Genomic DNA, 259,494 nt, shown 5'->3' with positions numbered 1-259,494 from the left:
TCACGTTAGAAGGCTCTCTCAGTGGATTCTGCGTCTTTTTTCTCCCAATCTCTCAGGTTTTGTAAGGTTTCCAATGTCTTCAGATCTTTTCTGTGCCATGTATGGGCGCGAGTGCAAGTACGGAGCTCCTTACTTCTCCGCCATCTTGCCCTCTCCCCGAATTTAATGTATTTCTGATTGACCTTAATTTGAATTAATGGAGTAATCCCAGTCTTGGAGGAACTGACCAAAATCTGCAAGTCAGAGACCCATTTACCACGGAGCCGTGACATCTGTCAATGTCACCTGGCCACTGGGACTCATGGAATAGCCCTTATGTGAGACCAGAACCTTCTCCCAACTGCAGGTTGCCCTGCCCCTGAGCTACGGCGAGCGCCTCGCGTCAGGCAAGCTTCCTGGCCTCTTTGAGCTGCACACAGAGAGCCTTTAACTGTCTGGCTCCGTGCATGGGCTCCCAGCCTCATCTTTATCCCCCCACTACTAAATAAGCTTCCTTTCCCTAATTAAACGAAAGAGAGGGTAGAATGAGAGACCACCAGCTCTCAGGAAGCATATGCTTCATCCCACATAAACACAGAAGGGAAAACTGTTGAGTTGTGAGGCCCCTCCATCCTTTAGCTGCCTCAGACGGTTGAAAAATAGCAGGAAAAAAAAAGGCAAAGGATGATTTGGCATTGAGGGGCCGGGTGCAAGGCAACTGGACTGGCTTCAGCTAATGTGTTTCACTGGCTACCCTTCCGCGTAGACGCCACATTTGCTTTGGCCCATGTTGGCAGTCTTCATTTGAACGGCTCTGTGTTCTTCAATAAAAGGAGGAACATCTGAATTCCCAATTAAGGCAGTTTAGCTTAAGAAGTCCTCCTTAATGGCTCATAAATTATTCTCCCACAAATGATGATAAGAGGGAATAAGAAAATTAAACTTGTATTTATACACAGACATATGGCATTCCGATAAAATTAGTAAGTTCATGAAGGGAGAGGGGACCACAATTGTGCCGGTAAATATAGGTCAGGAAAAGAATTCATAATGTCCGCCAGCCTCCAGGGAGGCACTTCATGAGGGTAGGTAGGATGGCTGCACGTCACGGGAGTGAGAACGGTAATACCAGTAACATATGGAACATTTGGTATTTGGATAGCACTTCCATTCCTCCTCAACTACAGAATCAATAGGGACTCAAACAGAGAGGAAGAAACAGTTCTCTTGCTGTGAATCACGGGCTGGAACGTAGAAATGGTTATCAAGGGCTTACCACAATGGATATCTAAAGAGGCAGAAGAGGGGGGGGGGGGGGGGGGGGGGGGGGGGGGGGGAGGGGTATTTAGGCATATTTCACTGTGCTGTAGCCCTCACCTGTGGTCCAGCCATTCTTGATGGTCCCCATAGCCAAACCATGTTTGCAATCATGTAGGAAACCTATCTGCAAGCCCAGGCTGTATCACCATTGCAAACTCTTTTCATAGAGGCCCCCAGGGCCTGTGCGGTGCCTTAAGGACTCTACCAGTCCAGAGTGAAACGCACAGTTTTTGAATTGCAAGAAACCGAGACAATGTCTTTGAATTCTAACCCCATTCAGTCATGTGTCACTCATTTATTCATTAGCAAATGCCTCTTTGGGGAGGGGCTGGTATGAACTAGTACGGTTCTAAGCTTTGGAGGTACGGAATGGTGCAAGATGAATATGAGACCAGCTCTGAGGGAGTTCACATGTCTAAGGGAGGTACAGTCGATATCATCATAACCTAGTTTGGGTGAACACAGTGCTGAACTGGGCCATTCCAATAGAAAGCATAGAGTGGATCTGAAATATTTGAGAGAAACCAATGGAGAAAGACCTATTGATCTGGAAGGCAGAAGGAACCAGAAACCAGTCAGTAACTGGCAGTGAGGTTGTGGTTCTGGACAGCGGGACCAGATTGGGAAGGAGAATGGTGGGGAGAGAAGGCAGCTGTAGAACCTTGCTTGAAATCCCATGGTCAGGGCCAGCGAAATCCAGGCCGTTGTTGACCTCTCAGTGTAGGTAACTTAAATAGCGCCTGCTAGTGGCAAACGTGTTGTAAGCAATTGTGAAATGAATATGCCGTAGTCTGTGACTATCAATCTGTAGATGGCAGAGTGGCTCCCGGTATATGGCGGCACTTCCTTTGTTCAGCCACCACCCAAAGAAAGAATGACTGCCTTACCAGCATCTGCTTACTTTAACTTTGACTAACTACTTCCTTTTTCTTACCTTTTCCACCATAATTCATGTTACAGGGTGAGATTGAATATATAATGAACCCTACCTTCTGCGCACAAGCATACTTAACTTCACGTCATTAACTTTAAACAGACTTAAGTTCCAGATCAGTGGTGCCATCTTGGCCTCCACAGGATTTGGTGCCCGTCCCCTCTGCTTGTTTGTGGGATTACGGTTCTTCTTCACTTCCTTCCATTCGTGGGTGCTCTCGTGGTCTCGTAAATAATAAAATCCACTCAGATTTCTTTTGTCTTCTTTGGCCAGCAACATGGCTTTGGTTAAGGCTACATTTCTAGCTGTGGATTGACTATCATTGGGAGGGGAGCCCTTTCTCTCTATTTTGTGTTTCTTCTGGGGCTCTAACCTCTACCATACACTTTACCTCAGTGCTTTTTCTTTCCCTGACAAGCCCAGTTCAGTTGTTTATCCCATGCTCCAACCCAACCCACCCAGCCACCCAACACAGGCATATACTATGCATTCTGGGCTTTGCAATGCGCACTTCCATGGTTAAGAAAACCTTATTGATAGTCATTAAATATTTACAATAGAGATCTCCTCAACACTTATCTTTCAGCATAAATATGTTCTTTCCTTTTCCACTTCAGTTCCTGAAAAAAATAAAGCCTCCATAATTCATAGCCAGTTTGGAGGAAGGTATTATTTTGAAACACTTAATGATGTGTTTCATGGCAAAATGAAAAACGTAGAGACAAAGACTCAAGGGTGTACAGTGTTTTAGATGTAGGCATAGCTTCTCAAAACTATTTTGGAGTATATGAGAGTTTCTAAAATAGTTTACCAGACTTCTGTAGAAAGCACTTTATTCTTTGAAAGCCTTATAAATAATGTGGTTTACTGTGTCGGCATGCAGACAATCACATAGTTGTTTTACCTCATGAAATAAGGTAGAATATTGTATCGTCTGACGGAGTAAAACACATTAGAAAATGGTTGGCACTGAAGCCCACTGTGTTGTCTTTGTGACCCTCGGGTGAAGCTCTGCAGACTTTCTTCCCTTCTGCTACACGGATGCTGCTGTCAATATTGTTGGCGAACTACCGTTTCACGTGTAAGCACTGAGCAGTAGAAATACCAAAGTGTCAGCATTCTGTGGTACTTTTCAGATTCCTGTCTTTTTTTTCCTCTTAGAGTGTATCAGATGAGATGCAGCATTTAGACATGTTTTCTAAATTCTAGAATGTTCACCATCACAGCTTCTGATATTACAGGATTTGGAGGTAGAAGGGGGCGTGAAGAACCCCCAGTCCCCTTTCCTCTCGGACTAAAGGCCCCCTCCAAATCCTAATGCTGTTCATTTTGCGCATGTTCAAATAGTGAATCGTTGATTATCCATTGATTATTGAAAGAACCATTATTGTTATAAGATTTGGAAATTCTAGAACTTCTTGGCAGTGATGTACTTTTTTGTTTGCGTTAGTAATAAACAACAGACCCATGCCCATACATATCAAGCAGTGCCTAGAAGGATCATCTCTTTAGATTAAATGAGTAATATATCATTGATGTTTCTGTAGGTTTTCATTAAATGGTTTAGCAAAATTTGGGAAAGTAGTTTCAGTCAGTGACTGGGCAGTTATATTTGGTCCCTCCTGTTTTCTTTTCAAAAAGATTCTGTCTTCTCTCTCCCTCATTTTTCTTTTCTTTAAAGTGAGGGCAGCAGGTCACTGTGGAGATTATATACATATAAACCTTTCCACATTTCCTGGCCCGGCACTGTTTACTGCTACTATTTCTACTCAGTTTCTCCCTCTGTTTTACACTCTGGTTTCTTGCTTGTCGAGATCAACTTTAGATCCTGAGTATCTGAAACAAATAAATGTTAAGCAAGCAGAACAAGAAATTTAGTGCCGATGTCACATGCTTTAGAAGCTGGGCTGTCTTTGGTCCCAGGGGCAGAGATGTGATCCTCTGAATGTGTCTGTGACTGAACCCAAGTCCAGTTAGAATGTCCTTGGCCTTGGGACCAGGAGGACTTTGCACAAAGTACCCACTTACTCTGCGCTTCCCAGTTTTATATCCGTAACATGAATGGGTTATACTCTCTGAGGCTTCTTCTCTTCTAAAAATGATCGTCTTACATTCTAGATGTTTTAAGGCTTTGAAGACGGTGTAGAAAAGAACCTGCAAGTCAGTTTCTATATTGTTTATGTCTTTGTGCATTTTAATATACGCATCAAGTGTTTTCTGGTGTGTGACCCCCTTCTTGCTCAGGTGGAGCTGATGATCTACTCCTCCATTGATGACGATGAGACAGAATGAGACAAAACACTCCTTTCCTGCACAAAGGCACCCCCCACCCAGATGCTTAACCCCTTAAGCTAGTGTTCAGACAGCACAGAGGGACATCACTTACACTGAACTACAGCCATCCCTGGAGGGAATTTTGGCTGGTGAGTAATAAGCTACAGTACTTCCATGACAGTTTGGGGAAAGGAGTGAGACAGAAATAGCAGATTCCAAAAGAATCCAATTAAAACAGCAGGAAAGTGGAGCTGGGTGGCAGGAAGGGAGGGGTGGGATGCCCAGAACCCCGTCGTCTCTGTGGTCCAGGCAGCGTAGACTGCGGGTCCGGAAGCTCAGTGCCGACTGCAGTGAGGCATCTCCTAAACGCACACTGAAGACGGGGCTTGTCGGATGTCCCATGAGGCTGTCATCTCTGGATTCTCTCTCTCTCTTCCTCGTGGTCTAATTATCAGGCTGTGTTGGCATGTAAACAGATCTGTCTGTTTAGAGCTACTTTTCTCTTTTTCCTCCTGTGTAGGATTATATCATGTTTGGTATTTATGTCATCAGAACGGACTGTGCTGAGAAGCCCTTCTATTAAGGCTCCTTTTAAAAAAACTTAAAAAAAAATATTTATTTATTTTTGAGAGATGGAGCACAGGTGGGGGGCGGGGCGGGGGATGGACAGAGAGAGGGAGACGCAGAATCCCAAGCAGGCTCCAGGCTCTGAGCTGTCAGCAGAGCCCGATGCGGGGCTTGAACTCATGAACCATGAGATCCTGACCTGAGCCGCAGTCAGATGCTCAACTGACGCAGCCACCCAGGCGCCCCTGTTAAGGCACCTTTTGAATGACTGAGGAAGGGTGAACTGGTAGACCACACAACCCTTCTGTTTATTTCAAGGGTCTTCATAACAGCAATGACCGGGAAGGAAAATTCAAGAAATGTGCATGATACACAAAGGCAGGCGAATAAAAATGTAGACCTCTTTAGATTTCCTGGGGTAGAAAGTAATCACTCTGATAGCTATTAGAATAAGAACATGGAAGTAGCAGTGGTCAAATTGAAAACTACTGGGCAGTGTGCAAGGATATAAGAATTTAAAAAGCAAAGAGGTGTCAACATAGAAATAATCAGATCGTCAGATAACAGGACCTCAGATCTCTCAAAAGGGAGGTTCCAGGGGATAAAGGAAGCAGGTTGTAAAGGAACGTGGGCATTTTAGTTTAACCAGAAAAGAGAGACCTTTAAAAAGAAATATAGGGGCCAGGTTATGATTTCATGGTTGGTGAGTTCAAGCCCCCGTCAGGGTCCATGCTGCTGGTGCAGAGCCTGCTTGGGATTCTTGCTCTCTCCTCTCTCACTGCTCCTTACCCACTCGTGCTTTCTCTCTCTCAAAATCAATAAACTTTAAAAAAAGTAAAAAATTTTTAAAAAATTAAAAAGAAATACAGGACTTAATGGGCTAGTTTCATTTCGAAACAAATGTGGTCTTCAGACAATAAGCAGAGTTCATATAGCCTACGATTATAAAAATGGAACCAGTGAATTCAAGGACAGTTACATAAAATTCATGTCTTGGAAAAAAACAAGATTTGGTATCAGAAATTCTGGCTTTGAATTTCAGTTGTGCAACGTCTTAACTCTGTGACCATAGAGAAATCACGTAAAATCAGAGGGATATATTTTTTTTGGTAATCTACGAAATTGACATAGTTGTACCTAACCAGGTTTTGTCAAGATCATGTAAGGTGGTGCAGGAAAAATGTTTCGTGAACTCTGAAGCCCTCTCTGTGCTCAGTTGGTAACTACAAACTGTGCTGACCTTGCGGAGACGGCGCCAGGGGTAATGATCCTTGGGAGAATAACCCTAGAGAGCCAGGCACGGATAGGCAAATTTTACTGTGTAAAAATTTTAAAATATTCATGAATTATATTTTCTGCTCCTCATTTTTCTGGCCCAGAAATTCCGTGTCTATGGGATTTTTCCAAAAACTGAGTTCCGCAAGAGTGCTGTCCCCTTTCCATTGAGTTTTGCACTGCATGATTGTACGGTAAATGTTTTCTGAGTAAACCTCAAATAACAGACTAAAGAAAAAGAATCCTGGGCACCTGGGTGGGTCAGTCGGTTAAGCATCCGACTTTAGCTCAGGTCTTGATCTCATGGTCTGTGGGTTCGAGCCCCACATCAGGCTCTGTGCTGACAGCTCAGAGCCTAGAGCCTGCTTCAGATTCTGTCTTCCTCTCTCTCTGCCCTTCTTCCCCTCATGCTCTGTGTCTTTCTGTCTCTGAAAAAGGAATAAGCCTTTAACATTTTTAAAAAGAAAAGGAATGCTGTCCTGTTTTATTTAATAATCCCCATTTTTGGAGGTCTGGGTAGAGACAGGGGCAGGGCAGGGCGGGGGGGGGAGGGGATGGCTCTCTTGGCTGGCTATAAGAGTGAGATAAGTAGAATGCTGAAGGATGAAGACTTTAAAAAAAATTTTTTTTACATTTATTTATTATTGAGAAACAGAGTGAGACAGTGCGTGAGTGGGAGAGTGAGTGAGAGAGGGAGACACAGAATCTGAAGCAGCCTCCAGGCTCTGAGCTGTCAGCACAGACCCCGACATGGGGCTTGAACCCATGGACTGTGAGATCATGACCTGAGCTGATGTCAGACGCTTCACCGACTGAGCCACCCAGGCACCCCTGAAGGATGACAAGTTGAAATGGAGAAGGTGAGACACGGTAAATCCTTACCAAGTGTGGGCCGGGGCGCCTGAACTTTCCTTTATGCAGCCAGCAGCCCATCTGCCTTCATCGGCTTCGGTGTCTTCATTGCCAACTCTGTGGAGTGTCTACTTGGCTTTTCTTTCTTACTCTTTTTTATCTTAATCTCCTACCAAAGGTAACTAGATGCTGTTTGTGTGTGACACGCATGGCAGAAGCTCGATTTCTAAGTGGACATGAGCACGGGGACCAGTCTGCACGCCTTCGAGCAGATTTCTGTGCATCTGTGAATGTGTGTGCACTTGTGGGGACAGCCACAGACACAACACATGTGTGCATCTAGTCTACGCACCCTAACATGGAGGAGACACATTGCCAGTAGTGAGAAAGAGCGATAGGAAACCGTGAAAGTATAATGCCTTTCAGCAGCCTTTACTGTTGCGACTGAAGTGCATGATGTAACATTGGGTGTGCGGGAAGAGGCTTAGCCTTTTCATCTTGTAGAACAATAGTCGGAGTTACATATTAACAGGTTCAAGTGTCAGTAAGTGTCGAAAAATACAAATTCTCTATTGTTTTCAGCTCTTGAAATATGGGCTGTGTATTTTCATATTGTAGTGTGTCCCTGCTTGCTTGGAGTTCAAAATGCTTTGGATGAAGAATGTTACAGAGGGTAGTTTGTGGCAGAAAATGTGCCCTGATTGTTTGTTTATTATTCCCGAGGACATTTGCAGGTCTGAAGGGTCACATGCAGAAAAGAGGAGCTTTGTTTGGGAAATACAGTAGGAGCAGTACAAGAAAATTGAATTAAGTAAAGAAACTTCTGGAGTCCATCTTTGATTGATGCTGCTTATGTATTCTTCATTATTCCCTGTGAAGGCATAAAAACTATGAAATTGGATTTGGAAACTGGATTAAGACAAATGGCTCCTCAGACTTTTCTTTACTTTAGCTCTTCCCAATTTTCCTAGGGAAGCACATAGTCACCGTATAAAGAGTCTGTGTTGACTACATTAAATCTTCCTAAAAACTGTGCCCTTGAGGTTTGATTTTAAGAATTAGTTTAGAAGACACAGAGGCAAGGGTACACCTGCTAACTGTGTTATGGTATTTGTCCTTAGATATTTTATATACGCATTTATTTTTATAGAGTGAGCAGTGGAGTAAAAAGGGAACAGAATACTCTTTTTCTTAAGAAAGTTTTTTCTGCCTATCACCCTGCCCTTCTTTTTTCAGGTAGAGTTTACCGTATTCCCATTTGAGCTATTGCTGTAACCCTCCAAATACTTTTCATCAGGGATTTGTAGGTGTTCACACGAGTCTCTATTTACTAGACTGTAACCCACTTGAGAAAAAGAGTTTACGATATGGATGGTCATATCTGCTCTGATGTGGTATAAAATCTGGCTGAGGGTTAGAACAGCCTGAGTGATGAAATCATATTGGATTACAACCCCAAAGAAGAAAATAAATACCCATGAGTCCATTGCAATCCTGATAAATAATTGAATAAATAAATAAGTGAGGCAAAAGTATTCTCCTTACAGAAGAATTCCAGTTGATAAATACATGTGATGCATCATGAGAACTCCCAGCAGAAATGCCGCAGGAAAGTTCTGATGGATGCTAGGGTTGGTGGACAAAAGATTAAGCAGAAACAAGACACTTGTAGCATTTTATTATTTTTTTTATTAAAAAAATTTTTTTAATGTTTATTTATTTTTGAGAGACAGAGAGACAGACCATGAGCAGGGGAGGGGCAGAGAGAGAGGGAGACACAGAATCTGAAGCAGGCTCCAGGCTCTGAGCTGTCAGCACAGAGCCCGACGCGGGGCTCAAACCCACGAACCGTGAGATCATGACCTGAGCTGAAGTCGGACGCTTAACTGACTGAGCCACCCAGGCGCCCCACTTGTAGCATTTTAAAGTATCTCCCTCCAAAACGTTTAGTAATTAAAAAAGGAATACATCACTCTCCCTGGAGAATCCTGACAGACATGCCTTAACTGAGTGATCAGGGTTGACACCACCAGTAAGCCATATTGATGTCGTATGGCTTCTTCACAGGAAATGCTGAGAAGGATGCACCACTGCTGTGGGGTTCTTCTCGGTCATGTGTAATCCCACTCTCCTCAAGAGAAAATATCCAACCCAAGTTGAAGAACATTCTAGAAAATAGCTGATGAGTACTCTCCAAAAGAGTCATGGTCTTAAAGATAAGGAAGGATTGAGGAGCCGTACAGGGGGAAGGAGACTCAAGATTCATGATGTGTCCAAGTCATGTGAAAGCCTAGATTATCTCCTGAGATCGAAAAAGGACATGAGTGGAAAACTGGTGAAACCGTAATAAATTCTGTGATTTGGCTGGTGATGTTGACCAAGCTTAATATTCCGGCTTTGATCATTGTCCTAGGGATTATGTAAGACTTGAACATAAAGGAACACCGAATGATGGGGACGAGGCAAGTACTATTTTTGCAACTGTCTATAAATCTAAAATTATCTTTGTGAAAATCTAGCTGAGGACACAATACCAATCCGCAAGAAGCAATCGTGGAGCCATACGTGAGAGCGTGCAACCAAGAATTCGCGGTGGAGGGGGGTGGGGCAGGTGAGGGTCAGTGAGCGTTGAGAGGAAGGAGGCATGGCTGAGGGCCCAGGGGTCAGGACAGGTTTCCTAGAAGCGCCTTGAAAGGAGGCATCGAGATGACAGGTGGGACAAACAGGAATCAGTCTAGGAGCAGAGAGAGCAGGGACAAAGGCTGGGGGGAGGGACGCAGACGACCCGTGTGGGGTAGGTGGAGAGGCTGGCCAGGGTATGTGTGCATGATTGCTGCAGAGAAGCAGGAAAGTAATTGGGCCCCTGTGGGGAAGATGGAGCAGAAGACCTTGAAGTTCATAGGGAGGTGACAGAGTAATAAATTCTTGCTCCAGGAAGTACCACCATGAGACGGTACATATGGAAAATTGGTGACTGGGTATCCAGGTGGCTGGGATTTGGGAAAGATGAGGGCAGGTGAGTTCGGAGTTAGAAATAGGTAATGAGATCTTGTAGACAACACCGCCCCGGAGCCACCGCCCAGAGGTGGGCAACTCCACCATGTTTTTCAACATCGCCATGGCTGGTGAGCCTATGGGCGGCTTCTCCTTCGAGCTGTTAGCAGACAAAGTTCTGAAGACAGCAGAGAACTTACCTGCTTTGAGCACTGGAGGGAAAGGATTGGGTATAAAGGTCCCTGCCTTCATGGTAAGATTATTCTGGAATTTATGTGCCTGGGAGGTGACGGCACACGCCATAATGGCACTGGCGGCAAGTCCATCTATGGGGAGAAATTTGATGATGAGAATTTCATCCCGAAGCGCACGGGTCCTGACATCTTGTCCATGACAAATGCTGGACTCAAGACGAACAGTTCCAGGTTTTCGTCTGCACCTCTGAGACTGTGCGTATGGATGGCAGCTCTGTGGCCTTTGGCAAGGTGAAAGAGGGCGGGAATCTTCTGGAAGCCATGGGATGCTTTGAATTCAGGAATGGCAAGACCAGCAGGAAGATCATCATTACTGGCTGGACAAATCTACCAACTCTGACTTGTGTTTTATCTTAGCTGCCAGACCATTCCTTCTGCGGCCACCCCTTCACCCCCACCTGCTCGAAATATCCTATAATCTTTGTGCATATAGTTCGGCAGTTTCCGCGTTTTCCTGACTCCCCTCCTCATCTAGCTGGATTGCAGGGTTAAGTTTATGATAATGAAACGAAGAAATAGACAGCTGCAACAACGAAATACATCATGAGGAGCTATTCATCCCAGGCCTGGAGTGGGAGGGGTGGGGAATCAGAAGAAGAAGAGGAAGCATCGTATCTAGCAGCATGTGAAGAGGTAGACTCCTCGAACGTAGTGGAGGAGGGATATGAAGAGGGAGGAGTCAAAGATGACTCCCAGGTCAAGCTCCCAGAACAAGTGATGCTGGTGTCCGTAATTGGAATAATTCATTCAGCAGATATTTGAGTGCCTACATGGAGGAAATCTGTATTCTAGGTAAAGAAGGAGGATGAAAAAGAGTGTAAATGGCATGTTTGGCTATGAAACACAAGCAGGAAAGCGCATGGCTTGAGCTGGACTGAATGACTTCATAGATGACCAGTTCAAACCCATGTATGGTGGCGGGGGGGGGGGGCGGTGGTCTCTGTCCTCCAGTTAAAAAGACGGAAGGGGATTGCTGTCTTCCTAACAGCAGCCCAGAACAGCATCAGGATATTTTTCACGTTGACGTGTCTCTGTGCTTAATAACGATGTCAAGCCTACTGTTCAGACTATTCACCAAAAAACCCTCTCTAGTATCACCATTCTACTTAGGAAAAGCCCACACATACACTTTTGACTCTGCTGAGATAGAGATCCCTGGGTCCTAAGGGTCCCAAACACGAAAGTTCAAATACCATAAAAGCATAATGAACTTGGTAAAAGGCGAAAGATTTATTCGATCTGAAGAGAAACCAGAGTATAAGCATAACGAACTTGGTAGAAGAAGAAATGGAAAGTCAAGTTTGCGTGCTGAAGTTTCAGGCTCCTGATCTGCAGGCCTGTGTCTTCTGGACTTGTTTTATATAACGGTGCCCACGGAGCAGACCCTTAATTAACGTTCTCCTGGAGAGGCTTGGCCACGTTATTCTTCTCTTGGGCTTGTCCTTTCTCTGCGTTACTTAGGAAGGGGTTTCTGTACCTTTTCTTCCTTTGTGTTCATCAGTGACTTCACAAGTTCCCACCTGTACCTCAGAAATGACTATAAAAGATTTCCATTGCTCCCACAGTTGACATTTTCAGTTACGGTTTTTAAAAATTGAGCACTTACCCCCTTTTTGATATCCAGCGACGATTAGGTTAAATAGACATTTTACTGAGAATAGGAAACTAAAGAGGAAGTTACCCTCTTTTATGGTTAACTGTAAATGGAAATCACTTGTCTCCTGGCAAAGCGTGAAACTGTAGTGTTTCTGATTTGGGTCCAGAATGAAGCATTGCATATCACCTTTGCAGCACGTTAACTTAAGCTCCAAGTGTCTTCTGAATGGTGAGAACGCTCCATCAAATATGAATTGCCCATGGTGTATTTAAGCCATGGTTTAAATGGCCATGTATTTCATCATACGAATAGACCTCTTGCATGTAACATAGGAAGGAATTCTGTCTTTTATAGAGTGGACGTTGGCAGTGGCAGAGCACTCTGTGAAGTGACCACGAGGTCCCCTCTGTGGGCCCGTTGTGGATGTCTATATGTTCAATCTAGGAGGATAAAGAATCTTTTTATGTTCTTTGTGTGGACTTCAGTTTTGTTTCCATAGGGAACACAGTTCTAAATTGTAGTTGTAGCCAATGGTTCTATAGAAAGTTTCCACGTAAAGGTACCACTCTGTCCATTGAATGCTTCCACAGCGCCATATACACATGACAGTCTGCACCACCCCCATCCCAGAGTGCCTGGTGCCTTTGAGTAGAGTGCATTTACCACAGTGGGTGTCCAGTTTCCTTTTGGTGGCAGAAGTGGGAGTCCTGTGCTGAGCTCAGGGAACCATTTCGGACGTGTTCTCAAAAGTTACGAGGCGAAGGCAGACAGAACCTCAGCTCTGTGACCCGCAGCAGACCCCATAGGGATTGAGAAACCTACCAGGCTGCCCTTTGTCACAGAGTTCATGCACACGTATTATACTGGCTAATTCTTTTATTTTTTAGGATGCCCCCTGGGAAGCATGTGGTCATTTAACCTAGTGGACCTTTTAGAAATGCAGTGGAGAGATGAGGGTGGAGAGTGCCGGAAAATTGTGGTGGGAGGAACAAGAATAGAAAGCCAAGTTTTAGGAATGAACGAAATCTGTTTAAAGTTAGATCTTAATTTAGAGTTTGTGCCGTTCCCTGTAGCACTCAGTAATGAAATAAGGGGGAGACTTACCAGAGCAAGAGGCGGGCGTGGTTACACATTCCTTCACTTCTTCACTATCCTCTGTTCTCTCTTCTCCCCTTTTGCATTAAAAGTAAACTAAACAAGAATGAAGTGAGCAAGCTGTCTTAAGAATGTTCGGGGCGCCTGGGTGGCTTAGTCGGTTAAGCGTCCAACTTTCGCTTAGGTCATGATCTCACGGTTCGTGGGTTCGAGCCCCGCGTCGGGCTCTGTGCTGACTGCCAGCTCGGAGCCTGGAGACTGCTTCAGAGTCTGTGACTCCCTCTCTCTCTGACCCTCCCCTGCTCACTCTGTCTCTCTCTCTCTCTCCCCACCCCCAGAAATGAAAAAAAAAAAAAAAAAAGAATGTTCAAATGATGTCACATCTGTGAGTTTTGTCATAACGAGATCCTGGTTTTCTTCCCAGGAAGGGGAAAAATGACTGATAAAAGAAATCCTGCTCTTGACTCTGTGGGTGAGGCCCTGAGATGCTCAGAGCCCTGTTGGCTAAGCAGGGCACTCAGTGTAAGGTTAATGATGTAACGAGTTGACTTAACCCAGCTCCCCAAGTAGATTAAACGGAGGGAGAGGGCTTTCTCATCTTAAATGCATCGACCACAATGAAGGAAGTAGAAAAACTAGAAGCATTATAAAATATCAGTGGTGTGGGGCCATTCATTTTAGAGATAAACCATCCGACTAGATTATTCAGGGTAGGTGAACATAAAGTACCTTTTCCTGAGATGCACCAGAGCAGAGAGGACACGGAGAGCAAGAAGGTTGCATGCAGAAACCCCTGCTTGTTGCAGTTAACTTTGTGTTCACAGTAGGGGGTGGAGACATCCACATGGTGATAATCTCCGGATCCAGAGTCTTTCCATCTTACGGCTCAGTCATTCCCTAAGGTCAGTGGGAGACCGGAAGGTTCTTCTGCAGCAGTTTGGCCAGCAGTTGCGGGGGAAGAGAGAGAGAGAGAGATCTCGTTGGTTTGTTAAGGGAACGTCACTCTCTTTCATGTTTCCTTGGCCAGATTTAGTCAGATGGACATACCTAACCGCAGGGAAAGATGGGAAATGCCAAACTTAATGCTTGAGAGGTCAGGGAAGTATGTGGAACACTAACCAGCCTCTGCCACTATGGGGTACAATCTCCAGCCTGAGGTCAGCTTTACCTCCACTCCAGCCGTGCCCTGGGGCATACCTCTGTAAGTTCCTGGGTATTTGCAGGACACCACACCCCTGTCGTGGGAAAATCAGGGGCCTGCTGAGTCAGTGTGTCAAGACTCTTTTAAGGTTTTTTAAATGTTTGTTTATTTTTGAGAAAGAGAGACAGAGCACAAGTTGGGGAGAGTCAGAGAGAGAGAGAGAGAGGGAGACACAGAATCGGAAACAGGCTCCAGGCTCTGAGCTGTCAGCACAGAGCCCAATGTGGGGCCTGAACTCACAGACCATGAGATCATGACCTGAGCTGAAATTGAACGCTTAACTGACTGAGCCACGCAGGTGTCGCAGGACTCTTTATCCTTCACACCATCTTCCCCTGAGCACACATTCCCTGATGTTACGTGTGGCTCCCCATGGAAAGACAAGGAACCTTCTAAACACTGCCACTAAGTGATGGCATCCTCCCCACCTTCCTGGGCTTTGTCTATGTGGATTGGCGAGGAAACTGCTTCTACTGAAGTTCTCCCGACTACACCATCTGGGAGCTGAATCTTATTAACGTAACTAAATTCCAAAGGGATTCCTGAAATTACACCAGTGCTTCCAGATGACCCAGTATCTGCGTTCTATACCCAGGGCTGGGCTGCATCCCCATTCCACTCTCCGGAGAGTATATCTCCCACCAAACTCTGGAACAGGTGTTTACTGAACTATTGGTAAGCTTTTGATGTCACGTGACAAAAAATAAGAAGGGGAGTTTGGGGAAGCAGGTTGGGGAGTTAAATATATAAAATTAGTTCTGTGCTCTATTGCATGAGGTGGGATGAAGTATTTAGATGGGGGCAGTGGTGTAAACGTGGGAGGCAGGAGGAAGTCTGTAAAGAGAGGAAGGCAGAGGAGCCCGGGTGGCTCAGTCATTTAAATGTCCAACTTCGGCTCAGGTCATGATCTCATGGTCTGTGGGTTCGAGCCCCGTGTCAGGATCTGTGCTGACAGCTCAGAGCCTGGAGCCTGCTTGGGGTTCTGTGTTTTCTTCTCTCTCTGCCCCTCCCCTGGTCTCTCTCTCTCTCTCTCTTTCAAAAATAAACATTAAAAAATTTTAAAATAAAGAGAGGCAGGCAGATGCCAGAAAAAAACTTTGGAAGTTCCAGGTCAAGAAGAAGAATCGTCCTTCTTCTTCCTGACCTTCTTTCTCTTGATTTCTGTACCTTCTGTTCCCTGCCTACCACAGGAACAGCTTGCTTGAGAGCCGTCAGTACTAAAATGTGTCTGCATTATGGGCTTAATAGCTCTTGTTTGCCTTCCTACAAAACCCAGCACTATTTATAAACTTTGTTTCTCTGAGAAAATGAGTTTGGAGTTCCAAACACATGACTTACAAATGAACTTTCTGTACACAGCCCATTCATAAATTCAGGACAGCCTGTACTGGGCTTGTAAACCAGAGATAACATTTATCTGTGCTTTATCAGCATGGGCTCGTCAAGCTAACTTATGTTTACTCTTCTCTGCATTCGCTTTGATGATAGCCTTGCTCTTAAAATTTAATACTGTATGGTGGGAGAAAACATTTCCCTTGGAGGTGCCTCAAATATTCTTGTGAATTGCAATAGTGACTTCATTTTATCTACCAATTTATCTTTAGTAGGATTCATGGCTAAGAAAATCTTTTGCACAGGGAGTCTGTAAATTGTAGAAAAATTGAGAACCATTTAAAGGGAAGTGGGGGAAAGAAAGAATTCTTTTTCTGTACTACCCTGCTTGTCAGATATCTTGCAATATAATTACTGTGTTGGTTTGTAAAGGTTAAAGAACGCCAAGGTTTATAATTCTCTTTTGTGTGTGGGAAAAATCCGACACATCAAAGCAAAATGCCTTAACGTAGAAGTTCTGAGCATTTTATAGTTTGTCGACACGTAGACATACTTCATGGATTTTTATATTTGCTTTTACAAATACCGATGAATCAGTTATTTGCTCCATGGAGCCAATTTGCAAATTACAGACTTACTTGGTCTATTGCAGATCTGTTTGTATGTGCAATACATGCACAGAACTATTCTTGGTGGCATCATGTTGTAATGCAAAAGGTAGAAACCCTGTCTTAGAGATGCTCCTTCTTAGGGAACCCATATGCAAGTAAAAAAATTCTGCGGTTAGCAGAGCAGTGGACAGAGGATGATCACAGATGTTACTGAGGCTGTTCTGTTAGAAAGCAGAAATAGAATGCCTAGGTCAGGGCAAGCTTGTCATGGATTGTCAAGGTGATGTGCTGCCTTATGAAAAAGACTACCTTGTTCCCCCCTCACAATGCACCCCTGCAATGGAATGAAACTGTTTCAGCTGTTATTCTGATGTGCACTTAAGGCTCAGATTCTGATACTGCTGTAGTTAAAATTTAGTGACTAGCAGTCATGTTTAATGGTCTTCCCCTTCTGTTTAAAACAATACTGTGGCCCTTGCTAGGAACATACCCTTTTAGTTTCAAGTTTATGTGTTCTGTTGTATCTTTTGTTGATTTTTCTTTCCTGTCAAAACTATGAGAATAATTTTGATGTCATGATCTTTTGGCCCTCCCCAGTCTGTAATCACTTTGCCCCAAATTGTCCCTGTATGTTTCAGGTCACCTTTATGTTAAATGATTAGTCATTGACTAATACCTTTGAAAGGATTTTACAGAAATTGAACTGCAAAGCTGTAGTTTAATACAAAGAAGCCTCGTGAGTATGGAAGGAAGCCCTTTAGGAACTGCAGAGTAGTACAGAAAAGTCAGGCATTATAATTAAATACTGTCAGGTTATCACTGAGCATTGACTCTCAAAATGTATAAAAGATGTTTTATATTTCTGGGGAAATGTATATTTTCCCAGAAGTCCACTTCTTAAAATGTTTTGAGGGTAGTTAGAAGTTACTCCAATACTATAAGGGAGTACCTGGCAGAGAAGGGTGAAGGAACCAGAGTTTTAAAATGCCAACAGAAATCACTAATTAAGGGAGAACTCTTGAAGTTTCCCCTTTAAGTCCCCACCAGAAACATGATACCATCTGAACTTTTCCACCTTATCCAAACAAAAGCAGACTAGGAAGTTGCACTTCTATCTAGATGTAAAGGCTGAATGTAGAATAGAAATCATTAAGTTTAATGGATTTCTGTTTTATAACCAGCTCAAGTTTACAGCTTTCTAGATACCCGGAGAGACGCGAAACCTTTATTGTTATTCACCTTAAATCTTATATAATCTGCTCTTAATTTCCAAAGTCATGAAAAATACTTCTTCTCTCTGGAGACTTCCCGTCCCCCTCTTACCCGCCCCTCCCCCCATGCCAGTGCCCTGCAGAGAAAGGATCCTGTCATTTTCAGCACTGATAGTGCTCGGATTCATTTGTAGATTAAACATACCAAGTGCGGTTGGCCCCTCTTCATGAAAATTGGGCCCAATGGGCTACTTGACAGTCACTGAAAGTGCTTGTCTTGGTCGAAGTTTATCTTTTACAGCCATTGAGCAGAGTAACCTGTTATAAAACATGACACTGTATCATTTGTGGTGTGTCTTTAGCCCTGAACACCCAAGCTGAAACATAAGAAGAGACGTTCTTGACCTTTAAAGAGACTTCATTAACCCTATGTATTAAAATGGCTTTCATGGTAAGTCTTTGAGAAATGCTTTCGTGGTTGATTCCTGGAATGCTCAAAGAGTAAAGGCAGTTTATGGGGGTGGGGGTGGGGTGTGCAGGGGTCAAAAGCCAAGCATTACCCAGAGGCCTTTCAGAGTCATGCAGAAATAATAATTGTTGTTGTTTGTTACTGTGATGATGATGATTATTGCAGATGAACCCATTGGCCTTCTGATTTTTTAATTTCAGCATTCCCTTAAAATCACCATTGACTTGTGTGGAAAAGATGGATTTCCTGGAACCAAAAATATTATGGAGGTCACTGTGCAGGTGGTTATTGGCATGTTTATCAGATAAATCAAACATCAAATGGGCCGTGGGGAGTGGTTCTTCAGTACTTTATCCTGGCAATTTTTTCCCCTAAAGAAAATCATGTTGCCTCTTCAGCGGAGGAGTTTGGAGAAGGCATGGCATTTAGGTACCCGTTCCTGTGCCTTGGAGAAGCTGAAAAGCAAGGCTCCAGAGCACCCCCCTCAGTATTTTTCATAAGCTTTAAACTAGGTATGAAAAGGCCTGTCCACTTTAAAGCTTTTGCCTGCAAAGATCAAACAGGGATTGATTTTTAACCTCTGTGCTCCTGGGGGGAACAGAATGCAGTGGCCGGGATTGAAAGAAGCAGATAGAAAGAAAAAGCAAAGTAACCTCTCCGGCACTCACCTGACAGCATCTTCAGAGGATGAGGGTCGATACCTGCCAATAATCATAGTTAAAGAAAGGGCTGGAATTCTACCTTGCACGTGTTCTACCCATCAAGACCTCTCACCAGGAAAGACAGATATTCCTTATTCAGGAAATGGGAAGCAGGAAGCGTTAAGGACTGTCTGGTGCATCATTTTGCTATATTCACAGAGCCGTGCCTTGGTTACCACCCCCAGAGGAAACCCTACCCACATTAGCAGTCAATTACCATTTCCCCCCACCCCTTCACCCCAGCGCCTGACAGCCACTAATCTGTTTTCTCTCTATGTAGCTTCTACTGTTCTAGACATTTCATATAAATAGAATCCTATAGGATGTGAGCTTCTGTGCCTGGTTTCTTTCACTTAGATAACGTTTCCAAGCTCCATCTTCAGGGTAGCAGGTAGCAGGTCGGTGGCATGTTTCTGCAGCCAGTACTTGCTCTGACTTAATAATACCTCGCTGTACACACATACCACACCTTCCTTACCCGCTGTGAGTTAATAACCACTGGAAGTGCTTCTACTTTTCAGCGATATCTGAATGATGCGGCTGTGAACATTCCCAAACAAACTTCTGTGAGGGCATGTTTTCATGCCTCTGTTTAGCTTTTTTTTTTTTTTTCAAGTTTGTCTAAGAAAGAGAGAGAGCATGTGCATGGCGGGGGAAGTGGGAGGGGCAGAGAGAGAGGGAGAGAGAGAATCCCCAGCAGGCTCCTCACTGTCAGCACTGAGCTCGACATAGGACTCGATCCCATGAACCGTGAGGTCATAACCTGAACCGAAATCAAGAGTCGAATGCTTAACTGACTGAGCCACCCAGGTGCGCCCCGTCTGTGTTGCTTAAAAGACAGTAAATGACTTCTTCTTTCCCTTTCATACATTCGTTTGCTTCACTGTGGTCTCTTCTTATCTATCTCACTCTCCTCAAAATAGTTTTCCTGAAGAAGGTGGTTGTAGAACAGCAAGAACCTAATTAATTTGTTTACTAGTCACCAACGAGCAGACTGTCTTCTACGCACTCCACATGTGTTACGGCATTTCTCAGATGGCCCTCGCTTTCCAGGCGCCATGGAGGGAGTTTAGACCAGCTCCGGGCTCCCCAAAAGCCTGAAGGTATTCAGCCGAGATGTGGGAGGAGCTGGGATTTGGACCCACATTTATTTCTCTCTTGATCACAGAGCTCTCTGCTGCCTTCCTCATCATAAGATTAACCCACCTATTCAGGCACCTGTTCACCTCTCAGAGAATTCTCTTTCTTTTCATGAGCCTCCCTCTGACTTGTCATGAAAAGTAAGAAACGTGGTTTAGGACCCTTTATCATATGCCCGTGACCTGAAGTAGACATCTGTGGTCCCCCCCGCCCCCAACAGAATGACCATTTCCTTCTCTGTTTGAGTGAGGTGCTCAGTTCCAGCCTGGCTCTTTTTTTATTATTAAATTTTTTAATGTTTCTTTATTTTTGAGAGAGAGAGGCAGACAGGATCCAAAGTGGGCTCTGTGCTGTCAGCACAGAGCGGGGCTCGAACTCACAAACCATGAGATCATGACCTGAGCTGAAGTCGGACGCTTAACCGACTGAGCCACCCAGGCGCCCCCACTCTCTGTCTCCTCACCTTGACCTCACCTCCTTCATGCCAGACCCACACATACTGCCGCACCCACGACCTGTTTATCAACTCGAGCCAACCTGCTTTGCACCTGTCGAAATCTGAAAATCTCAAACAATGGGACTCCCTTCTCTGGGCACAGCCTCGGGCCTCCCACGTCTCCTCCCCTCCCTTGCCCCCCCCTTCCTAGTCTCTTCAAAACGTATCATCACTCCTGATTTCTGCACAGGAATATTTATTCCTCTTGTTTTTTGAAAATCTTGACAAGTTGACTTCATTTAACACCCAGTGCTCATCCCGACCAGTGCCCTCCTCCATGCCCATCCCCCACCTTCCCCTCCACCCCCCCATCTGCCCTCAGTTTGTTCTCAGCATTCAAGAGTCTCTCATGGTTTGCCTCTCTCCCTCTCCCCCACTATTTCCCTCCTCCTTCTCCCCCACGGTCCTCCGTTAAGTTCCTTCTAATCCACCTATACGTGCAAACATATGGTATCTGTCCTTCTCTGCCTGACTTATTTCGCTCAGGATAACACCCTAAGGTTCCATCCATGTTGCTACACATGGCCAGATGTCATTCTTTCATCGCCACATAGTATTCCATTCTATAGATAAACCACATCTTCTTGATCCATTCGTCAGTTGGTGGACACTTAGGAAGCCAACTTGACAATAAACTATTTAAAAAAAATAAATAAAAAGAATTCTCACACGCAAAAAAGAAAGAGCATGATTTTATTTAAGTATAAACCCTCTACTCAAAATGATTTTTTGATCTATTCTGTTTAACTGGATCATATTCATTTACAAATTTTTATTAATTTGATATCTTTACCTTAAATTTTGATGTTCCAGTAAACATTACTGCAAAAGAAAAAGGGATACCTGTCATGCATGCATACATAATAAAATTTTTGCTCTCAGAAAAAAAAAAAAAGAAAAAAGGAAATCTTGAGACATAAACCCTTCACCTGTCTCTTTTCTTTAGTTCTGTGCCAGTCCCGTGGCTCGAATGTACCAATGGGTCTGACTTCCGGTATCAGATATGCCGCATAGCAGATATCCAAGGCATCAGGGACTCAGAGGAGTCCTTTTGGAGGCTAGCCAACATTTTTTAGAATTCTTTCGATTTTATGCTTTCAGAAGCGTCTCTAAGTCATATACAAGCTACATTAATTGCTCACTCCTGTTCCCTCCATCGTGAACGTAGGAGAAGAGAACATGAAAGTGTCATTTTTCTCATCTATAGGAGAGGAGGTTGAGATTTTGGACCAAACTAAAGTTGGGGATTATCTGTGAATTTCAGTCACCTCTGTGCTCATGGCTGTCATCGCTAAGAAGGTCATAAAGGGGAAGAAATAAGCCTTCCTGTTCTCTTGTGATGATAGATGTGTGTCTTCAAGGGAACTCGAAAGTTCCACTTGACAGAAGAGGTTACAAACAAATGGATTTGCTACGGGCTCCGTGAGAGAGGTAAAATGAGGAGCTTTGGTGGAGTCCGAAACCCTTCACTTTGGCTGGCCTGTCACCACTGAGCAGTCTGTTCTGCCTGAGCTCGCCGGGCTCCTTCAGAGGGGAGTCAGAGAGGGGACAGGTGGGGACAGATGGGTCTCCATCCTCTCTCTTTATTCTCCTCTCCCCACCCCCTTAGAACAAGCACATTAAGGGAATGTCTGGTGAATACACTACAGTGTTTATCAGGACATTTTTACAGCTGTTTTGTTCTGTATTTAACCAATGGCCAATAAGAGACTTAATAATTCAAGTAAGTAGAAACAGACAAAATTAGTCTATCTGTATCCTGAGGATGAATCTAAACAAACCTACCTAGTTGGGACACATCCAGCTGTTGGAGCAGCCCCATCTGAATGAATTATGAAGATTGAATTATGCACCTAATCTTGAAGGGTAGTCCTGCCTACTCTGGAGGGAGGGGGCCACCTTGGGGGGAAGGTGGTCTATGAAAGCCCCGCATATAGGAAGCTTCATGAATGCATCTGTTTTGCAAAAGTTGAATCAGTCTCCTGGATGGTCACTTGTGAGGATTTTTCTATAATTATTAAAATTCTTCTTAAATACACCTATATTAAAAATAACCCCCAAATCTCTTGAAAACTAAATGCCACATTTTGTTTGTTTTGTATTTCAGTGTCCTTGCCATACTTGTTTTCTTTCTTTTAACTACAAGAATTAACTAATTCGTCTTAAATCACTAAACGTGTAGAAGGTGCACAGGAGATGTCCACAGAAAAATGAGTCTCTTATTTCTGTCCCCAAGGCATCCGAAGTCACTCCTGGAGACAAGCTCCGTTAAGGTTTTTCTTTCTTACCATTACCATTATCTTGAAATACCATTCAGGTATTTTATAACTATGTATGCAAAACTGGGTTTGTTTATTTGTTTTAAACAATGTTTACACCATACAAACTATTCTGGTCTTTGCCTTTTCTTTAACCCCACTGTGTATCCTGGAATATCTTTTTGTCAGAACATAGAGAGTAACCTTATTCTTTATAGTGTCTAAAAGACTATTCCATTGTATGGTCCTGCATTGATGGACTTCTACGTGTTTCCAATTATCTGCTACTATGAACAAAGCTTTGGTGAATTACTTTCTATAAATAGCATTTGATATGTCAGCAAGGATCTCTGGAGGAGAAATTACTCAAGTGGAATCAAAAGGAATGTGCAGCTTTAATTTTGGTAAACCTTGCCAAATTGCCCTCCAATTTGGCATCTGTATCAGTGCATGCTCTCCCTGGAGCTGCGTGAGTGTGCCTTTTCTCCACAGACTGTGATTAAGCTTCATGATCTTTGCCAATCCGAGAGGTGAAAAAATACTATCTTTTAGTAGCTTTTAATGTGACTTTGCTCATGATAGTGATGATTGAATATGTTTTCACATGTTTAAGTGCCATCCGCATTTGCTTCTCTGAGAAACGTGCATTCACGTTCACTGCCCGTGTTTTACTGGGTTTTCAGTCTTTCTAGCGAGTCGATTTTTAGCAGCACTGAGGAGCGCAAGAAAATGAGTCCTTTTGCCTTGTACTTTTTTATTCATCTGTTTCTTTTTTGACCTATGTTTTTCATGTGGGGTTTGTTTTTAAAATTATGTGGCCTTACCAGATTTTTTTTTTTTTTTTTTTTTTTTGCCTTTTAACTTTTTGATATACTTAGGTCTTCTCCGGTATATTTAAAAAATCGTCTCCTAGCTTTTGCTTAGTATTTTCTAAATCATACCTTTACTGAGGTATAATCGCATACCATACAATGTACTCTTTTAATTTTTTTTAATGTTTTATTTATTTCTGAGAGAGAGAGAGAGACAGCGTGAGCAGGGGAGGGTCAGAGAGAGAGGGAGACACAGAATCTAAAGCAGGCTCCAGGCTCTGAGCTGTCAGCACAGAGTCCGACGCAGGGCTCGAACCCACAAACCGAGAGATCATGACCTGAGCCCAAGTCGGACGCTTAACCGACTGAGCCACCCAGGCGCCCCACAATGTACTCTCTTAATGTGTACTGTTTAGTGGTTTTAGCGCATTTACAGAGTTATGTAATCATCACCACAATCTAATTTCAAAACGTTTTCATCATTCCCCAAAGAAACCCCATCCCCATCGGCATACCCCATTCCCTCCCTCCCCAGCCCTCAGTAACCACTAATGTGCCTTTTTGGAACACTTCATATAAGCAGAGTCATATAACACATAGTCTTCTATGATTGGCTTGTACTTAGCATCGTGTTTTCATGGTGATTTCTAGTATTTTTCTTTTTTCAGGTTTTGCATGTAAATCTTTGGTCACTGGAATTTCTTTTCGTGTAGGATGTGAACTAGAGATCTCACCTGACTTTCTCCAGGTGGCCCATCTAGCTACTAGAAGTCCCTTCTCCCATGAAAATGCAGTATCACCTTTATCATGTGTGAATTCTTTAGGTATCTGAGCTCATTCATCTTCTGTGGGTCTGACTCTACTCACGTGCCAGTGCATACTCATTTAATTTCTGGGGCTTTATAATATTTGTTATTGGGTACGGTAGTCTTTCCTTATTTCTTTTTGCGTCATTTCTATGGATCTTTCCTGTTTATTTTTCCATGTGATCTCCAGAATTAGCTTCCTCGTGGTGCTTTTTTGACATTGTGTCAAGTTTGTAGATTAATTTGGGAAGAATTACTCTTTCTGGATACTGACCTCCTGTTTGAGGATAAGGGAGTGCTTTCCAGATGAACCTGTCTTCTCTGTTCCTCAGTAGTATTTGATTTTTTTTTCATAGATCTTGCATATTTCTCATCCAGTTTATCTTCTAGGTACTTTATATTTTTGCTGCCATGAAAAATGGGGATATCTTTCTATGGGCTGTCATTGAGGAAGGCTGTTGATTTTTGCATATGACTTTTGTTAATTACCTTATGGAATCCTCTAATTGTCTACCATTGCTGTTCAACTCACTTCGCTCAGATTTGCAACCACAGCATATGCAAATAATGATTTTACTGCCTCTTTTTTTTTTCCCGATTTTATGCCCCTTTTTTCCTTTCTCCTTTATAACTAAATTGGCTAATTCTGCCAGAACAGCGTTAAATCACAGCGATGATGGTGGACAGCCTGGCGGTGTTTCTGATGTGAATGGAATGTTTCCGATGCTTCCTCATTAACAGTGCGGCTGCCTTTGCATGTTTTCTGTCCATTTGGTGTGTGCAGGTCTTTACAATGAGCAGAAAGCAGTTTGGAAGTGCCGGGTCTGGCCAAATCATTTGCAGAGGTGAAGGTTGCTCAGCCGGCTCTCTGCAGGGATGAAATGGTAGGCTGATTTTCCTCACCAGCTCTAAGGAGTTTGAGTGGGAAGTCCATGCTGTAAAGGAAGAAGGTAGCAATTATACTCTAATCTCGTGCTATTTTTCTTTTGCCAATCAAGTGAAAAGACTAAGAAGCTATACGAATATGTAGCACCATATTTACCATTCCATGAGGATTGAATAAGGGTTTTTGCTAAAGGAGAAATGGAGGAGTAGAGGGAAAAAGGAATAGAAAAGAAAAAGAGGAAAAAATGTCATTTTCTTCACTGTCCCCCCCCCACCCCCCGACCCCCAGATAAGCCATGTGATACACCCAAGTATTTCTGGGGTCAAAACACTAATTGTCAGCACATATGATAAAGGGCTTCAGAAAAGGCTTAGCAGAAATAGTGGAATCTTTTACCATTTGCGAGCAGAACTGATTAGGAAGGAGTTCCAGATATTGAGAAATCACTGAAGGGAAAAGGAATTCCTGTTGAAACGTGTTTACATGTTGATTCTTTTTGATGTTGCCATTAAGAAAGCATTTTGATCTCTTGCGAAGAAACCGGAGAGGTATTTTATGTGCTGACCCTGAACCTGACATTAGTAATAAGTACCAGGACGGACTGTCCCTTGCATTAGCAGAACTAGAAAACAAACAGAAGACAGTGACCGTTGGGGCTTTGATGCTTGTTGGAAACATTTAATATAGAGTTGGTGAGGTATGGTTAAAAACAAAGGGAGTTTAGACCGGTGCTACAAATTAGAGAAACGGATGGGTAGCTTGGGGGACTCACTATATCATTGTCTATAGCATATGCAGGAAAGGAAAGTCGTGGGGAGTGAACAGATCACACAGGTATGCCCAGCCAGAGGACACGCCCACCCCTGGCCAGCATGTGCTGCTGTCACACCAGAGCCCCGGATGTGACTTTGGCATGGCAGGAAACCCCGGCTCTGGGCACGCATCTCAAGCATGTTTCTCGCCTTCTTATCGGGTGGTGTGCCGAGGAGGAAAAGAGCAAGGGCTTAGAGCAGAAGCATCTGCCATTTCCTGGCTGTGTGAACTTGACCAAGTTTCTAAAGCTTTCCGAGTGAGTTTAGCAGCCCATCTGAAGTCATGCCTACGATTCAGGATTTGTGTGGATTTCTTAGAGATGTACGCATCTAGTACAGCATGGGGCCTTGTGGAGAGCAGTTACTCAATAAGTGTTTATAGATGGGCCAGAGGAAGCAAGAGCAGAGGGAAAGAAGAAAGAATTCCATGTGTCAAGTGCCATGACCCTGATACACAGAGAGTACTGGGGAAACTCATAAAGAGAATCACATCCAGGATTGGAATGGAGAGTGTTTATAGGAGAGATTTCTCAGAGAGATGAGTTATGAAGAGTGAGCAGGCAATGTGGTCTAGGGAATGTAGAGAAGGCCAGCATGTTCAAGGGCGTAGGCTTGATGGAGTCCAGGAGTCTGAAACCCAGGGAAGGCTTAGTAAGAGACTATGGCCGAGGCAGTGAGAAGTGGTGAGCAGGGAGACGGAGCGGGGGCAGACCTCAGGTTGAATAGGGTCTTGTTCGTCATGTTTGGAGTGTGGTTACAATGGTGGTGGCTGGAAACATGAGGTACGACCTGGCCTCCATGTCTATCGGGTGGGTTTAGAAACTGGTGGGAGGGAAGGGGCTCTGAACCATGGCAATGATTTCTCCCATATTCCCCACAAATCGTGGCTCTGTGCTGAGCACATAGTAGGTTTCCAGTAAAGACTTCTGGATGGACTTGAACAAAAGTTCTCCTTTTGCCTGGGATCATCTTTTTCCATGATTCACTTACTTTACAGTTTATAGAATATTCTCATGTGGATTTGATCTTTCCCCCCAGATTATTTTTCACCCTCAGTTAAATTATCTTAAACCGTGCATGTTGTGGCATAAACATACCCTAATCTACTTAGAGCATGTCATGCAAGCATCAGTGTCATAGAAGAGATCTTATGTAAAGTGCACTAGCCTAGAACTGCATGGAAATTACCACTCCCTGGGTTGCCCTCTCCCACCAAAAAATGGTGTGTGTGCAGAGAGATAATTGTTCCCAGCCCTAACTGCTGTAGGCTTTGCTCACATTCTGTTTCAAAGTTTTCCCTTTTTAAAGATTCTTTCAAGCCTCCTGGCTCTCTCAAAGGAGAAAGCTATAAAAGCTGTTAGCTCCTGATTGACTTTGAGCAGAGCAAGTTCACTGTCTCATTCAGGGGAGATGATACTTTCCTAGTTAGGATGGCCACAGGCAGTAACCATGGCCATGGGCCAAAAAGGACCACAGTCAGTGCCAAATGGAATAAGAGATGGTAGTAGTGACCATGGACTGGAGAAACAAATAGAACATTGGATTTTATATTCAACTAGTCAACCAATATTTTTTGAGATGCTACCGTGTGCCAAGTAGGGTGCCAAGGATTAAAGATGCTAACTCAGGACAAGAGGAAACTAGTCCCTGCTCTATGAGGCTATATTATGGTTTTTGTAGTAGATGAACAAGTAACTAGTCAAAGACAACACCTTGTGACGGATAGCATGAGAGAATGTAGTGGAAGCATCTAGGAGGGGCACCTACTCTCACTTGGGAGGCCATGGTGAAGGCCATGATGAAGAGCCAGAAAGTTTCCTAAATAGGAAGAGGAATTAGATATACCTTGGATAGTTTTGGGGTGATGGTTTTTATCTCTAAAAAATGGATATAGTATGCATTTTGCTTTGGATTTATTATGAACTTGTAATAAGTCCATCAAAGTAGCTTTTGATTCATGCAGTATCTGGAATGTATGCTTGGCTGCCATGATGTGAGTCGATAGGGCCAGCGTTCTTCTCAGACCCAAACTGTAGTGTTTTTTTCTTTTATTTTACTGTGAGTCTTGACACTGTCAATTGACCAAGAAGCACAAATCCCAGAGGCCAATAGCCTGAAAGAGTAGCATCTGAATGATACCTCCAAAGAAATCTATGGGTATTGGTATAGGCAAAGTTGCCACAGAGAACCTTCCAGAAGTTGAAGCCATTTTGCACTGTGTGGTTTTAACCACTTAGTATTGTATCATCTGGGACATACCGGGCAGCCTCACCCTTTGACAGAGGAGCCCAGGTCAGGCTGCCCCCAGTAAGAATTCATTATATGATCAGGATGGTGTCCTGACCGTGAGGGATGGCGGACAGATGTCTGAACCCAGAGGGTATTTGAACAGCATCTGTTTGGACCAGGATGAGACAGAAAGGTGAGACCACCCCATGAGACAGCACTCTGATCAGGTCCTGGATAGTGGACAGGGATGGTTTCTGTCACAGCTGAGATAAACTTGAACGTAGGCCGATGGAGGTAGGCTTGTGGAGAGTATGAGTGTCTTTCTAAATTCAGCCTGTAGAGTGTCAGGCCACCTACACTTTGAATTTTTGTGTTTGGAAGCAATGTCCAGAAAAGAGCAGAGGAATTCCTCTACCTTATAAATGATGCTTTCTTCAAAACCTGCTGTATGAATTAATGTGTTTCCTCTCTGGGAAAGCAAAGGTTTTCACACTATTGGGTTTTTTTTGTTTGTTTGTTTTTGTTTTTCTTTTGAAGTAGCAGAGTGACAGTTTAACAGGAAAACACATTTATTCCTACTAAAGGGTATCTTGGAGACTTTTTATGTGTCTTTAGGAGGAAACTCCCTGCCACACAGCCTCCTGAGAATTCTGCCTGCTCTTTAGAAATACAGTGAGTTGGTTAGAGATGAGTGCAAGTTGTTTTGGGTTCAGGGGCATGAGATGCTTAAAATGTTTATCAGTTCAAGAGTCTTATTCTGTTTCTAGAGCCAGCCTCTGCAGGTGCAAGGTAGCAGCTTTGATGGGCAAGAAAGCCATTGTGTCTTCTCATGGGGCACATGTGTCCTTGGATGGTGCTTAGTGATGCCGCCCAAGCCCTTCCGCCATCTATGCGTATGCGTGCCTTCTTACACCCGCTCAGATGTATTCTGTAGCTAAGAGCCCAGGCACAAGTTAGAGAGAAATGACTAACACAGATTTTTGTTTTCCAATTAAAGACATTGCTCTTTTTGCTCTGCCTCTGAATATGATTTCTCTGTTACTCGTTTATTTTCAGTCTCCTCAAGGGAAATGTCAATTTTTCAGACCCGCCACGTTGGGTAGAATCGCAGAACATTAGATCTGGAAAAGACCATGGAGATCTAACATGCCCAGTAGGAAGTACAAGCAGGATAACCATGTCAAGGTGCCCAGCGGGCATTCTGGAAAACGTATCTGGATCTTGGAAGAGAGTTCAGGGCCGGACCTATGGGTTTGAGAGTCCCTCCCTCAGAGGCAGCAGCAGCAGATGCATCTGATGAGGTCATTCCCCTCCAAACCCTTTGGGTCAAACCCTTTGGAAGCACCTTCACGTTTTACAGAATCATTGCAATTACTCAGAAAGGCCTTTGAGACCCTCCCTAGGTGGCCTCCTCATTCCCTTCCCCCCTCATCCCTCATGGCCGCCTCCCCACACACGCACCTCCAATCACAGTGGTCTGGTGAACACATTGGGGTCACATGTTTGTCACCTGGGTCACATGTTTGTCACCTGTCTTTTCTAAAGCCGTTAGTTAGCTCACATTCCACTTCCTTCTGGAAGCCTTCTCTCATGAAGTCGGGTTGTGGTCTGCCATGATCTGGAGAGTATATTCTCCATCATCAGTCACAGATCTTGTGAGACTTGCTCAGAATAGCCTTTTACCAATTTTGAGGGACGTCCGAGGTGATCTGCACTGGCCCCTGTCACAGTGCAGGCGGGACATCCATTCTGATGCCCATGATACACACATGTGCTGCTTCTTCCTGTACTAAAGCATATGGACATTTATCCAGTTTTTTCTTTGTATCCTTCAGTTTACATTATTTTCTTTCCAGTTTTACATATCTTTGAGGCTGCTGATACTGTAAAGTCATACTCATTTTTGAATTCGTATGCAGAAATTCTTTTTTTTTAAATTTTTAAATGTTTATTTATTTTTGAGACAGAGACAGAGCGTGAGTGGGGAGGGGCAGAGAGAGAGGGAGACAAAGAATCGGAAGCAGGCTTCAGGCTCCGAGCTGTCAGCACAGAGCCCGACGTGGGGCTCGAACTCACGAACTATGAGATCATGACCTGAGCCGAAGTAGGACGCTTAACCGATTGAACCACCTGGGTACTCCAGTGTGCAGAAATTCTTATTCAGCTCCACTGTCAATTCATTGGTTTGTTTGGACAAATTAGGTAACCTCTGCCTTCATTTATCATCTGTAAAATGGGCCTAAGAATAATGCATCTGGTTTTTACAAGGATAAATAAAACCTAAAATTAAAAAACATTTTGAAAAATGTCTTAAAATGTGGAATAGAAACATATAAACATACTGCTTATAGTCAAGAAACAACTTTCAATCCTTCTTGATAATAGATAATAGACTGTCATATTATGTATTATGTAAAAATACAGGACTTGATGTCAGAAGAGATGAGTCCATATTTTGGCTCTGCGATTTACTAGCTGGGCACGCGTGCCTGAATCACCTAACCCTTTTAAGCTTCAGTTTCCTCCTTTATAAACTGGGAATCATGATGTGGCTGCTGCCCTTCAGAGTTGTTGAATACTTGTATTCTGCAACTATTGTACTTGAAAAACACTTTGTAAGCTGCAAAAGAGCATACTTAACAATGACCATCATACTTTCTCTTGTGGCCCAGTCATTATGCTATAGAAATAGGTCAAAAATATATTCTGATTCCCTTTTCTAACATACCTCTCAGCTTGCCCCAAATGTAAACGGGATAGAAGCAGGAGTGACATAGGAGAGCTGAATATGTAGAAGAAGATGCAACATTGGGCGGAGACCGTGAATGACTTCTGTCCAACCCTGAGGTTGAAAGGGAACAAATGGACAGACAGACAGCATGGGAGCCCTGTGGCTGAAGCTGAGAACAAGTGCAGGTGGGAAGGCCCTGGAAATGCGCCTCTATAACAGGATAAAGCCAAGGGACGGTTTGCTGGGGTGTGCCCCTAGGCATGGAGTGTCTGTTCTTGAGTGTTGCGCCTGAGCGCGGTGGACAGCATAAAACCCTGGTGCCATGCCGTGTAGGACAAATGGGATCTCACGGGAGCTGGTGTGGCTTCCCCTACTTCCCTCTCTTAAGTTAGGCGGGGGTAAGGTGGTGTTATGTGTTGAATTGCGTCCCTCCAAAGGATGTTGGAGTCCTAACCTCCGGTGTCTATAAAGGTGGCCTTATTTGGAAATAGGCTCTTTGCAGATGATCCAGTTAAGATCAGGTCATTAAGGGGCGCCTGGGTGGCTTAGTCGGTTAGGCGTCCGACTTTCGCTTAGGTCATGATCTCGCGGTTTGTGCGTTCGAGCCCCGCGTCGGGCTCTGTGATGACTGCCAGCTCGGAGCCTGGAGCCTGTTTCAGTCTGTGACTCCCTCTCTCTCTGACCCTCCCCTGCTCACACTGTCTCTCTCTCTCTCTCCCTCCTAGAAATAAATAAAAATATTTAAAAAAAAAAAAAAAAAAGATCAGGTCATTAAGATGGGCCCTCGCCCAACATGACTGGTGACCTTATAAAAAGAGGAAATTTGATAGGGTGCCTGGGTGGCTTAGTCAGTTAAGCGGCCAACTTTGGCTCAGGTGATGATCTCACGGTTCATGAGATCGAGCCCACGGTCAGGCTCTGACAGCTCAGAGCCTGGAGCCTGCTTTGGATTCTGTGTCTCCCTCTCTCTCTGCCCCTCCCCTGCTCACACTCTGTCTCTCTCTCTCTCTCTCTCTCTCTCTCTCTCTCTCTCTCAAAAACAAACATTTGGGGCACCTGGGTGGCTTAGTCGGTTAAGCATCCAACTTCAGCTCAGGTCACAATCTCACAGTTTGTGAGTTCGAACCTGACATCGGGCTCAGTGCTGACGGCTCAGAGCCTGGAGCCTGCTTCGGATTTGGTGTCTCCCTCTCTTTCTGCCCCTTCCCTACTCAGGCTCTGTCTCTCTCTCAAAAATAAATAAACATTAAAAAAATAAATAAACACTGAAAAAATTAAAGAAAAAGAGGAGATGTGGGCATCAAGCTAGAGATGCCGGAGAATGCCACATGGAGGCTGGAGTTATGCTGTGACAAGCCAAGGAATGCCAGAGATGGCCTGCCAACCCCCAGAAGCCAGGCAGAGAGGCCGGGAACAGGTCCTTCTGTCTTGGCCTCTCAAGAAACCCACCATGCTGACATCTTGACGGACTCCCGGCCTCCAGAACTGTGAGAAACAAATGGGTGTTGTTTCAGTCCTCGGTGTGTGGTGCTTTGTCATGTCAGCTCCAGAAGCCCAAGGGGGGGCCGTTTTCCCCAAACCCAGATGCTTCTCTGTGACACTGGGCCCATCATTTGACTTCTATGGTGAGGTTATACATGGAGTGAAATTGTCACCAGCGTATAGTAAATGTGACAAGAGTTTCTGAGGTTTGGCGTTTGAAAGCAAGTACATTTAAAGCCTCATCTCAAGGTTTGGGGCTGACTTCGAATAGGGTGTCTTCACCGTGATAATCACCTTCCCCCATAACCGGTTGCCACGTTTTCCTGTCACTTACGTAAAGCCCCGAATTCGCTTATTATTTTTCCAGTCTTGGACACTTCCTTGAGAATATTTGCTGTTCTCTTTAAGTGCCCTTCAGTTAGGGGTTTGGCAAGTCCGGGACGAAGAGAGGGAATGTTTCTTTTTTTCCTTTTCACTTTCCTCGGGCTTGCCTGTTCCTTCTCTGTGAAAGATGCTAGGATCCCCCCCAGGGAGAGGGCCTGTGCTCTTTCCTCTTTGGGAAATGTTGATTTATATTCTACGAAACATTTGTTTTTCATAGAAACTCTCATTTCAACATGTTGAAATAGTTGGTTCTAATTTATATGTGAAGAATAAATAAACTTGTCATGGAAATGCTCTCAGGGCACAGTTACATAATAATTATGCGTGCCCTCCCCCAGCATCTTAACATAGGGGACGTCACCTCATGGAGTCATTTCCTGAGCTCGGTGGCTTCTAACAACTCACCCCAAAAGCTATGAAAACACATTAACAGTAACTGTGGCAAGTTGCAAGTAACTGTTATGAGCGTGTCAGAAGTAATTGTATCTCTTAGTGGCAATTTCATATCTCTACTTAATCGCTGGGACAATTAAGGCTCGGAAAAGTGGCAAATTAAAAACAAAAACTAGATTAAGATATAGGATTCTGTGATTTCTAACCAGGGCGAGGCTTGCTTCTTGTACTTCTGTTATTAAGGTCCCGGGGGGAGGGGTGTGAAAGCAAGAGAGACCAGAGCTGTATGGAGGACATTTGGCCCCAGGTAAGGGGACCTCGTTCCAGCCCAGCGGTGGAGGAGGGGGGTGGCGTTTGATGTCTCAGGACCTTGAGAATGTGAGGGGCCTTCCCACAGTTCTGTGCTTCACGGGGAAATATTTAGGGAGTGGGTGGTATTTCTGGGATCTGCTTGAAGACATAGATGGGCCGCGAGTTGATCGCTGTTAGTGCTGGGTAGTGGGTATCTGGTGTTCCCTTGTTCTTTGGGACTTTGAAATTTTCCACGAAACCGTTGAGAGGAAATGTTATGCTTCTAGAATGTATACCTTTGATTCTTGCCATCCACTCTTCTCCTGTTGCTAGAGATGCTATTGAGGAGCTCACTTATCTCTCCCAGACAACAGACTCATTCCTCCGAAAGAAAGCATGTCCTTCTCGCCGTGTGATCCTAACATACGTGCTATTAGAGACTTTCAGACTCCTTCCCGTTTTTTGTTTTTTGTTTTTTTAATGTAACAGATAATATGGCGGCTGTGTGCTTTCATGATGATACATTTAAAAGCTGCTCTCTGTTCCTCACCAGTCTGGATTGTGGGGAAAAAAAAAAACAAAACACCAAAAAACAAAAAACGAAAAACAAGAGCACAAAAGATTAGAGTACTTTAAAATAAAATTTCAGCTAATTATACATACAACTGCATTCACTAAATGTGAATATTTTCAGAGCTTCCTTTGCTACCAAGTGCCACCTGCTTGTGATTTAAATGGGCACAAATTTAGTTCCATTAAACAAAGTACAGCCACCCTCCTCCTATAGCACAAACTTCGTTAGGTCCTATTTTGGACGCGGGGTCCTAAATCTCGTGTTCCTTTGTTGGCTCTGGGCCCGTGTCGTCCATGCCACAGCGGTGATGACTTGACTATCTTGCCATCTTGCTTCAAAGCCTCTAGCAGGCAGATAGGTTGTGATGAAGTGGTTTGTGCTGTAGAAGGATCCTGAAGTTCCAGGTGGCATTTGGACTGTGGTTTCAGCAATTACCAGGCCTCTGAATTGAAAAATACATGCCTTGGCTTTTGCAGCTCATTAAGGAGACTTTTTACTATCTATTGCCAAGAAAGAAAAAAAAAGGGAAGAAGAAAAAGAAAAGAACTCCTCCCTTGAAATGTTATGTTCTTGGCCCATATTTTGGTTACCCCAGAAGCTGCTGGACTCCACCTTGCTATTTAAAATATATTTTTTAATGTTTATTTATTTTTGAGAGAAAGAGACAGAGCATGGGGAAGGGAGGGGCAGAGAGAGAGGGAGACACAGAATCTGAAGACAGGCTCCAGGCTCTGAGCTGTCAGCACAGAGCCCAACGTAGAACTCAAACCCATGAACCATGAGATCATGACCTGAGCCGAAATCGGCCACTTAACCAACTGAGCCAGCCAGGCGCCCCTCCACCTTGCTATTTTAAAGTTGGAAGGTCATTTAAGAGGAATTTCTTCATCTCCTATTAATCTGGAACATTCATGATCTCTGTACAGCCAGAGAGGGTGTTGTTTCTTTGGGGTTTGTGCTAAAGCCGCATTCAAATCCAGCATGAATTCTCAAGCTCTTTTCCAAGAAGGCTTCTGTGACTGGCCTCATCCGCTACATTTAAAAGGTAAAAAACACCACAGGATGAAGTGCACGTGTAGAGAAAAGTGATTTCCTTCCGGGGACTCGTTTGCCTGGACCTAAAGTCCTTGATGTGGCCTTGGCCATAGCCATCTGTCAAGGAAGAAGCCGCCTATCTCTCCTAAAGTCCTTCTTTTTTCCTAATCTTTTCTCCTCCCTCCCCCCCCCACACCCTTGCCCTAAATTCCTTTCCAGCTTGCCCTTTCAGAAAACTCCTCCCTCCCTTAGAAAAGCTAAAAATAATAGTAATGCTTTCCAGTGATCTTCCCTTATTAGTATCTCAGACGCAGGCTGCAGGCAAAAAGGAAACCCTTCTTCATTGCGCCTACTCAGAACTGCCTGTTTGCAGATCTTGGCTCACCCCAAGATTCTCCGAGGGAGATCTCTCACTCGAGTCCCCGTCTTTTAACAGGACTTTCCTTAACGTCGTTACATGCCGACACGCTTGGGAAAATACCTGCCATGTCTAAGCACACTGACCTGTTGCCTGTCTGCCTCCCTTCCCAGAGGCAGGTCCCATAGATTTAGAGAAGTGAAGACATGTCCACACCCCTCCAGCTGAGATGGGGGGCAGCCTCGGGCCCTGTGGCTGCACTCCAGATCTTAAACCCTCCACTGTTAGCTATTAAAGATCACAGACACACAGACCCCTTCCTGTGTTCCCGGGAGGGTGCTGACCTGCCTACAAAGCCCAGAGGAAGTGGGGAAGCCTGGGGAGGAGGGGAGTGGCCCTCCATGCACAGCCCCCAGACGTGCGCCACAACTTGGCCGGCCTGCCTGGACAGCTGGCGCTGGTCACTGTGGGAACAATGCAAGGAAGGCCCTTGTCACATTCCTCTGGGGTCAGAGGCACAGCCTTTCTAACACTCTCGGTCTCTGTTGGCAAAGGGAAGGACAAGGAGCTTGAAAGCAGAGGCTCAGGGAATGCGGAAGACTTCAGAAATCCATTAACTCCTCGGCTTTGCTGACTTCAAGGCGGGGAAGTTTTGGGCCGTGCTCAGGCCCATCCACGAGTCAGTGGCAGACCCAGGACTGGAATTTTCTACCCTGTGGTCCAATTCCCTGTTTCTCTGAACATCTTGAATATCTCAGGCGCGTGGTGAACAGGGACTCTTGGTCAAGATGTTGAATTTTGCTGGGTTTTTTTCACATGCTGTCGTTGAGTTAGGGTTCATGGCTGACAATCTCTGACTCTAGTCCTTTCGGCTAGGCTCGCCAGCTAACAGCATCTTCTGTAACCCTGCGGGAAGTCACTGATATCGAGCCCCAAACCTGGAAGTTAGGGTTATTTTTCCAGGGTCCATTTTTCAGCTAGAGCATGAAGTTCAGAAAACACTTGAAACCATTTAAATTGCTCTGAGGTCTGACCATCCTTGTACTCTTTCTTGAGAAAAATAGCTGAAATCATAGTGGTGAGGACCCATGAAAACACGAAATCACTGGATAAAATTTGACACATATGCCCTGGTTCAAGCCACAGTTAGGAGTTCAATTTACAGGTAATTGGCCATTCTTTTCCACAGAGCTTTCCTGTAAGGAGTCCGGGAACCTCCCTTTCTCATACATGCAGGCTGACAGACGGATTTTCTGTGAGATTTTTACTATTTTAAAAATACACGCTGGAGTGTGAGGAAGTGCAAGCCCTATCCCCAGATAAAAGAATCAGAAAAAACACTTTGGAAGGTACCCTTCTAGATGATGCTACTCATTTTCCCTTCACAAGAAAAGACGCCATACAGTTCTTCTCTTCAGACAAGGCAGTGTCCCCGTGACATGGCACTTCCCCTCAGGTGGTGGCCATGGTAGAAAGGGACGAATAGAAACCACCATGGCCCTGTGTGCTTCGCGTGCCCTTCATCTCCTGAGCTTTGTTTCCAACCAGACTTTTCCAGGTTCAGACACATGATTGTCTTCTTTATTTATTTTTTAAGCTTATTTATTTTGAGAGAGAGAGAGAGTGCGAGTGGGATAAGGGCAGAGAGAGGGAGAGAGAGACCCAAGCAGGCTCCGTGCCGTCAGCGCAGAGTCAGATGGGGGGCTTGATCTCATGAACTGTGAGATCATGACCTGAGCCGAAGTCAAGAGTCAGACAGTTCACTGACTGAGTCCCCCAGATGCCCCTGTCTTCTTTAAAAGATTGTAGCTTTTGGTGTGCTGGGGAGGTATATTTGGCTGCCGTGAGGGTGCTTGGGCTCACCCCCGGTGGGACTTACCAGGGGCTCTCGCGGTATTTGGGAGGGCAGAGGGCTACCATGTTTTCCTTTCATCGAGAGCCCCCTCTACCATGAGGCACCAAAGACCAGGCATGCTTTCTGAGCCCTGGGATGAGGCAGGGAAGGGCACAGCACGGGGGAGGGAGAGGAAGAGAAAACGCTGCGTATCTTTTCCCGCGATCATTTCTCTTTCCCCTTACCGAAGCACAGTGCTCTCTGCTATTTGGAGAGAGCAATTTGGATTTATATTAAGGGATGAATAAATATGATGCGGTGATGAAATCTCATCTGGAGGGAATGCAAATCTGGTATGCTAATGATCGGGCGGCTGCGTCTCACAGGCAGAGTCAGGCAGAAGCAGGGGCCCCCTGGGAGGCCTGGGGCCTTCTGTCTCTTTCCCAGTCACCCATCACATCACACGTCCCAGGGAGATGTGGACAGCCGGGAAAGGGTTTTCTTTTTTTCATATCTCTCAATGCTGCACTTCGCATTAGAGGGCGTTAAAACAGTTGGTAAGCCTTCGGGTGATTCTGGGCCATAGGAATTTTTTTCCTCCATAGAGGGCCTTAAGAGAGAAGTTTACACAGATGCGTGTATGAATCCAGAGCCTGCCTGGCGTCATTTGGCATCGCACGGAGGTCCCGCTCTTCGTCCTGCAGTTCACATTCTACTTTCGCTTACGGCTTCGGGTGCTCAAGGGCAGGAGGTCAGAAGTCCCTCGTGTGACCCGTGCGGGTTGCAGACCCCGAGCTAAGCCGCCCGGTGTGGGTGGGACACAGCGTCCCTGTGTGCTGCACGGAGAGGCCGGACTGAAGGCGCAGAGGTGCCCTCCGGCTCTGACCACCCGTGATGCCCGGTGCCTTCTGCCTACTGAGATGCAGGGCAAGGGGACCCAGATTTGCCTGCAGTCCCATCCTTGGGAAACTGCTCCCTCTCCCTGCCCGGCTTTGCCAGCGCTGTGGAGCCTCGATGCACGGTGCCCAGGCCTGGGGAGCCGCTCGCCAGGTCCCCGAGCACGCTTTGCCCCCTTCTGTTTCGTTGGGTGATGAAAAAGTAGGTCACGAGAGGTTTTGCCCCTTTTCCAGTTATCAGCCAGGGAAACCCCCAGGGCTGAAAAGGGAACAGATACAGAAGAGCTGCAAAGAAGGAAACAGAAAGAGATGCACGAGAAAGGAAGCCGAGAACGGGTGTCTCTGAGCCCCACCTCTACGGGGAGGGAGAGAGAATGCCGCCCTATACCTCCTGCCCCATGGGACTTAGAGATCTTTCGCTGTCCTCTGCTGGAGCTCCTGGGGGCTTTGGACAGAGTCCCGTCCGCTCTTGTGCTTTGCTTGGAGGGTCGGGGTGCTCCACAGTGGTGCTCCACCTTCATTCCGTGGAGCCCCATGGGCTTGTGGGCCAGACCCAGCCTCTGTCCACCAGAGCAGCGCCTCCTTTATCTCCGTTCTAGTTTGCGTGTATGTAAAAAGATTTTGTTTCCTTCACAACATTTCACAGCTTCAGAAAATTGAAGAACCACCCTTAAGTCGTGCAAGAGCTTATCTTTAAAGCAATGTGAAAAAAATTAATAAAGCCATCTCACCCTAGACACGTCCTTTGGATTCCCTGAACGTCCTTTTTCTTATCTGAAGCCAAGGTCAGTTGTGCGCCCTTGGTCTATCTCTCAGAGTGATTTAAGGATTAATTAGAGTCAGTTACTCCTGCCTTCATGCCACAGAGATACATTCAACATCTCTTTCTGACGAGAGAGAAAAACGGAATTAAATACGTGGGATAGTTATTCGCAAAAATAGAGCATGTGCAGAACCCCACAAAAGTAACTTCCAATTGTGGCTGTTGTTGCCATTGGTAACTCTGCAGCCTAACTGCCTGTGTGTGACATCAGGCACCTTACTTCACTTCCTCGGGCCTCAGTGCTCCCCATCCGTACAATGGGAACAATAATAGAACCTGTTGCTTCAGGTTGTTGGGAAGGCCACATGAGCTAATATTTGTAAATTAAATAGAACAATGACACAGGAAGCACTCTCCAGTGTCTTTTATTGTTACTGTTACCGGTTACCCCCAACGCATGGTGAGATCGGTTCTTGGCGGGGAGGTATGCTGTTTCTGTCACAGCGTCCCGTCGTTATACCTCCATTTTTTGTCTTCCTTCCCACCTTGTGAGTCCCCGGAAGATGCACCCTGTGTTCAAGAGGGAAGGTGGGAGAAAGGTCATGTCAAAGAGAGCGTGCGAACAGTGCTGTGCTTTTGTTGTATGGATTCTCTCTCCTCTATCTCTCCCCTTTTCCCCTGTTTTTGAGGTTGGATTGCTGCTTCTCCCAAAGCAAACAAAGGCCTTGCTTTGCTGAACGGACCTTCCTGTGTTCTGTGTGTCATCTGCCTTTAAGGGTGTAATTTGCTTCTGATGCACGCTGGGTCCCTGGACAAGTCTTTGTCAGTGATGTGCAGAGGCCTCCTGTATTGATTGGTGACATAACGCTCTATAGTGGGTGAATGAGGTCATTCTTATCCTGTTACTCAAGTCGGTGACCTTGAGGCCCATCGGATGACTAAGCCACACAGGTGTATCCCTGGTTACAGAGTGTCCTTGTCGAAAGGTAATTCGGTGTGAGGATGACTAATAGTTTTAAAGAAATGACTGCGAGCGAATTGCATGCCCCTCAGTGAGAGGCAGTCTATATTAATAAGCTCGGAGGCCACCAGGCCTTGGTGACACTACGGGGCTGCTTTTCGGGAGTTCCTTTATCTGTGCTTCTGTCTTATCTTTTCTCATTAGATTCCAGTTCCCTGTTAAAGTGCCCCGGCCGTGCATAATATCGGCGGTGTGGAGTTGAGAGCAAAGTACTTAGGCCTCTGAGCTAGCTGGCTGGGTTGCTTTTTCGTTCCTTTTTAAAAATTCAACAGTAGGGCAGAACAGGGCTGAAAGGGAAAAGATTTTTAATACTACAAGAAAAGAGAGGAAGGAAGCAGGATGAAAACATCTGCATGTGAAAAACCCTTGTTAAGGAAAGGAGAAGTGGACTGCGTGGTTAGCTGTACATTTAGTCTGGAGAAACACATTCATCTTGCAAGTAGGAGTTTTGTCTGCTCACATCGCTGCCCTGGGTGACCAGGCCTTAGGACATTGGCCGTGCGAGTCCTAAATGAGCAGCCTCTGGATGGGTGAAGGACAGTTGGAAGGTGGGGTGGTCAGGTTCATTACTTTGGAGTCATTGGTGACAATGGACTGTTTTGATGATGTTGGTCTCTAATAGCAGATGCTGATCCAGTACTTACCTTGTGCCAATATCCTTGCGGAGTGCTTGTTACCAGATTAACCCTTTAATCTCTACAGCCATTGTTCTGCAAATTCTGTCTGAGCACCCTGAGGTTAAGAAATTTGTCCAAGGCCTTCAGCCCTCACCCCACCCCCACCCCCGCCAGCATCGGTCCCTGGTGTCCCGACCACTTCTAGCTTCTCAGTGTCATGACGAGTCAGGGGCTTGGAGGTGCCCCGGTGGGCATGTGTCTTGTGCAGGTCAAAGGAATGTAATGATGTCAAAGGGTTTTCACCAAATGCACCAATCTGGCAAGTCGCCCTGAAGCTCACCGCGATCGGGTTGGAGGACTGTGGTACGGACTGCGCGTACCCTTCCTGAGAAGTGAGACTTTCTCTCCCAGGGAAAGGTCTGCTGGGGCCTGGACCATGGTTCTCTGCAGATTAGAGTGTATTTCCAAGCCACAGCTGCTCTTGCACTCAGAGGCCTCCTCTGAGGTAGGCAGTGGCGCACGGTGGCCTCGCCCGTCAGGACAGAAGCACTCCTTTCCTGGGCCTGTTGGGGAAGCTGTTGATTTGCGGGTAAGAGAGCAAAGCAATTCCCTGGGGAGCCTTCACATTTGTCGGCGCTAATGAACTTGTCAAGCATCTGAACTCAGGACAGTGCACACCGAAAACGATCCGGAATAGACTTTAACTTCTACAAAAGTTAGTAGCAATCTGATATTGCAATCAGAAGAGGCACACTTTTTTCAAAATCATTTCATGGACTTCTGTCTCAAGAAAAACCTCCTGTGAAGCAAACCATAAAGAGGTTCCCAGGTGGTCAAGGCCAAGTACGAATTGCAGGATGAGTGAATAAGCAAGTTCATGAAAATTATAAAAGAAGTAAATGGAGTATCAATGTGCCATTTAACTGAGATGTTTACTGACCAGAGCAACAACGATGTAGTTTTGGTCTATGATAAGTACAAGTGTTGAAATCCATCTAAGCCACGAACATGATTAGAGGGTCCGTGTGGACTATAACGCTCTGCAGAGCCTAGAGCTCGTAACATGAATGGCTTTTTTTCTAAGTAATAAACATTGGCCTCAAGTTGGTTACTGAACAGCCTAATTGCAGCACATTGGCAAAATATGCGTCTCTCACTGCGGGGGTGGGGGCGGTGGTGGGTGGGAGGAAACTTTTAGGTAAAAGAAGTTAAAAGGAGAAATCAGGAAACTAAATTTTAAAAAGTGTGATGCCAAAAAAAAAATAATCAGATACGTATAAATTGGGTCACATAAACGATTCCTGAGAAACCTTTTCATGATGACCAGGCACAATGGCTCACGAAAGACTCCTTTAAATATAAACATCCAGAGAAGTTGGAAGAGTTGTACAGTTAGTTAGTACCCACTTATTCACCTGATTTAATCTCTTTGTGCTTCAGTGTTCCATCTGTACAATGGGGATAGTAAGAGAACCTCTCTCTGGATTGTTGGGAGGGCAAAGTGAGTTGTTATTTGTAAAGTAATTGGCACACACTCTATACCATACAATGTCTGTATGGTTACTGTTATCTATTATTTCAAATGCACATTGTGAAGCCGGGGCTGCGAGGCAGGCTTTTAATGGAGATGCTATGTGTGCTGTTTGGGGTGCTTCGGATTGAAGTCCCCTGTAATTCAGATTCTGGTTGTGCCACTTAGTAGCTGAGCCACCCCGAGTAGCTCACCCAGCCTCCTTCTATTTCAGTGTCCTCACTTGGACAGGAAGTCCTAATAGTGCCACCTGGCTTTATGGGGTTGTTGTGAGGATTCATGAAGTTAAAACTTCTAAAAGTCTTAGAACAATTCATTGTGAGTTTCAGCTTGAATTCCACCAGTTACTAACTCTGTTATGTTGGGCCGAACAGTTACATCTCTGTTGTCTTCCTCTGGAAAAGGAGTGGAGCCAGGGCACCTGGGTGGCTCAGTCAGTTAAGCACCGGACTTCAGCTCAGGTCATGATCTCACAGGTTCGTGGGTTCAAGCCCCTTGTCAGGCTCTGTGCTGACAGCTCAGAGCCTGGAGCCTGTTTCAGATTCTGTGTCTCCATCTCTTTCTGCCCCTCCCCTGCTCACACTCTGTCTCTCAAAAATAAATAAATGTAAAAAAATTTTTAAAAAAAGGAGTGGAGGCATTTTACAGCATTGTGGGGATTAAGCAAAATAACATATGCAAGTCACTTAACAAGAGTACAATTCAGTAGTAGTAGTAGTAGTAGTAGTAGTAGTAGTCATAGTAGTAGTTGTAGTTGTAGTAGTAGTAGTAGTAGTAGTAGTAAGTCAAGTCCCTATTTCATTCACATTTCCTTAATTTTCACCTGATGTCCCTTTTCTGTTCCAGGATCCCTTTGGGGAACCGCATTACATTCCCCATCATGTCTCCTTTGGCTCCTGTGAATGTGACAGTTTCTCTGACTTATTTTTGATGACCTTGGCAATTCTGAGGAGTGCTGATCAGTCGTTTTCTGGAATGCCCCTCAAGTGGGGTTTTTCCTATGTTTTTGTTATGATTAGAAAACCCCGACAAGGGGCATTCTACAAAATGACTGATGAGCATTTCTCAGAGTTGGGAAATCGCCATTTTTATCGCAGAACATAGGTGTGAAGGGCGCTTACCCTCAGCGTGACTTCCCATGGTCACCTTGTGCTTGATCTCGCCCAGCTGAGGTGGCACTTGTCAGGTTTTGACATTTTAAAGTTACTCTTTTCACACACGCCCCCATCTTAGGAAAGAACCCACACCAAGGAGATTGGTATCTTCCTCTTCACTGATTTATTTATTCAGTCATTTCTTTGTCTCAGTGTGAACTCGCAGGCATTTATTTTGTACTCTAGGTTATAATCTAGTACAGTGCTGTTTACTTTGTTGTGCAAGTTGCTCTACTTTGGGCCACTGACAACTCTTTCAAGAACATTATGGATATGGTCTCCTGTTCCCCTTTGATACACTCCCATCACTGCGTTTTCGTTTCTGAACATCTCCTTCGTGCTCATCTTGATAATTCCCTGCCACCATCTTGGAGTCCGCCATTTCTCCGGTTAGCCCCGATTCCTTTCATTGAGGAATGGTGTTGGGAACCAAGTTCCGGGTACTGGAGCTCGCAGGGATGTTAATGCTCAACAAATACTAGTTCCCGCCCTCCTTTTGTGAGAGTTTGGCATGCACGGGGGTGAGCAGCTGGTGAGCTAGCTCACTGTTGCAGCCTGGACAACAGTCAGCCCTGACAGTCAGGCCAGCGGGTTTCATTCAGTTCCGGCCGGGTCAGACTCTGCGCTGTGCTTAGTTAGCACTCTGAGAACGCCCCCTGGCCTCATGGAATCTGCCCCCCTAGAATCCTGTGAGAGGACAGGAGACCGTAAGTGCTGTAGAAATTCCAGACTGAGAAAAGCCAGTGCTGTCTCAGAGCAGTTGAAGACGCCTTCCTACATAAGATTGGACTTGAGTGAGCTTTATTCCAGATGAGGAGACTTAAAAACAAAACAAAACAAAACAAAAAACCCAAAGATGCGGTGGTGGGAACAGATATCTTTTGGTTGATGGGAAGAGGCCTGATTAATGATGGACTATAGCTTGGCAGGGGTTATTTTAGATATGAAACGAGGTTTATTGATCTTGGTGGGATGAGGGAAGTGGGTTTCAGCCAGTGGTGGGTTGGAACCGGCTTGCACCGGCACTCACAAGCCAACTGTTCCATTTTGAGGAATTTTGAGAGCAGGCTGGCATCATATTGCTAGCTTGAAATCGGCCGTGGTGGGAACGTTTAGACTACAGACATCTGCGAACACTACAGATCACAGCTCCTCTGTCCCCTCCAGCTAGTTACTGAACATTTTCCTGCACGCTGCTGGCTCTCGTTATCTAAAAATCTGGTATCAACACTTATCCTGAATGTCTCCCCGCCCCCCACCCCCCCACAATTTTTTTTCATAGACACGTTTCTGTTTCATGCTTTGAATTCTCTGACAGGAACTGTCAAAAATGGGTATAATAGAGATGCGTGCCCTCCAACGAAAACTGCATTCTGCTGCATGTTGGTTTAAACTCTGGTCGCCAGAAATCGTTGTAGGTAGCTGGGTATATGGACACTCTGAGGGTCATTCTGGGTAACCGAGTTGGAAATGGCACAGCCTTCTACCTTGTTCATGCAGTGTGGGAAGATTTGTCATCACCTAAGGGTAGTCACCAATGTCATATATCAACGATGTGGCTGCCAGACTTTTCTCCTCTTGTAGGGTTGAGCTGGCGTGGAAGTATCTTCTTAATTCTTATCAAAAATATGGGCAGACGTGGTATCATTTTCATCCAGCTGAGAAACCATGACTCAGCGTCCTTCTGCTTGGAGTAGGTAATGCAGCCCCATCTTAGCTGGACTTTTGTAAGGATGATACCTGAGTGATCCATGGAATAATGCTAAATAAAGATAGTTTTCATGAGGTCACCTCTTAGGCGTGCTGTACTGTATTATGTGTTCTGCAGAATTAGATTCAGAGGAGCTTACGTTTCACGCTAGTCAATGAAAGGTGGTCACACATGTGTAACCTCAAGGAGAGCGAGGTTAGGGACAGAGAGAGAGAGAGACTTCCTCTGCCCTGGAGATTGTGAGTTTTTCACTGTCATCGTAAAAGAGTTGCTTTGCCTTAATTACAGGGATTTTTTTTTACCTTTCTTTGCCCCTTCCTGTGGCCTTTCATTGGGTAGGTAAATGTCCTTAACTTTTACTCCTGCCTGTAATTGACTTTCCTCCTGATTCACTGTCGAGTGGCATCTCTGGGGATATAGCACTCAGAAAGAATATTGCATGCATCCTGCCCATATCACAAATCGGCCTGGAGTTCCCCGTGAATCACAGATGCCCTCATATTCTCTTTTCATCCAGATGATTCCTAAATGTGAAGGCTCTCAGATTTTAACTGATTTCTGAGAACTCTCAAATTCCTTAGTTGCCTCCCATAAACCGGCCATCTCAAGCAAGACTGACTTGGATGTCTTTGTGTTTTCCTGGTCCAAAGAGATCATTTTGAAAAGCTCCCATGGAGGTGCTCACAAAGTTGGGGTTTTTTTAATGTGAGAAAATGTATGTAGCATAAAATTTACTATTTTTTAAAAAGATTTGTTTATTTTTGAAAGAGAGACAGAGTGTGAGTGGGAGAGGGGCAGAGAGAGAGACACACACAACATCAAAAGCAGGTTCCAGGCTCTGAGCTGTCAGTACAGAGCCTGACACGAGGCTCGAACCCACGAACTGTGAGATCATGACCTGAGCCGAAGTCAGACACTTAACCTACTGAGCCACTCAGGCGGCCCTAGAGTTAACTGTTTTCAGGTAGACAGTTCATGGACATTAAGTAGATTCACACTGTTGTGTAACCATGCCTCCTCCGTCCATCTCCAGAATGATTCTCGTCTTCCCAAACTGAAATTCTGTGCTCGTTAAGCAGTAAATCCCCATTCACCCCTCCCCACCACCAGCTCTAGGCACCACTGCTCTACTTTTTAATCTCTGTGGCTTTGACTGTTCTGGGTACCCCATACCGGTGGAATCATGCAGTGTTTGTCTTTTTGTGACTGGCTCATTTCACGGAGCAAACATCCTCAAGGTTTGTGCATGTCGTGGCCCGTGTCAGAGTTTCTATCATATTTAAGGCTGAATAGTATTCCATTGTATGTGTCTACCATATTTTCTTTACTCACACTTGAGCTGCTTCTTCTACCTTGTGGGTTTTGTACATCCCCCTGTCGTGAACCTGGGTATATACAAACAGGTGTTAACCCTCCCCCTTCCACATCTTTCGGGTATATATCCAGAAGTGGAATCGCTGGACCATATGGTAATTCTATATCGAATTCTTGGAGGGGCCTTCATCCTGTTTTGCACAGCAAAGGCAGCATTTCTCATTCCCACCAGCCGGGCGCAAGGGTTGCAATTTTTCCACATCCTGGCCAACACGTGTTGTTTTCTGCTGTCATTGCTTTGTGTTTCTTGTTCTCGTACGTATAGCCATCCTCCTGGGTGTGAATGATCTCATTGTGGCTTTGATCTGCGTCCCCCTAATGACGAGTGATAGCGAGCAGCTCTTCATGTGCCGGTCGGCCATTTGTATGTCTTCTGGGGAGGAATGTCCTTTCCAGTCCTTTGCCCAGTTTTTAATCAGGTTGGTTGTTTTTTGTGGTTGCGCAGCTCTCATCTTGGTTACCTGGATAGAACACTACTCCAAGAGGCTACTGGACATTTATCTGGCGTTCTGTGGGACAGCGTGTTCTCTTTGCGCATACGTTAATGCAGAGATAATGCACAGAGACTTGCCAGTCTGTGAAGCGCCACCTCATGTTGAAAAATTTGCCCTTACTGCTTACTGTGGGGGAAGTTTAATGGTGGACACTGCGCACATAAATCACTCACGGCTTTTGACTACTGAATGTTATTGCCATCTAACTTTGTGCTAAGGGTAGTAACCTTAAAAATACAACTTTCAGTTATTTGTTGGCAGAAATGGGTTTATCCGGGAATAGCAAAGAGTAGCAAACAACAAAAAAGGAACACTATTTTATGGAACAGGAGGTCACTGGAAAGGGTCATTTAGAATGAAAATCTACCGGGGAAGAGTAAGAGTTCAAGGTGACAAGTGTTTCTCTCTGGCTGAATATTGGAGAGGTGGTTGAATTCTTGTAGGGGCTGTGACGTGCATCTGTGATTGACGATTCTTTCCTGCTGATGATTCCCGCCTTGAGTCTGTAATTGACAATTTTCCTACAGTCGATGTTGAGTAGTACAGCTCCCTTCCAACCTCCGAGTCCACTTTAATGAGGTTCCCTTTGTTAATGTTCACAGAAACAAAAATATCACCTATTTTGAGGAAAAGGAGGAAATAGAGGTTATGTCTTACCATTTTCCAGTATCATGATATTCTGGACCCGGGGTTGGCAGACTCTGGCCTGTGAGCCAATTCCCACCCATAGTTGTTTGTGTAAATAAAGCTTTATTAACACAGACACATCCATTGGGATAGTATTGTCTGTGGCTTCTGTGGTGCCCTGGTGGCAGAGCTGAGTGGCTGTGAAAGAGATCCTCAGGCCCAGAAAGCCTGAAATGTTTGGTGTCTGGCCATTTACTGAAAAAGTTTGTCAGCCCTTGGCTGTTGTAGACACTTAGAAGGTGCCATTTTAAACATCGTATCTCTAATACAGTGATGTTGACTGCTCACTCTTCATTCTACAGTGAGCACTTTGAAAACTATAAAGCTCACGTAGATATGAGTATCACAGCTTTTACGTATTTCCTGAACTCCAACTCTGTGTCCAAAATTGCATCCTTAAGGCCTCTGTTAGTTGATTGGGGCACTTCCTGCGTCCCTGACGCAGGCAGCACGTGTTAAAGCCAGAGCATCTAACTCTTCCCTTTCCGCCGTGCTACTTCTCATGCATACTGACCTTTGGCGAAGGGGCTGTAGTCTCTAACTCAGTGGAGAGGCTGCACTGCACGGACGGGGCCCTGAAGGGCCGAGCATGAAAAACATGCTGCCTTTTACCCTAAAAATAGCATCTTCCCTCTCTTGCTTCCTCCGCCGAGTCAGAGGGGCAGCTTTGCTCAGGCGGTGACCACTGGTTCTGGGATTCTGAGGTCCTGTTGGTTTGCTGATTTTGTTTCCTCTTCTGTTTAGCCTTTCAGCCTTTCATACTCATGCTAACTGCTCGAAGTATCGTTAAGGTCTATGGACACTGCCTTTGCAAAGTTTACATGGTGTGTTTTGGCAGTTCAAGAATACTAAACATTGAGTATAAGATATTCTTTGTATTATCCTATTGCATTGTATATAATACCCCTTGAGACCTTTGGAAATCCACCCCCCCCAACACACACACACCCTCACAAACACAGATACCCAAGGAAGCATCAAGTTGCAAGTAGGGGCTACCTGAAGACATTCTCTTATGCAGTTGGTTGGTAGGGTGGTAGAGCAGTCATTTGTATACTCCAAGTAGGATCCCAATAATGGATGAACCTCGTGAGATGTCACATTTTATTGCAGATATTATATTTATCTAAAGGCAAAATATAGGGGCGCCTGGGTGGCTCAGTCGATTGGGCATCTGACTTCTGCTTAGGTCATGATCTTGTGGGTCATGAGTTCAAGCCCCGTGTGGGGCTCTGTGCTGACAGCTCAGAGCCTCGAGCCTGCTTCAGATTCTGTGTCTCCTTCTCTCTCTGCCCCTCCCCCACTCTCACTCTGTCTTTCTCTCTCTCTCTGTCTCTCAGAAATAAACATGAAATTTTTTTAACGTTTCAAAGGCAAATATATAATCTTTGTTCCATTTCGTAGAATCTTACTGCCCCAACTGAAATGTGTCAGTGAAGTGATAAGACATTGATTGTAATAGTGCTGATATATTAAGAACTTTGTGGTCTTTTTTCTTTCCTTTTTGAGAAGGAAGGTTGACCTCTTTTTTTCTCCCCCCACCCCCCTAATCTAATAATCAGTATTTCTCTCCCAGATCTGGTACTGTAACCTGTAGTGATTTTAATTACTGTCCTTGAAAACCATTCCCCAAATACTCTCTCCCTCTTCAGTTACAGGCTTTGCTGTTGAGGTTAGATCTCTTGGGAGGGTCTTTCTGCAAATGATTTTCTTCCATCAATATGAGGGCAGTCTTTTTATTTTTATATTTGTATTTTTTTACTTCCTAAGAGCAGATCTTCACTACATTTCTTCATATGCATTTACCATTATCTTTCCAATTTGAAGATGACTTTTGGAATTCAGATCTTGCCCTTTGAAGTACTAGTGACTTCTCTGAACAACTTGGGGTGACTTGTGTGTGCCTTCTCATTTATGGCCCAATGAGAATTCATTCATTTCTGCATATTTTGAATGTCTGCCGTACGTGCCAGGCACTGGGCTAGGTGGTGGGAAAACGGAAATAAATGAGGCAAACTCCAGGCTCTCAGAGCTGGGCTGTAATTTAGGGGAGATGTGTACCCACAAAAATGTATAATGGAGTATGGAAGCTGCTCTTTGTAGCGATATGTATGACATGCGATATTAAGTCTGGGGGAATCTGTAAACTCGCTTAAATCTTTCAACTGAGTTAGACCGTGGATAAATTTACCAGATGAGAAACACATAAATATTATTATTTTCTTACTCTGAGGTAATAAATGGAAAAATGGAATGAACTAAAATGCATCTGTTGTAACCAATGGCCCCCAGCAGGGCCAGGGCTCTGGCACCGCGATTGTTCCTGCACATTCTTTGTGTCTGGGTCATTAACATTGCGTTGAGGTCAGATGAGAGTGTGTTCCATCTGCCACGCTTTGATAAGTAAAGTAAAATGCTGATGGAGATCATTTAAGATCGTCTCTATGCTGTTGATTGCATGCTTGTGGCTCATAATCAGAATGATGCAAAGTAATTGTTAGACCAACTTGCCAAGGCTACATTTTGTGTCACTGCAACTGTCAGCAATTTGGTCCCGCTGTTCTGCCCGGAGAATGCTTGCCTAGCACCTGTTGGACGAGCAGAGCACTGCTCACTGCCAAATGTCCTGGATAACTTTTGTTCGGGCATCCTTGCTTGCTACCTCAATAAAACAACCCAACGGGCGCTTGAGTGGCTCAGTCAGTTAAGTGTCCGACTTCGGCTCAGGTCATGTTCTCACGGTTCATGAGTTCGAGCCCCGCGTCGGGCTCTGTGCTGACAGCTCAGAGCCTGGAGTCTGCTTCGGATTCTGTGTCTTCCTCTCTCTCTCTCTCTCTCTCTCTCTCTCCCTCCTCTGCTCATGATTTGTCTTCCTGTCTCTCTCTAAAATAAATAAATATAAACAAATTAAAAAAAACCAGCACCATGAAAAAGAAGTTTCTGCTTATTTGGGTGCTCGTTTGCATGTTTCACAGAATGCTGTTGGACTGCGACTTTCTTACAAAAAGCCACATGCATGGTGTCGGGGCACTCATCTCTCTTCTCTTCAGCTGTGAAACCCAGTCAGACCCCGCTTTGAATTCTTGTTTTATCAGTTACCGGCTCAACGACCTCAGATGGGTTACTTGTCATGAACCTCGTTTTCCTCATCTGAACAGTGGGGCTAATAGAACTTCTTTTGTGAGGATGAGAGATAACAGATGAAATCTTGCTACACGATTATACAATGAGAAGACAAAAATTTCCGAAGCCAATAGTCCAAAAATACATTATAAGTGTGGGGCGTATAGCATTAGCACAGTTTTCCTGGCTAGATCATGGTTGCCAGAGACATGCAGTTGGACAAAGATGTTGGAATTTAAGGCACAAGTTTCCATGTCTCTTCAGGTCGGGTGTACAGAATGAGTATTGGGCCACCCCGTGTGCACCGTCAGAAGATAGGAAGGACCCTTTGAAAGCACATTTAAGAAGGTGCATCATGGGGCGCCTGGGTGGCTCAGTCGGTTAAGCATCCGACTTCAGCTCAGGTCATGATCTCACGGCTTGTGGGCTCAAGCCCCACGTCGGGCTCTGTGCTGCCAGCTCAGAGCCTGGAGCCTGTTTCCGATTCTGTGTCTCCCTCTCTCCCTGATCCTCCCCTGCTCATGCTGCCTCTTTCTCTGTCTCAGAAATAAATAAAAAACATTTTAAAAAAATAAAATAAAAAAGGTGCATCATTTAGCCTTGACTCCATAGAAGAGACACCACATAGCATAGAGTGTGGCCTGACCATCTGGTTCTTTCTCACGGAGAAAGCATGGACCATGGGAGAGTTAAGCAAAGCAAAATCTCTGTTCCTATAATACATTCACTGCCAGATCTAGGGACAGTTCACTGGCTCCTGAATTTTACCATCAAAAGGGACCTGTTAAGAGTAGCTTAGTCCAGGGGCGCCTGGGTGGCTTAGTCGGTTAAGCGTCCGACTTTCGCTTAGGTCATGATCTCGCGGTTTGTGGGTTCGAGCCCCGCGTCGGGCTCTGTGCTGACTGCCAGCTCAGAGCCTGGAGCCTGTTTCAGAGTCTGTATCTCCCTCTCTCTCTGACCCTCCCCTGCTCACGCTGTCTCTCTCTCTCTCTTTCCTAGAAAAAAAAAAAAGAGTAGCTTAGTCCATATTCTGTGATAGAAAGTCTCCAGTGTGAGCTGTTGAGAGAAGTTTCTCGGAGTCCATTCAGGGCTAAAAGTTAAGATCTGCATTCTTATCTCCTAATGTTGACTCTTCCACGCGGTCAAAATAGAAGAGACGTCTCTTCTAAGAGCATGAGTCCTTCACAGAGTGTCACCTCCCCTAAAAATTGCATCAGCTGGACAAGGATGAGGTTTGGGGAACTTTTGTTGGAAGGTAGAATGCAAAGTGGCCAGCACCTGTCCATTGGCCGTTTCAGAAATCAAACGGTGACGTTTTTCTGCTTTGTTTCTCCACGTTTGGTCTCTCTGGGATTTTTCAGTTGGTGTCAGATCTGGCATTTCTCTGCTGCCACAGCGAAGTCCTGTCTTTCTCTGCTGCTCCCGGCCAGTGCCCATGTCTTCCCTGCTTGTCCGAGAAGTGCTGGCAATCCTTGGAAGGGTTGATTACATAAACTGGAGGGGGAATTAGCCCCACATTCTTTGCAGATTGTGGAGATACATCCACTCCCTGAGCCTCTCCCCAAAAGCAGTATTTTCCTAAAATGTTGCTAGTCAGTCACATTTCGAGGTATGGCACGATTTTCTCAATCGAGGACGAGGATGTGTTGTGCAACTAAAGCAAAACTGCATCACATATGTTTTTACCAAATCAACCATTCCCTTCAAGAAGGAAACTGGATTGGAAACAGTAAGGCTGAGGGACACCTGGGTGGCTCAGTCAGTTCAGCGTCCGACTTCCACTCAGGTCATGATCTCATGGTTCGTGGATTCGAGCCCTGTGTCGGGCTCTGTGTGGACAGCTCAGAGCCTGGAGCCTGTTTCAGGTTCTGTGTCTCCTTCTCTCTCTCTGCCCCTCCCCCACTCATGCTCTGTTTCTGTCTTAAAAATATACATAAAAACATTTTTAAAAAAATATTGAGGCTGCACAAACATTCCACTTCTAGAGGTTTTGTAAGTATGGTAAATTCTGATTGTTTTTTCCAGTTTTGAAGTTTATGTAATGTGATTGTAATTTTTAAGGTCACTCAAGGATCTACAATTTTCAGTTTTACCTTTCTATCACGAAGTAACTTTACCATCATCACACTGAAAACAGGACACACTTAATGTGATTTCATAGCTGGAGCAGACATCTCCATCCACCATTGGTCCCGGGCTTTAAAGTTTTGTCCCCTCCTGGTAGGTAGGAAGCTCGCTGAATATTGTCATTTGTAATATTATTCCTTGTGGTGTTACTGCCGGATTGTATTCTTTTAAAGGACACCCACTCAAACCCAAGTTTTTTGTTGTTAAAACTTAATGATATTTATACCTTTCTGCCTTTTTCCATCTTGAAAAAAAAGTGAAAGAAAAAGAGCCGCATGCTACCACACGTGACACCACATTTCTCATAAATGTGGGGCATTTTGATAGACTCCACCACATTTCTCATAAATGTGGGGCACTTTGGTAGACTCTGTAATTCAGCAACTGTTTATTGAGTGGTTCATCCCTTTTATGCAGTACTTCTGTAGTTCTATAAAAATTCTGATGGCGGGGCACCTAGATGGCTCAGTCAGCTAAGCGTCTGACACTTGATCTCAGCTCAGGTCTTGATCTCAGGGTTGTGAGTCTGAGCCCTGTATTGGGCTCCACACTGGGCATGAAGCCTCCTTCAAAAAAATTGTTTTTAAACCAAAAAATGAAAAAGAATTGTGGTTATGGATTTGTTGATATTAAAAGAGGTTTATAATATAACAAGTAAAATATTATCGGACTGCAAAGCAGTGTGAATGCTATCATAGTATGCTACGACTAAATAATAGGTATGTATATAATTTTATTTATTTAATTGTATGTATAATGAATTCTGTGTATTTGAGTGCAGGAGAAAGCCTGGAGCCTTAGAAGCCAAAATGTTCATCGTGATTGTTAGTGGGGTCTGCTGATTTGTTTCCTTTGGGCTGTTTTCTCTTATATATTATCTGACTGTTCACAGTGAATGTTTTACTTTGCTCTCATCTGCCTCATCATATTTTGAGGGTTGCAGAGAAAGAGAATGCAATACGGGTACTCACATTTTGATAAATTCTGAAATTACAAAAATCTCTCGTGTGTCTTCTGGATTGTTGCAGACACAGAAATGCATTGTGCCACGCGGCGTCAAAGTGTCTTCTTTTTCTTAAGTGCCTTTGACATCCCAGGCACCCACCAAGAGCTTGAAACATGATACGAAGTGGGTCTGAGTATTGCCCCTGAGGGATAGGGTCCTGGGTGTGTCTGCAACTTGAGTCCCACAGCTGATGCACAACCCCAGCCGAGGTGCAGACTCGGGTCTGACTCTGAAGTCAGCTTTTCTGATCTCCGTGGTTCTTATTGTAGACATCTTGCCGCCATTAGGATGAAAAAGGTTAATGTATGTGAGCGGATTATAAAGTGTTGCTTTAAAAAGAAGGTGCTCGGAGATGGTACTATCTTTTGGTCCTGCGTGGTTACCTTGGACTGTTTTCAGTTAGACCATGAACTTCTCTGGAGGCAGGACCATGTGGTCCATGTAGCTCTCCGGTCCCCTAACTCAGCCTGAAAGTCTAGGAGGTTGGGAGGTGCGCCTTGGAGATCTGTGACCCAGGGTCTGGGAATCTGCCTTCTGTGGGCGTCCTGAGGAGGAGACTGTCCCTCCTGCCCCAGAGGCCACAGCACTGTCTTCCTTGTATGGGAGGGAGGAAAAGCAAGCAGTGGGGTCTTCGGGCTCGCAGGCTTACTCCCACACGCCCTGGGACCATGTGAAATGTGCCAGTCTCCGGAGCTGGACCAGCTCGGCCTCACGTTCCCCTCCTAAACCCTCAAAGGCATCTTTAAAATGGTCTCTGGAAATTTTTAAAAACTTGGATCTTGAGCAAGCTTCCTTCTGTGACATAGATTCCGAAGCCTGTTGCTGTCACCCCCTGATCTCCTTTCGTCTTTCAGGCTTCCACTATCAACATTCACATCATCTCAGTTCTTTCCCACACTTGGTCCCAAACACCGTGGCTTTCTCGAGGGAGTACTCAGTCGGCCCGAGATGTGGCCCCCAGCGCCTCATGGCCAAGTCCACATTCCTCTACGAGCCCAGTTACAGATCCCTGTGGGGTCACTGACATCAGCAGGGAGTGCATGGAGCTGTGGGTGTACATTTTGTGGTGGGGGAGGGGTGTGGGGAGAGGGCACAGGGCGACTGTGGGGTACACTTATTCAGGTACCTTCAGTTAGCCCCACAGTGGGACTGCAGACGCATTTTTACGGATCCACCTGAAAGATTTCCTGGGCACCACCATATACTCTCCTTTATCATAAGGTTCGTGCATTTTGTGATACAGGAATCATGCACAGGGCGCCTGGGGGGCTCAGTCCGTTTAGCGTCCAACTGCGGCTCAGGTTGTGATCTCACAGTTTGTGGGTTCGAGGCCCACACCGGGCTCTGTGCTGACAGCTCAGAACCTGCTTTGGATATTCTGTCCCCCTCTCTCTCTCTCTGCCCCTTCTCTGCTTGCACCCTCCCTCTGAAAAATAAATTTTAAAAAATCATGCATGCGATTACTTGCTGCATATTAAATAGTGAAAGCTCTGTTTTCAAAATCCATGTGGTCACCCAAAGAATGGAACATCCACCATCCACCCATCCATCACACACTTCCCACGCGCCTAGTATGTGCCGAAGTGCTGGCAGCTGGGATTCTGTACAGTCTCTAGGCCTGCACACCTGCACTGCCCTCGAATACAGACTTCATGTTGTTCATTTAAAATCTTTTTCTCTTCCAGTTTTCCAAAGAAATTAGTCCTTTTCCTTGGTGAAAAGAAACCAGTCTGCCGTTTTCATAGGGTGAGTGATCCTCTGACTCTTTTATATATTTGTACTTTATCTTGCATATTGTTTATATATATTTTTATTATATTTTCACATCAAAATTATATCCCGTTATTGTGATACTCCAAGAAAAAGTGCTTCATAGCATGCATTCTCTAGAAGGTTTTCCCACTCGGAAATAAAAAGCTCAAGAAGATGTGGTCTATCTATATAATGGAATACTACATGGCAATGAGAAACAATGAAATCTGGCCATGTGTAGCAACATGGATGGAACTTGAGGGTGTTATGCTGAGCGAAATAAGTCAGGCAGAGAAGGATGGATACCATATGTTTGCACATATAGGTGGATTAGGAGGAACTTAACGGAGGGCCGTGGGGGAGAAGAAGGGGAAAAATAGTGGGGGAGAGGGAGGGAGACAAACCATGAGAGACTCTTGAATGCTGAGACCAAACTGAGGGCTGATGGGGGTGGAGGAGAGGGGAAGGGGGGTGATGGGCATGGGAGAGGGCATTTGTTGGGATGAGCACTGGGTGTTATATGGAAACCAACTTGACAATAAACTATTTAAGGAAAAAAAATAAAAGGCTCAAATCTCTTCCCTTCAGAAGGGGAGAGATTGTATCTTGTATCTTTACGCCGTTTCTTTTTGCCGTACATGTGTTTTGCTTCTTATGAATGATTCCCATCATCACTGTTCTCGTGCAGCTAGCAGAGAGGATAAGAGAGAAGGTTCTCTTTTTTTCCCCTGTGATGGATGCACAGAACTATGGCCGTGGGCAAGGAGAAACCATCCGTTTTGTTCATGTGATGCACCATCTCATGAGTATCATGACAGAGAGTAATAGGATGTGAACGCTAGATGGGAGCTCAGAGCCATCTGGCAAAGCCCCTGTGTCCTGGTGGGCAGCTGAGACCCGGAGGGCTTTGCATCCCCCGTCCGGGGGCTTCTCAGACAGCAGTAGAGCTGGAATGATGAGAAGCACTTGACTCCCAGCTGCACTGTGGTCTCCCCTTCTTCTCCCCGCTGCCCCCGACGGGACCTGCAGAGTGATGCCTAATAAGGTCCTGATGGTGCAGTACAGATTAGGGCTGCAGGCATAGACACTTTGGAGAATCATTTCTTCATTAAAAAAAAAAAAAAGATTGTACTGTTTTTCACACGAGAGTGTGGTTGTGGAGTATGATGGAGAGAGAAGGGAGACTGTGATGGTGCTCTGGAACCCCAGGAGGTTCACCTACGGGCCTTGCAAGGGTGCCTGAGCCAGAGCTGGTTGTGGACACTGTTCACTGAATGCGCTTGTTCCCAAAGCATCTCACCGCGGGACGGTCCAAGTGCGGTATTGAGAGCCTGGGTCTGCTATTTCATCTCACGTGGCAATTTAGTCATCTCATCTTAACGAGTGAGAGGCTCTCTTCTGCCCTAACTGGAGTCGTCATTGAGGAACTCAGTGGCTTCGTACCAGCGGACAGAGATAGTTTGATTTCTAACAGAATCAGGAGCAATCGGGAACATGGCTTTGCTACTTCACTGGTGATCATCTGCTTGCGACCCTAATACTGACCCTCCTGTCCTGTCCCCGGATGCACGGAGCACAGGAATGTGTACCTGTTAGACACGCAACTTGAAGGTTTCCGTATTCCCATCTTATCCAAGAAAAGCACAATAGGTTTATCCCCAGAGCACACACCACTGTGTATTGTGGGGACGTGATATCTCCTCTCCCTGGAGAACCCAAGGGTCTCTGTGGGATGAAGAGATGGATGAGACTAGGGGCGCCTGGGTGGCTCAGTTGGTTAAGCGTCCGACTTCGGCTCAGGTCATGATCTTACAGCTCGTGGGTTTGAGCCCCACGTCGGGCTCTGTGCTGACAGCTCAGAGCCTGGTATTTGCTTGGGATTCTGTGTCTCCCCCTCTCTCTGCCCCTCCCCTGCTCATACTCTGCCTCTTTCTCAAAAGTAAACATTAAAAAAAGAGAAGATAGAAAAGACTAAAATAGAAGGCAGTTTAGGGAGCTCAGCAATGTGGGGAGGGGCCTGCTTTGTACTATTCATTTAGTACAAAAAAAAAAAAGAGGAAAAAAGAAAGAAAGAAAAGAAACAGGTAGGGAAGCCTGAAGCAAGAAAGGCAAAGTTGGGGTGGGGCCAACCGCTTGGGTTTCTTGGTTCCCACTGGGGTCATGAGTAGTTTGAAGTTGACAATCAGGAGGCATCAGATCATGACCCCAAATACTGCAGGCTGTTTACTTTTACCAGTTGCAGGGAAATTTAACAGAAACCGAAGCCATGTGTTCCTTACTTAAAAAGCAGCTAGGGACCCGTCCCCACGCTTCGGGCTTGCACCACATAAGCCCACACGTGCACGTGCACCTTGTAGAACATGAGTGGCTGGGCTCCATGTCATGGTACGCGGGGGGCTGGCCCCCGGAACAATACTGCTGTTGTTTCCGAGCTGGAGCAGTGCCATCGATGGTGCCCCTTTAAGGGAAATCTAGGGAAACGCTCTCGCCAGCGATGTGATTTTCTTTGCTGGAGGCCAAGTCACAGTGGCATGTATTGGCTCCATAGCAACATGTCTGTGCAGCCAGAAAAAATATAATGACTGTGGCAGCCGGTATATACCGGGGCCAGATGAGCACAGCCCAGATGCCCCTTTTGATCTGCCCCCCCTCCTTACCCTGGCCAGCCTTCCCCCTCCTTCAGAGCGTGAGGACTTCGTGATTGTTGCTAACTGTCCCTGCTGTTAACACTTGCCTCCTGGCAAGCTCGGGACCTGACGAGGGAGAAGACAATGTCTGTAGTAAAATTCTGCAGACCTGATGGTGTTAGCCGAGCTGGCAGAACCTCGCCGCCTTCACAAACCCAAGTAGGTGGAGAGTCTGTGCTTTTCATCATCGCCGTGGCCAAGCAGCCCGGTCTGCACGGCGCAGCGGGAAGAGCATTTCCTGTACGTTGCGGTCAAGGGCTTCTGGCTGGAAAGTGGGCGGTGAGACAGAGCAAGTGGGAAATCTGGGGAAACAGAGGACCCTTTTAATGTTCTCCTCAGATTCAGGAGACACTTTTCAGGGTAGAATGCAATGCCAGGAAGCCAGCCACATTGGGACTGCACGAAGCCCAGGACACATTGCTGATTTTCTAGCAGCTTCTACCAGAGGTGCAGTCTCTGAGTGCGTTTCCTCCAGCGTGTGTAGTTGGGGTTTTACCATTTCTCTGATGTTTTCCTATCTATAAACTCCTACCTATAAACTCCTCCATGAGGAGCGCCTGGGTGGCTCATTCGGTTCAACGTCCAGCTTCGGCTCAGGTCATGATCTCACGGTACATGGGTTCAAGCCCCGCGTTGGGCTGTGTGCTGACAGCTCAGAGCCTGGAGCCTGCTTCAGATTCTATGTCTCCCTCTCTCTCTGTCTCTCCCCTGCTCACGCTCTGTCTCTCTCTCTCTCTCTCAAAAATAAACATTAAAAAGATAATAATGTAGGACTCCTCCATGAAACCATTGTAATCATTCTTGATTTCAACAGATGTTCCTTTTCCCTGAACTCCTGGAGCATTTAAAAAAATCTTTACCATCTATCTATTTGACAGGTGTCTTGTATTTCTTTTTTTGATGCATAATGCTCTGGGGGGGGGTGTGTCTGAGCAGTGTTTCGAGATAGAGGGTAGGGCGTTCAAGGTCAGGAATCATTTTCTTATTCTTTGCCTTTCCTTCCTCTCTTCCGCTCTTCATTCTTTTCCTTCCTTCCCTTCCTTCCTTCCTTCCTTCCTTCCTTCCTTCCTTCCTTCCTTCCTTCCTGTCTCCTTCCCTCCCTCCCTCCCTCCTAATGCTCAGAACTGAGCCCTGTACATAGTAACCAGGCCAGGAATATTTCCTCCTGATAACGTTCTAGTCCCATCCTATCTCATAAGGAAGTTGTCAAGCAAGTGTGCAAATACATTGAAAGTGCTTTTAAATTGTTCAGAGAAAAGGTAAATTCAAGGAATTCTTTTTCGATCATGGTTGTAAAAAAAAGTGTAGATATTGCAGTCAGAAGGTAAGAATATCTAAGGATTTCACCTTCCCTCCTCTTCCTCCTTGTGGCTGCCACCGGTGAAGAGGGTACCCTGGGGTTTGACGCTGGCACGGAAATCATCCCCGTTCTCACCCCATCCCCCAATATTTGCTACTTCTGTTGAATTTGCCTTATTATACCATTTGGGGTAGATTTCTCAGACACACCCCTAGCAATGTCTTTGGAGCTATTAAGTAAAAGGTTTGAAAGATTTTTTCATTAAGGTGACAGGTTTGATAGATTAGGATAGTGGTTCCTAATTTAGTTTTGAGGTCTGTGGAGGGAGGGAAGGTTCTTATTGGATAAAAACTTTTATCTTAATAAGAGCGTTCTTCCCCTTCCCAAGTTCTGAGGCAGCAGAGAAATGAGACAAGCGTAAGAAGGCAGACGGAGGCCAAAATGCACCTGCGTGACAGCTAACAGTGAGCGGAGGTAGAAGCCGTGTCTTAGGTTGAGAGCCAAACATGGTCTTCCTGCTCCCTCGTCCCCAGTCTGGATCTAGAACAGTCCACCTGCAGGCAGATTTTGAGTCTGTGGGCCCCTGTCTGTGTGATGAAGGAAGTAAAATGTGCTCAAAATTTTGAGTCTGCTCAGTGGTAGAGGGAAGTCCAGCCAGTGGGGTGAGAGGAGGTTCAGGGGAAAATCCATCCCGGAGGACAGAGGGCGGGGGTGGGGGGGGGGTGTTCATTCTGGCTCTGTTCATGCCTCTCACACGCTGCCCGTTCCTCTCTGGGCAAACCATCCCCAGTCTCCCTCCAGACACCTTAGCTCCTTTGTTTTCTCCATAGCTGTTTGACTGATAGACACGTTTACTGGGTTTCCTGTTCATCTCCTGTTAGAATGTTAGCTTGCCGAAGGCAAAAGCCCCATCAGTATCGTCACCCGCCGTATCCCAGTACTTAAAACTAGGCCAAGTACATAGGTAGCATTGGATAAATGTGAGTCAGTGTTGTCTAATGTGTCTTCTCGTGTGCCATCTCTTGCCTGGGGAATACCTGTTCATACCAGAAGACTCGCTCTGGTTGGCGTGTGCTCTGCAGAGCCTTTCCTGGCTTCCCTTCTTCCAAGGGGAAGGAGCACCTTCTTGTTTGTAGCTCACCAGGTGGCCAGCAGTTGTGCACGCACGTGCGTGTGCGCTTGTGTCCGTGTGTGCGAGTGCATTTGTTTGTTCTCTTTCTCTCTCTGGCTCTTGGACCCTTCGGTTCACTTATTTGCTGGTATATTTATCCCCGTTACTAGATTCTAAACTCCTTGGGGACTGGACAGCCTCTTGTCTTTATCCATCCTTGTCCCTCTAATGTCGGCCACAAAGTGGGTGCTCAGTAAATAATCATATCAACACTCAGAGTACTTACAGCCTGCCAGGAACCACTGTATGCTAGTCCTGACAACCACTTTTGAAGTACCTTATCTGTGTCAACTTGTATGATTCTTACAACCACTTTACAGGATACATTTTTTTACATTTATTTTGAGAGAGAGAGAAAGTGTGTGCACTTGAATGGGGAGGGGCAAAGAGAAAGGAGGGAGAGAGAGAGAGAGAGAGAGAGAGAGAGAATCCCAAGCAGGCTCCATGCTGTCTGCACGGAGCCTGATGCAGGGCTAAATCCCATGAACCTTGAGATCATGACCTGAGCCAAAATCAAGAGTCAGAAACCTAACTGACTGAGCCACCCAGTTGCCATGAGATACATTTTTAACTCCTGCCTTACAGTGGGGGAGGGGCGGGGCAGACAGAGGGCTCACTAAGAGATGAGGTGACTACTAAGGCCCTCACAGCTGATCTGACTCCATAGCTGTTCTCTGCTGACTCTCAGAGAATGACTATATCAATGGACAAATGAGGATCCTAGACGCCCAGACCTAGCTCCTGTGGTAGGGCCACAGACACTGGGGTCAACAAAATAAGTGAGCAAGAAATGATCAGCAAGCAACCTGTGATTAGCCATGGTTCACATAGGATCCTGAGGCCAGGGCTGAAGTAAATCCACACATGAATCCCCAAAGTCTTACCATAACTATCGAGCTTAATTCGTAATGATCCAAACCAGCATAGTGGGATTGGTTAATGAAAGTAAACAGTTGCCATTATTCTTTGGGAATTATTTCCTAATATCAGGGAAAGTATGAAGTCATCAGTCATGAGTTAAACAGTTGCTGTGTGTAAGTCTCGTGCCCAAATTTAGGGGGAAATGGTGGGATGTAAGCCGGAGGGTGAAGAGGAGAGCTCCAAAAGTGTAAATCAAGGTCACGGTATATGGAAGGTTCCAGCCTAGTTGGAAGGACAAGACATGATCACAGGCAAAGTCAAGGAAATTTAAAAAGCTAAAGGGCAGTAGCTAGGAGAACCATCACGAGGCATTAATACACATGCTTATTTGCCAAATGGTAACATCAGAGAAAATGGAAGCTGTTGTATTAGTCAGGGTAGGACGGGGCTGTGCTGCGTGAAGAGCCAACCCTATAGTCTTCACAAGTTGGGCTCTCATTTCTACAGTGTCCGCGGTGGATCCGGTCAGTCTCCAGGAAAAGTGTCCTTCAGGCATCGCTCTGTGATGCCACCTGCTCTGATCTTTTTATGCTCCTGTCTAGAGGTCTCCTTCATGATCGCAGGGAAGAGGGAGATGCTGGACACTTGCACCCGCAATGAAACACTTCAGAGCTTTTCCCTAAAAGGTACACATGCCCCCTGCTATGTCCAGGACACTGCCTGCAGCCTTTTACATGGCTCATAGCATCCCAGCCCTCTCGTTCATTTTTGTCTCTCTCCCGCCCAGCACACAGTAGGTGCTCCATGAATATTTGCAGGCTAAAAGAATGAGCAAGCAGGGAAATGAACTGTTGCTCACGCCTGATGGTATTTATAGCAGTAAATGCATAGGGAGCCCCAAGAAGCCCAGACTTGGTCAAAGACATTTACTAAACTTAAAAGAACATGAGTACAAGTTGCCACAAGCTTGCGTTCATTAGCCATGGTGAGCGGAACATCACGAAGACATGGGCAGGTTACATCCAGTTCTGCCAGTGCTTGGGCTCACACCACAGCCCCAGATTTCCACGCTTCGGCCCCGTCTCTTAACCACATGGCTGTCTAACTGTCCACAGCGTGACTTCACAGTTCATGTGTTGTCTAATGTCAGCTTGCCTTTTATCACCTTGTTCTTTTTTTTTTTTTTTTAATGTTTTAGTCTTTATTTTTGAGAGACAGAGACAGACACAGGCACAGAACGTGAGTGGGGGAGGGACAGTGAGAGAGAGACACACAGAATGGGAGGCAGGCTCGAGGCTTCTAGCTGTCAGCACGGCGCTCTACGCAGGGCTCGAACTCACGAATTGTGAGTTCATGACCTGAGCCGAGGTCAGATGCTTAACCGACTGACCCACCCAGGCGCCCTTCGCCTTGTTCTTCTTGAATGAGGTAAAGATCACTGCCTTTATTTAAAAATTAAGAAATGTAACAAAGGAGAGGTTAATCTGTCCAGTTACTCCCATCATTCCAACCCAGGTGTCCTTGACCATGCCACACCATGTCTCTCCTGTGTCGGGCTCACACCTTCACCCACCGCCTCACATCCTGGGGTCCTGGTGGGTATGCAGCATCCAGCTCCAGATCCACCAGGGCAGGGGGGAGGGGGTTTCAGACAGGAGCAAATAAACACCAAGCAAAGCATAGCATCTGAAATGAAAAATAAATTGGAAGCTGTATGTATGAATCAATACAGAATAGAGAGTTTATGGAAAGAAAGCGGAAAATTCCATTGGAAACATAGGCTGGGGTCACAACACATGTATCAGACCAAAGAATGGGTCTCTCAACCACACCTTGCTTTGTAATAGTTGGTCAGGAGAACCCAAAGTCCAAGGAGGCAGATGTGATCTTGGCCACTAGCAAATCCTACAAAACGATGCTTGTTTATTCCCAGTGGGGTGGGGGTGGGGGTGCACAGGGAAGGGGCGGAGCCCTCTGCCCACCGTTGTTTAAACATGAACAGGGCAGTGCTGTGCAGAGGGCCCTGAAATGGAGATTGGTGGTCACTGGAGATTTTTTTGTCAGGCCCGTGATGTGACCAACTGTGTTTCAGCGAGATTAGCTTTACCTCTGTGTTCACAGCCCATGAGGTGGTGGGGAGAAACCAGACATGGGGGCCCCGGGTGAGGAGGGCATAACAGGCGTACAGAGCTGAGTTCTTGAAAGCTCATGGGGGAGCATAATGAAGGGACAGATATGGGAGACGCTGTAGAAAAGAGCTGGCCACCACCGCGTGATCATTTGGACATGAGAAACAGGCTGTGGAAGGAGTCCTCTCTTCTGTCATTTTTGGGCTTATTTCAGGAACAGTGTCCTTCTGTGAGTTGGGGCATCCCGGGTTGAGCCGGAGCGTAGCCTTGGACTGACACAAGCCTCTGTGAGCAACTGAGTATCATCGTAACCCCAGCCTTTCCAGCATCTCTTCCTTCCCCTGCCCCTCCCTCGCCGAAGTCTAGGATTAAATCTTAAACTTTTTTTAATGTTCTATTTATTTCTCAGAGAGAGAGGGAGAGAGACAGCATGAACAGGGGAGGGTCAGAGAGAGAGGAAGACACAGAAGCTGAAGCAGGCTCCAGGCTCTGAGCTGTCAGCACAGAGCCCGATGCGGGGCTCGAACCCACGAACTGTGAGATCATGACCTGAGCCGAAGTTGGACACTTAACTGACTGAGCCACCCAGGCGCCCCCAGGATTAAATCTTAAATCAGCAGCAAACACAGGGCGTTAGGCTGAAATTTCTTCTCCATCCTGGCCTCTAGTGGAGGTAAAGTGGTTGGAATGTGGGCCAGCAAAGTAAAATTCGATGTGTGGTTTTGTGTCTTACCCCCAATGAGAGGGGGCTCCTGGTCCATACCGTGAAACCTCTCTGGGTGCCGCTGGCTTGCGTTGCTGTCAGACACAGCCTCCCCTGGCTCTGGGAAATGAGTGGGGGTGTTCTGCTGGTTAGTCCGTCTTTTGCAGGCTTTCTGAGCCTCACAGGGCCACTGCACACCACTTTCTCAGTCCTTCTGGCCGACAGCAGAGAGCCAGGCTTGATTTGAGAGGCAGGAGAGAGAATGCTGTCTGATGGCAGAGAGGAGGAAGGCACTGCATGCTGTTATCCTTGCCAGGGTTCTTCACGTCACCTTGCATAGTCGCAGGTGTCTAGTGGCCGAGGACAGTCTAATGAAAGACAAGGTGAGGCTGGGTGCAGCCCACATGCGGCGACTGGTAGCTTGAGGGAGCCGGAGAAGAGTGCGCGGGCTCCTGGGGCTTCAAGAGCCCATTACCTCCACGTCTCTTTTCCCTGCACGTCGGCTGAAGCCACAGATGCTACCAGAGGAGAAGAGAACCCCTAACACGTCGTCTTTTTTTTTTTTTTTCGCCCACTCTCCATGTAACTCTATGCAGTAGACACCAGTGGCCAGGGGTGCAGAAAGTGTAATAGAGTAGGAGGGCTTTGAAGTCCCTCCTGCAGATGCCCTTGACCCTTCCGATGCTGCCCTTGTTCATTAGACCCTCCTGCTTTCCTTGCTGCTGCCTTCTATAAAGCCCCTCCCCCTTCCTACAGCCGGGCAAGGCATAGGGCCCACTGGGCATAGAAGACCCTTGGCCTTCCCGATCTTTCCAGTGCCCCTTACATACCCATAAATTCACCATGATGTGTTAGACTGATCTATAAGTAGGGTTCCTTTGGAGGAGCTAGACGATTGAGACCTTCTATTATCTCAGGGGGAGGTGCGTATTTAGACAGAACGGCTAACCTGTGAATAGACTTCAGTATTGTGTTGCAGGAGAAGGTAGAGGCTGACTTTAATTTTTGTTCCCTACCTTCTGTAGCTTCAAGGGTAGTTTCTCACTAGTACTAGAGACTTGAAACATTTCGAGTCTCCAGTGATATCTAGATTCTTTTGATGTACTCCGCATGGAAAGTAAAGCAAGAACGGGCTTCTGAGTAGGCTCACCAAAGCATCTTGGGGCTTTTGATCGCTTTCCATTAGCACGAACAATAACCTGTGACCTGTCAGATTGTGTCAGAAAGGCCGTTTGTTGTTTAACATGTTAAACATGTTGCCGGGTATTTAATATGCCGCCCTCAAGTCAGGAGCTGAAACATTCAGACATGAGATTAGATCTGTTGGCATAGAGGGGATTCTGAACACCCCACACGTTTCCCTTGCCATCGGCCGCACCTTTGAAGTATGCTCGCACTAAAAGAAGAGATGCCGAAGAGACATGTAACTTGAGTCCAACAGGCCCCTCAGCCGCATCTCTGCTGTGTAATATTTGACCAGAACAAACCCAAGTGGAAGGAAGACATGTAATCCCAGCCACTAACAAGTTCCTAGAAAGTGATGCGCGTTGTTTACTTCTGGTTGGGTGCTGGTGGTGGTAGGTACGTTCCACCAATGCTTCTGGCTTTGGTGCATGGCCATTGCCCGTGGTGTCTGCAGACCTGTGGACAGAGCTCTGAGAAGGCAGATCACGTGGCCAGCTGCATACATTCCTCAGCCCATTCTGGTCCTCTCAGCTTTTTTGACATATTGGGAAGAAGAAGAAGGAAAAAAAATGCTTGCATTCTAAACTTGTTTGTATCTTAAAAGGGAGCTTCTCAAATGCTTAGAACTTGGAAGTGCTGTGTTTTTTTTTGGGGGGGGGGGGGTGGGGGTCTTGTTTTTCATTTCGTATGCGAAAAATTGGTGTGCTGACTTCATCCGCGGAGCGTGGAGTGCGGGTTCCTAGCAGAGAGAACGGTAAACACAACGCTTGCTTTGTTGGCCATTTAAAATGCACTCCTTTCCGTAGAGTTGAGAGGTGATTGGAGATGTTCCTGTTTTTGCATTTCTGCTATTTCCTGGTGCCGTGAGCATAACACGTTCCGCAGCTCCAAAGCATTTCAAATGATGTCTTCTGCAGGAGCTATTTACAGGTTCTCAAACAAATGGTGCTTTCTGAGGAAGGAGAAGTATGTATGAAAACTCTGTGGTAAAGCCTTTTGTGTGAGGTGTGGGGCAGAACTTCTGGGGAGCTGGCTTTGAGGGCAAGGGCATCCCCGCGGCCCTGAGGCCCAGCGGAGGACGGCCCTCCTGTGCTGTGCGGCCAGCACCCCGCCCGGTGATGAAACCCCAGCGTCTCCACAGAGACTCGAGGGACCTGGTGAAGAGCAAGATGGAGAAGTCAGAGCCTCGCCTTTAGGAGCTCTTGGTGCAGGAGGAAGCCAGGCTCCCTGGGAGGCTCTCACTGAGGCCTCAGCCGGACATGCTCACCTGCACTGCTTCCCCTCAGAGTGAGCACTCTTGCCTCCAGGCCTTCTGTTCTGACTCCTCCTCCCTGGAAAGCACTTTTGCAGTAAGATCAGTCTGAACATCTGAGGACAGGAGTAAACAGTCCTGAGAACAAGGTGGAAGTTGCACGCTTCTTGGTGGTGGCTGCTGAGGTGATTCCGAGGGAGAAAGGAATCCCAGCGGGTCGCAGACGGCTGAGGAGTGGAAACAGCCACCTGCAGGCAGTGTCGCGCACGCTCCAACTCAAGCTTATTCACTTCAGCGTCTGTTGTGTTAAAAGACAAGCGAGGTGAGGTGTTACGTCCGCGTCACTGGAGTTGTGAGCTCCCCGCCCGTTTGGGAGGGGGAGCGGAAGATGGAGATGGAGCCCTGTTACTTCACAAGCAAAACAACCTTCTGTGGGAAGGATGGAGTCGGGAAAATTGTATCCACATTGTAGTGCCCTCTAGCGGCCAGCATGGCGCCCTTTTAGAAGGCCTTGCCCGGCTTCCACAACTTCCCATATCCTCCCCAGTGAAGCGCCCGGTTCACAGTGGTTGAGTATGTGTCCGCTCAAGTCTGTTTCCTGACTGTGATTTGTCTACCACGTAGGAAAAATAAATCCCGAGCTTTGTTAACAGAGCAGAGAAAGGAATGCTATCGTTCCATCAAATTAGGGTACATCTTACTCTAGCATATCTGAATTCTAAACCTACTGGACGTGACACGAGAGTCTAAACCTTCAGGGTAAATATTTTCACAGCCAACCGACGCATTACAGGAGGAGAATTACGCCACTGGCAGTACTGGGCCCTGTGCTGGCTTCCCACCCACCAATAGACAAGTTTCCTAAAACTACAAAGCGTTCTCAGCCGTCTGGTTGGCCAACGCAAAATTTGTGTGCCTTCCTCAGAAGGTTGGTATCGTTAACCGTCTGCTGTCTGTATAGCTTTGATCTGGTTTTCTGGAGGGAAAGCATTAGTCACTCACAGTTATCTTTGAATGAATTATGTAAATCATGTTTTGGTTTTGATACTTTGTTTTCCCAGTGAATTCAATGCAGGGAAGGGGCTACGGAGCGGTTCCTGTGAACTTGGTCAAGTACGTAGGAATCCTAGGAAGTATAGATTCTGACTCTTACCAGTCTGAAGTGGAGTCCAAGATTCTGCATTTCTAAGACAGTCCCAGGTGATATCAGTGCTTCTGGTCCAGGGACCACACTTGGAATAACAAAGTAATAGGTGAATAGCAAGGTGACCCACGATGCAGGCAGACCGTCTGTGTCCTCAAAGGGACTGGAAAGAGGTTACAAGTAATTATGGCCTTAAGACAGAATGTGATAACATATATGATAACATCGAAGACCTGCTTTCTATGAGCACTTCTGATCGGGAAGATCAGGAAAATGTTCATGGAGGTGATTTTGAAATTGGACCTGAGATTTGGGTTAATTTTTGACTCCTTTGGGCAAATGAGCCAAAAAGCACAGGTTTTGGAAATGAAGAGTGTGTGCGGGGAGTAAGAAGCAGCCCATCTGCCCGTGATTGGGGGAGCGTGAGACATGGTTGGAAAGGCAGGTTGAAGTCCTCGTGTGGACCGTCAGGTGGCCTAGGATGAAAAGTCTGGACTTGATGCAGGAGGCAAAGAGGAACCAGCAGCAAGGGATTTTGAAACAAGAAGGTAAATGGATTCTAACTGAAGATGAGTCTGGCACGTGTGTACGGGATAGACTGGAGCGGGGAGTGATGTCATTTTCCAGACATAAAGGGGTAGGGCAGACAGCATGATGAATGTATGGAGGGCAGTGAGGGTGTGGAGAGAGAGGTTCCCAGGAGGGCAGCAGGCCCGGATGGTTGGAAGCATGGTTACACAATGACCATAAATGGGAAAGTCAGATGAGCTATTGCACACGTTTGAGCAGAAAAATGACCTGGATGAACATGCAAGTGTCACTTCCAAGTGGCTTTCCCTGTCTGTCCTGTGTCAGAGAGCCTCCAGCCTTCTTCCCCTGCTTTACTCTTTTCATGACATTTTTCACGGACATTATTCTCTCTAAATTTATTTGTGATGTGTGGCTCCCAGGAAGCTTCTCCTCTCCTGGAAGAAGCGTGATAAACATGTACACAAATAAATATAATTAGAAAGGAAGGAGGGAGAATAGTCACACATGAGAAAGAAGGATGGAAGGGATAGATCTGCTTTAGATTAGGTGGTCAAAGAAAGGCTTTTGTAGGAGATTACATTAAACTGAGTGTGAGAAAGTGCACAGTTATGGGAGTTAGAGTGCAGGCAGAGAGAATAGAATATGCAAAGGTCCTGAGGCGAGAAGTCCTGGGCACATCCAGAGCTCATGAACTTGAACCTGTGTGGCTGGAGGCTAGAGTGAGTTAGGGGAAAAGTAGGAGAGGATGACGTTAGAGTTGACAAGCCACAGATAGTGCAGAGCCTTGGAACTGGAAAGGAGATTTGATTTTATTCTGAATGCCTGGAAATTCATGCAAGGGTCTAAACGTGCAGGGTGGATTGGGAAGTGACAAGAAAAACAAGGAAGTAGAGTAGAAAACCTGCAGTTGACCAGATAAGAAGTGAGAGTGGTTTGGATTGGTGGCAGTAACGTGAGAGAAGAGTAGATGGGCCCACGATACAGTTCATTCTTGAGGCCAGCTGGGCAGAATTTTGTAGATTTTTGATGTGAGTGAAGATAAGGAGGCGCTCACCAGGAGAATTCCCAGGCTTCTGGCTTGAGCAGCTGAGGAAATGAATGTGCCGTTCACAGAGATGGGGGATGGGGCACAGGCACATGGCAGATTTTTGAAAACGTTGAGTTTAAGGTGTACATGAGACTTTGAAAAATTTTTTTAAACATTTTATTTATTTTTGAGAGACTGAAAGAGACAGAGCATGAGTGGGGGAGGAGCACACACACACACACACACACAGAATCCGACGCAGGCTCCAAGCTCGGAGCTGTCAGCACAGAGCCCGACACAGGACTCAAACCCATGAACTGTGTGCAATCATGATCTGAGCCAAAGTCGGACGCTTAAACGACTGAGCCACCCAGGTGCCTCTGCATGAGACTTAAACAAAAACCTGTGGTACAGTACTCCTAATGTAAAATTAGCCATCTTAAATCATCCCGGATGTACAGTTCCGTAGTGCTGAGTACATTAATGTTGTGCATTCAATCTCCAGAACTCTCTTCATCTTGCGAAACTAAACCCCCATATTCATCAAATAATAACTCCCTCCCCCAGCCCCTGGCAGCCATACTCTGCTTTCTGTCTCTATCAGTTTGACTACTCTTGATCCCTCACATGAGTGGAGTCATACAATATTTGTCCTTTTGGGTCTGGCTTATTTCACTTAGCACAGTGGCCTCGAGGTTCATCCATACTGTAGCATATGTCAGAATTTCCTTTTATTCATTTATCCATTGATGGGCAGTTGGGTTGCTTCCTCCTTTTGGCTCTTGTGAATAATGCTGTGAACATGGGGAGACAAATACCTCCTCAAGATCCTGCTTTCAATTCTTTGGGGCATGTACCCAGAAGTAGAATTGCTGGGTCATCTGGTAATTCTGTTTTTAAATTTTTGAGGAACCTCCATATCATTTCCCAAAGTGGCTGCTCCATTTTATATTCTTGCCAGCAAGGGCTCCAGTCACTCCACATGCTCACACACATACTTATTCTCTGTTTTTGATGGTGGCCATTCGAGTGGGTGTGAGGTGGTATGACTTCGCTTTCAGTGCGTATTTCAGGTAGGCGGTTGAGTCTTCGGGTCTCCACATCAAGAAGAGGTCTGTCCTAAGATACACCCTAAAGTTCAAATTTAAGCCATCTCCCATCTTTTCAATGAGTTTTTATGTCAACTTGACTGTAAACATTTAAGAACTTAGAGATTTTGATAAAACAATCAAATGTGTACTTAAACTGTTTAGTCTCACAAACATGTTTGAGGTCATATATAGGTTAGTGTAGAAATAGCCCTTTTTTCTACTTTCCTATTGTGTGAAATGTTTCATTTACAACTATCTAAAATGCCATATCTTCATCATCTTATGAACCACTTTGTGAGTCATCTCATATAGTTAGTTTTCTAAAGCATATCATCTTGACCTCCATCTGTGCCATTTGAGATGCTCTGTGTTTTGAATCTGTGTGTGATGTTATCACCAGAAATTTTATTCCCAAGGCCAAGTACCCTTTCCTGTATCTATGGATTATATTTTTATAGCTTACTGGCCAAAAACAAATCACATGGCCAAGCTCACACAGTTAATGTGACCATGGACGTAGGGAAGTATGGCATATTGGTGATTATTACTGTAACAATATGGATCCCTGCTGATATTATTAAGAGATTTTTTTCTCCATTCTTCCAAGGAGTATGTATTCATGAATTATATGACTACCACTTACTGGGTTGCTTTTGAAAGCCATCTTTAAAATGCTTTTTAAATTTATAATGACATCCAGTATTTGTGACTGTAAAGTCATACATACCCCTGAGAATAGTTACTTCTTAAAAAAAAATTGTTAGGTGACATTTCTAGGTATGCAAAATCCGCAGTTGGTCCCACTGGTTTAAAGGAAATATGTTTTACATAAAGAGAGCTTAGTTGTTTCAAATAAAATATTTATTGAGCAACAAATAATATGATAAGCTTTAGAAAGACTCAAAAATTAAGGGAAGTCTTTCTTTTCTGAGGAGTGCATTTGGGAAAAACCTTCCTCTGTATCAGCATACATGATAAATGATAAACTTGGCAGACTCAAGTGTAAGTAAAAGTCCTTAAACCCTAATACAGTGAATGAGCTCATTTCTCGTAAATGTTTAAGAACAATACTCATGTGGCATGTTTGAAGTTTGAAGTTCCTAGAGGTATGAGAAATCTTTCAAGGTTCCTTCTGATCTTCAAAACTGTGATTGAGTGATACCTCTTACCCTACCTCTTCACCCATTTACTTATTCATTAATTTCAAGTATCTCCTAGAGTTCAGAATTTCTAAGTTCAGTATAATAGAAAATCTTTGTTTTATCAGTTTGCCAACCAAGAGAGGAAGAGCAACAGATAGTAAACCAAAAGGATTTGCATTATCTCAAAAACCGGACAAATCTGTATTATCGGTTCCCAATGCCAAACTCATAGATTTGATTCTGTGATTGAAATCCATCATATTCTAAGACTTCAAGCATGATGATCTTCTACAGTGATAATTTGGGTTAGGAAGGCAGGGTTCTAAAGAGGTAGCCATAATAACATGGAGAAGGATATGTATTTAATTGTCAGCTGACCATTGGTCTAGCTATCCATCTACCCATCTCTCCATCCATTCATACATCCGTACATCCTTTGGTTAACTTTTACCTGTATCAATTTATTACATGGTATTGGATGATATTTTTAATAGTCATGAACATGAGCTTTTCCCACTTCGGTAAAAATGAGTACTGCAAAAGAAGTTGTCCCTCTTATCTCAAAGTTACGGGCTTTTTTTTTTTTATCCTAATGAGGCCCACTAGACCATAGTTCATCATTGAAATTCCACTGAAACAACTAACAATGATGTTCATTTCACATGTTTGACCTGGGAATTGCAAAGTGATTTACTAACATTAACTCATCAATCCTCTTAACTCCTCTGATTAAGACATTAATATTTTTTTAACTCAGCATAGAAATGGCTTCTGTTTTCCAGAGAATTTGAATGCCCTAGCTACCATTAAATGATTGAGGAAAAGAATTAACACTAAAGTCATCCTTTTCTAAACTACTGTTGGTGGTCTGACGTACACAAGAATGGATTATTTCTGGAAATTAAAAAAAAATAATAAGGAATGAGGAGGAGCGCCTGGTTGGCTTAGTTGGAAGAACGTGCCACTGTTGATCTTGGGGTCATGAGTTCGAGTCCCATGTTGGGTGTAGAGATTACTTAAATAAGCAGAACTTAAAAAAATACAAATATGCTCAGGAGCCTGGTAGCTCATTTGGTTAAGCATCTGACTCTTGATCTCAGCTCAGGTCTAGATCTTAGGGTCGTGAGTTCAAGCCTTGTGTTGGGCTCTGCTCTGAGCATGGAGCCTACTTAAAAGTAAACAAATAAAAAATGGAACGGATATGGGGAGAGCATCAACTTTGCTTATGTAAAAGCGTTAAATAAAACCATACTAGAGAAAGAAATTTAGAAGCACCCCCCCCCCCCATAGGACAGTTTTCCTAAAAACTCTACCTTCATCTGATGCAGTGCTTAATAAAAGGGTGGACTTGAACAGGTACTGCCCATTCTGTGGTGCTCCAGTGATGAGTCACAGCATGGAAACAAATGAAAACAAATCACTAGCTAAAAGGACAACTTCTGGGTTACCCTAGAAGTATTTCTCATTTTTCCAGGGCTTCCAATGTTCTTCTGTTCCTGTGTAAACTCAGCTTAGAGTAAACTCTGATGCCAAGATTTTCAGTCAGTTCCCTGCCAACACCATGATGCTCTCTCTCAGCCTGGGACTAGGCACTGTCCCACAGAGGAAGTGAAAAGCAGAGTCATAAACCGAGGAGTATTTCTCCTGGGCGCCAACGAGATGGTGTGCTTTTCATGGTAACACCATTCACCGTCTCTGGTCATGTGGAGGCTTTTAAGAGAAAGCAGGAAATTTTTTTTTGAAGTTTGTTATTTTAATTCCAGTACAGCTAACATAGAGTATTCTATTAGTTACAGGTGTACAGTATAGTGATTCAACCCTTTCATACGGGACCCTGTGCTCATAATGAGAAGTGTGCTCTTAATCCCTTCCCCCATTTCACCCATCCCCCCACCCAGAGAAAGCAGAGGTTTTTGGTAACTCGTTTGTGTGAAGCAAGACTAAAATGACTAAACGTTTAGAGGCACCTGGGTAGCTCAGTCAGTTAAGTGTGCAACTTGAGCTCAGGTCATGATCTCAAGGTTCATGGGTTTGAGCTCCGTGTTGGGCTCTGTGCTGACAGCTCCGAGCCTGGAGTCTGCTTGGGATTCTGTGTCTCCCTCTCTCTCTGCTCCTCCCCCACTCATGCTCTGTCTCTCTCTGTCTCTCAAAAGTAAATAAATGTTAAAAATATTTTTTTAAGTGTTTAAAAGCTGAAAGTGTCATGGTTTATGTCTCAGTCATCTTATTGAGACATAGTTTATGTCTCAATCATGTCTTAAATCATCCCCAAGACCCTAATTTGCTTTCTTTATATTGTGGGTCCACCCGAGCATGCTTTTCAAATAGGGGCCTTTTAACAATGTACACGGGTCAGTGATAGTACAGTATTGCAGGAAATTCAAGTACTCTGAAAAGAGTCAGCTTCAGTTTGTTGAAGAACAAAGACTGCTTTTTCAGCAAATCTGGCTTGTGTTCATGTTAAATACCCCCTCTTTTTTTTTTTTTTTTTTTTGCAAGGGGGAAATTTCCAGATCTCCTTGCTGTATTTAATTTTCTATTTTAGATGCTGCTGGTGCACTTTTCTTCTCAAGTGGAGCTTACGTGTGTCTTTCCCTTATTAACTTTTTAAGTTTTGGGATGTCCAGCCTGACCTAATGATAGAATACTCAAAAACAGTATGATACCAGCACCCCTGGGCACAACTGATGGGGACCTTTCTCACACCATTTGCTTGTCTCTTGGTGAAGCAAAGCCTAGTGGTATAGTACCAGTGGCTTCAACTTGGCACAGGATGGGTATACTCGTCAGTCAAGAAGGTTCACATCTGGGCCACTGATATGATGCCTTTTTTCAGGCAAGGACTGAAGGGCTTTCTCAGGTGTATCTAGGTATCCAGGCTGATCACAGCTGGGCGGGGGGAGCATTTTAGATTGTGTCTGGCCGGGTTTTGGCCCCTCACGTGGTGGCTTCGGTTCCCTAGAGGGAGTACGTAATTGGCTGCTATGAAGTAGAAAGCAGTGATAATGACCCAAGCTGGAAAGCAGGTCAAGAATTACAATGCTTCAAAAGTGGGAGTAGGAGAGCTGAACACAGGGGGTGGGGGCCTCTCCCCATTACGTAGAGCCAGAACCAACCATGCAAAGGAGACCAGTTGGCCCTTCCGCTCTTTTCCCCAGGAGGACTCTTGCTCAGGGTCAGAGAGCCGTTAAACGTTGGCGTGGGCAGGAGGTCAGGAAAAGCTTCGCCCTCTTTTAATTTTAACGTACCCCATGTGATTTATTCATGGGGAACCTGGAGCCGGAGCAGTGGAGAGATTTTTATGGGCTGGCGGTTGACATTGGATCCCGGCCTGGTGTCCATGTCACCTGCTGCCCATTGCCGGCCTTCCTCCATTCACCAGAGTGACTTGTCACCCTTTCAAGCCCTTTTCTGTCTTTGCTTTATACTCCTCTAAGTGTAGGATTGAAAGTGTGATCACGGTATGTCAGCATTCTAAACCCCATATCTTTCTGTACAAATATCAAATCCTTCCCAGCCTGCTCTAATTTCCCTGATGCCCTGATTATATAAGATGCATCACAGATTTAATGATTCATTTCCTGGTTGGGGAGGGAGATAGAAAAATGCTACCACTTTTCTATATACTCTTCTCATGTAAAACAAGTTCTAAGTTCAGAAATGTCAAAATAGGAAAAGTAAAATCACATGGCTATCACATATCAGCTACTTGAGTTATATATAGGCTCTTTCATGCACGTGACCCTTAAATGTATGCTTTCTGTGAAGCCCAAGACAGTCCCAGGGGTAAAGGGTGACTCTTCACAATTCATGTTAATAAGAATCAGGGAGGGCTTAGGAAAGCAATTTAGAAAATTCACTTTGAACAACCTAAACTCCCAGCTGGTAGCTGAACTACTTGTTAGGAGTTTCATTGACCACATGCCTCAACCACATTGACCACATTTCTCTCTTAGGAACATCCTAAGTGTGGATGAAAAGGCCCGAGATACATAGCAGGTGAGGGCAAAAGGGAAGTAAAGAAGCTGGGTATTCCACACTCTAGATCATTAAACTACATTATTGAGAATTTCTTTAACGTAGGTGTGTATAAGAATTTCAGTTTTGCAAAATGAAGAATTCTGGATATGGATGGTGTGAATGTACTTAATGCCACTGGACTGTATACTTAAAAGAGTTTAAGATGGTAAATTTGATGCATATTTTATAGTGTTTTGAAAAACACGTATTTACATATATATGTACAGTTCTATAAATGTTTTCCACCAGTTTGATTAAAAGGCAGCAAACCATGTTGTCTATCCATCCATCCACCCATCTATCCATCTTTATTCATTCACTCAACATCTATTATGCCCCCATTATATGCCAAGACCTATGCTAAAAGCTGGAGTACAACTATAAATACAATATACTCTTTATCCTTGAGTTACTCATGAATTTGTTTTGGTGAAGGCCATATGTACAATAATTACCACCCGGCGTGGTAGGGCAAAAATGAATGCCTGTACAGAGTTAAGACGGTATCTAACTGTGCAGAGTTGTGGGGTGTCTTGGCACTTACTCACATAGATGAGGGGCATGACAGGATCACTTGCTGAGGATTAACATGGACAAAACATGGGAAACAAACATGGGAAACAAACAACGTACATAATGTGTGCAGTGAACAGTCGGTACTCCATCACTGATGATGTGTCATGTGGCTGGTGGGCTGATGAGTTGGTAAGGCTGCGAGATAGAGGAGCAAAGCATAGAAGCTCCCATACGCCATGTTTAAGGAGTATGGACTCCTCAGACCAGTGGAGGTCAGATCACAGTCTCCAGTGGCCTGAGGATTCCTCAATGACCCTGAAGTCCCTGGGGTCTGCCTGTGGAAGTCCTTGGTTTTGATGGGTGGAAAGGCGGAGTAACCAATAGATCAACATGGATAGCCTCAATTTTATTTGTTTTATGTACAGTTGACCCTTGAACTCAACACAGGTTGAAACTATGTGGGTCCACTTGCTCATGGATTTTTTACAGCACAGCACCGTAAATGTATTTTCTCTTCTATGTGATTTTCTTAATAACGTTTTCTTTCCTCTATCTTACTTTATTGTAAGAATACAGTATACAGGGGCTGCTGGGTGGCTCAGTCTGTTAAGTGTCCGACTTCGGCTCAGGTTACGATCTTAACTGTTTGTGGGTTCGAGCCCCATATCGGGCTCTGTGCTGACTGCTCAGAGCCTGGAGCCTGCTTCAGATTCTGTGTGTGTGTGTGTCTCTCTCTCTGCCCCTCTCCTGTTCGCACCCTGTCTCTCAAAAATAAATGAACATTTAAAAAATTTAAAAAGAATACAGTATGTAATAAATACAGCATACAAATATGTTGTCACCTGACCCTTTTGGTAAGGTTTCCAGTCAAAACTAGGCTGTTAGTACTTAAGTTTTCTGGGAATTAAAGTTATATGTGGATTTTCAACTGCCTGGTGGATTTCTATGCAAGATTTCGTTGGAAGACAGGATTCTGGCTAAAAACAGAAACCAAATCATACATTTGGGAAAAAAAAAAAACTGCTGTTGGTGAGGAGAACTTAGCAGAAATTATTAGAATTGGTTACAAATAATTAGTTTTTTGTTTTAAAAATCAATATCCTGGATTTAAAGCAATGAATATGTTTTGCCCACTTCTGAACCGTGTACCTCGCCTAGCTGCATTGTGTGCACGATACACATTCAGCGAAATGTTCTGGGCGAATTATTTTAGGGATATGATTTAGATACTGTTGCCATGGGGTCCGTTTAAATAGCATATTGCCCCCTAACTCAAATGGAATTTGTAGAAATATAAACGGACTTTCCTCTTATTCTCTTTTTCCTTATGTAAGAATTGGACTTCAGTGGTTATTTTTTTCTCTGTCTCCTGTGTATTGTTGAGATACTAACTTTTATAATTTGATGCCTCAGACCTGGTTGACAACTCTGATTCTGTCTTTAGGATTGAACTTTGTAGAAAATAGCACTTAATTGTGTTTTTTTTAATGCTTGAAATGATATTCTGGGCAAGTTTTGTTTCTTTATGGACTATAGCCAGAATCCTACTGTTTTTCAATTTGTTTAAATGCAACAGCTCATACAACATATGTACATGTTCAGTTGAAGATAAAGGATATCATTATTTTTAGCCTATTACAAAGAAAACCACATTCTCTCTTAAATGTCTTGGCATAAAGTAATTTGAACACAATTTCTGCACAAATCATTTTTAAGAGATTGGCTGTCAAGTATATTTTTTAAAGTAGCTCTCTCAGAAGAACCAATGAGACTTTGCAAATTTAGATATATTCTAAGCCTGAAATGTGGTGGAAGATGTCAGTTTTTAAACAGCACTTTGAGAAGTAGTTAGCTTAAAAGTACAGCAATTCAGAGCACACAGAGAATGATTTTGAAGAGTAGAGTCTTGATATACTGGAAAGAAAGTTGACAGATTCACTACAATTAGGAGATGAGCAGGTACAACTCCCACTTGTGAGAACTTTTCTCATCTAACAAACTTCTGATACTGATCTAAGAAAACCTTCAGCAGGGGCGCCTGGGTGGCTCAGTCTGTTAGACGTCCGACTTTGGCTCAGATCATGATCTCATGGCTTGTGGGTTCAAGCCCCGGGTCAGGCTCTTTGCTGACAGCTCAGAGCCTGGAGCCTGCTTCAGGTTCTGTATCTCTGTCTGTCTCTACCCCTCCCGTGCTCATGCTCTGTCTCTCTCTCTCTCAAAAATAAATAAACATTAAAATAATAATAAATAAAACAAAATCAGAAACCAAGAAAACCTTCAGCAAACCCTTACTCCCTTCTAGCATCTGAATCGGTGGTACAGAAAATCTCCCAGCCTCCCTCTATAGTACACACAGAATAATAGCATTGCAACCCCCCACCTCTTTTCTTTTCTTTTCTTTTCTTTTCTTTACATTTATTTATTTTTGAGAGACAGAGTAAGATAGAGCGTGAGTGGGGGAGGGGCAGAGAGCGAGGGAGACACAGCATCCGAAACAGGCTCCAGGCTCTGAGCAGGCGTTCTGCACAGAGCCTGATGCGGGGCTCGAACCCACGAACCGTGAGATCATGACCTGAGCCAAAGTCAGACACTCAACCGACTGAGCCACTCAGGCACCCCTCTTTTCTTAAGGATAGGTACATTAGGCCTATGAAAAATGACACGACAGAAATGCGCTTTTCCTTCAAGCCTGGTGCGTGTGTGTGTGTGTGTGTGTGTGCGCGTGCACGCGCCTGCCTGTGTGCACACACGTGCACTCTTACCCATGTGTGCATAAGCATGCATGCCCAGACCCGCACATTTGAGTGCACGTGATAGAGAAGGGGAAAGTGACTTGAAAGTCAGTTCCGAGACTTTACCACCATCCCCACTATATTCTAACAATTCCAGCTCTCTTCTGCAGTTGTGCAGAGAGGTTCGTTAATGTGCACCGTGCTGTGGCAGGCGAGATGGTATCGTGTGGAAGTCACACCCTCTCCACGTACCCTCTCCACTACAAGAACCTGAATATTTGAGGATTAGAGATTTCTGCCTAATATCCTTCGGCCTTGCTGTTTTCAGCCAATGGAGTTTTGTAATCATATGTAGGCATCAGATTGAATTCACAAATGAATGAAGCGTTCGTCCCCTCAGTGTTTGTTATTTTTGTACCATAATGAAGGCATCTCGTTGCCTCTTGCCAGTCTGACCAAATACTGGAAAGAATTATTGCTTCCCAACTGTCTCTGAAAACCCAACCCAGGTGCATTTTTGGAATCCTGTTATATCTTCCGGAATTCAGATATACCCCTGAAGCCCACGTCCCTTGTATGGACACACGCACGCACACACACACACACGGCACATAGGAAGAAAGAACAGTAAATAGCAAGGGCAGTGCCGACCATTCTCTTGAGTGAGGACACCACCCCCCCAAGCCCGTCCCATAAGATGAGTGCTGGATGGAAGACAGGAAATTGCTGCTGCCTTCATGGATCTCGGTACCAGCTTAGATGACCATACCCAGAACAGCTGGCCCTTTCCAGACTCCTGGGAGGGCTTAAATGACACAGGCTTTGGGGTTGAAAACATTGCATTGAAATCCATTTCTCTGCCACTTTCAAGTTTCATGGTCTGGGGCTGTTGCTTCAGTCTCTCAGAGTTTGTTTTGTTATTGGTCTTTGGGAATCGTAACAGGGCTTGAGGGAAGATTAAATGAGAACTAATGGAGGAAACTCAGTTTTGTTAGTTTTAATCTGAAATTACAAAACTTTTAAAAAATGAAGAAGGTACATCCCTGACACGTTGCAGGTGGTGCGAGGTGGCAAGAGGGGCTGGTTCAAGGGCGAGGGAGGAAGTGGGGCATTGGCTCTTGGCTTCGGCTGTACATTAGAATCCCATTGCTGGGGCCACACCCCAGACCAATTGAGTGAGGGTGTCTGCAGGTGAATCCCAGGCATCAGGGTTTGTAAAGTTCCCCAGGCGATCACAATGTGCCACCAAGTTTGAGAAACGATACTTTAAGGGGATTTGAGTCTCCAGTTCTTGGAGGTGAATGGTAATGGATGCTACCTGGAATTCCAAACTTTAATTCTTTTTGCTTAATGCAGGGACTTGGACATCACACTAAAAGTGTATTATGTCTGAGTTACTATAAATTAGAGTTATTAAGTTCTCTCCAAAGAACCAATTTAATAGGTGGGTATTGGGGTGAGAAAGAGAGCAGAGGTGTCTAGATAATCTAAGGACAGAAGCATCTCACCAGAGGGGGATAGACATAGAAACAAATGAACCAAGATCATAGAAAACCAAGTAATTGCAAGCTGCTTGTTGCTTTTAGATATTAGTCCCTACAAAAGTGCCACCCAACAGCGGTTGACTTCCCTGAAAGTTCAGGATTATTGTCCTGGTGGGTCAGGACTCTTGAAAATTTGTTGCGTCTTCAAAATGAAGGATGTATTCACTGTAACCAAAAGTTAACTTGCAGAATTGTTTTTCAAAAACAAACCTTTTTTAAAGAGAACAGACTAGTACCTCCGTGACCTCTTTTCGACAAATGGTGCTGGAACAACACATGAGACACATGTAAAAAAATGAAGTTGAGGTTGTAACAAATGGGGATGTAAAAAAAAAAAACATTAAAAGTGAAGCCAGATCCTTCACACCATAAACAGAAGATTAATCACAATGGATTCACAGCCTAAGAGCAAACCATAAAACTCTTAGAAGAAAACAAAGGAGTAGATCTTCATGACCTTGGGTTTGGCAATGGATTCTTAGATGTTACTCTGAAATCTAAAGCACCAGCAACAAAATAGATAAATGGGATTTCATCGAAATCAAAAGCTTTCATGAATGAAAAGACGTGATCAAGAAAGTCGAAAGACAGCCCACAGAATGGGAGAAAACTATTTGCAAATCACGTATCTGATAAGAGTCTGGTTTCCAGAATATATAAAGAACTCTGAGAACTGAACAACCAAAAGACAAACAACCCAATTTTTAAATGGACAAAGGCGGCGGATAGACCTTTCTCCAAAGAAGATCTGCAGATGGCCAACAAGCACATTGGTAGAGGCGTTCCACCTCATTGGTGGTTATGGAAGTGCAGTCCAAACCACAAGGAGATTCCACTCCATATCCATTAGGTCGGCCGTAATGAAAAATAACAGGAGAATAACAAGTGTTGGCAAAGAGGAGAGTTCGGAAACTTCATACGTTTCTGTAATATGGTGCGGTCACCATGGAAAAATGTTTGGCAGCCCCTCAAAAGGTTAAACATAGGATACCATAGGACCCAGTAATTCCACTGCAAGGTGGACACACAAGAGAATTGAAAACAGGCATTTAAACAAAAATATGAACACAATTGTTCATAGTAGCATTCTTTATCATAGCCCCAAAGGAGAAATAACCCAGCTGTCCGTCAGCTGATAAATGGATATACAAAATAAGGTCTGTATATACGCTGGAGTGTAGCCAGTATAGCCAGGAAGGGAATGCAGTCCTGATACGTGCTTCAACACGGATGGATCCTAAAAATATTATGCTGAGTGAAAGAAGCCAGTCAACAAGAAGTCATATATTTTATGATACCATTTACAGGCAACATCCAGGGTAGGCAGATCCACAGAACAGAAAGTAGGTTAGCAGTTGCCATGAGCAGAGAGGAGGTGAGAATGGAGTTTCTTTTTGAGACGATGAAAATCTTCTGGAAGGAGATAATGGCAAAAACCACTGTATCGCACCCTTTAAAAATGATTAAAATGGTGAGTTTTGGGGTATGTGACTTTTACTTCGATTGCAGAATACCCCTCTAACCCCGTCTGTTTACCCATCTCTAACCCTGCTTGTGTGGTCACAAGCCAGTCACTTAACCCTTGCTGCAGGCCTTATTCCATCCATCAGCCTGGTGATTCCACACTGATCCTACAAGATTTTCCCTTCAATGTCATACTTCACAGAGAGTCATCCGTACTGGCCTCCACTCCTTTACCAGAACTTGCATCCATCAGTCCTCCTCAGGCTTTGGTCCCCAGCAGAGCTGGGGGGGGGGAGGGAAGGGGGGGCAGGGAAGACCATCTGCCAATCTCCATCTGCAGATTCCATACCCGACCTGCAAGGCCCTGCATTTGCCCAGATAGAGGCTCAAGAGCCTCTTGCATACCCCCGGGCGGGGGTGGGGGTGAGGGTACTTCCAGTGTTTGGAATTAGAAGTCAGGTTTTCACTGTGGCCCTGTGGCCCCGCCACGGAGCTGGACGCATCCATCACCGCCTCATCAGGGACTGTTAACTCTTGAGAACAGATGGAAGAAGTCACACGGCATTTCCCAGCAGGCACAGGTGATTCCTGCAAACTCAGAGTGAAAGTCGCACATACAAAAATGTAAATGTGTGTGAGATGTGATGCTGTTACTCACAGAGCTTAAGTGCTTTTAATTCTGGATAATAGATAGTCAGGTCTGATAGCTTTCGAGATTGATCTCTGAGCCTACTGAGGGGTCCATGGTGGAAGGAAGCTGTCTTCATCATTCTAATTTTTTTTCTTCCTCTCTCTTTCTGCTGGGGTCAGCAGAAATGGGAATCTTTTTTTTTTCTTCCTCTTCCTAGATCAGTATTATTATGATTATGATTATCTGAAAGACCTGTATGGGAGGGATGCTGCGATCTGAATTAAAAATAGCATTTTATGCCCGCCCACACACAGCACTTGAGCGCTCTGAATGCCTTTTATAAATGCAGACTTTCTGCCTGGCTAGATAAAAGAACCTGTCACTTCATTTCCATAACGAAGTCATTCCCAGGAGGATTCCATTGTTTTAGCAATAGAATTTTTGTAAAAGGCCTCTTATTTTGCCTGAAAAAAGGTAACAAAAATGAACTTTCGAGAGAGCTTATTCGACGAAACAATTAAAGAGCGAGAGATTTTTCTCCTCTTTTGATATGTTGGGAGTTGTTAAGTGTGAGAATCCCCTGAGGCACGATCTGAGGATAAACCCCTAAACCCCGAGAATGAAGGAGGAGGGGAGAAAACCCCTTATTCTTTCTTCTGATAGAAATGAGTGGGGCGGGGGTGTGCTTTTCCCTGAGAATGTGTGACAAACAGATGTTGCTATAAGTCTCTGGAGTTTTTAATATTTATTTTTAAAGAGATGTAGAAAACTTTTAGAGCGTTCAGCACGTCAAGAAACTCCTTGGGATTTCTGATGAAATATGATCGTCAGGTATTTTGATTGAGTTTCAGGACCGTGAAACCCATTCATGGCTGTATCTTGCTGGGGTCCTTTGCTCAGAAAATAGTAGTTAGTATTTCTCTTCCTTTGGGCTTAACACCTTGTAGCAAGTGGAATAGGAGAGGTTTCTTTATACAACACTACTTGCAGTTGGCTCTGGGAGGCATGTGTACTTGAACTTGCTCTCAGCTGCCTCCGTCCCCCTTCCGTGTTCCCCCCACCACACAGTGGATCTTTGCTCCAAATACGGTATCGAATCTTCACTTCCAGATTCACAGAAAAAGGATAATTGTATTTCTTGGTACTTCCCCGGCACCAAATAACCCACATCAAAGTATACCTGCCTTTGGTGTTTCAACAGGTAATCCCTAGACTTAATGCCAAGTGGCATTTCTGTTCCTTGCTGTTTACAGCTGAGACCATTGAAATCTCAGTTTTAAGCTAGAATCGCTTTATTAAGCCTCCTCCAAAAGGAGAGAAGTTCTCAATAACGCTTTTGTCTTGCGGTACTTTTGTTCTGATGGCATCAGAAAGCTGTGATCTTTAAACAAGGAGACAGCTACCTGGAACAGTAGGAGAAAAGAGACTAAATAAAATATATGGTCATTATATTTGTTGGTTTTATTCATTCGATGAGACAGACAAAAAGGAAGACAAATGAGGTTCATTTACTATAAGCAGGGAGTGTCCTCTTCTCCAAACACGATGCAAAAGGTGGGTAGTTAAAACTGTTGCTGATTTGGACTTTGGGAAAATAATTCTGTTTTTAAAAAGTCTTTGAACAGCCTTTACTCATGTAACCGTACTAGAACTTCTTTTTTTTTTTTCATGTTTATTCATTTATTTTGAGAGCGAGAGAGCATGTTAGCAGGAGAAGGCAGCAGAGAGGGAGGGAGGGAGAATCTTAAGCAGTCTCCATGCTCAGCACAGAGCCCGAGGTGGGGTTCGATCCCGCCACTGTGAGATCGTGATCTGAGCTGAAATCAGGAGTCAGGTGCTTAACCAACTGAGCCACCCAAGTGCCCCACCATCCTAGAACTTCTAAAGCACAACTCGAGGTCCTGGTTGTAGCTGTGCATTTACGTAGCAGTATTTTCTTAAATCAAAAGCAAGTTGTGGCTTTGATCGGATGCTTCCAGAGTTTTGCTTTTAATACCTTTGGTGAATTCTGTGACTTGTGTATTTGTTCAAAAGTGTGGAGGAGGAGGAGTATGTGGGTTCTGTCTTGTCGTTTTACTTTGACCATCATTTGGTCTTAGTACTTTGGGAGGGCAAACCAAATAAAATACTTAAAGATGCTATCGTATACCTCTTAATATTATGTCAAAAAGAGAATGAGAGGGAAATACTTAATAAATCTCTGCCTTAGAATTTCCACTCATTCTGTTCTAAATTTTGTTCGAATTTACTAAATTTTGTCCTAAAGCAAGAAGAACAGAAGTTGAAAGTCAGAGCGCTCCTCACAAGGGCTATAGGTGGCCCATAACTGCTCATAATTTGTAACGGCTTTGTAAGGGCTTTGTCCCTACCTTCCCCATTTTTACCAAGCCCTCCTGCAACACCCAAGCTAAACAGTGCCCTTCTCAAGCAGGCATGAATAAAACTCCTTCAGGGAGAAGCCGTGTGATGACTCACAGTGGTGTGAAACACACTCGTAGCCCAGAGAATGTGTGGCCTCAGTGTGGTGTCCGGGCTTCTTGAGCAAGGTTCCTTTGTGTCCTGGGCCAACTGCCTTCTGCTGGGCTCCAGGAACCCCTCATGAGCAAGGTTCTAAACAAACAGGGCTGGGAAGAAAGTGTCGATAAGGAGCAAAAGCCACCTGGGTCCTGAAAATTATAATTTCCTAGAGATGTCATTTCTCTACAGCTATTCCATGCAGATTGGATATTTCTCCTGTGTATTTTCATTTTATTCTTGCTATTGCAGACACACTTTTCTCTGGATGCCTAATTATATTTCTTAGCAAACTTTGCTCCGTTCCAGTGAGGAGACGTAACCTGCATACAAATATAGATACCTGCCGATTCTAAACGTGTGCAGATCAAGCCTTACTTGGTGTGATAAGCTCTGCTGATAGTAGGAAACGGTGGCCTGATCGGCACGAATTAGGATTCTTTTAAGTTTGATCATGATTTTTCTCAGCATATTTATCTCTCTGATTTTGTGTTCTTTTTTTTTTTTTAAAGAATGTTTTTTTTAATGTTTTATTTATTTCTAGGAGAGAGAGAAAGAGAGAGAGAGAGAGAGAGACAGTGTGAGCAGGGGAGGGTCAGAGAGAGAGGGAGTCACAGACCGAAACAGGCTCCAGGCTCTGAGTTGGCAGTCAGCACAGAGCCCGACGCGGGGCTCGAACCCACGAACCGCGAGATCATGACCTAAGTGAACGTCGGACGCTTAACCAACTAAGCCACCCAGGTGCCCCTCTGATTTTGTGTTCTTTAGACACATGCTAATTTTAGTTTTTATTACCTAAACACAAGCCAGCTAATATCAGTAGAGAATGCCCCCAAAGGTATGCTAGATATCCAAGGATTACCAGTATGGAGAAAGATTTTATAGTGGATAAATCACACAGTTCATCAAATGTTGATTGAATAGGGACCTCACGATCAGATGAATCAATCAGATTCATCAGAATATCTTTGGTTTGGGTCGCTTCCCACCCTTCACCTCCATCCACCTCCTCCTCTCGGAAAGTTCTGCACTGACATTGCCTTCCGGGGAAAGAGAAGCTCTTGGCCTTTATGCTCCTTTGTGCGTAGAGGCAGAGCCTCTGCACCTATGGTGAGGGTGTTCATCCCAAGGAAGCATTTCCGAACTCGGCAGTTTCCAGCAACTTTGTTGCTTTTCTTTCTTCCCCAGAAGAGCAAATACAAAGGGTCCGCTTCAGTCCTGAGCTGGAAAAAGAGGCGCCTGCAAAACATTTCATTGATGGAGCAGCCTCCGTAGAGGCTTAGGTAATGATGTTTCTCCCAAGTCACCAGAAAGGGAGCACTCCTATTTGGTAACCACAGAGTAGAGAGACTTGAGGCCGTGTCAGAGTGAAAGTAAAATATCACGTTCTCGGCCAGTTAGCCAACCAGCATCAATCGAGTGTTTACCATTTGTAAAAGGCACTCTGAGGGTTACACGAAGGCTGGTTATAAACCCTGCCTTCCTAGACGTTACTGTAGCCTGCCTGGGGAAATGGTGCCTCTCTTAGCAAAAGGAATAAAATTATTAGTATGCTAAGGAAAAGGAGCAAAAACTATTGGGGTTCACATTTTAAAAAGCACAGTAGTGCCTGTTATCCACAGGGGATATATTCCAGCACCCCCCAGTGGGTGCCCAAATCCATAGACAGTCCTGAACCCCGGATATATTTTTTCCTATACCTACATAAGTATGATAAAGCTTCATTTGTAAATTAGGCACAGTAAGAAGTTAATAACAGTAGCTACTAACAAAGTAGGAAAATTCTAATGTACTGTAATAAAAGTTATGTGCGTGTGGTCTCTGCCTCTCAAAATATCTTAGTGCCCTCTACCCACCCTTCCTGTGATGACGTGAGGTGATCAAATGTCACTGTGATGAGATGCAGTGAGGCAAGTGACACCGTAGGTACTGTGATGTGGCCTTTAGGCTACTGTTGACCTTCTGACTTCACATCAGAAGGGAGATCATCTGCTCCTGGACGGACTGTGGGGAACTCAAACCGTGCAGAAAGCGAACTCACACCTAAGGACAGAGCTGCTGTCCTTCCCATTGAACAAGTTGCAAAATGGCAGGAGGAAGGAATGAGTAGGATTGGAGCAGGTCTTGGTAGGTGTGACCTGCGTTATGACCTGTGGAGTAGAAATATGGGCTCTCAGAGAGGAAGGAGCAGCGCAGTCTGGGTGGGACAGCGTGCATCAGGCGGAAGATAGGAAATGAAGCCGGAAGACATGCTGGGACCGGATGGTGAGGGTCTTACCCATCAGATTGTGGATGGTTTCAGCAAGCTGTAGGAACCAATGGAGGTATGGTGTGGAGAGGTTGTTTTATATAATCTACTTTAGGGAATGTGATCTAACTGGATGACTCAGGTGACTCAGAGGGCAAGAAGAATCGAGTCTGAGCCAGCATGGTGGTGTGGGGATGGAGTGCAGGCTTGATAAGACTTGACAACCCACAGACAGAGGAAGGAAGAGAAGACACTGATGCCCTTACCAAGAATCAGAAATCAAAGGAAGACTGGGTTGCCAGGGGTTGGGGTGGGGGTGGGGGGGTGGCGGATGGGAAGTTTTGAAACATACATAATTTATTTATACTGCATGTATCCAGCACCTTGGAAGGTGGGGGCGGGGGGGGGGTGCTGCCAGGGCCCAGGATACAGATTTAAGAACAATATGCAATAAATGGAAATAATTAAAGAAAGAAGAGAGGGCTGAGCATGTAACCTCAGAAATACATACCAGGGTTAGAAGGAAAAATAAGAAGGGTCAAAAGCCAGGAAGGGGGAGGAGGAGAATGTGAGGAAACCCAGATTATTTCTGTCTCAGAGGAATCAAGAGTCCTAGGATATTTTTGGGGTGCTTGGGTGGCTCAGTCGGTTCAGCATCCAACTTCAGCTCAGATCTCACAGCTTGTGAGTTCAAGCCCCATATCGGGCTCTGTGCTGACCGCTCCGAGCCTGGAGCCTGCTTCAGATTCTGTGTCTCCCTCTCTGCCCCTGACCCACTACACTCTATCTCTCTCTCTCTCTCAAAAATAAATAACAAAACATTTTTTTAACTTAAAAAAAAGAGTTCTAGGATATTTTGGTTTCAAGAGACTAATAAATAAAATACAACTCAAAGTGATTTAAGCAAAAAAAAAAAAAAAAAGGAATTTATTGTATCATGTATGTATTCATTTTCTGTTGCTGCCTAACAAAGTAATATAACTTAGTAGCTTAAAACCACACCCATGTTATCGCAATTTCTGCAGATAACCACTGCTTAGCTGCTCCACGCAGGGTTTCATAAAGCTGAAATCAAGGTGTTAGTTGGACTGATTCTCATCTGGGGCTGGCCATCCATTTTCAAACTCACATGGTTCTTGGCAGAACTTATTTCCTTGTGGTCACAGGACTGAGCCCCCTTTTCTAGTGCTGGCTATAGGCTTGTGCCACTCTCGGCACCTGGTGTCCACCTCCAGAACCATCTCATGGGGTGCTGACCCCCCCCCAATATGTTCTCTCATTTTGAATCTCATTCTTGGAAGAGCTTGCCCCTGGAAGATCTCGCCTGACTAGGTCAGGCCTACCAAGGATCATCTTTCTCTTTCAAGGTGGACTGATTTAGGACCTTAATTTCAGCTGCAAAATGGCAGCACCTGGGTTAGTGCTTGATTGAATAACTGGGAGATGGCATGTGTACACTAGAGCGTAGGGCAATCTAGGGGCCCCTTCAGTATTTTGTCTATCAAAACACCACTAAAATATCCAGGGATAAATGAACTTTCAGCATGGCTGGATCAAAGGGACCTCACTGTTATCAGGACTCAGACTTTCTGTCTTTCAGTCTTGCTTCCTGTCACAGAGCCTTCTTCTCCAAAGGGCTTTCCTCACGGAGGAGTAAAAACAGCTTTAGGGAGTACACGCTTTCACGTTCCAGCCATTCTGAGGAGAGACCGCTGATTGGCTCTGGTCATGTGTCTGTTCGTAAAATCAGTCACCACGGTGGGAGAGAGATGTATTCTGATCTTCCAGAACTAGGTCATGTGCCCCTCCTGCACCCAAGGCATGAAGTCACCCCAGTCCGGATAACAAAAGATTGGGGGAGTTGTTCCAGAAAGATGCTGTTCAGGCAAAGCTGCTAGTCCACTAAGGAAAAGTAAAAGAAAACTTCTAGAACTGTAGATGAGCTGTGCCAAATAGTAGAAGGGAAGTCTGTTAGGAAAAGGCCACCGCTTTTAAGAGGCAGGTTAAACTGCACCTGGTGAAATACCGACATGAATTTATACCACACTTTACCATGTTCGTTAGTGAACGGGACAGAGACAAGAGCTATTTGAGAACATAGTAGAGACTGTTGGAAGGTCTCCTAGGGAGAGCAGTGGCTGCATATGTCTGAGCCAAGAAGTTTCTGGTAGAGAGAACGATGGAGAGATGGATGACAGCATTACCCTAACAGAACCTGGAGCCAATGGGAAGAGAGCAGGCTAACAGTCCAAGACTGAGGCAACAAAAATTTCCCCCAGATTATGAGGTATGTGGGCCCTTTGGGTTTTTGGGCCAATTGTCATCTCTCTAGAATAGACAGGTATGCTTCTTTCCAGTAAAGCCAGTGATTAAGTACACCCAAAAGATTCTTAGCCTCTGTCTGCCTATGTAATTGACCAAAAGGCTTACCTTTGGAGGAGTGGTTCTCAAAGTGTGGTTCAAGTGTGGTCCGTGGGCCAGCAGCACCATCATCACCTGGGAACTTGTTAGAAATGCACATTCTCCGGCCCCACTCCGGTTCTAATGAATCCGAAATGGGAGAGTTGGGGGGCGGACCCAGGCATCTGTGACCTCCAGGCGTTTCATGAGACCTCCAGGTTTTTCTGATGGTGATTGAAGTTCAAGAGCCACTGCTTCAGATCATCCCTGTCCCCCCTCCATACCCCACTGGGGTTTCCTTAACGGTGGCTTTGGAAAGCTGTAAGAAACAAGACTGTATGTGGCGACTGTTCAAAAGCCACTAATGAGTAAAAATGTAATAGATTGGAAGAACAACAGAGAGAAGGTGAAGTTATAGATCAATTGTTCTCTAGTCCATGGAGGACTTTCATGTGCATAGTAGGATGGTAGCGTAGGCGCTATGGGTCCTTAAAGGACAGAGACAGGTGAGAAGGGCTTAAATTACAGCTGTGGAGTAGTGATGCCTTTGGAGTAAGGGTTAAGTCGTAGAGCTGGTTTTGGATACAGATCATTTAATTTAAATTCAGGCTCTCCTACTAGACACTGTTAGGAGGCTGCAAAAGAAAAGCATGGCAAGGTTTCTTTCATCAAGGAGCTTATAAACTTTTTAAGCCTTCAAGACTTAAGTCAATTCAGTGGAGTATAGAAAGACAGTATAATGGAGTGCTGAATTGAAAAGGACCTTGAGTCAAAATGTGTGGAAGAGACCGTAAGTGGTGTGGGCAGTCAGGGGAAGGAGAAATTGGCATTGTGTCATTTTCTTCTCTGGACAGAGGATGAAACTGTCAGCCTCACATAATTTCCTAAGTCTGATGACAGGGGTATTAGACGCTCGGTTTCAAGAATACCTTTTTCCTGCTCTCTCTTTTCCCTCCCAGTTTGCTAAAGTTTGTCAAAACCGCTAAGTCAAAGTGAGGATGTGTATTCCGAGACTTTGAACTTGAAGGTTATTAAAGTTTTTGGTTATATGAGAAACTTGTAGGAGGAATTATGTTTCATCCCAGATGTCTTAAATGGGACGAGACTTAAGTAGAAGCTTGGCCTCTTTGTTTCAAACGCTTTCAAACTTACTTCATTCACGGGGAAAACATGAATGAACCTGTCTGACGATGACTTAGTTTTGCAGCATGAAGAAGGCGAATTACTGATTTTCCTTAGTGGAAGGCTTAAGCTGTACCAGAGTGGGGATGATAGGAAACAAGAAAATACTTCAGATGAACACTGCATCTGCACTGCATTTTACTGCTTTGCAGCATGCAGCTTACCCGGGTAAATAAACAGATAACTAAACTGAGAGCCAAATGAGAAGCCTCACAGGACACTTTTGACAGTGCTTTTTGAGTCCAAGAGAGAGACAATAAAAACATCTTTTTTAAATAATTTTTAAAGTGTTTTTTATTTATTTCTGAGAAAGAGAGAGAGAGAGAGACAGCGTGAGTGGGGGGGGGGGGTGTCAGAGAGAGAGGGAGGCACAGAATCTGAAGCAGGCTCCAGGCTCTGAGCTGGCTGTCAGCACAGAGTCCGACGCGGGGCTTGAACCCACGAATCGTGAGATCATGACCTGAGCCAAAGTCAACTAAGCCACCCAGGTGCCCCAAAACATCTTAACAGGAAAGCAGAAGCCAGCAAGTTCGGAACCTGACCCAAGTCGCTAGGAAAAGTTTTTCAGAAGTTTATGTGGAATATGTGACCTGTTTTTAGCTGTTTTGGGGGGAGGGGTTTCGTACCTGCAGCTGTGGCACACAGGTATTAACAGAGGGCTTCCTTTCATGTCACTGTCTATGATGATGGGGTGATGTGAGATGCATTAGGAACCCAGACATTCCCTTTGCTGTCACATCAAGTATACCACCTGCATCAAACTGTGCTCTTCCAGCAGAAACTACTAGTGTTTGTTGTTCTGATGGCCTGGCAGTCGGAAAGAAGGAACAGCTCTTATTTCAAGGTATTGACAACATTTCTCCTGCTCATTTCTTGATAAAGGAGACCCAGTTGAGATGGCCAGGGGAAAAAAACAAAAGATAAAATACCAGAGATTAGTCGTATAGGTCCAGTCGGATCTCATAACCCAGAGGCTGTTTTCTAGGCCTGGCAAACTTTGCTCACATGTTAGTGTTGTCAGAAAAGCCTTCTTAAACCCCTCCTGAGTGAGGTACTCCCGTCATGATTGCAAATCACGATGTCCCTTTTTCCTTCACCCCGCCTATCTGACCCTCAGATTTGGTACATACACTAAAGATGGTGTACCTTCATTCTGTCGTGTCTGTCCCCCTCGAGGCAGTGAGCTCCGCAAAGGCACAGTCCTGGCCCATTCCATTCACCGTTACGGACATAGAACCCGGTGAGTATAGTAAGCACCAAGTAAATACTCATCCAGGGAATGAATGAATAAGAAAGCACTCTGTACACCCGAACCTAATATGGTGTATCCATTATAACTCAATGAAAAAGAAGAAGAAAGCACTTTGTAACCTGTAGTCACTGTGCAAGCCCAGGTTAATTATAGTAGCTGATCAGTCGCAGACACCTCCTTTCTCCCTTCTGTCCTAACTTTTGGGGGGACTTTTTTTTTCTAGTTAATTTGAAGCATACTTGTCAGTGTTCTACCGATTCCAAATCTGATTTGCTGTAATTCAGTTTGGCCCTTTTTTGAGATCAGGGTCACATTATCCCCCTCCCAAAAACAGTGCTACCCCAACCAGCAGGGACTCCCGCCCTCGCTCGGTGTCTGCGTCAGGCTCTAGGAGGGAAACATGGCGGCCACTTGTGGACGGTTGGGAAGCAAAGTGGGGTCTCGCGTAGCACTTCGGTCCTTCGTTTCTTATCGTCCCCCAACCCACTCATGTACGTCCCTATACCTCAAGCGTGCTTCTCAAGAATACACAAGTCAAAAAAAAAAAAAAAAAAAAAAAAAACAGGATCATATTGGCCCAGCGAAAGCTGTTCCTGGCTCTGTCCTAAAGGAGGGAAAACATCAAGAAATCCAGGTGTGGAAAATATTAAGGATCGGGATGTGAATAGGTCTTTTCTTTAAAAGCAACAAACAAACAAAACTTCTCCAGTCCTTCTCCAGCAAGGCCTCCGCGTGCCACTTCTGTGTGTGTGTGGAAGTGTTATCCTCGGTGGGTGGGAATGGCAGACAGCCAAGTGGAAAATTTCACAGCCTTGCAAACCTCCAGTGCACTAAACCCCTGTAAACCAGTGGTCAGAGGGAGCCGGGTGGCAGGGACCCACTAACGATGCGCCTGCACATGCCTCAGTCACCCACCCTCCCCTCCCCCCTTCCCTTTGCTTCCCGCTCTGATCCAGGCCTGCGCTTTCTCTCTGCCTGAGCTTCCCGAGGGCTCTGTTTCCGGCCCTGGGCCTCCCTGGACCCGTCGGTGGACGGGGAGTTGTAGCACAGCAGCCCATGCAGACTTTTGCACGTTTCGGTGCCCCAGGGATAGTTGACTGTTGGTGCCTCGCCAAAACTGGCTTTTAAATCCTGGCTCCGAGCTCAGTAACAGGCTTATGACCACTAATAATACTTGGCGTTTACATAGTGCCTTTCTTCCCCGGGAACTGTGAGTACTTTGCAAGAGTGATGTCACTGATCTTCCCAACGAGCCAGCAAGGTATGGAAATGGCCAAAGGTGATGGTCCCAGGTTCTTCCCTTCTGCAGCGAGTGAAATCCACAGGCATGTTTTGAGGCTGTGTTGCATATTTGCATCTCAGCTGGGATTGCATCAGGAGTCTCCCAGAATTGGCTTCAACTTTATGGGGTGGGGGGGGGAGTGGGGAGGTGTTAGGAGAAGGCAGGGAAGGTTGGGAGCGACGGGCGGCGGGCGGGGGGGCGGCTGGCCGGACCATGCTGTGTCTCCTGGGTCGGGAGCCAAGATACTAAATTTCTCTTTTAAGGAAAGGGTCCTGGCGACCGGTCTCCGGTGAGCTGTCAATCTAATCAATCTGATCGTGAGCCTTATTTTGTTGAGATCAGGAGTGACTGGCTGATGCATTTACCTTTTCCTTTTTCTTCTCTGTGACTCCCGTGCTAGGTATTTCTCACTCCTCTGGAAGGAAGAAAGAGCACGCCTGAGCCCGGAGCACTCCAGCGCCTTGTGGGAAGTCTCCACGGTGAAGGATAAGCCAGGGCTACCTGTGACCAGCGCACGCTGAATGTTGTAAGTTAATGAGACGCTGCAGTGGCTTGCCTTGGACGGTGTTGTGAATTGTGGGGTGTCACTGAGCCAGGGCGATGAAGGGGTATTAGCGTGAGTTCTAAGCGATCATCCAATTAATTTCTTTTTTTAGAGGAGTGGTTCTGTTTTTATTTGCCGGGAGCCTGCCTTTCTCCGGGCTTCTGTGGGGCACTGCTCATTATCTAAGAGAGGAATGTATCCAAGAGAGGAATACAGTGACTCTTTCACTGTTGGAAGGCCCTTTCTCCTGGTTCAGTTACGCAGTGTCAGGTTGAGAGCAAACTCTTTCAACAGGGCTCTTACAATTCTCTTAGGTTGGTGGCTAGGGGCTAGAATTCTCTGGGCTAAGGATTAGCAACCAGGATTTCCACCCAGCAATTACTTGTATTTATGTGAAGTTGGGTGGTGGTGGTTTTTTTTTTTTTTTTTTTTCTGGAATGAATTTTTTTTTCTGGCTTTCAAAAATCTGAGGTATGCAAATACAGTCCGTTGTTTTTGGATGCTTCTCTTATTCAGACTTGGCCGAGGTCCTGATTTCTATCAAGGTGCAGGGGCAAGATTTGGGGGTTAGTAAAGTATCAGCCGCCGGTTGCTTTTCATGAGGAATTTTAGTATCAAGAAGTGGAAGAGATAGCACACTATGGTTATCAAGGAGCTTATCCGCTGCAAAACTCAGGAACCTTACACGCTCTGTTGCTTTCTGGAGATGTTACCTCATTGCTAAATTGTGTCCAAAGGAAAAAAAAAGTTTACAAAGTTTTAATTAGGGAAAGAATACGGCTCCAGGAAACCCAGAATTGGCTATGAATGTATCTTCTTCAAGTTTGAGAAAACTAAGAACCAGCTTTGACCCGGACTTGTGTGTGTGTGTGTGTGTGTGTGTGTAAAATACATACATGTTTAATACATACATATACATATTTAATATATGTTACATATTTGTGTATACATTATATATACATAAATACATATTTTATGTGTATAGATATAATTTTATATAATACGTTTTTAGCTTATTTAACAAATATTTTTAATGTTTTATTTTTGAGAAAGAGAGAGAGAGAGTGAGCATGAGCAGGGAAAGGGCATAGAGAGAGGGAGACATAATCCGAAGCAGGCTTCAGGCTCAGAGCTGTCAGCACAGAGCCTGACACAGGGCTCGAACTCAGGAACCGTGAGATCATGACCTGAGCCAAAGTTGGACACTTAACCGACTGAGCCACCCAGGCGTCCCTCTGTTTAGCTTCGTAGTAATTCAGTCAGGAACCTTTTCCAGGCATTTTTTACTTCTGTTTTTCCAGTTGCACAAATGACTTTGAAAGAGCAAGATACAGCAGTATGAGTGCATATGTCAGGGAGGAAAAGCATTAACACTGAAAAGAAAAATTTCCACTGAATATTTTTTAATTCATGATTTACTAAAAATTTGTGTTAAAATATGCATCTTTTGGGGCGCCTGGGTGGCTCAGTCGGTTAAGCATCCAACTTCGGCTCAGGTCGTGAACTCACGGTTCGTGGGTTCCAGCCCCGCGTCGGGCTCTGTGCTGACTGCCAGCTCAGAGCCTGGAGCCTGCTTCAGATTCTACATCTCCCTCTCTCTCTGACCCTCCCCTGCTCACACTGTCTCTCTCTAAGAAATAAATAAAACATTAACAATTTTTTTTTAAAATATGCATCTGTATCCATGTTTCCTCAGGGTTAAACGGTCCTATTAAAATAAGCTTATTAAATTTAAAATCTCCCAGTGCCTCACAGTCACTGGTGGGAAACACCGGAGTTTTAATATGTTGACATTTAGTGCATATGACCATGTTGGTTCTGGTGGAATACATAGCTCCCAGAATCAACAGACCTAAATTCGATTCCTGGTCCTGGGGTTCAGGTCAAGAACGTCTGCAACCTTTGGCAAGTCATCATGAAGTGTTACTTTCTTTGGTCTGTATGCTACTGTTTATTTTGTACATCTGTATACAGCAAGAACCTGTTAATTGATCGGTTGACATCGGGTTTGGGGTCCCCTAAAGGGGCACAGTGTTGTGTAAGGCACTTGAATACTTACTAAAAAAAACTCTCTCTTATTGTATTAGTTTCTGTCACTATTGGGGTGGCTCTGTTGGTTGAGCGTCAGACTTCATCTCAGGTCATGATCGCATGGTTCATGAGTTCAAGCGCCACGTCAGGCTCTGTGCCAACAGCTCAGAGCCTGGAGCCTGCTTTGGATTCTGTGTTTCCGTCTCTCTCTGCCCCACTTCCTACTCTTGCTCACTCTCTCTCTTTCAAAAATAAACATAAGTTTTTTTTAAAGTTTCTGTCACTGTTAAGGAATAATTTGGATCCTCAAGTAGTAGTGTATTTTACTGGAAATTATCTTCCCAAAAAGGTGGCCGTTAGAATACACTTCTGGTGACTTCTTTTTTTCTGGTGATGTTTTAGAAAGCATTTTTATCCTAGGAAACAAGCATCTTCTGGAAAAGGCTCTAGGTTTCAGGTTACATTTAAATGAATAATGCAGATACTAAAATCAAAACAGCTTTTGTTTCAAATCTGGTGGGTTTTTTTTTAAAACCATTGCTTTGAGATGCTCATGTGATACCCTGTCAAACCCCAAACATTAAATGAGGTTTTCAAAGAAGTTCTGAAGTGTTAACTTAAAAATGCCACATGGCCAACAAAAGTAATTTTAAAATCCTTCTGTGAAGGGCGTGTGCTGAGAGAAAGGAAGAGCGTTCTAAATTCTAGTGAAGTCCTCCGGAGCTGAGGACTTCCTCTTCCAGCCTGCATTTGCTCTGCAGGGAGTGGGGGGTGGGGGGGGGTCCCAGTGTTCTCAGCAAGTTGTGACATGAGTAATCTTGGTCGTTAGTAATCTTTTGGGGATCCGGGTGCATTTTTACATGGAGTGCATACTTTGGCGTCCTCGCTGCCCCAGAACCTGTGCCATTGGAGTAGGGAAGGCAAGACATTTTAAAAGAACACGTGCTTGCACGTAGCTGGGGTTGGAATGTGGAGAAACATTTGAGTAACCGTGATTGCAGCTATTGGAAATAGGGGCTTCTGTCCTCAGAAGTCCCACAGATTGAACCACAAACGTACTGCTTCCGTGGGACCCCTCGCCTGTCGCCATTAACCACTTCTCAAATCTGCCACCGTCTTCCGGGAGATGAGTATCGCTCCTGGAAGGGTCTCAGACGGTGGCATCTTCATACAAGATGTGGTATCTTCGTACAAGAGAGGGATGGTCATGAAAACTTGCCTACGGGTCGGGAGATCTGAGTTCTCTGCATGATGTTACCGTTAACCTTGGAACTTTGGAACCCCTAAAGCCCCAGGGGCCTGATTTATGAGGAGTAACATGAGAAAGTTGACTTAAGTGGCCGCTGGTGGTTTTTCCTGCTCTGCAGGTCTCTTTGCATAATGTGTCAGCTTGGACGAGGCAGGTAGGACCTTCATTTTTACTCCGTTTGGCTTCTGAAAGTCAGTGATTTGGCACAACTTCAATTTACAACTGGTTTTCTTTTTTTTTTTTTTTAAGTTTATTTATTTTGAGAGAGAGAGAGAGCACAAGCAGAGAGACGGGGGCAAGAGACAGAATCCCAACGAGGCTCAGTGCAGAGCCTGATGCAGGGCTTGAACTCACGAACTATGAGATTATGAGCTGAGCAGAGATTGAGAGTTGGGGGCCTAATCAATTACACCACCCAGGCGCCCCTACAACTGCTTTTTAAAAAGATGAGCATAATCTTATGGTTATATATATATATATATATATGGAGAGAGAGAGTAAGAGAGTTTGTCATCATCATGATATCCTTTCCACAGGACCCTCCCAAATACCACAGGACAACTCAAAGGTGTTATTTGAGTGCCTTTTAAGAATATAGTTTTAGTCATTTAAATTAGGGTCCACAACTCATGGGGTCTTTTCAAAAATTACATACGAGTCACTTTTGTTAATTGTTTTTCAGTGTTTATTTTTGAGAGAGAGAGAGACAGTGTGAGCAGGGGAGGGGCAGAGAGAGAGGGAGACACAGACTCTGAAGCAGCCTCCAGGCTCTGAGCTGTCACCCCAGAGCCCAACGTGGGGCTTGAACTCACAAACTGCGAGATCACGACCTGAGCCGAAGTCGGACGCTTAACCCATTGAGCCACCCAGGCGCCCCGAAGATGAGTCACTTTTGAAATTAAGTTTTTAAAAACTGTCCACCTCCACACTCAAAGATAGCTTCGCATATATATGCAAGGAAGCAATGGTCTCGATTTCTTTCTTAAGCTTCTCTGCTTCTTAAGTAGGACTTCTCGAGTTACCTTTCAAAGAAGCATCTCCTGGTCTGTATAATACCCACCTTGTCCCTCTGTGCTCCTAGCCTACTTCATTTTCCTTTGAATCACCTCTGTGTTATATATTTATTTGATAATTGTCCACCTCCTCGACTAGACTGTAAGCCCCATGAAAGCAGGGCTATTATTGTTATTATCATTATTACCAGATGGATCCACAACACCTTTGGCTGTTTGGCCTATAGCGGGTACTCAGTAAATAGGGGTTGACTGAATGTCTAAGGAAAGTGTGCATTACCCCTTAGAAAAGAGAATATAAACACGGTTCTCATGAGACTTGCTTGAATCTGATAGTATTATCAGGTTGAGGTGGTGGCATGGAGAGATCTATGTATTTTCTTTTACTTAGAAGTAGATACTAAGTGTCTATGATGGGTGTAAGTGAATGTACAAAGGAAACAATTTGTTTAAAAAAATGTTTTATATGACTATCAATAGAGTTTGGGGATTTTCTCATCAGGTGCTGCACCTGGTGGATTTCCTCTCATTTTCCGTTTGAGTGGTTTGCTTTTATCGGTTGTTTCTGAGCCGCCTGACCCAGCCTTCTGTGAATGGTGGTGTTTTCGTCTCTTACCGTCACACCATTTCGTTACCATTGATGTTTACGCTTGTTCCCAAAGCAGGAGTCAGGCTTCAAGTATGGGATCTTTCTAGAAAGAAACTCACCACTTACTGAACAGCATCATTTACATTTTCTTTACTTACGTATGATGCACAAATTGGGTCAAGGAAATAGTATGCCAATACCAAGGTCCATCCAACATCTCCATGGTGTGAGAGGGGAACTCACAAGGGCTTTCTCAGGACGGAATCATCCTACATTGCTTTTGAGGACGACAACATTAAAGGTTTCTTGGATTTTGTGTTTATTGACCCGCTTTCCCGGAAAACCTCTGAGTGCAGAAGTTACCTGCTTCCTAGGAAGAAAGAGGAAGACCAAAACACCCGTGTGCGTATTTAGACAGCGTTATGCTGTCTTTATAAGCTTTGAAAAATGGCACCTGAATTTCTCCTCCCCAGAGTGAGAGAATTACATACACATGCTCTGATAAGAGTGATTTGGGAATTTCCCGCGTGTCTGTCAATTTGTACCTTTTAGATTTGCCATCTGTGACACCAAATTCTCTAGCACTCTCAGAAAAAAGAAAAAAGAAAAACCCTGAAGTAGCTAGGGGGATCAGGAGAGAAGGGGAGATTTTGCTGTGACAATAATGAGGACCCCGCCTCGCTGCTTTTAGTCTTTGCTGTGACGGCCCTGTCGCTTGGACTGCATGGCGCAAAGGCTCTGACCGAGCCGTTCTGTGCCAGCGCTCAGAGCTGTGCTGTGTGGCCTCGGCTCTGCTGGTGTTTTCAGCCTTACCCTTTGCTTTGCCCTTCTCAGACCTCCTTGAACCACGTCTTACTGATGGTCTCTCTAATTCCTGGCCGCTGCCCCTTTGGTGGGCCCTTTGTGGGAGCGACTCCATCCGAGAACTAATGTCAGAGGTGCTTCCTGAGGCCATGGCGAAGTCCAGCACATCCCAGGCACCCCCTCTCTCCTCAGCATCATCTTCCCCCAGCCCTCATCGCAGGGAGGAGAGGGAGATGCACAGGACACCCAGACATTGTGGAAGAAAAGATAAACACTCGTGCATCTTCTACAGTATTCATGTTCTGTGTGGGAAAGGAAGCAGCCCCAGCCCGGTGAGACTGCTTTCTAGCCGAGGAGTACGAGGTTTAAAGGCTTTGTGTTCTCTTTAAGGTTAGAATTCACTAAATAAATGATACATATTAAAAGAATTTCAGGTGTGCTAAAGTCCGTTATGGATACAGTGATGCATAATCGATATCTGCTGCTCTCGGAGACTTTGCTAGCAGAGCCCTGGGGGCGGGCTGTGCACTTGGCATGGGAGTCAAGTACCCCGGAAGGGATGGTGGGTAAGCGTGCTCAGAGCTGGGTTTTCAGGGAAGGCTTTGAACACCGATGTACATCAGAATTAGACCTTGAAGCAAAGGCAGGACTTTAGCCCCATGTCTGTATGTGCTTTGAGAAGGCAAGAGAGGGCGAGCTGATAAAAACTATCTCTTACTTACCTGCTCCTGTGTCTGGGACAATGAGACCTCCAGTCAGAAAGTTCTCTCCATCAGAAATGATGTGGTCAGACAGCGACAAAGACATAGAATGGGGATTTGTAGCGTCAGAGAACCATTCTCCATTAGCATCAATCTCACATATTTATTAGCAAAAGCTGACGCAAGCCCTGGGGTCACTTAAAGAAACAATGCCTTTCAACCCAAGTAGGTATAGGGTTTTGAACTTGAACTTGAAGACAAAAACCACACCCAGAAGTAAAAATATGTCTTGAGGGATGTATTTTTGAAGTGTCCACCGTTGAGGAATCCTGTGCACCAAAGGAGTGACTGGCCAGTGCGGCCAACCTGGGAGGGAAATAGTAAGTAAGTCCCATAGTTTTGGCCATCCCCGAGGTTCGTTGGATCCATCGTCTTAGTTGAAATATGGCTGATGTTTCTTATTTCTTACACACTGTATCATTCCATAGACTTTGAACTCCTCATTCCCCTAAAAGCTTGTTTTTTCGCTTTTGCTTCCCTACAGAAAAGTGAGGTGCAAATAGGAATGAAATGACATTGTTTTGTCAGAAAGCCCGAACAAAACCTTTTGAGTCTTTCTCACCAGGAAATAAATTGTTCCTTGGGACTAATGTCAAAAAAAGAAAAAAAGACTAAGAGAAAGATAATTTTGTTCTTTGAGTTCTCCCCCAAAATTTTTCACTTTTGTGAAACAGTCATTGGTCGAGGACCAGAAAATCATTGAACCACTCCCCTGATGCATATTCATATTAAATTTCAAGTGGTGGCTATACAATAAACCATGCTAAGTGGAATCTTAGATTGAAAGAATTAATTCATCTTCTATACCTCTGGAACATTAAGCTAACTTGTTACAGGCACCTAAATACGTATGTTTGCCTGATTCAGAAAAAGTATAAAATGCTTTTTAGAGGCTCCTAGGTGGCTCAGTCGGTTAGGCGTCTGACTTTGGCTCAGGTCATGATCTCACAGTTCATGGATTCGAGCCTCGCATTGGGCTCTGTGCTGACAGCTCAGAGGCTGGAGTCTGCTTCGGATTCTGCCCTCCCTCCCTCTCTACCCCTCTCCTGCTTGCTGTCTGCCTCTCTCTCTCTCTCTCTCTCAACTAAATAAACATTAAAAAACTGTTTAAATGCTTTTTAGGTGACATAGTAAAATTCACTGTTTGAAACCTACATTGGAGGAAGTTGGTTTTTCAGTCTTTTCTTTTCTCTTTGTGCTTATGTTCGAAAATGACTTAAGTAGAACCTCCCCCCCCGCTTGGAAATATTAATGGGATACAAATGGCAATCTCTTTGGCATCTTTAATTTCTGAAACTCAGCCAAGCTCTCATCACCATGCCCTTTGGATTCTGAGCCATCTTCTTCCATCCAGAAATTCCATGTCTTTCCTGGGCCTTTACGACACACGCCTTGCTTACCATCTCCTTTCTGGTCAGTGTCTGGCCAGGAAGAGACTTGTCCACCCTGCTGGCAGAATTCCCTGGATAGGACCCTTGCATGAGTACCTAGACCTCTCCGTCCTCATGGACGTGGAGACGCTGAACTTTGTGCATCTAGAAATGAAAACAGCCTTGCTGGAATAGATTTCTAAAATTTCTGTTAGGCCGCTCTTCATTTCATTTTCCTTTTTTCTTCGCCAGCCTTTGTAGTTTGAGTCGAACTGAAAAATTGTAATTTCTCTAGGGCTAAAGTCCAAGGCTTTAATAGGCAGTCTTAATGCCCTGAGCTCCTGCGAGTTGCTACCCGTTATAAGCATTGTAAAACTGACTCTGCGGAACAAAGAGAACAGGTCACAAAGATGGTTCCCTTCTTCCACCATGGCAAGCCCTCGTTTTCCAGGCTTCTTTGCCGTTTCTTCTTTGTTCTCCAAGAAAAGGGGGCACGAGATTAGGATGTTATTGTTCCAAAAGGGGACAGCGGTGGCCTGTACAAACTGATTCCTTTTCCCTTCCCTTTGGCAACCTCAGTTGCTCTACCTGTTTTCTGGGTCTCACGCTTCTGCTTGTGGATAAGCTTCTTCCCCGTTTTCAGGACGCTGAGAAACTAAATATACAAACGTCAGTTTGGTGACAGCGTATCTACTGGCTCACATAATTCATAATAGAGTCATTCGGCCTTTACGTGAAGAGAGTTTCTTGCCCCTACTCTGTCACCAGCACGTGGAGCACAAGTGTAGATGAAAATATAGCGTGTCAAGGTGAGAACTGTGCCCTGGGTCATGTTAGTCTGTCGCTCCCTTTAGCAGAGGAGGTGAGCTGCCAAGTGGTGTCTCGTTGGCTGTCATTGGAGGTGGAAATCCAGGTTCCCGGCACTCTGGCAATCTATTTCTGGGCCCCAGCAATGACGCCACCTTCTCCTCGCAACCTGCTGCCTGGCCCTTCTCTAAAGGCAAGCGAGGGAGTGGCAAGTGGAAGACAGTGGCCTCCAGAGGGGAGTTGGCAGTCACCTTGCTCATGGAAGAGTTTCCATTTGCTTCATCTGGGCAGGCCTCCAGGAAGGGATGTCAGTCCCCTGGGACCGTCCCTTACTGAGGATCGTGGACCACATGGTTGTTCCAATACAGAGAGCATCCATGGTGAATAACAACCTGATGAGTGGATCGTCCCGGCGAAGGTGGGGAACTCCAGGCCAGGCTTTTAGTCCATTTCAGAACATTGGATGGCATCAGTTTTGCTTGTGAATTGGGCTGATGTTCTGGTAGTTCATCAGCACTGGCATTCAGAGTTGGGGACACGGGGAGCTGTTTGAGAGGAATCGGGTCAGGAGAGGGAGCATAGAGGGAAACACCACCACGTTTGATCTTGGTTCCTTTCCCCGTTGCTTGTTCTGGCCTGAAAGCAGTCGGGTGTAACTAGAGCTTGCTAGCTGTGCTCCTGCAATTGATCCATGTACCCAGCACTGAAAAGGAACACTACTAACTTGTCCCCTTCTTTTTAATTACTCTCCTTCTCCCTTTATGTCAGAATGAACTGGCACCCAGTCATTTTCCCCCCTCTTCTGATTTGGATCCAAAAGAACGTAGAAATCCTGAGTATTATATTTTCAAGGCTCTGATCTAGGGGGCCTTGTCTAGATTAAGTCTAAAATTGGGCCACCAATTGACATTGGATGTCTTGGGGACTTTATTCTACAGGCACTTCATTGTGGACGTCCCTAGCCAATGACCCCAGCTGACATTTTCTCCTAGGATTGCTGCTGTCTGTGTCAGCATGGAGATGTCAGGACATTTTTCACGAAGAAAGAACTAAGGGCAGGTCTACTTGGAAATCTTATTGCGAGGTGGAAAGCAAGGGAATCTGATAAATGGGATGTCCCCGGGACATTTGAAACTCATAAATGGTATAAAGTATCGTTAGTACCTTTCCTTTAGTTACCAAAAGAATTTCTGCACTCTCAGAGATCTCCTATCATTTCCTCCACTGAATGAGGATACTTCGCTAAGATGGTGACCATGTGGTACTGCGGCTTCATGTTGGGGAAGCCAGTTACGGTGTAACTGAACATTTCCAGCACAACTTTATGCACTCGGCAAATATTGATTCCCTCTTTCCTACCTGGAATAAGGATAGATGTTGAAGATCCAGGACTGGAAATCAGAGAAATGATTTGGGGACAAAAAAGAAGCACGTAGCTGTTTATACTTTCAGAGCATCCTATGCTTCCAACCTGTTTCTTAACAAATGAAATAAATCAGTTCTGTTTGATAGTGTGTGGTGTGCCTAACAGGTCATCATTTTATGTTGTTGAAGTGTTTTTTTTTTTAACTTTTATTTTTATTATTTTCTTTATTTGAGAGAGAGTGGGAGAGGGGAACAGAGGAAGAGAGAGAATCTTTTTATTTGAGAGAGAAAGAGAGAGAGAGCAGAGGAAAGGGGCAGAAGAAGAGAGAGAAAGAATCTTTAAGCTGAGCATGGAGCCTGACATTGGGCTGGATCCCAAAACCCTAGGATTATGACCTGAGCTGAAATCAAGAGTCCAACACTCAACTGACTGAGCCACCCAGGCGCCCCAGGGGGTGAGAGAGAGAGAGAGAGGGAGAGAGAGAGAGAGAGAGAGAGAATCTTAGAGACTCCATGCTCAGCACAGAGCCTGACTTGGGGCTTGATCCCATGACCCTGAGATCATGACCTGAACCGAAAATAGGAGTCGAATACTTTGCCAACTGAGCCACCCAGGTGCCCCAAAATGGTTTAAAGACACTGTATTCTTAGAGCAAAAAATACCTATTATATGCATTTTGATATTGTAGAGAAGTAGAGAGTTTTTTTAAAAGATCATTACATAACTCTTAACCCAATATTTAATGGTAAATAGTCATCTTTCCTCATGGTATGCAGGCAGTGAAGGCCGTTCTCTCATATTGGTATGAATAATGAATGCAACTAATGTGAATTATGATAGTATTGGAAGATTAATACCCTTCTCTAGCTTTGACGATAGCTATTTTTTTAATGTTCATTTATTTTTGAGAGAGAGAGAGAAAGAGAGTGAACAGAGGAGCAGCAGAGAGAGAGGGAGACAGAGAATCCCAAGCAGGTTCTGCACTGTCAGCACAGAGCCCAACACGGGGCTCAAACTCCCGAACCGTGAGATCATGACCTGAGCCAAAGTCAGACGCTCGGCTGACTGAGCCACCCAGGTGCCCCGAGGTTTAACAATTGCTTATTTTTTAAGAAATTGGGTATGGCAGATGATACCCAATTAGGCCTCATGAACCTCATGCTTCATATTTTTGTTTTCACCACCTACCTAGATTCACAGTAATTGGAAGAACCCCGAGAATAGACAGAACCTATTATCTCTCTCTTGAGTTTTTGATTGTCAGTCAAAGACGTAGGCATGATTGTAAACAGCAATAACTAAGGAAAGGCTGGAGATGCCTTGGGTTTGGTCCAGGAGCAGGAGCGTCAGGCTAAGACTGGACATCTGGGTTCTCCTCCCATCCCTGCCCTTCTGAGACCATGGGCAAGCTCTCTCTGTGCCTCTACTTCCTTCCAAAGGAAGAATTATCATTCACATGCAATACTTTTAGACTTAAAGGTATTATTCCAAATAAGAGGCATTGGAAATCCTATTTGGGTTCAAATCCCAGCCCTGACACTCATTAGCTGTGTGTCCTTGGGGACGTTGCCCAACTTCTCTGAGTCCTGTTCCCCTTTCCTTTAAAATAGGGTTGGTCAGACCTATATCTTGCGCTGAGGGAATTAAATGAGACAACATGTGCTAACTTTCAGCCCAGTGATCACTCCCTAGTACTTGTGCCAGCTGTAGGACGATAAACTTCACAAAATAGAATTTAGCATGATGTGTTGCTAAAATGAACAGGCAAAAAACTAGTCCTTGCTGGTCTCTTTGTTGTGGAAATGTTTCCTCTGTAATATGAATTGTCACTAACCGTCAGTGTCATTGCACTGATGGTGAAGTCAGCCCTGTAGTGTTGAAGCCTTCTGCTTCTTTGACATCTATGGTAGAGTAATTACGACAGTCTAGGTGACAACACTGGTCAAATTTATCCCTCTGCATATCTGCTGAGGGCCCTTGGAATTTTAGGTGATTTTTTTCATATTAGTCAAACTGAAAGGCACAGTAGGTTTGGAAGATATGATAGTCTCGGCTATAAAAAGAGTAGGGAGATTCCCAAAGGCTATTGAGATGAGTGAAATTCTAAAAAAGAAAAACATTATTAAATATTTTTATGTAGTTACCATGTCTAGGTGCTGATAGGTAAAAATTCCCTACTCTAGTTCTTTTAAGTGAAGGAGAGAAAAATCCAGAAGATAGACATATACGTTCCTGTCTCTTCTTTCAGCAAATATTTGCTGAGGGTGCATTCTAAGGAGGGCGTCCGCATGGTGGAAGAAGCTTTCAGTTACAAGGAGAGAAGAGAAAATCGGCAACCACTTTACACTGTTGCTTGTGCTCCATCAGTGGTACCCACAGGATGCTGTGGATGCAGACCAGTGTGGCATCTTCTGGGGTCTGATGGGCCTTCATCCTCAGGCTTGAAGAATGGGCAGGTGTTAGGAAACAGAGAGTGTGTCAGTGTGTACATGCCATGTAACAAACAACCCCAATGTTTAGTGGCTTCCTACCACAAACATATTATTTCTTGTGATGCTATGTGTCAGCTGGGCTATTCTAGTCCAGCCCACTTGGCTAGGACTGGTTGAGCCATGATGACCTCATTCTGATGTCTAGCTGCTGGAAGGCTGGTGGGAGAGGGGAGCTTCGTCTGGGATGGCTTGTGCCCACTCCACGTGGTCTCGCATTCGCCAGTGCGCTAGTCTGAGCTTCTTCGTATCACAGTCTCAGAGTTCCCCAGGACAGCAAGATTGAACAGACTCCAGCACACAGTGCCTTTCAGCCTCTGCTGACATGATCTTTGCTAATTTCCCTTTGGCCAAAGTCAGCCCAGATTGAAGGGAGGAGGGAAACGCCAGCTTTGCTGCATGGCGGACGACGTGTGCCGAGTTCAGGTAAGAGAAAACCTGGCGCACTGGAACCACAACTAATCCAGAGTGGCTAAAGCAGGGCCAGGTGAGAAGTGTCAGGGTATGAATGCCAGGCTGTGAGGTGCCTTCCCAGTAAGCTCTGCCAAGGAGCCAGGAGTCTCTCTAGAAGACTGAGAAGAGTCATCGAAAGATTTTAATCAGGATGTTGACACAATCGATATGATATGTAAAAACGTGGTTAGTTGGCAAAAGCCTGGAAGCATTTGTTAGCCCCGACAATTGAGGACGTTTCCAGAAACGTGTCCCAGGGGTATCTCCGGGAAGGCAGAAATGCGACAGCTGAGAGCTGATTCCAAGTTGACATATGCTTTCCAACCAGTGTGACCGGCCCGAGGGTGGCGGTCCTCTGAGGTGTGTCCAGGAAGACGGAGGTGCAGGTCATGAGCCCTAGCCGTGTGAAGGCTGCAGAACTCAGAACACCTTGAGGGAGTTCGATCTCGCATCAGCCACTCATTGGCGCAATCTTACCAGACCCATGTGGGCTGGGATTCCCAAATATCTGCCAATGGGTTTACTGAAAGACAGTCTCTGAAAGTGCCTTCTGCTGGCGGGTAATCTTACAGCGTCACCCCAGCTGAAGTCTCTTCTTTCCAACAGTTTTTCCGGTGACCTCAACACAGACGGTGTGTTCCAAGGGCCCTTGGGCTCTGTAAAAAAATCCTTCTCTGCCCTCAGATGGGATCAGGGCTCACCCATTAATTTCTAGAACTGACCTTTTAACTGTACTATGACGTGTAACTCTTTAAAGCTACTAAAATAGAAATGATGTTTCATTTCACTAATTCAAGCCACCGAGAGCGAGAACTTGTGGTTTTTCACCGATACATTTGGGGGCCCATTTGTTGTCACTGAAGATCCCGATATCGGGGTGGGGTGGGGACAGGAGGGGACAGTTCAGGCCTCAGGCTGTAACTCAGATGCTGAAAGTAATTACCTTTTATAGATAAAAAGTGGGGGAGGTCACCTAAATGTGCATTGAGCAGATAATAATTTGCCATGTTTTCTTTCTAAATCTTCAGTAAACAAACAAACAAACAAACAAACACAGACGAGTGTAGGCAGGGCCGTGCAGGCTGCCGGGGGTGGTCTCTGATCTCTTCTGTCCTCGCCTTGATGGACACCATCCTTAACCATATAACTGAGAATACTTGGAAAGCGAGGAGATAGAGGGAGACAAGAAGGAAAACTAAAAACCCAGAATATGATCCCGTGAGCACAGATGGGCCACTTGTTGAGCTGAGTCTCACGTCTTCTCCACTTAAAGTGTTTCCAACAGCCTTTAATAAATCCCCTTCTGGGGAGGATCCTTGGCCATATCAGCTCTCCATTTTGTGCTCACTGATAGAGGAGCATTGACTTCGGTCGGCGGGGACCGCTCTGCACATCCGGGCGGCTGAGTGCCTGTGCATGCCAGGTGTTTCTGCCAGGCACTGATACTTCAACGGGATATATTTTCAGGGACAGGAAAGGGTTTGAGAAACCCCAGTGTTGGGTCAAAGGCTGAAGGCATTTTTTTTCCTGCTGAGAAACAGCAAGCATGTTAGGTATTTGTATCAGAGAGGCTTAGTCAAACAATTACTCGGAGGGCTGATAAAGAAGTGTGCAGTGGGAGACCTCGTAATTTAAAGTGCCCAAATGTGGCGAGTTGCATGATCACGTGACCTAGAAAGGAAAACACGGCATGGTTTGGAATTCCTGATTCCGCCTATTTGCTTTAATAGCAGATCATTGCATAAACACTGACTCATTGCGTTTGATACTGAAAGGAAGATCTGGTTTGCTGTGCTCCATGTCTGGTCTGGCTTCTAGCACAGAGGCTAGAGCGAGTACCCGTGAAAGAGAGAGCAGAACAGTCTGGGTGACCGAAGGAATGTCCGACTACCATGCTTTTTTCCATATGGAGCCATGACCTTATAGGAGGTTTTGCATGGACTCTTAATCCAAATAATGTGTTTCCCTTTATAAATATGTATTCAGTCTGTCCCGGAGTATATAGAGTATAGAGGAGGAAAATAGAACCTTCTTATTTCTGAAAGTTGGGTGAAGATGCAGGTGTGTGTACAATCTGCCACCTGCGTATTATTTCACTAGCTTCTGTCAGCTTCTTTTCCTACCCACCTGTGCTTCCTATGGTACTTTGAGTGATGCGGCCACGCTGATCCACGGGAAAGCAAACTAGTGCACAAGGAAGGTCAACACTATGATCAAACCCACGTCCTGTTATTTACTATTTAGAAATGTTAATAATAAAGTGAAGGCAGACTCAGTGGAACTTTTTTCAAAGATACCCTGGATTGCTTCTTGGATTAGTGTGCAGACAGTCATTGTCAGCTCAAGCCCAGCAGATGGTGTGCAGATCAGTGAAGAAACGCATGGCATTTGGAGTCTCTTATAAAGAGAGATCGACTGTCCCAATTGAGAATATTGTTCTCTCCCATTTTTCTGTTATGTAAACTCTTCCGACGAGAGTAGGGTCTGCCCCTCTCTCCCCCTATCCCTCTCTTTGTCTCCAACACACAAACACACACTCATGCCCCCCCTGGTGTGCACTCCACGGTGGCCCGGAGCATTGGGATGACTCCAGAAAACATGGCAGACTTGTGTTCAACTAGCTGCCTCGTCTCACTCTGTAATCCAGCCAGAAGGTGATCGCTGTGAGCTGCGATTTTCCTTTGACATGAGAAGCCCTCTGACCCAGTCTGTGTGTCTCATCGGTACATCATTCACAGATCTGGAGTCCTCAAGCTTCACCTACTTGCTGCAGCGAACTCAGAAATGCAGAGCTCTGGAAACCTGTATATTTACTTATCCCAACTCGATCTTCAATTTGCCTACCATATTTCAGTTGATGAAACTGAAAACTCAAATTAGTTTCTGTAATAAAATAGGTCACCAGGGCCGAAAACATTGTCCAGAAGCCATGTTTATCTTCTGATAAAACTCTGGGTTTTATGTCGCACCTTTGTTTGTTTGTTTTTATTGCTGGGGATCTTTCAGATGGAAGGGTGAGTGTCCAAATAAGGAGCCATAAATTGTATGAAAACCCATGGCAAAAGGTCATCTGTGGTGTGGGGAACATTTCCAAGTAGGCACACTCTGATCTCAGTGGTTCCAGACTCTGCATTCAATGCTACATCTTCCTCTTCTCCTTTTCGGACCTAACCTGGCTTCTCGACCCCCCCCCGCCCAAGTGCCTGAAATCAGTTCATGTACCTAGGTTGAACTGTGGAGAAATCACACATGAAGCTGATTAGGGACTTTGGCCAGGATAATTGCATTTTGCAGAGGCTCGGGGACCTAAGGGTTGAATTTGTTTAGTGCAGGAATTTCAGCTAATCCTGGAGGAAATCTTTTGGGTATCATTTTTTCCCAACCTATTATGAAGCAAGCAGCTACCCACCTGATCAACATGTATTCTACCTATTTTGACTTCTGTACAATCACTCTTCAGATAAAATAACTGATAATAATTTCATTAACTCTGCATATACATTTCAAGGTGGTGGTGTCCTTTACTAACTTTCTTTTTTTTTTCCAGTGTTTTTTAAAATTGTGATAAAATACACATAACAGCATTCAGCACCTTATCCATCTTTGAATGTATGGTTCAGAGACGTTAAGTAGATTTGTACTGTTGTAAAAATGATCCCCGCCATCCATCTCCAGAATGCTTCTCATCTTATAAAACTGAAACTCTCTACCCATCAAAATTAGCTTCCCATGCCTCTTCCTCCCCATGCCTGCAAGCATCAGGCTTTCGTCTCTGTGAATTTGTCCGTTCTAGCTACCTCACAGAAGTAGAATCATACAGAATTTATTTTTTTTTACAATTGATTTATTTCATTTAGCGTAACATTCTTGAGATTCATTCAAAGTGCAAAGTGTTACTATTTCCTTCCTTTTTTCTTTAAGTTTACTTATTTATTTCTGAGAGAGAGAAAGAGTGAGAGAGCGGGGAGGGGCAGCAAGAGAGGGAAAGAGAGAATCCCAAGCAGGCTCTGTGTTCAATCTCACAAATTGTGAGATCATGACCTGAGCTGAAATCAAGAGTCGGATGCTTAACCTTTTTAAGGTTTAGTAGTATTCCACTGTATGGATAAACCAATAGACCACATTTGGTTTATCCATTCATCTGTCAGTGAATGCCTGGGCTACTTCCACTCTGCTGCTGTGAACATGTATGTGCAAATACCTGTTTAAGACCTTCACCACCTTCCTTTTATGTGCAAGTGCTGGAAGGAGATCCATACATACCCTCTTTGAACCCTTTTTCTTGGTGGAGCTAGGTAGACCTTCTGCCCACTAACATCATGGGAAGTATCTTCTTGGCCAGTCTCTTACTGAATACCTGAAATGCCACTGGCCCTGGTCTTCAGGTGTTGACTAACACTTCCTGTTGTTTTCTATCAGAATGCTAATGATCCCGAGTCAGAGACCACTGATAAGATATTCTCACCTCGGTGTGAATTCGTTTAGTCAGATCCTGTCTTAGAAGTTTCCTCTGCCCATCCCCCTGCCCCCACTGGGCTCTTCATGGTTTGTTCCTTGCTACATCTGCTCCTTATTTATAGCCTTGCCTTATTTCTGCAAGTATCACAGCCATATTAAAATTACTTATTTATAGTTTGCCTCTTCTGTAGAATAGAAGTTTCTTAAGGACAGGACCCTTGTCTGTTTTATGTTGTTTTTTCAGGCTTCAGTAAAATGTCACACACAGACAGCTCTAAATAAACCATTCATTCATTCATCAGGTATTTTTTTGACTGCCCACTCTGTGTCTGTGACTGAACCTTAAAAATTCTGCCTTTCTAGAAGTTTTGGGTGGATAAAGAGCAATGTTATCCACTGCACAGGTTTGGCAGATTTTAAAAACCTTCAGATCAATGCTCCTGCATTTCTAGGTGCAAGGCCTTAGTCTAGAAGCAAGGATCAACCTCTCAAATGGTTTTTCTATTACCAGCCCACCTAGTTTTTTGTGCTTCTGCTCAGAAGAAGCATCAGTCTAAATAAGTTTGTGTTCTGCTGTTCAAAAGTAAGACAACAAGATGGCTATCTATGTCCCTTGCACCTTCTAGAAGTGACTTCTAATGGACTGTGCTTCCCCTCTTGCTGCTGAAGGACCGTTCGGAATACATCCTCAAGCAGCACTGAGCTTCCGGGAGCTGTAAATCTCAATATTTCCAACATCAGTCACGTACATTTTATAAATGCCTGCATCCACTTAGCATGTTGCTAACATCAGTCCCTTTAGAAAGGGCACGGAGGTTTGACTGCTTCAGTTAATATGCTCCTCCGAGTTGATTTGTTACTGTGTACCTCCATGTATACTAGCAACTCATAGCCCAGGGGTAATATACGCTGGTTTCCTGGTTTCATTTTAGTGACAGTTCATTAATCCCTCAGCAACTCCCTTGCAAACAGAAGTTACTCTGATAACAATTAGATGGTACGTCCCCGTTTATAAGGTAACGGTTATTATCTTATAAACTAATTTATTAGTCCTAACCTAAATTATTACGTGAAGCTCTAGCCTCAGAGTTTGTGAGTTCTCAAGGATGTTACTATCAAGGCTATTAAGACAAATTATTATTCTGATTTATGTTGTCATTGCCACTGTTACTCTGTGATGATCGCCATTGCTACAGCTCCACATTCAGCAGGTAAACAGAGTGAAAAATACTTGGCGTCACTAGGTTGAACCAGAAATTGAATGTCTTTACCAAGAGCATATCCATATTTTATAGGGAACAGGAAAAATTTGAATACATGGGATCTGGAGACAATCTTTGAGTCTTCTTTTAGGGCAATCGTCCAGCTTCTTCTCCTATTATACTTTTGGACAGGGTTGTTAGCACAGGTGAGAAAGGTTAAAGTCAACTGTTTTTAAGTCTTACTTTCTGGCTTTCTCATACTCCTATTTTACCGCAACAGAAATGAAAGTTACAGGCAAGATACTAGCACGATGCCTAAAATAATGAACTATAGTAAACAGCTCTCATGAATCTATGCCCATAGAAAGGGAGTGTTCGAAACAGATGGCTTTTGATTAAAGGTACTTCCTGTAACAGATTTCAAGATGAAACTGTTTAGTGTAGGGAAAATGGTAGTTCGAGTCTATCTTTAAAAGCGATGCCCCTGGGACACCTCTTCTTCTGTACACCCCCTCCTCACCTGAGGACCGCCACTCCCTCCTCTGGATTTAAAGCAACAGTTCGATGGATAGCTCAGAAGAAACATCAAAATCCGATGCTGGTGACCGGACCGCACATCCCTCTGGGCTGTTGATGGGGAGCACGACTCTCTCGTAGAGTAATTGTGAGTCATGCCAATTCCTGATTGCGCCGCTACAGTATCTTCATAAATAATATGTATCATGGGGTGTTTCTGCATATCTTGTGCATTTTACTGTTATCTTTAGCTAGGACTTTTTTTTTTATGATAACAATTTTTAAAATAGACTAATCAAGATACCTCCTCCAGAGTCGGGGAAACGAATGCCGGGAGGTGGGTGGGGGGCTCTGTCTCCTCTCTCCCCAAGGCATTGTCCTTTAGTGCTGGGCTCACTGCTTATGCCATTGCTTTTTGTGACTTTACTTCCTTGGAATGTCCATTCCTTTTCTTCCCCCTATGCATCAAGATGTAGTTGTTGACATAATTTATGTCATGAGAGGGGGTGCCACTGATCTAAAGTGAGCGTTAGCTTTTACGTAAGGCAGTGGCTACTCTACTCTTTACAAGGAGAACATTACTGGGAACTTGAATGATGGGATGGAAAGAGTATTAACTCTTTCACTTAAAAAAATTAATCTTTTCCAAGTAATCTCTGCAATCGCCCGAAGAGTAGTTAGGAGACAGAGCAGAAGCATAAAAAGTCTGCCATGTTGTCACCCATAGATGTTCACACCATTAGTATTTGAGGGTGTTTTCTGACAGAATATTTTCCATATATTCACAAATAAATACAGTAAAACCTTGGTTATTGAGCATCATTCATTCCAGAAACACGCTTATAATCCAAAGTACTCATATATCAAAGTGAATTTCAAACCCATTGGCTCAGTTGTGATCATGGAATGTTCGGCGTCACTTATGACTCATAATACAAGACATCACTTGTTTATCAAGTTAAAATTAGACATGTTGTTCATCTTGCAGAACCCTCGCAGACCAAGTTACTCACAATCCAGGTTTTACTGTACATGTAACTTTAACAGCTGGAATTATAGTTAACAGGATAATTGATGTATTTTTGGAAGCATCTTCTTCGTAATATGTTGTAAACATCTTCCCTTGTTAATAAATACAGATGTTTTTAAAAATTTATTTATTTTAAGAGAGAGAGCTCAAGCAGGGTAAAGGCAGAGAGAGAGAGAGGGAAAGAGAGAACCCCAAGCAGCCTCTCTGCTGACAGAGCAGAGTCCAATGTGGGGCTTGAACTCATGAACCATGAGATCATAACCTGAGCCAATATCAAGAGTCAGAAGCTTAGCTGAATGAGCCACCCAGGCACCCCTAAATACAGATCTTTAAAATATTTTTATGGCTACTGAGTTTTATAGGACGCGGATAGAAAACAGCACGTTCCTCTGACTTAGCCAATTGTACATGTCCTCTCTCCTCCCTATTTTCTCTTTTTTTGCTAGTATTTATCGCAGACATCTTGCTCTGCTCCTCTGGCAGTCAGATGAGAAATCTCAGTGAGGAGAGATGTGAGAACCCTACTTGATAGTGTTACACTCTCAACTCCCTTCCTCACAGTCAGGACTTTGGAGAAATTATTACTCTTTCATTTCAATTGCTTTATCATAGCTCACCGTGTCTTTTCCGAGAAAATATTCTTTCCTTTAGATCCTCAATATCTTCTGTTTCCCTTGACCTGGACTGGTGACGGTGGCCTCACCTTTAGCGGGAACCCCATCTCTCGTGTTTGTAGGTAGCCTGGACCTAGCAGAGACCTTTCCTTGAATATTGTGCTGATTCCACTATAGCCCTTCCCACTTGTCTGGAGTCACCCTGTTCGCCTTTCAGACTCCATTTTAAACCCCAAATTGCAGTTCAGCAGCTCCAGCCTTTACCTCCAGCAATTCACCCTGTGACCTTATTTATTTAATGTGTGACCTTTGTCTCTCAGTCTAGCACAGAGCTCTGTCAACTACTCTTCTGAGGACATTCTACCTCCCCCGCTAGGCAGACACCCCCATCTGACTCCATGTCCTCCTAGTTCTTGACACATAAACCAGTCACTTCTAGTCCTTTGAACCCTGTCTGGGAGTTATCTTATTGGCGTCTTCTCTGGTTAATTTCACTTGGCTCTTGTCAATATCTGGAAGGACCTCTATGGGAAAAACTTCAAATAGCTCACAGTGCAGAGTTTTTTCTTTTTGTCTTATTTTGTTTTGTTTTTTTAATTTTTAAAAATTTTCTAAAAAATATTTTAATGTTTATTTATTTTTGAGAGAGACAGAGAGACAGAACACAAGTGTGGGAGGGGCAGAGAGTGAGGGAGACACAGAATCTGAAGCAGGCTCGAGGCTCCGAGCTGTCAGCACAGAGCCTGATGTGGGGCTTGAACTCCCGAACTGTGAGATCGTGACCCGAACTACTGTCAGACGCCCAACCAACTGAGCCACCCAGGCGCCCCTGTGTTTTTAATTTTTTAATCAACAGACTCTATTTCTTCAGAGCAGCTTGGGGTTCGTAGAAAAATTGATTGAAAAGCACAGAGAGTTCCCTGCCTCCTGCCCCCACAAATAGTGTCCCTTGTTATTAACATCTTGCAGTAGAATGATACATTTGTATGAACCAATATTGATATATTATTATTAACTGAAGTCGATAGTTTACTGTATGGTCCACTCTTTTCTGGGGCATGTTTTATGGGTTTTGACAAATGTGTGATGACATGTATCCACCATTAAGGTATCATACAGAATAGTTTCCCTGCCCTGAAGATCCCCTGTTCCCCTCTTTTCATCCCTCCCTCCCAACCCCAAAGGCCTGATCTTTGTACTGTTACCTTAGTTTTTTGCCTTTTCCAGGTGTCACGTAGTTGGATTCCTGTAGTATGTGGCCTTTTCATATTGGCTTCTTTCTCTTAGTAATATGCATTTAAGATTCCTCCTCATCTTTTTGTAGGTTAGTAGCTTGTTTCTTTTTATTCCTGAGTAATATTCCATTGCATGGATGTCCATTCATCTACCAAAGGACATCCTGGTTGCTTCCAAGCTTTGGCAGTTACGGATGCAGCTTCTATAAACATTCAAGAGCAGATTTTTGCGTGGATGTAAGTTTCACCGCCTTTGAATAAAGACCAAGTCATGTGATTGCTGAACCGTATAGTAAAAATATGTTCCATTTGTACGAATCTGCCAGAAGGTACCACTTTGTGTTCCCACCAGCAACAAACGAGAGTCCCTGTGGCTCCACATGTTTGCCAGCATTTGACATCGTCAGTCTGGGGTTTGGCCCTTCCAATAGGCGTGTGGTGGTGTCTCATTGTTGTTTTAATTTTAAACTTTCTAATGACCTATGATGTGTGGAGCATCTTTTCATATTTTTATTTGCCACCCAGGGGTCTTCTCTAGTGAGGTAACTGTTCAGATCATTTGCTTATTTTTTAATTGGATTGTTTGTTTTCTAACATTGAAGATTTTTAATAGCTCTATCATTGCTGCTATCATTTATAGAGAGATAGATATGTATATCATATATCATATATATATATTAGCTATATCTATATCTATGACCACTTGGTCTGTGTGCTACTTGAGGGCATGTTCTCCTTCCTTGGTAAACCCATCTGCCACCCAGCGTGTTCTCCACGCAGGACATGCCCAGTAAATGTAGTCTTCCCAGCCATTTTCTTGACCTCAAATCTGTTTGTCACCAACTTAGGACCCCTCTCACACACCCTGTCCTTCCCCCTCTGACCATCATGTGTATTCTTGCCATACACAGCAGGGATGTTCACTTCTGAGTCCTCCTGAAATCTACTTGATGTATCCAGGCTGCTTATTTCTTGTAATAGCCAAGACAAGAGCAAGAGTCAACAATGTACAAGATGGCAGTTTGCATAAAGTAGATCATAGCATTTAGGTCCAGTTCTGAATCTGAACTGGGGGTAAGTTTAAGAAATTCCTTGGTTTGGGGCACCTGGGTGGCTCAGTCAGTTAAATGTCTGACTTTGGCTCAGGTCATGATCTCGCAGTTCTGTGAGTTCAAGCCCCACATCGGGCTCTCTGCTGTCAATGTGGAGCCTGCTTCTCTGATCCTCTGTCTCCTCTCAGCCTTTCTCCCACTCACACATGGGCTCACTCCTGTATCTCACAAATAAATAAACATTAAAAAGTTACAAAAGGGAGCGCCTGGGTGACTCAGTAGGTAAAACGTCCAACTTCAGATCAGGTCATGATCTCGTAGTTCATGAGTTCAAACCCTGTGTTGGGCTCTTTGCTGACAGCTCAGAGCCTGGAGCCTCCTTTGGATTCTGTGTCTCCCTCTCTCTCGCCCCCTCCTGCCTGTGCTCTGTCTCTCTCTCAAAAATAAGAAAACACTTAAAAAAATGTTTAAAAAAATTAATTCCTTGGTTTCTTTGCATTCATTCCTAAGTTTTGCTCTCTGCTGTGATTTAAAAGTATACTTTTGAAATGTTGTTTTGATGCCTATTTGGTTTTACCTGCTAACTACAAAAGTCATTTTAACTTCTTCTTGCTGACCTGTTAAAACACTAAGCCTATGGCAATAAAGTATAGGCTGATTTGTATGTAATAGTGGGAATTGCGTGTAACATAAATGTAATAATAATTAAACGTGGGAGGAAATCAATACAAATGAGTGAAATTTCTAAATCATTGACTACAATAAATAATGTAGACCTTCTCAACCCAGTGTGTCACAAATAGACTACCTGCTTGTCAGAGTATTGATCACCTTAGCCTCAGGCAGCCTTGAACTCCAACCCTTCAGAGCCTGGGCAGAGGAGGGAGAGAAGAGAGGGAGCCCGGATGCACTGATATAATGTGGAGTGGCAAAAGTAGTGGTTAGGAATGCAAAAGAACCCAGTTGATTGTCCACTGTCTGCTTAGCTCACTGTTGTATCTGCACATCCAAAATGGTGCCTGGCACATAGGAAGTGTTCAGTAAATATTTATCAATTTAATTTGTGAAACATACCAGAATTCCAAATTCATTGACCATGTTAATCTTCTCAGTGTCTCAGTTTCCAGAGTTGGAAATATGATTCGCTTCTATGCAACAGAGATAAATTTATATGTGGATAATAGGGCTCCTCCTGTGGACCGTAGTGACCTGACACATGTACCGTCTATACCATGATGCAAGGTACAGAGTAGGGGATCCTTTTTGTTCTTTCTTACCCTCTCTCATCTGAATTAATTTTCAGTCCAGGTGATGGTGATAGTGAGGATGATGATGATGATCATGATGATGGCGATGATGATGATGATGATAAAAATGATGTAATTCGTATACAATTCATAAAACTTACTTACTGCCTTGCACTGATGTAATCCTCAGAGCACTTCGTAGACCACTCCTTCCTTTCAGCCTCATTTGAATAAAGGATCACAGTGACACTCAGAAAAGCGACATGGTTGTGTACGATTGCACAAACAGCACGTGGCAGAGACAGAACTTGAACCCACACACTTTAATGTTCTGACTTCAAATCTCAAGGATTTTCATCTACACCAAATGTAATTAAGTTTCATCTAAATTCACCTGAAAGACTAGGTCACTTCGAATTAGTATGCCCTTTGATGCAAATGATGGTGATAAAGTAAATTAAAGCACGCCTAAATGAGGTAAACATTCTTAAACCTTTATTTTATTTTATTTTTTTTTTTTTTTTAGAGAGAATCTTTTTTTTTTTAATATTTTATTTATTTCTAGGAGAGAGAGAGAGAGACAGCGTGAGCAGGGGAGGGTCAGAGAGAGAGGGAGTCACAGACAGAAACAGGCTCCAGGCTCTGAGCTGGCAGTCAGCACAGAGCCTGACGCGGGGCTCGAACCCACGAACCGCGAGATCATGACCTAAGCGAAAGTCGGACGCTTAACCGACTAAGCCACCCAGGCGCCCCTCCTAAACCTTTATTTTTAAAAAAATGGCAGCCAACTAAAAGTAGGCTTGCCCTAAACTCTAAATTCCAAATCTTGAGGTGCTGAATTAGTAGTGGAGTTTTAATGTGAATTAATTGTGTGTAACATTTTAGAAAGATGAAATGATAAAAGTATAAATGTACATGCTGTTATAAAATTGGGTGAGGTGAAATGAGATGAGAGCAGATGATGTACTATGAGAACAAGAAGGATGTGAAGAGGCAGGTTTATGTAGAGACTTTAAATTCATTTGATACCATCCATTTGACAGCAAAGGATGCTTTTAAAATTTCACACCAGTGAGAGGGAAAGAAGTCAGTAGTATCTCTTGTTTTCTTACTCTTTTATCTGAATGTTAAGTCACTTGGTCTGTTCTGGTTTTGATTCACAAATGAGTTTTCAGAAACTACCGCTGTACTGCTTTTTTTTTTTTTTTCCATAAAAGATTCAATTTTTCCTCTGAAGACTGATTCACGGTCATTGGGACATGAGATAGGTACCTCTAAATCTTTCCCGTTTTGTCGGCTGGGATTTCATCTTTTTTTAATGTGTTTATTTTTGAGAGAGAGAGACTGAGCACGCGCAGAAGAGGGGCAAAGAGAGAGAGGGAGACACAGAATCTGAAGCAGGCTCCAGGCTCCGAGCTGTTAGCATAGAGCTGATGCGGGGCTTGAACTCGTGAACCATGAGATCATGACCTGAGCCAAAGTTGGAAACTCAACCAACTGAGCCACCCAGGTGTCCCCCTGAAATTTCATTTTATACTCTCTACAACTAGAGAGGTTTATTTTCTGATCAGGTACCATTCCTGAGAAAATAAAATTCTTGGCCTCAGGAAGTTCCCAGTCTTAACTCTGGTGCTTGGTTCACTAAACATCTTGCTTCTCTTCCACCAAATTCCAAGCCTTTTCTCTGTGGATCCAATTGAATGCTGTTTGCAGATTCTCCTCACTACAGTAGGCATCCATCCTGCACACTAGCCATATTACAAGCTCATGAGCTGTACAGAAAAGGAAAAGGGATCTGTGAGTGGCTAGATGTTGGTCCCTTGGGTAAAGGACTGTGCTCACAATGCTGAGGGACACAGCCACCTCTGTGCCTGCGTTGTGCTCACAGCATCTTCTAGAAAGCAAAGAAAGCAAGTCTAAAGATAGAACACAGAGGGATGACAACCTTTTAACCTTTTAAACAACCATGTTTCAGTTCACTTTGTTCCTCTTTGCTCTGAGAAGGGGGAAAATCGAGAACTCTAATTACAAACTCCTTGTTTCTCTCAACTATACTATTTTCAATCCTATATAATTTGTACAGCTGAAGTGGCAAATGCTTGCTTGTAAATGTGAAGAGAAGGTGCTCCCATTTAATGCTTAGAGAAGGCTGACTTTGATTTAAGCAAAAGAAAAATTCTCCATGGCCCTTTGATTCATGACTTGTAATCATCGAGGAGCCACCATCTTGCTCTTCATGGCCTTGCTCCTTGGCCTCACAGGAATCTGCCATTCTGAAGTCCCTGCTCTCTCACTCCCGTGTCTCTTTTTCTCTTGGATCAGGTGACTGATGTCACAGGCACAGGTACAGATGACTACTGCAGTGGGGCCCATCGCTGGATTCCTGGAAGGGCCTCTCATGATGCTTAGGGATGCTGTTCCCTGCATCTCTCACCTGAGAAGTCCATTCCCAAGATAGAAATTTAATCCCTGTGGCTGGAGCAGCCTAGTCAGCATTTCTACCGGGTCCCAAGAAGAGATCAGAAACTATTCACTGAACACTTAGCAAGGGGCCAGATGATTTGTATGTATGATTTTCTTATGAGACATAAAGGCATCTTGACAAACTCTTGGCTGGGTATTGCCATCTCTGTGTTGCAGATAAAAGAGACTCAACAAAACAGAAGTGAGTCAGCTCAGAGTTACGCTGCTAATAATAAACGTACTGGCTTTGACCCCAAAGGTCAAAGGGTAATAACCCATGTCCTCTCCACCGCAGCGTATTCCCTCTCTTGAATTGGAGAGCCCTCAATGGGGAAGGAAGATGGCAGGAATCGCTTAATCACTGCCAGAGGAAACGCTTTCTACCCCCTGGGAACCTGTACTCATGGGTAAACACACATCACATCAATGATTGCCCCAGCGCTTTGCCTGCTTAACCCCAAACCTGAAGATGATGTGGATCCATATGTGACATATATCCAAGTGTTTGCTGTCGTGTGGAGGAAAAGTTCCATAAGAACTCATTTTTTTTTCTTTTGCTCTCCTTTCCTGCATTTAGGCATTACGTAGCTCTAGCAATAATCACCCCAGGTTCAAAAAGCATTCTTTGCCTTACTTGATGATTTACAGATATTTTTAGTATCGGCTCCTTTTTCCAACACAATCTTGTGTGAAACCTCAATGTATAAAACTGCTAAAGCAAAATTTTCTTAGTATAATATTTCTTAGATTTCAATGTATAATGCTGACTTCTTAAACCAAGAAGAAAGAACAATGAACCTTTGTGACGAACACAGAAATTTGAAATCAGTGTTACAGATGACAGCTGCAGGCTTCTCCGAGCTCAGTTTCCAATTTATCCCCTTTTGTTAGGGGTGGTTTTGTTGTTTGTTAATATTGTTGCAGAGTACTGTGAAATCCTTGTTCCCTATACTAAGGAGTTGAAAATAACAACCGTGTATTTTAGGGTGTTTTTTTTAAACAGATACCTTGCAATCTAAGGATATTTTTTTCACTTAAACTTATTCATTTAAGACTTATTCACTTAACACAAAAGGAAGAGTAGAAATGGCTCCTTTTCTTTTATTATTATTGTTTATGAATAATAATTTTTATATAATAATTTATATAATATTTATATTTATATATAATAATTTATATAATTTTTAAAATAATAATAACTTATTTCATATTGTTAATGAAACCATTAACAATATGAAACAATTTGCATTCTTTAATTGGTAAGCTTGCAATTTGGGGAACCAATGAGTTTCCTTGGCCACTCTGAAATTTTCCATTAGAGACAGAAAACACTTTTCAAATTCTAACATTAATGAGATGCTCATTGATGTCTGTTCAGTTTCAGAAGCCACAAATTTACCTTGTTTTTCATGGTGAGTGCATTCTTTGACTTGAGATTTCATCATGGACAATTCACCCACCATATGCATGTTACCTTTGACACTTTATTGCCAGTAAATCATTTCGTTGCACCATTCTATGCTGTATACTTACATACTATTACATGCTAAAGTTCACTGAAGGCAAGAACTTGGGCTGTGTTGTCCAGCCTTCATCAGTAATTGAGTATAAGGCACTCATGCTATACGAGGGTGCCATGAGAATGGACATAGGGAGCCTTTAAATTTATATGTTAAAAACCAAAAGGGAAAAAGCGAGGGGCAGGGATGCCATGTTTCTACTTAAAGGTTGGCAGATATATGCATTTAGGGGACAGGAGAAGGTTGGCTTTGGGATCTCAACAAACTTGGCTGTATGCGTTGGCCACTTAGCCATCTCCACCATATCGTAGTGGAAGTTTTGTGTTAACTACCAGGGTGACTGAGATTCTCATTCAGGAAAACTCTACTATCGTCTCCTTTAACCCACACAACAAAATCAAGTAAATATTGAAGATAGACTTACTATCGAAATGGAATTAAGGGAACACTGTGCTCCAGCAAGAACACTTTGGATTCCTCTCCAGTTGGGTTGTTAAAGGCACAGTGATTTGGATGGTTCAGATGCCCACACACACATCTGTTGCAGATTTCCTCTTGTGCCTTAGTCTAGCTCAGTGGTTTTCAAACTTGAATGTTCATGATAATTAGGGGATGGGGCAGTATAAAAAAGAACCTTTTCTACTATTGTGATGGGCAATACAGGGGACATTTATTCACACATCACTCCTTATTGAGTGACCTCTCTGTGCAAGTACTGTATGGATGCTGGTTGGAGCAGTGAGCGCAACTCCTGCCTTCCAGAAGAGTCATTCTAGGGTGAAGGCAAACATTGTGCAAACAAGAAAAGTATATAGGGTCTGCTGTGGTGAAGGCTCTGAGGAAAATGTACAGTTAGATAAGAAGAAAGAGAGGGTGATCAGAGAGAGATGTTTGAACAGAGACCTGAATGGAGGGGACACATTTTGTGATTTGCCAGAGGAGAAGCATTCTAGGTAGGAACAGGGTTGTGTCTGACACATGAAAAAGAGCAGGGAAACTGATATGTCCGAGCAGAGTAAAGGAATGAAGTAGGCAGGAAATAAAGCTGTGTGCGCGCGCATGGGTGGATGGGTGAGGGCTATCACACAGTTGGGATTAGATCCTGTAGGACTATAGATTTCACCATAAATGTGGTTGGAAGCCTCTGGAAGGTTTGAGTAGAAGGTCATTAGGATCGGATTTACCCCTTAAAACCTCAGGGATAAAGGGGCCTGGGTGGCTCAGTCAATTGAGCATCCTGTTTTCAGTTCATGTCGTGATCCCAGGGTTGTGAGATCGAGCTCTGCATTGGGCTCTGCGCTGAGCATGGAGCCTGCTTGGGATTCTCTCTCTCTCTCAAATTATATATATATATATATACATATGAAAGCCTCAAGGATAATTTAAACCCCACACACTTTGCACTGGGTAGAAATGTTAGAAGCCAGCTCCTGCGTGAAGTAACATCCTGTTGTACAAGATGTGGAGGGCTTTTTTTTTTTGTAATTATAGTCGCTAAATAGTGAGAAATATAACTTATAAATAAAAATGCATATGCTCCGAAGCCCCTTGGTAGAATTCTTGGGGTTTTGGAACAAGTATAAAAGCTAGATGCTTCAATAAGACTTAAAATAGAAATCCTATGCAGAGCTCCTAAAACTGTAACTACACCTCAGTGCTAGTTACGAAGTGCTTACTGAGTGCTGACTCTGCCCCTTTCTGCCCCGGTGTTCTTTAGCAGTACCTTTGCTGTTGAGGTCTAGATTCCATTGTTCACCATCCTGGCAAACTCTTTGCTCACCGAAGAGACACGGTCATTCCACAAACCTCCAGCTTCTAGTGAGAAGTGTCATTATTGGAAAGAAACGTGTACTTTGTATCAAGAATAGAGAAGCTTCTTTTTGGAAAATAGCTCTTGTGATTCTAGGGATAGTTCTTGAATGATGTGGTAACTGGGTTCAGGATTACTTACAGTTTTTCTAATAAAGATTTTGCTTATCTTTTGTCACTAGGCTTGGCTTCCATTAGAAGAGCCACATTTTTGTGACTTTGTCCAAATTACATTGAGCTCTTTCCTCTAGTTTATTAACCTCAAGGGCTGAACAGACATTAGAAAGTATGAAAAGTATGATCTATTGCCCTACTCTCATAATATATTGTTCAAGTCACTTGCCTGTTGACATGTGACATGGAGAGGAAACATTTTATTGAAATTAAACAATAGTGTGTGAAGGGTATTTTCGGTTACTCTAAGGTTCTTTTAGTTGGAAAAATAATTTTCAGATTGTACTGTTGTCCAGCCTAAGGGTAATAATAACTATTATTTAACACCTTTGAAAACTGTAATAATTTATTTTATGCAAATAATTAAAGGCAAAATGCAATGTACAGATGACCCACATGCGTAGTGTATTTAAAATGCAGTTTCCTGGGGTGCCTGGGTGGCTTAGACGGGTAAGCGTCCGACTTTCGCTTAGGTCATGATCTCGCGGTTTGTGGGTTCGAGCCCCGCGTCGGGCTCTGTGCTGACTGCCAGCTCAGAGCCTGGAGCCTGTTTCAGTCTGTGACTCCCTCTCTCTCTGACCCTCCCCTGCTCACGCTGTCTCTCTCTCTCTCCTAGAAATAAATAAAACATTAAAAAAAAAAAAAAAGGACCAGCTTTAAAATGCAGTTTCCTGTACTCTACTCCCAGGTGTTCTGATTCAGAAATCTAGGGTTGGGCATACTTTTAATGTTATCAAGTACCCCCAAGTAGATGGATGTAGGAAATGTGACTTTAGTAAGTACTCCAAGGGACAGCTAAGGAAAACCACATTTGAGAAACGCTGCCGACTTCCTGAAGGCACATTAACTCTGCATTATAGAAAATATCAAATGCAGCCAAAAGTAGAGAAACAGTAAAATGAATCTCCATGCCCTCATCGCTTACCTTCAGTAGCTACCAACGTAGTTTCATCTGCACCATCCCTGCACCAGATTATTTTGAGGCAAATTCCACACATCATAAATATTTTAGTATTTTTAATGTTTATTTATTTTTGAGAGAGAGAGAGAAAGAGCACGAGCGGGGTAGAGAGAGAGGGGGACACAGGATCCAAAGCAGGCTCCAGGCTCCCAGCTGTCAGCACAGAGCCGGACACGGGACTCAACCCTGTGAATTGCGAGATCATGACCTGAGTTGAAACTGGACACTTAACCGACAGGGCCACCCAGGTGCCCCAGTATTTTAGTATTTATATAGACAATTGGGATTCTTTCCTTTATACAAAAACACAATAGCATCATCGCACCTAAAAAATCATTAATAGCGATTCCTTAACCTCGTCAAATATCCGGTTAGTGTTTATATTTCTTTAATTGTCTTATAAATATAACTTTCTGTCATGTTGCAGGGTTTTTGTGTTTTGTGTGTGTGTGTTTTTTACAGTCTACTTGAATCAGAATATAAATAAAGTCTATGTCTCTTAAGGCTCTTTAAACTATTGGTTTCATCTTTTTTCATGTTGCCATATTTTCTGTTGAGGAAAGCAAACCATTTGTTCAGTCGAGTTTCCCACCATCTGGATTTTGATGAGTAGCATCCCTGTGGTGTTGTTAAACATGTTCCTTTATCTCCAGTATTTCCTGGGAATTGCTAGGAGGTTCTAGAGCCATTGTTTGCTTTGCTTTGCCTGACAACTTCATAGCTGGCATTGCATTGTGTATTTCCATCAGGAGATGGGGATCTTTGTCCACATTCATAAGTTCATTAGAGATTGCACATGGTGATAGTCTCATTCTGTTATTCTTGGCTCCTTCTTAGAAGCGTCGTTGTTCACAAAGAGAAACTTCCCCTCATCTGTCTACAGTGTGTTTTCTCGGTGCCTCAGGTTTTATGTAAAAGGTGGGACTAATACTTGACTCTTTCCCTTTCTTTACCTGTTTCCAAAATAATTTTTTTTCATAATGTCCTCCCAAGTCACCATTTCTTAAAAGTGTGGCTGCGAACTTAGGACTATCAACATATCTGGTGTGTTTCAATCATCATAGTTATTGTTACCCTTATTGATACCCAAGTGGCCTAATCTTTGACCATTGATTGGACACCTATTCAGTCTTACTACTGAGTCCTTGAAATACAATGCTACTTGTGTTTGATAGTTTCCTTGCTTTTCTGATATGGTAGGATGCCCCAGGCTTATCCTGTGCATTTCTGCTTCAAGCCTGGTATGAGCTTTTTTCCCAAGGAAAATCTGGTTCCTTTCAGTGAGAAATGGTATTTGGAGCCCACAGTCTGGGCTACAGGGATGTTCATTAAAACTGGGTTTTGTCAGTGGGCCCAGGGAGGTAGGAAACTTCTTTCATGTATATATATATATATGTACATGTATATGTGTATATGTATTGTGAGGTCTGTGTGTATTTTTTAAAATAAAATACATCATGAGTTTCCACTGACATGCCATGAGGCTCTTCTTAACCTCATTCATCTTACATCAGAGTTTCCTTTCTCTCAAGCTACGAATAGTGATTCTCAATTACCCAGACATAATCTGCTCACCTACTTTGTCTCCCACTACACTCACTGCTGTTTCCAAATAAAAATACTGGTGACCCTCTCCCCCAACAATATGCTTGCTTTTAACTTGTAACTTTTTTTTAGTTTTGATTTAGCTTTTAGTCCAGTGGGTTGGGTATATGCAGTTACATTATAACATGTTCATGTCACTTGGATTAGTTCCTCTTTGTGTGATTACAACTGGATATACATTTATCTCCACTGACTTTATTTTATCTGAGACTTTTATGGTTATTTTTTCATTTTTAAAAGTTTATTTATTTACTTTGAGAGAGAGCATGAGCAGGGAAGGGCCAGAAAGAGAGGGGGGGGACAGAGGATTCAAAATGGGCTCAGCAGAGCCCAGATGTGAGGCTTGAACCCATGAACCATGAGACCATGAAGTGGCCGAAGTTGGATGCTCAAGGGACTGAGCCACCCAGGCACCCCTATCTGAGACTTTTAAAGGAGGCATCGAGAAAATTATTTTTGTTTAGTAAGTGTGAGAAAATATTTAAATTTTCCTAAAAATCAAAGGCACAAAACCAGGTGAGGTTACTGAAGTCTGTACACATTCCTGTCCCCATTCACTCTCTTTTCTCTTTTCTCTATGCATAACCATTTTTTATATATCCTTCATTTTTTCAGTATAAGCAATTATATTACTTAGGTAGGTTTTCATATTTTTTGCCTCAATGAATATATTTATAAATTCCTTAATATAATCCCCTTAATGAACTCCACCCTATTTTTTTTAGCTATTATGTTTTGGTTCCCTACTATGAGTGATTTTGAAATTTCTATTGAAATTTCCTCTTCCCTCCTCTTTCTGTGGTTTGATTTGAAGTAGTACACTCTCTATTCCCACTTAGACTGTATCCATGAGCTTGATTGTTCTCTTTCACATGGTCCCCCATGTTTTTTCAAATCATTATACTGCCTACATTGTCAGAGTAGATAATCATGCTATATATTATATATTGTTATATATGTAACAGTACTGTCCCCCTTGATCAGCTTTGAGAAGTAGACTCATAGCTGATCATGTGTTTAGTGCTCTCCCATCCTTACATCCATGCCTTTCCAGCCACTCTGATTGCCTGCACTTCCTCCCTCATGGAATATTAAGGAAGGGCTTTGGCAATTGTATTTTCTCCATGGGTCTTTACAGATTCATAACAAACTGATGTTAACTTGAAGGTCATTTTGACTGGATATAAAATCCTTGGCTAAGGGTTGCCTTTCCTGAATATCACTTTTTGGACTTCTAACATAAAGCCTGGCTCTTGAAAAGTTGGTTGACTCTAATTTTCTGTCTGTTACAAGTGAGTGACTTGGTCATTTTGCCTCGATTATCCAAAGGATTTTTTTAAAATCTTTTTTCTAGGTCAGTTTTTCCAGGTACATGATGTGTCCTTTAAATATATAGTTTCAAATATTTTTCTACTTCTGGAAAGTGCTCTTGAGTTATAGTTTTAAGTATTTGTTCTGTTTCATCGCTCTGCTTTGCTTTTGAAGACTCTTTTTGGAATGTTAGATTTGGTTTTCTTTGCCTGTCTTCCAGTTCAGAGGGTTTCTCTTGAATCCTTTCTATCTCTTTCTTTGTTTTCTTTTTGATGTTCAAAACTCTTTTTTTCCCCATGTTCTTCTTTTTTATTTTTTTAAAAAAGTTTATTTTTTTTTGAGAGAGACAGAGATAGCATGAATTGGGGGAGAGGCAGAGAGAGAGAAGAGAGAGAAAATCCAAGTAGGCTCCATGCTGTCTACACAGAGCTCGATGCGGGGCTCAAACTCAGGAACCCTGAGATCATGACCTGAGCCAAAATCCAAGAGTCGGATGTTTAACCAACTGAGCCACCCAGACACCTCTCTTTCCATGTTCTAATACTTCTCGGGCATTTCCTGTTGTGTGTATACCCTCTTATGTTTCTTCTTGTTTAGTCTTTATTTCTAAATTATATTTTTTCTTCTATTTCAAATACTTAACTTAGTTCCGTTGCCCTTCTACCCAAGTACTTCTTTTCTCCAGTCACTTCATTTCTGAGTTGTTGATTAGATTTGTATTCCCTTGATGTCTTCTTTTGCCTTCTCAAGTTTCTTCTAGTTCTTTTGAAGTATTAATTTGAAGTTTTCATCTGTTTGGGAGTATGTTTCTGTGGTAAGCATGTTATTCTGATTTTTGTTCCTTTTCTTTTTGTCATAATAACTGTGCGTTGGATTTGACCACAATCCTGTTTGGTACTCATTCTTAAGTGAAAGGCAAGGAATGGGCCAGAAAAGCTTTTCTAGCTGCTAAGCTCTAGAGCTCCCTCTTCTGTTGTTCCCGTGAAATGACAAAATAAGTTCCGTACATTCTTCGCTGTCTCCTTGCCTTCCCTCCACTTTTATCCTTTAATCTGTCCCCTCCCTTTTCTTTGACCTCGTTTTTGCTGTCATGTTCAAGGTGGATTCTACTCTCAAAAGTTTCTCTTCAGGGTGGTTGAGTCCTAGAAAGAAGCTTAGTTTTATTGATCTTTTTAAAAAAAATTTTTTTTAAGTTTATTAATTTTGAGAGAGAGATCATGAGCAGGGGAGGGGCAGAGAGAGAGGGAAAGAGAGACCATCCCAAGCAGCCTCTGCTCCAGCAGCGCAGAGCCCGATGCGGGGCTCGAACCCATGAACGAGGAGATCATGACCTGAGTTGAAACCATGTGTCTGACGCTTAACTGACCGAGCCACCCAGGTGCCCCTTGATCTTAAGAGTTTATCAGCTCCATACCACTCAGGCACTTTCAGACTCTCCTACAATCTCTTGCTCTCGCCCCATGAACTGGATTCTGTACGACTCCTGGCAAGTTATGTTGCTGGGCACAAAATAGCTCACCAAACTGTTTATATTCCAGGGAGGACCTTTTGGAGATTTGGGGCTTCTTATCATAAAGCCTACCCACTGTCTATTCTCTGGCTTTCTCCTGCAGAAGTATCACTGCCAACTTGGCTCTGTAGCTGTAAATGGTTTGGCCACACCCATTTGCATTTTCAAGTTTATGGGCTCCTCCGTTCCCCAATGTTGTTTTGGTATACTCCACGGGATTTGGGTTCACGATCCTAATTTCTGTTTCATTGTGGGCATTGTTGTTGGGGGCGGGGAGTGGGCAGAGCTTCTGAGAGATTCAAAAACTCTGCCACCCAGACTCTGACACCATGGACTTCCCTGAGGCCTCTCTCTGGTCCTTCCGTAGGGCTGTCGTTACTCAAGAAGATGGTTTTGCTAAATGCCATCCTTCTGGATTCAAACTAAAAGCACTGCCAAATGTGAATAGGTTGGTTTTGATTATATTTTTAGCGAATAGTTTGTTAAGGAAAACTGTAAAGTGCCTTGGAAAACAAAACACTACCACTATAACCACCTCTTAAAGAGACAACCAGCTGTACTTGGTATTTGTTTGAAGTGAGTATATAGGAAATGACCTTGTTACATATGCCATTTCTAAATTACCAAAATCGGTAGCTCGGAACCCATTCAAAGATGCAACGTATGTCAGGGTTAAGGATGGATTGGGATCGAGGGCTCTCAGTAAATGGAAGTTCTGTGATGAAATAAACCCCATGGGTCTTTCTGACACACATTCAAATGATCTGGGCACAGAAGTCAACCCCTGCCCCTTTCTCTCCCCAAAAACCCAGGAAATTCCTACCTCCCAAAAGCAACTTGTTAAAACTTTGAAAATGTAGTTGCCAATTGCCATTGACGATCGCATTTTCCTTCTTGGCTTTTCATAGCTAGCTATTAATGCACAAAAGAAGGAAACACCTTTTCTATTTGGTGCTTTTCAAATTCTTTGAGGCCCTTAATGGGATGAAGACAGGATCAGCGGACAACTTTGTAGCATCTGTTACATTTGGCACCTTTTGGCAAAAGGTCTGCTTCCTGGGGAGTTTAAATTTAGATCCGCCTAGAATCTGAGAAATTCGGCAATGAAAGGAGAACTTTGGATTTTCCTCTTCAGGAAGCTTTCTTTATTAAATTCCATTAATGATTCTGTTCAGTTCTATTCCCAGCTTACGCGAGCGCCTAGAATAGCAACTCGAATTGCTTCTTCCACTCACAGAGTTACTTCTTCATTCAGCTTTGACCGAGTGCCTCCCGGGTAACCAGGCTGAAGCGGCTTCCCGCATAACCACCAGCCTCTTCTCTCCATTGTATTATCTTAATTAAGAGTTTTTTGGTAGCCCACTCACCTAACAGGGGCTGTTAATGAATTTGTCCATCTCGTAAATATTTTTCCAGCATCCTCCTTGCCTGGTTTTTAAATCATCCTTGGATAAAACAGACAATGTAAATAGTAAGCGGACGAATCGTGTAATTCTATATGCCCCGAGTATGGGAGTCCGCGGCGGGAAAACAACCTGGCATTCTTTAGTTCACTGTAAAGTTGACTAGGCTTCTCATTTTTAACTAAAATTGCCTATTTATAAGGCAGCGAGATTGAACCTCCCCTTTACCTTCCTCCTTATAACTCTGAACCCTCACCCCAAGGGCTGGCGTTTTCTGTGCTGTGTTGCGTATCAGCTCCCTGCAGTGTGTCCTGCTTGTAATGTTTTAAATAGGGACACGAAGGAGGAGAAATAAAGAAGAACTGTTTAATTCAGCCAAAGGCCTTTCAGCAGCATCCGTGGCTTTCTTTCCTTGCTCTCCACAGCGCAGGCATTTCAGGCCCTCTAAGCGCGACCCCTAAGGAGGCCTTGACCATGGTCACCGCGCCTGCTAGCACACCGCCACTCCTTGAGCGAAGTTGTCAGCAGGGCCAGAGTTAGTGTGGCGTCCGCTCGTGGACCAGGCCCCGTGGGGAATGCGCTTCTAGATGCAGGACGTTCCGCACTGTCTGCCACTCATCTTCCTCGGTCATGGCCAGACTCTACTCTGTCCTGAGCCAGCTCAGCCATTTAGGAAGCTGTGGGCAGAAAGCGCATCCTCACGTGCGCTGGAACAGAAAGGAATCCCGATCCTTAAGCGTTAATTAAATTATGGTAAGAACAGGAGGCAATAGGAGTTAGGATTTTCTGTGTTTCTTGTTAGAAAATAGTTCAATGAATCGCTCCGGGAACCTCGTCAGTTCCGTCGGTGTTTGTTTGGCAGAAGAGTATCGAATGGGGTTATGAATTGTCCCTTTGCTCACCCTCCACTTCTGGTAGCCCAGCTGACTCGCCGTCTCCTCGACAGCTTAGTACACGATGCGTGTGAAAAACACGGACCTCACGTGAAAGAGACCAAAATCTGCCACGCGCCTTTGCCACGCAGCCCTCGCTTGTATGCCATCGTGACATTTGCGTGTGCTATTTGATGCAACTTGGCCGTGGCCAGAACCTTCCATGGGGCCAGTACTGATTGCACTCCTACCAGCAGCCAGTACACCTGTTAACAAGCGCAACAGGGAGGGTAGCAGATGGATTCTAAACATTCGACAGCCCCAGAGCTCCGTCCTCAGACCTCTTCGGCTCTCCTGTTGATCACTTACGACTGTCTCAAGGCCGACAGCCTCTCCAGCCTGCCGTCGCCTTTCAGCGTCAGACCTGGCTATCCCGCTGCCTCGTAGACATCCCCATTTGTACAAGCCCTTGACCTTCTTCCTCACTTGCCCCTCCCACCCTTCCCACATCAGGAAATGGCAGCTCCCCCCTCCCATTTGCTCTGGCCAAAGGCTTTGATGCTGTCCTTGACTCCTCTGTCTTCTCCACAAGCCCCTGCTCCCCACTGCCATCACCGCTGGCCTGGAGTATTCTCACAGCCCCCTAACTGACCTCTCCGCCTCCACCTTCGCTGCCCTAAAGTATGTCCTCAACACAGCCTCCAGAATGGATGTGTTAAAACAGAGTTCAGATCTGGCCATTCCTCTGATCAAGATCTGCCAGTGGACTGGCAGTTCACTTAGAATAAGGACCAGAGACCTTATCATGGCAGGAAGGGCGCAGCATAGCCACCCCCATCCCCGCCTCTGACTCCATTTCCTGCTCCCTTACCTCCCTCTGCAACTTAGCAAGCCCCAGCCTTAGTGACACCAGCCCCCATCTCGATGCTCTTTATTTACCATGTCCAGCAGGGGCCTGCCCCAGGACGTTTGTGCCTTCAGTTCCTCCAACCTGAAGTGCTCTTCCTTAAGTCACCACATTGCTTTTTTCATTTTCTCTGGGCTTTTGCTCAAATGTTGCTGTCTCTGTGGAGCCTCTCTAATTTTTAAATTTTTTTAATGTTTTTTTAAATTTATGTTCAAGAGAGAGGGAGACAGAGTGCAAGTGGGGGAGGGGCAGAGAGAGAGGGAGACGCAGAATCCGAGCTGTCAGCACAGAGCCCGACGCGGGGCTCAAACTCATGAACGGTGAGATCATGACCTGAGTGGAGGTCAGTTGCTTAACCGACTGGGCCCCCCAGGCACCCCTCTATTAAACCTCTCTTGAGAGACTTTTAAAAATTGTATTCTAGACCTCTGCCCTAACACCCTTTTCTGTTGATCTTTCCACTTAGCCTGTATCACCATTTACTGGAAAATATTTCATTGTGAAACTTGTTGTGTGTTTCCATGAGGATAGCTAATTATGTTTTGGTGTTGACCATTGTGTCCCTGAGTCCAATACAATGCCTGACACGTAGATCCTCAATAAGTAAGTTGGTTGAGAGAACATCGACAATGATAAAAGACTAGCATTTATTGAGCAACTCCTATTTGTCAGGCACCGTGCTTAAGTGATTCATATTTATTAAGTCTCCCAACAGCCCCGTAGGTAGGCGTTATTTCTCTCCTTGTACAAATGAGAAAGTGGAGCTCTAGAGAAATTCAGTATTCGCCTTCAATCTCATCGCTAAATGGGAGGAGCCAGAACCATGAGCCTTACAGCCTCCGTGTCCAGAGCCTGCGCCCTCATCGGTTACACTCTACTAGCCCTGTTAGAAGAAAACCCATACACACTCGTCCTCTGGCTCCGGCTTGGCCCTCCCTCACTGCAGTCCACACTCCCATCTCCTGCTGAGGCCGCCTGTGATTCCCATGTCCTGGGATCTACTGTGTGCTTTTATGAATCCCTTCTTTTTTTTTTTTTTTTTTTTTTATATTTTTATTTATTTCTAGGAGAGAGAGAGAGAGAGACAGCGTGAGCAGGGGTGGGTCAGAGAGAGAGGGAGTCACAGACTCTGAAACAGGCTCCAGGCTCTTAGCTGGCAGTCAGCACAGAGCCCGACGCGGGGCTCGAACCCACGAACCGTGAGATCATGACCTAAGCGAAAGTCGGACGCTTACCCGACTAAGCCACCCAGGCGCCCCTTGACGAATCCCTTCTGATGTGATCTCTCAACAGCCTTGCCAGTGATGCTCATTGCCTCCCTTCTACAGCGCCTTCCTCCCTTGGCTTCCTTAGCGCCATTCTCTTCTGATGTCCATCCCTCCTGGTCTCTTCTTCCCAGTGCCGTTTTCAGTGTCCCCCCTCTGCACGCTGTCCACACCCACACGTCAGAGTTCCTCGCGGCTTAGTCCCTGTTCCTCTTCTCTCCTCCGGTCATGTGTTCAGCCCAGATGATCTCATCCCAACCCCCAGCCCCCTGCACCTTCAGCCCGGATGTGTCCACAACCTTGGACCTGTCTACCCAGCTGCCTACCAAGCAGCTAGGTCCATTTAGATATCACAACGGCACCTTTACCAGCCAAAGGTAGAACCCTCTGCCTCCCCCCAAATCTCTTCTTAGTCCTGTTCTCCGTCTCAACCACGGGCATCATCTGGTTTCCCAGGAGAGATGCCTAAAAGTCATCCTTGAACTGTTCTTCTCTGTCTTCCAACACCTCCGTCACCAAGTAAGTCCTACTGATCCTGTGTCTTAAATATCTTTTGAATCTACCCACTTCCCATCCCCACTGCCTCCCATATTGTGCTCCCACCTTCTCTCTCAGATAACCCACTTCACTGACCTTCTTACACCATTCCAACCACTCCCCATCACCCAGTACTTTTCTTTGAGAGCTGTTTTCACATATGAGCTTATTTATTTGTGCGATTATGTCATTTGTATCTTTTCTCCCCAACTAGAATATAAGCTCTGTGAGTGTAGGATCATGCCTGTTTTCCTCACTCAATCTGTACCTCCTGGCAGCTTAGTGCCCAACATACAAGAGACAATTCACACATATTTGACTTGTTGGATGAAAAAATAAGGCTGAGGTGAAGTGAGAAGAATATTCAAAAGCAGATAGAGAACTGTGCTGTATAGGATAACCCCATAATAAATAGATGGTTATTTCTAGCACTGGGTCATCAAAGAAAGGTTAAAATTTGTTTCTTATTCTCTATTTTATTTATTTTTTTAAACATTTTTTTGTTATTGAGAAACAGAGAGCATGAGCAGGGGAGGGGCAGAGAGGGGGGGAGACACAGAATCCGAAGCAGGCTCCAGGCTCTGAGCTGTCAGCACAGAGCCTGACATGGGGCTCAACCTCATGGATTGTTGTGAGATCATGCCCTGAGCTGAAGTCAGATGCTTAACCAACTGAGCCAGCCAGGCACCCCTCTTATGCTCTATTTTAAAAGGCAGGTACAAAGATATAAAACTATGAAAGAAACAAATCTTTGGGGCGCCTGGGTGGCCTAGTGGGTTAAGTGTCTGACTCTTGGTCTCAGCTCAGGTTATGATCTCACGGTCTGTGAGTTGGAACCCCGCGTCGGGCTCTGCGCTCATGGCATGGAACCTACTTGGGATTTTTGTCTCTCCTCTCTGCCCCTCCCCTGCTTGTGTAATTTCTCTCTCTTCTCTCTCTCTCTCTCTCTCTCTCAAAATAAATAAATAAACTTAAAAAAAAAGAGATTAAAAAAAGAAATCTTAAAAAAATATCCATTCAGTAAGCAAAGTTTTAAGAAGGTGAAGAGAGGGGCGCCTGGGTGGCTCAGTCGGTTAAGCAGACTTCGGCTCAGGTCACAATCTCATGGTTCATGGGTTCCAGCCCCACGCTGGGCTCTGTGCTGACAGCTCAGAGCCTGGAGCCTGCTTCAGATTCTGTGTCTCTCTCTCTCTCTGCCCTTCCCCTGCTCATGCTCTGTCTGTCTCTCTCTCTCTCTCAGAAATAAACATTAAAAAGAAAGAAGGTGCAGAGAGATTAAGTTAATTTATGCCACTACTTCATTTCCTGACAATGCAGACAAATGTTTACATCCAACTGTGAGTACAAATAGCACGTCCTCACTTATCTGTGCCAATAGAGGCTGAGGCAACACAGATAATTGAAATTACAGTGAATAAGGAAAAGGATTGATTGATTTGCATGCTTTTCCTTAATCATGGAGGAATTGCCAGAGAATCTAAAAAATGGGCAACAGGAAAAGGGAGAAACAGTAAGAATCTTGGATAACCCTCCACTGGATAATTAAGATTTAACCGGCTCTGTTTTGATGTGTGCGCATGTTTCTGCGCACAGAAAAGGATGAACCCACAAATATTATAAATGCCAGTTTTCGAAGGTTTTTGGAAAATGCAGCCCATAGCATATGGTATCAAATTAATTTAGGGTTTCACTTGTTTCCATCTGACTCGGGCACACTGAATTATGAGATAATAGTTTGGCATCCGTGTTCGAGGCACTTTGCATAAGCCTCTCAGTGTCACAAAAATTCTCTGAGGGTAGAGGATGTGTGGTGTCCCTTATTTCCCAGATGAGGAAATAGAGGCACAGAGCCGATCTGTGGCTTGCCTGAGCTTTGGAAATAATTCCTCGGAGAGCTATCAAGACCTCAGGCTGCAGACTGTGACTCCGGCATCCCCGTTTCTGCTTTTTTTTTTTTTTTTTTAATGTTTTATTTCTGAGAGAGAGGCAGCGTGAGCAGGAGAGGGTCAGAGAGAGAGGGAGACACAGAATCTGAAACAGGCTCCAGGCTCCGAGCTGTCAGCACAGAGCCCGATGTGGGGCTCGAACCCACAAACCGTGAGATCATGACCTGAGCCGAAGTCGGACGCTTAACCAACTGAGCCACCCAGGCGCCCCTCCCCGTTTCTGCTTTTACTTTGAGAACTATTCTTATGTTCGTTCTCTTTCATGCTGTTGAATGCAGCCTGTTTCATCCTGCCGCCCATCAAGTTAGAAGAAAGACCTTAAAACAGGTTGGGTGGGGTTGGACAGTAAGGAGCCGCACCCCTGTATTCCACCAAGACATACATGCGTCTAAAGCCCCAAAGGTGCTTAAACCTGGTGGATGTGTTATGGCAGCCTCCTCTGGGTTTCGTGTGGCCAGAACATGCTTAACCTGGAAAAATGTCTCGCTCTGTGTGTAACCGCAGGTTGTAGTTATTTGCCACCTTGAAGATCTCCTAAGAACATTTGGTTTTCCTTTTCTTCCTTAAAGCCAAATATAAAACTTAATTTGATATTGTACAGCTGTTTCCTCCGCAGGCCTTGCGAAACTTGGTGTATCCGCTAATTGTATTAAAGTCACCAAGGAAGAAGTCTCCTAAAGGTGCCGATCACCAGTTACCTTTTGGCAGAGCCATGATGAACTAATGCCTAATGGCAGTAGGTACATCATTCAGCTGCCACATGAAATCTAAAACAGAAAATAAGACTTTGCCTCCCATTTAGGTCATTTTGTTTTCAGGCTTTATAGATGCGTCCAAGATTGCTCCAGACCTGCCTTTTTCACCCAGTCCCCAAATCTGAGGCACAAAGGAAAACAATTTGGGTCAAAACCCATCACATATTTGTTGTATTGATGCTGTGCATGAAGCTAAATGCTACATGGCGAAAGGCCTTTGCACATCTTTAGAGCAGAATGTGATCGTTGCATGTTACTCTGAACTGAGAGGTGAGGACTTAGCTCTGTAGGGCCTCAGAAAATATCCAGAGAGTTTTAAAACATTAGTTTTGAGAGATTGGAATACATAGAAACCCAGAAGGTTTGAACGTCAGCCCAGACGTTGGCAGACTTCCATTCAGATTTCGTTGTGAGTAAAATGTGTACTCAGCAACTAGGTTCAAGCCCTTAGTAGTTTGTAAGCACATCTCTCGGCTTTTTCTAGATCATTGCAGGAAAAAAAAAAAAATAGGTTAAGCAAATTTTGTGGTGGTGCTTATGCGTGCACAGACATGCATGAGGCCTCTGCATCTTCCAAACTTGGAAAGCATATTTTAACAGCACAAGTATATCTGTGCGTTTGATCTACATCAGAGCCTCTTTTTTCTTCTCTTCCTCACATGCTTTTTAATTATATCATTTAAATGTTTTACCTATTAAATCTGTTTGGTCTTCAAGCTGTAAACATCACACACAGCTAATAAGCTTTAGGAAAGAAAAGGAAATTGACATTTAGTATAGAGGTTCTACAAAACCGATGAAAAACTATGCAAACGAGCTATAGAACAGACAGATTTGCATATCCTTGTTGGTTTCATGATGATATTCTCAGCATGAGCCTGGCCGACTTGCCTTTTTACCTCTTGGGATGATGCATGTACTGGTGGCAGAGCCCTGCAGGGTCAATTTAACAAGTGTAACATTGTGATTTTCCATGCGGTTTCTCAGAACCACTGAGCAAAATGCCGCGATAAATAGTGACAGAGGAAATCGATTTTTGAAGTAAATACTTGTGGACGATGGGGATTGGGAGGGACATTCTATCAGTCTTTAATGTTGCCAAGGTAGGATGAGCAATTTTTGGTGCTGTGGCATTTCAAAGTATGTGTGCTCGCTGTCTCTCTCTCTCTCTCTCTCTCTCTCTCTCTCTCTCTCTCTCTCTCTCTCTCACCAATTCTCCCACTCTCCTGATACCATCACGCCCTGCCCCAAAACTCCTGCCCAGAGACTGGACAAACTTTGCAAGCCTGCTTAGGCTGCATGGGTCTCTTCATCAAATACAGCAGGCTAAGGAATCTGCTTTTGCCACTATCCTGTAGGAATAATAAATAGTAGGCTGGTTAATAGTACATAGTGCCAGGCATTGATATATGGAAGCACACTTGCATAGAGCTAAGAAGGATTTTGATATTGTCAGGATTGCGATTTGAACCCAGCTCTGGCATCTCTCCCTACCTTGGTTTCTCACCCATAAATGGGCATAATGAGGTAGTTGTGAGATTAAATGAGAGAGAGTATGCAAACTATGTTCAAACTGCCTCACTTATAGTAAATACCTAATAGGTAGCACCATTATCTTGAAACGCTTTCAAAATCATCATCACGTTTTACTTTGTAAAATGCTTTAAAAAATCAAAGTAGCTTTCTGAAGAAGATAAAGGAAAGGAAATTCACCCCTGAAATGTACTTGGAGAATTTTAGAGGGTCTTTTCCAAGTTGTTATAAAACACCTCTGAAGTAAATTTGCCCATTTCTGCCCACACCAATTCTATAACATTCCAGGAATAAAATCTGCACTTGGGTTTAAAAATAAAACGTGTGGAACAAACTGAATTAGAAGTCGTTGGCAGACATCCCCCCCAGTAGAATGTTCTCTCAATTGGCGGTATCGCAATAAAAGAGAAAATGCATATTTCTTTTAAATCTGCCCCTTGCCGCCCCCCATCCCTTCAGCCTGTTGGATTTCTCTATTGTAAAAACCCCAGGATCCTTGGAGTTCATCTCACCCCTCCCTCTGATATCTGCACCCCCTCCACCACTCCCACCCTCTGAAAATAAACCACATCCGCATAGACAGACCCTCCTTCCCGAGAAAGCGTCAGGCAGAACTGTCCTCTGATACCGTATATGTGCATACCGGACTGTGTGGAGGGCCGTCATGGAAACATGGGGGTCTCTGATGTGTTCAGTTGTGAAGACTGCCAAGAAAGAGAAAAATCCTCCCATGTATTCACATCTCTCCCGCCTCTTTTTTCTTCTGTAAATATTCAGGCCTTTTTAGAGAGGCTTTTGATACTGTGTTATCCCAGCAAATGCCATTAACCTTGAATGTGCATAGTATTCCCCAATCCTGTACGAATGGCTTAGTAGAGAGTCCGATAAAATGCAGTTGCAGGGTTGAGTGGAGAATCTTGTTACTACACATACACACACACACACACACACACACACACACCAGGACCCCCAACCCATCATCGCCATAGAAATTATGTAAAAACTAGACATTCTCCTCTCCCTCACACAGGCAATTGCATCTTTCCCAAAAATGGAAGGGGAAAAAGCTTTCTTTGGCTGAGCCATATGCAAAAAATTATGGAACATCTGTGTAAGTAACAACATACAACAAGACAAATTATTTGGTGGTAAAAGGCAAAGCCCTTGTTTCAAAAACATGTCTGGAGATGGTGTGTATACAGAACCTTGCTTTGTGTTAATTACGCATAATAACTGTCAGCTTCGCGGACCATGGGCTGGGCTCTCAATAACTCAGGGTCTTTTCCTGTTTCCTTCCTTCCTCCATCCGTCCCTTCCTCCCTCCCTCCCTCCCTTCCTCCATTCCTTCCTTCCTTCTTTCCTTCCTTCTCTCTCCTTTCTGATTGATATTGAACTAACTCTATAGCTTAATTTCAATAGTTGCTGTGACCTGGAAAATGAAATGAGTAGCATGGGGGATTTGGTGGCTCACGTTTGGGAACGTAGTGGTAGGCAGATGTCCCCTTTCACCCCTGATCCATCTGTGGTGGGAATTGAAGACCTAGGTGTGGGTCCCCGTTGGTACACTGTGTCACTGTGTGATCTTGGGGAAGGATGCACTTAGCTGTCCCTGCCTCTGTTTCTCCATCTTTCAAAGGGGAGATGGTAACACCTGCTTGCGGTTCTCGCGTGGATCACATGGGACTAAAACTGTAAAACTCGGGTCCTGTCCTTAGAGAAATTCTGATGCTGTTGTTTTTTTCTGCTAAAAGGGCTCACAGCATCTCTCGAGCACTTGCCATCAACTTTCTTTGCGTGCTGGGCAGTGACGGTGAGAAGCGTGGGGTCTGTCCAGTCAGTGAAGAAAAAGGAGTTGACAAGATGGGTCATTCTGACCCAGCCTGTTGAGCACCCCCCACCCACCGCCATACTTCAGCACCCCCCCACACACACACCTGTCTCTTTATGGGGAAGAGGTGATAAGGCAGAGTTTACATCTAGGGCTCTTAGGGAGAGGCACGCCATAGCCACAGCTCAGCAGGTGCCCTCAGCTCTCTGTACATGATGAGGAGGAAGCAGTGCAGTGACAGGTAGCCAAGGTGATCTCTGTCAGCCTCCCCAGCCTTTCTTCCCTCTGCTGCCCATCGGTACCCCGTGTTCCAGCCACGCCTAACTCCCGTTGTGATTCCAACATTCCCTACGCATTCACATCCATGTTCCCCTTCATTCTGACCCAGCCCGTCAAGTCCCCCCACCTGCTGCCATACGTCACCACCCCCCTCACACCTGTCTGCTCCACAAACACATCTAACTACAAAGCCAGCCGTCCCTCCTTTGCGTTACCAGATCCCGCTTATTTTCTTATACTTCTTTGCTATTTATAACACTTATCCCTGCCTGCCTAACAGTGTAGTTAGAGCAGAAAAGGACAGCCCAGCATGCCAAGTTCAATGTGCAGGCGCTGCAGTGAGCCTGCATGGGTTCAAGCCCACCCTCTGCCATCTACTAGCACTCTAATTGGGCTACATGCTTACCTTTTCCATCGAGTTTCCTCCCTTGCAAATGTGGCTGAAGAATAGCTACCTCACAAACTTGTTGTGTGACTTGAATGAAAGCCAAGCTCTTACAATGGTGCATAAGCACTTAAGAGATATTAGCTATTGGTAGTCCCTGCATACCGGGGGGCGGGGAGGGAGGGGATGGGCCGTGTCTTGTCTACACTCGCATGCTCTCACTGTACGTTACACATAGAAAAGACCCGATCCATAAACAGCAATGTCAGTATCAGGTACATTGAGCAACGTGAAATCTGTTCCTTTGAGTCAGCTAAATAATTCAGAGCGCCGCAAACCTCCACTCCTACAGCCCCATCCCTCTAGTCGCTGAAAATCTGTGAGGAATCAAGAGTCTTTCAAAACAACCTCAGAGCCCCGTGGAATACATTTCCAATCATCTTCATGTGTCTGCTTTCTCTTTTGGGTGCAGACAGTTAGCAGAGCCCGATTATAAGGCATGCATATGTATGCAGCATTATTTTGCAGAAGCTGAATGAAAGAACGGGAGTTGTATCCTGCCTGAATGTTCCCATCCAAGCTTCTGGGGCTTAATGCCCTAAACCCCGGAGGCAGTTAAGGTCACTTGAAAAATGGAGCCCTCGATGCTCTGGCTCAAGCTTTAGATGCATTCACAGCAAATCAGGTAGAAGAACATATGAAAAAAATCAGAACAGAGGGCGATCTTTGCTTAGAGCCTTTTTAATAATATTGAATGTGTGAGAGTGTGTTTTTGAGTGCTGTGTGTGTGTGTGTGTGTGTGTGTGTGTGTGTGTGTTTAACCTTCATGCAAGAAACAAGAGAGTAGTTTCCCTCCCCTGAAACCAGCTCACCCTCCATAAAGCTTATTTCAGTGATTCTGAGTTCACCGCCCACGACCTCCATCATGCACAGGGCAGACCCCCCACCCTAGTAGAATTAGCCAGTAGAAAATGTCAGTAGCGCTGAGATAGAGAAACGCTGGAGAGGAACATCTATCATATCTGCCCTGGAGAGGACATGGCCCCCATCAGGGGCCACCTCTGGACCTGGACCATCCACTGCTACCAAAATCCCCCGCATTCTTCCTGCCTCCCCACCCCTGCACCCAGTAAACCCCGTCCGGGAGGATAGACTCTGTGGGGGCCGGGAGGGGGCTTCAGGTGAGGATGTTCTGAGGGGCTGGTTCTGACTCTGTCCTTTGCTGGCAGATTATTTCTCCTCAATCTGAATCCTGCCTTGAATTGGATTTTTTACTATTGGGTTTTTTCTTAATGTAATGGTTTCATGAGACAAGATACTTGCAGAAGTGGGGAAGGGTTTAAGCAAGAAGAGAGTGCTGGGTGGAGGGAGAGGGAAACCAGAACAAAAAAAAGGAGAAAGGGGCGCCTGAATGGCTCAGTTGGTTGAACGTCCAGCTTCATCTCAGATCATGATCTCACAGTTCATGATTTCAAGCCCCGCGTCGGGCTCTGTGCTGACAGCTCAGAGCCTGGAGCCTGCTTTGGATTTTGTGTCTCCCTCTCTCTCTGCCCCTCCCCGACCTGTTTTCTCTCTCTCTCTCTTTCTCTCTCTCTCTCTCAAATAAATAAACATTAAAAAAGTTTTTTTAAAGGAGAAAGAAAGAGTGAGAGATAACAAATGAAGACCCACTTGGTTTAATGGTCTGGAGTTTCAGCTAGAGGTTTCGTTGCCAAAGTCTTGCCATCCTAGACACACACACACGAGCGCACACGCGCGCGCGCACACACACACACACACACACCCCACCACCACACGAAGGCCAGGTGGCTCCTGCTTACATACATGGCTTGGCACTTTTACTCTTTGGCGAAGACCATTTCACACATGAACAACACAGCCTCCTCCCAGAGATTTGTCATCCATCTGCTTCCAGAAGGCCTGTCTGTTTCCCTCCAAAACGGGTCCAATCAACATTTTCCTTTGGCCAGGGTGGCTTACCAGCAGCTTCTCCATAAGGTCCATAATTGCAATTTCTCATTCTCACTTGCCTGGCTGGCTTCACCCTTCTGTCCTCTCTCTCTGCCCCCCCAGCCAGCCCCCCCCAACCGCCCCCCAGCCCCAGCCTTCCTCCTTTTCTCTGAAGCCCTGTCAGAATGAATGACAGAATCAACTTCCTTCCCACCAAACGGCTCATTACTCATGACTTGAAAGCAATGTTGCCTTCTGTCCTCACAAGGTTTTGCAGATTTCCTCCAAAATGATCCTCCTTCCAGAATGAACTAGCGGATGAACGCCTTGCCTCTCACTCTCTCTAAGCTATGCTACTGTAGCAGCATTGTAGGCAAATATGCCATTGAGTCTTCCCTTGTGATCTGCTCCAGCCTGTCTTTCCCCATATGCTTGCGGCAGACCGTGGTTAATAGTGGTCTGTGAGCATCTGAGGCTAGCTTGGAAATCTGACTGTAATGTCACCATGCTGAAATGGTGAACACTCTCCCTTCATTCCGGAACATGGGGCCATCGCTCACTGGCAAGCAGGTTATGGCACGTGGGCCACCCCCTGTGACATTGCCATGTTTGTGGTTGTACAAGGGAGCACGTGTTGGGCACTTGGGGGGGAGGGGGACCAGTGTCTCAGTCCTGACACCTCTCCCACATGACTTCGCATTCCTAAACTTTGAAAAGTGAGTAACACAAGTAGGATGGATAGTGTGAGAACCAAAAAGTAAATCTACTAATAAACTCTTGGGATTTACAAGCAAAATGTCCATGCTCAAGCTTTAGGGACCCATTTTACAAGGAAAGGTTTTGTAAAAACATCTGAAATCTGCTCTTTGGAAGGAGAAAGAAAAATCTGCAGGATTCATAAGAAGGTATGGAGAATCTTCAGCATCTAAGGAGTATGAATTATACTTCTCTGTGGTTCACCACCGGGTAAGCTGGACGTAGAACTTGACTTTGTCTACTGTGATATGTTTGGAACATTTCTAGACAGTAAGTTAAGGAGTAGACACTGTTAAAATGCTGCTGTACAAAAAGGCATTTTGAACAGACACAGTTGAGTAAGGAATGAAGGTCCTTTTTGGGTCACTTTTGGTGAGCAGTTGGCCCAGTGAGGCAAAGTGGGCTCTCCTTTTCCCTGAAGGTGAAGTTTGCAGGTATGGAGAGGTCCTAAGACAGCAAGAACTTGGGGGTATTTGGTTTGGCTCTGGTCCCTGGAACCCTGAAATCAAGCATCTTTGAAATATGAAAGAATTAGGAGATCTAGTGCTTTGCAGCATTTTAGGTGAAGAAAGGCAATAGTGAGAATATTGTTCTGCGTTGGGTTGATTACTTTTATGTGTAATGGGCACAGTCTTGGCGTCTGCAGATGCATCCGGAAATCTGCATTCATAGGAGGCCCTGGGTGCACAGCATAACGGGGAGCCGCCAGCCCAGACCTGGCCCCATCACACGGTCCCGGAAGGTCCTCAAAGGAGACGTAGCACCAACAGTGGGGCTGCTCCAGTTCAGGAATCCTCTTGAAGGTTCTGAATGGCTCCTTAAGGGAGTCATGGAGCATCCACACTCCTACCGCCCTTACAACATGTCTCTCTTCTCTTCACCTTGACTCCTAATCCATTCAGAGATCCTAGCTGATTCTCTCTTTCACAAAGCCGTACCCAGGGAGATCCTTCAGAGGCTTCCGCGAACATCCTGTGACCACCCTTCTAACTGGGGCAGTAGGTAAGGACAACATGGAGGATTCCAGTTTATTCACCGTGGAATAACCTGTTGGTTGTGGTGCGTGAGCTGGTGTGTCCCTGTGCCTGGAATAATGGGCAAAGCCTGGAAATAAGTCAACTCCATATCGATACTGAATAGGCAAGGTTGCCCAGTGCCACCAGGATCAGATAGAGAGGGATGGTCACTACAGTCAGGCTCCCAACAAGGCTGAAAAGTCAACTGTGACTATCCAGATGAGCTGTGTGGATGGTTGCAAATGAATGAGCAGTTGTGTGCACAGCCCACCCCTACACACTTGCATGCGTGCGCACACACACACACACTCATGTTCCTCTTGCCTGTCTTCATTTGAACCTGTAGTTCTGATTTGGCTTGTAGGAGAAATTACCTTGGAGTTGAGATCATATTTGAACGGTAACAGATCAGAGATAGCATCTTCAGTTTTCAGGCTTGTCGATTAACAAATGAAATGTTACATTCAGAGATTGGTGTGTGAGGATTCTCTCCATTCCCCAGCCCTATCACTAAAACATCCCTTCGTTAAAAATGAATTTTAGGGCACCTAGGTGGCTCTGTCAGTGAAGCACCTGACTTCAGCTCAGGTCATGATCCCATGATTCATGGATTCAAGCCCCGCATCGGGCTCTGTGCTGACAGCTCAGAGCCTGGAGCCTCCTTCAGATTCTGTGTCTCCCACTCCCTCCACCCCTCCCCTGCTCATGCTCTGTCCCTCTCTGTCTCAAAAATAAATGTTAAAAAAATGTATTTTAAAAAATAATAAAAAACAAAATAAAATTTACATATTTTAGTCCTGGTTTATCCCAGGAGGGGCAGGCAAATGTAACTGTTAGTGCAGTAGATGATTTTTTTCTTTTTTTTTTCTGCTATGCCCTTGCTAATGTTAAAATGACCCCACCAGTAGATATGTGGGTGATGTGTGCAGTCCTAGTTTGGGTATGACTAATGTCGCCCTTCAGGGCATGTGAACCAATCTCCTTCCCCACCATATTAGATACAAATCTAAAACAAGAAGGCCAGGAGCAACAAGGAAAGCTCACGTTCCCCTGGCCACTTGAATTGGATGAGCCTCGTAAATAAATACCAAATGGCCCCCTCTCCTAATGTGCTTCCCCTGAATTCCAGCTGGGAACCTTCTGGTTTCACACACACGTGAGAAGGAATCGTAGTAACCATACCCAGTGAAAGTGGTTTTTACGCCCCCAGCCGGGAAATGCGCACACATCACATGTAAATCGGGGTCAGACAGGGTGACAGGCAGCTATGCAGCTAACAAGAAATTATGCAAAATTAGATGGGTTATGTACATGTTTTCACTTTTTGTCTCCTACCAGTTTAAAGCTTTAATTAAAATACACATGACGGGGACATAGCCTGTAACTGTTAGATTTTATATGCTCTGGTTGTAAGGTAATAGCCTTCCACGTTATTTTTATGGGTCATTCTGTGTGGTGGCAACTTAGAATATAAAGCCATGTCCCAGCTTCCCAAAAGTAATGTCTGTTTTCTCACTTTCTAATAATTACTTAAGGTCTGAGAATAAAGACCTGTCACAGTGAATACAAATTAGTCCGCTCCAGGGTACCACTCACTGTGGATTGTTTGGGTCTGAGTTTTCTCTCTTTGGGGCAGAGTAACAAGATCATTTATGGCTGTCCGCCTGTATGCATGCTGTGTAGACTTACTCAGCACACCGGCACAGTGTCTAGGACAGTCTTCCCAATATAGTTGCCCCTTGAACCACACGGGTCCACTTATACCTGAATTTTCTTCAGTTAATACAGTGCAGCACTCAAAGTGTATTTTCTCTTCCTTATGCTTTTCTTAATAACATTTGCTTTTCTCTAGCTAACTTTACTGTTGGAATACAGTAGATAGTACATACAATATCTATGAAATATATGTTAATTGACTGTTATCAGTAAAGCTTCCGTCCGGTCCACAGTAAGCTCTTTGTAGTTAAATTTTGGGGGAGTGAAAGTTACATGTGGATTTTCAATGGTGGGGTGGCGTGGGGTTGGTGCCCCTAGACCCACATTGTCCAAGCATCAACTGGACCCCATATCAGTCTAATAGCTCAGCTGTTGTTAAATAAAAGCATGCCTATGTTTAGAATCATTCCCCTTCCCCATCCTAAACCTCTTGGGTGATGCATATAGTAAATGCGTTTTAATATTTATTTAGGAAGCTGGCATTCTGGGACTGGCTTACAAAATAGCTCATTTGTTTGAAGGTCCCCAGAGACGGCAAAAGTCATACCACCGTTATCAGTAGCCGCCTTCATACCACAGAAGGAAAATTCAGCACAGAACACTCCAACTCCGTGTTTATGGGGAACATCGGCACCGTTGTAATTTCCCTTTGGTTCACGTTATTTTGTGGGGATTTACATAATTGGCATTAGCGTGTGGCTTTCTATCATTTTAAGGCCGCTCCTACGTGGCAGCAGGATATTTGCGGGCTCTATCTTCCAAGGCAGCAGTGTGGTACGTATATGTATGTTGTATCAAAGGTGCCGTCCCCCCAAACCATCCTGGGTCCTTAGATCTCTCTGCACCGGAACTAAATGCCCCCTGATCATGGCCAACGAGGTCAAAGAATGAGGGCTCACTCTTTCAAAGCACCATAGACAACAGGATGAGCCGTGCTTGCTGGTTGAATATCCCCCTTGCACCTTTCCACTGCCCTCTGCTGGGAGTGGGAGGGGATCCAAGGGGAGATGTGGACTTCGCCAGATGTTGGCAGAAAGCCCCAAGATTCCTTCCACTGCGTCTCTGGCTCGTTTTCCCTCCCAGCCTAACCTCGCTTGCTCCTTGGACCTCAGCGGTAGATGCTGCCAGCTGTACAACACACACATCCAGCCGTATTTCCCCCATATCCCTTTCTCCTCAAGGCTCCCCTTGCACCCTTTGTGGTCATATTTACTGATTTCTTTTTTTTTTTTTAATATTTATTTATTTTTAGAGAGAGAGCGCGCACGCACAAGCAGGGGAGGGGCAGAGAGAGACGGAAACACAGAATCCAAAGCAGGCTCCAGGCTCTGAGCTGTCAGCACAGAACCCCATTTGGGGCTTGAATTTACGAACCGTGAAACCATGACCTGAGCTGAGGTCGGACACTCAACTGACTGAGCCACCCAGGCGCTCCTGTTTGCTGATTTCTTTAAGGGAGAGCATGGAATGTGGTCCAGCCATGGCCTCACACCTTCTGAGCATGGCACCCCACGTCCACAGCACAAGCACCCGACAAGGGAGGAACAGAGTCCTTTTAATGACAAGCCATGTGGGCATCTTCAAACATTCATTCTGAATATTACTTTTAAAAACATAAAATCTACTTATAAAAATTGGATAACGAATAGGCAAATGCGTGGATGGTAATAGAATGCTCATAAGACTCGGCTTGGTTACAAATTACAATGATGATTGTAATAGATAACATTTATTGGCATATCCTTATGTGCCAAGAGCCACCCTGAAATAGCTGTGTGCACCAGCTCATCAGAATCTCATGACAATTGTGAGGCATATGTACTCTTATTATCTTCATTCAATAGAAGAGGAAGCAGGCACTTTGGGTGGGAAGTGGCATAACTTAAACAAAATCACAGCTGGTAAATGGAGGAGCTGGTCCAGCGAGGGCTACCCAGTGAATCATCTGTGGGCATATCAGAAATAAAGTCCCAGGCTGGAGGCAAGCATGAGGTTCCCACACAGCTGCCGTGTGGTAAATTCCACCACCCACCCACCCCCCGAATGTCCTGAAATAACAACATGTGGCCAAAACTCCATACCATGACTTCGGTCCACATCAAACTAATTCTCTGTGTCTAAGGAACCGATAGAAATTTATTATATCCTTGACACAAGATCGTTACTATGAGTACCTACAATTTTATTCTGATCATCACATGGTCGAGCTGTCCGAATCTCACGAGCAATCCGTGCTTCTCTGTTTGTTTCTTCTTTGATTTGACTTATGCCATGTCATGTATCACAGTGGATTTCTGCACGTTCTACGTTATTCCAAAGGCCAAGCATTTCTGAAAGCCACTGTGCTTTTTCAGGGGTGGGAGTGGGTGGTTCATGTGCCTGGGGAAAGAACGACTGCTTCTTATGGCCAAAAAAAAAATCCATTTCTGTACAAAAACAAAAACTTTTTACAAGGATCCAGGGATTCATAGTTTAGAGGAAGCAGATAATAGCACAAGGGAACAATATCTACTTTGACAATGAAAACAATTTGAGAAATTGCATCTTCTAGACATAAACAGTTGAACAGGAAGAATTCTCCATTAATTCTTCCATTTAATGAACACTTGAGCACCTTTTATGTGCCAAATATCTTTTCATAGCTCTGTTACAGTATTCAGTTCTGAGTCTTTTGCTGAACCAGAACAATTCAGCGTATACTCCCATTAATCACCTTAGCTCACTTCTCCATCTTTTCCTTCCTTCCTTCCTTCCTTCCTTCCTTCCTTCCTTCCTTCCTTCCTTCCATCCTTCCTTCCTTCCTTCCTTCCTTCCTTCCTTCCTTCCTTCCTTCCTTCCTTCCTTCCTTCCTTCCTTCCTTCATGTAGTTTTTAACCTGAAGAGCATTGAGGTTAAAGATGGAATTGACATAAAGGGCTTCTGAGAAGTTGATTTTTGAACCAAGTCTTAAAGGATGAATTAGGGTAGGAGCAGGTGGAAACTAGAGAATCATATTCTAAACATAGATGTCCCATTTTGCTCACACTTGTCTCTTCTTGATAACGAGATAAAATTTAGAAGTCCCCAACCGGTTGCTGCAAATCATTATTCCATGCTAGATTTATGTAGTCCTGTCCGTCTGCAACAGTCTGTAAGTTGTCAAAAAGTATACATTTGTATAAATTGTTACTGAATATAATTTGCCTTGAGTTGATCACCATTGCCAGTGTACCGTTCAATAACGTTGTAAGGAGTTTGATTATATTGTTCTGCTGAACATCTGCCTTTTTATTAGACTTAGATCTCAGTGTACGGTTGTACGGAGTGGTAATATCCTATAAGTGTAAGATGTTGATAATGTATATGATTAGCCTTCTTTGGGGCAGAGTCATGGCTTTGTTCTTCGAACCCAAATGGTATCAATTGTTTGGTAGCTACGTGTAGTACTCATAAACTGAAAAATAAGAAAGGCCATTAAAAAAGTTGTAACTCCTTTTGTTTATTGAAGAGATGTATAATCAAATGCTTTATCATTCTGATTTCCCTTAAGGATTGTGGCTTAGAAATGATTGGTGTTTGTCTTGCCTTTGTGACAAAAATCTTCCAAAAGTCCCAGAAATGTTATCTATGAACCAAACTGCAGATGGGACCACCAGTATTAGTATCAATTCAATCAAGATAGGATGGATGTTTTCCTTTTAACAGTCAACCTGTTTTGTTTTGTTTTTTTAGTTTATTCTAGAGAATTAACCATTTTGGGCTTATGAAAGGAACACTATATGTTCATTTTAGGGGAAGTTGACAGAAAGATTAGAATATCGACAGGGTAGGTGTCTATCAGATTTGTTCCAACATACATTTATTTGTTCCCTCATGTATTCATTTGTTTAGTCAATCAAAACTTGTTCAAAGTCTATACTATGCAAGGGGCTAAGCCACGTTCTATGGAGTATATGATGATAAATGAAGGGTTTCTGCTTTCCAAAAACTAAAGGTCTATTGGAGGAAGGCAGACATAGCCATAACACAAGGAGAAAGAGATAGGAACCACGAAAGAAATAGGTTGAAAATGGGATGGGCTTCAGAGGGGTCTGAGATGTTGTATGTAGTGAGATTGTTTTAAAACTTAGTGTGTTGGAGAGGCCTTTTGAAAGCATCTCTCTGTTAAATAGAATTCTACATCCTGAGAGGAATAAGAACCATCGTTGGCATTTATGAAATACTTAAGGTGTAGCAGGCTTATTCTAAGTGCTTCTCATGCCTCATCTCATTAAAGCCCCACAACAACCCTGTAATGTAGTCATTCCTCTTATAGCTTACAGATTACCCTGTTGTATAATCCATGGTTATAGCAAAAGCTTTGTCTGTCAAAGGCCACACAGAGAGAGGGTACAGAGGAAAGTAGATGTGTACTGTGACATTAGTTATAGGCCAGTAAAATCTCTCTATTTAGATTGTTCTAGGTGGAACTCATTTTACCTTAATTCGATCTCAATTACGGGATCCTTCTAAGAAAATAAGTTGTGTTACGTCAGGTACTCACAGCCATATAAATTATGGACAAAATTTTGTTTCTCAATCCATACACCCTACTCTACAGGAACTAGATAATGACCATTTATCACAGGCAAAATGGATGACCAGGAAAACTTGATATTCTTTCTTATAGATAAAGTAAACATTTACCTACCATCCTGTTTACATTGCTGACTTGGGTGCTGGCCGTGCTTCCCCTCACCGTGCATGATTCTCCTTGTGCTCACTTGAGGGGAGGGGAAAAAATATGATTCAAAAATTTCCCTTGCTCTCTGTCCAGCGTTTAGAGAATTCTTGCTTCTAGAAGAGATAAGAGGGGAGGGGACTCTCAGAATCCATTTTGTTCCAGAAACAAAAGCTCTAGATAACAACAGAACAGATAAGGTTTGAACATTTCTTTGGGCAGTTACTAAGGTTTTGTTTTGTTTCCATTAAGAAAAATGTTACTGAACTTACCTCATCCTCATTAAACAGGCAGAGGTGCATCAAAGTTGTCATGCGGTAACCCAGCTCTTTCCCAAGGCTCCATGGAGTAGGGGACTGGAGACTTGGGCAGGAGTCACTCATAGGTCCCTCTTTCCGCTGCATAATGAAGTGTACATGTTAAAGCCCCCCCTCCACCTGGCCGCCCCCCCCCCCCGCAGGAATCAGTACATTCCATTGGGATACAAATGAATAAGGCCTTCCATAGCAGTATCTAATTTCTGCTGTAGTGATCTGAGGAATTTGGATTCTGTTCTTACTTTTATTAGAAATTATGTTTTAAGAGATATCTTGACAAAGCCATAAAAGAAAAATGAATCACTTATATTAGTATATTAGAATTATATACACAGATAGCAACTGTTGTCTCGCTGCTTAATATCAATTAATTGGCCATCGTTTTAGTTTATTTAAGCCTTCCTGTTTTAAAAATTATTATTTCTGTTGGAGAAACCAAGGCATAAGGCAATTTGCCAGGACACAGTTGGTATCCTAGGTAGGAGAATGGGTACCTTAGAGAGCTGTTATAAAATGAAATGAGGTCACGTTCTGGGCTCCTGGTGTAATGCCTGAGATATAATATACTCAGCCAATTATAGCTGACATTATCATTCTAGAATCCAGAGAGCCAGACTTTCAGTCCATTGTCCTGAACACAAATCCACAGATCCTTTAAATCGTGCAATCTTCTTAACTTAATTTTCAAGAGCCAGGAAAAAAAGAGGGGGGTGGAGGGCTTGTTAGGAAATATTCCAGTCTACCAGTCTATTTATGAAAAGAAAGAACAAAGGTCATCGTCCCTTCCAGAGGCTTCCAACTGCATATTATTTCAGGAAGCTGGTATCAGCTTTAGAAGGCGTTCCTGTATTTGGATAGATAAATAAGTACGAACGAACCCAAATCCAGAGGTGCTACTGGGTTTAGCCCCTTGTTGTTGTTTTTCCGTTGTGTGTTTTTAAACTGGTTTAGGGTGTATAAGCCGAGGCGGTCATGAGTGCCAGTCTGAACTATGAATAAGTCTAGACATTTGGTTATCTTCTGTCTAGCATTCATTTGTGTCGTGGGCGTCACACTCCGGGGATTAGTGTTTCATTATGCAGAAGCTGTTTTATCTTTGGCTTCCTTATAATAGCTTGAAGTGAATTCTGAGTGGAGAGAGTGAGGGCCATGGCTCAGGCACATGGGATCATACCGACACGGGTTGGATGGATTTTCACAGGGACCGATAAGCACTGTGACCTCACGTTCTCATAGTTCAGTCGGCTAGATGTGTCTGTCTCCCCACCTCATGTAGTCCACGGTCAGCCTAGGAACTGACCAGGATTCCCCAAACAGTGAGAGAGAGAGAGAGAGAGAGAGAGAGAAAAGGGTGGAAATCACTTCCGTATCAAGTATCTAACACCTCGTACAAGCGTCAGCAGGGAGTGAGACTGACTGTCTGTGCCGAGCGAATCCAGGGGCCTTTGGGACACCTCTGAGTCTGTAATCTCTGCCTGGTCACATTTTAATTAGCTCCTTTTAGGCTACGGAAAGCAGTTCAATTTTTACCCCTGACAAGAAGCATCTCTTCTATAAATAATCATCGTATTAAAAAAAAAAAAAGATGCAAGCTGAAACAATGTGTGATTTTCCTTCCTTTCTGACTTTGAGGGGGTGTTTCACTTTGAGATTGAGTATAGGAATGTAAAGTTTGCCCCAAGGGCCGCCTCTTTAATATCGCTCCAGATGCAGTCTTGGCCACAGACTAATAAGTTCAGTAGCTCGTACAAGTCTGCATTATGTCAGGTGGGCTCCGTGTCAGTGAAGAAACCCAGACCACCATCACACACACAGGCTTTTTCTCCATGTCACATCACATGGATAAGGAAGAAAAATTGTGATTAAGATGCTTTCAGGGGGCACGTGGGTGGTCTAGTCGGTTAAGCATCGGACTTCAGCATCATTCAGATCACAATCTTGCATTTCATGAGTTCAAGCCCCGCATCGGGCTCTGTGCTGACAGCTCAGAGCCTGGAGCCGGCTTCGGATTCTGTGTGTCTCTCTCTCTCCGCCCCTCCCCTGCTCATGCTCCGTCTCTCTCTCAAAAATAAATAAAAATTTTAAAAACTTAAATAAACATTAAAAAAATTTTTTTAAAAAGAAAGATACATTGCTTTCATGAGGCCAAGGTTGCCAAGTTAGCCCTGGAATGGACTTGTAAGTTTCATTCATTCTTAATTTATTCTCTCACCCCCGGATTCACACTCACTCAGCCATCCCTTAAACATTCGTTGCATATGATCTAACCGCTAGCAAGGCTTCTCTTCTTACTGGACTCTCATGGTACGGCCATGAGCTCACAGGACAAAAGGGGTACCCTCAGATTAAGTGAATGTTAAGTCCCAGCCTGTGACAAAAAGGATGAGTCATGAATCTTTTCCTCCTACAAAATGGACAAACTATATTTTTATAGCTAAAATATACCAGCTAAAATGTACCTAAAAACCAACCAGTCTTTTCCTTTTGAAATGTAACATGATGGGGCGCCTGGGTGACTCAGTCAGTAAAGCATCTGACTTTGGCTCAGGTCATGATCTCATGGTTCGTGGGTTCGAGCCCCACATCCGTCTCTGTGCTGCACATTTGCTCAGAGCCTGGAGCCTGCTTTGGATTCTGTATCTCCTCTCTCTGCCATTCCTCTATTCATGCTCTGTCTCTCAAAAATAAATAAATGTTAAAAAATTTTTTAAAAAAAAAAGAAAGAAACATGATGTGGTATAAGGTAAGAACATGGATTTAAGAACCAGACAGGCCTGGGTTTGAATCCTGCATCCATGATATACTAGCTATGCCATTTCAAGGAAGTTTTTTGCAGCTTCATTTTGTCTTGAAAGGCGGTAATCATTCCTACTCTGTAGGTCTGTGTGCAGATTAGATATAAAACATGCAGCATAGTATTTGGCACATTGAAATGAAGTGTTCAGTAAGGACTGTTTCCCTTCCTCGTTCATTTCCAAGCTGTTTGGGGTGGGGCAAGTTGAGATGACTCCTTTCCTCTTCGGAATGGAAAGAAACCCCATCACCCTAACGGTGGAGGATGGTTAGGACTTTCCTTCCTGGACAATCGCGACGGGGGAAGACCTCGATGCCAGAAGGTCTGGTCCTGTGCTTCCCCACCTGCGTGGCACATACCCAGCATTCACCACCACCCCGAGACTGAGTCTCCCCGCGCCGTGACCAGCGTTCATCCACTTTGAGGACGCCTATAGTTTCCAAGAGAGACAACAGCCCCGCCATGTGGCCCAGAGGGCAGCAAAGTCCCTCACCCAGGCACTCCCTCCTGGGATGCCATTGTTCCATTGCCAAACTCATGACCTTTGGGGAATTTGAAAATTTACTACTCTGTAGGGCGAAAGAGACAAAGAAATCCAAGATGAGGCTTTGTATAAGTAAAGGGCTTTTGTTGTGATGGTGTTGAATTGGGTTTGGATTTTGCACACCCCTCAAATTTCTTAGGGTGTGGGTGAGGGCATCCTAGGAGATTTAATTAGTTCCTTGAGAGGTGCTGAAGTTTGTGACAGTGAGGCCCATTTTCTTCTATTGTCCATTGAGGTGGGGCCCCTGGAAATTAAATTTCTGAAAGCCTGAGACTGTTGCCATGGATAGAATTCTATGGATATTTGAATATAGTTTAGCTACTTGGTGGAGTTTTATTTTGTTGTTTTGTTTTTGGAAAGGGACATTTAAAGTAGTATAAATCTGGGCAGAGAAGGAGTGCGTGCAGTCTAGTTACAGTGCTCTGATGGGCTTCTGAAATAAGGCGGAATGGGCTGCAGTATTAGTAAACCCTTCAGAAATAAGGATACACGGGGGCTGCCTGAGGCAGTGTACTAATCGTAATAGTGTCTCTGACTTATTTCAAACAAGATCTCCTAACTTTGAGTCTTTGGATGTTGCATCCGGTCCGGATGCCTAGAAGCATGAAGAGCAGAAGGAGAGGCCTTTTAAGAGTTTTCTGTCATTGGCCGAGTTTTGTATTCCATAGTTCCCACTTCAAGGAATCAACATTACTATTAACTTCAGCAGATGATCAAATGTGAGAGTCTGCATACAGGATCCAACAGCACTTTTACTGCCTTGATTTTAGCAAAACTGTATTTCATGCATTTAGTTATGTATGCAGCTAACATTTATTATCTCCCCGGTGCAAGATCCTAGGAGATACGGAAACGAATGAAAGTATACAAGTTTGGCTCAAGAAGGCTGATAGTGCACTCAGGGAGACAAGACATAAATGAACAAGACATAGAAACACAAGGGCAAATTGTATCATACATTATGAATAAGGAGATACTGGACTTCAGTGGGCGGAGAAATCACAGAGAAAAGCATGTGCCGTATCCAAGCTGGGACATGGCATGACAGGGAACTCAGGCTGGCCTCCTTCACGCTGTGAGCCAGTAGCATCCTTACCACGCGATGGCATTCATCTCTCTACTAGTCAGTCACAGGCAGGCGATTTGTCACCTTGAACCTCATCAGTGGTCTTCATATCGGCTACCATCTCTCTTTCCTCCCATCCATACCCCCTTCCCCTCTGCCGATGTCTTGAACACTGATGCTAGACTCCTGCCGCCTTCCTGGGAAAATAGCAGGTCCATGCGAGCTCAACTGTGGGTAAAATTTCTGCAGATCGCAGCAACAACCGCAGCATCAGGCTTTCAGGGAGTACCATCGCCTCTGAAGAGGGCCCGGAATCTTCCACAGTTTGCCTGCTTACTCTGTCGTTGACTTTCATTCAATATCAGCATTAAAGGAACATGTAGTATGAGGAACATTAATAGGGAGAGCCAGACCACAGAGTCCATAAGACACGAAAATTATTTATGTATAATTATTTTTGGCTATGCACCATCTACGTCATTTTCTTCAGGAGAAGAGACCGTAACTAATATCAACAAGCAGCTTCTAGGCTTTTATTTTCTAAGTATGTTCCTTCTTTATTTAAAAAAATTTTTTTTAATGTTTTATTTATTTCTAAGAGAGAGAGAGAGAGACAGCGTGATCAGGGGAGGGTCAGAGAGAGAGGGAGATGCAGAATCAGAAACAGTCTCCAGGCCCTGAGCTGGCTGTGAGCCCAGAACCCGACGCAGGGCTCGAACCCACGAACTGTGAGATCATGACCTGAGTAAGCTGAAGCCGGACGTTTAACCAACTGACCCACCCCAGTGCCCCGGTATCTTCCTTCTTTAGCACTGGCCATTTTCACCCAAGAAAAGGACAGTTACACTGAGAAGACCCTTAACTCAGACATGCTTTCTTCTACCCATGCCGCGTATGACCTCGATCTAGGCAACTCTTAGTACGCTTGTCACTCACTGGAGGGTCCCAATTTAAAGGGAACTCATGTTGAAGCCTTGAGAAAATAACAAATAATTCAGTAAAACAAAGGATTGCACTGTAGAGTTGCATTGTATTTGGGCTTTATGTACTTGAGTGGTGTGCATATGAACTTGGCTCAGAGTGGAGAATGATGGGTTAGAAGGCATCCCTTTGACACAGGTTTAGACAAACCACTGGTTGAATCATAATCTCCAAAACATAGCTACCTCAGAAAAAGCCTGATGGAGGCTGTGAAGTGAGCCTTAGTCAGAAATCCCATGCGGGCATCAGCGAGGAATGTCCTCTCACGCCTCACCTTTGTGCATCACATTTGTTCTTCAGAGGTCATCTCGGGTTCTCCTGCATGAAAAGACTTTCAGCAATTGTTTGACTGTCTAATCAGCTGATGACAGTAAGTCTTCTATCATCAACTAGATTATAAATTCCTTTGGGGAAGAGACCTCAATTAAGTCAAAGCGGAGTCCCATATTTCAAAGTTGAAAGTAGTACTAAGGGGTAAGGAAGGTAGCTAGAGGTTGTGACTTGCCCGAGGTCACAGCAAATAAGAGGCTGAAGTGATACCAGAACCCAGCTCCCCCCACTGCCACCCGAAGGTCATCCTCTACTTCATAGACACCATTCAGTTAAAGCTCTTCATACACAGGGCGCCTGGCTGGATCAGTGGGTTAAGCCTCCGACTCTTTGTTTTGGTTCAGGTCACGATCTCACAGTTCGTGGGATCGCACCCCAAGTCAGGGCAGTGCTGACGGCATGGAGCCTGCTTGGGAGTCTCTCTCCCCCCTCTTTCTGCTCCTTTTCTATCTCAAAATAAATAAGTAAACCTTTAAAAAAAAAAAAAAAAAAAGCTCTTCATACAGGTTTCAAGATTTGACATTGTTGGTGATTTGACATCTGTCCTCAGTAGCCAGAGACCAGGAACCAAGCTCAGTTCTCGCAAGGTGATGTTCAGATGCTAAAAACGTGCTTTACAGCCAACTTGAACCTGTGCCTTGTTTTAGCTTCTCCTCATCCAACACCATAGTGTCAGCCCAGGCGCAGCCCCCACAGAAGGCCAGTGGGGGTAACAATTGGGTGGAACGTGTGCAAGATTGGCAGTTGTTTAAAAACCACAGACCAAGGTATGTGAGGTGGAGCAGCCAAGAAGGGCCAGCATGTCTAAAAGCTCTTAAAATGGTCTCAGAACAACCTTCGACCTCCATAAACCAGCTTTGTAAATTACATAAACTTCAGATTCTTCATCAGGCTCAAAAAGTAGGTACGCAAAAACAGTGACAATTATCATGTGGGGGTTTTTTTGTTGGTGGTTTTTTTTTTTTTTGCTTTTATTATTGATGTGCTTTGCAAAAAAAATGCAGAAGCACACACAATTCTGTAGAACAAGCAACTTTTCCAGGGACCCACCTCCCGCTGGTTTGTAAATGTCGGGGCCACGTGGAGTTCATTTTGGAAAATAAATGTCACAAGCAAGTCAGAGTCGTTTATTCCTTAGCAGAAAGTATCGATCCGGTGACATTGTTCGATGATAATGACTGTTACTATTTGTGTTAAATGACGGAGGTATATTTAACCAATTTCGGTGAAGAATGGAGCTCACCTGGCCATTCAGTTGCTGTCGGGTTAGAACCCCTGTATTGTTGTGGCCACTTCCTTTGTTCCGTCACCAGTATTTATTAATCACCTACTGTGTGCCAGGCACTCTGCTGGAGGCCAAGGTGAGAACTAGGTGTTGGAACTAGACATGCATGGATTCAAGTTCTACTTCAGCTACCTACAAGCTGTGTGAATTTGGACAAGTTGTTTTCCCGCATTATGGTCATTTTTTTTTTGCATCGAAATCATAAAGGATATGATAACAGTTAAGTGACAAAATACACCCCATGATCTTCAACAAAGCCTGTCTGATGAGGACTCCTGAGTTATCGCTAACTTTTATTGCCATCATCATATTCCTCCTCTTCATCTTCAGGGGCACCCATTTGGTGAAGGAAAAAGTTTCAGACAACAGCTTTTTAATTAACATGTTTCACAGTGAACTCGATTTAGGAATGAGAGAGAGAGAATGCGAAAGGCTTTGGTGAAGCCATTGTTTAAAACAGTCTATTTAGAAGAGACGCTAACTCAGACTCCACAAGGCCATGGCCATACTGAGCTACGCTGCAGGAATACTCATTAAGTTACCTGTCATATAACACTTTCCTCCGTGATCTCCTGTCCACCCCTGCAGTGTATGTGTCCTTTACATATTCCAGGGGTGTCACCAAGGTTCTCCTAAACACCTTCCAGTCTCAGGTCCCGGCCTCATGGCACGCCCCCCCCCCCCCCCCCCCCCCCGTCACTCTGTGTTCATGGTCTGGCCTCAAGACACCCTTCTGGAATGTTTCATCAGCTTCTGTTTCTGCTCTTTGATGTCAAAAAGGTTGGTGATTGGTCATTCATTCACTCTCTGGCCAAGCAAAGATAGGGATAGTGGAGGGTGTCCCTCACTCCTGAGTATTAAAAATTCTCTTTTCGGACCACAAAACATGGCGGACTCATGTTCTGTATGAATCTACTATTCCTTCCCATTCCTGTCCCCAAGACCAGCTTGGTAGATGCGCCCAGTGTTTATCCCATTTTATGGGCATTACTCTGCTCCACTTCAGCATCTCCCACTTGACCTCTCTACTCAGGGTCAGATCCTTCATGAAATGCAAGCTGCTGGGAAGGTCCAAGAATTACTGACCTTCATTCCATGTGGCATTCTTACCCCAGGAAGGTTTACTGTCAGCAACTATTTCTTTTTTTATTTTTTTAAAATTTTTTTAATGTTTTATTTATTTCTGAGAGAGAGAGAGAGAGACAGCACGAGCAGGAGGAGGGTCAGAGAGAGAGACACAGAATCTGAAAGAGGCTCCAGGCTCTGAGCTGGCAGTCAGCACAGAGCCCGATGCGGGGCTTGAACCCACGACCCATGAGATCATGACCTGAGCCGAAGTCGGACGCCCAACTGACTGAGCCACCCAGGTGCCCCTGTCAGCGACTATTTCTTTTTCTCCTTATCCAACAGCCTCCATACAGATACAACATCGGTCCATCTGTCTCACGTGCTACCCAGACTTGCCTGGATTCACAGTGGGCGTACAGCCCTATAGGGCTTCTAGCTACACATGATACAATGATGGAAACCTGTTGACCTCGGATTTCACAGCATAGGCTTCTGCCTATGTCCACGACTAGCTAACAGGGCTGTGCCATGGGCATCTTCATCATCTCCGTGCTTTTCAGCTTCAACTGGAGTATGGTTTTCACTAAGCACCTTGCAATATCTAATTGAATTGACATACAGGTAAACAAGATATTGTGAATGAAACCATCTTCAGCATCCAAAGGGCAATACAGATGCTTTTGAGGAACATATGCTGACATATTCCTTAGGACAGACTGACCATGAGAAGGTTATCTCTTAGGGATCTCAGTGCCCCATGGGGAGAGGAGTTACTGCCATTTGAGTGGCCATCAGTTTGCATATCAGTTCCTATTCATTCCATCCATGTTATTTTGAACATGTCTTTCTCTTTAAGAGAGAAAGACAGAGCATGAGCAGGAGAGGGGCAGAGAGCAAGGGAGGCCCAGAATCTGAAGCAGGCTCCAGGCTCATGTGCTGTCCACACATAGCCCGATGTGGGGCTTAAATTCACAAACCATGAGATCATGAGATCAAGACCTGGACTTCCCCAGCTGAGCCATCCAGGCACCCCATCCATGTTATTTTGAATCACAAAGGCAGAGCCTTGGGGGAGAATGTTCTTTCAACAAATATTTTAATAGTGTACTTCTTTTGTGAATCCGAAGCTAAAACTTTGGGAAAAGAGTAGTGTCTTTAACTGAAGCCAAGTTCACAGTCATTCTTGCTACTTCCTCTATGACCATGGGCACGTCAGATGACTTCCTCATCGATGATCTCTGACCTCCTCCCGCTGTGAACTTTCACCAATCTGATTCTGTCCTTCGGATAGTCTGGTAGTGCCTTCAGACGTTATGAATGCAGAATATTCGTTAGGTTTGAGCTCATTCAATTCCACTTGACCTTGAAAAGAGAGATGGCTCAGGTAGTTGCCAACTGGTAGTACATCAGTATAGGACTAGCTAAAACTTTCCTTTAGGTTCTTGTGAGATTATTTAACTTGGGATCTTCTTGGTATCATTAATTTAGAAAGAAAAGTAGTTCAGAAATCCTACTTACCTCATTATTCCTCTAAGCGTTCCATTTCTTTAGTCTCTTGTTTTAAGTCAGTTAAGGAAAACCACAGAAGGAGAAAAGAAGAGATGTCAGACATGAGGAGGGGGAGAGATTTTAAACCACATGCTGAAGGCTTGATCTTGTCTACATTTAAAGCAAGAGAAAGCACGCCCTAGACATTTATTTGTAGCCTTTCCTCTCCCAGCATGGACAGCACACGTGACAAATTGTCCCTCCGTGCTGGTTAATACACTTTCCTCTCATGAAGCAGAGGTAAAGCCTGGAACCATGGCGTCAGCCCCCAATCCCAGTGCCTTTCCCCATTGTCTGCATCTTCTTTCACCTCCAGTAAATGTACTGCCTTCATAGCAGCACGGATGTCACCAGAGGCCCATAAAGGACAGTGGCCGGACTTTGCACACACTATGCATCCATATCAGCCAAGGCTGAGGGCAGGCTGTGCGGCAGGAGGGCTATGGTGAGAATACAAGGCAGGAGCTGTGGTTGTGGATGCACAACGGGCAACCTCGGCCGCTTCAGCCGCCAGAGGGAGAGTTTGGGGTAGTTCATCTCTGAGCTCGCTTCTCTTCCAGTGCTAATGTCTTATGAAACCTCGGCTTCACAAACAGATTGTTTGATTGCTTCCTGTATTACCAGTCTGTTTGATTTCTGTGCCCGGCTCCCTGAGAGCATTTTGAATTACAGCACGGATAATGTCCATCCACAAGGCGTATGACATCACAGTGGACATTGGAGAAACACTGTCAGCCCAGCATTGACTGGAATCGAAATCCCTGGGTCGGGAAATTAATATAAAGATGTTTCGGAGAAAATACAAGATAGCATAATAACGTAACGTAACTCCGGCCATACACTCGTGTGTAGCGTTACAGCTAGGACTTTTGACTTTTATTAGGATGCTATAAATAGACGGCTCCTTAAGAGTAGAGACTGTCTTTAATCAGAGGTTGACATTAAGTTTTGTGTGCCTATGATATACTTATTAACCCAGGGCAGATTTCTCTTGTGTCGCGTGTGCTGAGAAGCACTTAGAGGCAGACGCTCTTGCCACCTGGATCGCGCTCTGACTCCAGGGCGGGGAAAGGGTTGTGGGAATGTGATTTCCTGTTGGCACATTGCATCTGGTATTCTGAGAAGCCCGACTGAGAAAGTCTCGCTCCTGAGAAATTAGACAAATGCCAGGACACCTTCCAAGCCGATCACAGCCACAGCAGATTATGTTTGAGGTGTTCCGTAAATATCATTAAATGAAAAGGGGGAGTTTCCTAGACCCAAGCCGGGTGAATGGAGAAGTGGTCATTATGAATAGGAAATATAGGGGGTGCGTCCAGGGTGGGCAACTCTTCACAGCCTGGATGCACAGCTGCTTGCTTGCCATCCTAGCCCTGGTGCTGACAGATGGACTGCCACAGATGCATTTCACAGGAAGTGCATCAGAACGCCTGGGGGGCTCAGTCGGTTAAGCGTCCGACTTAGGCTCAGGTCATGATCTCATGGCTCCTGAGTTCGAGCCCACGTCAGGCTCTGTGCTGACAGCTCAGAACCTGGAGCCTGCTTCGGATTCTGTGTCTCCTTGCCTCTCTTTCCCTACCACGCTTGCGCTCTGTCTCTCTGTCTCTCAAAAATAAACGTTAAAAAATTAAAAAAAAAAAAAAGAAACAATTGCCTGGTTGAAGTGTGTGCATGTGCATGCTGGTTGGGGCTGGGGACACAGCTTGAACACGACATGGGGACGGTAACCCGGGGAAAGGATAGTGCCAAGCAGGCTCTGTCCTGCCCCAGCACCAAGCAGGGGGGCTGAGTGTGAGAGCCCCCCGAGAGTGTCGAAATGTCCCCACCCATGTATTCCACATAGCCTATCAGGTCAGAGCCTGTCATCTCTGGGACCAGAAGGCACGTGTGAGCCGGAGCCCTTCCATCACAGGGCACTTTGCAAGGGAAGAGTGGTTCCGGAGAGCACTTTCCTCCCAGCGCGCCTCCCAGTGGGTAACGGGAGAGCAAAAATGTGCTCCGTTCCTACAAGGTTCACTTTCTCCGTTCCTTGTGTTATTTCCTTCTGTCTCTCAAATACTCTGCTTAAAAGAACTTTCTAGGAAAAGATGCCGGGGTATGCTTTTCAGAGGTCATGTAGAAGCCAAGAATAATTGGCCTTCCGTTTTGGCTAAGGAGACCTGAGTTGAGGATAGTTTTCATTATCTTCCTCCTCGTCCCCTCCCCCACATTTGTATTCATATCATTAACTGTCTGGTGTTCTGGACCCACGTCCGTACGGACACAGCGACCAGCAGAAGCCAGAATTCAGCACACGAGCCTCCCAAACCTTAACTTCTCTTTTTAATTTTAGAGTATTTAATTTTAGCATTTTTTTTTCTATCACTGGATGTTGAGAGCTCCCTCCAGTGTCACTATGTTGTCATATTTACTTGAAGCTTTTTTTTTTTTAAGATCATTATTCTTTTAACTGTAGCAGGGAGAATATTTTATTCTGTTTGCAGTTACTCCAAGAGCTGCTCACAGAGTCCTGAAATGTCTTGTGTGTCCCCAGAAGCTGTAGACTGGCCACTTTGTGTGTCTGTGCTGCTTTTAGGACCAGGAGAATTGGGGGGAGGGGGGAGCGGGGGACACGGGAGGGTGAAGAGGCAGTCAGAAGATGGCACTGAGGAGGAACAGCATATTAAATGTGCTGTGACTGTGGCTCAGCTCAAAGAGCCTGTCATCACCTCCCCTTCTTTAGAAAATAGAAGAAGCCTGATCTTTCAGCTAGGAAGCCAAAGCCCTGGGATTCCATTCTCTTTCCTGCTGTCCTATGAGGTGACACTAAATGCCTTATGTGTTTATGATTCTGGTGTGAAGGCAGCATGCACATCCAAAGTTGAACATGCTCTGCTAGGTTTGGGTTCCGGCGAAGTTCTACTTCATGCTCTAGCCCCAGTCTTTCTTTTGGCTTTAAATTTCTATTTACGTTTATTTATTTATTTTGAGAGAGACAGAGAGAGAGCATGAGCAGGGGAGGAGCAGAAGAGAGAGGGAGAGAGAGAGAAAATCCCAAGCAGGCTCTTGACTGTCAGCACAGAATCCAACTCTGGGCTCGAACTCGTAAACCATGAGATCATGACCTGAGCCAAAACCAAGAGTCGGGCACATAACAGATTGAGCCACCCAGGTGCCCCTAGAGACCCAGTCTTTCTGAGTGTCTATGTGAGGTGAGGTGTGTATTCATAACAAAATGTCTCTCTATATACGCATACATATGCACCTATATTTGTACGTGTACGTATAATCAACAAGACGTTCAAAGTCGATAACACTGTTCATAGAGTCATTAACAACCCTTTATCTACAAATTGGAAATCAGACTGGGGGAAAACCACCTCCCTCATTTGGTTGACAGGTAAAAAGGTGTAGGGCATCGTAAAATTTTGCTATAGAGGTAAGACCTCATTGGATGCAGGGGAGCAAAAATAGTTCTCATGCTCGATCCCACAGAAAGCTTAGATGCTCCGAGGCCACAACTCTTGCCATGCCACGTTGCCCTCTCATTTTCTGCCAGGGAAAGATGATAACCCAGGAACACAGCGGGAGCCGGGGCTGACATCAGACGTTCTCTGCTCCTGCTTAATGTCAGCGAGCGCAGCCATCGACTAGATGAGAACAGGAGAGGTCTGAGCCCATGTAAATGATTCTCACTTGAAAGGGGAAACAGCCTTCATAATTTGTTCCAGCGAACCCGTGCATGGATTACAGACGTGATCCTAAGCCGGGGGGAGGATCTCATAAGTAATGTTTTATGTTCTCTCTTATCTCGCCTCTTCTGTTGTGTTTGACTCACGGGTTGCGTGCGTATTGTTAACCGGAAAATGGCTCTAAGCCAGTCGTTTTTAAAAACAATTTAAATTGTTTTCAACCATTTTTTAAAAACAAGCTATAGCAGAACTATAAGATCTTTCTAACCAATATACACCGCCCGTTTTACAAAACTACGTGGAAAGGGCGAATAAAAAGAAGAGGAAACAGTTATTAACGTGCAAAGAGAATGCTCTCAATTCCCAGGAAATAAGTGACCACCAAGTGTTAGACCAAGAAACAAATAACAGGCAATACAGGGAGGTCTTTCCTTCCGCCCACAGGGTCAGCTGGTGATGGAGAAAAGTAGCAGCCCGAGATTCTGGAATTAAGGGATCCCTAGAACACAGCTCTTGGCCCTAAGGGGAAGAAAATACCCAGTTACACTGGTGAGATTTAAACGTGGTGGTTTTGTTGCATCTACCTGGAACTGAACAGTGAAAAGTCAATACGGATTCATTTCCTCTTAATTAGAGACTCAAAATATTTCCACCAGGGGGCACTCTTCCTACCAGAGGGAGGCAAAAATCTGCCGAGGTAGTTTCTGGTGGTGATCAAACCTTTTTATCGTCTTATCTGCTCCAAGTAAAATAAAAGCCTCAGTGTCAACTATACTCAAATAAAAAGAAAAGACAAGAAGATTAAATAAAAGAGTCTCAGCCACAGATCTCCCGGTTTCCACACTTGAGACGACACAGGTCATGTGCTGGGAACAGTCTTGGTGTTTAAGTAGTTTCTGGTGACCTTGGAAGGGTTAAACTCTTGTCAGGGTAAGGTTCCCCATCTCACCATCTGCTTGACTTATGGAGATATAACTGTCCAAATAATGACAGCATGCTTCGCATGCCTAGTAAACGAGAAAAATGAGCTCCATTCGTAAAAGCACACCACTAATGAAGTCAGCTTCCTGTTTGGCTAACCCAGCTTATTGTCCTGATAACTTAGAAGTTATATTCCTTTTCACCCCAATTTTTAGGCATTTATGAGAAGCCGGCAAAGGTGGTAGAGGAAGAGAGCTCAGAAGTCAACACCAACTTTAGAACGTCATCCCTAAAAAATGTCAAGAATTTTTTCCCCCTTCTTTCCTTCTCTTCTCCATACCTTGCCTCTAGTGAAACCCAGGGTTGAGAGGCTTTGGGAAACTACCTTCCAAAATTAGATTCTAGTTAGGAAATCAAATTTCTAGGGCCTCCTGGGTGGCTCAGATGGTTAAGTGTCTGACTTCAGCTCAGGTCATGATCTCGCCTTTCGGAGTTCGAGCCCCGCGTCAGGCTCTGTGCAGACGGCTGAGAGCCTGGAGCCTGCTTCAGATTCTGTGTCTCCCTCTCTCTCTTTGCCCCTCCCCCACTCATGCTGTCTCTCTCTCAAAACTAAATCAACATTTAAAAATTTGTTTAAAAAATAGGAAATCAGATATCCATAAAGTAAATGTTCATTCAGAAATAAAATGCATTCATGTGTCCAACATTAGAAAGAGAGAGATGAGAGAGAGATGAATGTGGACAGTGAATACTTTGACTTTTCAATATTTTCAAAAATTATTTTTTGCATATCTGATTTTTTTTAATTTAATTATTTTGCTTCCTCATTTCCCCCCCCCTACACGCAGTACACTGACCAGTTACAAGCATAATAAAGATAGAAGTAAAGGAGGTGAAGCAGGCTGAGAGAAGAAGAGGCTGAGTGGTGTTTTGAATGTTTCTGGGCTTTAAAAGACAGACAACCAGGCGCGACACAAGAAGCTGGGAATCTGAATCTGGTCAGTGACATGGGGGGCCTTCAGTTCAGGGAGGAGCAGTCACATCTGTGTGGATGAGACCACCAGAGAAAGCCAAGAACAAGGACAAGAAAGCCCTGTAGCCCAGGGACAAGATTCACTGTAGCAGAGGAGGAAACAGCAAAGGACATGAAGAAAAAGTGGCCAAGGAGCTAGAAAACTGTAGAAGTTTCTGCCATGACAACACAAGGAAAGGGTATCGTTTTGAGCACTGGGTATTATATGTAAGTGATGAATTAAGTACGCTCTACTCCTGAAAACAATATTAACATTATATGTTAACTAACTAGAATGTAAATAAAAATTTGAAGAGAAAAGAAAAAGCAAATACAAAACCAAAAAACAAGAAAACACAAGGAGAGTACGTAGCTGGGGGGGAGCCACAGGGACCCCCTTTGGCCCCTCAGACCTAAGTCCCTCACCATACAACCCAGCCCCTTTGATCGCTGTTGTCACAGGCTCGCCTTCCTATCTCTGCCCCCTAGAGTGGAACCACCCTCATTGAGAGAAGAGGTGGGAAGGTAAACCCAAGGAAGAGAGCACCCACGGGAAGTTTCCTCTCTACAACCAAGAACAGAAGTCACCCAAGCTGACCTTGCTGGGAGTGAGGTGTTCCCCATGTCAGAAGCAGCCCCACGCTTGCTTTCCAGGGTCCAGAGGGAGGAGAGCGTTCCAGAAAAAACTCCTCCCCCCACATATAAAAAGAACCCAAAACCCATCTAGTTTCAAAGACTTTTAACCTCTTAATGCTGCTCGTTGAAACTTCTGCCACTGTCCCCAAGGTCCTGAGCCCCACCGCCCCCAGGAAGGGGGGTGACACCAACTTCCTGAACCCCTCTGTAGACATGTATGTTTCATTAGCAGTGGTGACCAAGGGGCAGGTTAGCGGCATTGAAGTAATCTCCTAATTTCCATCAGTCCTCACATTTTTATCAAGAACAACTAGTGATCTCTCCATCTTGCGTAAAGAGCCCCGCACATGTGGCTACAAAGCCAGTGTCACCAACCCCACTGCACATGGACTGTCTCCCATAGAAAGCACTTCTCATAGGCAGGCTTTGAGAGCCACTGGTAGATGTCAAGGGTGAGGGTTTTTGTTTTTGTTTTTTAATTAATGGGGAACTAACATACATATGTCAAATCTTTGTCTTAATATAAGGACACTTTAAAATAACTTTTCTAGGGGTGCCTGGGTGGCCCATTCAGTTGAGCATCCTACTCCTGATTTTGGCTCAGGTCACAGTCTCACAGTTTGTGGGATCAAGCCTGGAGTTGGGCTCTGCGCTAACAGCTCAGAGGCTGCTTGGGATTCTCTCTCTCACTCCCTGTCTCTCTGCCCCTCCCTCTCTCTCAAAATAAATAAATAAACATAAAAAAATTTTTTTAAAATAACTCTTCTAATGTTTTTTAAAAGGAAAGTATATCTTGACATCCCTAAAGTGAGAATAATATAATTTCAGAATAAATCCTAGGCATTTAGTGTTCGGATGAGGTTACTATATTGTCTTCGTCTTTCTTTGTTTCCATGGATTGGCCCTGGTTCTCAGACCAGCTTGTGGGAACTACTGAGGTAGAGTATTAGCCAACGAAAATGGCCAAAATTTCCCACCCCAGCAAAGAACAGACCATGATCATCTTTGAACCTTTCTTTGGCTTGTAATTCTTGAAGCTCCTTGCTGGCCCCAAAATACAGACTCTCTCTCCCCCTTCGTCTTCTAAACTGTAAGCTCTTTGAGAACAAGACATGGTGTTCTTAATGTGTATAGCACAGAGTCGGGTACGAAAGAGGCGCACCGTAAGTTTTGATGAATGAATGAATGATCTGAAAGGGGGCAATGAAGAACAGAAAAGATTAACGAAGCAGGAGTCCTTGTGTAAGATGAACATCCATGTGGTCGTTGAAAAATTCCACGGTTGGGGTGAGCTTCAATAGGAATGCCATCAGCCAGGTCCCCAGAGCATCTGCAAGGGCTGAAAGTGACCTGAACATGGGTACCTTGAAGCAATAAATAGGAACAAATGGCCAGGTCAGGGGGCTGGCTGTGGAATCAAAAGGAAAGGTATTTTCCATTGAGGGTAGAAATAGTGGTGGAGCCCTGCACAGGGCTGAGAGGAATGAGCGGCCTCAGCCTACAGATGCAATAGGATGGACAGTGATCTCCGCAGGAGCCCAGAAAAGTTATAGGCAGGAGGGGGAGCTGCATTTTACCATATCTCTTTTTTTTAATGTCTTTATTTATTTTTGAGAGGAGGAGAGAGAGTGCATGAGCAGGGGAGGGGCAGAGACAGAGGGAGACACAGAATCCGAAATAGGCTCCAGGCTCCGAGCTGTCAGCACAGAGCCCGATGTGGCGCTCGAACTCACGAACTGTGAGATCATGACCTGAGCTGAAGTCAGATGCTTAACTGACTTTTTTTCTTCATTCATTTGTTTCGATTCTTAAACTCCACATATGAGTGGAGTCTTAAGGTATTTGTCTTTCTCTGACCTATTTCACTTAGGATTATATCCTCTAGATCCATCCGTGTTGTTGCAGCTGGCAAGATTCCATTCTTTTTTATGGCTGAGTAATATTCCATTGTATGTGTGTATGTATGTATGTATGTATGTATGTATGTATACCACATCTTCTTTATCCATTAATCTATTGACGTACACTTCGGCCGTTTCCATAGTTTGACCATTGTAAATAAAGTGGCGGTAAACGTAGGGTTGCCTATATCTTTTCAAATTAGTGTTTTCATATTCTTTGGGTAAATACACAGGCGTTGAAGTACTGGATCATATGGTAGTTTTGGTTTTAATGTTTTGAGGACCCTCCATACTGTGTTCCATAGCGGCTACACCAATTTTCATTCCCACTAACAGTGCACGAGGCTTCCTTTTTCTCTCTATCCTCGACACCACCTGTTGTTTCTTGTGTTTTTGATTTTAGCCATTCTGACCGGTGTGAGGTGATTTTCTCATCGTGATTTTGACTTGCATTTCCCTGAGGGTGAGTGATGTTGAGCATCTTTCCATGTGTCTGTTGGCCAGCTGTGTATCTCCTCTGGAGAAATGTCTCGGCAACAGCACTCCTGACATTGGGACCAGATAAGTCTTTGTGGGGTGGGCATTGGGGAATGGGTCATCCTGTGCCATGTTGGATATTTAGGACCATACCTAGGCCTCTACCTGTTGGATGCTGCTAGGCACCCCCCTTCATCTGTGACAACCAAAAATGTCTGCACACATTGCCAAGTATCCCTGGGGGGGGGGGGGGGGACAGCGTTGCCCCTGGTTGAGAACCAGTGGGTTAGAAGGAGAATTAGGGGCTTTCCCTGCCCCTCCACCCCCACCATACACATCTGCATCCTGTCCTTCTGGAACCATGAGGCCAAGAAATGACTTAACCCTGATATACTTAGAAGACAACACACTTTTCACTATTTCAGCCTTTAGAAATACTGAGAAAGTGTTTGCTTTTCATTTGACAGCCCGAATTACTGTAAAGTGCCCTGAACACAGACCAGCACCTCGGCCCCCATCTACTTACAGCTTTAATAGAACAGTAGGGAAATTTCTTTCCAAGAAAATGTTGGCTAAGTAACCTCACATCATTTTAAGCCATCACCACACACCCACCAAAATTGTGAGATAAACCGGAAACTCTGTCATGTATTCTCAGGATCTCTGTATTAGTGATTCACCAGTGACCTCGAAGAATTTCTTCATTTCCATGCACTGCCACATTTAACTTTTCCTATACAGCCTCTCAAATGCTTTCCAGCTATAAGGTCAGTCGGTTGACAGTCTCAAAAATCCTGACAAGCAGACAGATGGGTTTGCTTTTTGTGTTGTTACGGTTATTTCTGCTTAATGTGTTGAGAAATATCTCAAGGTTTTAACCCTGGCTTGAGTCTCGGGACTGAGACATTTTAATGGACTAGCACTTCATCTGTCCTCTGCTGGTGAACATGAACCGGTGGCCCAAAGCCCCACACTGGACAATCAGTTAAACTTTCTCTTAAAGCCAAAGAAAACTTAAATCCAAACAGAATTTTGTCTCAAGCTGAAACAAAAATGTACATCATGTCGAAAGCCTCCTCCAAGTGCTACAGTTAATAAGCAATGTTGTGTTTTTACTGGAAAAGCATGTCTCCAGCCAGGCATTCTTCACATTTTTTCCCAGGATTTAGTCATAAAATCATTTTAGACATATTGCAAGGATAAAATGTGTATGTATCTGATAAAGGGCAGCAATTTTCCCCCTTTTTTGCTGTATAGCTTTCTAGGGATGGGGAAAATAGCTGCACGTACATATGTACACACACACATACACACAGGTGTATATGTGTACATATATGTGTATGTAGTTTGTTTTTTCCTCATGGAGTGTGTATGTGTGTATCTAAAACAAACTTTTCACCCACACAAGCATACACCCACGTACACATGCATATGAATCTGTTTTCACCACTGAGTATAAGAGCCTGGCTTCTTTATTGACTGATCTAATTTGATTTAAATTGGTTACCGTAGGCCTTCCCCCAGATTTACACAATTTAGATCCAAAGTAGAGAACACTTCCTAATTCTGCCCACATGCCTACAACATCTTTAGGAATTCAAACCAAAGTGTGTTTGGATCTGATTTGTCTAGGACACTACAGCGCTGTAGATATAGTTTCTGTCAGACTAGGAGCAGGGCTGGGGGAGAGGAAGTCTTCATCCATAAACATAGAGATGGATGCGTGCCTCATTATTGGCCACGTTGCTGACCAAAGGAAGGAGAGGAAAAGTGAACTCGGATGTTGATCCTTTGAGATATTCCCATTTTTAAAACAGATCAACATAAAAGCCATAATCTGCCGTGGAGTCTAACGAACATGGATTTGGGTTTCTGGGTGTGGAATCCCAGCTGGGCAACTTCCTGGATGCGTGACCTTGGAGGGGTCACCCAACTTCACATTTTTCATCTGTTAAATGGGGCTAATGAAACATCGCAGGGGTGATTCTGCAGACTCATAAAGATAGTCCATGAAATTACGAGAACATTAGGAGGGATTATACAAATGTGAAGTGGCCTTTTTTTTCTTGCAGATATTATTCTCGTGTGAGTTCCCGCTGATGCATACGTAATTCCATTTCTGAGTCAGACCGATTTCAAAGCAGATAATGGAAATAGTCAATCATCGGTAGATTAATTGGAAACTCAAGGCCAGTACTGACTTGGGTTAGTGGTTGGGTGGAATGTGCAATGCGTGTAGTGATGGAAAGGTCACCAGGCCTATAGTTTTGCTGGGCCCAGCCCCCGTGAGGAAGGGTTCCAGTCCCCTGAAGGGACAGCTGGAACGGACGCCACAGTGTGCTGACACAAAGTTTAGCTACTGGTGAGGGGACATCAGTAGTTCTGATTAATAGCATTTGCTGACTTCTGTGCCGTAAACCTCCCCACGGTGACCAGTTTCAACACAGCTGACATGACATCATTGAATGTGAGATTGGGAAGGATGCATATAATAGCTCACCATTATATGTCTATTTCCACTCTACAAGCTGATAGGATTCACCTCAAGCACAGAGATAATAGCTAAATAGAGTAAAATAATTAGGGATTGATGAGTTTTTTAATATAACTTGTTCAACTCTAAGTTTATATAATTTAATTTTTAATAGTGGCTGTGTTTAATGCAAGGCTTGAAAATTTAAGGCCCCTCCCCTAAGCTAGTACAAGCTGGGGTCAACATGACACTCTTTCTCGTTGGCTCTATGTAAAAGCACAGAATTATACCATGAACCAGAGGTTCAGGACCATTCTGGAAAACCAGCATGGAGGGTGCAGCCATAAATGGATTTTTATTTCCGTGAATTTTGGATGAGCTATCTGTTCCTGGTCTCACATTTTCTACTGCATTTCTTTTTGGCTAACAAAAGGGGTATTGGTTTATGAGTGTGGCTTATGGACCTAGTTATTAAGGTTAGTATTTGAAAGAGTTTCAGCTTTTTAATTATTTGAAAGATAGTGAAGACTTAAACAGAACTGAATTTTATAGGAGTTCTTATTCTCTTTGTTGGCCCTTAAGACAAGAATCTAGAAAATATTCCCAAAGAGAGAAAAGTACATTTTTGTTGTTTGTTTTAACTATCCTGGAAGATCCAGGAGGAAATGGTTTTGGGGCACAAAGGATTAAAATTTTAGCCCATTCATGATGGACACACTTGGGGAAGGACTGGTGCCTTCTTCCGTAACCAGAGGTGGTATAACAGCTGCCTCATGTCTGACCAGCCACACTGTGACTGCGAAGAATTTGGGAAGCCTAGCTGGAAATAGAGGGAAAAATGGAAAGGCAGCCTTTATAATCAAAACCATCGCAACATCTAAAAGCCACTGAAACCAATATTTCAGATAGTGAATTATTAACTTACTCCTAGATGTGTTTCAGGCATTGGACTTATCTCGAAGATAAGTGTGTAATAAAACTGAAGAAGTTCATAGACCCATGAGATCTGGGCCAAGTGTAGATTAAGGGGGTAGGGGGAGGTGGGGATACCGGAAAGGGCATGGTCCCATGTTAGAATTCACATGGAAAATGTATAGTACAATAGTGTAGATGGATTGCAAAAAAAAATATTTATTCAACCACATACGTAAGCCAAGTGTTTAATTTTGTTTTCTTAAGCAGGACTTATAACATTAACGCTATAGGCTTACAACTGGCTTTGGCACTGGTCATCTATCATGAATTCAGTAGACATATTTGCAGTCAGATGATGGAGTGGTAGAGTCAACATTTTAAAATAAAACAACTTCTTTGTAGGTGATGAATCACTAAATGCTATTCCTGAAATCATTATTACACTATATGTTGACTAACTTGGATTTAAATTAATTTTTTTTAAAAAAAGAAAAGAAAACCACTTAACCATAATTCTCCTATTTAATGATTTGGAAGTCATCTGCTGTTTCTGTATTGGGGAAATATGTGATATTTTAGTAGTTCTAAAAAAATAGCCTTCAAAAAGTTCTAAAAAAAATAGCCCCATCCAGCAAAAATATCAGTATGTTATTGTGTTTTGCTTATGAATTCACCCAGATAGAATGTTTTAAGATTTTGAAGATTCTTGGGGAAAAAAAATGGTTCTTATTTCCTTTGGGTGTGTTTATGTTAAAGGGAGGGAAACCATGTGATTTCCTAGGATAATGGCGCTCAGGTTTTGAGCTGAGGAGCATCGCCTCAAGGGCTTGTTAAAACACAGATTACCCAACCCCACCCCAAGTTTCTGATTAAATAGGTCCAAAGTAAGACTGAAAATGTGTGCTTCTAACAACTTTTCATGTGATCACGATGCTCTTGGCTCTGAGGACCACACTTTGAGAACTAGTGACTGGTGATTTTAGAGATAAAGAATGGGTCGGGGAAATGTCTAGCAAATCAGTAAGCATAAAGTGGTCATGAACAGAGCTTCAAGAATCAAGGGGTGCCTGGGTGACTCACGTCGTGATTTCACGGTTCATGAGTTCAAACCCTGCGTCAGGCTCTGAGCTGACAACACAGATCCTGCTTTGGATTCTGTGTCTGCTCATTCTCTGCCCCTCCTCTGCTTGCATTTGCTTTCTCTCTTTCTCAAAAATAAGCTTTAAAAAAGAAAAAGAACTTCAGGCATCAGGATTCTAAAAGGGAAGGAGGAAGTCGGGCCATTTAGGAACACTCAGTTTATGCCTGGTGGTCATCCAGTTTACAGCTGCTATACTGTCACTCAGGTCTAGCTGACTTTTAAGACTAGTCCATGTCTGTGAGTATCAGCTGGGGAGACTGAGTTCTGTCTTTGCTCTTCACAACCCTCCCCACGTGTCATGCCTCTGCTGGTAACATTGGAATTTCCCCCAAATCGAAGAGCCCAAAAGCAGCCATCTGAAAGAGGACGGTGACAAGGTTATTGATGAGTGCTAGCTAGGATCATTTCTGCTGCCAACCAGGCAAGTAGAACCCTCTGGCATCTTCTTATCACCACGATTCCATGTTTCCTTTGAGGGATCAGAGTTTCCTGCTACTGAGCTCTGCTGTTCTCCCCTCCCAGGCCCTCTCACTAGAGTCATTGCACAGGGGTCACTAATCCTGGTGACGTGGCTACACGGCTTCCACTGGAGGAATCAATCCCCAGACTTCTGGGTGGAGGAGAGGCTGGGCCACCAGAGGCCAGGTGGAAATATCAGGCACAGGTGAAGGGCGATGACATCTCCTCTCTGGGCTATTGGGCCTGGAGAGCAGAGAAGAGTCTACAGGGGTGAGAGGCATGGAGGCTGCATTAAAGCCCTGTTGTCAGCCACAGCCGTGCACACACTCCATGCTTACAGATTCATGGGACACCCTGCTTTTCCAGAACCTTCTAGTGCCTTCCAGAAGAAAACTCTCTCCAGAGTTAGACTCTTTTAGACTCCATAGTACCAGTTAGAAAACCTACACTTAAACTGATAACCTCTGCAGGAAGGAACAGATAACAAATTCGTGAATCATACTTAAGTTTCTTCAGTCACAGAACAACATGTTATTTTGAAAAAGTGTATCATAAGCCTAAGTGACCAGCATCCTTTGGGGAACTCTGTTTTAATATCATTTCCTTTGCATCATCATAGAGAATTCAGGCTTCACAGATGACTGAAGATGTCTGAGAATCTGTGTTTACTACAAGGCATGGTGGTGATTCTGACAGGCGGCCATGCCTATGAGTGTCTCATTCAACACAGCCCAGTCTTGGGGAGGATTAGGCTTGCAGCTGCATTATGTGTAATTCAAAGTTGTTTTAAAAAAAAGATCTATAATAGTAATCCATAACTATAGTAGTTTTCATCTCAACAATGTTTGTTGTTTTCAAAAGGCCTTCATAACAATCGTTTTATGTTCTTCACAATATTCCTGGGAAGTAGAAGACATTATTGGCACCATCTTACATCTGGGGTGCTACCACGGAGTGAAACTAGAATGAGAACCCACCCTTCCGGTCTCCTGTCTAATGTGTGTCTACTATACAACCTCTGGTGCTTGCGTGTGTGTGTGTGTGTGTGTGTGTGTGTTTGATACCTTGAGTCTGTCCCCTTGCTTTTTAAGAATGGATTATTGGGGCACCTGGGTGGCTTAGTCAGTTGAGTGTCCGACTTTCACTTCGGTCATGATCTCACGGTTCGTGGGTTCGGGCCCCGCGTCGGGCTCTGTGCTGACTGCCAGCTCAGAGCCTGGAGCCTGTTTCAGAGTCGGTGACTCCCTCTCTCTCTGACCCTCCCCTGCTCACGCTGTCTCTCTCTCTCTCTCTCTCTCCTAGAAATGAATAAAAAACATTAAAAAAAAATTTGAGAATGGATTACTGCCACCATTTGCAACAACATGAATGGATATAGAGGGTATTATGCTAAGCAAAATAAGTCAGTCAGAGAAAGACAAATACCATATGATTTCCTTCATATGTGGAATTTAAGAAGCAAAACAAATGAACAAGAAAAAAAGAGAGAAGCCAAAAAACAGACTCTTAACTATAGAGAACAAACTGATGGTTGCCAGAGGGAAGGTGGGTGGGCAGACAGGTGAAATAGGTCATGGGGATTAAGGAGTGCACTTGTCATGAAGAGCTCTGCGTAGTGTATAGAATTGTTGAATCACGATATTCTGCATCTAAAACTAATATAACACTGTTTCTTAATTACACTGAAATTAAAATTTAAGAAAGGAATGGATTACTGCCACTACCACAGATAATGAAGGTATAAGTGGAGGGGAGAAGCCAAAACTGAAACAGAGACAGGAGCTAAGGTGCACCCAAAGGGTCTAACACCCCAGGTTCTGACCTACAGAGTAAGGCCCGAGTTCATTTATTGCAGGGCTGAGTAGCTAGGGTTACAGTGTAAAGTCAGGCATCTAAAAAATAGATCTGTCCACAAGAGGAAGTTATTTGCATGCACACCATACAAAAAGATGCACCCCAAAAATGTATGTGTGCATGTGTACAAAGGCCCAGTGGGCTCCAAGGTCCAGGCGATGGAGGGTAATAGGTGATGTTAAACAGATCCTGAACACATGGGAATGAGAGCACCGGAGTTCCCATAGAAATAAAGACTTCCATTGCCAGAAGTCCTTGGGATGTGAACCAGGAGTTTGGGATCATGGGTCGAGAATCTCCTACTTAGAGGACTAGCATGAGTGCACCATTGAGTCCACATGTTAGGACTAGCTGCTAGTCTAAAGCCTGGGAAACTCAGGTTAGCCAAACATTGCACCTATACTTCGTTACGTCCCCTTGAGCAAGCCTCGCTTGCCTCCTCTGTGGAATAAGGAGTTGGCAAATTAATAGTCTGTACCTTTCTTGCAGCAAGGACGCGCGTGGGCTGGTCTCACGCATTTGGAATAGAGCAGATGCAATGCCCTTGTTAGTCATGGGACCCCTGCGTGTTTGGTCAATGCTTCCCATTGACCCTCTCCTCTTGGCTGCCGTTTCTTTTTTCTCCAGAAGGAAAGTGAACATTAGATGTGTCACCTGCTGGCTTATTATCTGCTGGGGAGTTCTTGTAGTGAAAGGATGGCCAATAAGCTCGGAAACCAAGATTGCTGCCTTCTCTTAATTCATTAAGGGCTTCTGAGGAGAACAAGAAAATTAAGGGCTCTCAAGACAGAAGGAATTCAAATGAAATTGGGAAATGGGTCTGCAGTAAACGCAGTAGCTCCCATGTAGAGCACTTCCTGGGATTGCTCCTGGGAATGCAAGTCTATGTGGAAATGTCCTACATAGTTCTGCCAAGAGATTCTAATGCCTTTTTTTTAGAGAAAGAAAGAGACAGAGAGTGAGCTGGGAGAGGAGCAGAAGAAAGAGAGTGAATCCTAAGCAGGTTCCATGCTCGGCGTGATGCAGGGCTCAGTCCCACAAGCCTGGGATCAAAACCTGAGCCAAAATCAAGAGTCGGACACTCAGCCGACTGAGCCAACCAGGCACCCTTCTGATACCTTTTGAATCTAGGCATGTTGAACTCAGGAAAAGAGAAGGATGATGAATGATAGTTCAGCCAATGAAGGTCATTGGTCAGGTGGGCATTATAAACCAAGGAGAGAAGAAACTCTCGTCTCTGCTTTTTAAAAAACAGTGCTGACGATGCTATATTTCTTACAGTCATATTTCCAGTTTACTTGCCTGCACACTGTTATTTCATTTGATCCTCGCCACAGGCCTGTGAAGTAGCCACAGATGCTACAGAATACAGATAATCTTAGGTTAGAGAAGTCTAGTAACCCGTGGGGAGAGGAATGAGAATTGGACACCAAGTTACTTGAGGTCATGCAACATTCCACTAGCTGAGCTTTGGTAAGAACACGGCCACCTGGTGTCTCATTTTTTCCTAGTCCCGTTGAATCATGCCCACTTTCTGGTACGGTCCATAGAGTGGCAGTAAAAAGCCACTTGTGAAACTCCCAGTGGTAACAATAGCGGACTTCCCCTAAAAGACACACACCAGACCTGATCTAACATATTTCATTTGCAGCAGCAGCATTTTCCTGCACCCGAATTCAGAAGTCTACCTCCTTGTGCATTTGGGCCTTGAGACAGTCCATACGTTTTACGGAGGTAGACATGATCTGGTGCTGTTCAAAGGAAAAACTGTTGGATCTTCTTATTGTTTCCAGGACTTTCATGTGTTTTTAGGTGAAGAATTGCCCTCAGGGAAGTTCTATACTTGGATATCAGGGACTTTGACACATAGTCGGTAAAATACACCTATTGAGTGGTGCGCCGTTGCTGCTGACAGAGTTCTTCCCGTGATGGCGGTTGACAGCACTGCATGGGGACCTCTAGTCCCTTTCTCCTTAGCTGCAGGTTCGCTGGTTAGGGGTCTCCATCCATGGTCAAGTCTCTGCCTAAGTTCCTCAGCATCTTCACACTCCCTCCCCATGCATACCAAATTTGGAGTTATTGCCCAATAAGAAAACCAGGATCATTATCTAATGGTCAAGTCTAGGGACTCGAGGCTTTGGAAACCTGAGTTCACCTCTTGGCTCCTGCACATATTGGAGCTTTCTTCTCTCTGACTGAGTTTACTTGTCGCAATTAAAAAAGAATACCTATGAAATTTGTCATTGCAAAGATTCAGTTATGTATTATATATGCGCCACCTGGTGTGGTGTATATACTGAGTGCTTAATAAATGTTGGCTATCGGGGCGCCTGGGTGGCTTAGTCGGTTGAGCGTCCGACTTCCGCTTAGGTCATGATCTCGCGGTTCGTGGGTTCGAGCCCCGCGTTGGGCTCTGTGCTGACTGCCAGCTCAGAGCCTGGAGCCTGTTTCAGTCTGTGAGTCCCTCTCTCTCTGACCCTCCCCTGCTCACGCTGTCTCTCTCTCTCTCCTAGAAATAAATAAAACATTTTTAAAAAAATAAAAATAAAAAAAATAAATGTTGGCTATCAATATTACTATTGTAGAGAGTCCTCAGGCGTAAGACCTAAACAGGGGATGTCTGATAACCTCAGTATTTTATGAAGAGAGAAAAATGAAATACAGAAGGACCCTAGGACAGTACTGTCTGTTCTAGAGGGTATTTAAATTGCCAGGGTTTCATAACGAAGTGGGCAGGACAGTCCTGAGCTGTGCACACTGTCTTGTTCATTATAGTACAAGCTGTACCCTGATTGGTCCCTGCCCACTACATTCTAGTCACGTCCCCAAGTTACTGTGAGAATGCAGAATGCCCCCTTCCTTTTCAGTTGTCCCCAGGAAGGTAACACCCTCCCTGGTTGAGAGTCACTGGCAAGTATAGTCTGACTTTGACTCTCAACTGGGGTAATGGCGCTACCTCCGCCCCAGCAGCCAGTGGAGAGATCTGACCGCAAGCATAGGAAGGAGAAAGGTCTGATCTCTCTAACTAGTCTCTTTGATTCAGCACTTAGTCATACGTGTGTCTCCAGATGGGCTGTCATCAAGCTTTCTGATGACCGTACAGAGAGTGACAACAGTTTTCTGAGGGAGGGAGGATGTTGATTCTGCTTCATCCGTATGCATGTACTTTGCACAAGACTCTTGGTCAATTTAAGTGCTTGGAACAAGTTCCTTGTTCCCTATGCATTTATTTGACAAAGCGACATTTTTTAAACATTTATTCTATGTCAGGTGCTGTTAGACACATCATACTCTAATGATTAAGATGTGGTCCTTGTCCTCAAAGAACTAGCTTAGCCCCAGGTGGGAAACAGATCTGTGTAAAAGTAATACGAGAGAGTGGTATTCTGTGCCTACTTAGAGACATTCAGTCTATTAGCCTAAGGAGCTATGCTACTCGCTCTATATGTCCGTTTTGCCTCCATTGTACTCGTCACAAAGGGTATTTTCTCCTTCACCAGGGACTTACCAGTATCGGAGACTCAGTGCAGGTGGTCTAGTGCAGCAGGTCAGAATAGGTCAGGGAGAGCTCACGTTTGCTTCCTTGACTTTCTGGAGGAGCCCCACATTCCCACACATGTGTTGTTTGATCATGAATTTCTCCTTGCTTCTTTTATGTGGAAGTTTTGTTAAGGGCTCTGTCTGATCTGAAAAGGAATGTTTAAGATCTCAGCATAACTGTTCGAACGATCTTGTGCCTTTGCAAATATGTTAAAATGTTCTCAGCCACCTCCAGTCCTGAACTCCCATTTTTCACAGTTAACAGGCTGTCACGGCTCCCCAGCAGTCTGCGAAGCTCCCGCGGGAGTAATGCAGGAGGAACTCAGTGTCGATAGCCCTTACAAGCAGATGACACGTTGTCATCTCAGGAAGGGCAGGATAGCAAGAAGAGTGATTGATGAGAACTTGGAGTTCACTTCATTAGTTTTGCATAGATTCCTGAATTGTGGCTTCATTGCCGGAAAAACAATCTAATAACATAGACTGTCGTGGAGCCTGGAATGTGCCCTTGTGTTTGAGGCTCTAAGAACCCCAAGTATCTGTCTCTACCTAGAAATTCTTTATCTTGGGGAAAGATTAATAGCCTTCAGGGTGAAGGAGAGGACAGAGACCCTAACCAAGATAGGAACAGGCAATAATCAGATGAATGGACTGGAGCCCTGTATCAGGAGAGAGAATGTGTCTGAGATTAGTGCATTATCAGGGAAATGTCTGCACTTATCTTATTCTTTGAGTAAGTTACAAGATATTTCTCTTCTTTTGCAAAAACAAGCTAGTAATTCAGAAAATGCTGATGTGTTGTCAGATGGAGAGAGTCGTTTCTGTGTGTCTGTTCAGAGCACCAAATCAGCTGATGTGTGTTGAGTACTGTGTGTAGTGGATTGTTGACTGCCTTCACTACCAAGTTAAAAATCTTAAACTTTTTATCCTAGAGGTAAAATGGGAAATTAAGTCACTGGGTTAGAAAGAAGTGATTACATTATCTTTCCTGTATCCCTGTGTGAATGGCACTAGCCAGCCAGAAGCCCCATCTTGCTCTGTCGTGCGTCCACGCGCAACCATTCGCTAACCATGTTGTGGATTCTGCCTGTGCAATCTCTCTCCTCCATGGCGTCTCCTCTCTGCCCCAGGCTGGACTCAGGATATCCTGATAGCACTCAACAAGATCCTCCTGACCTACCTGTAGAACTTGGTCCCTTCCTACCCATCCTCCACCCTGTAACTAGAGTGACCTTTTTAATATGAAAATGTCCCTGCTGAACCCTTCAGAGATCGTCCGTGACCTTCAGGAGAAGGGGTGGGGAAGAGCACTGCTCCATTCCCCTCTCCCCTCCTAGACTCTTCGCACATGTATTTCCCCAAACATGATCCATTCCGTCACCTGCCTTTGCATATGGTCCTTCCCCTGTCTAGAGCTATTTTCTCCTTGGCTTGTTTTTATTCTTCAAAACTCAACACTGCTGTCACCTCCAAGGAATCCACCCTGACTTCTCCCTCCTGGTCTCATTGAGCCATGCTGTGCTTCCCATCCATGAAACTCAGCACGTAAGATTTCTATTGTCTGTTCTCCTGACCGTGTGTGCACACTAGGTACTGAGCTCCTCGCTAACAAGTACTTTGTCTTTTAGATCTTCTGTTTCTTGTGTCTAGTACGGAGTAGGCAGTCAGTGAACACTTACTCAGTGCATAAAGTGCCAAGGCTAAACTAAGTAGGAATGGCTATGAAGTGATATCACCCTCTCACACTCCTTGCCTTCTGTGTCATTCACTCTAGTTTCTATCTCATGGCCATCCATTCTAAGGAAGTTCACACACTGTTGTTAGAGAACCTTCTAGGGACTCACCCCATGTTCAGTTCTTTGATCCGGATTAGGGTCCATGTCCCAAACAGTCAATGGAAGAGTGTTTCTGAAAGCGTTGTTGTAGGTATATAGAGAAAGTCAGGAGAGGCAGGTGTACTTGACGAAGCACAGCCTCTTCCCAGCAGTGAAAGAGATTGAATAATCTTTGACATTCAAATTGTGGTGTCAAAATATCATTATATAAATTGCAAAAAGGTACACGAGTCTCTTGAATTTACCTGGGTGTACAGAGTAGAAGTTAATGCAGAGTACAAAGACCATAAAGCCCATATACATTATGCGATAATCATTACATTATAGTAGTAACCATGACCACTTGAAAATTGCTGTCATGAATTGGCATTTGCTAGTCTTCCAGTCCTAGATGAGCATGGTAGCCCCAGGTTTTCCCTTTATGTGGATAATTCCTCGATTGACCCAGTTTCATGAAAGTGAAGTGAAATACCTGCACCTGGCATCGCATCCTTAACCTTTTCCGTGACAAGTTAATCTTTTCTTGACATGCAGGTGCATTGGCCTTTGTTGGGCCAAGTCAGATGGCGTTTCCACGTGTAAAATCCCATTCTCCATTTAGGTCAGGAATGATCGTATCTTACTCATCTTTGTCTTCAGGTTACTAGCTAAGTGTTTGGCATTTAAATGCTAAATGAATAAATTGTTTAGGCAAAGCTGTTAGCAGAAGGATCTAATGACCACAAACAGGAAAGTGGTGGGGGGGACTTGTATTTTAAGAACTATGTTTTAATAAGTAGTGAGTTATTTGAATATAAATCCAATATTAATTATCATCAATAATGGGTGAAATATATTGAGCGTTACTAGGAGCACTCTAAGCTCTACTGTCTCTCCCATTAAGTGAAAGACTAAATTTTGTAGTTTGGGGCAGAGGGCAGGAAATACAATTAAGAGCACATTTAGTAGCATGAAGAGCTCAGTTGGAACAAGTTTGGTGAGACAGAGTATTCCGAAGTAGGAGTCCGCCAGCCCTGGCTGCACTAATATGGATAAAAGAAAAAATTACAGATTGTAAATATTTGCAGTCCTCTCCCTTCCTGGCCACCTTTGAAGGACTAGTTCTGGACTTGTTTGCACTGCTATGTGTTGTGAGGTCAGAAAGGTGAACGATTAAGCTGAGATGAGACCAAATTGCCCCCAGGAGAAAAAAAGGTGGTGAATGGGGGTGACGGGGCCATAACAGCAAGAGCGTGGGGTCCCTGAGATAGAGTAGGGTGAGGTGGGGGAGCAGGCTGAAGACCGATTACCATGTGAGATGAAATTCGGGAAGAGAGGAACGAAAAGGCTTTTAAGGAAATCCTGCTGTGTCAGGGCCTCTGTCGGGCGCCACGCCCTTCCCATTACCCCGCCCTCCTGTCCACCTCTGCCCTCCATGCCTCCCCAGAAGGCTTTGGCCAAGACCTACAAGCTTGACACCAGCTCTTATGGGTGTCCGATTTCTCTTTCTTCTAGATTGGACCCAAACCATGCAAGTCTCCACCTGTACGTGGGATACAGTAACAGATGTTAAACTCAGGGTCTGTCCTGTCATAGAGGAATGGAAATCGGGAAACTGCTTTAAAAGAGTTTTGGATTTTTTTTTTAAGTTCTATTTATTTATTGAGAGAGAGAGAGAGAGAGAAAGGGAGAGAGGGAGAGAGAGTTCCATGCAGGCTCTATGCTGTCAGCGCAGAGCCCAACTCGGGGCTCAATCCCACAAACTGTTAAGATCATGACTTGAGCTAAAATCAAGAGTCAGATGCTTAACTGACTGAACCACCCAGGCGCCCCAGGCGTTTTCTTAATATACAGTTTAACCATAGTTTAAAACACCCTTGTCCACTTAACCCTACCCTAACCCTAGCTCCTTTACGTTATTAATTTTCTTAGCTAATCCTGTTTCCAGAAAAAGCAAAAACTTTCAAGGGAACTTTTGTTCCTGACCGGGTAAAATCACTGTTAAAAGCCAATTAGTGAAGCCCCAGTTCGGGCTGTTTGATCTATTCTGAATAAGCTCCTATTCTGTATTACTCAGTGTTTTAAAGCTATATGTGCAGGGCACCTGGGTGGCTCAGTCAGTCAAGCATCCGCCTCTTGATTTGGCTCAGGTCTTAATCTCACGGTTCATGGATTCAAGCATCTCATTGGGCTCTCTGCTTACAGCGCAGAACCTGCTTGGGATTCCCTCTCTCTCCCTCTCTGTCTGCCCCTCACTTGTTCATGCTCGCTCTCTCTCTCTCTCTCTCTCTCTCAAGATAAATAAATAAACTTAAAAAAAATTTTAAATTTAAAGCTGTAAGTATAGACATCTATGAGAATATAAATGTCAGTGGCCCTTAGGTCAAATATGGAATAGTGACCCTCCATATCTGTCTGACCATTGGGAACTTCCCAAACTGGCAGGGGGTGTGGTACATACCTGAGAAATAACGGAGACCACTGTCACGGCCAGTGTTGGCAACCCGACCAATAGACTTGTCTGTTCTGGAGGAGAGGCAGCTCAGGCCACTCTATAATGCACCTGTCTCGTGCTTTCTTTAAGAATTCCATAGCATATGCTGAGAGGAATCCAATGGCGTCGATGACATTCCAGTCACTAGATGATGAAGTCATTCCCTCACACACACAGCATTCTATGCCTGTATTTGTTTTGCAGGGGTCACGAACAGTGGCTTAAAGAACAGAAATTTCTTCTTTCCCATTTCTGGGTACTAGAAGTATAAATCGAGGTGTGAGCAGGGCCATGCTCCCTCTCTGAAGATGCGGGGGCAGGACCTGTGTCAGATCTCCCTCCTGGCTTCTGGTAGGTGGTTCTTTGGCTTGTGGGCAATATGACTCGAATCTTCCCCAATACAAAAATCTTAGATTTTCCCAATTTGTAGGGGCACCAGGTACAGTGGAGAGGAACCCAGCGTGCTCTGAGATGACCTCATTGTGACTAGTGACTTTTACGATGACACTCCTTCCACATACAGCCCCATTCTGAGGTTCTAAGGGGAAGGACTTCAACATACGAAGTGGTGGGGCAGGGGTACACAATTCAACCCATAACGGTGCCCCACAAGTGATGGTTTTGGGGTTCAAGCTGACTCTTGTAGCCCAACATTCAACAGAGCCCCCTGCTGGGTAGGTGCATGGCAAGCATCCATTGATTTCAGGTAACAGGGCCTTCCCGAGGCTGTGATGTAATGTCACACTCCCCCAAGAGCTATTTATGGCCCACAAGCCTGTGAACATTTGAATGCGTGTGTGCAGAAAAGACAATCACCCAGACAGGTTTCTACACCCACTTAAGAGCTTTCACATGGATCAGTCACCCGCCCTGAGCACCACATTAGATTTGACATCTGAAATGTGTCTGGCATTTTCAGGTAGAGAGAAGCCTTTTAAAAAACATCACGTGGATGCCAGTTCCTTACTCTCGCCCTGGAAGAGCCCAAACACAGAGATCTAGATGCAGGGACCTGCAGAGGTATTGGACCACGAAGAGCCAAGCCTCTGAATAAGTCTGGAGTGAGGGTGCAGTGTCTGCAGCCTCAGAATAGGAGAAGATTATGAAGCTTGATATTTCATAGTCTTAGTCCACTCAGGACGTAGCAGACATTCCCTGAAATTCATGAGCAGATGAGAAATGGAGTCTCCGCTCCCTGGGGAAGAGCATCATGGTCCCCACATCTCTGTTCTAAGAAGGGAGGAGCTGTGCTCACCCAACAAGGGAGCTCACGAGTCAGTGATTACACCGGGGTTACATCCTGAGTGATGTCCGCCTTGCGGACGTGCACGGTCCCTGCTGGCCTTCCTGTTTCCTCACTTTCCCTCACTACCTCTCTCCTTACTTCTCAAGCCACTTAACAAGTATATGCCTTCCAGACCCCTCTGGAGGAGATCTCCCCAAATGACCCATCTGGGGGTGTCCCATACACTTGCAGACAGAGCGAGTTGCTAATACCTTGGCTTTCCTACTAGCCTTTCATTGATACCTCGGGAGCCATTTATTACCCTGCATTTTAGTGACCTCTACACATGCCTGTCTCCCAACTAGATGTCGAGTCGCAACTGCATTTTATTCATTTCTGTTGCCCTACACCCAGCACGATGCCTAAGTCGCACATGCTAGATGGTTAGTATATGGTCAAACCAGCCAAATGAGTGAATGATTCCCTACACCGTGCCTGTGTTGCGCTGTTCTGAAGTGTCAGAGAGGACACTAAGTAATATGATTGATACTAGGGCATTCTTCCACATAGCTTGCATTATGTAAGTCAAAACCAATGGCATCCTACTAATTGGACAGGTCAGTGGGAGGGCCTAGTGGCATAAGGGATGTGCTCTGCCTATAGACTCAGTAGATTTGGATCCCAGTCCCGGCTCCACAAGTTACAGATTCTTTGACCTTGGGAAGTTCCCTTAATCCATCTGAGCCTCAGTTTATGGATCTGAAAAATGGGTCTAATGCCAATCTTTTTAAATGACTATGGACGTTAAAGGAGATGATGTTTGTGAGCTTTGTAAGGGGTAAAGTGATATGTAAATGTAAGGCGTGTTTTATGACACAAGGGAATGCAAGGTATGTTGTTATGACACAAGGCAGCATCTGTGTTAGGACAGAGCAGCAGAGAGGTGGGCATGGGAAGCATTCTGGGTTTCTAGGCAGAAGTGGACAAGCAGTGCATATGCAGGAGTAGATCTGACCTGAGCATTGAAGGCAGATGCTGTCTTGGAGAGGCAGTGGGAGCGAACTTAGACTGATAACCATACACCATTTGCAAGGGGCAAGGAGTGGGTGTGTGAGGCGGGCAGTGGGCAACCCCTGTCTCCAAGATTGTTCACCCATCCTGGAGTAGGCAGAATGTGCTTAGAACCTCAGTTCTAAGCTCCACATGAGCTAAGCTGCTCATCCTTTCACATACACATGTATGATTTGTGATGATGCTTCATTAGAACAAAGCTGCAACTCCGATATAGAGGTGGGAAATCACTGGTCATTCCCCAAGCACGCGGCACCCTCTTACACTCAGTGTTTGACACACACCCGCCACTCCCCTGGCCCCGTAGCTATCAAACTGCTGTCCTCTCTTGGGTAACTGCTCAGCCTTCAAGATTCAACTAGACCTTGTCTTCTCTGTGCCACATTCCCAACAACAGCTCGGACTCACCGCTGACCCTGCACAGACGATCTTTTTCCTGTCCGTGGAAAAATGGTCTCCTACGTCCACTGGAGCAGCCTCAATGCAGAGAGCCATGATAGTTTGTTTGGTGTCTGTCCTCCCCCACGTGATGATAGGCTCCTGGAGAACAGGGAATGTCACCTGTCCATGTGTGACCCTCCAGTGCATCTTCCTGCACTTAATTTACCCAGAAAGGCAGGACCTCTGCCTTTAGATCTTTGCCAGTAGGAAGAGCAGTAGCCTGGGTTCCCATCAGGAAAGGAATTTGAGAATGATGAGTGTGGAACATGATCACATGACTCACCAGCTGACTTGCCCAACAGAGCTTTTGGAGAGTGTGACTTGTCCAGTGGAATGGCTTCAAACTTACTTCCTTTGAGGTCAGCATATTTTGTAGCATTTGGCAGAAACAAGGATATGTTGCTCGTCACTACACCTGGGGTTCGTTTTGATTTTATTTATTTATATTTATATAATTGTATATAAATTTGTATATACAAAAATAAAATATTGTATATTTATTTAAATATACAAGAATTTGATCGTATAATTCTTATAATTAATAATTATAATTATAATTAAATAAACCGATGGATGCGCTCATGTGAATGAATGAATGAGAGTTAGGTGTCTGTCCCCCCCACATGATGATAGGCTCCTGGAGAACGGGGAGCCTGTCCATGTGTGACCCTCCAGAACGTCTGACTGAAACAACTTTGAATCTAGATTGCCGGGCGCCTGCAAGCATTTCTGTGTGTGTTCCTCACGTTTCAACAACATCTACAGGACTCCGCACAAAGTCATTTCCGTGAGAGAACGTAACCACAGCATGACAGTGCTTTTAAACTGGACAGTGCTGAAGTCAGGTTATTTTGAGACCAAAAAGTAGACTTTGGTGTCAACATTTGGCTAAGAAAAAAAAAAAAGTGAATTCAGAGTTTGCCAACTAATTATTCCCGTGTCGGAAAACACGAATGTCGATGGCGTTCTTCAGAAATGTGTTTTTGTATTCTTGGGTTGTACGAAATGAAGGGAAACTGGGTTCTTGAGAAGCCATGGTTTTCAAATCAAAAGGAAAGGACTAAGCGAGTGCAGTCTGCCTTTGCCTCTGAAGGAGCTCGGTGTGTGGGTGACGGCTCCCCAATGCTGTCCTCCCCCCTTCCCCCCAACACGCAAGCACCCAGTCAGCTGTGCCCACCGCGTCGTTGCTGGTGGGCACTGTGGTCGGTGCAGCCCGCGGTCCGTTCCGATCCATATGCCGACTGATGAGGAGTTCTGCTGGATTAAGTGCAATTCTGTGGGTAGACAGACTCGTCAAAACACAATCCCCACCGACCCTAAGTGAACATTTCTTTTCATTTCAGACACACTGTGGGCGCGGAGGAAGGATTTAGTCCAAAGTGCCTTGGGGTTTTATTCAGTCCGGAGAGTAATTTTTTCCTCTTTCGCCTATAGCCATTTTCTTAACATTACTGAAAGGACTTTTTTTCCTAATGAAGCATGAAAATTGATTGTATCTTGCCAGGAGGGTTCTTCCTAAGTCTTAAGATAGTAAAGATTTCATGAGAACCACATGAAGAATATCTTCCTGAATCATTTACATTTTCCCCTTTTGTAGGCTTATGTAACCATGCAGAAAATCTAATAATAAGTGTGCTATTAGTGCACCGTTCTGTGGACAGCGGTGCTGTGGGGGCAAAGGAACCGGTGCCCAGGGTCGGTGGAGGGCATCAGAGTGTACAAGTGTCTGAAGAAAGCCCTACTGGAAAAATCCATCTCTAATTGGACAGAGAATCCATTTTTATCAGGCTCTTTTCCTCTCTCTGTTCAGTCTTCATCGTTGTGGGAGGAAACAAGCCAGTGGCCATGGCCTTGCTTGGGGTGGATTCTACCAAGCCAGTAACTTGGACTATTTTGAATCTCAGAGCAATGCTGGTCTAACACAGGTCATGCCAACTCAGAATAGGGCAAGGGAAGCTAAAATCTGGCTTAGAGAGAGCCCTTAAATCAGTGTCAGAGAACGGCAATACGTAGGAAAAAACAAAGACACCTATTTTCCCGTGGAATTTGCCCAGCATCCGTTTACAAATGAAAAGAAATGGATGCCGCCCAGCCTTTCACATGTTCCAAGATTTAATAAAAGGTCCTGTCCAGACCCCCCAAAACTCCATGATCAGCAGCGTGAGAGAAGGAAGGATAAAGAATGTTTCAAATCCCTCTACTTTTGTAACCAGGCGCGGACGGACATCGGTGGTTTTGGGCTCCGCACGAGCATCTGTAGCAGATAAAGGAGCTGCGGAATCTTTGACAGCTATTTCCTCGGAGACACTTCTGCAGCTATTTGCTTTGGACCCTAAGTAACAGGGCTGTAGTTCTGAACGTTTAACTATTTGTGCTTGGGGGAAGAAAAAAACAGTTTTCTGTTTAAGGTGGCTTAGTCACGGGGGTCAGTGAGGTCCAGCCTGGGCAGTAACATATCCCTTCCAAATCTTTGTGCCTCCCTGATAATCCCAGAGGTTCTGTTTTCCCTTTGATGTGGTGGGGTCTGAGTGCATCCAGGCTCTTCCTGCTGGGGGAAGAGGAGCAGGGATGTCTGGGTTTGCCCAGCGCCTGCCTTTCCCCCACGCCCCTTCCCTGCAGGGCACGTCTGCGGGGTCCCCAGGCATCTCGGGGGTGGGAGACCAAAGACGTGCTCTTCTAAAGCCTAAGTTAGCAGGGCTCCCTGCTGCCATGAAGTGGGGCAGGCTTTTTGCATCTCTGTGAAGTTAGACCGTTCTTCAGAGGCTCGGGCTAATGTCCCGCTCTCCGCTTTTCCTTGGGAAGATAGAAGAAAAGGGGCAGATTTCACCAAAGGTGTTATTCTAAGTTGTTCAGACGGATTTCCCCCCTTTCAAAGTTTCTCTTTCAACAACATTCCCTTAATACGTGTGTGCTGGCCTTCACACCTTTGATCCCAGCTTCTCTCCATGTCAGACAGAGGTGAGGGCTGCTGATCTGGGGGGCACCTTGCCCCCCAAACCACACAGGTGACCCCCGAGCACTGCCAGCCCTGAGTAGGATGCCATTGCTGATGCATCACCATCGATACCTTCTGAGACCTTTTCTCTTTAATTGATGCTCACTTGGACCTATGATATTTCATTAAGGTCCAGTGGTGCTCATTAAAACAAGCATCGGCTCGCATGCTGGATGTGCCTTATCGCTGCGAGTCCAAGAAAGGGCTCTGTGGAACTTGTTATAGAGGGCATCTATAGATTGTTCAATTAAAGGATTAGTGTTGTGCTAAACCATTTTCAGGTTAATCAGTTGTGGGAAACCAGATCTGATGTTTAAGCAGGCTTGAACTATGGTTTTGTAGTAAGAAAAGTTGTGAAGCCACTATAACTTCTCATAAACCCTCTAGCTTGCTAATTGACCGTACTGTACATTTCATGCCCTGATTTGGTTACGTGCGAGCCTTTTTTCATCTGAATTGTAGGCCCCTTGTTAACAGGGACAGTGTCTTTGTCGGTCTATGTGTGTCTCTGTGTGTCTGTCTCTGTGTGTGTACCCCCATCCTAAAAGCTTCTGGTGTAGCTCTAGGTACATAACGGCTGCTAAAGAATTTGTTGATGGAGTGATTGTTACATCTGTAGAATGTCATTATGGTGTGTAATCATATGGTTCATGTCATGGTGACTCATGTAAGGGGTTGTACTCTTTACAGAAAAACACGGATATTACATGTTGATCTGTAACCAGGCCATTATCAGCGATAGGAAAAGCACCACAAAGTTCATATGGAATTAGAATGGATAAACAGATCCAGTCTGGATGGAGTGCTATTGCCTTGATAAAGACGTGACTTCCAGACCTGGAATGACCCTGCTTCCTTTACCGAGAAACTTGGGTGGAGCAGATCAAAAGGTCCATTTGCCTTTTCCCTTTTTCCTTCGGCCATTGCTACTAACTGCCTTTTGCCCATGCAGAGTAACATGTCCGTGAAGCAGATAGAAGATAAAGTAATAGAAACCGTATCATTGGGGAAACCAAGGCACAAATAAGAAGTGTTAGCTCATTTGCAAGTGGTGTCTGGACCACTTATAAGTAGAAGCCAAGCCATTAGAGATATAAGAATGCAGGTGCTGGTTACCGATCCCTAGGAATAGAATGTGCCTTACACAGATGTGTTCGTGCAGCATGCCTGGATATTCCGGAGCGTCCTTGAAGGAGGAGTTACCAGGGCACCCTCACAGCCCTGTGCTCTTCTCCCCTGGGGCCTATCACATGCCCCCTTCCTGTCCCATAAAGCTCCTGTCCCTAATTCTCCACTCTTCTGTAGCCATCTTCTCCAGTGTCCTAAAGGAGTCAGTTGATGGTGCACATGGTCCCTTACCTTTTAAGAAATGACACCTACTGCCGCCATTACCAAATGGAATCCACTTCATCCAGATGGATGGTTTGAGGGCTGGATGTATGATGGACTAAATGGAGTCACACTGCATTTCTGTGCAGAGGGCTTTGAGGGCTCCATCCATGCCACCCGTGGGCTCCTCTCCTATTTGCTCTCAATCTGTTTTACATTCTCTTCTTTCTCTCTTCTCTCTGTGTCTTATGCTTCTTTTAATTGCTTTTTCCCTCCTTTCTCGTTGGTCCAGTCTTGGGTCTGGGGAGGGAAGGGACTTGAGTGGCTGCAGGCTCCATGCAAAATTTTCTTCCAAAGGCTGATCTCCTTCTTGGCATTCACTTAGGTGTTCACCTCTCTGTTTTTCTAATATTCTTTCCAGTTTTACTGAAGAGAAGTAGGTGGGTTTGGAAAATGCTTTGACTTGTTGATATTTTTTAGTGCGATTTTTTTTTGAAATGTCTATCAACAACATTATATGGAGGCTTAGGAACTCTGACCTGCCCTGGCCAGATTTAATTAGAGGCATTAGATTACAGATAGTTTTCAGTATCATATGGGCCAATAAGGAAAGATGTCAAAGGAATGTGTAAATTTGGGACACTTGGGATTAAAACAAATGAAAACATGTCTATCAATTCAGTTTAAACATTGGCTTAAAGGGGCGGCTGGGTGGCTCAGTCAGGTGAGCATCCGACTTCGGCTTAGGTCATGATCTCATAGTTTGTGGGTTTGAGCCCCGCGTCAGGCTCTGTACTGACAGCTCAGAGCCTGGCGCCTACTTTGGATTCTGTGTCTTCCTCTCTCTCTACCTCTCACCCACTCATGCTCTTTATCTCTTTCCTTCAAAAATAAATAAACATTAAAAATTTTTTAATATATTGGCTTAAAAAAACAGATTAGCATATTGCTTATCTTTTGCTATCACCTTTCCTCATACCTGACCAGCCGAAACGCAGCTACTGTTGATTAGAAACAGTAGCATCTACAGAGCAGATCATCCGTTTTTATTTAGTACAAGAAGCCCTCACTCATTCACATGCTTAGAGAAAGTCAGAAGCCTAAATGGAACACAACTACATCATTTTTAGTTCCTGTATTGGCTCATATTTAGCACCTATAGGTGTTTGAAAAGATATATTTGTGTGCAGTTGGCTATTTTTTAATGGTTCCTTTCTGTAAGTAAATTAAATGCTATTCTTAGAGTAGGGTTTATACCATTCATTTGCTATGTGAAACCAATCTTCCTAGTTAGTGTGAAAGCAAATCGGTCCAGCTCTACTCCAGTATATTGCATTTATCTGATTTCTGAGGGCCCAGAATATAAGCTCTCAACCTCAGGGACACTGTGTCACCTACCCCCCCACCAAGCTTGCCTCTTGAAAAACAGCCTCCAGCCGCTTGGGACTCGGTCAGTATTTGCTGATTAATTGAGGTTTGACTCCATTAATTTATATGCCAAGATTACTTACTATTCGTCCAGTGCTTTTGAATTTGACGATTAGTTACAAACCGTGCTGAAGATTTTTTCCAGTTTCATTTTATCCCTCCTTTAACTAATCTAAAAAAAATAGTTGATTGCATCCTGTAATTCTGGCAATACAATGTTTAAAATATATTCAGAATTATTCCAATATTGCAAATATATATAAAGAGATGTGTGAGCTTTAAATATAGATGACACATTACAGATTACATACATGCCAATAACAGTCAAAATGTAAATAGTGGCTATGTCAGGTTGGTGGGATTATGAGCAATTAATTTTTTAAGTTTCTCGTATTTCCAAATATGAGCACATTTTGTTTTTATATCAGAAAAAGCAAACGTGTTCAAGTTGGAGGGAGCCTGGGTGGCTCAGTCAGTTAAGCCACTGACTCTTGGTTTTGGCTCAGGCCATGATATTATAGTTCATGAGTTAGAGCCCTGTGAGCTGACAGCGCAGAGCCTGCTTGGGATTCTCTCTCTCTCTCTCTCTCTCTCTCTCTCTCTCTCACTCTCTGCCCCTCCCCTGCTCACACTGTCTCTGTCTCTTTCATAATCTTTAAAAAAATGTTTAAGTCATATAGTAGAAGTGTTTGGGGGTTTTTGTTAAGTTTTTTATTTTAATTCCAGCATAGTTAACATACAATGTTATGTTAGTTTCAGCTGTACAATATAGTGACTCAGCACTTCTGTGCCTTGACCGGTGCTCAAGTCAACAATTGTGCTCTTTAATCCCCATCACCTATTTTGCCCACCCCCACCTACACAGCTGAGAAAAAAGTTGTCATTTCTACTCTCACAGGTGTCTCAACATTTCTAAAGACCCTGTTTACCAGGGGCTTTCATGACATTACTCAGTTTTTCTTTTTAACGTTTGTTTATTTTTGAGAGAGAGAGAGAGCTAGTGGGGAAGGGGCAGAGATGGGGGGTAGGGGGGAAGCACAGAGCCTGACACGGGGCTCGAACTCCCAAACCACGAGACCATGACCTGAGCCGAAGTCGGACGCTCAACCGACTGAGCCCCCCAGACACTCCGACATCACTCGGTTTTTAATATTTGCTCTCAAGACTTTGTAAAACCAACAGGAGAGCAGTTACAGTAGCTTCTGGTCTTTAACAGATGCATCTCTTTCAGACCTTTGGCTGTTTATTAGTGAAGAAAAGAGTGGACCCAAATGGAAAACAGTTACATTTTTAAAATACATCCCGGGGGTTAATGGGGAAAGAAAGGCACCTCATGAACTTGACAGCTGATGGGTCAGCTCTGCCGTTCCCTGTCTGGTTACCCAGAGCATATGACTTAACCTTCTGCAGCAATTCCCTCTTCTGGACACTGTAATATTCATAATACCCAGCTTGTGCAGGATCCGTGGGATGGGCACATCAGATAATAACGCGTGTGGCAGGTGCTTTGAATGATCATCGCCATGTTATTAGCACCACTAGCATTATTTCTCTGCCCGCAAAGGCAGGAGAGGGAAGGCGCAGATGGTCTCTTTATCTGACGCAGGAGCCAGGAAAATCCAGGTTTTCTCTGCTTTGCCCTCCAGCATGAGGAGCAGAAGGTAAATATCAGTATTGCTCTTCATAACTAATAGCCTCATAGTTCGTGACAGGTGATTTCTTGGTTTCTGTTAGCATTTCAGAGACCATTATACACAGCATCTGTCCTTTGCAGAGGTGGAGAAAACTCATTTTCTAAGGCAAATAGTCTGAAGGCAAGGGTTTGGTCCAGGTGGAATGAAATAGAGAAAGGCAGTTTATCGTTAAGGTAAGGTGGCATTTAAGTAGATGTTGGAGATTTACCAGAGGTGGTGTGGGGGCGGGGAGTCTTGAAGACAGGATGCCCTTCTACACGTCTTTAAATGCCTGTAATTGCTCAGAATCCAAAAGTGAAAGCATAGACGTGTGCCAATGTTCGAGGTGAACCCCATCCACGGGCCTCCGCCAAATGAGTGAAATGGATCACACAGCGTGAGATTGTGACTCTGCTGCTCCATGGCTCGTTGTCTTTCCAAATTTGGGGGCCATCACTAGGGGGCGGAAGAACGTGTGTTGGAGACTGGGTTTATTGTCCACACAGGTGGGTGGAGATATTACTAGAAAGGGAACAGAATAAGGAAGTGACGTTTCCTGTTTGCCCATCCCTCTGTTGAATATTAAAAAGCAACAACATTGGAATTTTAGGGTTGGCAGGTGATCCGAAGTTAGTTTAACACAGAGGAATTAAACTCTCTTCTACTTTTAATGACCACAGAGTGATTTGTGGGAGCCAAGATTGTAGGGTGCGTGAATGGGGGTGCACGAGGAAGAGACAGCTGATTGGATTTTCCCCCATTAATTGAATTCAATAAGTGAGTTTTGTTGGTTTCATGATATCCATTTGTTTCAGAGGGTCATTCCGCGAAAGCATCTAGGGCTGTGTTTCATGGCTATAGCACATTGGTGATCTCGCATACATATTGAAGCAAAGACACCTCTTAACATTTCAGACCCTGACTCACCCCCTATATTTGAAAATTTAGTGCTTCCTGAAACATCATTGCAAATTGACATAGTGGTATACATTGAAACACAAGGATATAGATTAAGACAGGTACCAGCTAACAAACATAGCAGGAAAGAAGATGTTTGTGCGTCAATTCAGTACTATGCCTTCTTAGGTTTTTTTTTTTATTATTGTTTAATATCTTACTTCTTGAAATCGTGTGAGTTAGCCAATTAGAAGCCTTGGAGGTTCAGAAATTCACATGCATATGAAATATAAAACCATAGTTTTTAACAAATACTGATGGGCATATAAAATAGAACCTCCATCATCTATCTTTAGAAGTAGAAGATTAAACAGAAGTGTAATTAATTTGCCAACTCTGCTTCCCTGATTGAGACATTTATCACACTTGATCTTTAATCATTAGGCTCCTTATCTGTGAAATGAAGTCTATTATGACCTCTAAGGTCTATTTGTTATAGAATTAGGTACAGTTCCATGTCTGTCTCTCTCTCTCTCTCTCTCTCTCTCTCTCTCACACACACACACACACACACACACACACACACACGTAAAGGCTAAAATAACATAGACACTTATTTCTCCCTCATGAAAAAGAGGTTGGGAGGTAGGATTCCGGGACACATATGGCAGCTACATAGGCTCAATCCTGTCGTTCTGTTCTGCCATCTTTAGTATATTTCTCTTGCACAAAATGGCTGCCTAAGCTCCAGCCTTCAAGTTAGCATTCCAGGAAGAAGAAAGGGAGAAGAAGGGCCTAGACCTCTTGGGCAAGGATACTTGCCCAAGGTACCATACCTAGCACACTTTTGTTTACTTCATGTCAACCAGATTTTAGCATCGTTGCAAGGGAGGATGAAGATCACAGTTCCTGGCTGCACGGCCGTGTGTCCAGTTCAAAATCAAGGTGTCTACTCCCAAGGAAAAGGGGGAGAATGGATATTGGGCCAACAACGATTAGCCACAGGTTTTTAGCTCAAAAAGCCATAATCCCGTATTTCTGGTACATGTGACCTATGTAGCCAAGTCTGAATGTGTGAGTGTGTACAAATCAGACAACTCCAGCCTCACTGGCCAGCCTCTTATTGAGACCTGCGATTGTGTTTTCAGTCTTGGAATCAGGATCCTTTGGTTGACTTCTCTCAGAGAGAGAGGAATAGAGAGAGAGGGGGAGAGAGACAGAGGGAGAGTGAAAGGGAAGGAGGCAGGGAGAGAGAATCTCTTCCGCAAGGTGTGATGAATATAAACGGAGTCATTCAGCAATTTATAGCTGCCCTTGCCCCTCTTCCTCCCCCCTCACCCACTGTCAGCATACGCAGTTCCCCCTTCAACACTTCCTGCGATTAATAGTGACCGGGAAGGGTGTGCTATCTTTCCAGAAGAGCTGTTTGCACCTGCTAAGGTTACTTGGGGTCACAAAGGCTACCAATAAATGCAACACTGTTGTGTTAGCCTATAGTGGCCTGTCTCTTAAGACAGGTATGAGGCTGAGAAGGAAGGGAAGGTTCCCTCAGCATAACTGAGGGAGAAGATCACTAAAAGTTACAGCTGTCTGGTTTGGGATCTATGCCTAACTAAGATCATTCTCGAAAGTAGAAGAAGAAAAAAAAATGACACATTCATATTTTTTTAGGTCCCCCATTTTAGTAGCTAATGGAAACTTGGAGTCTTCTATTCTGGACCAGAGTCTCCACACGATGTTTGTGAATGTGGTACCCGTGGGTTGCTTGAAGGATTGGGTCTGTTTTATTTTCTGCATACATATGTTCAAGTGTGTGAGATTTCTTGATCAGTCGACAACATCCAGATGTCCCTTTTGTAACGTTATAAGTCCATTTCTGCACTTGGTGGTAACAAAGAGGTCCGCGGGTAGGGTGTCAGAACCAGAATTCCGCGAAGCGACAGTTTCAGAATTCACACGAATCACTCTGTGATATAATGTCGTTTCCTAGGAAACTGCCAGCATCCAGCTAACCTCCAGGAGGGCAAGTGGTCAGGAAGGTGGAGGTGGTATTAGAACCGTTATTATGGTTGTTTTTAACAAGCAGACATGTCATGCAGACTCATCATCTAAACCCCCTTTCCATACCTCAGCAAAGCTGCCTTGGGAACAGAAGGTAGCTATCTGAGATTGTTTCTTTAAATGGGATTATGGGTCTGATCAAGATTTAGCCACAAAATAAACATAATCCCTGATGCTGAGAAAAGGTCAGAATGAGTTGACACTCAGAGGAAAAAATGAAGTGCAGAAAATAATCTTCTTTTTCACATTGGTGTAGATGGGGAACGGACATAGATTAGGGCTCTCAGGGGACCCAGCACCAGCAGGTATGCAGTGGATAGGATGAATGTCTGATGCAGATGGAAGTAATCCTGTTTAAGTGCAGAGACGCACCAGGAGGTCCCTAGAGCAAGAGAAAGGGAAGGAAAAGATAGCTGTGAAAGATGAGGTCATTCCAGATTGTCTAGGTCCAGCAAGATTCCCACGGGCTTCCCTACACACAGCTCTAAACTGTTGGCAACATTGAATCCACTCTTTGGACTATGAAAGTGACTGTGCTATGAATTGACTAGATGTGACAAAGAGATGAAAAGTGAAATAATTTTTCAAGAAATCTTCTATTTGGCTTTGTCATAATTTTCTTCCACTATCAGATCGGGCTAAGGCCCAGGTAGGTTAAACCCCCAAATGTCATTTAGATGTTTCTGGAGTGTAAGGCAGAAGGGAGTAGAAACTCTCTGAAAACCAGTCATGCAGGGGAGCCTGGGTGGCTCAGTGGGTTAAGCGCCCGACTCTTGATTTCGGCTCAGGTCATGATCTCACGGTTTGTGGGTTGGAGCCCCACATCGGGCTCTGTGCTGACAGCGTGGATGGAACCTGCTTGGGATTCCCCCACCCCCCATCTCTGTCTCAAAACAGATAAACTTTAAAAGAATATATAAAAAGGAAAAAAAGAAGAAAACCAGTCATGCATTTGACTTGTCCTTGCTCTACTATTAAAAACACAACAACATAGTGCTGATTGAGACAACATACATCTGTGCTTCCTTCCCAGCCATGCACACTTCCAGCTTAGCCCATAATCCAAGAAAGACAGGAGGAGCCACACTCAGACTATAGTCACTAGGCTTTCCCTCTGTCCCCCCTTCTAACTGGAAGCTCTCTGAAGGAGACAGGGTGACAGGTCAGGTGCTATGTCCTATCCCACAATTGTAATGGTCCCCCTCACTCATACAACGTTTGTCAAATAATGCCAATGAACGCATCCCTTCTAGTTCCATAATGGGAAGGAAGTGGAAGATTACATTAATGAACCATGTGGAATTCATCTTATGCCGTAACTTTCTCTTGGCTAAAAACCTGGATCCCTGGAACATTAGAGGTATGAGTGTCTTTGAGAAGTAGAAGCAAGCCATCTTTATTCTGACAGCCTAAAAATATCTGGACCGTTGGCATGAAATAATTTCAAAAATGGTGCCCCACACTTAGTCAACTATAGGCTATTCAACGTGGAGAATTGTTTCTTGTAAACTGGAGAGTCATACCCACGGTGTATCAGCTGCTCAAGTGCCGGCGTTTCGTGTAATTAAAATACCCAGAGGTCTTCAGTCATCTTACAGGGTCCTCGTTTAATAGACTCTAGCTATCAAACTTAGTGAACCAGACACTTTCAAGTTCTGATCTTGGAAATTAAAGCTAACTCCTGCTGCTGAAATGTCTTCTCTCATAATCAGAATGATTTCTAAGACCTGCCTCATGTGGATGCCCCGGGAAATTCCCTTCAACTTGGCCATATTAGGTGGCGGCTGTATTTTCAAAGTCACTGCACAAAAAGATCTCACCAGATGTCATGGCCCCAGCATTTACCAATGGCCTGTGGTGCTGGGAGTTGTCTAGCAAACCCCCCATCTGAGTCATGTCACCCTTTACGTGGGTAACGTGAAATGCTTACAGACTCAGGGCGCCTGGGTGGCTCGGAGGGTTAAGCGTCCGACTCTTGATTTTAGCTCAGGTCATGATCTCACAGCTCATGAGTTTGAGCCCCGTGTCGGGCTCTGTGCTGACGGCTCAGAACCTGGAGCCTGCGTCGGATTCTGTGTCTCCCTCTCTCTTTGCACCTCTCCCTCTTGCACTTTCTCTCTCTCTCAAAAATAAATAAACATGAAAGAAATGCTTACAGACTCCTAACTCCACTCTCCGCGCCAGGCCAACCTAAGAACGAAACCAGAATGGAGAGGAGGCTGGTTGAGAGGAGGCACATAAGGGTAATATTTGAGAATACAGTGAAAGTCAGCCGGTTCAATATGGGGGGAAAAGAAACATGTCTTCAGGAGTCCCACTTTAATAATCTGTGGAGGAATGTATGGAGGAAAGTTTTTCCTTCTGTGGCCAGACCGACCATGCTGACCAGATCAATTCAAGTCAGAGAGCACTGGCTTTGGTTTTATTTATACCACGGCTACGTCCCACTTCACACTTAGCAGAACCTTGAATCAGCCTCTTGGTTTGTTGTGTGTCCTTCAGTGGAGGCACAAGAAGAGCCCAGTCAGCAAACATTCGTAAGCATTTAGGATTATTACAAGACACAATATAAGCCCTTTATGGAATTCACTGGCATGACACGTATTTAGTGTGTGCCCATCCAGCATGTATCAGGCACTGTGTAGATGGTGTCAGGATCCCAGAGAATCAAAGGCATACGCTTGCCCTCTGGGAGCTGAGAGTCTGAAGTTTGATAGATTCTATTTTCCATGTCCCTGCCTTTGTGTTTCTAACCCTGTGAACTAGGCATGTAGCAAGCATTCATTTTCCCAGAAAAACTCTCGTAGGGGTGAAATAAGGTGGTAAGGGAGATGAGAAAAGCAGGCAGAGAGAGAATGGGGAAGATACTGTTACAAAGAGGTGACATATGTATATATGCTATGGCTTTCTCCATTTTTGTTATTATATATCAGATATTATAATGGCAACTAAGAGAATGCTTACTTAAAAGAGATGTTCCAAAGAAATCACTAGCATATAGTGTTTCATAGATATAGTTATTATTACTCTTACTTCTTGTCATTAATGCATGGTAGGCATTCAAGAAAGGTTTGTTCAATGAGCAGATAAGGGATTAAAGTAAATACTGGAACTTAAACCGATATACATAAACTACGTCTAATATATATGCATAAATGGAGAGCCTTGTGTAGCAAGCGCAAGATACTCAGATTATATTCTCACCAAGATGATCTGAAATCTTACCTGAACCACATAGGTTTCAAAAGTGTTTCTCTGCCAACATCACCCTCCATTTAAAAAGAGATAACAGGAGCGCCTGGGTGGCTCAGTTGGTTAAGCATCTGACTTTGGCTCAGGTCATGATCTCATGGTTTGTGGGTTCGAGCCCCGCGTCGGGTTTCGTGGGACAGCTAAGAGCCTGGAGACTGCTTTGGATTCTGTGTCTCCCTCTCTCTCTGCCCTTCACTCGCTCCCGCTCTGTCTCTCTCCAAAAATAAACATTAAAAATTTTTTAAAAGAGATGACAGAGTGGCACCTGGGTGACTCAGTCAGTTGAGCATCCAACTTCAGCTCAGGTCACGATCTCACATTTTGTGAGTTGGGGCCGCGCGTCGGGCTGGCTGCTGTCAGCACAGAGCCCTCTGTGGATCCCCTGCCCCCCTCTCTCTGTCCCTCCCCCACGTGCACTGTCTCAAAAATAAACATTTAAAAAAAAAAAAACCAACATGTCTGTGCTGCCAGCAGGAAGGGCCCTGGGGCTGGGTCCTTTGTTTCATTCTGGAGGAGAGAGGTAGTGGCAGTGGAGGGACCAGACAGGAATGAAGTGATGACGCAGTAATGGAGGCCAAGATGGTGAGAAGCAGGTGAGGGCCAAGACCAGCAGGAGAGTGTGAGCATTTGACGACAGTGCTAACAAGCAGACACCCAGATGGCCTCTCTAGAATGTTCCCTGTCCTTTTTCTGAGGGACCAAGATGAAAACCAGCTTCTTGGTCTAGAGGCCTAAAGCTCCAGATGGTTACAAATAGCTCCTCATGCCCCGCCTCCAATGGCATCCATGCAGGAGAACTTGCTACTCTCTTTCCCAAAAGCACTTCCTACAGGGTTTAGGCAGAGACCTCTGCTGTGGTCTCCAGTTTCCGCACTGGTTCTGCAGAGTGCAAGATGCTGCAGACGGTCACTAATGGGACACAGTGGGGCTGATTCAAGTAAAGGAATCTATGGAATCTTCTGGAGTCACTCCCATTCCCCGGGTAATGATGCTGTGTGCACACAGTGAGGCTTGGGTGCACACAGTGAAACACTCGCATGGCTGACTCCAGAGAGCAGAGACCTTGACCATTTAGGATGAGAAGATCCTTACTCGAGGCTGACCTCACAGAAAAAAATCAAATGTAGTGATCACATAATGAGCTCAAACCAGGCAACCGAATTACGGGTCTGACATGAAGACTGCTGGAGGAACGTGGGAGGAGGAGAAGTTTGGAAAGAGAGAGGACAGTGTGGAATCTTCTGGGAGTAGATTTATTACTGAGCATTTTTTTTTAAATCCGCAGGTTAAAGTTGAGAGTCATTTTGTTTATGCCCTAAATGCTGCAATGTCTTTTTCCTTAATTTGTTTATACAAGTTTTAGGGGCCAGTTAACATTTTTAGCACACAATCTACTTTTTGTTCCCAAGGGCTGCCCCTAAGACAATCCATCAGATATCTCCTCAAAGCTCTGAAAGAGGGTATAAAAGGCGTATTTTAAAAGGTGGGTGTGTATGTGCAAAATATGTTTGTTTTACAGAGATCTTAAATGCTGTAGAAATAATTAGCCATGTGCACGAACCAAAATAATTAATACCAAATGGTACAATATCCTTTCTGAATCCTGTTTCAAAACAGAACTGAATGAAACATTGAGTTCTGTCTCCTTCCTTTGTCTTCCCACACCCCTCCGCCGCATTATTACTCCAGATTTTATACGAATCAGCATTACCCTCTTAGCTATAAATTTAATGCCTCTATATAAAGCCATCCTCCTAAGTATTCCTCTTGCCCTTTAGAAGCTTCATGTCTTTGGGTATGACAGTACTTGCTTTCCACGGGAGCCCAGAAATATTAGCTATTGAGCCTTTTCATTGTCTACAGTAACTTAAATGCATGTTGTGCATCAAAGAAGCTTCTAGCTACATGCAAGCTTGTCCCTGGGAGTCATTTACCCGGAATCAGTAAAGATGTTCTCACTTGCTGGATTCAAACTTCATATCTTGTTGTGTCATTCCATACGAATGGACAGGGCTATTCCAGAATCCAGAATATAGGTAAGGATGTGTTGGAATGGTGGAGACAAGACATCTGAGTCTGTGTGTGGGGGGGGAGTGGGGGGGCCTCCACTGGATCTTTTCAGATGTCAACTGGGTAGAGCAGCTTACTAATAACCATGTGCATTATGTCACAGCAAGTATGTTACCATCAGCAGAGTTGAGGTTGGTAAAGTGTTGCCGGGAACGAGCCCTGGGCTTAAAGCCAGTGGAAGAGACAGCACAACACAGCTACCATGTTTTCCAAGAGGTTTATTTCCCTTAAGTTGAAACATACTCATGCTTCCTGGCTTTCCAGGCACCTGTACAAAGCCCATCATTTTATTCAAGCATTTGCTTGATGATGTGGGGGCCGCTAGCCAGTGTAATCCCAAGCGTGAGATTTTCAAATGCTGAATGTTATTCAAGCACGTAATTTTCCATGGGCACATGTAACTTTAAAATAAGATAATCAATAATGCAAATTGATCCACTGATTCTTGGGACTGGAAAACACCTTTAAGATGTCACTGGGTGGATCCATTCTCCTACTTTAAGACTATAAACTTCTGTTTGAATCAGTGTCCAAACAGCTTAATCCAGTGGCCATTAACCCACATTCTGAGTTAGAGTCTTTTATTTATTTTTTTTTAATGTTTTATTTATATCTAGGAGAGAGAGAGAGAGAGAGAGAGAGACAGCATGAGCAAGAGGGTCAGAGAGAGAGGGAGTGACAGACTCTGAAACAGGCTCCAGGCTCTGAGCTAGCTGTAAGCACAGAGCCCAACGCGGGGCTCGAACCCACGAACCACGAGATCATGACCTAAGCGAAAGTCGGACACTTAACTGACTAAGCCACCCAGGCGCCCCTGAGTTAGTGTCTTTTAGAAGCTCATTGGTGCTTCTAATGTTCAGCATGGGTGGAGAACCGCTTGGCCTAATCCAATGGCCTTTCTCAGGCCATGTCTTTCTACTTTCTCTGCTACGTTTAATATATAATAAACGTATTTTACGTTTACTATATAGTAAATGTATTTACGTTTACCCAGGGTGCCTGGGTGGCTCAGCCGGCTGAGCATCTGACTTCAGCTTAGGTCCTGATCTCACAGTTTGTGAGTTTGAGCCCTGCGTCAGGACTAGCTGCTGTCAGCGCAGAGCCCGCTTCAGATCCTCTCTCTCTCTGCCCCTTTCCTGCTCGCACTCTTTCAAAAACATGTATATATGTAGAGAGAGAGAGAAAGAGTTGATGGCCTTAATTTTCTTCCACCTTCTTGACTGGTTTTCCTCTCTTTGACCAAAGTTAGGTGTTTGCCCTTCTTCCTTTTTTCTGCCCCCCTTGGGTATCTCTCCCGCCCTCAACTTCCCTCCTGGGACATCGGTACTGCATCTGAAGTGTTAGTCTCCTTACCCGCCCCCCAACCCCCCCAGATGAGCACCATCCGTCTTCGAGCCATGTAAATCAGAATGAGTCTTAAATTGATTACCCTCCCCTCCTCCAGGATAATATCCTTTTCATTTTATTTGTCTGATAACACTTGTGCCCTTCTTATTCCCCTTCGAGCACTCTCTTCCTGTGGCTTAAATTCAACCTCTTCCAGGAGTTCACTGAGCCTTGCTAATCCTTAACCTCTTTTCCATACTGGCCATAGCAACGTTAGTCAAGACCTTAGGGACCTGCACTGATCTGGCCGCAGCCCTCTATGAAGCGAAACAAGGTGCAGATACCTTCTCCATAGAGCGAAAGGCACGGTAAGGTAGGAGTTGAAGACACGGAACTCTAGTCTTGATTCTGCCTTTAATTAAAACACACTCTAAAGCTATTTGACCTTAATAATATGCACCATCTCTCTGGGCCTCAGTTTCACCACCTGTAAAATAAGAGGTTCTGTTTTACAAATGGAGTAACTAACCAAATAAAAGCCTGTGTGGAATTTGTATGAATTCCTTAGAGATTTGGGTTTCTTGGCCGTACGTTGATCCCAGCATTTGAGATGCAGATGAAAAAGATAAAAGGACACGGTATCACGACCCTTTTTTACTGTCACATGTAACCCTCCATATTGGTTTATTCCGTGATTCCTGCTCTGGCAATCTGGGCCTCCAGAATGACAATGCCAAGGGCAGGAGGGGGTTGAGGTTTTTGTTTTTCCTGAATACAGTCCAAATTTTGTTTGCTCAAGATTTATCTTCCCAAAAATGTTTCACAAATGCCTAATTTGAAAATTAGCTTATTATCTTTGAGCTGCCATTTCAAAGAGAAATCCAGTCCTAAAGAAGTTTTACCCTGTTACTATGCTGGGATTTTTATTTTATTAAAACAATTTATTTATTTATTTGAGAGAGAGGGCACGTGCGCGCGCGCGCATACACACACACACACACACACACACACACACGTGGGGGAGGGGCAGAGAGAGAGAGAGAAGCCTAAGCAGGCTCTGCGCTATCACAGCAGAGCCTGATGTGAGACTCGAACCCATGAACTATGAGATCATGACCTGAGCTGAAATTAAGATTCAGATGCTCAACTGACTGAGCCACCCAGGATCCTCCCTAGAAGAGAAGGCTCCTCTTGGGATTTAAACAAACTCAGATAACCCAGAGTAGTCTGCATACATGACATAATTTCCTGCAAGGAATTTCTAGCAACTTCTCTGGGACCATCTCATTTGTGTTTAATGATTTTTTTTTTTTTTTTTTTTTTTAGTTTCAGGACAGGTCATGCTGTCCTTGGCAGTTTACAAGATGAAAAACTGAGGTATTATAATTTAATTCCCCTCTCTGCCAGTTTTCTGCCAAGGAAAATTGAAAAACACTATGGAGAAAAATACTCACAATTATTTGGGCCCTGACTATAGATTTTGAAAAATTTATTCATCGAACGGCAAAGTACGTTGCTATTCCCAGAACATCGCCAACAGCAAAGAGATTATGCTCAGAATCAAATGCAGCCCTGTCTCATTTCACCTCTGCTTTGAAACTCAGTGAAAGAGAACAGGGGAACCGTTTTCCAGCGAAAGTCAAATTAGGTCAGAAAAACTTTTTATGCGGAGCCTTCCAAGTCCTAGGATGAGCAGGGAAGAGGTGGGAAATGCATGACTTATGCGATTGCTTCGTCCCTGATTCTTCTGTCCAAAGAGTGCTGGATGTATTTTGCACAACTGTGGGCAGAAAACATAGGAGGGAGGAGGGAGTCACTTCTTGGGTGTTTCTCATGTGTCCAGATAAAAAATCCAAGTAGGGGTGCCTGGGGGGCTCAGTGCATTGAGCATCCGACTTGATTTCAGCTCAGGTCATGATCTCACGGTTCCTGACATCAAGCCCTGCATTGGGCTCCATGCCCAATGGAGCCTGAGTTCCGATGGGCTGAGTGTGGAGCCTGTTTGTGATTCTCTCCTCCCCTCTCTGCCCCTCCCCCTCTCTCTCCCTCTCTCCTGCGCACTCTCTCTCTCTCTCTCTCTTAAAAATCAGTAAGTAAAACTGAAAAAAAAAAAAAAGAAGAAGAAGAGTGCCTGGGTGGCTCAGTCAGTTGAGTGTCTGACTTCCGCTTAGGTCATGATCTCATGGTTCCTGGGTTTGAGCCCCGCATTGGGCTCTGCGCTGACAGCTCAGAACCTGGAACTTGCTTCCGATGCCGTGTCTCCCTCTCTCTCTGCCCCTCCGCTGCTCATGCTCTATCTGTCTCTCTCTCTCTTTCAAAAAATAAACATTAAAATTTTTAAAAAATAAAACAATAACCCAGATACTTGCTTATCCGCATCCAGGTCACATGACGTTGTAAGCAAGAGGCGCATTCGAGGTGACATACCTGCATGACTTCTTTCAGTGTGTACATGAGTTCAAGCTCTCAGGAGGAGAAATGGAGAGTGGGTCCAGGGAAGGAAGGAGCTCCATCAAAGGCACACCCAGAGGCAGCCCTTAGTCTGCTATTTTCAAGAAGTGGCCTTTGGAGCTGGGGGTGTTTGTGGTCATAGGAAAACACAAGGTGGGGGTGGCTCCAGTTGCCAGTCTGAAGGATGGGGAGGATTCGTGGAGCCGGAAGGGAAAAGTTCACGCCTTGCTCATGGATGGGGCTTCCACTTCCCCACGAAGCTCATCCACCAGGGTCGAAGCTGCTCTTTTTTGTTTCTTAACTTAGAAGAGCCTGCTAGGAAGGGAGCGGATGAGTCACCTGTCACTAAGAGTAGGTGTTCTTAGCACGGAGGAAAATGGAAGATGGCAGAGAATTACCACGGCAGTTTTCCCTAAGATTGAATTACCCTTACTTAGCGCCCCGGATGGAGGTGCTCGGCGCACAAGGTCACGAACAAGTACGGCGGCATCCGTGGGCAACAGAGTCAACTGCGGTCTGCTCTCTGCAAACTGGATCCGTCCAAAGGAAAAGGGCCTGGATGTTCCTTTTATTATTTTTTTGTTTTTTGATTTTGTTTTCAGCGAGCTTAAAGACAGTTAAACACTGTATGTAACAGAAGGCTTCGTCGTTAGAATAAATACCTGTTCTTCTCAAGGGAGGGAGAAAAAAGAGAAGATGTGCAGAGCAAGGTTTGGAGGCTTGGGTTGTGCCGAAGTCAGCTGTGCCACAGGACACAGCGTGTGGGGCTGGCAGGGGCTGGCGGCCGGGCCTCCAGTTACATTTTGGTCTGTGCTTCTGACCGGAAGCTGGGACACGATGCCTGCATCTGAGCAGCCAGGGCCCTGGCTCTTACATGGAATATAGTCCCTGTTCCCATCACAAACCGGGGAAAGAGCCTGTGTGGCATCGGACAGCAGCCAGCCTTTCTTCCTGATCTAGATGCTGGTCTCTGAGCAACTCGGGGCTCTTTTCTGAACTCTGCCTCCTCCCAAATATAGGAAATTAAATTATCCTCAGAACATCACACACACACACACACACACACACACACACACACACACACACTAGCTTTTGCTTTCTAAGAAACGCCAAATTCAATAGAAGCAAAGTCCGTGCAGGTCAGAAGATAGGATTGGAGCTCAGTACGTTTGTAGGTTGTCCTGGAGCTCCGTTTCATTCCTGTTTTTCTCTAGTTGGGACACTTCTGTGCTCTAAAACCAAGGTGTCCCTGGCTGTATTGTGGGGTGCCTACCACATGTCAGGCACTGTCCTAGATACTAGGGAGGGGGCACTATGTACATGACCGTGTGCATCCCTTGGGGATCTTAGAGTCTAATGCAGTGATTCTCAGCCTTTGCTGAGATTCCGTGTGTCTGGTCCACCCCTTTCCACCCCCCCAGGCCTTAGGTCATGTTGGTTTGGGGTGCAACCTGATGAGCAGGACTTTTAAAAATCTCCCCAGGTGATTCTGACATGCTGCCAAGGTTAAGAACCATGGGTTTAGTGTAGGAGGTACCCAAACTTAGCTGCTAATCAGAATCACCAGGGGAATTTTTAAAAATATAGATTCCTGGGGCCCAGCCCGGATCAGCTGCATCTGGGAAAACTACAGAGAAGGCGTATTTGTACAAGGTCACGAGAGTTTCTGATAATCAACTCAGTGAAACTTCACTGTCACGTAATCGCTCGCAATGGTGATCTAGAAACGTAATGGCTTTGTGAGGAGGCTTGTGAATCCATGCATTTCATGAAAACATCATCTTACACACTGCCCTTGAGGGATGTTTCAAATCAGTTGTGACACAGGAAACAAAACCCGCCTGTCTAACACATTACTCACGCCCAACTGTTCGAGGTTTGTGCACACCTTCCCATTGGTACCTTCTGATCCCAAGTGCAGAGCTTCGTTAACCCACATGCAGGTTAACCATGTGTCTGGCTTACTATATGTTCATGATGGATTCATTTAATCGTTAACCTTGGAAATGTCATTGATTGACTCCGTCACTGCCTGCTGCTGTTTTTTACTACTCCCTCCCTCCACCATCCCGTGAGTGAACCAGAGCAAAGGGGGACCAAACTAGAGATTTTTTTGAAACTATAGAAAGGAGAAAGACCCCATTTTTTTTTTAAATGTTTATTGTTGAGAGAGAGAGAGTGCATGCATGCTCAAGCTGGGGAAAAACAGAGAGGTTAGGACAGAGGAAATGGGCTCCATTCTAATAGCAGAGAGCTTGATGTGGGGCTCAAATTCATGAACGATGAGATCATGACCTGAGCCAAAGTTGGATGCTTAACCGACTGAGCCACCCAGGCGCCCTAAGATCCCAATTTTTGAGACATGTGCTTATGAAAAAATTTTGTATAATATAAAATAGGTATGTTTTATATAAAATGTAATGTATAATATATATTTTATATCATATATGAATATGTATATTGTCACATACATTTTTTATATTACATGTGCAGTATAGTATATATAAAATGTCAATTTTTATATTATGTATAATATATAGTATATCGCACATATAATACATATATACATATTTTATATATTTTGATAGGAAAAGCCTAATCTGTTTTAATAAATTATCTCACACTGAACTAAAGGCTTTTCCTTGCATTTCCCAATCAAGAGTATAGTCTGTAAAAGAGCAGGAATGTGGTGACCCTTGGCACACATCTGGAACTCTGTAATCTATATCATGAAATCAGGGGACACTGATGGATCCGTGCTGAAACACTGAAGGGAGGCCCAGGTTCCCTTCACGCTGTTGGAATTACATTATAAGGAAAACTTATCGATCCCACATAATAAAGAATGAAGGAGAACTCTTAAAATATCAATCAGGAAAACTGGTAGATTTGTTAGAAGGAGAGCAATAGCAAAAGTCAAAATGAAAATAATTGGTGGCAGAAATATCAGAGTACTGAGGCCGTTTCCTTCACCTTCGAACTATACAGGAGAAAAGAATGGACATTGATGTCATTCGTACTGAATGAATGAAGGAACCATTTCTTAGCTAATATGTATTTCATGTACTCTGTGCTTAGGCACTGTGCTAAGTGCTTAATCCACAGTACCTCACTGTGAACATTAGTTCATCCTAATCCTGCAGGATATGTCAATTTATCCCCATTTTTTTAAGTTTATTTATTTATTTTAAGAGAGGGAGGGAGAGAGAGAGAATCCCAAGCAGGTGCCACACTGTCAGTGCAGAGCCCGATATGGGGCTTGATCCCATGAACCAGGAGATAATGTCCTGAGCTGAAATCAGGAGTCGGGTGCTTAACCAACTGGGCCACCCAGATATTCCATTTATCCTCATTTTAAGAAGAGGAAGGAGAGGCTTGGCTTCTGTAACTTGCTGTGACTCAAAGCCCTCGCCCTAAGCTGAGGTGCTCCTATGAAGTATAACATAGATGACCTCCCGAAGCCACGAGCTAAACCTCCTCTTTCTCTGGGCAAGACCAGGTTCCTCACTTCACCGTGGGTACGGAACGAAGTGGGAGATGGGAGGCTTTTATCCCCAGTGGTTGAGGTATTTTGAAGAACGATTGGCAAACCTAGGGAAGTCAGTGGACATAGGAGTTATGTGGTAGGGAGGCACCAAAAGTGAGGATCTATTCTTATGCCTGGAGAGATGGCGCAGAACCATTGGACCAGTACGGAACCCGAGCAGATCCTGGTTTGAGAGGCGCAATAGGGAAAGTTAGAGCATCCATGTAGAAATTCCCCACAGGCAGTCAAAGGCTTGCGACTGAAATTCAGGTAAGAGAACGTATTCAGACTTTTGTGTGATAGACGTACTTTCTCACACGCATTATCCTCTTTCATCTCACAGCAATCTTTTGAAATCATTGCTGTTTTCATGCTACAGATGAGGAAACAGAGGCTCAGAGAAGTTAACTATCTTCCGAGACCACAGTGTTCATAAGGAAAATGAACTTTGTTGTCAACAGGGCGTGGACTGACTTTGTTGCGTTTCATTTGTTCATTAAACATTTTATTGCCTATTTAGATTACAGTCCTTCAATGCTGCCAACCGAGAGCAACATTATCCGTCCACTTTCATTTGCTATTAGGGCCTTAACTAAAAGCACCGCCATTTTTTTTTATGTGTGCATTTATAATGTGATAGAGACTCTGGTGAGCTAAAGAGGTTAAATAGGAAAAAGATTGATTTCATTTGTAATGAGTCATTCTGCCTAAAGAGTGTACTATGCTCTGTGTTCAAAGAAGCCCCAGAGCTTCTATTTATACTGCAGGAATAAAAGGCAAATAATACAAACAGCCCAAATTTAAAACATGAGTACATTTGAATTTTATTTTTGAATGTCAGTGTAATTGGCCATTTGTTGTGCAGACAAGGCTTTGGTCCAGTTAAGGAGAAAAACTTATCGGTGCACCAGCGTGGATAATTTCCTAGAAGACAGTTTTAGAGACTTTAGTAAACTTTCTGAACCTCTAAGACTTAAAATCCCTCATTAACGGAAGTGAGGCAAGGCACCTTTTAATTAGAGATTGTTTCACCTAACATCTTTGCTGGGATCGACTGGTGCGTGTGATTCACGAAGTAACGGGGGAAGGAACTCAAGACAGGAAAGTATTTTTGTAACACAGATGAAAATGTGACCTGAGTGAAGGAGGTGGGATGGAGGCCCCTCTCAAGAGAGAATCGTAACATCAACAGCCAATATTCATAGTTCTTGCAGTATACCAGACCCTGATTTAAGTTCTTTTCAATGTGTGAACTCACAGCAAGCCTAGAAAGTGAATGTTGGTATTATTCCCACCTTAGAGATAAAAGGATAGAAGCACAGCTGGTAGGTAATGGAGTCAGAATAATAAGTCTGGCGGTTAGAATCCCACGCCTGTGCCCTCAGGTCCTCAGGAGGAGGTCATTTGATGCTTGAAAGCTGGGCATTGCTAGAGGTAACTTATTTCCAGCCCGTAGACTAGGAAATGACCACTTTGCCCCATGTGCTTCTATAACAACTCAGTGAGATAGGGTCTATTATTTTCTCCATTTTCTTTTTTTTTTTTTTTTTATTTATTTCTAGGAGAGAGAGAGAGACAGCGTGAGCAGAGGAGGGTCAGAGAGAGAGGGAGACACAGACTCTGAAACAGGCTCCAGGCTCTGAGCTGGCAGTCAGCGCAGAGCCCGACGCGGGGCTCGAACCCACGAACCGCGAGATCATGACCTAAGTGAAAGTCGGACGCTTAACCGACTAAGCCACCCAGGCGCCCCAATTATTATCTCCATTTTCTTAGAGAAGAAATCAAAGCTTAGAAAGTCAAACAGTTTCCTTAAAGTCACATATGACCAAATTTCAAAAGCCGGAAGTTGAGCCTAGACCTGTGTGACATCAGAGTCCAACCGTGCGTTGATTGCCCAGCAAGAACAGCTGTGGTAGAAAGCATGGTACGTCTCTACGTGCCAAGAATAGGCAAAGTATTTCTCCTCTGTGACCCACTTTTCGGCATTACATCTCTTTCATTCCATGTCCAAGACATACTGAGGAGAGGGGCGATTCCCTTCTTCCCAGACCCTAAGGTAAATACAAGGATATAAGACTGCCCCTGACATCAGCCAGATGCCGCCGATGTGACGGTGTGTCTCTCTTAGAGGGCGCTGGCATCCGTCCAGGGCAAGTGTAAAAAAAATTGTTATCGAATGAATACCTGATGAAGTTCATGACGCCGAGCCAGGGGGGAGGAGGAATGGTTTGGCAGCTTAATTCAGTAGGATTGCTTGACGTTGAATGAACTGAGCCACAAGCCTAGAAAAAAGATCCAGAAAGCAGTTCATTGAACGTCGTCAGTGTTCCACCGGCTTCGTGCTGGCCGCGTGGGAGCCCCAGGAGAGGCTGCAGTAATTATGCCGCATTTTGATTGAAAACAGCTGCAGGTAGCGAGTCGTCCTGCTGTCCATTTTGCTGGCGATCGGAAACGACGCGGACATCGCGGGCCTCGCTCTGCAGCCTCGTTCTGAAATAGAGGAATGTAGAAAGTAGGTTTCCCACTCTGCTCTGCTTTTTTCAAAATGAACAATTCATCTTTTGAGGGTCAGAACCCAGCCACCCGTTCACGGAGGGTGAGTCATACCCCTCATTTTAAAACAAACATTTTGTTTTAGAGAAAATTCTTATCTTGGCTGATTTACAGCTTGTCTCCCTGTCCTTTCTGTGCTTGATTTAGGCTGGTTTCAATAAAATCGTTGTCTCTGTAAATACGTAGTCCATCCAGCAAATCCAAAGACTTCCAGAAGCATTTCCTGGGGATCGATGGTAGGACAATCTGGACATGGTTTTGGGTAATTGGATGTGGATGTTTAGAGGCCTTCTCATCTACCGCGCATCTTTAACAACATCTCACACAGCGTCCTGATGCTTCCTGCTACAGGAAGGATCGGAGGTTAATAATCTCACATGAGAATTTGTGTTTGAAATGGAATCTCTAAGTGCAGATGCTTTTCAAATGCACAGTATTTTATGGTCTCTGTCATGAGTTCAATTTTTGATCCAACACTGTGTCATTACATCCAAAAGCCTAGAGAAAAGGATCCAGAAACGCCTTGCCTCTTAGTAGCCAACTTCTAAGAAAGACCAGACTGTAATAGACAGACGCAAGATGAGAACAGTGCACCAGGTTAAGTCAGGATAGCAACCCTAGAATTGCAGGGGCTTTGAAATTCCAGTCTGTACCTGGCACAGGGTGGGCAGGGGGGAGGTTTGCGATCTAATGAGGAGGACATGTGAAAGTAAGTTTAAAAGTGCAGAGAGTGCCACACAGCAAGACTGTGGTGGTTATGGGGCTCCTGGGTGGCTCAGTCGGTTAAGCCTCTGACTCCTGATTTCGGCTCAGGTCTTTTTCTCATGGTCCATGGATTCAAGCACCTTACTGGGCTCTGTGCTGACAGAGCCTGCTTGGGCTTCTCTCTCTCTCCCTGTCTCTCTCTGCCTCTCCATTGCTCACGCACACACACTCTCTCTCTCTCAAAATAAATAAATAAGGGGCGCCTGGGTGGCTTAGTCGGTTAAGCGTCCGACTTTCGCTTGGATCATGATCTCGCGGTTTGTGGGTTCGAGCCCCGCGTCGGGCTCTGTGCTGACTGCCAGCTCAGAGCCTGGAGCCGGTTTCAGAGTCTGTGACTCCCTCTCTCTCTGACCCTCCCCTGCTCACGCTGTCTCTCTCTCTCTCCTAGAAATAAATTAAAAAACATTAAAAATTTTTTTTAAAAATAATAAAAAAATAATAAAATAAATAAACTTTTTTCTAAAAGACTGTGGTAGTTATGGGGCACCAGGGTGTCTCAGTCAGTTAAGCCTCTGACTCCTGATTTCCACTCAGGTCATGACTTTACAGTTCGTGGGATCGAGCCCCGAGTTGGGCTCCTCACTGACAGTACGGAGCCTGTTTGGGATACCCCCCTCTCTCCGTCTCCGTCTCCCTCTCCCCCCCCCAAAATAAATAAACTTCTTAGAAAAAGATTGTAGTAGTTACATAAGCGTTGATAAGCCTTAGAGAAGAAGGGGATGCACAAGGCTGCAGTGGTCTTACGTGGCTTTGCTGAGATTTTAGGAATGTTTACAAAAGAAAGTAGCATGGTGGCTGCTATGGGCAAAGGCATGGAGGGGTGGCCAGTGTCAGCCTGGGGGCCAGACGGGAAGCAGCCAAGCAGCCATCTGTAGGACCCCGTGTTTATGGTAAAATAGGGCAGCGTGTAGAAGGACACTAAGGAGAGGCACAGGATAGGGGTTGGGGTGGGAGGGACCTAAAGTAAGTGACATGTGAAGAGACACGTGAAAGGTAACTTAGAACAGTGGTTCTCAAAGTGTGGTTCCCAGGCCACCAGCATCCACACTAGCTGGGCACTCGGGACGTGGGATCTACTGGATTGGAAGACCGGCAGCAGGGTGCACTGTGGAGAGGTAGTGGCTGGCGCGGGAAGCGCTCAGAGCAGACTGACGACACGTCCCCAAAGGCCCAGAGCCAAGCGTGTGTGAGGGTGGGAACGGCACCCAAAGGTGCCCGCTTGCCTACCTACTACCTATGGCGCTTTCACGCTACAGTGACAGGGTCGAGTTGTGACTGCAGGGCTGATATACCCTGGTGATAAAGTACAGGGGGATGCGGGGCGGGGGGGGGGGGGGCCAGCCGGCCCACTGTCCCAAGCCAGCAATGACAGGATAGGGAGTTGGGGGGGGGGATGCCACCCGAAGTTGATGCTCCTTAACTTTTTATCACTCATGGTTCCTGTTGGGGCTGTGAAGAGGTGCGTATCATGTGGAAGGCTCTTCAAGAGGCCCTGAAGGCCAGGCAGGGAGGGCAGACTGTCTCTAGCAGGTATTTTGCAAGCCCTGCGGCTCCGGGCGGGGGGGGGGGGGGGGGGGGGGGGGGGGGGGGGGGGGGGGGGGGGGGGGGGGGGGGCGGCCAAGGGGCGCTGCAAAGTTTAAAAACAAAATTGCGGTTGAGGCTACAGACTTTTTTAAACCATGCCTTGTAATTTTGAAAGATTCTTTTTTATTGTGATAAAACATACATGGCCCCAAATTCCCCATTTTAACCACTTTCAAGCAGACACTGCAGCGACATCAGGCATGTTCACATTCCCGCGCAACCGTCACCGCCATCCGACCCCAGAACGCTGTCATCATCCCAAACTCGCTTGCACACGCAACAGTAGGTCCCCTCCCCCTGCCCCGCCCAGGTAAGCTCAGTTCTCCTTTCTGTCTCTGAATTTGCCTCTTCTAAGGACCCCGTATAAGGAAAATTATACAGTATTTGTCCTTCCGCATCGGCACACAGTGGTTTTGGATTCGCACATCTCGTATCAGAATTCCCTTCCCTTTTAAGGCTGATTGGGAAATAGTCCATTGTATGGCTGTACCACACTTTGTGTATCCATGTATCTGTCGATGGAACATTCTAGTCATTTCTACCTTTTGTCTACTGGGAATAAGGCCGCTGTGAGCATTGGCATACAGTGTTGTTTGAGTCTCTGCTCTCAGTTCCTTTGGGTGTATGCCTTGAAACAGAATTGTGGGATCGCATGATGATTCTACGCTTAACTTTGTGAGGAGCCCCCAAGCTGCTTTCCACAGCGGCTGCACCGTGTTACGATCCCGCCAGCAATGCGCAAGGGTCCTGGTTTCTCCCTATGTTCTGCAAAGCTTATTTTCCTTTTTTTTTTTTTTTTAGTAATGGCTATTCTAATGGGTATGTAGTGGTATCTTATTGTGGACATATAAATTTATTTTCAAAATGCAGTGAAAGGAGGTGAGAACATTGTTTTTTGTTGGTGGAGTGGGGTAGAGGATGGGAGGTTGTGTTTAAGCATCACTGAGAGATTCTGGCAAGGACTGCTGGCGTTAGAACGGTACGAAGATCATATGTCTGATCTCACCTCTGGCTGCATGTTAGAATCCCCTGATGCGTCTTTTAAAATGCCAATGCTGGGCCCTGCCATCTGGGGGGGAGGGGTAGTGTCTGATTTAGCTGCCTAGAGGGAGTCTGGACGTCGGTATTGTTGGTAAAAGCAAGCTGGGTGAGTCTGATGTTCAGTGAGGGTTGACTTCTTGGTCTACAGGTGCCCAGAGTAAGGCCCTGAGATCAAGGCTCTCAGTGTCTTGTCTCTCAGCCCAGAGTTGCTGCCTCTAGGATACCTGTTGTTGCCCAGAACCAAGAACACTGAAATCAGTACTGTCCCGAGCACATGCGCGACTTCATTTTCTATGGGGCCCAGCCCTCCACTTGGTCTTGTGGGTTGGTCAGCATCCAGTGGCCATGGGAGACTTCCAGCAAGTCAGTTCATTCAGCAAACTGGGAAGATTAAGACACCAGCGAGTTGGCTGATAGGTTTCCCCCACTGCTCCCATACTTCAAACTCTGGACCTAAAAACACTTGAACCACTCAATGCTCTCACATGTGTGTGCCGTTGGGTGATTGCCATGAGGAGTCTCTCTTGACTGGGCCCTGGCCCAGACTGGAGGATGCTGGGTAGTGTCTACTGCTCCTCCCTTTCTGTTCCACTCATTTTCCCGGCCAGTGTTTGGAAGTGTGTAGATTTGGACGGATCTAGTCCTTGGTTAATGATTTGTTCTCACCCATGAGCCCTGGTAGACCTCATTTATTATGTTTATTACTTGATCTGTCTCTCTTAAGTGTATAATCATCATGAAGTATAAGAAGGGGTTTATGAGCCAAATGCAAAGTTAGGACAGTTCCCACAAAACTTCCCCCAATTCTGACACCAGTTACAACTTTGGTGTGGGGAGTAGTTTCCCAAACCACTTTCAGGTTCGAGAATCACTAGAAGGACTCACAGAACTCACAGGAAGCTGTTATACTCACAGTTATAGATTACCACAGAGAAAGGATACAGACTGAAATCAGCCAAGGGAGGAGGCATATAGGGCAGACTTCGGGGGGGCAGGGGCGTCCAAAGGCGCTGAGCTTCTCCCCATGGAGCTGGAGGGTGACCTTCTCTGGCCACAGTGCACACACATGGAGTATTGCCGCCCAGGGAAATTGACTCAAGCCTTGGTGTCTAGAGCTTTTATTGGAGTTTCACCACCTACTGCCCACATGGCTGCTTTCTGCCCCCAGCCCCTCCTGGAGGTCGGGTGAATACCTTTAACGGTTGGTTCCTCCAGATTTTGGGGTGATACCGCATGGCCCAAAGCCCCCATCCCAAACCACAAGGTTAGATTTATCTGGTGGCCAACCCTCCCTCTGCGCCAGGCAAATAGACATACTCCTCTTGGGCAGACCTCCCAGAAGCGGGGTTGCCGTGGCCAGACCGGTCTTTGAGTGAGGTTCGTCCTACACTACATAGCAACAGATCCCCTCACAATCCGAGAGTTGGAACCCAGGTTTGTGTATCAGAGAAACCAAGACTTTCGTCTTATCTCTGCCATTTATGAGCCACGTCGCCTTAGGCAAATCACTTACACCCTGAGATTCAGCACCCCTTTTCTTTACAAGATGATCATACACTGGCTGTTACTTGTGTGCAGAGCATTCCTGTAGCTGTATACAAAGACAGCCTCAATGACCTGTGTCGTACCTGCTTTGCCTTGGGGAGGCTGGGTCCCAGGACGTCTCAGGCCCTTTGTAGTCGAGGAGACTGAAAAACTGCACAGTGTCCCAAAGACTGGCAAACAAGCATAGAAGGGAAACCAACATTTACAGCCCTGGAGGAATGCTTTGTTAGTTTATGGATTATCCAGAGGCTCCCACTTTCCTTTCATCCGGCCACATCAAGGGCAGCGAATGCTTTGAGACCCTCTTAGAGTGCCTTAGATCCAGAAAGGCATTTTCCTGACTTGATGGGGATTTTCACATTCTCTGTGCATACACTTGGGCCGTCTGATCTCTCAGAGATCCAGCCCCTGGCGGCTGGTAGAATCGAAGCCTCTTCCAGCGACTGCTGGTGGTTTTCTTCGTGCCGTGTAGGAGAGTTTGTGCAAGGAGATAGCTGGCAGCCTTCCTGTGGGATGTGGAAAAAGATTCTGCATCTCCCCGCCACGCCTTTTGGGAATTACTCATCCAAGAAGTATTGTGGAAAAGGAGGCGGAGTGGAAGAAGGAACCCATGCACTTACCCTTTACCAGGAAATGCCCGTAGCTTGCATTTAGCAAAGCCCCCCTTTCTGTTTATTCTACTTGTATATGTTGAGTTGTTTGCATGCTCTTTGGTGTGAAGGACAGCCTGTGTTTTGGGAATGATGATCATTCCGTTGATCAACTGAAGAAAGAAAACGAATGGTCAGTTATCCGTGACTTTGTCTCTTGTATAAATCACAGTGTGAGGGAAGAAACCCCAGATGTTTGAAAGGATTGATGGTTGGAAGGTTCTCTACTGGATTTTAGTGTGGAAGCAGGAGCGATTAGCCACAGACAAGGGTGGGAAAGAACTGGGAACTGACGAGAAGGCATTTGCTGAATTATAATTACGATGGCTACCATTTATTGAGTGTGTACATTATGCCAGGCTCTGTGCTTGTGCCCATTTATTTGGCAGGGATATTAATTACAGCATTACACACTGTTGAAACACTCGCCTCCCTAAACTGGGCACGTGTATAATCTGAGTAAGATAAAAATTGCATTAAAAGAGGAAACATACTTGCACGTATAGGAGGATTAGGAGGAACTTGACGGAGGAACAAGGGGGAGAAGAAGGGCGGAAATGGTGGGGGAAAGGGAGAGAGGCAAACCATGAGAGACTCTTGAATGCTGACAAAAACTGAGGACTGATGGATGTGGGGGGGAGGGGGGATGGGCATGGAGGAGGGCACTTTGGGGATGAGCACTGAGTGTTATGTAGAAACTAATTTGACAATAAACTATTTGTAAAAAAAAAAAAAAAAAAAGAGGAAACATACTACATAGGCAGTTAGGGCTGAAGCCAGGTTTGGAACCTACACTCTACCCACCCCAGCTTATTTTTCTTATTCTCTCTGCCCTCCTTCTTAGTAGTAGTAATAATAATATTGATGTGTTACCTTCCTATCAGTATTTCTATAATAATATTAACATTTATTCTGATATTCCAGATATGTCAATGGATGTGAGCTCTGCATGAATTCTGTAGTGAGCTATCCCCTGTAGGGCTAAAAACATTAAATTGAGAGTCAAAAAATGAGGGGCCCCTGGGTGGCTCAGTCGGTTGAGCGCCCAACTTCGGCTCAAGTCTTGATCTTGGAGTTCGTGAGTTCGAGCCCTGCGTCGGGCTCTCTGCTGTCAGCACAGAGCCCGCCTCAGATCCCCCATCCTCCTCTCTCCGCCCCTCCCCTGCTTGTGCTCTCTCAAAACTGAAAACATTTAGATGCCTCATCAACTTGATGGCAGAAAATATACTATTTGTCAAGTTCACATAGTCTCTCCAAATTCATGATTTCCTTCCTTCTTCTTTTACTTAAAAAAAAAAAAGACAGATCCCTGTCCTTCCAGCCCGGACTCTAACCACATTACTGTGAACTCGTTTCATTAGTCTCAGGGATGAGAGCGTGGGGGGGGGCCAACCACCCCCCGAACAGCCACTCCAGGGCAGGGGAGAAACACCGATGCAGCGTCCGCCGAGGGCCTGTACATCTGCCTGTCCCCCGCCTTCGGCCAGCGTGGTGAATAAACAGACGCATGGGTGTCCGGGGGCGGCGAGTCTGGCTCACAGGACATGTTAAAGCAGGAAGGGATTTGCTCGTGTATTGAGCCGGGGAAGGTCGTGACAGAAAGGCATTTCCAGCTTTTCTTAAAAACTCAAACTCTGTGGGACAATTCATTTGGGACCAGCTTCAACCCAGATGGTTATCCCTCCAAGTGATTATTTTTCCATCTTGAGCCTTTCCAGGAATTCCAGCACGGGCAGGCTGCCAGAGGACACTGGCGACCCAGATGCTGCAGTGACATTCCACGTGAGCCGACTTCCAGGGACAGCACGGCCCAGCTGCCGGCCTCGCCCCCTCCCCTCCTCTTTGCGTGCATCCTGTCCCCTGGTGCACAGACGTGCGCCACGTCCCCACATGGTGGACCCCACCCTTGTGTTCCCACGGTGGGGGGAGCGAACCCCACTAAAAATACCCCCGCTCTCACCGTCCCCGTGCTGGCCAGGAGCAGTAATGGCAGAAGCCAGGAATCCGAGAAGAGTTCTCGCCCAAGCGTGGTGAAGCCCGCCCCTCCGTGTTGCAGACAGCGGTAGCGTACAGCGGAGCCCCGCTTAGGGACGAGGGACACGGTGGTTTAGCTGCTTGCCAGGCAGGGGACTTGAGTTGGAGAATAGCCAGAGCGGCCCTGCATCTTGAGGAATCCCCTCCAACATCTCCGTCAAGGCTTTCCATCAGAAGAATGACGCCAGGTCTCCACATACGCCCCCAGCCGGGGGGGCACCCCAGTGGGGCTGTGTCATTGCCAAAAAAAATCTATACGTGAACAGGGCCCCCCAGACTGTTCTTCACGGGGCCACCGTTTTCTCTGCCTTTCCTCCTCCTACTGAAATCGCATCTGGCGGGGCAGATCCCTGTCTCCATGTCGTGTGCATTGTGGCCACTGACGGGGAGAGACAGTGTTCGTGTCCACAGTTCTGCATGTCTGAGCCACGCAGGATGTTGTCTCAGCGGGGGGTTGGGGGGGAGAGGTCTGGGCTCCACTATGATCCAGATCAGAACTGGGTGGGTGGTGTTGAGCTTGGAGCTGGGTGGTGCTGGGGGTCCCCGGCTCACTTAACCTGTAAGGTGACAAGATCCAGACCTCTCCTCCTTCGTCACCCCAGCCCGTGGCACTGACTACCACGTCAGCTGCAGTCCGGCTTTTGTGCCAGGCTCCTTGGGTGTCTTTTCTCCCTCTCGTCCCTACGCATCCTGTCTTCCCCACATGGAAGTTTTGCCATCGGGCTCCCATCACCAGGGCCATCCCCGAACCTCAGTTTGCCCAGCATCATGGTTGGAAAGAATGAGAAAGTGGTTTTCAGTGCTGGCTTCCCCTCTTGACTGTGAGACCTTAACCAAGCCTGTGTCCCCGGCTGCAGAAATGGAGATAAAAATACAAATCTCAAGAGTTTGCTGTGAGGAGTAAATAAGATGTTCGAGTTGAGTTACTGGCATACGGTAGATGACAGATACATGGAAGCCATTCGTATTAATGCCCTAGGACTGCATAACCAATTACCACAAACACAGGGGCTTATAAAAGAGGAGACGCTCATCTCACAATCTGGGGGACCAGATGTCTGAAATCAGAGTGCTCCCGCCAGAGGCTCTCAGGGAGGGTGTGTCCTTGACCCCTCTGCCTTCAGGGGGCTTCAGGTGATCCTTGGCTTGGGGCCATAAAACCTCATTGTTTCCACCCCCATCTTTACACGGTGTCTGTGTGTCTCAGATCTTTCTCTGCCTTTCTCTTACAAGGAGACTTGTCGTTGGATTTAGGGCTCACCTGGGTAATCTCTCACCATCTTATCCCAAGATCCTGAATCACATTCCCTTTTTCTCCAAATAAGGTCACACTCATCAGTTCCAGATGGCCATGCCTTTTGGGGGTCCACTGTTGAGTCCACTACCCTATCTTGTTAGTGGTATAAATTAAGGTATACACGTATCTTTTCTTTGTGTCCTTAAGCCCTTGGGTAGAGTGTGGATTCAGCGGTCATTCTTGGATTCTCTTCGTGCTCATTGCACTTCTGTGAAGATTACCGTCCGTGTCACAGGATGCAGAGGGGAGAAGGGGGGTCCGCATGTGTTGGGGCGTGGCTCTCAGCCTCTTCTGCAAAGTTGTGCCCACCTCTCCAGGGGCCTCTGGCCCAAAGAGACCTGGAGGGGACCCTTCATCCCCTTCAGAAGCCCCCTCATTTTGGACCAAGAGGCCTGCCCCGTGAAGCTCTATGCTAAGCAAAGCAGAGAGAGCAAATAGTCACTTTGCACTGAGGACACAGCGAAAGGAAAGTTGGAAAGTAGACTAGGCTTATAAGCAAGCCACCTTGACACGGGTGAAATCATAGTCTCAAAGTCTTTGTAATGAAAAAAATATAAAAGGGAGCATGAGCACCTGGGCAGGACAGGGGTCTCCACCACTCACCTGGGACCATCAGCTAGTCTTCAGACTCAGTCTCAACACTTGGGGTGACACAGGGGTCCCCTCATTAGGCAGCCCAACCCATTCCTAACAGTTCTAATTACTTTCCGATTTCTACTGTTCTTAACTCATGTAATCAGCCCTGTAGAGATTGATCATTTCTCTTATGTTCCGGTTTCTCTCCGGGCCATATATGCTCAGCTGCCTCTGCTGGTACTGGCCCGCCTTGTGCCCAGACCTCTCACTAACCCAGTCTGTCCCCCCTAGACCCGCCCCCCTGTGCCCTGACCCCTTACCTCAGTGCTTGGACTGTGGCTTTACCAACATATGATGTTGCAGGATTTATCCCTTTTATTCTGAACGTTGCGTTCTTATCAACGAAGCTTATCATTATTCCAGCCTTTCAGGCACCAGACCAAACTGTATGGTCAGACAAAAAATTCCCAGGCTCCTTCCTTTGAACCAAACTTAAGCCAGATCTCTCCAGCCTCTGCTACCAAATGAATTGAGCTGTTGAAACCAAAGGCAGGCATTTACATTCATTCTCAGGAATCTTAATTTTCTTGATTTTGTGCCATTACTTCCAGCTTCTGAGGATATATATAGCCCCCCCCAACTCTTTGAAAGTTGAGTGTTCCTATGAAAACTAATGGCCTTAAGTGAAGAAGCAATTACCATTGATTTACATGGAGAAAGTTGTAGCATTCCCAGACCCCCAAAATAACCTCTTAGGCTCTTCCGATACCTTAGGACACATCTTGCTAACAGACGCACCAAGTAAATCCCGATGAAGCCCTGACTGTCCAAGAACAGTTCCAGCTGTGGCTGCTAGAGGAGTGGCTGGGTGTAGTTCCCCAGAAAGGCGCTTGGTGGCGCTACTCTCGGGTGCAAGCTACCTCCCCAAACAGCTCAGTAGTGCTGAGTGCTATTTTTTTTTTTTTTTTTTTTTTGGCTTTTAGCCTTTTTTGTAAAAGCAAAATCCTCTTTGGAATCCTTTTGGTTTGCAAAAGCAGGTACTAATGTAGGTCTTTAGTCAAAAGCCAAGCATAATGCAACCTTTCAAAAAGCGTAGGATACCTGTATCTGAATATTAATTGCAATAATATATAAGACTTCTCTGCTAGCTTTCTGTTACCTCTACATATGATAAAGAAAAAAACGCTAACAAAATGTTGAACAGAACAGAACTAAAAATAGAGCTCTGGCATACCATTGGCTCCACACTGACACTGAACAGTTACAGCCCACTGTTCATATTAGAACTGAATTAAGTATCTGATGAATGAACCTGTGACCCGCTTCCCTTGGGGCTTGTCCAATCCACTGTGAAGGTAGCTAATTGTGCTCTCACCCCACACACCTCTCTCCATCCGGGAAGCCCCACGGATGACAGAGTTAAGCCTACTTTTCATAGTTAACCTAAATGAAGAACTGTCTGGAGTGCGTTACACAGACCTTCAGTTTAGCAGTAGAATAGAAAGGACGCTGGCAAGTCAGGACTTGGAGGATCCTTGGCAAGCCCCGGTGACCTCTCCTGTCGTGGCCAGGCTAAACGGCCCTGTGGTTTTCCCAGAACTGGCCCAGATGCATCAGGGGGTCCACACCAAGCTGGGTGTGCCGGTCAGAGCGGTTCCCTTTACGGCCATGACATTGGCGTGCGTTTTTAGGACTGGATGTATCCAAATTCTAGGAGTGGCTCCCGTGTAAAGCGGTTGTTATTTACAGGACTTGGACTCGGTGGGGACACGTTCCCACATCTTCCAGCTCAGAAGCCTCTCATTTTCCTATCATTTCTGAAAGAGCATAAACCCACAGTAGTGGGGGATATTTTTTTGAATTATAGCAGAGATGCAAGTGTGGGGCTTCTTTTGTTAAATTTTGTTTTTCTTCTTGGAGATGATGAAGTCTCGTATAAAATTGATGATAACAGCTTTTTTAAAGCTCGTTTCCTTATATTTTGTGAAGACACAAAGAAGAAGAAGAAAGGGAGCCTTTGATACTTAGAACTCTGTGGAGTCTAACTAACCCCCAAATAAACACTGGAATATTTCCTAAATATTAGCCTCTTATCTCCAAGGCTCCATCCATTCTGCTTTTGGTTTCTCAGCACCTCCTGCATCCGAAAAAGAGGCTAGAGATGTTTAATTTGCTTAGGAGCTTATGATTAGAAAATTTAATCTCATACCTGAGTTTCTGAAACCATCCTGTGCATATGAATCATCTGAAGACCTTTTAAAATGCAGAGTCTAATTTTTTTTTAATGTTTTTTATTTATTTTTGAGAGAGAGACAGAATCCGAAGCCAGCTCCAGGCTGTCAGCACAGAGCCCCACGCAGGGCTCAAACTTGTGAACCAGATCATGACCTGAGCCAAAGTCAGAGGCTCAATGGACTGAGCCACCAAGGCGCACGTTAAAATGCAGATTCTAAATCAGGAGGTCAGGAGGGCAGAGTGGGGCCTGAGATCCTATATTTCTTTTTTTTTTTTTTTAATGTTTTATTTATTTCTAGGAGAGAGAGAGAGACAGAGTGAGCAGGGGAGGGTCAGAGAGAGAGGGAGACACAGACTCCGAAACAGGCTCCAGGCTCCGAGCTGGCATTCAGCATAGAGCCCGACGCGGGGCTCGAACCCACGAACCACGAGGAGATCCTATATTTCTAAAGCTGCAGAGGATACTAGTGTTGCTGGTTTGATGCCTGCACTCTGGAGAGCAAAGCCTTATTGAACGGAGTTCAACTCTAAGATCCTAACAGAGGGATGGATTAATATGTAGATATAAAGACTCTTAAGACGCTTAAGATGAGTGCATTCAGAACAGAGATTCTCAGGCAAACTGTATGTAGTTAAAGCCTCAGTAAGTTTGTCTTGATTCATCCAATAACTTTCTTAATAATAATGTTTGAACAATGGGATCTGCATATATGGCTCTTTGGGAACTGAGCATTTCTAAAATAGTGTGTGGTCTCATGTTGGGAAGAAATGTTTCTGTGGTACACCCAGAAGTGAGCCCCCCAGGGGCCCAGCTAAACCATTGGTGTGTTTCAGCCCCAAGAAGGTAATGAGGGACACAGACGCCATTTGTCTGCAACTAGAAAGACCCTAAAAAGCAAAAATCCCATTCTCCTTTTTCCTCTTCTTCTATTTGGTTTTGTATCTCTCTCTGCCTTCCTTTTCCCTTCCCTGCTTTTCCACTTTCATAATATATCTCTCCATTCTTTCAATTCCATGAATACTCAAAGGCGTACCAGGGACCTGGTGGCAAGCTGTGGCGCCCTCTGGTGGTTCCCTGAAAATACAGCAAGACTCAATACGTACCCTCACGGTGCTTCTCCCTCCCTAATGGGAGATTCAGATAGTACAGAGCTAGTGAGCGTGAAGAAGGGACGCAGGCCCCGGAATTAGAGAGCCCCGCCTAAATTCTAAATGTGGGCGGAGGATGAGTTGAAATTTGTATCATTCAGGCGCTAGGCTGCTCCAAGTCCTGTGTTTGTCCCTAGATCCTTGATTTATCATTAATATTATCTGCAGAAGACATTTATCAATGGATCACTTTTCAGAAGAATAAATTGGAATCCGTGCATTAAGGCCAATATGTCTTGGTGTTCCGTTAGCAGAAGACGAGCCCTGGAGCCTGTACAGAGGTCTTGAGGGCCCCGCTAAGCCTGTGTCTCTCAAATAAACACTTAACACATAAACTAAGGCGCTACTGAGAACCAAGTCAGCATTCCTTTTCAGATTCACTAAATCTGGGTTCTTTAAGAAGTACCTTCAGAGGGGTTTTCTGGTTTTGTATACTGTGCATTCGGCTGTACAGGCAATTTTACATTTGCATTGCTAATGGACCTCTTCTGAATGTGTTTGACATTTTGCTTGGCTTTGAAAGGACTTTTATGCTGCTGCTTTTTCTTCCCTCCAGCTGCCTTGGGCTAATTAACCTATTCCCTTACTGGCTGGGCCTACTGTATGCAAATGGTCTCATTTTGGATTCTGACATATCACTCTTGCATGAACATCCCTAATGAAATCCTGTGGGGTTTTCTTGGCGCAGTGCTACCATGGAGCCAGCAGGGGGCGCATGGAACGGTTTGCTTTGAGTAGATCTAAATGACTTTGCTAGTTGATTTGCTAGTTGATCTGGGAATGTGGGAGCTTATGCAATTCTTTAAGTGACTCTCGAAATCTAAACCTAAAAGATCATTGCCAGCACTTTTTAAGCAGCCAGAAGGGGAAACTGGGTTTTTTTTATAATTTTGTAATTTAATTTTATTCTGTCGTTGTTTTGAACATGACACTGGCCTCCTAATTGATTTGCAAGTATTGCGTGTGAAGTATGTGCTGCACTGTTTATAAAAGACAGCTACTGAGAGCAGGGGCATTTTGAACGTATAAAAAGCCCTAGGTCGGGAGGGTAAATAATTGACATTAGTTCTTGAACACAGATATTTCTCCAGCATTAATGTGCTAGATCTTTTCACTTTATTTCTTGTTTCCATCTGTCTTTAATGTGCCTCTTTATGAAGAATAAAGTCCTGTTCTTATTGAAATGACCTTGGATGTTGAGACCCCAAATTTATAAACTTCCGCCTCATATCCCCCTGACCACAACCATTAAGGATAGGGACTGTCTCTTGAATCATCTTTTTATTGTGATAATCGGCCATGATGTTGAAGCAAGAGTAACCATGGCCACGAAAATCATTGGTCCAAAAAAAGTTACAGACTAGGCTGGGGTAGTGCAACTACACAGGAGAGATGAAGGGCAAGCTGGTGCAGGCAGAAGAGAGAAAGTGGCTATGTTAGTGACCGCGGGGATGTTCCCATTGCGTCAGCAAGGATCGAATGCTGAAGGCTGCTTGCTGCCTCGTGTTTGTTTTAAAATCAGATGGTAGAAGGGGCAGCTGGTGGCTCAGTCGGTTAGGCTCAGGTCATGATCTCGCGGTTTGTGGGTTTGAGCCCCTCATCAGGCCCTCTGCTGTCAGCGCTGAGCCTGCTTCTGGGTACACTGTGTCCCCCTCTCTCTGCCCCTCCCCAACCTGTGCTGTCTCTCTCTCTCTCTCAAAAATAAGTAAAACTAAAAAATAAGTAAATAAAATAAAGGTTGGGCCACCTGGGTGGCTCAGCCAGTTAAGCGTCTGACTTCAGCTCAGGTCACAATCTCACCGTTCATGAGTTCAAGCCCTACATCTGGCTCTGTGCTGACAGCTCAGAGCCTGGAGCCTGCTTTGGATCCTGTGTCTCCCTCTCTCTCTCTGCCCCTCCCCCGCTTATGCTGTTTCTCTCTCAAAAATAAACATTACAAAAATTTTACAAAATCAGATCATAGAAAAGAGGGTCTGGGTAGGAGAAATGCTCAAACCTAAAGCCCAGTGCCTCAGTTTCCCAGGATGCCAGCAGATGGCAGTGCTTGGGTCTGCAGCCGCTGCCTGTAAGGAGCACCCACATCTGCTTGTTCGCCCCGTTCCTGTGGGTTCCACTGATGGTCTGTCTGTTGCCAGTGGCCGTCCATTTGTCTGCACAATCACAGTGACTCCGAGGTCACCGGCCACTGAGGGACGGAGCTATATGTCCGTAAGAGCTGGCTCCCAGCCCACTATTTATAGATCGAGATTGAGGCGCCTGGGGCTGATTGATCTGAAAAGAGGTTTCATCTCTAGGGTTAATGGTGGGTTGGCCCTTTCCAACGAGAAAGGGAGAGAGCTGATGCGAAGAGAGAATGCAGAGACTACCTGGAAAGAAAGACAGAAAGGGGAAGGAAGCAAGCGTGTAACCGTCACTAAGGAGGAACCTTCAATGTGTCCGCCCTATCAGTGCACTTTTATTTTTTTGGTAACCATAACCATATTCATTTTTTAACTGTCTCACAGATTTCTCTTGGCTTTCTGTTACCCTATGAGTAGCTGTACTGGGAATTCTTTGGAAACTTGTAGAGAACATGATTATTTTTGGCTGGCTCTGCTGAGCTGGCGTGTGGTGCCGTGAGTGTGTGTGAGGGAAGACGGAATGGCTTTGGATGAGAGTATGGACCCTGAGTCAGGCAGAACTTTCGGGTAGTAGCTCTGCTAGGTGACGCTTCAGACCTTACACCTGAAGGTGGGCGGGGACCGCGGCCCCCCCCCCCCCACACACACACCTTACACCTGAAGATGGGCCGGGCCCCCTCCCCCGCTCCTCACCTGTCCCCTCCCAGCGCCTGTGTCTGAGGCTGACTTCCTCTGAGGTCACCTTTGCTGTGGGCTTCGTGTGATTTCCCAGCAAGGGACAGAAGAGGTAGAGAAGGGACATTTCTGAAAAGGAAATTTAAGAGCTAAATCATCTCCCCCCTAAGAAGAAAAGAAAAAACAAAGGGGATTGAGAACCCTGTCTTAGGAGATGGAGACGTTCTCAGGAGAGTCGTTGATGGCCATCCCAAGGCGTCTTCTGGAAGCTTCTGGCCTGCCCCATGTCATCATCTTCCCCATGTGCTCTCCAACTGGCCAGTGGCTTTTAGTCGCTTTCAGGCCGGGGCTGTGATCAGGTTTTGGGAATTCACGCGGAAGCCAGAGGCCTAGTCTCAGTCTGATATTTTGATTTCCTCTCCTCCCCCCCCCCACCCCCTCTGCCTCTCCCCAGATTCCAGAGCTGCTGCCGGCCGATCGCACCCACGGGGAGATGATTCCTCATGAAGAGCCTAGACCCTCCACAGAAATCCAATGTGACTTTCCATGTATCAGACTAAAACCAGAGCCAGCCAGCCAGTGAAGCAGTCACCGTGGAGGGGGGACGGCGAAAAATGAAATCCAACCAAGAGCGGAGCAACGAATGCCTGCCTCCCAAGAAGCGAGAGATCCCCGCCACCAGCCGGCCGTCGGAGGAGAAGGCGCCCGGCGACGGGCCCCGCGCGGAGGCCGCCGCATGGCTGGCGGGCGGCGCGGGGGGCCGCGGCCCGGGGGGCGGCAGGCTCGGCCCCGCCGCCGCCGCGCCGCCCGAGCTCGGTTTACCGCAGGGAATAGGTTTACACAAAGCGCTGCCCGCGGGGCTGGACTACTCCCCGCCCAGCGCGCCCCGGTCGGCGCCGGCCACCACCACGCTGCCCGCCGCCTACCCGCCGCCGCCGCCGCCGTCGGGGGCGCCCGTGTCCCCGGGCCAGTACGCCCACCTGCCGCACACGTTCCAGTTCATCGGGGCCTCGCAGTACAGCGGGCCCTACGCCGGCTTCATCCCCTCGCAGCTCATCTCCCCGACGGCCAGCCCCGTCCCCAGCGCCGCGGCCTCGGCCGCGGGGGCCGCCGCGCCGTCCCCGCGCGCGCAGCTGGACGCCTACTCCACGCTGCTGGCCAACATGGGCGGCCTGAGCCACGCCTCGGGGCACAAGGCTGAGCCGCCGCCGCCGCCGCCGCCGCCGCCGCCGCCGCCGCCGCCGCACCTGGGCAGGACCCCCGGGCTCGGCCCCGCCGCGTCGCCCCCGCCCGCGCCGCAGAGCCAGTACGTGCGCATCGCCGGCTCCCCGCAGGGCGCCGGGCGCGCGCCGACCCCCCCGGCCCTCCCCGTGCACCTGCACCCGCACGCGGCGATGCTCCCGCACACGCTCGCGCTGGCGCCCTCCCCGCAGGTCGTCGTGCACTACACCGACGCCGGCGGCCACTTCGTGCCGCGGGAGGCCGCCAAGAAGGCGGACAGGCTGCCGCAGGCCGCGCAGGCCAAGGAGCTCCTCAACGGCGAGATGGAGAAGGGCCGCAGGTTCGGGGCGCCCGCCGACCTGGGCCTGGCCAAGGCCGCCAAGCCGCTGCCCCACCCCTACGAGCCGCGGCACGTGGTGGTGCACCCGGGCGCCGCCGACTACGGCGGCCGGGACGCCTCGGGGGTCCGGGCCTCCGTGATGGTCCTGCCCACCAGCACCCCGCCCGCCGCCGCCGCCGCCGCCGCCGCCGCCGACCTGGAGGCGCAGCAGGCCGCGCACCGGGAGGCCTCGCCCTCCGCCCTCAATGACAAGAGCGGCCTGCACCTGGGGAAGCCGGGACCCCGCGCCTACGCGCTGTCGCCGCAGCAGGCTCTGGGCCCCGAGGGCGTCAAGGCCGCCGCCGTCGCCACGCTGTCCCCCCACACGGTCATCCAGACCACGCACAGCGCCTCGGAGCCCCTCCCGGTCGGACTGCCCGCCACCGCCTTCTACGCGGGGACGCAGGCGCCGGTCATCGGCTACCTGAGCGGCCAGCAGCAGGCCATCACCTACGCCGGCAGCCTGCCCCAGCACCTGGTGATCCCCGGCGCGCAGCCCCTGCTCATCCCGGTGGGCAGCGCGGACGTGGAGGGCTCGGCGGCCGCCCCCGCCATCGCCACGTCGGCGCCGCAGTTCGCCGCGGTGCCCCACACGTTCGTCACCACCGCCCTCCCCAAGAACGAGAACTTCAGCCCCGAGGCGCTGGGCACGCAGGCCGCCTACCCTGCCATGGTGCAGGCGCAGATCCACCTGCCCGTGGTGCAGTCGGTGGCCTCCCCCGCCGCCGCGCCCTCCGCGCTGCCCCCCTACTTCATGAAAGGCTCCATCATCCAGCTGGCCAACGGGGAGCTGAAGAAGGTGGAGGACCTGAAGACCGAAGACTTCATCCAGAGTGCGGAGATCAGCAGCGACCTCAAGATCGACTCGAGCACCGTGGAGAGGATCGAGGACAGCCCCCACCCGGGCGTGGCCGTCATTCAGTTCGCCGTCGGGGAGCACCGGGCACAGGTAACGCTCACCCCTCCCCTGCCCAAGGTAGGGGACCTTGACCCGTTGTCCTGTGAGGGCCTTCTGAGAGGCCGACCCTCGCGCTGGGCGGGGGGAGATTTGAGGGTTCTCATTCCACCCACCCTCCGCAGGGCCATTATCTTTCCCAGGGGGTTCATGAGGGACTGAGGTCCCAATGCCCCCAAGCATCCGCTGTGGGTGATGAATTCGCTTCTGTGCTCCTGGGGGGGGGGGGCTCCTAAAGGTGCCATCCTCCGGAGAGTAAAACAATCACCGCTCCACGTGTTTTGTCTGGTTTTGTTTTTATTCTGTAGTTGACATGAGGAACCCTGATTGAGAAACGCTTCAGGGCTCTAGGCCCTTCTAGGGGTCACTGCGCCCTTCTTATCTGCCAGGAAAAGGCGGTGCTGGTCTGGGCGGGGACATTCGATGGTCACAGTCACCATGTCCCGGTCCCACATCCGTGTTTTGAAACGTAGGTGCTGTTACTGTTACTTAGGTGTGGCGAGGCCGATACCGCTGCCGCCGTTGAAAAGGTAGCCTGTTACACTGGGATCCCAAGAAGACGGGTGACACCATGCAGGGCCACACGGGGAAGCACCAGCGTCAGTCGGGGGACAGGGGACAGGGAGTTAACGTGGATAAGAGCCTCGATTGTGGGAAGGAAGGAATGACACGGGGGGGGCGCAGGCTTAGGATTGGCTGGTGTGGATAATTTCAGGGAACTCTGGGGCACAGCTGTCCCTGGGGGCCTGCTGCCTGGGCCTGGGGTGACGAGGGCGGGTGGATAGGGGCCCCGGGAGAAAAGCCCAGCAGAGGAGGTGGTTGGGGGTGTGGGTGTGAAGATCTCTCCCCTGCAAGGAGTTAGCCAACCCTGGAGGGGCATCCCCAGTAGAGACCACAGGGCTCCGAGATATAAGCATTAAGAATGTGGGACATAAAAGGCCGGGTTAACACAGTCCAAGAATCCCAGGTGATCTCCTGGGCTCCTATTAAATAAGAACCGCCAGCGGTAAAATGCTATTACGGTGAGGAAGTATTATGGACTCTCTTAGTTTCTGTGGGCTCCTTCAGTGCTTTCTTTACAGTCTATTAAATCACTTGAACACCTTTATTCCGTGGCCCTTTGATATAAAGCAGCACCTTCGCTGTCTAAGTAGCTTAGAGTCCACCAGGTGTGGCCCCCAGGCTGGGAGTTTGCTCGGCCTGTTGAGCCCAGATCTCCTGGAAACGTTTCCATTGAGGACTTTGAAGAACCCCAAAGGTGACGGCACCTCCCTCAGGTTTGAATTGCAAATGGTCATGGGCATAGCTGATATTTGGGGCATTCCAAAAAAACAAAAAGACAAACTAGTTAATGGTTTAAATTGTTTGGGGCAGACTTTTAGGTTTTCAGGGAAGGTGGAATTTTCCAGTGTTTTCCAGAAGTGCATGTGAGTGACCAGATATCAGGTCTTGCACAGTGTCAGGGGGCCTGCATTGCCAAGAGCTTTTAGCCCCCAAAGGTTTCTTTTTTATGGTTACAGCATCACTACAGGCTTACTGTCTTCAGTTCAGGTCCAAGAAAGATGTGTCCAAGTTCAGATTTAAAAAAAGAGAGAGAGAAAAGCAGATTTTTTTTTAAGTGGCATCGTTATTTTGAACTCCCTGCCCGTCTGGGGTTGCCGCTCACTCCCAGCTGCCTGTGTCGTGTGGGAGGTGGGCACCAGAAGGAAAAAAGGAGTTGTCTTTGGCAGAATTCTCTCGTAACAGACTCCAGGTGAAGCTTGGAAATAAACAGGAATGCAAGGGAATGTGTTTTATTTTTCGGTTTTATTTATTTTTGAAAGAGAGAGAAACAGAGCACAAGCAGGGGAGGGGCAGAGACGGAGGGAGACACAGAATCCGAAGCAGGATCCAGGCGCTGAGCCGTCAGCACAGAGCCCGATGCGGGGCTCGAAGCCACGAACCGTGAGATCATGACCTGAGCCGAAGTCGGACGCTTAACCGACTGAGCGGCCCAGGCGCCCTGAATGTGCTTTTTCATGGCACCTGTCATCCTGAAAGCGTTATTGCGAATGGGGAGCAGCACAGGGAGCGGCGTTACTTGGGAATCCTGCCTGGTTCCTTACCTGTACCCCGTTCACCCTGAGAATACAGAACAGCCCCGGCTACGGCCGCGAGGCCCCGGCAGCCTCCTGGCCAAGAGCTTCCCAGGCCTCTTGAGCTTTCGAATCGACCTGGCAGTTCTGGACAAGGAAGCATCTCCGAGGCTTTTCCCTGCCCGAATCATCGCACGCCGGACGCTTGAATGATAGAGTAATCAATCGGCTTCTCCGGGAGTCTCATTTCCTCCCTGCAGCCAGACCGCAGGTCCCTTTGCCTGCATACGACCATACGACCAAGGTGCAAACGAGGAGGTGGGGTATTTGCAGCAGGTCTGACCTGGGGCGGGAGGGGGGGGTGGGGAGGGCGGGGGGAGTTGCCTGCCAAAAAGGTGGCTTGCTTTTTGAGCTATAAAATAAAAGTGCAAGGGCACCCCCCCCCCCCCGCCCAGCACAGCCAATGATTTGTCGCTTTACCCAGAAGCCTATCAGAAACAGGCTGACATCATCACTGCTAAAATACTCCAGCAGCTGTGTTTGCTACTAGTGACTGGAGAGAATCAGAGAGAGAGAGCAAGAAGGGGGAGGAGGGAGGGAGTCAGGGAACCGATATCTGGATTTAATTTACGTCCCAAGGGCCCAGAACTTTCCCCCCTCGTCCGCGTGGCGCTGAGGAGTTTGCTGCCCCCCACCCGGGCCTGGAGAATCAGCCCATGTCTTCTTGACTGGCTAGAAATCACTAACGCTTGCACCCGCGGGGAGATGTAGGAATGTGCAAATTGTTTTAACTTCATTAGCAAAAATCACAGAATTGATTGGGGAAGTTGTGGGAGGAGGGGTGGCTTTCTACACCCCAGACGGATGGCTTTATGACTCCAGGCTTAAATCCTGCGCACAGAAGGGATGCTTGACCTCAGAAAACCGACCGTGACCCCGCCACCCCCCTCCCGACGCAGCGGGCCACAGCCGGGTCGCCTCCGAGACACGTTGCAGTTTCCTCCCTCCCCAGGACAGGCAGACGATTCCTCGGACAAGGAGCCCACAACGCTTCTGTAATCCTTTGCTTTTCCGCCTCGCAGCACAGAGCTTCTAGAAACTACCCACCTTGGTTCAGCAAGCCAAAAACCAAACAGGGACGTGGAGGGAATCTTTGCTGACCTCAGGCTCATAATCAGCACCCAGACCTCCCGGGAACCAAGCCATCCCGAATGAAACTGAGAGGTTTTTCCTTTGGGAGATTATTTGAAGGAGCTGAACTGATGATTACTGTAGAGAGACACCCCCCCCCGCCCCCCGCCATGTGTCGTCTCCAGCTGAAGCTATGGACGAGGCAGCGTAGGAGAAAACACCGCTGCCTGTTTGTCCCGGTCCCCATGGCATTGCCATAGCCAGGGTGGCACTGCTCTCTGTCCAGGCAGCATCTCTGCACCTGTGCTCACCCCACTGCCGTGGGAGAAGACACGGGGACTCCCAGGTGTGTTCTGGCCCTTGGTGGACACACTGCGTGTCCTTCCTCTCGGGCTGGAGGACAGCTGGCACGTCGCACCCAGAAGGGAGAGCCTCCCTGCTTCCCTCGTGCTTAGTGACTCCGCGTGAAAGTCCCAGTAGACCACAGAATCGCTTCCCTTGGGCCTCACTCCCACGTACAACAATCCACTTAAAATCTCCTGCAGGATGGAGTGTGTAAGCACGTGGCAAGTCCAGAGGGATCTACCGGCACTAGCGTGAGCCAGTGCAATTCACGAGGAGAACGGGGCACCCTCTGAGTGGGAAGCGTGGTAGCCGGTAGGAAAACGCAGTCGGAAGGGCTCTTCCCCTCCTCCATAGCGCGGGGGCCCCGCACACACGGGCACAGGTTAGCCCACAGATACTGTGTCGCGCATAGTGTCTCAGCCTTCCGGTCGGCTTTCATCGTGGGAAGAATTAGGGTGCTTGTAAGGATTAAGGAAAATGTGTTCAGAGGAACCAGCACAGGATGTAACACCCAGTGGGCCCTTGATTATGTTCGTGTCCCTCCCTTCTTCAACTTCTGCAGCTTTGGCCCTGAGAAGAGAAAAGGTAGCTTTGGAAAAATAAATAAAAGGCATCATGCTCTACAGAGAATTTATGGGGCGCGGCCTGGGTGGCTCGGTCAGTTAAGCTGACCTCGGCTCAGGTCATGATCTTGCGATTTGGGAGTTCGAGCCCTGAGTCGGGCTCTGTGCTGACAGCTCAGAGCCTGGAGCTGCTTCGGACTCTGTGTCTCCCTCTCTGCCTCCCACTCGAGCTCTGTTTCTGTCTCTCAAAAATAAATAAAAGTTTAAAAAGAATTTAATAAAATAAAAAGAGCTTATGAAAGGTGATGCAGTCTAGAAAAAGCCCAGAAAGAAGGATGAAGTTCTCTAACATGCGCAGTAAGCCGGTTTTACCCTCCTGGGGCGTACTCCCTAAGCACGTTCCACAAGCCCTCCGGGAACCCTAAGTGACCTGCGAGCCAGTAGGCAGAGAGATGAACTGTATTTTTCTGAGCGTGAGCTGGACTGGAGGGCTGCGCTGGTGGCCCCGCCATCCACAGTCGTAAGAGACCCAGAAATGGAGGTTTCAGGTGCCTCTCCTCTGCCAGGTGCCCGCTGGGGGAGCCCCTGCCCAGGACAGCCCCGCCCAGGGAGGTTTCGGCTTCCATCCGTCAGGCGTGTTCTGTCTGCGAGCAGCCTCTGCATCCCCGTCTCGTGCTCCCCAGGCTCAGCTTTGCTAAAGAGTGACACAAGGGGCGCCTGGGTGGCTTAGTCGGTTGAGCGTCCGACTTTCACTTAGGTCATGATCTCGCGGTTCGTGGGTTCGAGCCCCGCGTCGGGCTCTGTGCTGACTGCCAGCTCGGAGCCTGGAGCCTGTTTCAGTCTGTGACTCCCTCTCTCTCTGACCCTCCCCTGCTCACGCTGTCTCTCTCTCTCTCCTAGAAATAAATAAAAAACATTAAAAAAAATTTAAAAAAAAAAAAAAAAGAGTGACACAAAACTGCCTCGATGGTATTGTAGTAAATTTTATTTTAATTTTTTTAATGTCTACTTATTTTTGAGAGACAGAGCATGAGCAGGGGAGGGGCAGAGAGGGAGGGAGACACAGAATCCGAAGCAGGCTCCAGGCTCTGAGCTCTCAGCACAGAGCCCGATACGGGGCTCGAACCCACGAACCGCAAGATCATAACCAGAATTGAAGACAGACGGACGCTTACTAGCCTGAGCCCGCCAAGCACCCCATAGTAAATGTTATGTGTAAAGTGCTCCAGGGCGACACTTTTCTTGGACTGTGTCTTTGCTAACTGGCGAGCTCCTTACCGTGTTCAGGCTGTCTCTCACTTCCCTGATCCTCTCGAGGTGACTGCCTCCCTTAACCTCCGTGGTGGTTGCTTAACATCCACTGCCATCTTCCTCTCGCAGCTGTCCTGGGGTGCGCGTGCACGTGTGTGTGTACACGCATGTGCACGTGCACACGCGTATAGCATATTACAATAATGTCCTTGCTGCACGTCTGCCAATGGCTCTTCTTTCATTCCACTGTTTCTAATTTGACGGCGATGTTATGTGACTCATCAGTGACAGCATTGTGCTCTAATGGATTAGCCGGTGCCTAAAATTCACCAGAGCCCTCATGCAAGCGACACAGAAGTCTGTAGACCGACTTGCCAACATTTCACACGTGGGGCTTGGTGGGAAAGAATCCTAATGTATGAAAAAATACACAGTGACCATCCTGTGTGCCATAGCCCGGAGCTGGATCCGGAGTCTAGTTGTTGGTGATAATCCTCTCGGTGTGAATGCCAGAAAGGCTCCACCAGAGAAGTGGCATCAAACCACATTTTATTTATATGTCTGCGTCCCCTTCAAAATAAAAAAATTTTTTTAAAAAGGAAAAATGCTCTCTTTCAGCCCGTGTGTGATTTCGGTGCATCCCCAACCAGGTCTTACCTGTATGATTGAATGAAGCAGACTCCCGTTGCTGCTTATAGCTGGTTGGTAATTAATTAGGCATTATTGTTTAAAGTCGTTTTACTTTAACGGGGAAAAAATGGCGCAGAAAGTACAGGGATTCCCAGACACCTAGTTTCCCCGTTAGGAAAATCTCGCTTCTATACGGTTTTTGTTACAGTGCATGAGCCACTTTATTAACCTAAGTCAGGAGCTTTCGTTAAGGCTCCCTCTGCTTTCTGCGGTTTGGTCAAATACGTCATGTCATGTCCTTGGAATTCTTGTGTTATTCAGAGTCTTTGCACGCCCTAAAAATCTGTGTTTCACCTCTGCGTCCTTCCCATCTCCCTCCCGGAGCCCTGACAACCACTGATCTTTTCACATCTTTGTAGTTCTGCCTTTTCCAGAATGTCATCTAGCTGGAATCACACAGTATGTAGCCTTTTCAGACTGGCTTCTCTCCCTTAGCAATATGCATTCAAGGTTCCCCCCTGTCTCTTAGGGGCTTTGATAGGGCATTTCTTTTTAGCACTGAATAATATGCTGTTTTCCTAGGGCACACCTTTTAAGACCCCAGGGGAGGGGGGCAAGTGAGATAGAATCTGTCACCCCAGTCACCTGTTGGGTCAGATCCTAAAGGGCCCCCCACTGCCACAGTGGGGGCTCTGGGAGTCAGGCTACAGAGTATGAGAAGAACCCAGCGTATCATTTGGGATTTGTGTTTGGGGGCATCTCCATGCGAGGGTGTGGGTTTCCCGAACAAGCCTGAGTCAGGTTTAGTGTTCAACGTGATAAAATGTTTAAGTAGAACACTCACAGATATTCTCCACTCGACTAAAGAGTTGTGACTGCTTTTATTAGTGATTTTTAAACACCGAAATAAATGGGTCTCTCACTTATCCCCGTGATCGTTGCTGCAGGGTTTTCTGAGTTTTCTGGATGTTGAGAATATACATAGTCATGCACACTGGCCTTCAAAGGAAGCAGATTGACTTTTTTTTTTCCTGCTGGTAAAACGGGATCAAGCATTTCACTTGCAGACGGAGTTGGCAATTCCCAACTTAATAATTTCACCCAAAGCAAGACGCCTTCACTGAAGCCCAGCTTCTGAGAGATCCCATTGATCCCGGATATCGGCGGAGTTTGGGGTAGTGCCAAGCAAAAATGTTTTGTAAAACAGATGCCCTTAGCATTTGTGAAAACACAGAATTCTCGTGGAGGAGAGGGGAGACATATTTAAACAACAGACGTTTTGTTTTCTTTATATCTTGTTTTTGGTGATATGTACATATGTGTGTATATAGACATAGCACCAATCTAAGATTGAAATCGACAACCCAACGGCATACATAAGTGGATATGCATACAGTGTTTAGATGCACTGGTAGTTGACTAAATAGTTAAAGGGATTTTTATGTAACATACACACCGAGGAGCTAAAAATGATCTTAAAGAGTCCATCATGAGCCAGACCAGGAAGTAATGCTGAATAAACAGTCATCAGCCCAGAAGTGAGGCTGCGTTGCCTCTGTCTTGACTCTCCCATCCCGAATAGAAACTCTAGGTGATTGTTTTAGAGGTTGGTTTAAGAGGGCTGAAGAGAGGGAGGGGGTGGGCGGATTTCTCCTCCAAGCAGCCGCAAGCTAACGCAGAGGAGGGCAGGAAAGGGTGGGAGAGGATGGGAGGTGATTCACCCCTAAAAAGGAGGGTGCTGGCCACAAGGCATCCAGAGATGAAAGGCAGAGGGGCCTCAAGCTGACATAGGACAAAAGCTATTCATGCTCACAGTCCATCCTGCAGACTGCTCAGAGTGCTTGGGAAAGAATGTATTTATGGGTTGAAAAAAATGGGCCGTGTGGAGCTGCCAGAAGTTATATAACACGCTTTGGTTTTATATGGCACTGCCCTCCTGAATATAGTTTCACTGGGGTTTAATCAGAGACCGTTTGAAGCCCGACATGATCGTAACATGAATTAATGATCGTTAGCACCTCTGAAAGAGCAAAAGGGAACTCAGGAGTGGAGGGAAGGTAGCTGAAGTACGATTCCGCGAAGTCATGAGCAGCCTGACCGGGGAATGATGAGTTAAGGCAGCTATCGCTCAGCCCAGAAAGCCGCCTGTTCAGGGGTGAGCCAGACCCAGGGAAAGCTCTGCTCCTCTCCCAGGGGAGGACGTGCGTCCAATTTAGTCCCAGCTGGTGAAAGCAAGCAAGGTCAGGCAGAGCCTTCCAGTGTCTCAACATTGACCTCTGTTGGTCGATGGTGGCATTGCAGTGTTTTTACATACAGGAAGCAGCGGCGGGGACTGAACAGGCTGGAAAGTATCCTACACTCTGGTGATCGAACAGTTGAGCAAAACAGGCAACGTCTCAGGCCTCCCAGAGTATATGGTCTTGAGGGAGCCTGGAGGAATCAGTAAAACGGGCAAACAAATATGTAAGCAAATTTTTATTCTTTTTTAACATTTTTTAGTGTTTATTTTTGAGAGAGAGAGAGAGCGCGCGCATTAGTAGGGAAGAAGAGGGGTGTGGGGGGAGACACAGAATCTGAAGCAGGCTCCAGGCTCTGAGCCGTCAGCACAGAGCCCAACGCGGGGCTCGAACCCACAAACCGCGAGATCATGACCTGAGCCAAAGTCCGGACGCTCAACCGACTGAGCCGCCCAGGTGCCCCATGTGCAAATTTTTAAAACAACGCCCCAAAAGATAAGAAGTGATAGGGAAAAAAATAAAGCCGCCCAGAGAGGGTATGGATACTAGGGATGGAAGGTCATTTCTTTAAATAGGGTGGTCAGTGAAGCTGTCTCTGAAAAGGGGAATGGAAGACAGCGGTACACAGGGCAGAAAGGACTCCACATGGAGGGAACACAGATGCCCAGGCCCAGAGGCTCAAGTGTCTTTTGGAGTTAAAGGATCGACAAGGAGACAGATGTCACTGCAGTGCAGTGATTGGGGGCAGGGTGACATGCAGGCCGCACTGGGCTCATGATGGCAACTTTTTCTTCCAGTGAGGAGCTGCCTTGGCCAAGGCAGTGGTGGTGAAGGCAGTAAGAAATGGTCTCAACCTGCATATATTTGGAAGAGGGGACCGACAGCATTTGCTTGTAATTTGGAGGTGTGCCGTGTGCCAAAGAGCCTGGCAAATGCTGACTCCCAGGCCCTTGACTTGAACCCCTGGAAGAATGGGAAGGCCATTCACGGGGGGTGAGGGTTAGAACAGAGCGGTCGCTAGTGGGCAGGAGCATATCAGGAGATCTATCTTGGACACGTAAAGTTTGAGTTGCCAGTAGCCACCCCAGTGGACGCCATCAGCTAACATGGTGGCCATTATCCAGCTACGCCCTCGTGAAGTTACTTGTTTATTTGCACATCTCGCCTCCCCACAGAAGGCAAGAACTGAATGTTCAACTACAGGTACTGCTGTCCAGTCCTTAACACTTAGCAGGTGCTCTGGGTTATGGATCAAAGCTGATTGCAAACTCTGGAGTGTGAATACTTGATCGGTAATATTTTGAAGCTCTTGGTGCTATAGGGAAGACCCACCTGGGTCTCTAATTCAAGCACTTCACATATTCATCGGTCTGGTTTAAAGTAATATCCTGTGACAGAATCACCCCGTCTTTGTTTCATGTCGAAAGCAGTACCTGTTGGCAATGGTGGCGTGTTTTGAGGTAGATAATGCTCTTCATCAAGGGCAGATGAAGCAGATAGACCTTCCCATGTATCGTCTCATGGAAAAAATCCTTTGCTGTGATTTCTTCAGTAACTGTTAATGATCAGCTAACCTTTAAGAATGTTTACGTCCTTCTGACAAACCTAATTATGAAACAAGAATAGATTTGTTATGAATACTTTAGTGTGCTTACTGGAGGTATATGCAACAAGAGTTTGACTTTTACCAGAGAAAGAGGAAAAAAATCACTTATTTTAGGTCACATATATGCAGGCAAAAAAAAAATACATTATTACCTAGATAATTCAGTCTACAGAATTAGGGAGGAGAATAATATTAGTGAGGATAAGTATCAGCGAGGATAAGTAATTAGTAAGGACAAAAACAACGTTTGGCCTAAACTATCCGGTCCACTGCTTACAATGATCAGATTATCGAACAGTCTTTTGCTCGCAATTTGCACAGACCCAGCTGAAGATGGGCAAAGTCACATCTTTTCCCAGGATAGCGGGGTTTCTCTGGGAGGGGCCAAAGCCAGAATTGAGGAGGAGGGGATCAAGAAGAGCAAGGCTTTGAAATGGTAGAGAAGATTTTCCCAAAGCTATCCAGTTAGAAATATATTTTATTATCATGAGCTCTTTTTAGTCCATATCTCAAATATTCTCTCTCCTCGTCACTTTTCTTACATGAGTTTTCAGGTAGGCCGTTCAAGTTATAGACCATGTTGCAGTAACATTTCATTCTAAGACTGGTCTTTGAAGTTTTGAGATGAAAGTAATGAAGGGCTTTCAAAATGCCCCAAAACATGATGGTGCATATAATGGGAAGCATATGGATCTGCGTCATAGCTATTGGAATTACCAGTACTGTTGCCTCTTATAAAGTCCTCAAAGACAAGTTCTTCTTAAAAATTAGTCGACACAGAAGACCATGGGGAAGGGAAAGAGGGAAAAAAGTTACAGGGAGAGAGAGAGGCAATCCATAAGAGATTCTTAAACACAGAGGACAAACTGAGAGTTGATGAGGCGTGGGGGTAAGGGGAAAGTGGGTGATGGGCATGGAGGAGGGCACTTGTTGGGATCTGCACTGGGTGTTGTACGGAAACGAATTCGACAATAAATTGTATTTAAAAAATTAGTCGACAGATACTTGGTAACGTGTGGATGTTTGCAGTGAGATTTGTTTACGAGTAGACAGTAAATGTTATTATGTTCAGAATATGAACTATTATTGGCTGCTCTGGGGATTTCTAGAATGTGGCTCCCACACCAGGAACCTGTCCATTAGTAGGCACTGGGCTGTCTGTCAGCAAGGAGACAGACTCTACCCAGTAGAAGGGATCATTTAGGAAAAGGCAAAGCCAAAAGAGAGGCCAGAGTGTTTCTAAAAACAGTTTATGGTATGAGGAACATCACATTACCTCCAACTGGTATTCAGGCAGAGATAAGCAGATAGATTCTTAGGAGGTATTTACACTTGAGCACTTTGTTTCTGTGACTTTCAGTTGCAGCTAAGGAATCCCCACTTGAGGGGGCCTGGGAGGCTCAGTCAGTTACGTGTCCAACTTTGGCTTAGGCCGTGAGCTCAAGGTTTGTGGGCTCAAGCACCAAGTCGGGCTCTGTGCTGACAGCTCAGAGCCTGGAGCCTGCTTCCGATTCTGTGTCTCCCTCTCTCTCTGCCCCTCCCCTGCTAGCACTCTGTCTCTCAAAAATAAATGTTAAATTTTTTTTTAACATTTATTTATTTTTAAGAAGCAGAGATAGAGCACAAGTTGGGGAAGGGCAGAGAGAGAGGGATATACAGAATCCAAAGCAGGCTCCAGGCTCAGTTGGGGCTCAAACTCACGAACCATGAGATCATGACCTAAGCCAAAGTCGGACAGTTAACCAACTGAGCCACCCAAGTGCCCCATGTTAAAAGAATTTTTTTAAAGAATTCTCACCACTTAAAGCACGATTTGTCCTTTCTGCTCAGCCTATGATGTTAATGCTCTAAGAGGCTTGGGTTGGGATTTATGGAGTTTGCTCCAAGTTGGTCCTTCCCACTTGGAACCCATTGGGCATCCTGATCTTGTAATGTAACTTGTAGATATGTTTGTACATACATATATGCAAATATACAGGTGTGTGTGGTATAATGCAGTTCTGTAATTGAATATCAGCCACACCACCCACGTATGTAGGGAGACTAGAATTGTATGAGTAGATACAAAGCAGACACTACTTCACAGTTTTTGTGGGGGTTTTTAATTTTGTAATTTTTTTTTATTTATTTCTGAGAGAGAGAGAGAGGCAGCGTGAGCAGGGGAGGGTCAGAGAGAGAGAGAGAGAGACACAGATCTGAAACAGGCTCCAGGCTCTGAGCTGGCAGTCAGCACAGAGCCCAACGCGGGGCTCAAACCCACGCACCGTGAGATCATGACCTGAGCCGAAGTCGGACGCTTAACTGACTGAGCCACCCAGGCGCCCCTACTTCACAGTTTTCTGAGCCATGAAATAAATCCATGAGCTTATGCCATTGGATCTTCTTTATTTCAAGTGACATTTAGCACTGTTGGGGGTAGTGGGAATGTTAAATTCCTCTCTTTTAATGGTATTATAATATCTTTGTTCACAGAGGCAGGGATCAGGAGCATAGGGAAAGACAATGCGTTTGGGTCCAGCAACTGGGATTAAATCACTATTCTGTGTATCTTATAGTGAGGATGTTAGGCAAGGGATGTAATCTGTCAGAGACGATAGTTCCTTATGTGTCGAATTGGAACAGTAGTACCTTTTTCACTAGTTTGTTGTGAGAATAAACAAAGTATTTTTTGTGAAGTTTGTACCTAAATGGTTGACAGATAGCAGACGTTCAAAAGTTTTGAGCTCTCCTTACATTATTAAAATAGCCCAGAACAATGAAGTCTTCCCCCCAGATAATATGCACGTTTTTATGGGCTCATGCTCACACACACACTATAGTAACCAACTTGCATATAAATTCATTCCTGTTGTTCCCTCTATAAATACTGTGCCTTTTATAGAGCAGATAAAGTATATCATTTAAGAAGTGTGTGTAGAACTAAATCAATCATAGTTATCAAGGGGCGCCTGGGTGGCTCAGTTGGTTAAGCATCCAACTTCAGCTCAGGTCATGATCTCACGGTTCGTGGGTTCGAGCCCCGCGTCGGGCTCTGTGCTGACAGCTAGCTCACAGCCTGGAGCCTGCTTCGGATTCTGTATCTCCCTCTCTCTCTGGCCCTCCTCTGTTCATGCTGTCTCTCTCTCTCTCTCTCAGAAATAAACTAAAAAAATTTAAAAAATCATAGTTATCAAAAAAGATGAAGCAGATAAAATAGAAGGCCACAATCCGTATAAATTACATGGAAATTTACTACTTTTGGGGTTTGGGGGTATTTGATTATTTTTTTAAGTTTATTTACTTTGAGAGCGAGAAAGAGAGAATCCCAAGCAGGCTCTGCACTGTCAGCACAGAACCTGACACGGGGCTCGAACTCACAAACCATGAGCTCATGACCTGAGCCAAAATCAAGAGTCAGATGCTTAACCAGCTGAGCCACCCGGGCATCCTTAGGTTTGAGTGCTATTTTAATTACTTATGTGTTTGTGTATGTGTGCCTGTATATAAAATTCAACAGAACGTCTTTAATATTATTATATGTAGTCAATATTATTTTGATTTACCCCCATCTGTCATTTTCCTTGTTCTTCATTCCTCCCTGCATGAACAAATTTCCACCTAGACTGATTTTTTCCTCCACCTAAAGAATACTCTGTAATATTTTCTGTAGTGCAGATCTCCGGTGGTGAATTCTCTTAATTACTATTCACCTGAAAAATGTCTTTATTTTGCCTTCATTCCTGAGGGATCCTTTTGCTCAATATAGAGCGCTTGGTTGCCAATTCTTTTTCTTTAATGCTCTAAGGATATTCCATTGTCTTCTGAACAAAATGGTTCCATTTTTTTAAGTCCGTACATTTTCATTGAAGGAATTTTACATCTGATTCCTCCCACTGCCAGTCCTCTTCCTTCTTCCATCGTCAGAATCACAGTCTTCAAAATAGCCATGTTAGAAAGAACGTCTGTTGAGTCCCGAAGTGTCACTGTCACTGCCAAGTTCTTTCAGTTGGGCTTCTCTGATCTCCGCTTGACCACGGACACACATCCAAAGGTCCTCACTTGTGATCTTTGCCTTGCTGTTGGGCTTGCTTAGCTCGTGACAAAGACTTAGACAGTAGGAAAAACAAATTCTCTTTTGCAACTCAGAATCATGGTTGAATGTGAGTTTGTTTTGTTTTTTTAATATTTTTATTTCTTTCTAGGAGAGAGAGAGAGACAGCGTGAGCAGGGGAGGGTCAGAGAGAGAGGGAGTCACAGACTGAAACAGGCTCCAGGCTCTGAGCTGGCAGTCAGCACAGAGCCCGACGCGGGGCTCGAACCCACAACCGCGAGATCATGACCTAAGCGAACGTCGGACGCTTAACCAACTAAGCCACCCAGGTGCCCCTGAATGTGAGTTTTGACACAGATAAGAAGGAATGTGATACCTAAAATAGTCCCTTGGGGCGCCTGGGTGGCTCAGTCGGTTGAGCATCAGACTTCAGCTCAGATCACAATCTCACGATTGGTAACTTCGAGCCCCACGTCAATTGAGTGTCCAGCGTCAGCTCAGGTCATGATCTCACAGTCTGTGAGTTTCAGCCCCGTGTTGACTTTGTGCTGACAGCTCAGAGCCTGGAGCCTGTTTCAGATTCTGTGTCTCCCTCTCTCTCTGCCCCTCCCCTCTTCTCTCTCTCTCTCTTTCTCTCCCTCTCTCAAAAATAAATAAACATTAAAATAATGCTTTTAAAAATAAAATAGAACAAGATAGTCTCATTATTTTCAATGAGAAGTCAAGTGTGAATGTAATTGTTGCCCATTTGGAGGTAATATATATTTTGTTCTAGAGGCTTTTAGGATTTATTTTCCTGTCTTTGGTTTACAGCAGTTAAATTCCGCCCTGCCTAGGTGGAAATCTTTTTATTTTTCCTGTTTAGGGGTTATGTGGATTATTGTCTCATACCAAGTTTTGGAAAATTTTTAGCTAGTATCCCCTCACAAATGTTACTTCTGCCCTGTGATCTCCCTCTCCTCCTGGGAGGATTCAATGTATGTGTCTGTTATATCTTCTCAGTGTGCCTTCTATGTCTCTCACACGTCTTCTGCGTTAGCGAACCTTTTGTCTGTGTTTCGTCCTGTACAGTTTCTTCCGAAGCCTGAATTAAGGAATCCAGTTCGTTAGTTCTGTCATCAACCACATTTATTCTGTTGGAAAATCCATTGCATTTTTTTAATTTTAGTGAATATACGTTTCTTCATTTCTAGAATTTCCATGGGTCTTTGGAACATAGATTCTAGTTCTCTACCAAAATCCTCAAGCTTGTCTTTAATCTCCTTAAATATTGTAAACTTAGGCCATTTTATTTTTTCATTTATTTTTCTTAATTTTTTGTAACATTTATTTATTATTGAGAGACAGAAAGGGACAAAGCATGAGCGTGGGAAGGGCAGAGAGGAGGGGAGACACAGAATCCGAAGCAGGTTCCAGGCTCCAAGCTATCTACACAGAGCCTGATGCAGGGCTCGAACTCATAAACCATGAGATCATGACCTGAGACAGTCAGACACTTAACCGACTGAGCCACCCAGGCGCCACTATTGTTTTTATTTTTAAAAATATTTTTTAAAGTTTATTTTTTGAGTGAGAGAGAGAAGAGTGCCTGTGAGCAGGAGAGGAGCAGAGAGAGAGAATCCCAAGCAGGCTTCATGCTGTCAGTGCAGAACCTGATGCAGGGCTCATTCTCACGAACCTATGAGATCATGACACTGACTGAGCCACCCAGGACCCTCCCCCCTTTAATAAGTCTTTTTAAAAAATGCTTATTTATTTATATTTGAGGGGAGTAAGTGGAGAGAGAAGGAGACAGAATCCTAAGCAGTCCCTGCACTATTACTACAGAGCCCAGTGTGGGGCTCAAACTCACAAATGGCGAGATCATGACCTGAGTCTAGGTCATTTTAATGTCTGTGTATCTGATATATCAGAAGCCCCTGAGGGCCTGCTTCTATTATCTGTTGTTTCTACTGGGTTTTTAATCATGTCCTCTGGTCTATTTGTGGACCTCATCCCTCTTTTTTATTGAATGTCTTTTATTTGAAAATAATGTCAAATAATTATTTTATTCGGAAATAATCCACGACTTTACCCCGATTTTCGGGACTAAGATGATTAGAATCTGACCTTCAGAACTTGAGAAGGCCTGTCTGCTTCTGGCTCCTTACTTCTAGAGTAGAGCACTTTGGGGTCACAGTCCAAAAAAGTGGAGCTCGCCAGAGAGCACCTTCCCCCGATATACCAGAAGGGTACCCTGAATTTCTTTCCCTTCCGCCCCCACCCCCCACCATGCTCTTGAGATTACCAGAAGTCCACTTGGTTTTAAAACTGTTCCAGTTTGGAATCTGCAAATGCCCTCAGGCGAAAATAGCCCGAAATACTAGGCTTAAATCTCTAGACCGTCACCCTTTTCCTGAACCGTCCCCGGTGAGTTTTCACTACCTTATTTTCTGTCTGGTGCCGTAAGAAATAATTTTTTACATTCCACCCTTAGTTTTTGTCTATTTGGTTTTTGCTCAGAGTATTTGGTTGTCCTCAGCAAGAAGACTGGTCCGAATGGCTTATTCCACTACTTCTAGAAAAGCCATTGAAAATTGCCTCTTTAAAATGACTTCCTTGGGTTTTTTTTTTTTTTTTATGTAGCGTAAAGTTGAAGAAAATAAATTTCTTGGAGAATTAAACTTTTAGAACCTCAAGTGCATTTTGGCGTAATTTAATGGTAACAATAAGACTCACTGGACAGTTTGCACATCCCTACGCACACTAGCCTATCTCCTTGCCTTTGTTCACGCTCTCTACTTCTAGGAATGCCTTCTTGCATCCACACCTGGACTCCGCCCTGATTCTTTGTTATAACTCAGCACAGTGTATCCTCATCCAGGAAGACTTCCTTAATCACCTCTTCTTCAAACCAGTCTATGCCTTTCCTCTGCCCTCCAACAACTTCATGTTGTAGTAAAGTGTCACAGCCCCACTCGCCACATTGATTGGCTCTTATGTTCATGTACTCCTTCTGCCTGCTTGCCTGTGCTCCCCTCTGGGACCAGGACTTTTCAGTTTATTTGCTGAGCGCCGTGCATGCATGGCACATGGTGGCAGAGAAAACAGCAGCTATGGAGAGGATAGTGAGCTCTCCCGGCTTTTGATACTGGTTTTCAAACCAATGCACAGACTGATTTGAGTACCCGGAGCTTGACCTTGGGCGGGCCAAGTACTTGAGCTCTCTGTGTCCAGTTTACCCTCTCCCCAACACCGTCCACGCCTCTCCAAATGCTGCCCAGCTCTCAGGGTCCCAGGAAAACGGGGAAGCCGTCCCTGTTTACTGCAGCCTTCACCGGCTCTGCTCTCCTGGGTTCCTGAGTACACACTCATTTACCCGATAAATATTTATTAAGCTTCAGCTGTATACCAGGCCCCTTTTAGGGAATATGTGGATATAAATGGGTGAGTGGTGCCTGGTGGAGGTTGCATCCAGTCTCATTCTGATTCCTGATTAGCTCTGTCCTACGTGAGAATCGCTTTTGTCCAGTGAGCCGATAAAGCGCAAGACTCTATCTTGTGCTCCAGTTTCCCCGCAGAGCCTCGCTCGGCCGGCGCTGAACACCGAGCCCCTGTTCATCATTGCAACCCATTTGTTTTCAAGGAGGCCAGCTATAGAGCTGATACTCAGTAAAATGATACTGCGAACACTAAATGGCCTTTTTTTCTCTTACTGCCTTCTACCCACCACCTATCTATGGTGAGTACAGGTACAGCAGATGAGCCTCATTTGTGCGCGTTGGCGGATGACCTTTGTGGACCGTCTTATCCCCTCCCCCTTTGGCTTATGTACACGTGGGTGTGTATGAAATAAATACTAAAACGTCTTCATCTGTTTCCTTCCCCTTTGCCCTCTCTGTCTCCCACTGTCTCCGCAGGTCAGCGTGGAGGTGTTGGTAGAGTACCCTTTTTTTGTGTTTGGACAGGGCTGGTCATCCTGCTGTCCAGAGAGAACCAGCCAGCTCTTTGATCTGCCGTGTTCCAAACTCTCGGTTGGGGATGTCTGCATCTCGCTGACCCTCAAGAACCTGAAGAACGGCTCTGTTAAAAAGGGCCCGCCCGTGGATCCGGCCAGCGTCCTGCTGAAGCGTTCAAAGACCGACGGCCTCGCGGCCAGCAGACACAGGTACGCCGAGCAGGAGAATGGCATCAACCAGGGAAGTGCCCCGATGCTGTCCGAGAACGGCGAACTCAAGTTTCCAGACAAAGTTGCATTGCCTGCAGCGCCCTTGCTCACCAAAATAGAACCCAGCAAGCCGGCGGCCACGAGGAAGAGGAGGTGGTCGGCACCCGAGACCCGCAAGCTGGAGAAGTCGGAAGACGAGCCACCTTTGACTCTTCCCAAACCTTCTCTAATCCCTCAGGAGGTTAAGATTTGCATCGAAGGCCGGTCTAACGTAGGCAAGTAGAGGCAGCGTGGGGAAAGGAAATTCGGCTCTCCCTTCTCATTTGTATCCAGATTACTGTACTGTAGGCTAAATAACACAGTATTTACATGTTACCCTCCTTAGGTTTCTGTTATAACCTTGTCATTAGAGTTACAGCTGGTGTTGCAGCAGGAGACCGGGGCATATGCTTTTCCAGGAGTGACAGTGGCAGGTGGGGGGGGGGGGGGGGGGGGGGGGGGGGGGGGGGGGGGTGGCGGGGAGGTGGGGCAGTGCGTCCTGGGAGAAAGGAATGTGGCTTCAGAGCACCTGCCCTTTCCAGCTGCACCGAAGCCTCGGCCGTTCTGCGGGCAGGGAGCTGCCTAGGGGGGCATGCGGGCGTGCACTTGGGGTTTGCAGGTGCAGGGCAGGGGTGGGGGTGTCTCCTCCCCCCGCCTCCCTCTGTCTCTCCCTCTCTCTCGCCCTCCGCACGGGCCTGGTGAGGTTCTCACGTGCAGACATCAGGAACCCAGGCGCAGGGCCTGCTAGAGAGGCATCCAACAGCAGACGGAAAGCCAACCATGTAAAAGACCCTTTTCCTCCCCCCAACTTATTTTACAATAAAAGCAACTTTTAATCCTATAGAGATAATATTTCCCCCTATGGGGCCTGACTGCACTGATATTTTTTTAGAGCAACTGCCACACGTGGGATTTCGTTTCTGCTTTACTAAGTGCAGTGATGTCGCCCGGGTGTCGCGGTAGGCAGGGCAGCTCGGCGCTCCGAGCGGCGGTGGGGGGTGGGGTGGCAGGGGTGGGGGCGGGGGGCGCTGCAGGGGAGCGGACTGCCCACTCTGGATTCTGTGCAGTGTTAGGAAAACCAATCAGGTTCTCACATTGACTTCGCTCAAACAGCCCTGCAGAGAGCCGCGGCAGCGCTCGGCATTGGGTTTGCAAAATCTGGTCTTTTAACTCTAGTACTGTTTATAGTTCATGACTATGGACAACTCGGGTGCCACGGTGCCACTTTTTTCAGATTCCAGTGTGACGTGAGGAATTAGATTTTGAAGATGAGCATATATATTACTATCTCTAAGCACTTAAAATGCTGTTCACACTTTATTACCAAGCATCTTGGTCTATATCATTCAACAAGTACTGTATCTCCCTTTAAACTCTTTGGGAAGAAAAACAAAACAAAACAAAAAAATAAGTTGCTTTCTTTTTTTTTTTTTTTCAACACTGTAACTACATTTCAGGTCTGCAGAGTTTCTCACGAGCAAGATATTGGAAGTTTCAATGTGGTTTAAAGGGATGAATGTGAATTATGAACTAGTATGTGACAATGAATGACCACCAAGTACAGCCTGACAGGAAGTACTTTTCACTTTGATGTTTGAGAAAGAAGTAAAGGCATATATGCAGAGCTGGCAGAGAAACTGAGAGAAAAGGGATGGAAAAAAGAATACTCATTTTTGTCCAGTGTTTTTCTTTGTAAGATGAACTTTTAAAGAACCTTGCGATTTGCACATCTTGAGTTTATAATTTGTGTGATATTCCTGCAGTTTTTTAGCCAATAACATTGTGGGAAAGGTTTGGGGGACTGAACGAGCATAAATAAATGTAGCAAAATTACTTTCTAACCTGCCTAAACTGTAGGCCATTTTATAAGGTTATGTTCCTTTCAAAATTCATTTTGGTCTTTCTACCACATCTGTCACAAAAAAAAAAAAAAAAAAAAAAAAAAAACAGGTGTTAACAAGACAACTCTGAGAATTTTCTTCAGACTCATTGAGAGAGTTTTCCATAAAGACATTTATATATGTGAGCAAATTTTTTTAAATTACTTTATTATTGTTGTTTTTAATGTTATTTTCAGAATGACTTCTTTTTTTTCCATCTGAAATCAAATTGAGATTTAATGTTTGGTACAAACCCAGAAAGGGTATTATTTCACAGTTTAAACCTTTCATCCCCAGAGACCTGAAATATTGTGTGTGGGTTTGGGTGTGTGTCTTAAAGTGCTTTTAAAAATAATAATAATAAAGTTTTATAAGTAGGGAGACATTTTTAAATATTCTTACTTGGAATGGCTGCAGTTTATCTGAACAAATACTTAATCTGATTTTTCTTTTACCACGGAAAGCAGTACTTTTTCCATTTCACAAATGAAAAAACAAATTTCTAAAGTCAGCCCACATTTTGGCTCTCTAGTATCTCATTGCATTTAGCTCTCACCAGAACTTAATATTTATAAACCATTTTCTGGGGTGTACCAAAAACATTTGCATAGGTTTAGATTAGCTAGAACTTTCTCTGGATTTCATTATCCTCTCAACATGCTAGTGGAGACTTGGGTGAGCCCATTCTCACGGTCATACTGCTTATTTAGAGCTGGGTTTTTTTTTGTTTTTTGTTTTCTGTTTTTTTGTTTGGTTGTTTTTTTTTTTTAAGTTTCTGCTCAGAGAACTTGCTTAATCTTCCATATATTCTGCTCAGGGCACTTGCAATGATTAGGTTTTCTTTTTCTCTTTGTTTTGTAACCTTTAATGGTAAGAGGAATATGGGACTGCCATATACACTTTGTCCTCATCAATACCACTATTCACAGAAACTCACACGGACACCGAAACACACACACCACCTTTCGGCTTAACCTCCAGTATTGTGCTAACTGGATCCTCGACACCCAACACTAAAAATGGGAAAACATACATGGTTCGGAGCAATAGGAACATCATCATAATTTTTGTGCTTCTATTTCAGGTATAGGAATTCTTAAATAATTGGTTCTTTCTCGCATCGTCCCATTTCATTCTCTTGCTTTTTCTTACTGTGTGCAATACTTCCTGTGCCAATAGGTCAGACCAGTGTGCTCTAGTTAAAGCTCATTCCCCATCCGGCCCATCTTCCCTATTCTGGCCAGAGAAGGGCTGGAGGGAAGGAACCAGGAAGGGGAGTGCCTCCCTCTGTGAGCTCCCCACCATGGATGCTGATTGCTGGGGGCAGGGAGCTTTCAGGAGCCCCATATGTCTGTCACCGTGTTGCAGAAAGAGCCAATGAAGGAAAGCTAGGGGACCAGCCGAGTCCCTCTGTCACCATGAGGAATAGTGAATGTGTGGTGTAGGGGAGGGAGCAGGCAGATTCCGTTCTAAGGCACACCAAGATCCACCCATTCTCCAAGGTGTTTTCCAGAGAGGGTGGACCCCTCCTCGGGTCCGTGTCCCGGAGACTTTGAGCTGTGCCTCAGAGCACGGCGGGAAGTGTGGCCTAATATGTGTGCCACGTGCTCTGAGCGTGTGGCCAGTGGCCATGGAGGGGCCCCTTCGAACAATGGTCACCATTTCTTAGTGGCAGCTTTCCCTTCAAATGGGAAAAACATCCAAAGGACAGGGAACTTCCTCATGTTGGCAGACACTGGCAAGCTCCTGTGTAGCAAACATGACAATGAGAAGCATAGAAATTCTTCGGTGCCGTGCAGCTCACAAGGATGAGCCGTGTGCCTCTGTACTTTGTCCACTTTGCAATATCTACTGACAACCTTCTTTAGTTCTTCTTTCTTTCCTATTTTCCATTTCTAAACTAATAACAGCAGGCCTTTTGCGTTTACAGTGGAACACAATCACCAAGAAATCAGTCAGGGCGAAAGAAAAAAAGAAAAAAGAAACCAACAATCAAGAACCTCTCTTTATAGGGATCTATAAATACATTAAAGGACTGTTCCTTAGAATGTTTAACGTAAGAATTATTTCAGTTTGTTTGGGCCACATTGCGGGGGGGGGGGGGCGGGGGGAGATACGAAGATGGATACCACTTACCTCAAACCTTTTAAAGTGGAAATCCAAATCGCATTTTTGTTTGGACTTTCAGGATCATTTTCTATGTCAGTCAATTTTTTTTGTTTTGTTTTCCCCAACTCACCCAGTTTGGTATGGGAGGATTTTTTTTTTTTCCTTGCTGTGGATCCCATTTCTAAGTCTGAATTGTGACCCGCTATGTTTTCTGTTAGGTGAGTGTGTTGGGTTTTCCCCCCACCAGGAAGTGGCGGCACCCCCTTTTCCCCCTACAAGGAACTCTGCGGAACCTTTCTCACCTCTTACTCAGGGACGGGGCTGGCGTGTGTGTGGTACACTGATGTGTCCAGAAGCAGCACTTTGACTGCTGTGGAGGCTTGTACAATTTCAAGGAATGTTTGGATTTCCTGCATCTTGTGGATTACTCCTTAGATACTGCATAGATTGCAATATAATGCTGCATGTTCAAGATGAACAGTAGCTCCTAGTAATCATACAATTTACTCTTTGCACATAGTTTGATCTTTACTGAAATGTGTTGCCAAAATTTATTTTTGTTGTTGTAGCTTTGGAATTTTTTTGTCTGTTTTTTAAAGACACAATTGACAATACCCTTTAACATCTGTGACTACTAAGGAAACCTATTTCTTTCATAGAGAACAAAAATCTCAAAATGCTTTTGAAGACACTAATGCCATGCTATTTCAGATGTGGGAGAGGCAGCAGAGTTCTCGGACAGGAGGCCAGGCTTTGTGAGCTGTGTTGGTTGTCATGGCTACTGTTGCATGAACCGCACAAAGCTCAACAAACTGGTCTGTTCTCTCCCAGAACCCTTTGCACTTCTATTTCCTAGTCACCCGTGATGATTTCAGGTAGAAGAGGGGCCGGCAGTCTCATGGCCCAATCCAGCACCTTCAGTGGTGATATGAAAGGAAAGGAGATTATGCTTTTTATTTTTTCAAGTGGAGTGGAGGCCTTTGCTTCTACCTTTGTGTTTTTAACCCAGAATTTCTGAAATAGAGAATTTAGGAACACATCAAGTAATAACTATACAGAAAATATACTTTTTTATAAAGCACATGCATATGCTATTGTATTGGGTTGGTTTCCTCTCTTTTCCACGGACAGTGTTGTGTTTCTGTTGATAGGGAAACTCCAAAGAATTTGCACACCTCCACTCCGGAGCTGAGATTTCTTTTACATAGATGACCTCGCTTCAAACATGTTACCTTACGGATAGGATCTTCTCTTGTAGCACTATACCTTGTGGCAATTCTTTTTCATTCTCTCTCTCTCTCTTTTTTAAATGTACACCTAATTTGAGAAGCTGAAGAAGAAAAAATTTTGAAGCACTCACTTTGAGGAGTACAGGTAATGTTTTCAAAAATTGCACAAAAGAAAAATGAATGTCGAAATGATTCATTCAGTGTTCGAAAGACATGGATCTGTTGAAACAATGAGTTTCATACCTTGTTTGTAAAAACAAAAAAAAAAAAGCATAAAGGTTGAAAGTTACATGTTGGGTTTTTTTTGTTTGTTTTGTTTTTTGTTTTTGTATATAGAAATTTGTCATGTCCAAAATAATCAGACTTGTGTGGTTACGGCCTGGAAGAATTAACGTAAAAGGCTCTTAAACTATACCTACCCTTCCTTTATGTTTTTGTTACATAGAGCCCTCGTCAGAGGGAGGGCAACTCTGTATTCTGAAATTTGAGAAAACTGTTCATTCCTGTGCTGAAAGTACTTCTCTGAGCTCCTTTCTTGGTTTAAACTCTCAAGCCATTGCAACTCCTTTTTCTTCAGAGATCGCGTTTCACATTGTTAGCACTTCCTGTTTCAATAAACCCAAAGAATATAATCCTGAACAAGAAGTGTTTGTAACAAGGGATCCTAGCCACCAGTAAAACAGAACTCATTATGAGGACACAAACACAAAAAAAGTTCAGCCTTCTCCCCTCCCCCCCCCGCACCTCATTTAAATGGGGGGTATAAACAAGAATTTCAATTGCAATGCCTCTTTTTACTTTAGTTTTGGGGGTTTTTTTTCCTTTACTCTTGAGGCCAAAATACCCAGTAAAATATGGAGCAACTTCTCAGAAGAGTCCTATTCTGTCTCAAACGCAAAGCAACCAGCAGAAACCGGACAGCCGTGGGGATCCTGAACCCACCGACGGTTCTTAAATTCAGAATCTCAGCCCCTCCCTTACCATTCAATGCAATGCTTCCGGTAGCTGACATTCACCTGTACGAAGGCGGGAGGGAAGAGCCGCTTCAGTTTTTCATGTCCTTCATGACTTTGCATACAAATGGTTCAGCTGTATTAAAATTAAGTGCATTTGGCCAATAGGTAGTATCTATACAGTAACAGTCTCTAAGAATTTCCGTCACTTTTCTTATCCGAAAGGACTCAAGTCTTCCACTGCAGATAATTGGAGACTTCACCCAAGTTTTCTTCCCCTTTAGTTTTGTTTGTTTGCTGTCTGGACGGCCAGCGAGCCGGTCTCCTTTTCCGTTGGCCAGTCTGAAGGTTTGCATTGGAAGTGCTGTTTACAGCAGTCCTTGCTCGGATGACACACTGTCCTCCGGGAATATCAAGTCTGGCGTGACTGCCATTGGCTTAGAGCTGTGTCTTCACAGTTAACCAAGAAGCTGGGCGTGTACGTTTCCTCTGGTTCTTACGTGAACCACCACTCTTATTATCTGGCCCAGGAATGGGGTAAATTGTTCAGTCAGTGAACATTTAGCTTGATACCTGCACATTCGGTCCCGCGAATACTGCCCTTTTGGCCTTTTGGGGTGGCTTCTTCCTCCTCAGTCTTCGCCTGTAGACCCATTTAGGGTCAGGCGAAGGGAGGCCTTGGGAGATCCCTGCCAGTTTTCGTGGTGGCCTTGGTTTAAGACAGTCCTAACTTCTGGCCAGTGGGGCTCAGAGCCATCTCTGAGATTCGTACCACTGTCTCTTTTAACGATCAGATCATTACCCACCAAACTTCCAATCGTACGCCTCCCACCGGCCAAGGGAAAAGAGACACCAGAACTTTGGGGCACTATCAGACTGACATGGCCAGTACAGAGGAGAACGAGGGAAAGAATGTTTTGCACCTTATTGAAAAGAAAAAAATTTTAAGTGCATACATAGTTAAGAGCTTTTATTGTGACAGAACTTTTTTCCATATGCGTGCATACTCTCTGTAATTCCAGTGTAAAATATTGTACTTGCACTAGCTTTTTTAAAACAAATATTAAAAAAAATGGAAGAATTCATATTCTATTTTCTAATCGTGGTGTGTCTATTTGTAGGATACACTCGAGTCTGTTTATTGAATTTTATGGTCCCTTTCTTTGATGGTGCTTGCAGGTTTTCTAGGTAGAAATTATTTCATTATTATAATAAAACAATGTTTGATTCAAAATTTGAACAAAATTGTTTTAAATAAATTGTCTGTATACCAGTACAAGTTTATTGTTTCAGTATACTCGTACTAATAAAATAACAGTGCCAATTGCAAATGTGTGTCCTTGCCTCTGTCGGGTCCTTGAAGAAAGAGGAGGTTGAGAAAAGAATGCCCTGGGTGACCCCTGGGTCGGGTTGTACTGGGGAGTGGGTGTAAGGTAGTGCCTTTGCTAGGAATGCTTTTTGGGGAGGTTGGGGGAAAGGCTTGCCCACGCCGGAGATGAGATTCTGAGATAAAAGGCACGTTCCAACATCCCACGTTTGGCTTATTCAGTTCATGTTTATTTCCTCCTCGCTCAACAATGCTGTTTACAAGAGATCTTTGTTTCCAAACAGCATTTGGCAGCTTCATGGGACCCGAGTAGCGTTATCTATACATTCTGGAACAGTGTGGCCACACACCGGTTAGTGGTGTGAAGGTGGAAAGTTCCTTCGGATTTCCTTTAGCTCATGCCTGACAGAAAACTCAGCTGGCCAGAGGAGCCCCCTTTTGTCTCAAGAACGCTGCTCAGGGGGCGCCTGTGTGGCTTAGTCGGTTGAGCGTCCGACTTTCGCTTAGGTCATGATCTCGCGGTTCGTGGGTTCGAGCCTCGCGTCGGGCTCTGTGCTGACTGCCTGCTCAGAGCCTGGAGCCTCTTTCAGTCTGTGACTCCCTCTCTCTCTGACCCTCCCCTGCTCACACTCTCTCTCTCTCTCCTAGAAATAAATAAAAAAATTAAAAAAAAAAAAAAAAAAGAACGCTGCTCAGGTCAGTAGGTCTGCCCTGGGTCCCTACTCTCAGGCAGAAATGGCTTCGCAGTTACTCCAGAAAGTAATTCCCCAGAGACCCATGCAGGTGAACACCCCCCCCCCCATCTGCACATGGGGCTATAAAATCCTTCCCCAGAGATGGGAAAGGAATTCTCCGTGCTAAATTCAGGGTTTTCACTGAGCCCAGGGAGGACTGGGTAACCCCTTCCTTGTGCTGTCTTCCTGGTTCAATGTTTCGGGGAGGGGTGGGGCTCTCTGAGACCCCTCTGGGGGCTTTGCATTGAGATCCTGACGCGCTGGGAACATCAGTGCTGAAAGCGTGTGCATGGCACCATCAGGGATCAGGGGACCCTTGCAGCCCACGAGAGGTCCCCTCCTCCAGGGCAGCCTGGACAGATGAGCCACCTGCTATATGAGCTGCTAACAGTTCCGAGAGGTTGGGGCCCAGAGGCTGCAGGCTTAGCTCAAGGGTTCAAATGAGGGGAAAAGTTTCATGTGCCGCAATGAGGCAGGCCTTGAAACCCTTAAAAGCAAGGCAGGGGCAGCCCTTGGCGAATGGCGTCTCATTCACGGACACCTCTCCCCACGGGTATCCTGCACGACACCTGATACCCGGCCTCAGGCTCCCCGGGGCCCATCGCTATTGGAGGCAGAGATGCGCGGAGGAAGGCAAAGCATTTAACGGGGCCTTCACGGAGCTTTTTGCAAAATCTCTGCTTCCAGGTGACTCACTTCCCTCAGCAAGGGACATGCCTCCAGCTGGGGGACACCAAGAGCAGGGAGTGGACAAAACCTTTACACAAGCTGGGAAAAGCAGCACAGGCCTCTGCAAAGAGCACAGCCTGTACTAGGCGGACGGGTGTCCCCATCCCAGACCACTGTGCGTGTGACACTGCAGCTGGATGTAAGAGGGGACCGTGGTGGGCCCAGGCTACGCAGGGGTGCCCAGAAAGCTCCCTTACTATTGCTGGTACATTTTGAATGGATTTCTTTAAGATCTGCCTTCTTTGACTTCTCTCCCTTACTTTGCAACAAAGAATCTCTTAAACATAGGCACTTGAGTAGAAAACCTCTTACACAGAAAGTGTGGGACTCAACCCTCAGGCAAGGCTGCGGAAAAGGTGCGGTGCCTCCAGCAAAACCCCACGTATTGCTCTTTGTTAATACAGCATCTGGGGGCGCCTGGGTGGCTCAGTCGGTTGAGCATCCGACTTCGGCTCAGGTCAAGATCTCTCGGTTCATGGGCTCAAGCCCCGTGTAGGGCTCTGTGCTGACAGCTTAGCTCAGAGCCTGGAGCCAGTCTTCAGATTCTGTGTCTCCCTCTCTCTCTGACCCTCCCCTGCTCATGCTGTCTGTCTCTCTCTCTCAAAAATAAATTAAAAACATTTTTTAAAAAACAGCGTCTAGCCTTGCATCTCAAACGTATAGCCAATTCATGTTTCCCCAAGTAGAAAAACAGTTCCTAATGGATTCAGGGGCAAAAAGTTTTACAACAGAGCTGAAGTTGCTGAACCCTTAAATGTGTTCTTAGAAGCCTAAAAATGGATAGTTTCCTGGAACGTTATGATTGGGGTGGATGCTTTGTACAGTGCGCGTCACCGCGGACATCAGCGTCCTTATACAGAAGCACCGTGCGATCCTTCTCTCTTCCAGGAGCGCCCCCTACTTTGTAAAGGAAAATCTACTCCTGAGTCAGCTTCTTTAAACCTTGTTTAAGAGAAAATCAAGTAACACATCCTGGTCTGCATATATTTTCCAGTCCTGATACTTGAGCAATGCTTCCAAAGAAGTGGCCAGTCATCATTTATCAATCCATGTTCACTGTCTCAACAAGTGCCCCAGTGAACGTTCCCCCAAGGCCCCGGGTCCTTTCTCCAGAAAAATACCATTGCTACCGGCCAGTGAATTGGCCACTTTACAATAATACCAGCTGGCCCTTCCTTGACAGTATTAATGGACTCGACATTGGAAAACTTCTCACTCCGATTTTAAACCAAT

The 259,494-nt window shown here is 45.2% G+C and overlaps 1 protein-coding gene and 1 pseudogene across 1 annotated transcript; both read left to right on the top strand.

Moving 5' to 3' along the window:
• Window positions 1-10,207: 10,207 nt before the first annotated feature.
• LOC120244758 lies at window positions 10,208-10,806 on the top strand (annotated as a pseudogene).
• Window positions 10,807-55,379: 44,573 nt separating this feature from the next.
• On the top strand, window positions 55,380-249,726 carry ATXN1 (ataxin 1). Its single transcript, XM_039251494.1, has 4 exons — window positions 55,380-55,437; window positions 93,852-93,977; window positions 229,146-231,240; window positions 249,014-249,726. Exons 3-4 carry the CDS (start codon window positions 229,306-229,308, stop codon window positions 249,542-249,544), a joined length of 2,466 nt encoding a protein of 821 aa, XP_039107425.1. The 5' UTR covers window positions 55,380-55,437; window positions 93,852-93,977; window positions 229,146-229,305; the 3' UTR covers window positions 249,545-249,726.
• The last annotated feature ends 9,768 nt before the right edge of the window (window positions 249,727-259,494 follow it).

The sequence above is a fragment of the Hyaena hyaena genome, unplaced genomic scaffold (genome assembly GCF_003009895.1).
Source record: "Hyaena hyaena isolate Hyena2069 unplaced genomic scaffold, ASM300989v1 scaffold_389, whole genome shotgun sequence".
NCBI classification, from domain to species: domain Eukaryota; kingdom Metazoa; phylum Chordata; class Mammalia; order Carnivora; family Hyaenidae; genus Hyaena; species Hyaena hyaena.
This window is presented reverse-complemented; position numbering and strand designations above follow the sequence as displayed.

Bases quoted from the DNA above. Each gene is read 5' to 3' on its own strand.
- ATXN1 (XM_039251494.1), top strand. From the start codon at position 229,306: ATGAAATCCAACCAAGAGCGGAGCAACGAATGCCTGCCTCCCAAGAAG. The intron at 231,241-249,013 runs GTAACGCTCACC...CTGTCTCCGCAG, and splicing joins TCGGGGAGCACCGGGCACAG to GTCAGCGTGGAGGTGTTGGT.